The following is a 288,358-nucleotide window of genomic DNA, read 5'->3' as shown; positions in this document are numbered from 1 at the left end:
GTGAAGAGCCTGACTTTACAATTCTCTGTTGCCTCACACCTCCTGATGTTTTCATTTCTTCTCCACTGAACTATACGCAAATGTTACCACTACCTGGACCTTGTTATATGGGACTGTGTCATTCCCTGGAAGTTACAATTCCTTTTTCTTATTACAATTTCCTATTCCGTCACCTCTCTCCTTTCTTCTCATTGAACCTCTTGCAAATTCTCTTGTTACCCACTCCTTATTTGATTGGACAGCCTAGAATGCTTGTCCTGACCTTGGTCCTTTCTTTCTTTTTCTTTCTTTTGGCTGCACTATGCAGCATGAGGGATCTTAGTTCCCCAACCAGGGATTGAACCTAGGCCCCTGGCAGTGGAAGTGCAGAGTCCTAACCACTGAGAACTCCCCTGACCTTGGCCTTATGGACAGTGAGTCATGTCAATAATGTTCTCATTGAAACGTTAATACGCAACCCTTATCATATGTATTGTCTCTCTGCTGTGCCCACTTGCTAACCTCCTTTCCTGGTTAGACAGTAAAGAATCTTCCTGAAGTACGGAAGATCCAGGTTTGATCCCTGGGTCGGTAAGATCCCCTAAAGAAGGAAATGGCTACCCACTCCAGTGACCTTGCCTGGAGAATTCCATGGACAGAGGAGCCTGGCAGGCTACAGTCCATGGGGTTGCAAAGAGTCAGACACTACTTACTGAATGACTAACACTTACACTTTCACGGTTAGAGCAAATGTTTAGAAAATATCAAGCCTCTACTCTGTGCCATGTAGATCAGTAAAGAGCTGGGATATCAAGATCTAATCACTTTAAAAACTGTTTTTGTTACCGAGCGCAAGCTCATGCAGCTTGCCACATGAAAGGCTACTAAATCGAGAGATGAGTTGTAGGGGCAAGGAATAGCAACTTTATTTTGAAAACCAACAGACCAAGAGGGTGGTGGACTAGTGTCCCAAAGAACCATCTTACCTGTACTCCTTCCACACTTTGGCTTCTAACAAAACTGGAACTTGGTAGTCTTTAGATAAATGGATTCAGAGAGACATAATAAACAAAGTGGAGGTAGGACCTGGAAACCATAAATGATACACATTCTCTAATCTGGGATGGGCTCCAAGTGGGTGGCCCTGGTTTCTGACAACAGGGGAATGTCCTGCTGGACAGGCAGAACTCGCTTAGTCACTCAGCGTCCATTCAGTTCCTGTTCTGTGCCAGCCCAGTCAGGCAAGTGCTAATAGAGGCAAATAGAGAATGCTGTGAAGCAACAGGGAAGCAATCAAACTCCACCCCCATGAAGCAGGCAATCAGGAAAGACATCAGGGAGGAGGTGGCTTTTTTTTTTTTTCTTTTTGGTCTTACCACACTGCTTGTGTGGGATCTTAGTTTCCCAACGAAGAATTGAACCCAGGCCCTCAGCAGTGAAAACACAGAGTCTTAGTCACCAGGCTGCTAGGGAAGTCCCCAGGAAGGTGACTTTTGAGCAAAAGAAAATATCCTGAATGTATAGAGACAGGCAGTTGAAGTTGCAACCCAGGAAGTCAGTCAGCATCTGGAGGGAGAGAATTCACTTTCATAAAGCCCTACCTCCATGCTAGCCAGTAAATAAGGACTTGTCGCAGGTTTTGTTGCCTGGGAAGCTGATTGTGAGTTGAGGTTCATATGTGGGAAGTTTGTCAGGCAGAGCGCTTGGAATCAAAAGCTGTGAAGGACATCAAATTGAACAGAAAGAGAAGTTGGTTTGTGATGCGGTCTTTGTTGTTCAGTTGCTCAGTTGTGTCTCAACTCTTTGTGACCCCATGAACTGCAGCACCCTCGGCTTCCCTGTCCCCCACTATTTCCCGGAGCTTGCTCAAACTCATGTCCATCAAGTCGGTGATGCCATCCAACCATCTCATCCACTCTTGTCCCCTTCTTCTCCTACCTTCAATCTTTCCCAGCAGCAGGGTCTTTTCCAATGAGGCAGCTCTTCACATCAGGTGGCCAAAGTTTTGGAGCTTCAGCGTCAACAACAGTCCTTCCAATGAATATTCAGCGCTGATTTCCTTTAGGATTGCCTGGTTTGATTTCCTTGCAGTCCAAGGGACTCTCAAGAGTCTTCTTCAACACCACAGTTGGAAAGCATCAATTCTTCGGCGCTCAGCCTTCTTAATGGTCCAACTCTCACATCCATACATGACTACTGAAAAAGGAGGTTGAGTGCAGAAGAGAATCAAGAACACAAAGAGAGGACCAGACTTGACCAAGGATATTTCACCTACAAGATCAGTTGTAAATGAGAGAGGAGATGTATTTACCTGGAGAGTGTGAGGTCATGAGTGGGTGGGTTGAAGGAGTTGTTCAGCTGGTCAGTGAGTTTTGCTGGTGGTTGTCTCCCTCCAAAGGATTCAGTGGGTTAATAAGGAAAGCTGGGGGTGGGATGGAGACTCAAGAGGGAGGGGATATATGTATACTTATAGATGGTTCATATTGTTGTACAGCAGAAACCAGCACAACATTGTAAAGCAATTATCCTCCAATTAAAAATAAAGAAAATAAAGAATGCGAGGTTTGGAACATGGCCTTGGAATGTGTGACAACGTGTGACTCCAGGTCGAGTGAGGACCTGGTTAAAGTTCTGGGAAAGCCATTCACTGAAAAAAGCACTTGACTGAGTAATGGCATTTACAAAATGAGCCTGCAGTGCCTGATCAAACACTGAGCTTTAGGAAGGAATCTCAGACAGGTTATTCTTCTTTAAAATTACTCATCTAGTAAGAGAAAGCAAAACCTAAGCATAATGTTAATTAAGTCGGGGGGGAAAAAATCACACAATTTACCATTCATTTGGTTTCATATTCAGTGCAAAAAAAATCTTTCTAACAAATTCATCCCTGTAATCAAATGATTTCTATATCTATAAACTTAGATGTGAGATTTGTGATTTACAGTGAAAGAGAGAGATGTTGGCGAGTTGAGAGGAGTTGTTGTCTTCTTTGTGAATCTGATGTGGAATGACAGAGGGAAGTCATTTCTAGATGGATCTGGAGGAAACTGGCCAAAGACAATGATAGATCTACATGCAAAAGTATGCATATCAAACTCCATGTGACAACTGTGTGCTGTGAGTAGCGTTAATATTTTCTATGGGGCTGCTGCATGCAGATCAGAGTGGTAATATTATCCATTCATAAACAGATATAAGACTTTGTCAGAATCTCTCCAGTTAGAATCCAGGCTCAAGCTGTGGGAGGAATCAGCAGGCAGAAGAAGCTGGGGCCCTATATTTGGTATCTCTGTTTCAGACAACCCTTGCTACCCTGCCCAAGCTCCACTGTCCAACCAAGAGAGACTAGAGAACCGTTAGACCCAAAGAAGTTGGAGTTAACTCAGCTTAGCAGTAGCAGACGGAGAAGGCAATGGCACCCACTCCAGTACTCTTGCCTGGAAAATCCCATGGATGGAGGAACCTGGTGGGTTGCAGTCCATGGAGTCGCTAAGAGTCGGACACAACTGAGTGACTTCACTTTCACTTTTCACTTTCATGCATTGGAGAAGGAAATGGCAACCCACTCCAGTGTTCTTGCCTGGAGAATCCCAGGGACAGGGGAGCCTGGTGGGCTGCCGTCTATGGGGTCACACAGAGTCGGACACGACTGAAGTGACTTAGCAGCAGCAGCAGCAGTAGCAGAAACCCTACAACTCTTGTCTTGATAGAACAGTGGTTACTAGGACACTCAGCTTCAGAGATTGCATTGCTCTAGACAAGTCCAGTCCTCAGACCTTTGCACTAAAGACTGTGTCTTTGGGATTCCCTGGTGGTCCAGTGGTTAAGAATCTGCCTTGGAATGCAAGGGACACCAGTTAGATCCCTGGTCTGGGAAAATCCTACATGCCACGGAGCAAGGAAGCCCGTATGCCACAACTACTGAGCCTGTATTCTAGAGCCTCTGAACCACATACCGAGCCCATGTACTACAACTACTGAAGCCTACACACCTAGAGCCCATGCTCTGCTACAAGAAATGCCACAGCAATGAGAAGTCTGTGCACTGAAACTAGAGCATAGCCCCTGCTTGCCCCAACTAGAGAAAGCCAGTCTGCAGCAACAAAGACCCACCACAATCAAATAAATATATAGAAGTCAATATTTTAAAAATAAATAAAGACAGTGTCTTTGCCTTTAGTTCAGTGTCTTATGATCCCACTGACCTACCCAACCTTATCCTTTGATAAGCAGCAGGCCTTTGAATTTTAGAATAAATGCATAACCACCATTGGCCTGTCCAGAAGACCTGAGACTGTAGCTCTCTGGTTCTATCCCTGGATACTGGTCCTTGCCTAGTTTCTCCATCTGGAAGATCCAGAGAACAGGAACAGCGAGTATCCCAAGTATGCTGAAAGATTTAGATTAAGGCAACCCACATGCAATATGATTAAAGAGCACTGTGGAAATGTCAAATGCTATAAATATGGATAATATAATGATAACTGAGAAGCAGCTTGGTTAATTGAAGCCAGTCCCCAGAGCTCCCCTGTAATTACGGTATGATTGTGTCTGGTATGCCCTGAAGCGTGGCAAGGACATCTTATGCAAACAGGCAAGTCAAATAATTTGCATGCCACTAATTTCTGAGATACAGCTTAAACCCAGGAGACTATGAGATGCATTCTTCAGAGTCTTGATACATCAAGAGAATTTCTTCACCCTAGCGCTGTGTCTTATCTTTACAGCATGTGAACTTATCACCAACTGGCAGTTCTAAGAGACTGTAGGAAATTCCCTGATGGTCCAGTGGTTAGGACACTGCATCCAAAAAAAAAGAGAGAGAGAGAGAGAAAGAGAAAGAGTCTAGATTCTCTACAGTTCCTCGGGTCTCTGAATATCTATGTGAGTGAAAATTCTAGGAAAAGATTTTCCCCAACCTGAATAGAAGAGAAAGAAAAATTAAGAGCCAGGGATATACACTTTTAAAGTCCATCATTTCTCCATCAATAACTGGGACACCAATGTTTATAATAATAATATCAACTTTTGTTGAAATACTAATAGACATCCCCATTCTCAATTTAGCTCTTGATGTTTGCCATGTCCCCCAAGAAAGCAATTATGTTCTTAATTTAGCAGACTAAAACCTCCAGAGCACTGAACCCTATAGATTTATTTATTTAAAAAAAACGAAAAGATTGGGATTTCCCTGGTGGTCCAGTGGTTAACAATCTGTGCTTCTACTACAAGGGCACAGGTTTGATCCCTAGGAGGGTTCTCACATGCTGGCATGGTACAAAAATAAATTAATTAATTAATAAAAATTTTAAAAATTAAAGAAAAAAATGTGATGAGTATGAATAGAATTAATATTAAACTAGATACCTACTTGAGACTTCCCTGGTAGTCCAGTGGTTAAGAATCTGCCCTCCAATGCAAGGATCCCAGGTTTAGTCCCTGGTCAAGAAACTAAGATCCCACATGGTGGGGGGTGAGGAACTGAACTCGAGTGCTCTGAAGCCTGTGTGCCACAGTTAGAGAGGTGCATTGCAACTAAAGTTCCCTCATGCTGCAACTAAGACTCAACATGACAAAAATAGAATTTTTTAAAAAAAGGCACCTACTGTGCAGTCTGCTTCCAATTCTCTTTCACAGACATAGGCAAATGCATACTCTCATTTTGAGAACTTCTTTCTGGATAATCTTGAAAACTAGTCCACTGCTCACCTCACATCTTTAAACTGCTCTTCCCCTTGCCTTCGAAACATCTCCATCTGATTGATCCATAGAGCCTTTCCAGTCAACGTGTCCACAACTGAGCTCAGTTTTTTCCCCAGCCCCCATTCCACTGAGCCAGCACTCCTCTTATATTCTCAACACCGTGGAAGGCACTGGCGAGAAGCCAGAGCCAGAAATTTTGATATTTTCTTTGATTCCTTCTTCTATTTCACTTTCTATTTGTAATTGACCTGGGTATTGCTGGTTCTGATTTCTCACTAGCCTTGAGTCTATCCCCACCTTAACCCAGGCTATAATCCTTTCTTACCTAGATTGCCATCTCAGCTTCTAGCCTCTGCCTCATTTCTTGTCCCACATAAAATTTGATCATGTCATATCCCTGCTTTGAATCTTTTGATGATATCCCTTTGACACGAGCTCAGTTCAGTTCAGTCGCTCAGTTGTGTCCGACTCTTTGTGATCCCAAGGACTACAGCATGCCAGGTTTCTCTGTCCATCACCAACTCCTGGAGCCGACTCAAACTCATGTCCATTGTATCAATAATGCCATCCAACAATCTCATCCTCTGTTGTCTCCTTCTCCTCCCGCCTTCAATCTTTCCCAGCATTGGGGTCTTTTCCAATGAGTCAGTTCTTCACATCAGGCGGCCAAAGTATTGGAGTTTCATCTTCAGCATGAGTCCTTCCAATGAATATTCAGGACTGATTTCCTTTAGGATTGACTGGGTGGATCTCCTTGCTGTCTGAGGTACTCTCAAGAGTCTTCTTCAACACCACAGTTTAAAAGCATCAATTCTTCAGTACTCAGCTTTCTTTATAGTCCAACTCTCACATCCATATATGACTACTGGAAAAACCATAGCTTTGACTACACAGACCTTTGTGGTTAAAGTAATGTTTCTGCTTTTTAGCATGCTGTCTAGGTTGGTCATAGCTTTTCTTCCAAGGAGCAAGCATCTTTTAATTTCATGGCTGCAATCACCATCTGCGTCATTTTCAAGACCAAAAAAGGAAAGTCTCTCACTGTTTCCATTGTTTCCCCATCTATTTGCCATGAAGTGATAGGACTGGATGCTGTGATCTTAATTTTCTGAATGTTGAGTTTTAAGGCAACTTTTTCACTCTCCTCTTTCACTTTCATCAAGAGGCTCTTTAGCTGTTCTTTGCTTTCTGTCATAAGGGTGGTGACATCTGCATCTCTGAGGTTATTGATATTTCTCCTGGCAATCTTGATTCCAGCTTGTGCTTCATCCAGCCTGGCATCTCACATGATGTACTCTGCATATAAGTTAAATAAGAAGGGTGACAACATACAGGCTTGATGTACTCCTTTCGCTATTTCGAACCAGTCTGTTGTTCCATGTCCAGTTCTAACTGTTGCTTCTTGGCCTGCATACAGATTTCTCAGGAGGCAGGTCAGGTGGTCTGGTATTCCCATCTCTTGAAGAATTTTCCAGTTTGTTGTGATCCATACAGTCAAAGGCTTTGGCATAGTCAATAAAGCAGAAATAGATGTTTTTCTGGAACTCTCTTGCTTTTTTGATGATCCAACAGATGTTGGCAATTTGACCTCTGGTTCCTCTGCCTTTTCTAAATCCAGCTTGAACATCTGGAAGTTCATGGTTCATGTACTATTGAAGCCTGGCTTGGAGAATTTGGGGCATTATTTTGCTAGCGTGTGAGATGAGTGCAATTGTGCAGTAGTTTGAACATTCTTTGGCATTGCCTTTCCTTGGGATTGGAATGAAAACTGACCTTTTCCAGTCCTGTGGCCACTGCTGAGTTTCCCAAATTTGCTGGCATATTGCGTGTAGCACTTTCACAGCATCATCTTTTAAGATTTGAAATAGCTCAACTGGAATTCCATCACCTCCACTAGCTTTGTTTGTAGTGATGTTTCCTAAGGCCCACTTGAGTTCACATCCCAGGATGTCTGACTCTAGGTTAGTGATCACACCATTGTGGTTATCTGGGTCATGAAGATCTTTTTTTGTATAGTTCTTCTGTGTATTCTTACCACCTCTTCTTAATATCTTCTGGTTCTGTTAGGTCCATAACATTTCTGTCCTTTATTGTGCCCATCTTTGCATGAAATGTTCCCTTGGTATCTCTAATTTTTTTGAAGAGATCTCTAGTCTTTCCCATTCTATTGTTTTCCTCTGTTTCTTTGCATTGATCACTGAGGAAGGCTTTCTTATTTCTCCTTGCTATTCTTTGCAACTCTGCATTCAAATAGGTGTATCTTTCCTTTTCTCCTTTGCCTTTCGCTTCTCTTCTTTTCACAGCTTTTTGTAAGGCCTCCTCAGACAACCATTTTGCCTTTTTGCATTTCTTTTTCTTGGGGATGGTCTTGATCACTGCCTCCTGTACAATGTCATGAACTTCTGTCCATAGTTCTTCAGGTAGTCTGTCTACCAGATCTAATCCCTTGAATCTATTTGTCACTTCCACTATATAATCGTAAGGGGTTTGATTTAGGTCATACCTGAATGGTCTAGTGGTTTCCCCTACTTTCTTCAATTTTAGTCTGAATTTGGCAATAAGGAGTTCATGATCTGAGCCACAGTCATCTTCCAGTGTTGTTTTTGCTGACTGTTTTAGAGCATCTCCATCTTTGGCTGCAAAGAATAGAATCAGTCTGATTTCAGTATTGACCATCTGGTGATGTCCATGTGTAGAGTCTTCTTTTGTGTTGTTGGAAGAGGGTGTTTGCTATGACCAGTGCATTCTCTTGGCAAAACTTTGTTAGCCTTTGACCTGCTTCATTTTGTACTCCAAAGCCAAATTTGCCTGTTACTCCAGGTAGCTCTTGACTTCCTACTTTTGTATTCCAGTCCCCTATAATGAAAAGGACATCTTTTTGGGGTGTTAGTTCTAGAAGGTCTTGTAGGTCTTTGTAAAACAGTTCAACTTCAGCTTCTTCAACATTACTGGTTGGCGCATAGACTTGGATTACTGTGATAATGAATGGTTTGCCTTGGAAGTAAACAGAGATCATTCTGTTGTTTTTGACATTGCATCCAGGTACTGCATTTTGGACTCTTTTGTTGATTATGATGGCTACTCCATTTATTCTAAGGGATTCTTGCCCACAGTGGTAGATATAATGGTCATCTGAGTTAAATTCACCCATTCCAGTCCATTTTAGTTCACTGATTCCTAAAATGTCGATGTTCACTCTTGCCATCTCCTGTTTGACCACTTCCAATTTGCCTTGATTCATGGACCTAACATTGCAGGTTCCTATGCAATATTGCTCTTTACAGCATCGGACTTTCTTTCGATCACCTGTCACATCCACAACTGGTGTTTTTTTTGCTTTGACTCTGTCTCTTCATTCTTTCTGGAGTTATTTCTCCAATGATCTCCAGTAGCATATTGGGCACCTACTGACCTGGGGAGTTCATCTTTCAGTGTCACACCTTTTTGCCTTTTCATACTGTTCATGGGCTTCTCAAGGCAAGAATACTGAAATGGTTTGCCATTCCCTTCTCCACTGGACCACGTTTTGTCAGAACTCTCCACCATGACCTGTCTGTCTTGGGTGGCCCCACATGGCATGGCTGATAGTTTCATTGAGCTAGACAAGGCTGTAGTCCATGTGATCAGTTTGGATAGTTTTCTGTGATTGTGGTTTTCATTCTGTCTGCCCTCCTATGGATAAGGATAAGAGGCTTATGAAAGCTTCCTGGTGGGAGAGACTGACTGAAGGGGAAACTGGGTCTTGTTCTGATGGGCGGGGCCATGCCCAGTAAATCTTTAATCCAATTTTCTGTTGATGGGCATGGCTGTGTTCCCTCCATGTTGCTTGACCTGAAGCCAAACTATGGTGGAGGTAATGAAGATAATGGCAACCTCCTTCAAAAGGTCCCAGGCACAACTGCAACACCCAGTGCCTCTGACCCTGAAGCAGGCCATTGCCGACCCATGCCTCCACTGGAGACTTCTGGACACTCATGGGTATGTCTGGGACAGTTTCTTGTGGGGTCACTGCTCCTTTCTCCTGGGTCCTGGTGCACACAAGTTTAGTTTATGCCCTCCAAGAGTCTGTTTCCTTGGTCCTGTGTAAGTTCTGGTGGTTCTATCCTGGGGTTAATGGTGACCTCCTCGAAGAGGGCTTATGCCATACCCAGGTCAGCTGTACCCAGAGCCCCTGCGGCAGGCCACTGCTGACCTGTACTTCCACAGGAGACACTCCGATACAGTTCTGGTTCAGTCTCTGTGGGTTGGGCGTGTGTTTTTTGCCCTTCCCAGGTCTGAGCAGCTCAGGCAACCAAGTGCTTGGCAAGTGCATTGTCCCAGGTGGGCTGTGCATCTTAATCACCTCCCTAATCCCAGCCACTTGGTTTCCAGGGTGCAATAAGACAGCACCGTCTCAGGTGTGCCGTACGTCTCCTCTGGAGAGCTGATCTCAAGCTGCGACCCTTCTGGTGGATGTCAACCATCCAGGATTTCAAGAAGACGTGGTTAGCAGCTGGAAACCTGCTCACAGTTTAATGGAAGATGCCATCTCTGGGGCTGAGATTGTAGCAGCCCCTTGCCTTCTAGGTTGAGAGTAAGGTCTAAACTCCTTCATATGGCCTCTGAGTTCTTTATCTTCTTTAAAGTTGTCTCTAATCATGCCCTACCTCATGAGAATCTTCTCTCAATTCCTTAAATACGCTACCCTCTCTACCTTCAGCCCCACTAACCTGGAACCTCCAAGAGGGTGGGAACCATGTTTGTCTCAAATATCATCATATCTTCAGGGCCCGGTACAGTTCCTGGCCCTCAGTCTATGGTCATGCTCTGTGAGTCTGTAGCACTAGTTCAATTTCCCATATAAATGGTCATTTAAAAAGTGTATATGCTTTTGAATCTTCATATTCCTATCTTGAGTTCCTATCACAACAAATCACCCTATTCTTGCAAGGTTGCATTTATTACACTCTACTGTGATCCATATCAAGTCTTCCCAGGTGACTCAGTGGTAAAGAATCTGCCTATTAATGCCTTAGACATTAGAGATTCAGGTTCAATCTCTGAGCTGGGAAGATCCCCTGGGGAAGGAAATATTAACCCATTCTAGTGTTTTTGCCTGGGAAATCCATGGACAGAGGAATCTGGCAGGTAACAGTCCCTGGGTTGCAAGATTGGACATAACTTAGTGATTGTTGTTCCGTTGCTAACTCATTTCCAACTCTTTGCAACCCCATGAACTACAGCACGCCAGGCTTCCCTGTCCTTCACCATCTCCTGGAGTTTTCTCAGATTCATGTCCATCGAGTCAATGATTCCATCCAATCATCTCACCCTCTGTTGCCCCCGTCTCCTCCTGCCCTCAATCTTGCCCAGCATCAGGGTCTTTTCCAATGAGTCAGCCCTTTGCATCAGGTGGCCAAAGTATTGGAGCTTTAGCTTCAACAACAGTCCTTCCAATGAATATTCAGAATTGATTTCCTTTAGGATTGACTGGTTTGATTTTCTTTCTGTCCAAGGGACTCTCAAGAGTCTTCTCTAATACCACATAAAATCTCTCAAATAATAGTCTCATGTAAATCACGTGGCTCTTTCTGTATACATTGAACCTGTCTTCCACAGTAACTGCTTTCACAGGTTTTCTGTTTTTGTCTCCCTCTTCCTCTTTTTTAAAATTATTATTGATTTATTTTTTTGGCCACATCACAGAGCTTGTAGGATCTTAGTTCCTTGAGCCCTCTGCAGTGAAAGCATGGATTCCTAACCACTGGACTGCCAGAAACTCCCTCTTCTTCTAAATTCAGTCAAAAGCCCTCTGATCTGGTCATACTGTCCCTGTGACATACGTTGTGGTCTCACCCTCTTAAGGGGCATTATTTCCCAGTCAGGTGCAGTTTGCTTTTTCAAAGAAGGTCAGTGTTCGGCTTTGTTGTGACGTTGTTTAAACACTCTGATAGTCAGACATTTTTCCTTGATGATGAACAAATTACTCCTGCTTTAATTTTCACCATTCTTTTTCTTTGAAATGGTCAGTCTAATAATGGAGGGTTTTACATATGCACCCCAGTCCCCACCCACCATATTCTTCCAACCGGGAGTAGAGATCTAGAAGGCCCATTCCTGTCCTTCATGGCACCCAGCCTGGGAGCCTGATTCTCACACACTTACAGAAGAACCCTAGTCATAGATGACTTAGAAACTCCACTTCAGTTCTGAAAGTCTGAGGAGACAAAGTTTATTATGTCCTCTTATGCAGTCTCTGTTAAAGGGATCATGAGTGTATCCAATTTTAAGCGACATATAATAAGGAAAATAATGTGGAAGGTGTCTTATCATTTGCTGTGCCAAATAAGGAGGAGAAATAGATTTTAAAAATACACAAATTTGTCCTGAAAGGTAGAGAGGAAAGCCTGAACAAATTCACTTTTTTTTTAAGCCATGCCGTATGGCTTGTGGAATCTTAGCTCCCCAACCAGGGACTAAGCCTGTGCCCCTCAGAGACCTAATCACTGGACCACCAGGGAGTCCTCTTCTGTCCAAGGGCTCTGTCCTTGCCAGTCTCCAGCCCTGGATAAACACAAACACCTGTCTCATTCTTGGTCATGGGCTGTGGAACACTGCTATGACTGACTATAGCACGTTAACGCAATCTCAACTGTGCCCTCAATACCACTGGCGATTCTTCTTGCTCATTCCTTGTTGATGTCCTGTTCCCAGTCCGACCACACCTGGGTGCTACGTGCCATTTTGAAGTCACATATCCAGATTGCTCCAGACAGGCTGAAGCACGCTCACAGCCTCACACCCTGTCTTCTGAAGAGTTTCTGAAAGAACGCTCAATATTGAGTCTGAAGAACAAATCACGAGGGCCAACTTGGGAAGTCTGATTGTACTTCCGGAAGTTCCAAGGGCTAGAATTTGGAATCTGCAGGCAAGGATGGCAGAGAGCAGGATTCAGGGGTCAGTCGAAGGGAGAATCACATCAGAGCTCTGGAAAAGCTGGATGGGTTGTGTTAGAATGGAGTGTCCTCTCACAGGATCTGATTATATCAAACTTAATCTTCAATAGTTGACAGAATGGGAGCTTGGGGATCCCTTGTAATAAAGAGAGCCTAGAAGGAAATGGCAACCCACTCCAGTACTCTTGCCTGGAAAATTCCATGTACTGAGGAGCCTGGTAGGCTACAGTCCATGGGGTCGCAAAGAATCGGACACGACTGAGCGACTTCAGTTTTCCTTTCACTTTGTGTCATAGCTCTCAAATTTATCGAGACATTTAATCATTATTTTAGGTACAGGGAAAACACTTATTGTGATTGAAACTGGGTTTCTGCGTGGGGGTCAGAGGATGCAAATGTGAAAAGGTAATCACTGAGCCGTGTTACAAGTGTTGAACTCCAAGGGTGTGTAAGATGACACCCAGAAGAATGGGCGCTGCTGGGGAAGGGAGGGAATATTTTAGGAAAGGAGGTTGGTTTTAAGTTCAAAATTGTAGAATTCGGCCAATATGTTCGTATAGAAGAAGTAGCATAGGCAGAAGTATAGAAGAATAAATATCTGATGTATAGACCCAAGTGGGTACAAATGGAAAGAAGCTTTAAAAGATTTTTTTAACTGGGGACTTCCCTGGTGTTCCAGTGGTTAAGACTCTGAGATTCCACTGCAGCGTGCCTGCTTTCAAGCCCTAGTTGGGGAACTAAGATCCTGCAAGCTGTGTGGCTTAGCCCTCCCCCAGAAAACTGATTTAAGACCAGATTTTGAGGGACTTTCCTGGCAGTCCAGTGGTTAAGACTTCACCTTCCAATGCAGGAAGTGTCCATCTCTGATGCAGAGAACTTGTGACCAAAGAAACAAAAACATAAAAGAGAAGCAGTATTGTAACAAATTTAATGAAGACTTTTTTTTAAAAAAAAAAGTATGTAAAACAACAGATTTTGAATGGCCCTCATGTCTTAAGGTTGTCCTGCACCTAGAGCCTGTGCTCCACAACGAGACGTCACCACAGTGAGAAAGCCAGAACTCCACACCAAAGAGGAGACCCTGCTTTCTGCCTGCACGCAGCTACGACAACCCAGCAGCCAAAAATAGATAAATAAATAAAAATAGAAATTAAAAAATCCATGAATTCCATGAGCCAAAAATCTCCTTTTCTGCCTTAATGAGGAAGTGGGTTGAGTTTCTGCCCCTGACAACCAAGCCTCCTAATTAAGACACCCTAATCAGCATCACACCAAAGAATTGATGCTTTTGAACTGTGGTGTTGGAGAAGACTCTTGAGAGTCCCTTGGACTGCAAGGAGATCCAACCAGTCCATCCTAAAGGAGATCAGTCCTGGGTGTTCATTGCAAGGACTGATGCTGAAGCTGAAACTCCAATACTTTGGCCACCTCATGCGAAGAGTTGACTCATTGGAAAAGACCCTGATGCTGGGAGGGATTGGGGGAAGGAGGAGAAGGGGACAACCGAGGATGAGATGGCTGGATGGCATCACTGACTCGATGGACATGAGTTTGGGTAAACTCCGGGAGTTGGTGATGGACAGGGAGGCCTGGCGTGCTGCAGTTCATGGGGCTGCAAAGAGTCAGACACAACTGAGTGACTGAACTGAACTGAACAGAACTGAATCAGCATCACCCAAGTGTGTCTGTATCCTCTCCTATAAAAACAGCTTCCCTCCACCTCTGGTTGTCTAAATCCTTCAGCACAAAGGCCACCTCTTAATGACAGGCTCCCTAAGCCCAGGAGCAGGAAGTGACCACTCCCATCTCTGAATCACAGGACACTTTGTCTAAGCATCTCATTCCATGACCCACATTCTCCTTTGTTCTGTGGCTGCTTGGATGGGTGTATTAGCTTTCTGCTATAAACTGTAAGCCCCCTGAAAACAGGACCTGTCAGTAGTTTTTTATTCCCCATCTCACCCTCCCACATCACTCTCAGTGTAAACCCTCAGGAAGTCTGCTGATTGAATGTGAAAAACGAAGTTTCATTTTGTTAAACAAAGGCTCATGTGTGTGTGCTAAGTTGCTTCAGTGTGTCTGACTCTGTGGCCCCAAGGACTGTAGCCTGCCAGGCTCCTCTGTTCATGGGATTCTCCAGGCAAGAATACTGGAGTAAGGTTTGACAGAAAACAACAAAATTTTGTAAAGCAATTATCCTTCAATTAAAAAGTAAAATATTTTTTTTACAAAAAAATACTGGAGTGAGTTGCCATGCCCTCCTCCGGGGGTTTTCCCAACCCAGGGATCGAACCAGCCACGCTTATATCTCTTGCATTGGCAGGCAGATTCTTTACTACTAGCACCACCTCGGAAGCCCAAACAAAGGCTTAAGTACCATTTAAAGCTTGAGAGAAAGGAATGGAAAGAGATTTAGGACTGTTTCTCTGGAATCTTTTCAATCACGTGTATAAATAGAGAGTTCATAACCATTCAGAAATACAGTCACAATAACATTGAGAAAATAGCATTACAGATATATAATAGTAATTTAATGAAAACATAAAGGCTACCAACTTGAAGTCACAATTCCTGCCATTATCAACAGCCCTCCGTAATAAAAATGGATTGCTTTCTTTTATCTAAAAGCAGAATAGCATGTTTTATATAACTGCTTCTCAAACTTTAGTGTGTACTGGACTCACCTGGGGGATCCTATTATAAAGTGGATTCTGTTTCAAATTCCCAGGTGGCTCTGTGGCAAAGAATCAGTCTGCAATGCAGGAGACCCGGGTTCGATCCCTGGGTTGGGAAGATCCCCTGGAGGAGGAAATGGCTACACACTCCAGTATTCTTGCCTGGAGAATCCCATGGACAAAGAAGTCTGGTGGGTTACAGTCCACAGGGTCTCAAAGAGTCAAACACAACTTGGCACATACACTGTTTCAGCAGGTCTGGCCATGATCTGAAATGCTGCCTTCCTTCTTTTTTCTTCCTTTGTTCCTTTCTTTCTTACTATCTTCTTTTATTCCTTTCTTTCTATTGAAGTATAGTTGAATTACAGTATTGTATTATTTCGGGTGTACAACATAATGATTCAATATATACTTCACAACCCCGTGGACTGTAGCTTGCCAGGCTCCTCTGTCTATGGAATTCTCCAGGCAAGAATACTGGAGTGAGTAGCCATTCCCTTCTCCAGTCATTCCTTTCTTCCCGATCCAGGGATTGAACCCGGGTTTCCTGCATTGCAGGTAGATTCTTTACTGTCTGAGCCACCAGAGAAGCTCTTTTACTGATTATATTCCATTTAAATTTATTGTAAGATATTGGCTATAATCTCTGTGCTGTACTGAGATGATACATTTCTTTAAGATTTAAAAAGAATTATTGTATTTTATTATTGTTATTTTTAGACCACACCACACAGCATGTGGGATCTTAGTTCCCTGACCAGGAATTGAACCTGTGCCACCTGCAGTGGAAGCACAGAGTACTAACCACTGAAGCACCAGGGAAGTCCTGAGATGATGCATCAAGGCATTAGCTCACACCCAGTGTCCTGAAGAAGGTTCTCTACTCCTAGCTGAGGGAGGAAGGAAAAACCAATGCTTGGGTCATGCATGAATCAATCAGCTCCGAATGTTGGTTCTAGCCCAAAACAGACTGCTGTCCCTACAGGGACACGCATGGGTGGTCCTGAAAACTGTTCTAAGGGAAGACACAGCCTCTCAGTGGACATCTGGTCCTCAGATGGACACGGAGGGAGAAGTAGCCTGACTTAATAAAATTGTCATCTTGAGGAAGAGAAAAGCAGATTTACTTTAAAAAAAAAAAAAAAGGACTTGCCACGGGGTGTTGCCTGCCTGTTCCAGCTTGCGGTTATGACTTTTAAAGTGAACTAGTCAGGCTTCCCTGGTGGTCCAAAGGATAAGAATCTGCCTGCCAATTCTTGGGGGCACAAGTGTGAGCCCTGGTCCAGGAAGATCCCACATGCTGCAGGGCAACTAAGCTCGTGCACCATAACTACTGAAGCCCCCACCCATGCTCAGCAACTAAAGAAGCCACCACAATGAAAATCCTGGACACGGCAACTAGAGTAGCCCCCGATCGCCTCAACTAGAGAAAGCCCGAGCGCAGCAACAAAGACATAGTGCAACCAAGTAAATAAATAAGCAAAGTGGACCAGACATCTAGATTGTGAACTTTCCTCCAATGACATTCAGGGCATCAGGAGCAAGGACAAGGAAAGCCACGAGGTGGAATCAACCAGGATGGGAGTTTTGCCAGGGAATGATGACAGAGGAAGAAAGAATAAGGGAAGTGAAGATATTTTAAAGACTAGATTGTGATAATGACCCACAAAGATACGAGGGAAGTAAAGGGATTTTGGAAATTTAATGGGGAAAAGAGGGAGGGGAGTTGGGGGATTCAGGTCAAGAAGCTTAGATACTGAAGTCACCAAGGACTAAGGCAGGAGTGAGGGTGGAGAGGAAGGCAGAGAGCCAAGGAGACTTCATGAATATGGGACGAGTGACCAGGAAGACAGTGGGCAGGTCAGATTCCCAGATGGAATGAGATGGAAGTAGCTGGTGTTGGGAGGGAGGGAGTGAGGGAGGAAGGAGAAATGCCTCATTAAGAGACAATGGGGACCAAATCAGAAATCTTTTTAGAAAATGTTTTTATTGAAGTATGGCTGATTTGTAATGTTCTGTTAGTTTCAGGTGTACAGCAAAGTGAATCAGTTACACACGTACATATATCCACTTTTTTTGGCCACACTGCATGGTATGTGGAACTTCTCTGATCAGGGATTGACCCCATGTCCACTGCAGTGAGAGTAAGGCAATCAACATTGAAATCATGACTGAAATATTTCACATTCTCTTTTTTCTACTTAGTCTTTGAAAGTTGGTGTATATTTGACCTTTGTGGAAGTGAAAAAGTGAAAGTCACTCAGTTGTGTCCAACTCTTTGGGATCCCATGGACTGTAGCCCACCAGGCTCCTCTGTCCATGGGATTTCCCAGGCAAGAATACTGCAGTGGGTTGCCATTCCCTTCTCTAGGGAATATTCCCCAGGTAGGGCTCAAACTCAGGTCTCCTGAATTGTGGGCAGGTTCTGTACTACAGGTGGCTTCTCTTGTTGCAGAGCACAGGCTCAGTGCACAGGCTTCAGTATCGTGGTACTCGAGTGTTAGGGCTCTTGGACTCCAATAGTTGTGGTGTACAGGTGGCATCTTCCTGGACCAGGGATTGAGGACCCATGTCCCTTTCATTGGCCGGCATATTTTTATCCACTGTGCCAGCAGGAATGTTCTCACCTCATGCTTAAAGGATGCAGAGGAATGGTCCAGGCAGGTAATGAAAATAAAGGTGTTCTTTGCAAAACCGGCAGCACATGTGAAGACCTGGGAGGAGCACAGCATCTCTGGAAGCTGGGAACTTAATTCAATATTTCCAAAGCAGAAGGCATGTGAGTGGAAAGTGACAAAGTGCATGCTGGGGCCTGTCAGTAAAGATCTGAGTGATCAATGAACACGGGATGCTCTAGTAAGATTAACCTAATGGCAGAGAAGATTCACGTCATTAAAATGAAAAGGCCGAGATACCACAGAAACTGACCAATACCGGAAGCCTTGTATTTCTTAAGCAGTCATCATTCCTCACATGCCTGAACAGCTCATCTTTCAAAAAAAAAAGGAGAGGAAATGGGATTTATTGAGTATTGAACAATCGGATTTTCCATTTTATCCTAAAGCGAAATGTACTTCTCTCCCGGAAAACCACAACCCACTGAAGAGGAGAATAAACGAGACATAAATATAAACACACTCCCCTGAAGGGCAGTCAGCAGACAAAAGTCTTCTTGAGAAGATGCGCCAGTTGAGGTCATAGTAGAGTCAGATGCAATTACTCATTCCCATTCTGTCCCCTGGAGGATGAAGGGGAAAACCTGAGAAGGTCGTGAAAAACGTGTGGATTGCAAATTATTCCAGGCAGTGCCGCCACAACAGGCACTTTTGCTTATGTTGTTTTGCTATTTAGTCGTGTCCAACTCTTTGTAACCCCATGCACTGTAGCCTGCCAGGCTCTTCCATCCAGGGGATTTTCCAGGCATGAATACTGGATTGGGTTTTTATTGTGCCTCTATAATAAATAAACAATATAAAATTAAAAATTTAGAAGTCAACCCTAAATTTGCTATAATTAGTTAAATCTAGAGAGATGATCCTTGCCCGGAGAATCCCCAAGGACAGAGGAGCCTGGCGGGCTACAGTCCATAGGGTGCCAAAGAATTGGACACGACTGAAGTGACTTAGCACGCATGCAGAGAGATGACAAATTCAGTTTTTATAACTGGATACCCTATGTACACAAGCTTATCAACCAAGGTGCTGTACCCAGGCAGGAAGCTGGAGGCTGCCCGCCAGCCCAGGGCAGACACTGTGTGGGGACTGACAGGTTGTGTTTGCAGGAGCCTCCATCTGAATTGACCCTCAGGTTTGGTCCAGTTGCAGTGGGATGAGAGGGTTGGTTGCCCAGCACCTGGCCTGGAGGCATCACCTGCCCCAGTATACACACCCAGACAGACACAGTGCACACTCTCCTCTCGGTCAAACCCTGTCTAGAACACAACGCCAGTCCCTCCTCGCCTGACCTTTGATTGCTGGGGTCTGCGGCACCTTGGCTGATAAGCTTGAGGGAGAGGCAAGGCAGGGTACCTGTATGTGGGCACAGGCACTCGCTCATTAATGGCACCTGTGTGATCACCAGCCGATGGTGTCACCTCCACTCAGGGTGACAGAGGCTCTCAGGGGCCTCCCAGGAAGCAAAATTCTCTTTCCCACTCCAGAAGCCACAGACGTTGTGAGGATGATGTCAGTGTACAAAGAGTCAGCACGTGACAGAATTTGAAAATTAAGAAAAGCTGATCTCTAGTGTTCATGGATCAACCTCCCATCAACATCCAGCTCCTCATAGAGAGAGGCGATTCCGGGTTCTGCGGCCAGCTGGCTCAGCCCCTCACAACCTGTGTCATTTGGGCAAATTTCTTTTCCTTTAAGTCTTTACTGATTGTGTTGCAATATCATTCTGTTGTATGTTTTGGTTCTTTGGCCATGAGACATGTGGGATCTTAGTCCCCAGACCAGGGATCGAACTGCACCCCCTGCATTGGAAGGTGGAGTCTTAACCACTGGACCACCAGGGAAATCCCTGAGCAACTTACTTAAGTGCTCAGAGGCCCTGTTTCTCTACATATAAAGCAGAGGGTGTTGGGGTGACAAATTGTCAACTGAAAAAAAAACAAAACACAACCTAAATGTTGAGCGTCATGTTTTATTTTGGTGGAAATTTTAAGGACTTAAAGCGAAGGAGACCGGGGACTCTCAGAACAATCTGAGGTTCTGCACCAAAGAGGCAAGGGAGGAGCCACGATATATAGGAGTTTTTGCAACAAAGACCAGGTAGTCGGAATAGCAAAAGATTTCCAGACAAGCAAAAATTGAGAGAATTCCACCAAACCAGCTTCACAACAAATGCTGAAGGAACTTCTCTAGGCAGAAAACAAGAGAAGGAAAAGCCCTACCCACAGAAAATAAACCCCCAAAATTAAGAAAACGGTAATAGGATCATACGTATTGATAATTACCTTAAATATAAATTGGAGAAGGAAATGACAACCCACTCCAGTACTCTTGCCTGGAAAATTCCATGGATGGAGGAGCCTGGTGGGTTACAGTCCACAGGGTTGAAAAGAGTCAGACACAACTAAGCAACTTCACTTTCACTTTCACTTTAAATGTGAATAGATTAAATGCTCCAACCAAAAGACATAGACTGGCTGAGCAGATGAAAACATGTGCATGCATGCACTTCCACTTACCCCATCTCTCTGCTTGACCAGCCATATTGTATGTAATTATTTTATATTATTAGGTTAATCATGTTCCCATTATAGGTTAAAAAAAGAGAGAGAGAGAGAGATTACCGCTAATTAAAGAAACCAGACATCTCGAGTTAAGGAATTTAGCACTTTTCTACATATGGGATGGAGAAAGAAATGGCAACCCACTCCAGTTTTCTCGCCTGGAGATCCTATGGACAGAGGAATGTGGAAGGCTATGCTCCTGTACGTGGAGGAGAGCCTGGAGGGCTACGTCCATAGGGTGGCAAAGAGTTGAGCATCACTGAAGCAACTTAGTAGCAGTATATATGGGAAGTTGAGAGTGGGCTTACTGAAAATCACCCCTTGATGGAATTCCAGTTGAGCTATTTAAAATCCTAAAAGATAATGCTGTGAAAGTGCTACACTCAATATACCAGCAAATTTGGAAAACTCAGCAGTGGCCACAATACTGGAAAAGGTCAGTTTTCATTCCGATTCCAAGGAAAAGCGATGCCAAAGAATGCTCAAACTACTGCACAGTTGCACTCATCTCATACGCTAGCAAAGTAATGCTCAAAATTCTCTAAGCCAGGCTTCAGCAATATGTGAACTGTGAACTTCCAGATGTCCAAGCTGGTTTTAGAAAAGGCAGAGGAACCAGAGATCAAATTGCCAACATCTGCTGGATCATCAAAAAACCAAGAGAGTTCCAGAAAAACATCTATTTCTGCTTTATTGACTATGCCAAAGCCTTTGACTGTGTGGATCACAATAAACTGTGGAAAATTCTGAAAGAGATGGGAATACCAGACTACCTGACCTGCCTCTTGAGAAACGTGTATGCAGGTCAGGAAGCAACAGTTAGAACTGGACATGGAACAACAGACTGGTTCCAAATAGGGAAAGGAGTACGTCAAGGCTGTATATTGTCACCCTGCTTATTTAACTTATATGCAGAGTACATCATGAGAAACGCTGGGCTGGAAGAAGCACAGGCTGGAATCAAGATTGCCAGAAGAAATATCAATAACCTCAGATATGCAGATGACACTACCCTTATGGCAGAAAGTGAAGAGGAACTAAAAAGCCTCTTGATGAAAGTGTAAGAGGAGAGTGAAAAGGTTGGCTTAAAGTTCAACATTCAGAAAACTAAGATCATGGCATCTGGTCCCATCACTTCATGGGAAATAGATGGGCAAACAGAGGAAACAGTGTCAGACTTTATTTTTTTGGGCTCCAAAATCACTGCAGATGGTGATTGCAGCCATGAAATTAAAAGACGCTTACTCATTGGAAGGAAAGTTATGACCAACCTAGATAGCATATTAAAAAGCAGAGACATTACTTTGCCAACAAAGGTCCACCTAGTCAAGGCTATGGTTCTTCCAGTGGTCATGTATGGATGTGAGAGTTGGACTGTGAAGAAAGCTGAGCTCCGAAGAATTGATGCTTTTGAACTGTGGTGTTGGAGAAGACTCTTGAGAGTCCCTTGGACTGCAAGGAGATCCAACCAGTCTATCCTAAAGGAGATCAGTCCTGGGTGTTCATTGGAAGGACTGATGCTGAAGTTGAAACTCCAATACTTTGGCCACCTCATGCGAAGAGTTGACTCATTGGAAAAGACCCTGATGCTGGGAGGGATTGGGGGAAGGAGGAGAAGGGGACAACAGAGGATGAGATGGCTGGATGTCATCACTGACTCAATGGACATGGGTTTGGGTAGACTCCAGGAGTTGGTGATGGACAGGGAGGCCTGGCGTGCTGCAGTTCATGGGGTTGCAAAGAGTCAGACATGACTGAGCGACTGAACTGAACTGAACTGAACTGATATGCATCCTAACTGTCTGGGGACAGCATCCTGTGTTTTCTCCTCCTGAGTCCCCTCAGGGCCCACTGTTGGGGCCATTATAATGTGATGAATGGATGGCTACAACAGTATTTCTTTACTGATTTGGCAGCAACATTTTTCATTTCACAGAAGTGAGATAATTTTTTTAAAACTTTGTTTTGTATTGGAGTATCGCCAATTAACAATATTGTGATAGTCTCAGCTGGACAGCGAAGAGACTCACCTATACATATACATGTATCCATTCTCCTCCAAATTCCACTTCCATAAAGGCTGCCACATGACATTGAGCGAGTTCCTTGATGTCCCTGTTGGCTAGCCATTTTAAATATAGCAGTGTGTACAGGCAAAGATCCCCTGGAGAGAATGGATTGGCAAACCAACTCCAGTATTCTTGCCTGGAGAATTCCATGGATGGAGGAGCCTGGCGTGCTATAGTCTATGAGGCTGCAAAGAGTCGGACATGACTAAGTGACTAACACACACAGGCAACCATAAGTTCTTTCTCTAAGTCTGTGAGTCTCTTTTTGTTTTGCATTTGTATCATTTCTTTTAAGATTCTACAAATAAGGGATGTCATACCACATTTCTCCTTCTCTGTATGAAGAAGTGAGATAATTTAACCTTCTTGCAGTACTTGGTTGACAAGGAGATACAATTTGCCAATAAGAGAACTGATACATATTTCACCTCCCAAGTTATCAAGGAAGTGAGAGAAATATAACATGAAGTTCAGTGTTGAATAAGTGAGTAAACCTGTTGAATCACATTAATGATCATGCTTGCTTCAGGAAACTGTACAACTCATCTGTCGTCGGAGGCATTGACGAAAGCATCCAGTGATGCGTACTGCAGCTATTAAACCGGGGAAGTTTGTGTAGCAACATGGAAGCATGCTCGTATGTGAGGCTGAGTGGGAACAGCTGAGTTCAGAGTCAGGCCCTGCTGTGTTTAGTGCAACAAAACATTTTTGCATAAATGTCACTAGGGCCTGGAAAAGGACTTGGAAAAATAGAAACATCTGATGTGTTAAGGGGAAAAGATTGTGGTTGTTTTATTTTTTCCCCCCTGATTTCTGTTGTTGCTGTTTTGTTTGTGCAATAAATGCAAAGGAAGACCAACACCCCACAGTGACCCACTTTCCCTTCCTTCCTGGACTGCCACTCCAGGACAGACTCTGCCAGCTCCTGACTGGCTGGGTGTCTCCACGCGGAGCAAAGTTCCTTCCTCCAAACCCCTCCTGTTCTTGGTTCCTCCCCTCCAGTGGCCCTCATCTGGCTCCATTGCTGACTGGCTCCATGCTGACTGCCTTGAAGGAGAGAACAGGATCCCACCCACTTTGTACTCACTCCACAAGTCTGACAGCCAAATGCTACTAAAGTTTTATTTGTTGAAGCTAACAATTATTTTTAAAAAATATTTATTTATTTTTGGCTGCTTTGTGTCTTAGTTGTAGCAAACAGGATCTTTGCTCCAGAGCATTCAGGCTCAGTTGCCCCACAGCATGTGGGATCTTAGTTCCCCGAGTAGGGATTGAACCGATGTCTCCTATATTGCAAGTTGGATTCTCAACCATTGGACCACCAGGAAAGACTCTGGATCCAACATTTTGCTTTCCTGTTTCTAGTTTCTCTGTCTGCAAGATGCAAACAGGACGGTAGAAGCCTGGGTGAAGTTGAAAAGGCCTGAAGTGTGTCAAAGCTCTTGGAAGAGAGACGGTGGGGTTGGAGATTTTTTAGGGAACTTGGAATTCCTCATAAGGGAGGTAGGGAAGTGGAGGGGAAAGCACCAGTATATCCCCTGAATCCACAGACCCACAGCAATGGGTGTTGAGACGATAAGGAGGATGGGAAGACTGGAGCTGCATGTTGCATCAGCCAGCACCTAGATTCACTTTGGTACAGACGGAGAAGCTGAGGTCAGAAAGTGGAGTGCAGTACGCCCGATGGTTAGCCTCTCAGTTCTTCCTCAGTTCCGTGTCTCTTCCACCCTCCAGGGGCCAGCTCCAACAACAGCAGCAGCTGTCTCTCTGACCTGCCAAGGTACCAGAAATCTCTGTCATGCATGAGTCAGTCATTCTCTTCCGGAGTGACATTTCATCTGAGGAAGTCATGCTAAATATTAGTTCAGTTTCCTGACAGTGGTAAAGCATGAACCCACTGTGGGCCAGACTGGATCACTTTGTCTAAAGCCTAGCCTCATTAAAAAAACAAAAATAAGGCTACCATGTGATCTAGTAATCCCACTCCTGGGCATATATCCAGAGAAAACTATAATTTGAAAAGAAACTCGCATCCCTGTGTTCATAGCAGCACTATTTACAACAGCCAAGACGTGGAAGCAACCTAAATGTCCACTGACAGATGAATGTATAAAGAAGATGTGGGACAGATAGATATACAATGGAATACTACTCAGCCATAAAAATGAATGAAATAATGCCATTTTCAATAATATATATGCAACTAGAGATCAAGATACCAAGTAAAGTAAGTCTGACAAATATTCATATTTGTGGAATCTAAACCTTAGATACAAATGAACTTATTTATAAAACAGAAATAGACTCACAGACATAGAAAATAAACACGGTTTCTGAAGGGGAAACTGAGTTGGGGGATAAATCAGAGTTTGGGATTAAAAATATACACACTACTGTTTATAAAATAGATAACCAACAAGGGCCTACAATCACAGGGTTAATATCTTGTAATAACCTATAATAGTGAAAAATCTAAAAAAGAATATATATATTATATATAATATTTATATATATATATAATATATATAATTGCTCTTTGCGATTCCATGGACTGCAGCATACCAGGCTTTCTTGTCCTTCACTATCTCCCAGAGTTTGCTCAAGCTCATGTCCATTGAGTCAGTGATGCCATCCAACCATCTCATCCTCTGTTGCCCCCTTCTCCTCCTGCCATCTTTCCCAGCATCAGGGTCTTTTCCATTGAGTCAACTCTTTACATTAGGTGGCCAAAGTATTGGAGCTATATATATATATATATATATATATATATGAATCACTTTGCCTTATACCTGAAACCAACATAACATTTTAAATCAACTATCTATATTTCAACAAAAATCTTTTTAAAAAGTCTAGCCTTAAACTAGGCCCTGGTGGAGAAAAAAGGTAAACTTTCATGGAAAAGGAAGGACAGAGGAGAGAAGCCCAGGCTGGTTGGCCAGGATGGTGGGGGGAGGGATGGGGGCGTGAGGTCAGCCCATGGAGGTGGGTATAAGAAAACAGGGTGGCATTGGGAGGCTGGGGGCTGCTTCCTCTGTGCCTTTTCCTTGTATTAAACCACAACCTTGGGCAAGTTTTCCTGAGAGTCGGCTTCTCCTTTCATCACATGGGGTAACAACACCTGCCCCCACTACCCATCATTGTGAGGATCAATTGCAACAAGGTCATAGCACTTTATAACCAGTGGAAAACATCTGTACCTGCTGGGCCAAGGGGAAGAATGGGTCAGAGAAGCCCGGTGTCCAGCCAGATGTCACATGGCCCATCAAGGGCCAAACCATGTCTGCAGTGGTCTCCACACTCCAGGCCAAGTCTCTGATGATGGGGAATTCTCTGATCACTGTTGAAAGGGCTTAAGCTTCCCCTGGACCAAGGTCATCATCCCAAGCAGCCCAGTTGGCAAGGTTTGCTGATGGCCTAGATATATCAATATGTCTGTGCTCTGAACAAGAGTGCTCAAAAATCCTCATCTCGGGCGCCCTCTACTCCCGGATCCCAAACTTCCACCTACTCAGTTTACTGAGCAGCATTTCCCGCTATTGGAGTGTGAGGGTCCAGGCTTTTTGACTTAGCACACAGACCCCCAGGACAGAGAAACAGAATGCCGGGAGGGGACATAAGGCCAAAGTGAGAGAAGGGCTGGAAATTGGTGCAAAAAAATGGGGCAAAGCACCTCATGGACCAGAGAAAGGACTGTCACTTACTTACATGCAAGCTCATTCCGTGCGCCTTACCTTTAATTCCCACAAGAACTCTGTGCATCCCCATTTAAATTTATTTATTTATTTATTTTTGGCTGCCCTGGGTCTTTGTTGCTGCAAGGGCTTTCTCTAGTTGCAGCAAGTGGGGCCTACTCTCTAGTTGCAGTGTATAGGCTTCTCATTGCAGTGGCCTCTCTTGTTGCTGAGATGGGCTCTAGGGCAGGGGCAGTAGCTGTGGCTCCCAGGCTCTGGAACACATGCTCAGTAGTTGTGGCTCACAGGTTTAATTGCTCCACAGTATGTGGGATCTTCCCGGATCGGGGATCAAACCCATGTTCCCCTGCATTGGCAGGCAGATTCTCAAGCACTGGACCACCAGGGAAGTCCCAATCCCCATTTTACAGATGAGGAAACTGAGGCACAGAGAGAGGAAGTCACTTGTCAAAATTCTCACAGCTGGCATCTAGTTGAGCTAGGATTTGAACCTGGACATGCTGATGCCCAGAGGCCCTACACTTTCCAACTGCACTAGGGAAAGTTCCAGTGTAATGTTTACTGCCCATATAGTGTCATCTGGAAAAAATAAACCTGGGGAAGGTGGCAAGGGCTTGGCCCTGCTCCCAGCTCAGCTATAAATATTCTGTTCACTCTCAACGAGATATCTGGAGGCTCTCTGCGTCTCAGCATCCCCGCCATAAAATAGGGTGGGGTGGGTTGCAGTGGCTGAAGCTGAAGAGCACTTCCAATTTCGATGTGAAAAATATCCCTATTAAACCAAGCATTTTTTCCAACAACATTATGTGGTTGTCTGCTTAGGTCAGTAGAGACAAAATCTAGAGGAAGTTGGAGGCTTCCAAGTCGGAGAAAAGTCGTTTCGCAAAATATTTTCAAAGATGAGGAGAACTTGTCAAAAACAATGGAGGCATTTTCTCTTATTTCCAAAGGAAGTGATTCAACCTAACCAAAGGTCACTAACGAAAGGCATGAATTTAATTGCGTTATAAACATCAGAGATGCTGCAACTCTGCTGGACCAGCTGGAGCTCCTGCTGTGTGTATGTGTGTGTGTGTGTGTGTGTGTATCTGTGTGTGCGTGTGTGTGTGTGTGTGTCAGTGCTCCTTCTAGAGTATTCTGCTCAAGACCACCTTTCTTTTTAAAACTAAGGTTTTCATTTGTCTCAGGGAACTCAAACCAGGGCTCTGCGACAATCTAGAGGGCTGGGATGGGATGAGTGGTGGGAGGGAGGCTCTAGAGGGAGGGGACATACGTATACCTATGGCTGATCCATGATGATGTATGGCGGGAACCAACACAATATTGTAATTATCCTTCAATTAAAAATTTTAAAAACCAAGATTTTCTGACCCGGTGGCATTAGAATCACCAGGAAAACTTTAAAAAAACAAACAAAAATAATCAATGACTGGACCTCACTTCAAGCGACTGAGTGGGGATCACCTTCTGAGGCCTAAGCTTCAGTACTGTTTTCAGACTAAGTCTCCCCTACCAATTCTACTGAACAGTAAGGTTTTAAGACCATTGTTTTCAAACAGCAGGGGAAGGACATCCAAAAAGAATGGGATATATGGATGCATATAGCTGATTCACATTGCTGTAGAGAAGACATAGCATACACTGTAAAACAACTACACTCCAATAAAAAAGAACTGCTATGTGTTTGATTAAAAAAAAGAAAGAAACAGCAGTTCTCCCATTTTTTCACTCCAAGAATCATCCGGAGAGCATGTTAAAAAATACCTGAGTCACTAATTCCTAAGCCTGAGGTTAGGCTCAGTAGTTGATACTTCTAACAACTTCCCAGGAAGGACAAGTGTTTCTCAAACTCATCTGATTCTGAAACCATTTGGTGTCCTTTGGGGGGCTCCAAAGAGCTCTGGTACCCTAGTCCTTTATGTCTCAGCACAGAAAAGAATTCAGCAAGAGAAAGGTGATGGATAAAAGTAATTTATTAGAATAAGATGCTTGTCAGGTTTACAGGCAGTTGGGTGAGAAATGCCACGCCCTGAGAATTTATTGGGCTACAGTTTTATAATCAGAGGAAAAATGGAGAGGGGGTAAAGAGCTTCTTTGTCTTTCTTGAGTAGACATCACGTTTTCATCATCAGCTCCTCCTCCAGGTTGGGCAGGAGAGTTTTCTTGTCTCTACGTGGTCAAGCTGAGTCCACAAATTATTGTTTTTTGTGTGTGCAGAGAGCATGTCCCAGGGATCATTAACTTACTGAGCTCATTGGACAGAATGTGGGGCTCATATTGTTGTTGTTGTTTAGTCTCTCAGTCGTGTCCGACTCTTTTTGACCCCATAGACTGCAGCCCACCAGGCTCCTCTGTCCATGGAATCCTCCACTAAGAATACTAGAGTGGGTTGCCATTTCCTTCTCCAGGGGGTCTTCCTGATGCAGAGATGGAACCCTCACTGGAAGGAGGATTCTTTACCACTGAGCCACCAGGGAAACCCATACACAAGGTGTATATTTATGTTATTAAAATTTTCCCTTGTTAATCTTGTACTGCATACAGGATCTCAGCCACAGAACTCAGAAGAGTAGAGAGAACATTCTTTTTCCTCCCCTTTAGCAACAGAGTCTCCATGGAAACAAAGACAGGCAGCAGGTGGTAAGTCCAGACAGACCCTGAGTGATGGGAGGGGTCCCAATAGTTGGACCAAGCTGGGTGGAGCTGGATGGGGCTCTTCAGGAGGCTTTCACCCTACTGTTGGCCCTACATGTTGAGTTTGCTGAGGTGCTCAATGCCATTTTTTTTATGTTTGAAAACATTTGGAACCACCTCCTTGCAAAGGTGAGTCCACTAGACAGCTCAGTCCCCTCGGCTATGCTGTGATCCACCTGACTCCTGACTCCTTTAAAAAAAAGCTTGGTGGTGGGAATTTCTCTGCTGGGAACGTTAGGACTCTACGCTTTTAATGCAGGGGGCATAGGTTCGATCCCTAGTTGAGAAACTAAGATCCTGGGTGCTGCATGGCACTGCCAAAACATAAAATAAAAATAATAAAAAGGCATGGTGGAATAAATGGACATAGATGTTCTTCAGATGGGGAGCGGGGAAGATGGCTTACCCAGGTGAGGTCAGGATGGCTATGGAGACATTCCAGACACCTCGATCCAGCAAAGTGCTCCAAACTTCTCTGCCACAAGCCTGTCCCATGAGAACTATCTGTTTTCCTAAAGACCAAATGCTCACACACACACACACACACACACACACACAAATCGATTGGGATCCAGTGGAATTCATCAAAAATTAAATTCGAAAAGAATCAATTCAATCAGAAGGAACCCAATTTTGATGAACTTAATTAAATCAAACCAATTTAATAAAAAAATTGAAATAGCACTTTAATTTTAGAGGTATAGAGAAGAGGGCATAGATTAAGACAAGGTGTGTTTACAGCACTGTTTTGCAATCCTGACTGTACGTGGTAATCTCCTGAGGTGTTACTGAGGCCTGAGTACTATACTACTAAGTACTTTTTAAAAAAAATTTACTGTTTTTATTTTTGGCTGCACTGGGTCTTCATTGCTGCACTAGGGCTTTTTCTAGTTGTGGTGAGCCAGGCTACTTTGTAGTTGCAGAGCATGGGCTCTAGGCAAGTGGACTCCAGTAGTTGCAGCTTGTGGGCTCTAGAGCTCAGGCTCAGTAGCTGTGGGGCTTAGTTGGACCATGGCTTATGGGATCTAGTTCCAAGACCAGGGGTTGAAACTGTGTCACCTGTATTGGCCACCAGGGAAGTCCCCCAATAAATTATTATCATGCTTTAATTGGTTTGGGGTGAGACTTGGGCAAGAGGACTTTGAAAATTTTCCCTTTAAAGAAATTTATTTTACATACATACACATACATGCATGTATTTAACTCAATGGGATCATAGTGAACGTTTGTTTTTTTGATATGGACCATTTTTAAAGTCTTTATTTAATTTTTTACAATGTTGGTTCTATTGTTTATATTCTGGTTCTTTGGCCATGAGGCATGTGGGATCATAGCTCCCTGACCAGGGATCGAACCCAAAACCCCTGCACTGGAAAGTGAAGTCTTAACAACTGGACTGCCAGGAAAATCCTTATACTACTTGCTATTAACTTTGCTTTTTCTATTTTATTAAGTAATGTTATTCTGCAAACACTTTTATATGTCAATAGATTCTTGTTTACAGGATTATGTTAACTTAGACATTTTAAAGGTACTATTCTATATGGTAGACTTAGCCTACAAAGTACATTTTGTATATTGTAAATGTATGATTTAGACCTTTAAATATCTAAATAGTATTTCATATTGTCAAGTTACAATAATTACCTAACATCATTCTATTAGGTATATAGTCTTAACTTTTTCACTGTTGTAAATAACATGTCAGTAAAGAAGCCACTACATAATTTATTTTGTGCCTAACAATAATTATTTCCTGAGAATCAATGTTTATCATCTACATTAAACTGTCTACACAAGTAGAAGATGGCATTTCACTACTGATTCTTTGTTCCTTTTTTTAAAAAAAATTACTGGTGGAGTTGAACATTTGTGTATGTGCATGGTTGTATTATGTTTTATTTTACCAGCTTGTAGCTTTTTCTCCTTGAATTGTCTCTGAATGCTTCATCCTCCATATCTAGGGAGGAACCTGGCTTTCTGGACTTGTTCTTGTCCCCTATGATGGTATTTGCCCTGGTCTTCTTTCAGAAGCCGCTGAACACATTTTGGATGCCATTCTAGGCCTTCTTAAAGAAATACCTTTATTATTCACTCCAGACCTGGCATTCCACAGGTGTCTGGTCCTGGGGGGTGCCCAGAGATGCTGCTCTGGAGCAATTTGGCCAAGAACAGGGAAAAACAGGGGGGAAGTCCCTCTTCCCCTTCCCTCTCTTCAGTTTCTTTCTAATGCTTCTTTTTTGGCAAATTCTAAAAGGACCCCCTCTGGCAAGTGGATCCAAGAAATGGAGTTGGCAGAGTCTCTGCTCCAGCTCTGTTAAGCAGCAGATAAAAGGATGGATCAATAAGTAGCATACAGGGACTTACCTGATGGTCCAAAAGTTAAAACTCCAAGCTTCCAAAGCAGGGGACAGGGGTTCAATCCCTGGTTGGGAAGCTAAGATCCCACATGCTGCATGGCCAAAAAAAAAAAAAAATAGCATACAGAAGGGTAAGACCCAAGGGCACAGTGTCCTTGAGACACAGCTCACCTGGATTTTAATCACCCATATATCTCTACATGTTTACGGCCCTCTGGTAGTTCCCACCATGAGAACAGTTCATTCCTAGTGCCGATAGGTGCCTCCACGTGTGGTCGGCTTCATGGTCACTGAGATGTTCTTCCTTTCACGGGCTGATCACCAGGTGCCCTCCGATAGGCTATTGGCCTCTTGGTTTTGGAAGACAAATCCATCAAGTTTGACTCCATTAAGTCGATGTCAGCTCCAGATGGCAAAATGACACATACCAAACAGGAAATGAAATATTTCCCTTGCTATCCTTGCAAAACACAATGAGACTGTCAACTTGACCTCTAGAGAATTCTCATACAACTTACTGACTTCCTGCCATGAGAACGTCAAATTGCATGCGATGATGGCTTTCCTCCTCCTGCTGAGCCTCTGCATCCTGGTCACTCTGGCCACAGAACACCATAGCCAAAAACAGTAGAAATGTGCCAATCAGCCTTTGGTCCCTCTAGGAGACACTATGGTTTTTCCTCCAGGCTGCTGCTGTTTAGTTGCTAAGTCATGTCTGAGAGTTTGCAATACCATAGACTGTAGCCTGCCAGGCTCCTCTGTCCATGGGATTTCCCAGGCAAGAATGTTGGAGTGGGTAGCCATTTCCTTCTCGGGGGCTCTTCCCAAGCCAGGGATCGAACCTGCATCTCTTGTGTCTTCTGCATTGGCAGATGGATTCTTTACCAGTGTGCCACCTGGGAAGCCCTTTGGTGAAGGGAGACTACATGCAATCAAGCACATATATTTACAGAAGGTTTCTGCTAATCCTGAGGAGCAGTCATCACCATGAAGGATTTTAGTGCTTTTCTAGATCTGAGGAGATATATAAATTGGGCTTGAGGTAGGAGTTAGATGGGCTCCAGTTTAGACATTTACAACTGCCCTCCTGTTTGCATTTCATGGGACATGAAGAAATGGGCTTCAGGCTGGACACTTACAACTAGTTTCCGGTTTGCATCTCCTGAAACAAGAGATAGGTGGGCTCCAGTTGAGGAATTTACAATCAGCCTCCTCTTTCCCCTCCAAAATGGAAATAACAACAAAAACAGGGTAAATAGCCAGTGTTTGTCTCTTGTAAACACCTAATCTGGAACCCTTCTAACTCCTACCTAAGGCTCGTAAAAATCAGCTTCTGAAAATATTTAACTATTCAAAGGCCTGTTCTACCCATTTTTCCCAGAGCACAGAGTTCCTCCTCCTGCTCTCCACCCAGAACTCTTTCCAGGGGATGTTAAAAGTCAGAAGCCACAGCATCACATGATTTAACTCTTGTAGAAGTAGATGGCATGTGCCCATGACAAGTACCAATTTGTATCTGTCACCTCTTACTGTATGTATTACTTATTCTCTTTGTTTATCCTTCATGTCAGATCCTTTTTTCTGTCTTTTGCTTTCTCCTTGAGACTCAACCTCACATCTCCCCTTGTTTCCGTGCCCACCCCACCCAGGGTGGCTAACCAAGACTCGTTCAGCTGCACCAGAATCTCCTCTCTGGAACTGCCACATCTATTCACTGGGTCCACTGTGATCTGCTCCTTGGAAGAAAAGCTATGACAAACCCAGACAGTGTATTAAAAAGCAGAGACATCACTTTGCCAACAAAGGTCTGTATAGTCAAAGCTATGGTTTTTCCAGTAGTCACGGACAGATGTGAGAGTTGGACCATAAAGAAAACTGAGCACCAAAAAACTGATTATTTCAAATTGTGCTGGAGAAGATTCTTGAAAGTCCCTTCGACTACAAGGAGATAAATCCTAAAGGATATCAAGCCTGAATATTTACTGGAAGGACTGATGCTGAAGATAAAGCTTTAATCCTTTGGCCATCTGATGTGAAGAGTCGGCGGAAAAGACCCTGATGCTGGGAAAGATTGAAGGCAGGAGGAGAAGGGGACGACAGAGGACGAGATGGTTGGATAACATCACTGACTCGATGTTTGAGTAAACTCCAGGAAATAGTGACGGACAGGGAAGCCTGGCATGCTGCAGTCCATGGGGTCACAAAGGGTCAGACACAATTGAGCAACTGAACAACAGCAACACTCTAGCCTGAAGGCCATCCTTGTCCTCAGGTGCTTTCGTTCCTCCCCTCAGACTATCCCCGCTCAACTCACACAGAGGCTCCCCTGATTCCGTGTAAGGCTCTTGCCAGAGGAGCTGGAAGGGTGATTTTTAAAACGGGGGATTGTCTTAGGTGAGGGAGAGGGCCATTTCCCACCATCATCAGCCTCCCCTCCCGTAGCAGACTTCAATGGGAAGCAGGAGACAACTCAGCAGGACAGTGACCCTCCCCGGTGGATGCACCCTCTGCTCATCCCAACCCAAGGGTGGCTCTGCTAGGTGGTTGTGATCAGCAAAAGCTGAGGTTGGAGGGCACCAGGGGGCCTCGTCTCATCACAGATACCCACCCCCCAGAATACACGGTCTTCCCCCAGACTCCCAAGTGCCTGCGGGAGCAGGTACTCTGGACACAGAGGACTCTTGTTGGTCCCTGGGCTTCTCTCTGATGTCCACACTGGAAGTGGTCAAATGGACTTTGCTGGACCAGTTTGTCTTAGAAAGCTCCACTCAACATTTAGAATTCTATTTAGAATTCAGTGCCAGAGAAAGGCCCGCTCCCTCAAGGAGAAGGTGTGCTTCTGCCTGTTTAATAGAAAGACTGATGTGAAAGCTCTCTTTGCTCTCCTGGAGGTAAACTTGTAACCCACCAGGACCCTCTGGGACCTTCCCAGGACAGGCCTTTCCCCATATCTTCTGCTTTAGCTCCTCTCTGAATAGTATTTGATGCATATAGTGTTTAGTCCCTCAGTCACTCAGTCATATCTGACTCTTTGCGACCCCAAGGACTGTAGCCCACTAGGTTCCTCGGTCCATGGGTATTCTCCAGGCAAGAATACTGGAGTAGGTTGCCTTGCCCTTCTCCAGGGATACAAATAGTATTTGAGGCAAATTTCCTGAGCTGTTCTACAGATGTGAAACCCCCCACCAAATGGAAGATGTTAACTACTTGAAGACCCCGAGCACACAGCCCCAGGCCTCTTGGAGCCTAAGTTCACTCCTGGGACCCCCATGTTAGCTCACCATCAATCAGAGAATTGTGCATAAACTGATCACAGACCCTTTGACCCCCTGGCTCAGTGGATTTTTAAAAGTGCTTTGTTGAAACCCTTTGGAGAGCTTGGGGCTTTTTTAGGGTGTGAAGGACTGAGCGTGCAAGCACCCATCTCCTTGCATGGTCCTACAATAAAACTTCCCCCGCTCCAAACTCTGACGTTTTGGTGTGTTTGGCATCACTGTGTGTCGGGCACACATACTTGTGCTAACACACTGAACCACGAGCAGTGGCAAAACATGAGGAATCACAGCGCCAGGTTTGTAGGCCATTTACTGAGCTTGTGAAGTGCCTGGCTAGGTGTCCTCACCCACTCTCCTGTTGCTCTTGGCTGCAGTTTCTGTGCAGGACAAATGGTTGCATGGAATCCTCAAAGCCCACACAGAGACTTAGAGTCAGTAGGGTATAAAAGAGGGAAGGAGGGATGCTTCCATCACTCACTGTTGGCTGGATTTTTGTTGGACTAACAAATAACTAAATGAACGTGCTTGTGAATGCATGAGTGAATAACAGAATGGACAAACCTGTTTTTGTGAGACAAGTTCACTCTGAGCTGATATTCTGCCTGGGGTGCAGTTGAGATACAGTCAGTCCCCTACATACAAACAAGTCTCGTTCTGAGAGAGTGATCATAAGTCCAATTTGTTTGTTAAGTCCAACAAACTTAGCCTCGGTACCCAACTAACGCAGTCAGCTATATATTAATAGTACTGTACTATCATAGGCTTATAATACTTTTCACACAAATAACACATGAAAAACAAACACAAAAACTAAAGAAAACCTTTTTAAAAATCAATTTTTTTATTTGGCCACACCATGCGGCATTTGGGATCTTATTTCCCTGACCAGGGATTGAACCCATGACCCCTGCATTTGGAATGAAGCGTCCTAACCACTGAATTGCCAGGGAAGTCCCAAGAAAACATTTTTAATCTTACAGTACAGTACCTTGAAAAGTACAGTAGGACTGGTAACATCAGTGCTGCTTTTATGTTTGCTTCCAGACATTCTGGACTTGAAATAAAGATGCTGTACTATTGTGTACTATACATGGCTGTACAGTGAAGTACACACAAACACAACTGATCTCAGCAAGGCAGTAGTGAGCAGTGGCATGAAGTGAGATGTTAATTCTCTGCCTGGGAGTTGAACCTGGATAGCCTGAAGAGCCAGGAATCCTAACTACCAGGCCTGCAAGGGTTAGAGGCTAGAAGCTATTTTACCCTGGATCTTTGCCTCCGGTGAAAAATGCACTTATCACAGAGGCAGAAACTGTAAATGCAGGTACAAAGTTTATTATTATAGACATAGCACAAGAACCAGTAGGAGAACACAGAGAAATGGTTTGTTTAGTTAAGACAGAAGCAAGGCAGAGATGCACACCTGGAGAGAAGGGTATGGGCATCCCCCCTAGTGAAGAGGAACACAGTAAAGACATGGTTAAGTCATTTAATATGTCCGTTCTTCTGGGTCTTTGGCTTCCTGCAGACCAACTGTCTGGTTCCTTTTCTATACCTGACTTACCCTAGGACCCTCCCCTACATACACACCCCTCAGCCAAGATGGATCTTGAAGTGAAGGTTTCTGGGAGGAAAAAGACTCATTACAGCCTGGCATTATCCCCTGACTTTTGATCCACAAGGAGTCATTTTCTGCGAATGTATAGTGTCTACCTTGTCCCAAAAATAGAGGAACGGAGATCCCTTAATCCTTTCCTCAAACAGTATTTTGCCTCTCTTTGTCCTTACCATGACTACTATCTTGACTATTACCTTGACTATTACCATGACTATTACCTTAAGGTTTTACAAGAGACAAACATAGGCTATTTACCTTGTTTCTGTTACTTTCATTTCAGAGGGCAAATAGGAGACTGATTGTAAATGCCTTAACTGGAGTCCACCTCTCTCTCAAGAAATGCTAACAGTTCTAAGTGTCCAGCCTGAAGCCCACTTCTTCGTGCCCCGTGAAGTGCAAACAGGAGGCCAGTTGGAAATGTCTAACTTGGAGTCCGCCTATCTCCTGCATCACAACCACTTCTAGAGGATGCAAGCACATGGCAATGTACGCCAGACACGTGAGCTAACCTACATGATTGGACATGTGAACTCACATTCGAATCTTTGAGAGTTTGCAGCTTGAAGGTTCGTGTATAAGGGGAACTTACTGTACTTTCCTATTTAGGTACCTCAGGTCATGAAAGTCTCCCCCATTCACTCTGTGCTGGTCCTTTCGGCCCTCAGACCCCTTTCCATTCCTCCGTACACTGCCTTGTGTGAAGGGAGGCTGGGCCCTGAACACTGCATTTAGATGCTCCTGCACATCAGTTAGACTCTGGCCAGGGTGGGCACTAGGGGAAGTTTGGAAGAGGGATACTAGAAGGCTTTCCTAGCTGTTGTTCCTGCAGCAGCAGTGGGGAGGCTGGACTCCTGGGTTCCAGTTCAGGTTGCCGTGATGTGGCAGAAATGTAGGCGTTGACTTCCTGGAACACCAAAGTGATGGCAATGGTAGGGGTGCAAGCTGCCACTCAGGACTGTCTAGATCCCAGACTCCAGCACCTGCTCCCTGTCAGCTCTCTCCTGTAGGGCTCACTCCATTTCTTTTTCTGCCTCTCTGGCCTTCTCAGTGCTTTTGTAACCAACTCCCTTTATCCAGATCCTGCAAGCTGGTACAAGCTGGCTGCAGCCCACTACCGGGATGGGTGTGTCTGCGTGCTGCATGCTAAGTCGTGTCCGACTCTTTGCAACCCCATGGACTGTAGCCCACCAGGTTCTTCTGTCCTTGGGATTCTGCAGGCAAGAATACTGGAGTGGGTTGCCATTTTCTCCTCCAGGATCGAACCCTTGTCTACTGCATCTCTTGTGTCACAGGCAGCCTGGGAAGCCCCCTTTGAAGCTTCCAGTTGAGCCCAAAGTGCAGATAAATTTGAATCCCACTGCTTTAGAACAACAGCTCTCAAGTTTTAACATACTTTGGGATCATGTGGGGGGCTTGATGAAGCACAGACTACTGTGATAGGGACAGAATAAAGGGACAAAGTAGGTGATTAAATAGTTAACCCCACCAGGGGTTTATGGGGACTTTCCCTGTGACTCAGGGGTAAAGAACCTGCCTGCAATGCAGGTAGACCTGGGTTGGATCCCTGGGTCAGAAAGATCCTCTAGAGAAGGGAATGGCAACCGACTTCACTATTCTTGCCTGGAGAAACCCATGGACAGAGGAGCATGGTGGGCTACAGTCCATCGAGTCACAGAGTCAGACATGACTGAAGTGACTTAGCACAGGGGATTGTAAGTAGAATAAATATGAGATGCCTGTAAGTTAATGATTACTCAAGAAAGCAGGTTTGCATAACCACGGAACCAAGCAGACTTGCTTAGCAACAAAACCATGCAGCAGAAGCAGGCGATATGCCCCCAAACAGTAAAACGATGGTGGCGTGAGCCCCATATCCTACCCAGTGAGCTCAGCAAGTTAATTATCCCTAGGACACGCTTCTGCACACATGAAAAACAGTAATTTGTGAACCTAACTTGACCTGTAGGGACAAGAAAACTTGCCTGCCCAACCTGGAGGAGGAGTGATGATGGAAGCACGGCGTCTACTCAAGAAAGACAAAGGAGTCCTCCTTGTCTGCCCCACTTTTCCTTTCATCATAAAACTGGCCCAGTCCAGTGTGTTCTCAGGGTGTGGCATTTCTCATCTGTCTGCCTATAAACCTCACAAGTGTCCTATTCTAATAAACCACTTTTTATCTATCATTTTGTCTCTTACTGAATTCTTTTCTGTGCTGAGACATAAACGACGATGGTACCAGAGCTCCCTGGAGGCCCCCTGAAACACCACCAAATGATTTCACTGTGCCTGCCCCACCCTCAGCCTCTGACTTAGTAGGTCTACCTTGGGAGGAGGGTGTTGGAGGGGAAAGAACTTGCACCTCTTACAAGTTCCTGGAAGACATTAATGTTGCCGGTCAGAGAACTACATTTTGATTAAAAATACACCAGCCTCAGCTACTGGTTAACTTCCTTTCTCAGAATGGGCTGGGTTTGGAAGAAATCAGTCTGTCTTAACTTCTTACAGGTAGCAGTTCCCACCCAGAGGACAGCAAGCACAGTGAATGTCTGATGCCTCGGTACAGTGCTTCAACCTTGAAGATGCCCTGGGAGTTCTACAGCCCCAGGAGCAGACTGTGAATCCTTACAGCCCCTCCCCCATCACCACTCACCCTCCTGCTCCCAGGGCCAAGGGTAAGTGGGTAGGGGGCGGGGAGCAAGCAGCAAAGCTATCACTCAGAAAGCCATTACCAGCTCCCTGGGGGCAGTTTCAAGTGCCTACCCCGTCACCATGGAGACTGACCATTGGTGGGGAGGGGCTGGACTCCAAAGGAATGAAGACTGAGCCTAGACATAGGTAGACGGCTCCCTTAGCTCTTCTTGTCCAAAGACTAGGGAAAGTCAGAGGCATTTTATCATTGGCCCATGAAGAGATGAAAGAAAAGCTTATCAAGGTTTCTGCTACATTAGATAAAAAAAGAATGAGGAGGTTTCATCAGGTGAGAGATAGGCAAGAGACTTCCTTGGAGGTCCAGTGTTTAAAGACTCTGTACTTCCAATGCAGAGGCATGAGTTTGATCTCTGGTCAGGGAACTAGGATCCCATATGCTGTGCAACCAAAAAAAAAAAAAAAGAAAGAAAGAAAAGAAATAGGCAAAATGAAGCTGCATTTATTCTCTAAGGGACTGAGCAAGCAGTGACCTTCCTAAAGACAGGGATCTTGTATTCAACATTACCCATCTGCCTGCAACAGCCATACACAGGACCTGCTGTGAGCAAAGCAGGATTTCAATAGATGTTTGCCCACAAGATGAAGGATGTACACCACAGAATCTCAAAATCAGATGGAGCTTTATCCCTGGGTTTCCCACATTTCACAGTGTGATCTGAGAAGGCAGGAGTTGGTGACAGATTTCTCTGTACCCTCAGACGACTTACACTTCCTCCATTTTCTCATTTGTAAAGAAAAGACCACGTCTATCACGTGGGACTGATGAAGACGTAAGTGACCAGATTCACCATAAAGTACTGAGCTCAGTGACAATGAGTAACAAACATTCAATGTTGTATGACTCAGTAACCTGGGAAGCAAAAATGGACAAAAGCTGGCACCCACTACCCTATCCTCATTGCTTCTGAGGCATCTGTGGAGCATCTTGTTGTTCAGTTGCTCAGTTATGTTCCACTCTTTGGGACCCCACGGACTGCAGCACACTAGGCCTCCCTGTCCTCCGCTATCTCCCAGAGTTTGCTAAAACTCATGTTCCACTGAGTCGGTCATGCTATCCAACCATCTCATCCTCTGCCACCACCTTCTCCTTTTGTCTTCAATCTACCAGCATCAGGGTCTTTTCCAATGAGTTGGCTCTTTGCATCAGGTGGCCAAAGAATTGGAGCTTCAGCTTCAACATCAGTCCTTTCAATGAATATCCAGGGTTGATTTCCTTTACAATTGACTGATTTGATCTCCTTGCCATCCAAGGGGACTTTCAAGAGTCTTCTCTAGCACTACAATTCAAAAGCATCAATTCTTTGGTGCTCAGCCTTCTTTATGGTCCACCTCTCATACCCGTATGTGACTTACTGGAAAAACCAGTAGTCTGGGGAGACCAGTGGAGCATATAGGGAGCTGTGTAGGAGGAACAGAGAACCCCAGCCTCCCAAGGACCCCTGTGATGGGCACTACACCCTTTACACCTTATGGTATGAGCTAGGATTCCACATAATGCACAAGGTGTGGCCAAAAAAAATAAATAAACGTGTTTAATAAAATAAGTGGGGAAAAGGCCATAAAGATGTTGTAAAAATACATACCAACATATTAACGATGATTATGGATAATTTTTTCCATAATGGCTTTTTTGAGATACCATTCACATACTACAAAAGTCATCCATTTACAATACACAATTCAATGGTTTTAGCATATTCACAAAGTTGTGCAGTCATCACCACAATCAACATTGCAACTTTTTTATCCCCCAAAAAGAAATGGTAGCAATTAGCAGGCACTGCCCCTCAGCCTTAGCCAACCACAAATCACCTTTGTCTCTCTTGACTTGTCTATTTAATGTATTTTATGCAGCTGAAATAAAACATATGTGGTCCTTTTTATTTAGAATACAATAGAGTTAAAATAATGTTTTTTTAGTTTTATCCATGCTGTAACTTGAATCAATTCAATTCAGTTTAGTTGCTCAGTTGTGTCTGACTCTTTTGCAACCCCATGGACTGCAGCACACTAGGCTTCCCTGTCTATCACCAACTCCTGGAGGTTGCTCAAACTCACGTCCATTGAGTCAGTGAAGCCATCCAACCATCTCATCCTCTGTCGTCCCCTTCTCCTCCTGCCTTCAATCTTTCCCAGCATCAGGGTCTTTTCCAATGAATCAGTTCTTTGAATCAGGTGGCCAAAGTATTGGAGTTTCAGCTTCAGTCCTTCCAGTGAATATTCAGGACTGATTTCCTTTAGGATTGACCAGTTTGATCTCCTTGCAGTCCTTCCTCTTTAATTTTGATTGAATAATATTCTATCAGGGCTTCCCTGATAGCTTAGTTGGTAAAGAATCTGCCTGCAATGTAGGAGACCCGGGCGTGATTCCTGGGTTGGGAAGATCCGCTGGAGAAGGGATAGGCTACCCACTCCAGTATTCTTGGGCTTCCCTTGTGGCTCAGCTGGTAAAGAATCTGCTTGCAATGTTGGAGACCTGGGTTTGATCCCTGGGTTGGGAAGATCCCCTGGAGAAGGGAAATGCTACCCATTCCTTTATTCTGGCCTGGAGAATTCCATGAACTGTATAGTCCATGGGGTCACAAAGAGTCAGACACGACTGAGTGACTTTCACTTTCAATATTCTATCATATAGATATACCACATGATTTTCTTTATTCATTCATCGGTTAATTGATATTTGAGCTGTTTCCACTTTTGGCTATAATGCTGCTATGAATATTAGGCTTCCCTGGTAGCTCAGCTGGTAAAGAATCCACCTGCAATGCAGGAGACCCTGGTTTGATTCCTGGGTTGGGAAGATCCCCTGGAGAAGGGATAGGCTACCCATTCTAATATTCTTGCCTCAAGAATCCCTGTGGACCGAGGAGCCTGGCAGGCTACAGTCCGTGGGGTCGCAAAGAGACGGACACGACTGAGTGACTAAGAGTAGCATAGCTATTTTTGTACAAATTTCTGTGTGAATACATCTTTGTGTTTCTCTTGAGTATATTCATAAGAGTGGAATTGCTGTGTGTCTTTTGAGGAGCTGCCCAGCGGTTTTCCTAAGTGTTTGCACCATTTTATAATCCCACCAGCAGTGTCTGGGGCTTTATTTTAGCTCTTACATTTAATCTTTTGATCCATGTTAAGTTAAATTTTGCACATGAAGTTGGACCCCCTAACTCATACCCCATATATGGTAGGGCGTCCAAAGTCTTTCTTTTGCACGTGGATATACAGTTGTCCAAAACCATTTTGTTGAAAAGACTATTCATTCTCCATTGAATAATCTTGGCACTCTTGTGGAAAATCAATTGACTTTAAATGTGAGGTTTATTTCTGGACTTTCAGCACAATCCTATTGATCTATATGTCTAACCTTACACTGCTATCACATTGGCTTCTCTATAATTGCAGCTTTATATATATATATATATATATATATATATAAGTTTTAAAAACTATATGTTTATATCTACTTATTTGACTGCATCTGGGTCTTAGTTGTGGTATGCAGGATCTAGTTCCTAGATCAAGCATGGAACTCATGCATTGATAGTGCAGAGTCTTAGCCACTAGGACCCTCAGGGAAGTCTCCGTAATTACATTTTTGCAGTAAGTTTGAAATTAGGAAGTGTGAGTCCTCCAATTTTATGTTTTCTTTTAAAGAAATTTTAACTAATTTGAGTCCCTCGAATTTATATATATGTCTATGTGTATATATATATATAGCCATGCAGCAAGGCTTGCAAGATCTCAGTTCCCTGACCAGGGATTGAACCTGGGCTCTAGCAGTGAAACCCCAAAATCCTAACCACTAGACCATCAGGGAATTGCTTTCCATATATATATATATTTTTTTTCCATATATATTTTAGAATCAGTTGTCAGTGTCTGCAAAGAAACTAAGTGGAATTTTGAGAGGAATTGTATTGAATCTGTAGCTCTATTTGTAGTGCCATCTTAACAGAACTGGGAGAAGGAAATGGCAACCCACTCCAGTATTCTTGCCTGGAGAATCCCAGGGACAGACGAGCCTGCTGGGCTGCCGTCTATGGGGTCGCACAGAATCGGACACGACTGACACGACTTAGCAGCAGCAGGTTAACAGAACTGAGTCCTACAATCTGAGAACATGGGATGTCTTTCCATTTATTAGGTCTTCTAGAGTTTCTTTCAACAAAGTTTTATAGGTTTTGGAATGTATGTTTTGCATTTTTTTAAAAATAGTTTTATTTATTTTTGACTGTGCTGGGTCTTCACTGCTGTGTGGGCTTTTCTCTACTTGCAGTGAGTGGGAGCTACTCTCTATTTCGGTGCACGGGCTTCTCATTGTGGTGGCTTCTCTTGTTGTGGAGCGTGGGCTCTAGGGCATGCTGGCTTCAGTAGTTGTGGCTACTGGGCTCCAGAGCACAGACTCAGTAGTTTTGGCGCATGGGCATAGTTGTTCCTCGACATGTGGGATCTTCTCAGACAAGGGATTGAACCCGTGTCTCCTGCACTGGCAGGCAGATTCTTTACCACTGAGCCACCAGGGAAGCCCTATATTTCTTTTGTGAATGGGTAATTTTTTCATTGTAGTAAAATAGACATAAAATTTACCATTTTATTCATTTTTAAGTGGCATTAAGTACATTCACTTTACTGTCATCAGCATCCATATTCAGAACTTCATCTTCCCAAAGTGAATCTCTGTCTGCAATAAACACTGACTGCCCGGTCCCCTCTTCCTCCAGCCCCTAGTCACCTCTACCCTGCTTTCTGTCTTTATTAATTTGATCACACTTGATACCTTGCCTAAGTGAAATCATACGTTCTCAGAACCCATCAACATGTCCCATAATCTGTGAACTAATAGATATTTACAATGCTTTCAACATATGGTTCACATAATCACTCTGCTGACAACTTGGAAATGTCTCATTTCCTTCCTTGGGCTAGTGGGTCAGAACTCGACTGGCAAAAGGACAGTAAGTTCCCTACATACAAACAAGTTCCATTCTGGGAGCGTGTTTGTAAGTCCAATTTGTTTCCAAGTCCAACAAAGTCAGCCTAGTTATCCAAATAACACAATCTGCTGTATAGTACCATACTGTAATAAGTTTATAGTACTTGTCACACAAATAATACATAAAAACCAAACACAACAAATAAAGGAAATATTTTTAATCTTACAGTACAGAACCTTGAGAAGTACAGGAGTACAGTACAACAGTGGGCACACAGGGGCTGGCATCAAGTGAACAGGCAAGAAGATACTGACTGGAGGTGGGAGGGGAGGTGGGAGATGGTAGAGCGGAAGGGTTGTCAGCAACAGGAGATGGAGGGCAAGCTGAGATGTCACTCATGTCTGTCATTGATGGCACAGGTTCTGATTCCTTGTGGGACTCAATTTTATCTACCCTCTTGAAAAAGTGATCCAGTGATGCACATTAGCATCTTTGAAAATTTGCAGCTTGAAGGTTTGTATGTAGGAGACTTACGTACCTTGGACTTCTCCTGTGAGCAGTAAGACCTGACTCTTTTGTCTACTCCGTACCTCTCACCCACCTTCACGACAGGGCCTGGGGAGTTTTATACCCGTTCCTGGGGCAAGGAGCAATGAAGGGTGAAGGTAAGTCCTTTGACCTGTTGGTTAGTGATAGCCTCTGTCTTCTGACCCTGTTATTTCCATTCTAACCATATGGTCTTCCTTTCCCCAGGCAGCACAGAAAACAGGACAGAACAGAACTGAACAGAGTGGTTTTGGCGAACTAGTCAACACACAAACGGGAATAAGAGCCCTGGGACTTTCCTAAGACAAACAAAGGATTTAAAAGAAATAACAATATTTAACAGAACTCAAAACCCCAAGTCCAGATTAAGAAAACAACTTGCTACAAACAACGGAAGATATTAAAATTAGCTGTATTTTTTTTTTTTACTAGAAACTCTCTCATCACAACACCCAAAAAAAGGTACATCAAGTTTAAGAAATGTTTTATGATGGGAAAATAGAAACTTTCAGCTCCAGGAAGAATAACTACAGAGTCCTCTGCTGACTGGGGCTTCCCAAGTGTTGTTAGCGGTAAAGAACCTGCCTGCCAATGAAGGAGACATAACGAGACCCGGGTTCAATCTCTGCGTTGAAAAGATCCCCCTGAAGGAGGGCATGGCAACCCACTCCAGTATTCTTGCCTGGAGAATCCCATGAACAGAGGACCCTGTAGGGCAACACTTCATGGGGTCACAAAGAGTTGGACATGAATGAAGCAACTTAGCTGATCCACTCAGTGGCCTGCCCCAAATCTTTGTTCATTCCTGCTTCCCCAAGTGCCTGGTTTCCTGTCAAATTGCTATTGTCCCGAAGCCTTCATGTTTCCTCTTGATCATATTTCTTCCCCTAGGCCCTTTTTCAGCAACGAGTCAAAGCTCCAGGCAGTTGTCAAATATTCCCCTTGTGCGGGCCAAGCCTTCCAAGGAGTGACACCACCAAGTGAAGACGCAAACGGATGTGACGAGGCACCTGATGTTGGACTTGGCACAGCCCTGGGCAAAGAAATGGAGCTGCAGGGGAGGATCCACTCAGAGCCAGGATCCACATTATTTCCAGAAGAGTCATCAGAATACAACTGCACGTGGCTCAAGTTCAGAGTCCTGGGTCAAAGCCCTTGGGAAATCCTATGGTCCAGAGTCTCTCACCCCAGCTGACACTTGGCATCAGTAAACATCCTAGACCAAGGGTCAGAAAACTATGGGCTCTGGACCAAATAAGACCCCTGCCTATTTTTGTATGACTGGCAAACTTTGAGTGATTTTTAAGTATTTGAAAAAAAATTAAGTAATATTGTTGACATTAAAATGGTATACAATTAAAATTTCAGTGTCTAAGATTAAAGATTTGCCGCAGACCACCACATCCACTGACCTGTGCCTATGTCTATGGTTGCTTTCTTACCGTGTTAGAAGAGTAGTTGTATCAGAGACTGTATGGCCCACAGGAGCCTAAAATATTTACTCTCTGGCCCTCTGCAGAGAAAGTCTGCTATCCTTGTATCCGGTTGTTTTTTAAAATGATTTTATTTATTTATATATTAAGGCTGTGCTTCGTCTTCGTTGCTGAAAGGGGTTTCTCTGTTGTTGTTCAGTCCCTCAGTCATGTCCAACTCTTTGCGATGCTATGGACTGCAGCACGACAGCCTTCCCTGTCCTTCAACATCTCCTGGAGTTTGCTCAGACTCATGTCCATTGAGTCGTTGATGCCATTCATCATCAGCTTTGGGAGATTTCTCTAGTTGCGGCAGTTGGGGCCTACTGTTCATTGTGGTGTTCAGGGTACTCTTCTCATTTCCGTGGCTTCTCTTGTTGAGTGTGGGCAGGCTTCAGTAGCTATGGCTTGTGGGCTCAGTAGTTGGGGTTCCTGGGCTCTAGGGCATAGGCTCAGTGTTGTGGTACACAGGCTTAGTTGCCCCACAGCATATGGGATCTTCCTGGATCAAGGATTGAAATGGTGTTTCCTGCATTGGCAGGTGGATTCTTTACCACTGAGCCACCAAGGAAGTCCCAGTATTCAACTCTTTTTCAGAGACTGCAGTAGCAAAAGAAGAAAAAGGAACAGAGGAGAGCCAAGTCACAACCATCCCCTCTAAGATGGGGAGTCCAGCTGGTCAGACAGGATTAGAGCATGGGAATCACTTCTTAGATCTGGCCGTTTGTTTCCACAAGGGGCCCTTGGATGCAGTGAGGGATGGGCCAGGCCTAGTGACTGCCCCTGCTGCTGTGTCTTCTCACCCCTCTCACCTTCCTCGTCACTCGGTGTGCCTCTGGACCACTCTTACGGGAGCAGCCATTGCCATCTTCATCCCCAGGCAGAAGTCTAAGTTCAGCTCCATTTGGCAGATGGAAAATTTGGGAAGACCTTACATGTCACCCCAGCAATTCTGAGTGCCAATGACCTCCTCAAGATCAGTCCCCTCTCTCAATTCAACTTCTGTGCTGGCCCCTTGGCCAGTCCCTGGGCTCCATCCTGTGTCCTGATAGAGGCTAGGAAAGGGATTAATGTCTCCAGATATCCCAAGGGCCATCCTGCAAAAGATGATTCTGTGAGGTCCCAGAGGTCAAACTAGTGTGAATGGGTGGAGCGATAATAGCTTTGAACTTGCGGGGGGGCGGGGGGAGGCTCACCTCACAATGTTTGCTGAGCAGACCACCTTGGGAGGCAACAGCTCGCTGCTTTAGCAGAAATGCTGTGGGTGATAAGAGAGAGTGGTGGGTCCAATGACCTCTGGCTGCTAGGATTGTCTGAATCAGAACTCATGGATTTGGGGCAGAGTTTGAGGACTCAGACACTGAATGTTTCCCAGGTGACACAGCGGTAAAGAATCTGCCTGCCAATGCATGAGATGTGGATTCGATCCCTGCGTCAGGAAGATCCCCTGGAGTAGGAAATGGCAACCCATTCCAGCCTTCTAGTCTGGAGAATTCCAAGGACAGAGGAGTTATAGTGGGCTATAGTCCATGCGGTCGAAAAGAGTCAGACTCAACCTAGTGACTGAGCACGCCACGTGCATTGGCAGGCACACACGCGCGCGCGCGCGCGCGCGCACACACACACACACACACACTGAATGCAGTAGCTCAGAGCATGGGCTTTGGAGTCAGAACTGTCCTAAGGTCAAACCTCAGGCTCAGTCACTTACTGACTGAGTCATTTGTAAAGTTAGTTAACTCATTGTTGACTGGAGGATTTTTGCAGAAATTATCGCCTATGACGGTTTTTATTTTGGCTGGCCCCCAAATTAATTCTGTTATTTCACTAACACTTTGCAGGTTATTACATTCAATAGTTATACCTGACACACCTGTAAAGCCTAATTTTCATGAAATGTTGTCTTCAACCCAAAACAAAGGATTGATGCAAAGGAGCCTTCTCTAGTATGGTGAGTTTCATGTTCACCTTCTGTATCAGAATCAATCACTAAGGTTTTTTGTCTTTTTGTTGGTCTAATATTCACATCATCTGAATCAGAACTATGTTCTGAAGAACTATCATCTTCTGAGACGCTAGCATATATGTCACTGGGACAATCAGAGAAAGTATAAAGTTCACCAAAAGCTTCTTCACTCAAAATTTCAGGATGTATTATTTTTGAAATTTCACATTGATGATATACACAAGGTTGGAACAAAAACCTAACATAGCAAAATGTGAGTGATTATGACAATCATAAGTTGCATAATGAACATTTGGTCAATTTGAAGCTCTAACAACTTCCCTTGGTTCTCTCTAACAGCAGATTGGTAAGTCTCTGGTCAGAAATGTTCGAATAACAAAACACATAGAAATACGTCTCAGGTCAATAATTAAGATGAGAGACTTTCCTGGTGGTCCAGTGGTTAAGAATTCGCCTGCCTAAGCAGGGGGCACAAGTGGGAAGATCCCACAAGCCATGGGGCAGCTAAACCCGTGCCCAACAATTGCTGAGCCCGCACACCCTACAGCCTGTGCTCCGCAACAAGAGAAACCACTGCAATGAGAAGCCCTTGTATCACAACTAGAGAAAAGCCTCTGAATAGCAACAGAGACCCAGCACAGCCAAAAATAAATAAATAAAAATTTAAGATGAGTCTCACTCAGCTCCCACATCTGTAAAATGTGGGGTTGGTCATTATGAAACCGAGATCCTGTTAGGGAAAAATGACAGCACATTTAGTGTCAACAAGAGGTAACTGTTGTTGAACAATTATTACAAGAAATCTTCGTCGGTTGCTGATTGCCTTCTATATCAGCTGAGTCCAAATCTTGGTTGGAAAAAATAATTTTTTTCCCCAAAGCCATTTGAGGGCAGGGAATGGGGGAAATGAAGAAATAAATAAAATAGCTCTCTCGGCTCACACGTCAGCCTTCAAGCAGGAGATGGTGACTGTTCTGTGTCACCATCTTCCTGGGGTCAGTGACATCAATGTGACGCTCATCGACATGGTTGCTTCAAATGGGGTTGTTGAATCTCTCCCTGCTACTCCAAAGGGTTGAGCAGAGAGGAGAGATGCTCACCAGATGCCTGAGGGTAATATATTGCTGATGATGGTAGACAGGGATATGGGAATCAGAGAATATCACGTTAATCGTTTTCTTCTATTTTTCCCAAATGTTTTACAAAAGCATTAATCAAGAATCACATTTGGTGGAAAAACAAATGTTGGTGGTGAGTAATGAATGCCAGCTTCCGTCACATTTGTCCTTTTCTGGGAGTTTCCAAAGTGCTGGACTTGCTGGTTTAATGGTTTACTGCCACCAAGGGAGATTTTTGTAAACTGCAGCATCTACGGGCAGCTTTACCGACACTGGGGAGCTGAGGCACTTTGAAGAGGGCACAAAACAGGGTAGCTCAACATCTTCTGCTGGGATGAAAGTTTGTTGAATTTATTTTATTTGTTTGCTTATTTATAAATTATTTAATTAGTTTATTTTAAAGTTTTTTTCTTTTGACGTGGACCATTTTTAGTCTTTATTGAATTTGTTACAATACTGCTTCGACGCTATGCTTTGGTTTTTTGGACACAAGGGGTATGGGATCTTTGCTCCCTGACAGGGGATTGAGTCCAAACCCTCTTTTTTGGAAGGGGAAGTCTTAACCACTGGACCACCAGTGTGTGCATGCTCAGTTGCTCAGTTGTGTCTGACTCCTTGTGACCCCACGGACTGTCGCCCACCAGGCTCCTCTGTCCATGGGATTTCCCAGGCAAGAATTTTGGAGCGGGTTGCCATGCCCTCCTCCAGGGGACCTTTCCTGACCCAGGGATCAAACCTCAGTCTCCTGTGTCTCCTGCATTACAGGTGGATTCTTTATCCACTGAGCCACCTGGGAAGCCACAAACCACCAGGGAAGTCCCTTATTTATTTAGCTGTCCCAGGTGTTAGTTGCAGTACTCGGGATCTTCCATCTTCCTTGTAGCATGCATGAAGGATTTTTAACTGTGGCGTGCGAGATCTTTTTAGTTTCAGTTAGTTGTGACATGTGGGATCTAGTTTCTTGGCCAGGGGTTGATCCCGGGCCTCCTGCATTGGGAGTCTTAACCGTGGGACCACCACCGAAATCCCGATTGAATTCATTCTAATCCTCTTCTCCTACTGGGTGCTGGGCACTGTATGAGGCTTTGGAGATATGGAAGTGTGCAGGACAGCCGCTGTCCTTAAGAGGACCGTCTGTTGAGAAATACCCACAGCTGTTTCATGCAAAGTGGCCCCAGCCACAGATATGAGCTTGGGGGTAGGAAAGCCTCATCAGGCCGGGGCCCAGAGAAGGCTTCCTGGAGGGGTCAGGCCTGAGCTAAATTTGGAAGGAACGTTAGTTAAGGACTTGGGCATCAAAAACAAAGTTGCTGCAAAGTCAAAGGCAAGGGGGCCAGAGGCAGCCTGCAGGAGCAGTCAAGTGGAGGCCAGTGGGTGAGGGAAGCAACAGCGGGCAATGAAGCTGGAGTGACGGGTGGGCTGGGCCTTAAGGCAGCGCTTGAAGGCCATGTGCCAAAGCATGGTCTCTGCCAGGGGGGAACCATAAAGGGTTTTAAGAAGAGAAGCTTCAATCAGATTTGCATGTTTATCTTTTCTAAATTAATTGATTTTTATTATTTGTTTGGCTGTGCTGCTTCTTCATTGCTGAGCATTTCTCAAACTATGATGACCGGTGGCTTCTCTTGTTGTGGAGCATAGGCTCTAGGGCGTGCGGGCTTCAATAGTTGCAGCTTGAGGGCTCTAGAGCACAGGCTCAGTAGTTGTGGCACATGGGCTTAGTTGCTCTGTGTCATGTGGGATCTTCCCAGACCAGGCACTGAACCTGCGTCCCCTGTGTTGGCAGGAGGGTTCTTAACCACTGGACTACCAGGGAAGCCCCGGATTTGCACTTTTAAACAGATGTTTTGTGAGCCACAGTGTGGAAGACCAGCTAGAGGGCAGGAGCCTGGGCGGAGAGGTGCTGAGAGGCTGCAGAGGCGCCGGGACAGTGGTGACCACTTCTCCTTTCCTTCTGGGTCCCCACCAACTATCTGCCCGGGTCATGGCCTCCTGGCGGGGAGCAGGGTCACTCAATGTTTGCTGACTCAGCAGGAAGTTGTATCAGCAGACCGTAGTGTCCTGGGTGGTGAATGTGCATGAGTGTGCGTGTGCGTATCTGTTTAGAGTTTCCACCAACCTTGACAGTGACAGGAAACCCAGACATGCTTGAATTATGCTGCACATCCATCAAGTGTGAGTCATTTGCATTTTGAATGGCAGAGGCCCTCACTGAAGTCTGCCAGCAGAGGAAAAATGGCTCTTGTCACGGAGCCGACTTCATCACGGTCAAATTCAGCACTTGTAGGCATCACAGGTATGAGAGAGCAGGACATGTTAAGTAGGGAGGGGCACATAAGGGCAGGAGGCAGATTTCCCAGGTGCACGGAGAGTGTTGCCCGCATGTGTCATCTCCACGCATCTGCACAGCAGCCTTGGGTGGTGGTTGTTGTTGAGTCAATAACCTTGTGTCCAACCCTTTGTGACCCCATGAACTGTAGCCCACCAGGCTCCTCTGTCCATAGAATTCTCCAGGCAAGAATACTGGAGTGGGTTGCCATTTCCTCCTCCAGGGGATCTTCTTAATTCCAGGATGGAACCTGTGTCTCTTGCATCTCCTGCATTGGCAGACAGGTTCTTTACCATGGAACCATTAGGGAAGTTCCATGTTACTGCCTTTTATATTAATACCCGAAAACACCAGAGGATGAGAATGTGGAGTAGTGAACACCCTAAAGGCTCAAATTCAGAGTTCCTGACTGTCTAGGGCTCTGTCCCTCCTCCTTGGTGTGTTGCGAGGCAACTCTGAGAACAGACCATATTGTAACATGACTGCTTTTTTTTAAAGTTTTTTTTTTTGGTGCGGACCATTTTTATAGTCTTTATTGAATTCACTATATATTGTTTCTGTTTTTTGGCCAGGACTAGGGATCAAATCTGCACCTCCTTCATTGGAAGAACTCCTAACCACTGGACCACCAGGGCAGTCCCAACACGGCTGCTTTTTGAGAACCACGGCACTTCCGATTCAATGAGACTCTAGTTCCCTTGGGAGGTGTGGTAGGCTGAACAATGCCTCCCAAAGAGGTCCACATCCTTATGCCTGCATCCTGGAACTATGTCACTTTATACGGGTAAAAGAGACCTTACGGATGTGATGAAATTAAGGATTTTGAGATGGGAAATGACCCTGGATTATCTGGGTGGACCAAGGGAATCACAAACCCTATAAAAGGGAGGCAGGAGGATTGGAATTGGTAGTTGAAGATGTTTGATTGTGAAAAGAAAAGATTGGAGTTATCGGAGGGAGGGATCTTGAGCGAAGGAGTGCAGGCAGCCCAAGGAAGCTGGAAAAGGAAAGGAGAGGAATTTCTCCCGGAACCTCCCAAAGAGAGCCAGTTGCAGACACCTTAGTTTTACAGCACAGTGAGACTGGGTTTGGATTTTTGGCCTCCAGGACTCTCAGAGAGTAATAAACCAAACAAGTACGGCCACACTGCGTAGCAGCTACAATATGTACCTGGGACTTCAGAGAAAATCCAGAGTCTTTCAGAGGTTGATCTAGTGATGAATATGAGTGAGGGGCTGGGTGAGAGGATCGCAGGTTGGCCTGGAGGGGTGACCATTCTGATGGTATGATTTATCTAGTCAACATGGGTTGAGTGGCAAGTCTAGTGTTGCTGAATACGGTGACAAGAACGCTCCTCTTTTCTCTTCCCAGCAAAGGAGCCATAGGGATCAGCAAGCTCCCACTCATAGCTGGGTTGGCTTTAGAAGGGAGGCAGTCTAGTAAAAGGGGTGGGGGGTGGGGGTGGAAGGCAGTGGTTCTCTGCTTCACCCTGCTCCAACCCCCTGCCGCATGCACACACACACACATCCTTGAATGAGGATACACCTTTCTATCAACCACCTGGCTGAGGATGCTGTGCTGTTTGGACTTGGTTCCCTTCTTGGACCACCCTCCTCCCTGCGCCTGTGCTGTAAATCTGGTTGTGAGGCACAGAGGGAGAAGCAGGTGTCTAAGTCCAGCCTTGCTTTTCCTACTTCCCAGATGGGACCTCACACACCCTGGACAGGTCTGTGGGGACTCCTGGGGAACAGCTGTGTCGCTCTGGCTTGGTGGTCAAACACCGAGACAGATTTCCTCAAAGGCTGTACATCTGAGGGGGTATCTAGCGGTCTGTTCAGTAATGGGGCTGCTTGAAAGAGAGAGACACTCCCACAGTCAGTTTAGGACATCCTGCCTCTTTTCCCTGGGCTCCCCTGGTGGCTGACACAGTAAAAGATCTGCCTGCAATGCGAGAGACTCAGGTTCGATCCCTGGGTCAGGAAGATCCCCTGGAGAAGGGAATGGCAACCCACTCCAGTATTCTTGCTTGGAGAATCCCACGGACAGAAGAGCCTGTCGGGCTATAGTCCATGGGGTTGCAAATAGTGGGAGACGACTGAGCAACTAATACAGCACATCTCTTTTCCCTAAAGACACACTTTGAGCTTAGCATCTCCCTTCTAGGAAATCCCAGAAAACTGGTGTTCCTTTTTCTTTTTCTAATTTCATTTATTTTTGGCTGTGCTGGATCTTCGTTGCTGTGTGGGCTTTTCTGTAGTTGCAGTGCTTGAGTTTCTCTTTGCAGTGGCTACTCTTGTTGTGGAGTATGGGCTCTAGGGCTCTGGGTTTAAGTAGTTGCAGCACATGGACTTGGTAGTTGCAGCTTCTGGGCTTCAGAGCGCAGGCTCAGTAGTTGTGGCACATGGACCTAGTTGCTCTGATGCATGTGGGATCTTCCTGGACCAGGGCTTTAACTCAGATCTCCTGCATTAGCAGGTGGATTTTTTACCACCAAATTCCTTAATTCCCCATCCACACTTTCCTTGTACTTGACGGCTAGATGCACACAAAGCCACACAGCCCTGCATCTGAAACAAACAGACAAATTTTAAGTTCTTTGCTTCTGTCAAGGCTACGCCCACATTCAGTCAGGCTGCTCCAGCCTTTTCACGGAGATGATTTCTGTGGCTGCCTAACAGTCCCTCATGTTCAAGTTTCCCCTGCTGTCATGGAGGCACGGCAACAAGATATAGCCACACCTCTCTTGTGTGTCAATACAACTTTATTTTTCTGTGACTGGACTCAGGTTAGTTCTGTAGATGGTAGGAAACTTGTTCTTTCACTCAACTCTGCTTTAAAAGTTAGTACCTTTGAAGCCAGAAAGATAAAGAACATTACAGCATACTAACACATATATATGGAATTTAGAAAGATGGTAATGATAACCCTATATGCAAAACAGAAAAACACACACAGAGGTACAGAACAGACTTTTGAACTCTGTGGGAGAAGGTGAGGGTGGGATGTTTCGAAAGAACAGCATGTATATTATCTATAGTGAAACAGATCACCAGCCCAGGTGGGATGCATGAGACAAGTGCTCGGGCCTGGTGCACTGGGAAGACCCAGAGGAATCGGGTGGAGAGGGAGGTGGGAGGGGGGATCAGGATGGGGAATACATGTAACTCCATGGCTGATTCATGTCAATGTATGACAAAACCCACTGAAATGTGAAGTAATTAGCCTCCAACTAATAAAAAATAAATAAACAAATAAATAAAACATCAAAAAAAAAAGTTAGTACCTTTGGAATCAAATCTGAGACTCTCCTTTCGCTTTTGCTCCACTTTTCAGCTCCCTGAAGGTGGTCTAATTTCTAGGGGATTAAGAGAAGTCTTGATCCCTAGACATTGGCAAGGGCTGCTTCTCTTGTTGGTGACATCCTCTGACCTTGCCACCTTCTGTTGTGTTGGCAAACCCGGGATTGGACACTGGGGGTTAGTATTGACCCGGGATCAGAATCTGTGTGTTGTATTAATTCAGGATCAGACACTGGGTGCTGATATTGACCAGGATGGACTTCTCTGGTGGCTCAATGGTAAAGAATCCACCTGCAATGCAGGAGCCTTAGGAGATGTAGATTCAGTCCCTGTCTGGAAGATCCCCTGGAGGAGGAAAAGGCAACCCATTCCAGTATTGTTGCCTGGGAAATCCCATAGACACAGGAGCCTGGTGGGCTACAGTCCATGGGATTGCAAAGAGTTGGACACAACAGAAGTGACTAGCATTTTCTCGTTCATGTTTTAGATGGAGCAAGTGGCTCCCAAACTTGTAGTAAAAGGACAGATTAAAATAAGACAAACAAGTTGGATTAAGGCTGTATAAATAGGAATCCCTCTAAATATGAAACTCAAAGAAGTGACCAGAACAGGTTTATCCCTCTCAGATAAAAGATACATGTATACCTGTGGCTGATTCATGTTGATGTATTGCAGAAACCATCACAACATTGCAAAGTAATTATTCTCCAATTAAAAATAAAATGAAGTTATAACAAAGAAACAATACATTTGTGAAGAATTAACAGAAAAATAACTGGGGCTCAGTATAGCAAGATGATAAAAAAGTAACAAGACATTTTTCTACAGCCTTTCAGCCCTTAACTCCCTGTCTCTGGTGATAAGGTTGCCTTCTACCCTCCTGGTTGTTGTTGTTTAGTGGCTAGGTCATGTCCGACTCTTTCGAGACCTCATAGACTGTAGCCCGCCAGGCTCCTCTGTCCAGGGGATTTCCCAGACAGGAATGGGAGGGCAATTTCATGGGAGATTTATCTTCTGCTTTTGAGGGGGCAAAAGAGGGTCAGATTGTGCATCCTGCACTGGCTGTTTCTCAAATATCTTTAATTAAAAATAATCACTATGCCAAAATGCCATATTTGGGGGTGACATATTCTGAACCCTTGCAGGCAAAACGATCATCATTAGGTCATCATGAGTCTTCTGTACCCAAAGGGAAGTGAAAGCTCCCCTCAGCTCTCCAATCTTGGCTTTGTGTTTTTGTGTCTAGATCCTAGGATGCCTAGAAAATGCTTTCAAACTTTTGATACATGCCGAATCTTGCAAAGTCTCTTCAGTATTTTCTCTGCGTCTATATATAATCTCTCTTTTTAAAGGTGCTTTCTGGGAGTTTCCTGTTGTTCCAATGGTTAAGAATCCACCTTGCAAAGCAGGAGATCCCTGGTTGCAGATCGAAGACCCCACGTGCCACAGAGCATCTAAGCCCACTGAAACTACTGGGCCCACACACTGCAACTGGAAGACTCCACATGACGCAGCTAGGACACAACATGGCCAAATAAATAAATACTTTTTAAAAAGGTGCTTTCTATTCCCAAGATGGGGGCTCTTCCTGCTCCCTGAGTGGAGGCTGGTCAGGGCAGAAGAGGACAAAGGGAATGAAATATTCATAGTTTAATATTAAATCATTACTTATTACACAAATACAACTGAAATGAAGAATTCTGTGGGTTTAACTTTTCCTTCTGTTGAGTAAATTTGATGTAATAAACTCCCAGGTTCTGAGAGAATGGATCAGAAGGTTTGCACATGGCTCTGTGTGGCCAAGGGTCTATAACTGAATGACAGAAACTCGCAACTGTCTTTTCTAGCCTCATGAGACCAACGCTGTATTCCCGAGATCAATAATGACCACTTAGTGGAGGAAGGAAGGCACACATAGGTCTCATCTTTTATCCTAAGACTGTCGTCTAAGGACGGCACGTCCAGCCGGCACGAGCGCAGCCTGGGTGAGTACTTCAATTACAATCCTTAGATGACCTTGAACATGTGCTTGTACAATAAAAAGTGCCCATCAGGGCCTCCCATCTCCCTGCCCCCTGGCTCTCTGCGTGCTCCTGGGACCTCTGAACCTCACAACCTCACCTGCCGGCTCTGCCCAAAATCATCCGGCCAACTAGCTGCTTGTTTCACTCACTGAGTTTTTCTGAAAGCTGGGTGTCACCTTGTGACTGAGGTCTGGGGACCTTTTTTTTCCTGGAATCTGGGCCCTTGGGGGCTAGTCTTCACAGAAGGGGCACCTGGATCCTGGCTTAGCTTCACCGCTGGCCTTGCTCCAGCCGGGTCCCCAGTGACTCCTAAGCTCCAAGGTCAGTGGACACTTTCCAGGCCGGATATTACTTGACAGCTGTGTCATTTGACACTGCTGATGGTACTTCCTTAATACATGTTTGTTAAAAAAAAATTATGGTTCCCTTTTGGCTTTCTTGAAGGTTGGACACTAGTTCATATCAGCATAACTGGAAAAACATTTTGTAATTTAGAAATATACTGTACTTAAAGCCTCATTAAAAAATTATTTTGAAATAATGATAGCTTCATAGGAGACTGTGGAGAAATGTACAGGGAAGTCGCAACCATCCTTTTCCTGCCTTCTCTGCCCCTTTGTTTTCCTCTTTCATAGCTTGCATGTGCATTTCAGTCACTTCAGTCATATTCGACTCTTTGTGGCCTCATGGACCGTAGCCCACCAGCCTCCTCTGTCCATGGAATTCTCCAGGCAAGAACACTGAAGTGGGTTCCCATGCCCTCCTCCAGGGGATCTTCCTGACCCAGGGATCGAACCCAGGTCTCCTGTGTCTCCTGAATTGGCAGGTGGATTCTTTACTGTTGAGCCACCAGGGAAGCCCCTTTCATAGCTTAGATGACTTCAAACCCATGAAATTGACATTGGTGCTATACACAGAGATTATTCAGATGTTACCAGTTTTATATTCACTTGTATGTGTGTGCATGTGTGTGTAGCTTTATGCAAGACATGTGTGTGTGTATAGCCTTGCAGAACCACCACCACAGTGCAGATATTGTAACATCTCCATAAGACCCTCTCATGTTACCTTCTCTACCCACACCCATCTGTCCCTCCTTAACCCCTGGCAACCACTAATCCCCTCTCTGTCTCTGTAATGATGTTATTTCACGATGACTTTCACATTAATGGAATCAAGTAGCATGTATCCTTTAGAGAATGGCTTTTCTCAAGGCTCACCCAAACTATTACATGAATCAATAGTCTGTTATTTTTTAAAAATATCTTTTTATTGTGGTAAAAGTCACATAATGTAAAACATAATATTATAACCATATATAACTGCACAGCTCAGTAGCACTAAGTACATTTCACTCTTGTGCAACTCTTACCATCATCCATCTCCTTAATTTTCCACCTTCCTGAACTGAAACTGTCCCCATTAAACCCTAACTCCCCTTCCCCCCACCTTCCCCTGGTCCCTGGCATCTACCAATGTATTTTTGAATTTGACTATTCTAGGTACCTAATATAAGTGGAATCAAGTAGTATTTGTCTGTATCTACTGAACTGTGGTGTTGGAGAAGACTCTTGAGAGCCCCTTGGACTGCAAGGAGATCCAACCAGTCCATCCTAAAGGAGATCAGTCCTGGGTGTTCATTGGAAGGACTGATGCTGAAGCTGAAACTCCAATACTTTGGCCACCTCATGCGAAGAGTTGACTCATTGGAAAAGACCCTGATGCTGGGAGGGATTGGAGGCAGGAGGAGAAGGGGACGACAGAGGATGAGATGGCTGGATGGCATCACTGACTTGATGGACATGAGTTTGAGAAAACTCTGGGAGTTGGTGATGGACAGGGAGGCCTGGCGTGTTGTGATTCCTGGGGTCGCGAAAAGTTGGACACGACTGAGCGACTGAACTGAACTGCATATAGGGTCACAAAAGTCAGACATGACTAAAGCAATTTAGCATGTACTGCATATTGAAATATATTTTAAAGGTTAACTTTAAGTTAACTTTAGCTTCTTTTCTCCCCTGTGCTACAAGCTGTTTTGAGCATTCATTGACAATTTTTAAAAATATTTACAATTTCTTGAGTGAAGAATAAGTCTCCCTTTTCCTAAGATAAATCCCCAAGAGGGCTATTACTGATTTGTATGGTAAATCCACTTCTTTAGTTTTGAAAGGGGTTGCCAAACTACTTTTCAGAGTGGCTGTACTGTTTTGCATCCTCACCAGCAATGTCTGAGCCATATATCTTCTCCACATCCTCACCAGTGTCTGGTGTTGTCACTATTTTTCATTTCAGCCATTCTGATGGATGGGAGGGATGTCTCACTGTAGTTTTACTTTAGCTAATTCCCCAATATGTAAAGGCCTCATATTGTTGATAGGAAAGGCTTCCCTTATAGCTCTAAAATAATCTGAATCAAATAAATTTTCTGTTGCAACAACCACAATGCCTAAAGTAGTGTGGGAAGCATTTTTGATATACATTCTAATGTCTTTTCTCTCTTAGTAATTTGGATAGGTTCTTCCTTCTTTTTAAATTTTGGCCACACTGGGTCCTTGCTGTGGCACGTGGGCTTCTCTTGTTGCAGAGCACAGGCTCTACAGAGTAAGGGCTTGGTAGCCCTGTGGCATGTGAGATCTTAGTTCCCTGGCCAAGGATTGAACTCATATCTTCTGCATTGGAAGGTAGGTTCTTAACCACTGGACCACCAGGGAGGTCCCTGGATATGTTCCTTCTGTAGGCCTTTCTGTGATTACAAACTCAAGGAACGGGAGCGTGGCTCACACCTAGGACAATGCAGTCCATTGTGTAGGAAGAAGAATGTGAAGTAGAAGAAGTTCTCACCAAGTAGGACAAGGAAGCTGAGGTGCTTCTGGTAGATGGGAGAGGGAAATTTAGAAATAATTAATTCATTTATCAAACATCATGTATCCATTGTGTGACAGGTAATGTTCCCAGCTGTAGGAGAGATCAGTGAACTAACAGAGATCCCCAATCTCATGGAGCTGAGAATGTTTCCCTCCTCCAAAATTAGAAAAATGAAACAAAAAACAAAGGTGAAATAACCCCCTTGAAGCAACACATATGAAGAGAAAGTACCCAAGAATAAGATAAAACTTAAAATGATAAAATATCAGGGCTTCCCAGGTGGCTCAGTGGTAAAGAATTCACCTGCCAATGCAGGAGACATGTGTTTCATCCCTGATCTGGGAAGATCCCACATGCTGTGGACCAACAACTACTGAGCCTGTGCTCTAGAGCCCAGGAACCACAACTACTGAGCCCACACGCCCTAGAGCCTGTGCTCTGCAACAAGAGAAGCTACTGCAGTGAGAAGCCCACACAGAATACAGAGAGTAGCCCCCACTCAGTTGGAAATAAATAAATTTTAAAAATTAACAATAACATCTTGGTTTAAAATATCTTAAAAAAATGATAAAATATCTAGTAGAAAAACATAGAGGTAACCATGGGGATCCTGAGTTAGAGATTTCTTAGCTAGGAACACCAAAAGCACGTCCACAAAAACAAAGGTTAATAACTGGGACTTGGGTAAAATAAAAAAGTTTGCTTTTTGAAAGGCTGTTAAGAGAATGAAGTGGCATGTTAATACGAAGGAATGTTATTTGGCAATAAAAGGGATTAAAGTACTGATACACGCTACAACATGGATGAACTTTGAAACCCTTACGGCTAAATGACAGAAGCCAGACACGAAAGGCCGCATTCAGTAGGATTCCATTTATATGAAATGTACAGAACAAGCAAATCCATCCAGACAGAAAGGAGATTAGTGGCTGCAGGGGTTGAAGGGAGGAGGGGAAGAGGAGGGGTATGGGGTTTCCTTATGGGGTGATGAAATGTTCTGGAATTAGTCACGGCGGTTGCACAACCTTGTTTATAGGCTGAAACCACCGAATTGTACAATGGAACATGCTATGTGAATTTTATCTTCACTTGAAAAATGCAACACGTGTCATTGGAAGAATTTCAATAAATGTAACCACCATCCTCTTTCCAGAATAATCCTCCTCCTAAAACACACTCCCTCCTGTATTTTTTAATTTATTTATGAACAGAAAAAGAGGGAAGATCGCATTGGCTGGTGTACCCATTCCAGAAAGGCAGTCTTCTCTAGCTCCATGCTTCTTGCCCAGTTGCTTTTGCCTTTGACCCATGCCTGGAATGGGTATTGGTCTTGCTATCTTGGGTCCTCTTGCTATCTTAGGTCAGCATGGACACCTCCTGTGTTGCTCCGGAATACCTCCATCTTCATCTTGTTTGAGTTGGAAATACCATTTTCCACCCTTTGTTCACCCCATGAGAGAAGCACCTTTGCAGACATCACTGATGCTGAGAAATGCAAACACGGCAGCTGGAGACTGTGTGTATTGGAACTGGAGCTGAACCCCGTCCACACGTACATCACACTCTACCCCACCATGCTGATCTCATCTCCACAGACGCTCTGAGCCTCAGACTCAGCATGGTAGCTGTGACCTAGCTTTCCCCAAACACCCTCTATTATTGATAAAGGACCATTGACACCAAGGACTGTAGCTTACCAGGCTACTCTGTCCATGGGATTCTCTAGGCAGGAATACTGGAGTGGGTAGCCATTCCTTTCTCCAGGGGATATTCCCTGCCCAGGGATCAAAGCCAGGCCTCCTGCAGTGAAGCGGATTCTTTACTGTCTGAGCTACCAGGAAAGCCCAGATAAAGGACAAAGGACATTATCTCTGAAATCTGAGTGGATTCCCCTCTTTCTAAGCTCAATCAGACTCACCATCTGACTGTTATTCCCCAAACTGTGCTCCTCTCTTCTTGCGGTCTTCAGATCCCAACACAAATCAGAAAGGCCCATATGGAAGCAAAAAATATACATAATGTAAATAAATACAGCAACAGTCTGTGATTTACAGATCCACACACAGACTGAGTCTCTGAACAACACTTCCAGGTCCAGCCCCTGCCTATCCCAGGCGTTCCTGTGTGGGGTCCCTCCTGGAAGATCCCAGGAGTGAGCATTTCATCAGACTCAGAGAGGCTGGGTCAGGCAGCAGGCAGTAAAGGTACTGGAGATGAGACACTGTCCAGTAGATAAACATGCCGACATCCAGCCCCTCCTTTGAACTTCTTCCTACTCAACATTAGCCACTGATCCATAACCATCTAGGAGTCATCAGGGTCCACTGGAAATTTCTCTGGGATTTGTTCCACCCTTTTGCGTGAATGATAACCCCCTCTAAAAGTCTGTAATTGCAAGTTTAGGTCAACCCCCTGTAGTCTCTGTGTTTTTGTGAGTACATCACCATTATTTCCAGGCCAAGGAGGTGAATACAGATGGAGAGTATGGTACCCCAATGGGCAAATTTATCATGGCCCTTGGATGCATTTTCTGATATTCAATCCATCTAAAAACATGCTTGATCACTTTTCCAGACATTGTGTTGGAAGGTAGAGATACAAAGATGAATATTCCTGTACTTACTGCATCCTAGGTATCTATCCATTCTAGGGTATTTCTGGAGCATAATCTTGGCCTCCTAAGAAAAAAGGTTTCAGAAAGATAAGAATGCAACGCTTCTAATGCAAAACAAAACAAGGAAAAAAAGAACAAAAATCCCTAACCTTTGTCAGTGAACCTATTTGTTAGTCTCAAACCACGTAGATTCAGGGACTTCTCTGGTGATCTGATGGTTAAGACTCTGTGCCCCCATTGCAGGGGTCCCAGGTTCAATTTCTGGTTGGGGGACTAAGATCCTGAATACTCCATGGAATGGCCAAAACAAATTAATAAAGAGATGCTATTTTTAAAGAAAATCAAAACATGTAGATTCACATTTTTTAGAACAGCTGGTCTTTCTCTCTGTGTTACATTTTTTTTCTGCCACACTGCCTTCTTTGATGCAGATTGCTGGGCAAGAAGAGACAGTTCCGGTTTTAGGGATTTGTGCCATTTGCTCCTATCCTGTCAGGGGTCTCCCCTGCCCTGTTTCTTTAACCTCGCCATAATTTCTGCCTTCCTTTTGTCCCAACAAATTACAGAGCTGGGGGGACGTCCCTGGTGGTCCAGTGGTTGAGAATCCGCCTTCCCATGCAGGGGATGCAGGTTCCAACTCTGGTCAGGGAGGTAAGATCCCACGTACCATGAGGCAACTAAGCCTGTGCTCTGCAATAATAGAAGCCTGCGTGCCACAACTAAAGACTGGACACGGTAACAAAGATCCTGGGCAACCAGAAGAAAAATAATAAATAAGTAGTAAATTTTAAAAATAATAAATAACAAATTATTTTATAAATTACAAAAAAAAAAAATTAGAGCTAGGAGCTGCCTCTCCAGAAATGGTCTCCCCTTCCATCTTTCATTTCTCAATGAGTCCACTCTGTTCCTAGAGAGAGTGAAGTTGGTTCTCAGCATCCTGAGAACCACCTCTCTGCTGGAGATCTTGCACTCCCTCCCTCCTCCTGGGGTGAGGAGTCTGTGCCCTGGGGATTGGGGTCAGTTGTCCGAGGCTTCCATAAGCACCACATCTTCTTTGTTGTTGTTGTTCAATTGCTTAGTCATATCTGACTCTTTTCCGACTTCATGGACTGCAGCATGCCAGGCTTCCCTGTCCTTCACCATCTCCTGGAGTTGCTCAAATTCATGCCCATTGAGTCGGTGATGCCATCCAACCATCTCATCCTCGATCACCCACTTCTCCTTCTGCCTTCAGTGTTTCCCAGCATCAGGGTCTTTTACAATGAGTTGGCTCTTCTGATCAGGTGGCCAAAGTATTGGAGCTTCAGCTTCAGCATATGTCTTCTAGATCTGTGCAACTGTGGCATGGTGGTGGTGGCAGATGGACATGCTTGAAAGGAGGGTCTCACGGAAGAGGCGGAACCCTCCTGCTTGGTCAGTGCTCTCTGGCAGTGGGAGTCCATGATGACCACCATCTGGCACTGAGGATGCCCAGCTGCTTGACATCACTCCCAGGCCTGCTGTTTCTGCATCCGATCCACCCGTCGTTCCAGCTCAGGCAGCTATTGTCTCTGCCTGTCCAAGTGCTTCTTCAGGACCTGACATGCTTTCCTTGGCTGCTGTGTAGGTAGAAGGGACCTTCCGTGTTGCTTCAGGCACTTCTGGATATTCTGTTTGAGCCATAACGTCTGAGACAGAGAGTCTGCATTCCTGCATGTTCTGGTGGAAGACCAGGCAAGTGGAACTCTCCCCCGCCCCTTGCCTTGTGTCATGGGTTGATCGTCCTGCCTACCTAATCTGTTTCTTAGTTGTGTCCAACTCTTTGCAACCCCATAGACTATAGCCCGCCAGGCTCCTCTGTCCACAGGATTCCCCAGGCAAGAATACTGGAGTGGGTTGCCATTGTCTTCTCCAGGGGATCTTCCCAACCCAGGGATGGAACCCAGGCCTCCTACATTGCAGGCAGATTCTTTACCATCTGAGGCACCAGGGAAGCCCCTTCTCAGAAATTCAACCTCAAAAACTCAGGGTTAGGTGCAATGAATTGGGAGATTGGGGTTGACATATATACACTGTTGATACTGTGTATATATACACTATTGTAAAATAGGAAACTGATGAGAACCTAAAAAAAAACAAGTTATAAAATAAAAAAAAAATACTAAAAAACTCAGGGTTTTTGTCCGTGAGCCAAACTGCCAAGCCAGATTTGTGTTCAGTTGCTATTCCTTTTATGAGATGGACTTGGGTAGAATGTGCACATATGACCTGGTCAGCCTTTTCCAGGTCAAAGTGGAAGGATCATTCTCTATATACCTGCTGTGTTGAAAGTGATGGAGAGAAGAAGAATGTTTTGCTTCAGTTGTGTCCAATTCTTCATGACCCCATGGACTGTAGACTGCCAGACGCCTCTGTCCATGGGATTCTCCAGGCAAGAATACTGGAGCGGGCTGCCGTGCCCTCCTCCAGGGGATCTTCCCCACCCAGGGATCGAACCCCCATCTCTTGTGTCTCATGCATTGGCAGGCGGGTTCTTTACCACTGTGCCACCTAGTCCCCAGCTTCTCACGGGCTGTTTGTGGGTATGATTCTTGGCTTCACTCATCTAGAATAATCAGGCTAAGATAAGTTTCCTCTGTTGCCCAAGCTTCTGGGAAACAGAATAAACAGACTAAACTTCGGAACCCCCTTTTCCTCATCTATTACCAAAATTCCCTCTAGCATTAAACTTCTGTGGTTCCATAAAACCCCGTCAACATCTTCCTTCCTTTTCAGGGGTTCTATCTTTGTCAGGAAATGTTGAGGTCTTGGGTAGGTGACCAGGTGTTCTGGTTTTCTTCATTTCTGGGACATAGGACTTTCACTGCTAAAATAGGAAATGTCTCAGGTCAACCAGGATAAAGTAGATTTCCCTAGTCCTGGAAAAAATAGATTTTTTTTGCCCCCCCCCCCTTTTTGAAGATGACCACTTTCTTCCCCATTCTTGTTTTTTAATTAATTAATTTATTTATTTTTGACTGCACTGGGTCGGGTCTTTGTTGCTGTGTGCTGTGAGCAGGGGCTCCTCTCTGGTTGCGGTGTGCCGGCTCCTCATTGCGGTGGCTTCTTGTTGCAGAGCACAGGCTCCAGGGTGTGTGGGCTTCAGTAGTTGTGGCACCTGAGCCACAGCATGTGGATCTTAGTTCCCAGACCAGGGATCAAACCAGTGTCCCCTGCACTGGCAGGCAGATTCTTAACCACTGGACCAAAAGGGAAGTTCTGAAAAACAGGTTTCTTGGTGGACAAGGTCCTTTCCACATCTACACTATCAAATATTTCTAAAATTTAAGATTTATTTTTATTGAAAAGGAAAGGTGAAATTCTTTGCAGGCATAGTTTTAAAAATATTTTTGAATTTCTTGTTTTCTGATAGAAAAATGAAGTGTGACTGTTCCTATTCTTTGCTGCAGTGTAGTATTTGTTATTGGACTGTCACTGATCATTGGTAAAGGGCTGGTCTTGGCGGATGTAAAAATCTTAGGCACTTGGGCTCTGTATGCTTCTGCAAAGTAGAATCCAGCAGGCTGAAGACAGCCTTTCGATAAGGAGACCCAGACTCTGGTGCCTGAAAGTGAAAGCAGAGAGCTGGGATGTGTGAACATGGATGGAGGTCCGTGGGCAGCCACTTTTTTCTCCCCAGCAGAATAACAGAGTCCCAGGGACCTCTGTGTTCTGCTCAGAAGGTCTAAAGTCATGCTGGAGTTCAGTTCCTTTGGATGTTGGGCCGTCTCCAGGATTGGCAGACCCTGGGCACTCAGAACCAACATTCCCATCTTGGCCCTTGCCACACAGCTTGACTTTCTGCCTCTCTCCCGTTTCTTCCACTTTTTTTTTTTGATGGGGACCATTTTCAAAGTCTTTATTGAACATATTACAATATTGCTTCTGTTATTTTAAATGTTTTGGTTTTTCAGCCACAAGGCATGTGGGATCTTAGGTCCCAGACAAGGGATCAAAGCTATACCCCCTGCGTTGGTGGGGTTCTTAACCACTGGACCACCAGAGAAGTCCCTCTGTCATTTCTTTTTTATCTTCAGGCTATCTGTTTGGAATATGCCATTTCTCTATCACCTGGCTCCAGCATCATGAAGCTGTCTTCTCAGACAACAAGAAGTGCCTTCACCCTTGGGTTCTCAAGTGTTTCCTATATGTTGTTTTTTAGAAATCCTTCTTGATCCTGGTTCAGATTAGGCTAAGTGTCACCCCTTACTTACTATTCTTTGCACCTCCTCACACTTCCTTCCCGACCACACACCCACAAAATTGTAGGAGAACCACTCAAAGTCAAGGGCAAAGCTCAAAGATTCCAGAGTTGAGGCTCTTTCTTCCCCAATCCTCCTGACCTTGGTCCTCTTCCCCTTTGCCCCCACTCCCAGCCCATCCCTCTCACTTGAGCTCAGCCAGTTTTCATCATGACCCAATGCTAACTGCAACTCATCTCAGCTCTCCACTGCCCTCAATTCGTTCCATCTCCCTGAGGCAGACAGGAATGACAATACAAGTGTGCACACCCGTCCCTGGCTCAGACACAGGATCCAGAAAACTCTCAAGCTGCCAGCAGTCGTGATGAACTCACTGTGGAGCTGGACAATTGAGGAACCTGCCTCTGCCTCCTCTGTCCAATGCTTGTGACTTAGAGCAAAATGAATTTCTTACAGTTTTTCCAAAAAATTTTAATTTTTATTTTATATTGGAGTTGAGTTGATTTACAATGTTGTGTTAGTTTCAGCTGTCCAGCAAAAGAATTCCTTAACATTTAAAGATCATTCGCTGAGTTCCATGTACTGTCCCAAGTATTGCACAGAGACTGATGAACAGAAAGCCTGAAGAAGCCCCCACTGAAAGCCTCCTCAGGACCACACCCTGGATCATTTCTCTCTTCTGTCCCACCTTCCCAGGAGCTGGCCCCTGGAAGAGGCCACACAGGAAGTGTGTGAGCACCCATGCTTCAGACAAAAGTCTCCTCCCCACCCCCCCTACGTGGTGACTTGGAAGCACATTAACACTGCATTCTGCCAGTGGGAAATGAACCTAAGAAAGCATAACTCCAAGGTTTCTAGCATCTTAGGAGCATTCGGGATCCTGGCTGCTCACTGAGTTGATGTGACAAGGTGACTTTCCGTGGCTTCCAAAGGCAGATCTCAGAAGACTAGTCGGGAATCTGAGGGATCACCAAGGTTTCCAATAACCCATGTGTGATGCCATCATGATGGAGCTCAGTTCTGTGGGTCCAGCTTACGCCCCAATGTGGCCATGATGAAAACATGGTAGCCCTCTAGGGATGTGGAGACTCCATGAGAAACATGAGCCAGTATGGCTTTTACTGTCAAGGACCCTGGTGGAAGAACAGGGCTCACACACTGATAAACCGCTGTGATGAAATGTTTTTTCTCTTCCCCGTCAGCGCCAGGTCACGTTTCTTTGTTTTTGGCATTTTTATTTCAGTCTTAAGTGAAATGTGTGGGAAGAATTAGGAGCTGGGCTGCAGAACCAGAGGCCGGCTGCATTCCAGGCATTTTAATCCGGTGTCCTGCTGAGGGGCGGCGTACCTATTTCATGATTTATAAGGGTCTTGGGCTTGGAGACGGGAACCCATTAAGCGCTTTCTGCAAAAGCTGAGCCAACAAGCCGGGTGCCCAGTGGGGAGGCTCTGCTTCTGATGGGCCCCATCTGTTGGGACCTGTTGACGAAGTCATGCGAATCACAGCCTTCTGAGTTCTTCCCCCAACCTACCTCCCTTTGTCCATCTGCAGGGTGGGTGCTCTCCGCCTAAACCCTTAGCACATTCTGGAGTGTCAGATTCTTTCCTTCCTTTTTGTTTTATATTGGAGTGTAATCGATTGACAATGCTGTGACTGTTTCAGATGCACAGCAAAGGGACTCAGCCACACAGATACATGTATCTGTCCTCGCCCAAACTCCTTTCCCATCCAGGCTGCCACATAACACTGAGCAGGGTTCCCTGGGCTGTACAGTAGGACCTTGTCGGTTATCCATTTTACTTTTTCCTTCATAAAGATTTCTTTTTATTAACATAACCACAATAAAATTTTTTACTTCATATTAGCAATCAAAATGGGCATTTTATTTTTATTTTTAAATTTTTTTCCATTGGTTTTTATTAGTTGGAGGCTAATTACTTTACACTATTGTAGTGGTTTTTGCCATACATTGACATGAATCAGTCATGGATTTACATGTTTTCCCCATCACGATTCCCCCCCCCCACCTCCCTCCCCATCCCATCCCTCTGGGTCATCCCATTGTACCAGCCCTGAGCACCTGTCTCGTGCATCCAACCTGGGCTGGTGATCTGCTTCACCCTTGATAGTATACTTGTTTCAACACTGTTCTCTCAGATCATCCCACCCTCGCCTTCTCCCACAGAGTCTAAAAGTCTGTTCTGTACATGTGTCTCTTTTTCTGTTTTGCATATAGGGTTATTGTTACCATCTTTTTAAATTCCATATATATGTGTTAGTATACTGTATTGGTCTTTATCTTTCTGGCTTACTTCACTCTGTATAATGGGCTCCAGTTTCATCCATCTCATTAGAACTCATTCAAATGTATTCTTTTTAATGGCTGAGTAATATTCCATGGTATATATGTACCACAGCTTCCTTATCCATTCGTCTGCTGATGGGCATCTAGGTTGCTTCCATGTCCTGGCTATTATAAACAGTGCTGCGATGAACATTGGGGTACACGTGTCTCTTTCAGATCTGGTTTCCTCGGTGTGTATGCCCAGGAGTGGGATTGCTGGGTCATATGGCAGTTCTAGTTCCAGTTTTTTAAGGAATCTCCACTCTGTTCTCCATAGTGGCTGTACTAGTTTGCATTCCCACCAACAGTATAAGAGGGTTTTAAAATGACATTTGTCATTCATTAATGGCATTCAATAATGCTACTCATTCAATCATAACTAAATAGTATCACTTATTAATTCAAACACATTAAGTGCCTCATTGCTGTTGTTGTTTAGTCGCTAAGTGGCATCTGACTCTTTGCGACCCCATGGACTATATAGCACACCAGGCTGCTCTGTCCATGGGATTTTCCAGGCAAGAATACTGGAGTGGGTAGCCATTTCCTTCACCAAGGGATTGTCACAACCCAGGGATCGAACCCATGTCTCCTGCATTTGCAGGCGGATTCTTTGCCACTGAGCCATCTGGGAAGCCCTATCAAGTGCCTACTGCATGCTTTAATACTGGATGAGACAAAGATAAAGTTAGAGCAATAATTAAACAACATCCCATCACAAATATGACAATAATTTCAGATATTTCATATCAAGGTTTTAAATAAATTTTTAATGCATTTTTAAAAACTTTTAATTTTGTCCTAGGGTATAGCTGATTATCAATGTTGTGATAGTTTCAGGTGGGCAGCAAAGGGACTCAGCCATACATATACATGTATCCATTCTCCCCTAAACCCCTTCCCATACAGGCTGCCACATAACACAGAGTTCCCTGTGTGTACAGTAGGTCCTTGTTGGTTATCCATTTTAAATACAGCAGTGTTTACATGTCCATCCCAAACTCCCTAACTATCCCTTCCCCCATCCTTCCCCCAGGAACCATAAGTTAGGAACCTCATATTCTAGGGGTGGGGTTGGGTCTTCACTGTGTAGCTCCAGCCCTGTGTGTGACAAGTGGCAGGTGCCACACAAGTGTTTATGGAAAGAACACGCTTGAGAGGGTTTGTGGGAGAACTAACTTCATAACTGTTGGGCTTCAACATGGTTAACAGGGAGATGACCTTATTTTCCTCCCAGAGGACGATAAGGAGCTGTTGGGAGGGGAGGCTGGGAGGTGGGTCTAGGGAGTGGAGAAAGCACCATGAGAACCTGGCCGATGCTCTTCCTGCTTTATTCCCCCTCCCAACCTGAGCAGCCTCACGCTTCCACACCCCTGTGCTTCATCCCCATCGCCTTTCTCTGTTCACTGGGGCCCTCATCAATAGCGTGAATCAGAATACAATCGTTCATTCTTCATGCTTTTCTATATGCTACAATCTTAAAAATAATGAGTGTACATCATTAGTAACACCAGGAAAATAATTACTATTGCTCTATCTATGATGAGAGTGTGCTTTTATCTAGTTGTCTATTGCTGGGGGAAGAATTAAAGGGAGGATGCAGGTGAAGCCATGTCCTGGCAACTGTTCGGGCTTTTTTCACTATTTCTTCTCCTCTGAACTTACCTGGCAATTCCTGCACTGCCTGATCTGGCATAGCTGTGTCCAGCTATGGCTCTTTCTTTTTTTCCTTTTTAAGTTCAAAGTTTCAAGGTTCAAACAAATTATTTACTTGGCCTCGCTATATGGCATGCAGGATCTTAATTCCTCGACCAGGGATCCAACGATTTCAAGGTAGTGTGGCTAAGTGAATTATTCTCTTATTCTGACAGGTGATTTGCTTTTCATTATTTTTCAAGACTTTATAAGTAACATACATTCTTCGTAAAACAAATAACATTAAAAATTACAAGGATAGGGACTTCCCTGGTGGTCCAGTGGCTTAGACTCTGAGCTCCCAATGCAGGTGGCCCAGGTTCAATTCCCTTTTCAGGGAACTAGATGCTGCAACTAAGATCAGGTGCACTCAAGTAAGCAAACAAATATATATATATATTTTAAAAGTACATAAAAGGTAAATTCATTTGAGATTCTATCATGTGGAGATAGGTTACTAGAGTTTCATCTTTCATGAATATAAATGCACACAGAATTTTATATCAATGCAGTGGAACACTCCTGGGTCAGGAAGATCTGTGGAGAAGGAAATGACAACCTACTCCAGTATTCTTGCCTGGGAAATCCAATGAACAGAGGAGCCTGGTAGGCTACAGTCTATGGGGACGCATAGAGTTGGACATGACTGAGTGACTAACACTTTTTCTACTATACAGCAAGTTTGAGAAAAGTATACCATATGCTCATCACCAAGATGAAATAGCTGTTTAACATTTTGCCATAACTGCCTCAGATACTTTTTCTCCAGATGAATGGATAAAGAAGATGTGGCACATATACACAACGGAGTATCACTTAGCCGTTAGAAGGAACAAAATTGGATCATTTGTAGAGACATGGATGGACTTAGAGACGGTCACACAGAGTGAAGTAAGAGAACACAGAAAGAGAAAAACAAATACCATATCTTTCTCTTTATTTTCAATCAACACCTCTTTCTTTCCTGTGCCTTAATCTGCTTTAAGGAATTCAACCACACAAGTCACTCTGTCCACTCCTCCTCTCTCTGTTCACAGTTGTACCTACCCATCCAGGAGGTGCTTTTTAAAAAATGTTTGCTGCATGCCTATTTATGCAGAAACACAATACGTAATCGCCTTGAGTTATAAAATATGTACAATCTTTTAAATGTAATAGTATGTTTTTAGAAGGTGCGCACACTTCTACAAAATCATTTTAAGTGCGGCACACAAATTTTGTGGGCCTACATCAATCAGTTTATTCATTTCATTACTAAAGGATGCTTAGACAGGTTCCCAGTTTTTCACTACAACAAGCAGTGCAGTAGGTCTCCTTTCACCTGCCTTGTCGTACACATGTGGGAGGTTTCCTAGGAAAGACACTTGGAGTTGGATTCACTGAATCATAGGGTTCGTACATCTTTGACATGTTGGGATATTGTGTAACCCTTCCCAGAGTGTCTGTCCTGTTTCCCCATATGATCATAACAATTGAGTTATCAGACCTGGTATGTCTGAGAGATAGACCTTATCTTGCTTAAACTTTGCATTTCCCTTCATTACTAGTGAGGTTCAGTCTTTTCTCACACATCTAATGCCACTGAGTTTCTATGAACTGGCAATTCAAACTCTGATCATTTATCTATGAAAAACAATTCTTTTTTTGATGCAGACCATTTTTAAAGTCTTTATTGAATTTGTTACAATCTTGTTTCTGTTTTATGTTTTGGTACTTAGGGAAGTGAGCTCCCGGACCAAGGATTGAAACTGCATCCCCTGCACTGGAAGGCAACCTCTTAACAGCTAGACCACCAGGGAAGCCTCTGGTTACTTATCTGTTGAGCTGTATTTTTCTTATTCATTTTTATGAATCCTTATATTCAGAATAGTCTCTCTGAATGATGCGAATACCACTTTGTTAGGTACATACATTGCAAATATTTCTACCAGTTTTTTGGTTGTCTTGTCCATTTCTTTTTTTTTTTTTTTGTCCATTTCTTTAAGCTGATTATTTTTGAGTGACCTCAAACAAAACTTTTTAAAAATTTCTGTATGTTTGTGGTCTTTGTGCCTGGTTTAAAATCTCCTTCCCTAACTGATTTCATCAATATATTTTCCCAGATTTTTTTCTAAAGATTTTACATATATTGCTTTTCAACACTCAGATGTTTTCATCTGTGGGGAATTTATCTTTTGTACATTGTGTAAGATAAGGGTACAGTTACTTCTTTTCCCATGTGCTTTTCCCTGGCACCATTTACTGGAAGTCTGTCTGGTCCCATGATTTGTAATGCTGACTCTTGTAAATAACAGCTTTGGCTTGCTTCAGCGGCGCACATACCAAATATTCTCCTTTCTGAACATGTGCATACTTTCAAGATTCTTTATGGTGTTCTACTGATCTAGTTTTCTTTATGCCAATCCCACATCTTCTTTTAAAAGAAAAATGTAGGCCATTTTAAAAAGTTTTTATTGAATTTGTTACAATACTTGCTATTTTATGTTTTGATTTTTTGGCCACAAGACATGTGGGACCTTAGTTCCCCAACCAGGGATGGAACCTGCACCCCTAGGATTGTAAGGAGAAGTCTTAAACATGGGACCACCACTGGACTTCCAGGCAAGTCCCTGGGAGAATTTAAGAAAGAGAGTGTTTGAAGAGTACAACAGATACAAGGTTTTGTAATGAGACCTAAGATCAACCTTTGTGTTCTTAGATAAGTCACTTAACTTCTCTGAGTCCCAGTTTCTGAATCTATAAACCAGGAGTAATATCCACATCGCAGAGGTTAATAATGGTCACAAAAATAGCATTTGCAAACAGTCTTCCAGAGAGCCTTGCCTAACACACAAAGCTGAGAATTATTAGTTTCTTTAAAAATTTTATGTAGCCTGATCCCCTGACAGAGTCACTCTTAAGCATATATGCTTTCTACACCCTTTCCTGGGGACAAGAATACACAGCCCTTCAGAAGAGTAACATGAGAGCATCTACCCAACTTCAAGAGCAGGTTCTATGAATTGTTCAGTGACAAAGCTGGCCTGGGCTATTCAGTGTTCAGAGCAAAGTCATTTTTATTGTAATGAAATTTTAAAAGGCAGTTCCATTAGTTACACATATACACAACTGACTTAATAACTGTTAGTCATAGAGAACATTCGAGCAATACAAATGATGATTTATCCACAGCACGGTTCACATTCATAAGAAGAAGGGTTAAAAGAGAAACGATTAAGTGCTGAAACTGTCCTCTGAAGCTCATCTGGGAACTCTCTTGTTTTTGGAGGAAAATGAGATTGTTAACCGGAAGCAGACTGCCTTGTTCCCATAAAACCTGCCTTTTTCCACTTTCATGGTTACCGCTCACGGTCTCTGGCCCCAAGACCCAGGCACACCTACCTATGCATGAAGAGGTGCGGGTATTCCAGCATGATGCCTCTCAAGCTGCTCTGCCCCTAGGCAGTGAGGAAAAGGAGGATAGTCAGATCCCTTTGTACCCAAGATGAGGATCTGGCCAGGAGAGAGGGCTGGATGGACAAGTTGGGTTGTCCCTGGCAAGTCAGAACACAGCGACTTAATGATCAAACCCGTACTTCCCAGTAAAAGAAGGAGCATTTCCACCCTGACTCATGACTGGCTACAGCTGTGAAGTGACCAGCATGGTCCTGCTTATGTCATAAATGTTAGGGAGCAGGTGCGTCAGGGGCAGGGTAGAGATTCAGGGCTCATCTGCTAGTCCAGGTGCTGACGTAGAGGGGAGGGAACATGGTCATTTCCCTGGGGCCTGACTCATCTCTAGACTGAGCCTGGTCATGGCACTGACAGTGTCAAGGGTGGCTAGTCTGGGGGACAGAGTCTCTTATGGACTCAGGAGAGTCATGCTCTTTAACGTCAGTCCCACCAACTAACAGTATTCTCACTGCAACAGGTATTCACGAAACAACAAAAGGGTGAATTTGACCAACTGGGGGATGCAGAGAAGAATGTGGGTGTCTGTGATGGCTCTGTTGCTCCCTGAAACCAAAACTAAAGATGAAGCCAGTAGAACCCCTGTAGCCACCATCACAGTCACTAACCCCGCCTTGGCCAAGCCCTGCTCAGCGTGGCTGTGTCTGTGTGCTCACCAATGGTTCAGGCAGCCACCACATGGCTCTATTTGGGGGAGAGCCTTCTGCTTGCTCAGCCGAAGGAAGCCACTGGAAGGCCTGGGAGATGCAAGATGAGGTGTGAGTGAGGAAGAGTCCCAGAGCCAAAGTCCTAGTGTTGTTCCCCTTCCCAATCCAGCTTTTCATCCATCTCCAGTAGGAAAGGAAGTTGAACTGAAGGCCACGCCGACGCAGGGTCCGTGGGCATTCTGGCCTCCTGGATGGGCAGGACCAGAGGGAGGGGCTTCTGCAAACTGACATTACTAGGCTCTCTAGGACTTTAATGCTCATTTGTCTCAAAATTCCTTGTGTGTGTGTGTGTGTGTGTGGTGGGGGGGGGGTGGGGAAGAATCCCTCAGACGTGTGGTCCTCTGGGTGCTCCTGTTTTCTGAGAGGCCACATGATGGCTTCTAACGCAATCAAATCGTGGAATGGGGAATAAAGAAAACAGGAAACTCAAACTGCCAGTCACACTGCAGTCAGATGCCCCTCCAGGGCTCCTGGGACAAAGCTGGAAGGGGAGGTGGGCTTATTTATTTAGTTTTTTTGGCCACACTGTGCTGTGTGTAGGATCTTAGTTCCCTGACCAGGGATCAAACCCAGGCCCCAGAAGTGGAAGCTCAGAGTCTTAACCACTGGACCACCAGAGAAGTCAGGTTGGGGCTGTTTAGTTATGATGCTCTCCCGTTACGTCTGGCTTTCATTTGCCCACAAATTCTTGCCTACTAGGACTAAGAACTGAGAGGTTCTCATCCTAGACGTTGTGTAAGTAGATAAAAGGTCCCGGGGGCAAGATTGTTCTTCTCTGTCCTTCTGCATCCCCTCAGCACCCAGTACAGTCCAGGTGGGTGGCAGGCTCCCAGTCAGCATGCTGATCAGTGTGTGTACGTCAGAAAACCCCCAAATTCCCTCCAAAACCAGAAGAGACAAACATACCTCCCCCCTCAAACTTTCAGACTTATAGACTCAAAGTCACAAGAAGTCTGTTTTCATTTCACTGAGAACCCATTCTTTGATCCAAAAGCTATTTTGGTGCCTCTTTTTGGGAAATAATTAAGTCTACTGTCTGGGACAAGTTCAAGGCTGCAGGGGGGGCAGAGGTGACCCCAGGGGTGGGGCACACCAAGGGGAGGCCCCTTCTGGGTCTTGGTTCTGTCAGGGTCGGGGGACGTTCAAGCCACCTGCCATTTCCCCAGGAGCCAAAAGGCTTCTAAAGGTTAAAAACGATATCCTGTGCATCTAAACCCCAAATCCAATCGCCACTATATACACGAGGATTAAAAGCCACTCTAGAAAGTGTCAGTTTTAATTTAGAGCCCATGACCTGGGATCACACAAAGCTGGCTACCAGCCGAGGGTAAGCTCGTGAACAATGCTGGACTTCAAGCTGGAGCTTCCCAGGCCAGAATGGACACCCATCCGCTCTGGATGCCGGCCAGTGCTCGGGTTGAGATGCAGAGGGTGAGAGCAAACACTCTCCGAGTGGCTCCTTGCTGCAGGTGGGGCTCACTCCCGGTTCAGGCAGCCTAGAAGCAACTCCACTCCGCCAGGCCCCTCAGAACCCTGGGAACACGGGTACAAGGATTGTTCCGAGACAGGCGCCTGCAGGGGGCATGGGCTCCTCTGCCTGCCGAGAGGTGGCCACAGGTAGGTAGTGTGTCTCCCTATGGGTGTCGGTGAGCTGATGGGATGGGGAGGCAGGACAGGAGGGGGACCATGGGGAAAAGGACACAGGAGTTTCTTTCCTTACTGTAAAGGGCACGGGATGGAGTGGTGGTAAGTAAAAATGGGGAATCATCTCAGATCGGAGAGAAACAGCAAGCCAGGGGCCAGGGGCTCAGAAGGTAGCCAGGCAAGCTTCTAGAAGTCAGCTCTCACTCTGTCTTGAGACAACCTGAGGGATTCAAGGCCCTGGGGTGGGGGGTGTGTGGCAAAACCAGAACTGGAGCCCAAGTCCTCTCCCTCAAAGACCCACCTTCTGCCCCTCTCAAGATGCCGCTGTCCCCACCTGGACCGAAGAACTGACCTAGCAGAGCGAGCAGCTCTGGGCCAGGACTCCCGGGGATGCTATCAAGCGCCCGCCTGCTCAGTTCAGCCTGTTGGCCTGGCACCCAGGCCCCAGGCCTGGCTCCCTCTGGTCACGTATCCTCCTCAGCTTGGCTGGGGCTCCACCTCCGCCACACACCCTGGGGTCTAGACACTTGCTCTTGCCACACACGACAGACACGGGCACAACACACCCATCAGGACAGGGATTCACATCACGCGGCACAAAGGACACGTCTCATGGCAACACAGACGGACGCGGCTGGGCCGGGAGACGGGGGAGCCGGCGTCCCCCTGTGGGTCCCCGGCTGCTCACCCCCAGCTCTGAGAACACAGGCTGTGTCCTCTCTCCCCACTCCGCCCTGAGCCCCACGCGGACGGAAGTTAAAAGCCAGGAGGAACCAGGTCCCAGCTTCCAGGGCAGGCCTGGGCATGCCGCTTGGGCTCTCTGGGCTGTAAGTGAACTTTTCATAGACATGAATTGTCCGACAGGAGATTATTCACAACCAGATTTTAGGAACCCAATGGGTCGGCCTCCCAAGCACACACAAGTAAAATACAATAAATAAACCCACCCCTGATGTCTACCAGGCTCCTGTTTGGTGGCAGAGCAGCCACTGCTGAGGGTTAGAAGCTGAGCAATGAGACGGTGGCAGGGGGAACACGGCAGGGGCAGGGGGAAACGAGGTGTCTTCTGCCGGGGGGGGCGGTCCTGCCACAGGACAAGCAGGCCAAGGGGGTCCCGTTCACGACGGCGTCGACGTCACAGCAGGGGGGACACTGCTCTGTGAAGCCTGGCTTTGCCCGCAGCTACTCCGAAAACGGCGGGAACATGCCCAGGTCGGCAAAATCTTCGATGTTATAGTTGCCGGTCCCCTGGGTTGGATCTCCGGGCATGGGCAGCATGTCCTGTGGGAGAGAGGAAAAGAGCGCAGGGGAGTCGGCTTATCCCTCATTCTCCCGGGCAGTGGCATGTCCCAGGAGCCCAGCCTGCCCGCCACCCTCACGGCATCTCTCCAACAGGGCAGCCTGGGAACACATACCCTCCCTATTGCCCCCACCATCTGACAGATGCTCTGCTGGGTTCCTCCAATGTCTTAGACCCTGGGTAGCTTTGCTGTCCTGGGAGATGTCATTGCAGCAGGAAGCTCTGTCTATTTAAAGCCTAGTCAGGACACAGGGTGAACAAGAGGCCCACTGGTACTAGTTTGGTACCAAGCAAGTTATACACACAACCAACCATCAAGATACAAGAGCACTGCAATGCAGGGAAGGGCAGGAGGGTTACGTGTAAGGAGAACTGAGTGGTCTGTCTTCACCGTGTACATCGAGGACAAGGCCAAATCCCTGTGGGGTTAGACTTCACGTTTCACAAGTCCTTCAAGTTCTCTGGGACTCAGACTACCCATCCAGAAAATGGGCAGAGCTATATTTCAATCCTTTATGGCAATTTCCCCAAAGCGTGCTGTGTCCAATTCTCGGCCCATGAGACACTCCGGGAGAAAAGAATGCTGTGGACAAATGAGTTTGGGAAACGAGGTGTACTTTGCTCACCTGAAAACCCTCAGTCATCAATAGTATATAAAGGCTCTGTTAAGTCTTGTAGTCACACAGACGAACCTATCTGCAGGGCAGGAATAGAGATGCAGATGTAGAGAAGAGACGTGTGGACAGAGCAGGGGAAGGAGAAGGTGGGACAAACTGAGACAGTGGCATTGACCGATATATACCACCATGTGTAAAACAGAGAGCTAGTGGGAAGCTGCCAGATAGCACAGGAAGCTCAGCTCAGTGCTCTGTGATGACCCAGAGGGGTGGGATGGCAGGGTGGGAGGGAGGCTCAAGGGGAAGGAGATACATGTAAACATATGGTGATTCACTTTGTTGTACAGCAGAAATTAACACAACATTGTAAAGCAATTATAATTTTTTAAAAAAGAAACTGAATAACTGTTTAATCATGTCTCACAAATGTATTTGACCAAAAATTCCTTTTAGCATCGTGACCATGAAGAGCCAGGTTAGGGAAATCTGCCTTACATGGTGACTGTGAGGCACAAGGGTGGGCCAGGGCTCAGCATGACGGGTGGAGGAAGGGGGATAGTCATCACGGGTCAGGAGTGGTCAGGTGAGGGCCTGGGTGAGGCACCTCTCTGCAAGTATAAAAGGATTCTGTCTCTTTGGGGACCTGGGTTCTAGAACTTTGCCTGTGAAGGTGCTGCTTGAACTGGGGGGAAAGGAGCCTGAGGTGTTGCTGCTATTTAGTCACTAAGTCATGGTCGACTCTTTGTGACCCCATGGACTGTGGCCTGCCAGGCTCCTCTGTCCACAGCATTTCCCAGGCAAGAACACTGGAGTGGGTTGCCATTTCCTCCTCCAAGAGATTTTCCTGACCCAGGGATCAAACTCACGTCTCTTGCATTGGCAGGCAAGTTCTTTCCCGCTGAGCCACTAGGGAAGACCCAGTGTGGGTGACAGTGGGGTAAATGGAGAGCTCTCCCATGAGGGCTTTATAGTCCTGTGGGTCCCGGGTGTCCCTGCTCCAGCCTTGCCTTGGGGGCAGGCTCTGGAATGTGACAGAAGGCACTTGGGGCTCTAGTTATCGGGTGTTTCTCCCACATGAAGACCTGGTGGGGTGGATGGGACACCAGGAGGCTCACACCCCCATTTGGAGCCTCTTCCCAGTGAGAACTTTTCTGGCTGAAAGTGGGGCTCTGACACCCAAGGGGGTCGAGTCCTGCACTGTGGTATGCCAGCAATATCTGTTGCACACTTAGGGTATGGCTCAAACCAGGGGTCCCCAATGTCTTGGATGTAAAGCCTGATGATCTGAGGTGGAGCTGATGTAATAACAATAGAAATAAAATGCACAATAAATGTAATGCACTTAAATCATCCCGAAACCATCCCCTCTCACTATCTGTGGAAAAACCATCTTCCACAAAACTGGTTCTTGGTGCCAAAAAGGTTGAGGATAGCTGGATCAGACAACGGAGGAGTTGCAAGGCGCCCAGGCAGCTTCAATCAGCAATACGTGCGTGGGGCTGAGAAGGGAGCCTCGCCTTTTTCTCCTCCTGGAGCCCTTGGAGTCGGGGCTACGACCTTCCTGGGAGGGGCCAGAACTCACAATCTATCAGCAGTCGGTGCTACAGCAGGGAGGCAGAGACCGAGGGGGAAAGGAAGCAGAGAGAAGGCGCGGGTACCTACGAGAAGGCGGTGCTCGCTGATTTACCTGGAACACTTCAGTCTGACCGGGCTGCTGGTGGGAGTGCGGCTCACCGCTCTGCTGTCCGTGGTGCTGGCTTTGCCACTGCGACCAAACTTCCGAGGGCCGCCCTTGGAACTGCCCGCTACTCTGTCCGCTCTCAGCTGAAAGATCCGACGTAGAGGACACTTCCTTTAAAAGCCAGCCCATGACTTTGGGAGACCCAAGAACCACTGCAGCCCAGAGGACCCCAGCACTCCATCCAGGGCAGGCTGACAGTGCTCACTGTCCCCCTCTGCCTCATGCTGGCTGACAGATAAGAAGCTGGTTTGGCACCTGAGAGCTGGGTGGGTGAAACAGAAACAGGAGCTCTCTGCCAGACGGTGGGGTATCGGGCAGTGAGGGTGGTTCTCCCCAGGCGCACCTGCCAGGGTGCTTAAAGTCTTACAAACCTCAGTCCTTCATGATCACTGCTGGAGGCAGGTCTGTGGCTGAGAGAAGCCATCTCCTAGATGTGCAGGAGAATGAATATGCAGTCTCTGCCACTGCAAATGCCCCGGCTCACAGACTGCTCTTTAAAGGAACCCTGTCCTGCCGGTAGAAGAGCCTCACCCAGCAAAACTTGACCTCCACCAGCCTCACTGCCTTCTGGGTAACTCAGCTGAAGCAACACATGGCATTCCATGAGGGTCCTTCCGTGGGGGCCAAGAGCCATGGCTCTTTCTGCCCGTCTCTTTAGCAGTGTTTCTCAGCACCACTAGTTTGAGAGGAAAGGCCTTTGGGTACAGCTTAGACAAGGGGATAGGTCTCTTTGTGGGAATTGTCAAATTAATTTGTGAACAAGAGAGACCTTGCTTCTCTCCATAATTTACAAAAAATACCTGGTGGAAAAACAAAACTTAGAAAAAAGAGCAGAATTTTGCCTAAAACATTTTAAAGATTAACCCGAGGGGGCGAGAAATGGAATATTTCCTGCCATAACAGTAAACAAGGATGTCACAGTCATCAGCAATTGCAGCTACTACAATTGTGAGCTGGTGAGCCCTGAGGGGACTGAGGAAGAAAAGAATACCTGCCATCTAGCAGTCATCAGTCTGCAGCCACTCCCTACTGGGAACCTTGAGGAAACTCAGGGTGTGAAAACATAGGATACTGGCCCCAGATAGGTGAGGTGTACATCAAAGGAATGATTTCAGTGAGCCCAGACTCTTGTATCTTCCCATCCATGGAAAAGTGCTAAATTCCTTAACCTGGTTATCTGGTCTTTAAAAATAATCTTTTGATGTTCAGACTACCTGCCCTTTGTTGCAAAACTTCTATATGACCTGGCTTCTCCCCTCGCCTCCTCTGAGCAGTTCTCTAACGGTTACTTGAGATGCTACCTCACAGGCTTGAAGTCCTAAATCCTGTGCGTGCTCAGTCATGTCTGACTCTTTGCGACCCCATGGACTGTAGCCTGCGAGGCTCCCCTGTCCATGGAATTTTCCAGGCAAGAATACTGGAGTGTGTTGCCATTTCCTACTTTAGGGGATCTTCTCAACCCAGGGATCCAACCCTGGTCTCCTGCATTGCCAGGATTCTTTATCATTGAACCACCAGGAAAGCCCATTCCCATCAAATAAAATATAACTCCCAACTTTCAGGTTGTGAGTATTTTTTAAGTCTACCAGGGTTGGTTTATCCTAAGGCATATTAAAAACTGCAGGCACTTTTCCTTGTTCCAAACCATTCAATGACACTTTGGAGGTGATGGGCTCACTGTGCAGCTCTGGATAAACAGATCCCATCTTGGCCCCACTTGTTCTTCAAGTCGTACTGACCATGGGCGACCCCACTCCCCGCCTGATGAGTGGGCACTGGGTTCATCTCAGGTGGAGTGTTAGATGGTGTTCAGAGGGAAGAGTCAATCCCTTTCTCTCTCACATCTCACCTACTGCCTGAGACATGAAGGGCTTTAATAAAACATTCTCCCTTGAATGGTTCACCACGGCACCTTTCAAGGTCTGCGTGAATACAGTTGGTAAAGGGGTCCAGAAGCTCAGGTAAGGATACAAGTCCCTATTGTACACAAGAAGGAGTTCAATCTACTGTGCACATAGGATTCTGTTGTTTAAACAAATGCATCTGGCTTTGCCGAAATGCCTTTCCCGAACACTCTCTCATGATATTCCATGAGCCAGGGACAACTTTTCCATAGAATCATATCCCCTGGCCCGATTTGGGAATGGTGATGGTTTAGTTGCTAAGTCGTATCCGACTCTGGCGACCCCATGAACTGTAGCCTACCAGGCTCCTCTGTCCATGGGATTTCCCAGGTAAGAACACTGGAGGTGGTTGCCATGATTTGTGAATAGAACAATCTAGAACAGTCCTGGTTCAAAACTGTGGCAAGACTAAATGCGTAGGACTTTCCTGGGTGTCCAGTGGTTAAGAATCTGCCTGCCAGTGCAGGGGAACTGGGTTTGATCCCTGGTCTGGGAAGATCCCATATGCTACAGGGCCACAACCACTGAAGCCCGTGCACATTAGAGACTGCTCCAAAACAAGAGAAGCCACTGCAATGAGAAGCCTGTGCACTGCAACTAAAGAGTAGCCCTTGCTAGCTCCAACTAGAGAAAACCCACATGCGGCAACAAAGACAGCATAGCAAAAAATAAATAAATAAATAAAATGTTTAAAAAAAGAAGACGAAATGTGCAGCAGCCCCAGCTGGAGCAGTGACGGGAGCCCCACTGGTCAGATACCCACCCCATCCTGGAGGCCGCAAGGTTGAGCATGAGCTGGGCCATCTGCTTCGGGGACAGAGGATGGATGGACACAGGCACCTCTGCTGAAGGTGAGGCTGGGGCAGACCATGGGGGCTGGCCTCATGTATTCAGGGATGACTGGCTTGGTGCTGCTGTACCTGTGTTCTCTCTGGCATGTGTGTCCTCCCCCTGCTCTGTGCCTGCAGGATTCTACTCGTACTCCGAGACCTGATTGATTGTGACCTTGAAAGACTGACTCCATGCTCTCTCCTCAGCTGGCCTGTGGCACTTGCATTGTCTCTCAGGATGGTGTCCGTCATGCTAAGATGACTCATCCCCAGATGTGAGTAACTCAAGGGCAGGGACCTTGTATATTAAAACGTCTGTTCCAGGCCTCACTGAGTACAGTGCCTGAAATAAAGCAGGTCTCCATAAGTGTCTGCTGGGACTTCCCTGGTGGTCCAGTGGCTAAGAGTCTGCATTCCCAATGCAGGGGGTCCAGGTTCAATCCCTGGTCAGGGAACTAGATCCCACCTGCCAAAACTAAGATCCCTCACAGCCAAATAAATTTAAAAAAGTATCTGCTGAAGGCAAGCATGAAGGAAAGGAAAGAGGAGCAAAGGAGGAAGAAACAAGAATGCTCTATACACTTTCACTTCTATTCCTGTTGAAGGCTTCCTGGATATCACCAACTTATAATGAAGCTAATACCCATCCTCTCATCAGTCTTCCTTGGTGACAGCCAGAGCCAGGGGAGGGGGTGGAGGGGGAGGATTAGAGGAAGACTAGCTTCCCCAACTTGTGTCTGGGGGTGGCTGTATTCATGAACAAGACAAGATTTCAGAACAAAAATTCTTAAACTTCTGGGAAGGGAAGTGCTCTTCCTAACTGTGTGCAATAGAAAAAAAAAATCAATGAACTGGATTGCTTTATTCATTTATTTATTTTTATAGGGATGTAAAGTGCAACACGACGACTAAATAGTTAACACTGCTATAGGGTGTGCCTACTTATTTATGGCCCTGCTGCGTGGCATGGGGGAATCTTAGCTCCTCAATCAGGGATCAAGCCCATGTTCCCTGCACTGGACATGCAGAGTCGTAACCACTGGGCCACCAGGGAAGGACTGGTTTGCTTTAGAAACAGCATAAGCTAGCTAAGGAAGCAGGAAAGGGCTTGGCATTTTTGGAGTACTGACCAGGTGCTAGGCATCCTTCGGGGTACTTTTTAGACATTCTTTAATTTCTTCTTCACTCTGACTCTATGAGATGAGTCCATCGTCCACGTTTTTCAGATGAAGAGACTGGGGCTCAAAGATGTCAGGAAATATGCCCAACTCATTTAGCTTATAAATACCAGAGCCAGGGTTTGAACCGAGATCCTTCTGATGCTGAAGCCCTGAACAGGGCATGTTTGTGGCCCGCCCCCAGGATATGTACCTACAAGCCTCTTTCTGGAAAAAGCCCCAGTGGTAATCAACATCCTCTTGTTGCCTCATCTATCCGAAAGCCACGTGTGTGACTGCAAACCTTAAGCATGGGTTCCAGCCATGCCGTGATTCTTGTGTTCTGTGGGCGGCCTGCGTAAGACCTAGGCTGCTACATCCCCTGGCTGGATGCCTGGGCCACCTGCCAGCCCAGGGATTCCAAACAGAATATACGAGTAGGTTGCTACCATCTGGGCTGACCAGGTGGGCTTTCACAAGAGTCAGAATCTTGGGGAGCTTGTCAGTTTCTAGACTGTAGACAAAGGGGATGACAACTTCCTTAAAAAAATTATTGGCACTCAATGTTCTTTCAACTTTTGCTAACTAAAAATTTTGGTGAGATTCATTTGATTTGGAAACTGCAGTAAGTCTCAAGGTTTACCTGAAGTCCCATTCAGAGGTCCTAAGTGGCTGGGTTTAGCTCAGTGGTTCTCAGGCATGGGTGATTTTGCCCTTACCCTCATCCTGGAGGGACATTTGGCAACATTTAAAGACATTTCTTTTCTGATAGGTAAGAAGTAGACTTATTTAGAGAGACACACTTCACAGACAGGGTGCGGGCCATCTCAGAAGGCATATGTATATGTGTGCATGCTCAGTCGCTAAGTCGTGTCTCACTCTTTGTGATCCTATGGACTGTAGCCTGCCAGGCTCCTCTGTCCATGGGACTTCCCAGGCAAGAAAACTGGAGCGGGTTGCCATTTCCTACTCCAGGGGATCTTCCCAACTCAGGGATCGAACTTGTTTCTCTTATGTCTCCTGCATTGGCAGGTGGGTGGGTTCTTTACCACTAGCACCACCTGGGAAGCCCTCCATGAGCTTTAAATAAATTCAAGTGTGCAAAGCGTTGAGCACAAAGTAAGCATGTGGTATGAGTGAGCTGCTCTCATGATTACTACAGTATTATCATCATCTGAAGTAAGCTAGCAGCCTGGCAGCTCTAACAGTGGCCGCTCAGCCTGGAGCCCCGTTTGTGCAGTCCTGCTCGTGGTCAGCGTGTTGTATGGCAGCCTCAGCCCCCGGCTCTGTCCTTCCTGTGTTCCACCTCCGTTTGCACTTCAGAGCCCAGCATTTGGTAAGTGGAGACCAGACAGAGGCACAGAGCTAAAAGCTCTAATCGCTGGGGCAGGGGATGGCTTCCTCTCATTTCTCATTAGAGCCGCCCTGAGATGCTTCTAGGCCACACCAGGGGAAATGCTGACTCTCCTGGGAGCCTCTTCTGACTCCCCCACTTGCTTCCAACAGACTTGGCTGCTGCACCTCCAGCACGGGCCTGCCTGCCTCCCTGTACCTGTCTGTCTCCCCTGCCTCGGGGTCTGCACTGTAACCTTCTAGGTCAGAACCGAGTCAGAACCGAGTCTCCTCCCAGGGCTCAGCACAGGGCCTGGCGTCAGGAGGGCCAGCAAGTAGGTCAGTGCCCGGTGGGCCCTGTGCTTCCAGGAAGGACTAGGTGCCCGCGTGCCAAGTGTGCTGAGACTGGCGGTGCGGGTGGTGTCTCTCCACATGCAGCAAGCTGGGGCCCCTCCTGGGAACCAGAGACTTCCAACCTCAGGGTGGGTCTAAGTTGAGCTCCTGGCTGGCTTGAAAGCAGCTGCCTTTCAGGAAGGGCCTCTCCTTCCTGAAACAGGGGGCTGTGCTTCTAAACTCACCGGATCATCTGGCAAGGATATTTAAAGGCTGAGTATGAGAACCTGCTACAAGTCTATGGGATTCACTCAGAGAGACACCTGAATCTGAGGGGGAGGGACAGTTAAAGGGCTGGGAAATGCTTCCCCAACCACCAGACCTGGGGTTGCGGGGCCAAAAGTGCTGCTATTAGTGGTGGGGTTGGACAGGGCATGGGGGCAGCTGACAACTCAGGTGTGGGCCAGGGGCAAGGCACCACAAACTTCCTAAAGCTGACATAGCCCTAAAGGGACACTTGCAGCTCAAATGGAAACTCAGGTGTTTGGACTCTGCTTCATGCTTGCCTGAGAATGATCCATTCTGCAGAGGAAATGCCCCCTGAGCATGACTGTCTCCACAGACAGCCCTGCAGGAAGGGGACACCAGCTCAGGCTTCTTGCCAGCATCAGGAGCCTTTCTGAGTTCCTGCTCTGTGACGTGGGACTCGGACCCTGGCAGACACTCGGAGTGAGTCATTTAAGGAGTGAGTCATTTAAACACCCGCAGGGTGAGCAGTGGTGGGGCTCCTGGGAAGTCCACCAGAGGGAGCAGACACTTAACCCTTTAGGGCCTGGAGTTGTGCAAACAAAGCTAAGCAAGGTGTTCTTCCGTGGGATAGGATCCCTCTTGTAATACTAAAAACAGAGAGAACTTTACAATGTTTATCATGTACACAATTTATTGACGCAATGCATCATCCCTATGACCCATACTTCCCTAGCTTTTTGAAACAAGATCACAGTAGTTCCCTATATAAAAATTTTCAAAGATGCAACTATGCCCAGCTATTGTACTGCACTACTGTACTTTTCAAGGTATGGAACTTTAAGATTAAAAATGCTTGCTTTTTTTTAATGTATTATTTGTGTGAAAAGTATTATAAATCTATGGCAGTACAGTACTATATAGCCAGTTGTGTTAGTTGGATATCTAGGCTAACTTGGTTGGACTCACTAATGCACTCTTGGAACAGAACTCATTCATAAGTAGGGGACTTACTGTATAGGGTTTTTGACTTGGGTGATCTAAAAGTCCTTGCCAAGGGCCATAAATGGTTAAAATAGCACTCAGATGACGTCAGTACACAGGAGACTGAGAGCCTTGACAATGATAAAGTCAATCTACAAAGTCCAGGTCTAGGCAGCAAGTCTCTTAGGGACAGCACTGGCCTCCTGATGGCCAGAGAGAAGAGAATTTGGAAATCTCCAGATCTGGTACCAGGGTTCTGAGAGCCTAGGGCTCAAACCCCCAAACCCAGAATGTTCAGAAATTATCTTAGCTGGCTCTTCCAGAAATTCTTCCCCTCTGTCCCCACCTACCGAAGCCTGGAGTCCTGTTCGCCAGGCTGGAGTAGGCGTTCCCGCTGGGCGAGGAGGTAGCCGGACTGGAGAGAGGGCTGTAGGACGAGGGGTCTGCGGGATATGTGTGGCTCGTTCCGATCCCAAAGGGAGAAGACTGAGTCTTGCTGGACTGTGAGGGGATTTGCTACAATCAGGACAAGGCGGAGAGAAGGCCAGCATCACCAGCAGCACCACCCCCCCCCCCCCCCCCCGGCCCTGGTTGGTCACTGTCCCGCGCAGGTCCAGCCTGCACTGGCAGCCCTGCTCTGGGCTGACAGTGACTCTAGTGGCCTCCTGGCCTGCTGGGCGCCATGCCCAGGATCAGGCCAACATGTGCTGGCCCAAGAAACAGGACTCAGGCCCTGGATCTTCAGGGTCTGGTTGAAATTGCCCTCCAGGGACTCAGTGATCTAAGTCCTCTGCCTTCTGCTTAGGGGACCTTGGCAAGGACTCTACCAGTCCAGGATACAGATGTCCCCACAGTGACGACAGGGAGCCAGGCGCATCCCCAGGTTGATGTCCTCATGCACTCCTGGGCCAAGGGAACTGAGGTCCTGAGTGGTGAGGGGCTTGCTCCTGATGGAGGGTCTCTGAGTGCCTATCCCCTCCCCTGGGTTCCCCAGAGCTGCCTCCAGACTGCTGGGAGAAAAGGCTGTGAAACCTTGGTATCATTGATGTGTACCTGGTTCTCAAAGTACCCTTCGCCTCTGTGCTCCTAGGAGCCCGGCCGTGGTTGAGGCAATCAGCTCCAGCTCCATGTACTGACCTGGTCTCAGAGTCGGGATCCCCAGAGAGCACAGCTCAGGTGCTCTGCGCCCTCTGGGGACCTGGGGCAACGCCCTTGCTGATGCCCATACCTGTCCTGGAAAGGGCGGCCGGCTTCCTGTCCAGGCCACCTGACTCTGGTTGAGCTGCCTGGAGATCTGGGACATGTTCTGACTTGTTGAGGACGAGGACTGGATGTCGTTTACTCCAGGCACGTGCACCACGGCAGAGCTGCGAGGGAAGAAAGAGCACCATGGGACTTTCCTGGTGATCCAGCAGTTAAGGCTCCACCTTTCAACACAGGGGGCTCAGGTTCCATCCCTGGCTGGGGAACTAAGATCCTACATGCCTAGGGGCAACTAAGCCTGTGTGCCACAACTAGAGATGCCAGAGTGCCGCAATGAAGTGCAGCCAAAAAAAAAAAAAAAAAAATTCCTGCACTAACCGTGATTAAGAACTTCACTCCCAAGATCCCTTCCTCACTTAACACAGGGCTCATTTCCCATCTCCCTCTTGATGTGTGTATGTGACCTTGGGGCCTTTTCTGATCACTGTTCTCTACTGGGGTGGCTGGGGTCTCCTCCACCCTTTGGCCCTGGCTGCCCTCACAGCACTGACTGGAGAGCTGGCAGGAGTGCTGTGGACCCCAGGAAAAGTGTCCTGGTGCACAGGGCCCGTGGGACCATAGCAGGACTTGGGTGGGGGACAAACTCAGGGACATGCAGCCATAGCTGTGCCATCCTGCCAAGGGCTCAGTGCCACTCACCCCATGTCCCTTCCCACTCAATCCAGCTCAGGCCCTGCAGATGTACAGGAAACTGTCCATCCTACAAGCTTACAGCTTCATGGCACTCTTAACTAATTAACACATTTGTTCTATAGACCAGTGATCTAGTGAGAGCCTCCCAATGCCAGGCTCCACAAGGGGACTGGCCCCCCTCTTCTGTTTCAGTGACAACAGCTGGTGCAGACTCTGCATCTCTGCCTGGACCATCTGTTCTAAGCACCTGCCTGCAGCCTCACTCCTCCACTCCACCCCTTACACCCTGTCATCACAAACTTTCTCCAGGACCTCGTTTCCTCAAGCCCCTTTTCTATCATGAGCCATCCCAGTGATGGAGACCAAACTCCCAAGCCAAGCAGAGCAGTCAAGACTCAGGTATTCATCTTATTCTTTTTCTCCCAGACTCCAGGAGTCCCCATGTCTCCTGTCTCCTGGACTCCGCTCAGCACAATCCTGATGCCTGTGCACCTACCCTTGCAGCAGGTGCCCATCTGATTTTTTGCTTCCGGGCCTCCCCCTACCTCTGCCCCCACCATGCTGTGCCTGGCTAGCCTCCTCATCTCTGGCCTCTGCTTCATCCTGGCTGCCCTCTGTCCAGATGGCAGGGGGCGGGGAGGGAGAGGGGGAAGCAGCAAGTGTTACAAGGATTCAATGAACACAGGCCTAGGCGGTCCTGGCATGGAACTACAGCAGGTTACCATGTGCTGAGTGGGTGAGTAACCAGCAGCAGGGGAAGAGCCTGGAGCCTTAGCCAGTGCTTCGCAGAGCCAGGTGACCTGCAGGGATCATGTCTCAGGGGCAGCTCACAGGGGGCCACCATCTTGTCCTCCCATCCCCAGACTAGAGAGTAGCTGCACCAGGACAGAGTTCCCCAGAGACTCAGAACAAGTCACCATCTACTACAGCCCAGCTGCGGGGTTGGCAGAGCCACTCTATGACCTCAGGGGTTAATGTCTCATGGAGCAGCTGCTGACCACTTGTTGCTTCCCTGAGGTCGGTCCACTGACCCCTGGTGAGGGCCATCCCAGCTGGGACCTCTCCCTGGGGTGGCTGGTCCACCTGCCCAGTCTTGGTCCCTGCCTGATTCTCAACTGGACATTCAGCTCTGGCCGAGTCAGTCAGAGGCTGGGCTGCCTGGGGAGCCCCATCCCACCAGGCACGGGTCTGAGATGCTTCTTCTAGTGGGTCTGGGGGCACCCGATGGCTCACACAAGTCCCCACCGCCCTCCCTGAAGGTGTCTGTCTGAGCTCCCCAGCCCCTGCTCCTGCTGCCCTGGGAGCCCCTGGAGCCAGACCCCATCCCTGGTGGTGCTGTTGGCTTCCTCAGTGACTTACAAGAGACCCCTGATGCTAAGAACCAACCCCCGGAAGCACAACATCCTACTTATACCTCCCATAGGCAGCCCTTTAGGCTGATGGGCTGAGTGGTCCTCTCCCCCTTGGAGGTCGCTCTGGCCTCCAGAAACCCAGGGACAGGGTACTTCCTGCTGCCTTGTCAGGTGTCCCTAGGTCTGTCCTGGCTAGAGCCACCCCACTCCCTTCTCCATGGCAGGCACCTCTGCACAACACAGTGGCTGGCACCGTTCACATCCAAGAAAGAGTAACCGACACCTTCTATTTACGGTGGCTCATCAAGGGCTTGCAGGTCAGAACTGGAGCTCCTGGACCCCTCAGCCTGGCCCTGGCATACAAATGTGTATGTGTGTGTGTGTGTGTGCTCAGTCATCTCTGACTCTTTGCGACCCCATGGACTGTAGCCCGCCAGGCTCCTCTGTCCATGGGATTCTCCAGGCAAGGATACTGGAGTGGGTTGCCACTTCCTTCTCTAGGGGGTCTACCTGACCCAGGGATTGAACCCACATCTCCTGCACTGGCAGGCGGGTTCTTTACCACTGAGCCATCTGGGAAGCCTGGGCATTCGAATGGGTAAGCACTAAGTGAGGTTGGCAGTATTTGCTGCACACAGAGCCAGACTCTGAGACCCAGGGCTTCACTGGGGAGGGCCCTCTTCCTGCCCTCTTGCCCACCCCTGCCCGGTGCCCCACACTCCTGACTGGTACCTGAAGGCCTTTCCCGAGTGTCCAGCAGGGAACGGGCTTCCTTGGGAGTAGATCTGCTGCGTTCCTGCTGCAGAAGCTGAGCTCATCATCTTCTTCTCCGCTGGGAAAAGTAGAGCAAGGGTCACCTTGGAAGAGTTCCAGCCCTACAGACCCCAGGGCAGGGAGCCCCGAGCACCCACAGAGAGAGGCTAAAGAAATGGGCTAAATCCCAGCTGGGCCTTTAGATCTGACACGAGCAAGAGGGCGGTAGTTTGAGAAACAGAAGTGGGGATGGGAGCTCTCTCACTCCCTCTTCTAATCGAGGGGCCCAGGGCTCCCTCGAAGCACCCTCCCATTTCCCCAGAAGCTCAAAGACCTCGCTTGCATCTTATTCCTATAATCTCTAACATCTCTACTTGCAGCAAGATACCAGAATAAAGGAGATGCAGATGAGTTACACGGCAGCTATTCTGTGCCTAGACAGACCCCACATCTGCACCTGTCTCTGGGCCTGCTGGTGGGGGGATGGGCGGAGCGGGCCGATCCTTCCCTGGGTGGCCATTAGCAGTGATGAACACTCAGGATCCCAGACTTGGGGCCCCGGGATTGGGCTAAAGGGGCCATGGTTAAATGTTCCACATGTGTCAACAAACCTCCATGACGTTTTTAAAAACACAGAGGCGCTGAGCAGTTTCACTGCTCCATGGTCTTCTGCTGCAATGATGATGTTGCGCAGTGGGAAATCCCTACAGGACCAAAAGGGATCAGACTCTTGGGTGTGTATTTCTAACCTAATCACAAGGCCTTGCATCTTGGAGAGAAAGAGACGAGGCTAAAAGTTGCAGGAGGGGGACTTCCCTGGAGGTCCAGTGGTTAAGATTCCATGCTCGCACTGTTAGGGGCATAGGTTTGATCCCCGGTCAGGGAACTAAGATCCTGCAAGCCACATGAGGTTGCCAAAAAATTAAATAAAATTAAAAGTTGCAGGAGTAAGAAAGACTTCTGAATTTCTCTTGACTATAAACAAGCCATTTTTCTCTCATGTATTTAAGATTTTTGGTTGTTGGTTAAATAAGAAACATTTATTTTTCTCAAAGCTCCAGGATGTTTGTGTGGTACAAAATTACATATGTCTCTAAAATCACATGGGCTTCTCAGGTGGCTCAGTAGTAAAAAAAATCTGCCTGCCAATGAAGGAGACATGGGTTCGATCCCTGGGTTGGGAAGATCCCCTGGAGGAGGAAATAGCAACCCACTCCAGTATTCTTGTCTGGGAAATCCCATGGACAGAGGAATCTAGTAGGCTATCATTCATGGGGTTGCAAAGAGTCAGACACGACTGAGCACGCATACACTTAAAATTATATATATATATAATTTTTAATTTTCTATATCTTTTTTATTACTTTGAGCTACATGAGTTGTTAGAGATGGAGAAAGGCATATTGAAATCTTCCACTGCAATTTGGCTTTATCAGGATCTCTTGTGTTTCAGACTATTTTTGGATTTCACATTTCAATGTTCATGATGTATCTTCATTTTTAGGTTCCACCTTTTATCTATATAAAATAAGCTTCTTTGCCCACTGAACGCTCTAACTTTTCTTTGTGTGGCAAGGTCAACACCTCTGCTTTCCTCCTTGGTTTTGGAGCATCATCACCATCAACTCTTCCAGGTTAAATAGTTTCATTTTGTTATGGTAATATCATTTTTGGGGGGCATACCATTCCAGAACTATCCAATTATTCCAGAACTATCAGTCAGGAGCCCTTGGGCATCAACTTATTGCACTACTCATGCTATTCATAGTTTCTTGCTATTTCACTTTATTTTTCTTCTAAGTATTTTGCAAGTTGCTAAAAATGTCCTTGTCTTTTCTTGGAAATGGTTTGGCAGTGAGACCTCTTTCCTTTCCTTTTTTTTTTCTTTCTTTTTACCATTCATTAGTAGTTATGTTTAAATACTTGAAGTTATATATCTTTGTAAATGTCAGAGATAAAATAGTATAGACTGATGAGAAATTTTGGTTGTTAGTCCCCTCACCCAAAGTATGTATTTTTGCTGAACTGATTTGACTTGGGTTTTTATTTTTAAATATCTTTTGTATCTTCTAACAATTTTTATATTAATTCTACATGTCATTAGTTTCACTTTTTCATTGCTGCTGCTTTTCCAACCTATCATTTCCAATCTTGTGTTCTGTATTTTGATTCATTTCACAATGACTTCTCCTGCAAGTCATTTTTTCCAGGAAGTATAAGTAGATGGCACATATCTGAGAAGGTCCTTCTGTTCCTTTTTTTGGCTGCACTGGGTCTTCCTTGTGATGTGCGGGTTTTTTCTCTAGTTGAGGCACTAGGGCTTCTCTTATTGTGGAGCACAAACTCCGGAGTGTGAGGGCTCAGTATTTCTAGCACGTGGGCTTAGTTGCTCCGTTGTGTGTGGGATCTTAGTTCCCCGACCAGGGATCGAACCCACGTCCCCTGCATGGAACGGTGGATTCTTAACCACTGAGCCAACTCTCTGTTGCTTTTTCATATAGGAAAGCAGCTCGGTTGGTGGAAAAATTTTGAGATTATGTATTTTCCTTCCCCTTATTTTTCCTTTTCTGTTAACTTTTTTTTTCTATTTTGTCATCTCTATGGGAAGATGTCTATGTCTGTACAATATTAAAATTTCAAAAGGATTTCCCAGAAATGCTGTGGGTGTGGCCAAATATTTCAGGCTTATCTGAGAGGAAGAGGAACCAATGAGATGTGGGATTGTTTCCTCTTGCTGGATGAAACCACATCTCTCTATGAAAGTGGAGGAAATACTGCTGTGGGCAGCTGGCACATGTGGATGACCCGCGATGGGGAGGAGGGGGAGCACCAGCAGGGAGCCCTCGCGTCATGCTAACAGGTCTGTCCTCTGCTCGGGGCTGGACGCTGTGCTGTGCTGGCACCTGCTGCCCTCAGCTCAGGCTGTGCTGTGTGTAGTCAGTCAGTCGTGTCCAACTCTTTGTGACCCCATGGACTATGACCACCAGGCTTCTCTGTCCATGGGGTTCTCCAGGCAAGAATACTGGAGTGGGTTGCCATGCCCTCCTCCAGGGGATCTTCTCAACGCAGGGATCAAACCCAGGTCTCCCGCACTGCAGATGGAATCTTTACCATCTGAGCCACCCGTTCAGGTAGCTTCCTGCTTTCTTAGCATCTGGTCCCCAGCCACGTGGGAATAAGGGCTGGGGTCTTCCACCCCACAAGCTGACAGAAGGACTGGGACCTGCCAAGGGCCTCTCTGTCCTCCCCTGGGCCACGCCGTCCCTGCTCCTTGGTCCTGGGAGGCACTGGGGTCCTGTCCCTTTTTTGCATTTCCCACGATTCTGTGGCATGAGTCGGCTGGTATCTCCCTAAACTGATCCCAATTGTGCTGTACCTCGCTGATCCCATGAAAATGGAATCTTTTTTCCTGAATTTTGGAACTGACAACAACATTTCCAAGTTTTATATGTTGCTGATCTCAGTGGGAGTCTGAGTGGGCGAGTGAGGCGGCTACACAAGTGGGTTCCATGTGACACCTGAACTTTGGCAGCACCATTTTGTTTCTTTATAAAATTTCTTATATCGTTTTATTATTTATTTTTTTGGCTGCGCTGTGCAGCAAGTAGGGATCTTAGTTCCCTGACCAGGGATTGAACCTGCAACCCTTGTTGTGCAAGCACTGGGTCCGAACCACTGGACATCAGGGAAGTCCCATGAATGGTACCACTTTCTCTAATAGTGACACTAACACAGGTGGACACCTTGGTGACCACCACAAACGATGATTTATGAACACTCATACATTGGAACACTATGCAGGCAGTAACAATGCAGATTATTTAATAACCTAGAAAGATGGTTGTAATAGACATGTGAAAAAGTAAGCTACCAAACAGTATGAGCTCAATTCTGTATATAAAAAGAATTCATATGTGGAGAAAACGATCTTGCTCTGATGGGCAGGGCCATGCTCAGTAAATCTTTAACCCAGCTGTCTCCTGCTGGAGGGGGCGCTGTGCTCCCTCCATGTTCGTTGTTTGGCCTTGAACATCAAGATCAAGCCAGTCAATCCTAAAGGAAATCAACCCTGAATATCCATTGGAAGGACTGATGCTGAAGCTGAAGCTCCAATACTTTGGCCACGTGATACGAAGAGCTGACACATTGGAAAAGTTCCTGATGCCGGGAAAGGTTGAGGCCAGGAAGAGAAGCAGGAGACGGAGGATGAGATGGTTGTATGGCATCACTGACTCAATGGACATGAGTTTGAGCAAGCTCTGGGAGATAGTGAAGGACAGGGAAACCTGGTGTGCTGCAGCCCAGGAGATTGCAAAGAGTCAGACACAACTTAGCAACCGAACAACAACAATGTGTAGAAAGACAAAAAGGACAAGCTTTAAAAAGTTAAAAAAGATTAAATCTATGTGGTAGGATACTGGATAATTTTTACTTTCCTTTTTATGCATATTTTTATTTTAAAATATGGTCCTCTCTACATTAGAGATTAACATTTTTTAAAAATAGGGACATGTCTTTGGCTTGATAATACTAAACTGTACCATGATGAATAGAGCTCATTTACTCCAATTCCTCAAATTTTGAAGATGAGATGTCAGAGGCCCAGGTGTTTGTCAGAGGCCCATGAGATGTCAGGTGGTTGCCCCAGGTAACAGGTAAATGAGAGGTGAGTTTGAGAATAGAGAGGATGCATTAGGACCCCTGAATTTTGTGTTCCTTTTACACCTTGCAGCAGTCACCGTAAATTCACCCTCAAGGGTGGCTGCCTCCAGCTGGCTTGTGGCGACTATAAACCCCACCATCCCACCACGTCAGCACTCTTTGGGAACTTACATGCACTGATTCCTGCAAACATTTCGGCAAACCGTGGATCTCTTTCCTGGGAAAAGATTGCATCTGCCTTTTCCACAGACTTCCCTGCATCATGAACCCCGGCTGGTAGGTTGGGGACAGGCACCTGTTTGCAAATGAAAACACAACAGCATCCCTGGGTGTGAGGGGCAGAACAGACACACCAGTTTCCCCTCCCTCGGAATCGCTGGCATCTCAGGCTGGGGTGCTGGGTAGGGCAGGGAGTTTTGTATATGTGAAAGCCTAGAACACACAGGTGTGGGTGTGAACAAGGGGTCACAGAAGGCTCACTGGAGTTCCACCGATCACTTGGAGAGAGAGAAATAAAAATGATCAACTTAGTCTAAATATCAGGGAAAGTGAACATAAAGTTTAATTGGAGTGAGACGCCAAGTATCAACACAAGCTTCAGTTTCTCTAAGGCCAGAAGCAGTGAGAAGAGGCGGAAGGAGAAGGGAAGGAGGGGGGCCTGAGGAGATGGCCAGGAAGAGGTGCCCTGAGAACATTGGGGTGCAGATTAAAGGTGGGAGGGGCAGCGTAAAGGCTGCAGGGCTGACAAGGTTCAGAGCTGGGTGGTCTCCGAGTTCCCACACAGCCTCTGGATCTCAGTACCAGTAAGTCCCTTACATACGAACCAGTTCTGTTCTGAGAGCATGTTCACAAGACCAATTTGCTTGTAAGTCTGACAAAGTTAGTCTAGGTGCCCAACTAACACACTCGGCTATATAGTACTTTACTCTCATAGGTTTATAATACTTTTCACACATATCTGCACAAAAAATTAAGAGAACATTTTTAATCTTACAGTACAGTACCTTAAAAAGTACAGGAGCACCAGCTACATCATCACTGCTTTTATGCTTGCTTCCCGACACCCTGGGCTTGAAATAGACACTGCACTGCTGTCCTCTATATAGTACTGTACAGTAAAATACACACAGGCACAACCACTGTACATGCTGTACACACATGATAGTGTACGCCAGACATGAGAACTAACTCATGCGGTTGGATATGCAAACCCACATTTGCATCTTTGAAAGCTCATAGCTTGAACTCTGTATGGAGGGAACTTACTGTACTGGCTGACCGCAGCTCCCAACACTTGCGTTCTACACTCTGCATGGCTCAGTTCTGCATGGAAGAGTCACGGTAGACCTCCACTGCACACACACACTCTATGGGGCCCAAAATGCTTTCTGCAGTGTGGGTGGAGGGAGCAACAGCACCTGCTGGGCTGAGGGGATTTAGTCTGCAGTCTTTTGGTTGGAGACAGTTCTAATTGGGAAAGAGTTTTCCAGAAATTCACCTGCGACAAGTCGTACGATGACAGCCCGTCTCTCTGGTGCACTTCCAGCTCTGCCTGCTGCTGCTGGAGCTGCCTGTGAAACAAGGGGTCAGCAGAGTCAGGAAAAATAGATGTGGGGGTGACAGGGTGGAACCTGAATGTCCCTTGCTCCCCAAGGGCACAGCAGGTGACAACCGTTGGATCTCTAAATCGTTTTCAGTTTTGACTGATTTTATTTCTTCATGTTCCAAATCAAGGCTCCAAGTCTTATATTGTAAGTTGGAAAGTGAAAGTGCTAGTCGATCAGTGGTGTCTGACTCTTTTCAACCCCATGGACTGTAGCCCGCCAGGTTCCTCTGTCCACGGGATGCTCCAGGCAAGAATACTGGAGTGGGTTTCTGTTTCCTCCTCTGGGAGGAGGGGAGGTCTTCCTGACCCAGGGATCAAACCTGGCTTAGGTTGCCAATATTTAGGAAATAAGTGGGTTTTTTTTAAACAGTCAATTTTATTGAGTATAGTTGCTTTTGTTTCCCTGGTGGCTCAGCTGGTAAAGAACCTGCCTGCTAACACAGGACACGCAAGAGACACAGGTTTGATCCCTGGGTCAGGAAGATCTCCTAAAGAAGGAAATGGGATTTCTTGCTGGGAAAGCCCATGGACAGAGGAGCCTAGAGAGCTACAGTCCATGTGGTGGCAAAAGAGTCGGACATGGCTTCACGACTAAACAACAATAATACATAAATATATATATTTGTATATATATATTATATACATATAATGAGCAAGTAGGGAAATATTTTCACCATTAAAATAAGCAAAATAAGCGCAAATTAAAATAATCTCAAAGTACAATTTTTCACCTACTGAGTTGGTAAAAGTGCGCAGTGTGCTGGCATGGTACTGAAACTATCCCGCTCACACCCTGCAAGAGAAGCCTGTGTGGACGCAGTCTTCTCGGAAAACAGGACGGAGGCCACATCAGAAAGGGCGGCTGCGGTCACAGCCTTGCAGGTGGTCGCTCTGCAGCAGGGGCTGTGCTAAGGAAATGATTCAGGGGCAGGAAACAAGAGCTGTCCCCGCACAGCTGGCTGTGACAGGGGAGCGGCTTTGTAAACCACATCTATTCATTTGCTGAGTAAACACGGTCAGCAGCGGTGGCCACAGGGAAGACTGGAAACACCACAAGGTGTGACAAGAGTGTGCGGAAAAGTTGAGCACCAAATGTTACGGATGCTGTGATTACAGCTACAAACGTTACACCCTGTGTGACTGAGTGAGATTTGGAACATGGAAAAAAAAAATCTTAAGTCCTTGCATTAACTGTAAAGATTTTCTGTGTTAATTTTCACTATGAAAGTATGAATGATGCTAGGGTGTCCCTTTGTCAACCCTGGCCACACCAGGGACAGGAAGGTGGCAGGCAGGACTGCAGCAAGAACAGCTCACAGATCCCCTGCACCCTTCACTTGCGGCCTGAGGTGTACGGAGGAGAGCCCATGAGACCCTCCCTGGAGCGGATGGAGAGGCAGGGCAGCTGTGGACCAGCTCAGTCAGAGAGCAGGTCCCTGCAGAGGGGCCGCTGCTGAACAGTCTCAACCTGAATCAGCATCTGAGGACCTGGAGGGCTCCCGGGGGGGAGCGGTGTGATTGGGTCAGGGGGAGAGCAAAGATGCTGGTCAGAGGGCTTTCTGCTCAGAGTCTGCACTCATATGGACAATGTTAGCCTCACAACGTAAGCTTACAGTCCTTGGGATAGAGATATTTAAAACCCCCTTTATATTTAAAACTCCCAGGTGGCTTAGACAGTGAAGAATCCGCCTGCCAATGCAAGAGACCTGGGTTCAATCGCTAGATTGGGAAAATCCCCTGGAGGAGGGAATGGCTACCCACTCCAGTATTTTTGCATGGGAAATCTCATGGACAGAGGAGCCTGGCAGGCTACAATCCATGGGTTCGAAAGAGTTGGAGACAACCGAAGCGACTTAGCACATACGCACCTCCCTACGACTCCCAGTTTGAGTTCCAATTCTGCTTTGGACAAACACAAAATAACTTAAATTGTGGTTCTCAACTCTTTTCCTCAGCATTCAGAGGTGTACAATCTAAACACTGTTTACACCTCCAGCCACGCCTTTTAACTGGGGCCCCTAGCGTGTGTGCCCCCTACAAGAGAAGACATCTTAAAAGAGGACCCCACCTAGTTGGAAGACCCAGTGAATAGTTTATTTAAAACTAAGCTTGGCAGGATTTCCCTGGTGGCCTAGTGGTTAAGACACCGAGTTGTCAATGCAGGGGGCGTGGGTTCGGTCCCTGGTTAGGGAAGTAAGATCCCATGTGCCTCCAAGTGCAGCCAGGAAAAAAAAAAAGAACTAAGCCCAGGTGAGCCATGTCTTCAGTGAAGTGTGCTGAGCTATCTATGCCAAGTGTCTGCCAGGCACTGGAGAGAAAAGATAACTCAGAACTTATGTGGTCTCTGGCCTTGGGGAGCTGACAGCCTCCAGGGGCAGACAGGTAAGTTGGCAAAAACAATGGCAGTATGCTGAGTTAGAGATCACAACACAGGAAGAAGGGAGGTTCTATCTGAAAGTGAAAAGCGTGAAAGTGTTAGTTGCTCAGTCGTGTCTGACTTTTTGTGACCCCGTGGACTGCAGCCTGCCAGTCTCCTCTGTCCACGGAATTCTCCAGGCAAGAATACTGGAGTGGGTTGCCATTTCCTTCTCCAGGGGATCTTCCCAACCCAGGGATGGTACCAGTGTCTTCTGCATTGGCAGGTGGATTCTTCACCACTGAGCCACCTGGGAAGTCCGCAGTATGTCTCCCAACCTTGGCGTGAGAGCCTGGAGAAAAGCTTAACAATAAAACCAACACCATGTGACTGCCCACCAGGCAGCCTAAGCCCAGTAACACCAGGAAACAGGAGCACTAAAAATAATTTTCAAAAAAATGGACATTTCAAAAACATTTTAAAGAATTGATATAATCTATTGAAAAATGACAACTTTCTGTATTTTCTGATTCTGATTTGACAGCTTTGTGTTTAACTTTGATTTACATCTTGCAGGCACCCTCATCTCTCATGGGCACGCCCTCTAAAATCCAAGTGTGGTACTGAGTCAGAACCTCATCAACGTTTTCACATCTCTGCAAAACGTCCCATTTTACAGATAAAGAAACTGAGGCTCATAGAGTTCAATGACGTGCCCAGGGTGACACTGGTCAGTATGGCAAACCCAGGATTCAAAACCAAGTGTGTCTTGCATCAGCCCCTGCACTCCATCCCAAAGATTTAATAGGAACCACCTTTCCACGCGTCCCATCCCAGAGCTGTGAGCCCAAGACACCGTCCTGAGCCACCAGGTAGGAGAAAACAAAAACCTGTTCTTTAGGATTTTTGTGGGATTTTTGTAGCAGTGAGCTCCCTTCCAGGGCAGGAATCCATGAACCACCCCCCTCTTCCTTTCATAAGCTTTCAAATGCTCAACCTTGAACACAGAAGGTTTTCCAGGATATAAGGACCACTCCTACCTCATGGTTCAGCCCTGGTGTCCAGCCCAAGCACAGAATCTTGATGAGTGGGCAGCTGTGCTGCTGTGCCGGGGGGCCTGGTGCGTGGGATGAATGAGGCAGAAACCCAGCCCTTTCCACTTGCCCAGCTGTGCGCCCTGGTGTGTGTCTGTGATGCATGGAGGAGGGCGAGGGCTTTAGTTAGCACAGAAGCATGATCAGACGTGATCAGAGCCAGAGGTATTACAATGGGTGTCTGCTCTCTGCTCTGTTGAGCTCTGGGGGCTCTAAGACCACAGACAGTGACTTTTGCTAGGATATAGAAAGAAAACAAAGTCTCAGGCCTGGCTGGCAAAGACCCAGGATGCCAACCTCACTGTCCCTGTGGTCTGGACATGAGATGCTCAGTTTGGGCCTTTGGCTTCCGCTTCCGCAGCTGAGCGCGTGGGGAAGAAGTGCTGACCCGAGGGCCGCCTCATCCTGAGAAGCGGTCTGAGGAGCTTTCTCGGACATTTCATGGCAATGGAATGAAAATAAACCTTGGTGTGCTTGCAAATTCCAGAGAGGGAGAAACAGGGTGGCTGGGCTGAAAGCTGACCGACAGCACACAGAAGGGAACCGGATCCCGTTCCACAGACTGCTGCCCCCGCCCACCACCCATTAGCTGGGGGCCCAGAGCTAATGATCCGCAGACACACCAAGCACCGGCTTCCTGTCAGAGTGGCCTGGCTGCATCAGGAGGTACAGCACGCTGGCAGATGCTGTCAATTATCTCTGATGCTCCCAGGGCAGAGGTTTTTACTCCGCCAGAGTAAGTGAGCAACCAGCCATTAGGGGGGCTGTCGGGGGCAGTCTGCCATCATACCCCTGGGAGTAATGGGAATCCAGCTCAGAGCCAGCAGGGTGGCGGGGGCGGGAGAGCTCAGCTGACCAGAGCAAGGATAATAATATCCTGTCCCCTCACCCCCACGGATTGAGCACCATCTGCATGCCCGCTGTGAAGGGCTCTGGGTGCCTGTGAAAGGTTTCAGAACTGGTATGATCCGGGACAGGGAGCAGCCTGAGTGTGGTTTTAGAGAGATGCTTCCAGGGCCAGACGGAAGGCAGGGAGAACCGACCAGTGGGGATGATGGATGGTCACCTGGGAGATGGCGAAGCCTTGATGGAGGCAGAAGAAGAGGAGCAGGAGGTGGGCTAGAGAGGACCCCAGACAGAATCCGTGGGTCCCGGCTCTCTGCCAGCTGTCTGCTGCAGGTGGACGAGAGGGCGGGACCCAAGATAAGATGGGGCTTAGTGATTCGACAGGGTGTTTCGGCTCCTTCCTCACTAAACTGCACAGACCAGGAGCGACACCTTCCCTGTAGGTTTTCTTTGCTTCCTTTTACTCTCTGCTCTCACATCCTGCCAACTACCAGCCAGGTAGGCTGGACCCCCCAGGAAGCCCTCCCGGAAGACATGGGGACCATGGAGTTTCAAGGACACACACACACACCAGCACAACAGGAAGCTGTGGTCATGTAGACCCGCAGGGACTCTGTAAGGGGTGGTCGCACAGGAGGGCGCGTGCTCAGCCCCAGCAGATGTGAAGGAATGCCTTCCATCCCCTGTTAAGAAGTGGGACACAGGAAGACACAGCGCCTGAGTCATGCCAATGACCCCTGCTTAGCGGCAGCCCACGGCGTGTCTTCCTGATGGTGTCCATTCCCAGACACCCGGACGCGGGCACTTTTCAAAGCTGGGCCTCCAGCATGTAAAACGGGAGCCTGTGTTTTCTGGACTTTCCCTTTTCCTGCCTCAAAGTAATAGGAAAACAGGCAAGTGGGGGACAAAGAGGCCTCCCTTTCAGCAGCTTCAAATGTTAACCATTCACACTCTGTTTCCCTAGGATGTTTCTTTTGGATGCTCCGGACTGAATGCAACTGGGTTTGCAATTTCCCCTGTCCCCCCCACAGGCAGAGAGCATGAAAGAACGTTTCCACAATAAGTCTGCCTATTGCTGGCGAGGACGGGCAGGTACAAACTGGAAGCCAGACTGTTCACATGATGGCTGTCACTGCCCTCTACTGTCCACAGGCAACATTTGCTACATCCTCACGCAGAGGGCCTTAAAGGCCAGCAGACACTAGTTCAGCCTCTGCTGTGAGTCTGTGTGCGGAGGGAGCTCCTCACCCGGTCCAACCTCAGTGAGCTGCGGGCAGCAATCGTTCTGAGAAGAGATGTAAGGACACCCCCGGGACAGAGTGCTCTGTTTTGTCCATGATGCCTGACTTCCAGGAAAATAGGTTAGAGCCTCTGCCTGTGGCTGCTTTTAGGAGGAGGGGGCTTTCCTTTCCTTCCATGCCCCCCTGTGACACTACCTGCCAGGGATGCGTTCTCAGAGGCCCTGGATGGAAGTTGTTGATTCTTTGCCTCCCCCATGCCCTCCTTGTGGCATTTTACTCCCTCCTGCGTTCCCTCCCTCCTGCCACTCACTTCTCACACTCTCCATGTGATGGGAGACACCTGGGGTGGCAGGGACCAGAGCAGAGGCATCCTGAGAGTACTGGGCGCCTGGCACACGTGCTCAGTGACCATCCATTGTGCTGCATTACAAGGCATGCAACTATGAGTGCTGAAGCGTGTACTCATGTTGGAGGTGAATGAAGCATGGTGCACACTTCCCTGGTGGTCCAGTGGTTAAGAATCCACCTGCCAATGCAGGGGACATGGTTTCGATCCCAGGACAGGGGTCTGGGAAGATTTCACATGCCTTGGAGCACCTAAGCCTGTGCGCCACAACTACTGAAGCTTGAACTCTGGAGCTCACGCTCTGCAACAAGAGAAGCCACTGCAATAAGAAGCCTGCACACCACAACTAAAGAAAGCCCGTGCATAGAAATGAAGATGCAGTGAAACCAAAACAAAAAAAAAGAATAGTTATAAATGTAAAACAACCAAAACCCCAAAAAGGAGAGCTTCAGTCTGTTCTTCTGCCCCAAATCCAGAGGACTCTGCCGATCCCCAGCTTGGCAATCTGCTCTCTACTGCTGAGCGCAGCCCGCACGTGAGTGGCTTCAGTGACAGGTGGGCTGTTTACATCACACCCTCCGAGGTTTCCTGGATCAGGCCATGGACACCAGGCATCACGCATGCAGAGGGAGGACCAGGAGAGAGCCCAGGTGTGGGGAGGAAGGCAGACAAGGTAAACAGAAAAGGGGCAGGATCATAAGTGGATGTAGCTATCACTAAGAGCTGGTTAATATGTCAGTATCAAAACAGTGGACATTCTCGGATGCTGCCCATGGCCTGGCATGGTGGCAGGCTGGCCCATCTCCACAGCTCCAGGCACAGGTAGCTGGTGGGGCTGGGACGGGCAAGGCGAGCCTGCAGATGAGCTGCAGTTTGAACAGATGCTGAGCAGACCTGCTTTCTTGTTCATTTCAGCCTCATCCCGTGGGGCTCCTGCTGCCCAACCCCGGCTCCAGGTCAATGAGCCCACCTATTACTTCATCCTAGAAGCCCCTGCAGGTCCGGCCTGTGTCTCACCTCTACACCCCATGCTGCTGAACAAAGAAGGAGCTACAAGATTCTGCACTCTGCATGTCTCACTCTTCCTCCTGTTTCTCAAGCTTTGTCATTTTCTCCAAGGCCAGGGCAGAACACAGGCCCAGCACTAACAGGCACCACACTCTGTTCCCTCTCCTGCCCAAGTCGGGGAGAGTGGGAAAAGCAAAAACTCCTTCATTGGACTAAGTTTACCAAGCAGTGACTGGACAAAGTCAGATATTAAAAAACAATAAAGATATGGGACTTCCCTGGTGGTCCAGTGGTTAAGTCTCTATGCTTCCACTGTGGTCAAGGGGGGGCGGGTTCAATCCCTGGTCAGGGAACTAAGATCCCACATGGCACAGGCCCAGCAAAAAAAAAAAAATGTTACCTTTTTGCATTAGTGGATCTACAACTTAACTAGATTCACTCCTGCTATTCTTACCACCAAGAAAGTCTTGACTAGGAGAAGGAGGTGTAAGAAAAGTCAGAGCATCAGGTGAGTCAAGGAGTAAGATGTAAAGAGAGAGGAGATGGCCTGACAGTTGGGGAAAAGTGACCAGTGAGAACGGGTTATTGATGGGGGTCCCTGGTGGCAAGTTAGCAGAGTTGGTACCACACCAGGTTCTCGGAGGTCAAGGAGAGATGAACAGCGAGGGCGTCCAATACAAACACGTGGCAGGGCAGGGAGGGAAGCAAGCAGGGTGGCAACAGAGGGGTCTTCTAAGATCAGGAGGCATGTGCCCAGGTAAGGGCCTCTGGAGGAAACCTGTAGCGTGACTGGATAAGCACTGGGCCATGGGAGACAGGATGTACCAGGAGCTAGAAGGAAAGTGGAGGGTTGGCCTTGGAGACGGTGGCCTCGCCCTGGCTGGCAGCCAGCAGAGCAGGAGAGGAGGCGACTAGACAGACCCACATGAACAAAGAGGGGTTCACGCAGATGGCCCTGGCTCCCTGTTCGCTGGAAGACAACACGATGTGCCCAGAGTTAGAAGCAAGCACGTGCTTAGCCAATCTGGTGGAACGGGCAGAGAACAAGCCACGAAACTGCCGTGCATCTGCGCCACGTGGCAGGGGGGATGCAGCTGCCTCTATCCAATCAGTAATGACCACTGGAGACCCCCCCATCCCACCGCCCAGGGCTGCTGCTCCACCAGAGAGATATAAAAGCACCATCTACACTGAGGATCCAAGGGTGGATGGGTGGGTGGGGTCTGTCATTCTCCCCATCTTACAGACGAGCAACTGAGGCTTTGAAAGAGCAGGTGACTTGCCCAGGTGGGAGCTGGGACTGAAGCCCAGGTCACTGGTCCTCTGAGGGGTCTTGTGTGGACCCATCTGTCCAGCTCTGTGCCTTGTGGTCCAGCAGCAGGGCCAAAGCTGAGACACTCAGGGTGGTGCTAGAAAGGAGGCTGCTTCTGGGGACCCAGACGGGAACCACCAAACTCAGGGAGCCGGGGATGGCAATGAGAGCTCTGGGCAAGCCAGGAGGTCACTCACAGTGATGGCCTGGAGGTGTTGATGACCAGCGAGGAGGGCTGTCATAGATGAGGACGGGGAGGTGGCCAGGCTGGGGACAGACTCCACAGCTTAGTGTGGAACCTGGGAAAGTGGAGGGCAGCAGTGCCGCTGACCGGAGACACGGGGACGCATGGGCACAGTTCCCACCATGTAAGCTCGTCTCACACCCTGCCCCCCTGCCACCCCCAAAACTGGGCACAGCTTCCACGTGCTCCCTTGCATGTGGACATCATTTTGCCTTTGTCCATGTTGGTTCTTTGGACTTCTGATATTTCCTCGAGAATAAGTCCAGAAAGGAGGTGTGACCTGCCTGTATCTAGAAGCCTGACCTCATCAAACCCTCCGGGGAACCTGAGAGAGAGTTGTTATCACCCCTTCCACCAATGGGGAAAGAGGCTGAGAGATGAAGGGACACAGTCAAGGTCACACAGCAGGGAATTGGGGGCCAGGACCGGAGCTCAGGTCTATGTGTTAACACACATAGGGTACAGCAGCAAAGCCAGCAAGGATCTCAGAGGACTGAGTCGGTGACCAGACAGCCAAGAAGCCCTGTAACCCTGAGGTGCTCATCCCCATGCCGCCTGCCCCCTCACGTCCCAGAACTACCAAGAGGCTCAGCCTCACTCCTCTACCTCCCGGCTTTAGCTGGCACAGAAGGGAGCCCCAAGGAAGCCCCCAGCTCCACTCTGCTGGGCCCTGCACTCGGGGAGGAGAAGATCATGGAAACCAGAGCAACTTGAACTGACCGACAGTGTGATGGAGAGGGAGTACCACCAGGGTCATCAGTCAGCACTGAGGGTTCCCAATCAGGAGGGCCTTGAGAAGGGGGACCGGGGAGGAGATAGTGAAGAGGGGCCAATCTCCCCCTCGTCCTGCTCCTTAGCCCCCTGCAGGGATCTGCAGCTGCCGGCAGAGCCGGAGCCTGCAGGGAGGAGAGCGGCCCGGAACACCAGCGCCGGCTGGGACCTGGGGAGGGGCGGGCGGGTACGTACTTGACATTGGTGTTGGTGCAGATGATGTACTCGATCTCGTCAGAATACGGGTTCTGGAAGGTGAAGCTGCTGGTGCGGATCAACACCCACTCGCGGTTCTTGGTGCGGAACCGATACATGACCGACAGCACTTGGCCTTTCAGCTTCACCACCTGAGCAAACATTTGGAGAAGGAAGTCAGCAGGAGGAAGGAAGGTGCCAGACAGAGCGGGGAGGCAGCAGGCAGTGCTGGCTTGGCGGGGGCCAGCGGGAGCCCAGAGCAGGAGCATCACGGCCACGACGGGCACGGAGGGAGGGCGGTCACCCTCAGGGAAAGCTCAGTCCACTCCCCCTTGAGATGGGACACTGCAATGGGGCAGTTCTGTCACCACGCTGTGAAAAGCAATGCCCTTTAAAAAATACTGGCGTGTAATTGCTTTACAATGGTGTGTTCGTTTCCGCTGTACAACAACGTGGACCAGCTCTACATAAAGACATATCCCGTCCCCTCTTCAGTCTCCCTCCCTCTCACCCCCCCGTCCCGCCCCTCTAGATCATCACAGAGCACCAAGCTGAGCTCCCTGTGCTATACAGCGCCTTCCCATTAACTAGCTATTTGACACGTGATAGTGTACCTATGTTGATGCTACTCTCCCAATTTGTTCCACCCACCCCTTCAAAGCCCATTTTATATCACCCCATTTTATATATTTTAGCTTTTAGAACTCAGGCCATGAAAACTCTATAAGCTGGAGGGTTTCCCTTTTTGCCTTGGCTACTAGGGCACTCCGAGCTTGGTGCCCGTGCCCCCATGAGGTTAACTCAGGTATGTAGTGACGTTGTACTCGTGGGTTTATTTCTTCACGCTTCACATTAAGAAACTCTTAAACTCCATTTAACATTGCAGATTGGATTAAATATACTCTCTGGGAGGAGATACAGTAAAATAGCAAATTTCTATGCATTATCTATTGTTACTTTTTTGTTGCCCACCCCCCAAAATGAGGCATATGAGATCTTAGTCCCCTGAGCAGGGATGGAAACTTTGCCCCTTGCAGTGGGAATCTTAACCACTGGACTGCCAGGGAAGCTCCTCCATTATGACTTTTATGTTGCAGTACAGTTTCCAAGATACTTCTCAATGTAATCCCTCACAGGAACTTGGAGAGGTGGGCTTTTACAATTTACAAAGATAATGCTGAGCGTCACAGAAATAAAATAAGTTGCCTGAGATCAGAAAACTTGGGTAGAAACGCTGGGACAGGAACCGAAATCTTATTTCCAAACCACAAGGGTGTTTCAGAGGACACAGAGCTGGCTTTCCAGCTTTATGCACACACACAATCTATCACACGCAGAAACCCCAAGATGCAGAGACTAGATGGCAGGGTGTGGGTGCAGGTGACACCAGGGGCAGCTCTCAGCTGCATCAGGAAAGAAGGAGAAAGGATACAGACGGCTGATGGGTCCAGGGCTGGGTGTGATGACGCCTCCAGCACAAAGCAAGGGGGACAGGAGCGCCCCCTCCTGGTCTGTATGTCCCAGATCCTGGGGCTGCAAGGCAACCAGCCTCCTGACTGCAGATCACAGTGCGACCAGAGATAAGAACTGGGACCCGGGCCCCTGCCCCCAACCCTTGGCACTTGTACTTTATTCTGGTTGAATGTCAGCAGCAGCCGGGGGCAGAAACCCCATGGTCACTGAGTGCCTGCACCCTCGGCCCAGGACCTGGCAGGGAGCAGGCGCCTCAAGCACATTTTCTGAGCTGACTCAACACATCTATGTGGTGGGGTGAGGCCAGGCCAGGATGCCGAGGGATGCCTGCTAGCAAAACTGCAGCCTCAACAGGAAGTGGGCCAGAGGTCAAGGCCACGTGCCCTTCAGGACCGTTTCCCAGGGGGGTTCTCTGAGTCTGCACAAAGCACCTGGGGTGCAGGCAGCGCCCCCATGGTGAGACCATGTCTACTGTGCTCTGAAGCTTGAGGATGGTGCCTTTTCCTGCTTCCTCTAACCAGGATGCCTGAGATGGTGTGAATATTTTAACTTCATGGAACACACACTCTCAGGCACCGCCTGTATGCGAGCTCAGCCCCTGCTGTTAGTCACTCAGTCGTGTCCGACTCCTTGTGACCCCATGGACTGTAGCCTGCCAGGTTCCTCCATCCATGGCATTCTCCAGGCAAGAATACTGGAGTGGGTTGCCATTTTCTTCTCTAGGGGATCTTCCTGACTCAGGGATGGAACCCGTGTCTTCTGCTTTGCAGGCAGATTCTTTATACTGTCTGAGCCACCAAGGAAGCCCCTTGGCCCCTGGAGCCATGGGTAAAGAGCAAGGGCGGGAGGGAGCCCAGCCCTGAACCTGACGGGGGCTGACCTACAAATATCTTGTGCGTGTCTCTTCCCGTGGTCCTCATAACAGTGCCTGGTGTATCTGGAAGCTGAGCCACAAAGGAGGGAACTCCCCTGCCAAAGCCTTGTGACAGAGGAGGTTAATCTCAAAATTAAAGGCCTGCTGTCTTCAACTCAGAAATGAAAAGAGCCCCATTCACCCCATTCTCATGGGACAGAAATCTGATTCTGCCCATGGGGCACCATGAAAGGAAAGGTTAGTTTCTTTTTATTTATTTATTTGACTGTGCTGGGTCTTAGTTGTGGCATGTGGGATCTAGTTCCCTGACCAGGGATGAAACCCAGGTCCCACTCATTGGAAGCTCAGAGTCTTAACCACTGGACCACCAGGAAAGTCCCAAGAAGCAATTAGCTTCCACTGCATCTGGCCAAGGATCTCCGAAGTATCAGAGAACTGAAAAAGATATAACATAGGGCACTTGAACGGCATCGTCAACTCAATGGACATCAGTTTGAGCAAACTAAGGGAGATAGTGAAGGATGGGGAAGCCTGGTGTGCTGTATGTAGTTCATGGAGTTGCAGAGAGTTGGACACGACTGAGCAACTGAACCACAACAATGAAAACAGGGAACTCTCCTGCCAAAGCCTCATGATTGAGGAGGAGCAGGGGCAGGACGGGACCCCACGCGTCCCTGACCTCTACCTGACCTCTGTCTTTCCCCGACTCGCTAGAGCTGAGACAGAACAGTCATGTCATCCCCAGAGAGCCTCTCACCCAGCACAGGAAGGGCAGGCGCATGGGTAACTGTAACTCGGAGAGCAAACACAACGACAGAAACATAAGATCAGGTGCCATGGATTACCAGGAAGTCAAGGAGACAGCCTTTCTCAGGATCCTGAAAGGGTTCCTGGAGGGAGGTGGGTTTGGGTGACATGCTCTGGCTGAAACTGAAACTCCAGTACTGGCCACCTGATGCGAAGAACTGACTTACTGGGAAAGACTCTTGATGCTGGGAAAGATTGAGGGCAGAAGTGGGTGACAGAGGATGAGATGGTTGGATGGCATCACTGACTCCATGGACATGAGTTTGAGCAAACTCTGGGAGATGGTGAAGGACAGGGAAGCCTGGCATGCTGCAGTCCATGGTGTCGCAAAGAGTCAGACATGACTGAGTGACTGAACAATAACAAAGTTTTGGGGAAGGGTCCCCTGGGGCAGAGAGCGCAGATGAGCACATGTCTGGAGGTGGGGAGACCTAAGGTGCCATGTGAGTGGGACCACGCATGTAAGGCAGTGGGGGTGTCACAGTCCAGGCCTGGAGACCAGGCTGGTGCATTCACCTGTGCTTTTATTCAGGTATGATGCTAGTACCTGAGACCACCAAGGCCAGGTATAAAGCCAGCCCAGCCCAGCTGTTCCTGCAAACACCTTTACTCATCACCACCACCACCACCACCATCATCACTTTGGAAGACATTTGAGCAGAGAAAAAGAGGAGCCTGCCTTAATCTCCCTGGGTCCCACTCTTCCATCTGACATCCAGGTCACCTGGGATCCAAAGAGGGGATCCAACAGCAGAGTCCAGAGCAGACTCTGGATTCCCAACCCACCGGGGCCCCGTCTGGCATGCTGTCATCCCACCAACCACAAATTCCTCATGAACTCGCGATCCCACTCTAAAGTGTCACATCTGGGTCATTCAAAACTTCTGTTTAAATCCAGAGTTAAAGAGCTTGCTCTGAACTCACACAGCCTCCTCTGTGCTTTTTTGCAAAAATAAGTCACTTCCTTTTATCAACATTTGTCCTCCACCCCGACCGCTGGTGGCTGGAACCCAAAGAACACAGGCGAGGAGCCCTGGCCTGGCTCTCCAGCTTGTCCAGGCGGCTGCTGGCTGCTGCCTGCTGAGCCAGGTGACCCACCCTAGCCGCCGGCTATCGGGTGGGGCTGCTTTGGTTTCACCTCCTGCCCCTGGAATGAGGTGGCTGCTCTCAGAGCAAGGGTTACTTAAGCAGAATCCTAGGGTGGGATCGATGTTTTACTCTTCTTTCTCTTCCAAACTAGCCAGGTTCTGACAGTGTCAGCAGTTTAAAATCTCCAAGGTGCTGTCAGATGGAGAGGCCTGTGTGGGGAGTTTGGGGACGGAGGTGGACACTTCGGAAGGAGGCAGACTCTGATTCCAGTTCTGTTGTCACCTTGCTGTGTGACTTGGGGCAAGTGACTGAACCTCTCTGAGTCCTGGTTTTCACTGCAAAAAGTAGTAATGATAAGATATTGTGAAGGGTTGAGGATTATACAGGATAATATGTGGCAAAGGGCCCATTGTTGTTCAGTTGCTAAGTTGTGTCTGAGTGAGATCCCATGGACTACAGCCTGTCAGGCTCCTCTGTCCATGGGATTTCCCAGGCAAGACAACTGGAGTGCATTTCCATTTCTTTCTCCAGGGGATCTTTCCAACCCAGGGATCAAACCCGTGTCTCCTGCATTGGCAGGCAGATTCTTTGCCACTGAACCACCTGGGAAGCTCAAGGAAGCTGTTGTAAAACTCAAAATACATGGACGGGTGGCCTGGGCAAGGTCAGTAAGAACAAGAGAGGGAGAAGAGGGCAGGTTACAGGTGTCTTTTGAGGTGGGCTGGAGACAGGAGGACCAATCGGGCAGGATGTGGGAGATCAAGGGAAGAGTGAAGACTTTCTTGGTTTCTGATTTTGCAGCCAGAAGACCAGTGGCACAAAGGAGACTGGGGCTGTGAGGAGAGGCGAGCGCTGTGTGGGAAGGTTCACGGGCGCTCAAGTGCAGGTGTGGGCTCGGTATCTGCACATCCCCAGGTGATGATCTGGACTGAACTCATCCAGGAGGTAAAATCACCTGGATACCAGAGAGAAGTAGAGAAGGCGCCAGGAACAGAGCCCTAGGGTATCACGGCTTGGAGATGCAGGCAGAGAGGAAGGATGGACAACAAAGCAGTCTAGCAGTTGGAAAGGTAACCAGGAGCTGGTGATATCTGGGAAGAACAGAGCAGCAGGGCACAAGTGATGTGAACATACAGGTGTGGTGTAACTGGAGCCCTAGGCCTGTGCATGCAGACAGTTCCATGCCTTTCACAGGAGAGCTCAGTGTCGGAGGAGCTCATTCTGAACCACTTGCAAAGCAGAATGTCAAGGACTTATTCTCTCAAATGAATGACAAACCATGATTCCCTCTTAAAAAGCAATTCAAAGGCCCTTCTTCTGTAACATCACCCATTCTTTTCCCTGCAGGGACTAAAGCGAGTCCTCGGAGCCCTTTGAGGAACTGGCTCTCTCTCTGGACCCGGGCTCAGAGGGGGCAGGTCTGCAGTGACAGTCCTGCTTCGCTCACTCCCTACCCATGTGACCTTATGGAATTCCTTCACGAAGCTTCATTTGACTTGCCTGTAGCATGAGGATAATAACACCCACTCCTGTGACTGTTGTGAAGTTTCAGGAAAGCAGTGTGTGCAAAAGGGCTTTCCACACTGCCTGGCACATAGTAGGTGCTCAGTAAACAGCATCCAATTCTAACAATGCTCTGGATGCAGTGAGCACCCTGGCCTTTCTCTCAGAACCCCATGGTCACCCTTGGTCCTTCTCGCTCCTTCACTGTCTCTATCCACATTGTCAGCATCGCTACCCCAGCAACCACCTCCTCTGCTGCTCCTGCCCCAGTTCTGGTCTCATCACCAGGGCAACAGAAGCAGCCTTCTGATTTGTCATTTGTTCCATTTATTTTGCATCCTTGTCTCTTCCACATACCTGGGCTGCCAAAATGGTTTTTCAAAAACACCGCTCCACTTCAAATCCTCAAGGGAATCCTCACTTAAACGACTCAGGAGAGAATTTAAGTTCCTTGTGATGGCATATGAGGCCCTTCAGAATCTGGCCTCATCGGCCTCATTTTTGACCACTGCCCACCTCCTCCCTACAAGCTGGCCAGTGTCGCTCTAGCCATGAGAAACTACTTAAAACTCTCCCAACAGGCTGTGCTCTTCCTTGCATCTCTGGTGCTGGCCTCTTGTCTAGAATGTTCTGTCATTTCTTCTCTGCTCATCTGTTAAGACCCATCCTGATTGTTGCCTCCCCTCGGTCTGAGAGGCCCTCTGATGCCTTGGAGAAGGGGTCCCTGCTGCCTGCCTGGCACATGGAAGGACCATATCCATGTGTACCCGGCTTCTACATCAGCTGGAAATGAACATTCATGGTACCTGCTGGAAACTCTCCCGAAGATGGCTCTGATCCTCGGAGTGGCAGAACTCCAAAATGTCCTTTCCTAGAAGATCCTAAAGAGAGAGAGACAAGCTTTAATACTCCCCAACCCCAAGTTTCATTGTTTATATATCACTGTTAGACAAGAAGGTTTACATACATCCCCTTCAACTCATCTCCTCTAGCTCACACCATCATAAGGGGGAAAAAAGTGGATGAAAATGTTCTCCTTGAGCGATTAAGGAGCTGGCATCTGGTGCCCCATCCTCAGTGCCTCTGGCATGTTCAGTACTGACTTCTAATTTTGCTAAGGCACTAGAGCAGCAGCTTCAGAATGCAATTTTATTTCTGTTTGCCTTGGAAAGGCAGACTGTACAGGCAAGCTCTAACAAACATTTTAATAAACATAAAAAGAACACAAGTGGTAGCATGAAGATGGATGTGTAGCCTATGAAACCTGGAATCGTTTAAATGCGGGGAACTGCAGCTCTCTCGTGCCTGGAGAAAAGCAGTTATTATAAAATAACTAAACTTGTTAAGTCTGTTGACAACCTACCTTTGTTCATCTATGTTTTATTCAAAGGACCCAGCATTAACCCCAAACAAAAGTGTTTTGCAATGAAACCAACTGGAATGAGAGAAACCGTCCAAAAGCAAATGGGTTATAGGAAACTGGTCCAGTTGGAAGTATCTTCAGCGGCAAAGAGTTTCAACAAAGTCATCGATCAGAACCCAAATCAGCAAAAGGCCTCAGTGGGTGCTGACGCGGACAGGGGAAAGGAGTCTTATCTGTGCCAAGAAACACCTAGATCCAGATGCCCATGGAAGATGGCTGGTGGATAAATGAATCTGGCTGGAAACAGAGGCCATCAGAGGTCACAGTGAATGTGGAAAGAGATTAATTTTCCCTTTCATTCCATCCCAGTATTCTGAGGTTTACATCAGTCTGGAGATGAAGAATTCAATGAATGGTTCCCATATTTCAATTTAGTCTGTTTCTAGTTCTAAAATAGACATGTAATTAAAAAAAAACCCATCAATGTCACCCAAACTTTGTTCATCAGAACAAAGATTCTTTCTCTTCTTGTTTTTTTTTGTTCAAATGCTTTTTATATTGGAAGAAATTTAAATCTACAGAAAAGCTGAAAGGGCAGTGCAATTCACACCTGTGGGTCATTTTAACTGGATTCATCAACTGTCAGTATTTTGTCACATTTGCATTTTTCTCTTTCTTTCATATATATGCAAATATATAAGTGAAACATAAAAAGTAAATGCAAATGAAATATCATACCTATGCACAAATATATCTAAAATATATTTACATGTATCTTATTTTAAAATACATTTAAAATATATTTATATATTTAAGTTTTTGTTGAATCATTTGAAAACAATTAGCAGGAATCACGACACTCCTCACATATGAAATATGTGTCTCTTTGCGACCCCATGGTTTGTCCATGGAATTTTCCAGGCAAGAACAGTGGAATAGACTGCTATTCCCTTCTCCAGGGGATCTTCCTGACCCAAGGATTGAACCAGGGTCTCCTGCATTGCAGGCAGATTTTTTAGCATCTGTGCTAGCAGGGAAGCCCCATATAAATGACATTTCCTTACAAATCCATAATGTACCATATTATACCTTTAAAAATCAATAATTATTTGACAAAATCACCAAACATATTAACATTTCCTTACTTGTCTCCCAGTTGTCCTTTATAGTTATACGTCTTCAGGCTGAGGATGCAATGAAGGCTCTTACATTGCATCCTGTTATTTTATCTCTATGGTTTATCTTAATTTGGAACAATCTCTCCTGCCTTTTGGCATTTCTTGTTACTTTTGTGTTTTTCACTTTTTTAAAAAAAAAGACCTTGAAAATGTGCCTCTTGTAAAAAGAGGATCCATATACATTTGAGAAACAAATGGTGAGACAAAATTCAGGGAACATCTTTAAGACATTTCAGGGTCTTTCACATGAATATACTTTTAACGTTTCTAAGGAGATTTCCTGTATGGTATTCATCAAAATTAATTGATATGAGAGTCTCTTTTTCATAGAACAATTAGCAGGAATCACATCTTAATTCTAGTTTGAGAAAAATCTAGAGCTAGATTAAACAAAATGGTTAGTGCAAAAAATAGAGAGTTAATTTTAAGCAGTGCAGTTGCATACAATAACCTTTTTGCTTTGGAAGGCCATTACCCAGGCAAGGAGATGGCTTTTTATGCTGTGTTTCCCTGTATCGTCACTGTATTATATCTTGAACAAATGAGGTAGGTGCATTTTGAAAGTGAAAGTGTTAATCAATCAGTCGTGTCTGACTCTTTGTGACCCCATGGTGTGTAGCCTGCCAGGCTCCTCTGCATGGGATTCTCCAGGCAAGAATACTGGATTGGGTTGCCATGCCCTTCTCCAGGGGATCTTCCTAACCCAGGGATTGAACCCAGGTGTCCTGCATTGCAGGCAGATTCTTTACCATCTGAGCCACTAGGGAAGCCCAAGTGCACTTTAAATAAAACTAAATCTCCAGCCGACTCCATGAGCTCAAAACCACCTACCTGAGGCTGGTAGCCAATCACACTGATGCATCTTGGGTCCACAAACGTGATGATCCCATCAGAGTTATGCCGAGATAAGAATTCTGTGGGCACCGACATCCCACTCATGTCCATGCACACAGGAGAGCTGGTCACCTGGAATGGAGAAATCCACAGGGAAGCAGTTTTAACAGAGACAGAGACAGTGATAGAGACTGAGTTAGAGAACAATCCACGTGGATTTAATATCACAGATCCTTCTAGGTCATGAGTACGAGTTCAAAATGTTTGACAATAAATACAGGAGAGGGTGTGGAGAAAAGGGAACCCTCCTACATTGTTGGTGGGAATGTAAATTGGTGCAAACACTATGGAGAACAGCAGGGAGGTTCCTTAAAAAAACTAAAAATAGAACTACCATATGACCCAAGAATCCCACTCCTGGGCATATACCCTGAGAAAACCATAATTCAAAAGATACATGCAGTGGAGAGCAAACAGGGAATTGATTACTGGCTAGATTGCTCTCTCTCCTTTTGATTCCCCCTCTTCTCCTCATGGTCACCTCTATCTCTCTCCTCCCTCTTCTCTTCTGCACATAACTCTGTGAACCTCTCTGGGTGTCTCTCACCGTGGAGAATCTTTTCACCATTGACCTAGATGTTTTATCATCGGTGCTGTATGGATGGAAAAGTCTTGAGGCTACTGTAAGAATAAGACTGAAAGCCACAGGCAGGAGGCTTAAATCCAAAACTTAAGAACACCAGAAAACTCCTGACTCCAAGGAACATTAATCGACAAGAGCTCATCCAAAAGCCTCCATACCTATACTGAAACCAAGCTCCACCCAAGAGCCAACAAGTTTCAGAGCAAGACATACCAAGCTAATTCTCCAACAACACAGGAACCTAACCCTGAGCACAAAAATACAGCCAGCCAAAAGTCACACCAAACCCATAGACACCTCAAAACTCACTACTGGACACTTTGTTGCACTCCAGAGAGAAGAGATCCAGCTCCACCCACCAGAACACCAAGGCAAGCTTCCCTAACCAGGAAACCTCAACAGGCCACTCATCCAACCCCACCCACAGGGAGGAGCCTCCATAATACAGAGGAACCACAAACTTCCAGCATACAGAAAGGCCACCCCAAACACAGCAACCTAAACAAGATGAAAAGGCAGAGAAATATTTAGCAGGTAAAGGAACATGATAAAAGCCCACCAAACCAAACCAAACCAAACAGGAGGAGATAGGGAGTCTACCTGAAAAAGAATTCAGAATAATGATAGTAAAAATGATCCAAAATCTTGAAAACAAAATGGAGTTACAGATAAATAGTCTGGAGACAAGGATTGAGAAGATGCAAGAAAAGTTTAACAAGGACCTAGAAGAAATAAAAAAGAGTCAATCAATGAATAATGCAATAACTGAGATCAAAAGCACTCTGGAGGGAACCAAGAGTAGAAAAACTGAGATAGAAGACAGGATAAGTGAGGTGGAAGATAGAATGGTGGAAATAAATGAAGCAGAGAGGAAAAAAGAATTAAAAGAAATGAGGACAGCCACAGAGACCTCTGGGACAATCTTAAATGCCCCAACATTCAAATCATAGGAGTCCCAGAAGAAGACAAAAAGAAAGTCCATGAGAAAATACTTGAGTAGGTAATAGTTGAAAACTTCCCTAAAATGGGGAAGGAAATAGCCACCCAAGTCCAAGAAACCCGGAGAGTCCCAAACAGGATAAACCCAAAGTGAAACACCCCAAGACACATATTAATCAAATTAATGAAGATCAAACACAAAGAACAAATATTAAAAGCAGCAAGGGCAAAACAACAAATAACTCACAAGGGGATCCCCATAAGGATAACAGCTGATCTTTTAATAGACACCCTTGAAGCCAGAAGGGAACAGCAGGACATACTTACAGTGATGAAAGGGAAAACCTACAACCCAGATTACTGTACCCAGCAAGGATCTCATTTAAATAAGAAGGAGAAATAAAAAGCTTTACAGACAAGCAAAAGCTCAGAGAATTCAGCACCACCAAACCAGCTGGTCAACAAATGCTAAAGGATCTTCTCTAGACAGGAAACCCAGGAAAGGTTTATAAACTCGAACCCAAAACAACAAAGCAAATGGCAACGGGATCATATTTATCAATAATTACCTTAAATGTAAATGGGTTGAATGCCCCAACCAAAAGACAAGGACTGGCTGAATGGATACAAAAACAAGACCCCTATATATGCTGCCTACAAGAGACCCACCTCAAAACAAGGGACACACATACACTGAAAGTGAAGGGCTGGAAAAAGATATTTTACGCAAATGGAGACCAAAAGAAAGCAGGAGTAGCAATACTCATATCAGATAAAATAGACTTTGAAATAAAGGCCATGAAAAGAGACAAAGAAGGACACTACACAATGATCAAAGGATCAATCCAAGAAGAAGATATAACAATTATAAATATATATGCACCCAACATAGGAGCACTGCAATATGTAAGGCAAATGCTAACAAGTATGAAAGGGGAAATTAACAGTAACACAATAATAGTGGAAGACTTTAATACCCCACTCACACCTATGAATAGATCAACTAAACAGAAAATTAGCAAGAAAATACAAGCTTTAAATGATACAATGAACCAGTTAGACCTAATAGATATCTATAGGACATTTCACCCTAAAACAATGAATTTCACCTTTTTCTCAAGTGTACATGGAACCTTCTCCAGGATAGATCACATCCTGGGCCATAAATCTAGCTTTGGTAAATTCAAAAAAATTGAAATCATCTCAAGCATCTTTTCTGATCACAATGTGGTAAGATTAGATGTCAACTACAAGGAAAAAACTATTAAAAATACAAACATATGGAGGCTAAACAACACACTTCTGAATAACCAATAAATCACAGAAGAAATAAAAAAAGAAATAAAAATATGCATAGAAACGAATGAAAATTAAAATACAACAACCCCAAACCTATGGGATTCAGTAAAAGCAGTGCTAAGGGGAAGGTTCATAGCAATACAAGCCTACCTCAAGAAACAGGAGACAAATCAAATAAATAACCTAACTCTACACCTAAAGAAACTAGAAAAAGAAGACATGAAGCACCCGAGGGTCAGTAGAAGGAAAGAAATCATAAAAATTAGGGCAGAAATAAATGCAAAAGAAACGAAGGAGACCATAGCCAAAATCAACAAAGCTAAATGCTGGTTCTTTGAGTAGATAAATAAAATAGACAAACCATTAGCCAGACTCATCAAGAAAAAAAGGGAGAAGAATCAAATCAACAAAGTTAAAAATGAAATTGGAGAAATCACAACAAACAACACAGAAATACAAAGGATCAGCAATGACATGCCAATAACATGGACAACTTGGAAGAAATGGACTAATTCTTAGAAAAGTGTAACTTTCCAAAACTGAACCAGGAAGAAATAGAAAATCTTAACAGACCCATCACAAGCACAGAAATTGAAACTGTAATCAGAAATCTTCCAACAAATAAAAGCCCAGGACCTGATGGCTTCACAGCTGAATTCTACCAAAAGTTTAGAGAAGAGCTAACACCTATCCTACTCACACTCTTGCAGAAAATTGCAGAGGACGATAAACTTCCAAACTCATTCTATGAGGCAACCATCACCCTAATATCAAAACCAGACAAGTTCAGTTCAGTTCAGTTCAGTTGCTCAGTCATGTCTGACTCTCTGCAACCCCATGAATTGCAGCACTCTAGGCCTCCCTGTCCATCACCAACTCCTACTAGAGTCCACACAAACCCATGTCCGTCGAGTTGATGATGCCATCCAACCATCTCATCCTCTGTCATCCCCTTCTTTTCCTGCCCTCAATCTTTCCCAGTATCAGGGTCTTTTCCAATGAGTCAGCTCTTCACATCAGGTGGCCAAAGTACTGGAGTTTCAGCTTCAACATCAGTTCTTCCAATGAACACCCAGGATTGATCTCCTTTAGGAGGGACTGGTTCGATCTCCTTGCAGCCCAAGGGACTCTCAAGAGTCTTCTCTAACACCACAGTTCAAAAGCATCAATTCTTTGGTGCTTAGCTTTCTTTATAGGCCAACTCTCACATCCATACATGACCACTGGAAAAACCATAGCCTTGACTAGACGGATCTTTGTTGGCAAAGTAATGTCTCTGCTTTTTAATATGCTATCTAGGTTGGCCATAACTTTCCTTCCAAGGAGTAAGCGTCTTTTAATTTCATGGCTGCAATCACCATCTGCAGTGATTTTGGAGCCCAGAAAAATAAAGTCAGCCGTTGTTTCCACTGTTTCCTCATCTATCTGTCATGAAGTGATGGGACCAGATGCCATGATCTTAGTTTTCTGAATGTTGAGCTTTAAGCCAACTTTTTCATTCTCCTCTTTCACTTTCATCAAGAGGCTCTTTAGTTCTTCCTCACTTTCTGCCATAAGGGTGGTGTCATCTGCATAGCTGAGGTTATTGATATTTGTCCTGGCAATCCTGATTCCAGCTTGTGCTTCTTCCAGCCCAGCATTTCTCATGATGTACTCTGCATATAAGTTAAATAAGCAGGGTGACAGTATACAGCCTTGACGTACTCCTTTTCCTATTTGGAACTAGTCTGTTGTTCAATGTCCAATTCTAACTGTTGCTTCCTGACCTGCATACAGGTTTCTCAAGAGGCAGGTCAGGTGGTCTGGCATGCCCATCTCTTTCAGAAGTTTCCACAGTTTACTGTGATCCACACAGTCAAAGGCTTTGGCATAGTCAATAAAGCAGAAATAGATGTTTTTCTGGAACTCTCTTGCTTTTTCAATGATCCAGCAGATGTTGGCAATTTGATCTCTGGTTTCTCTGCCTTTTATAAAACCATCTTGAACATCTGGAAGTTCATGGTTCACATATTGCTGAAGCCTGGCTTGGAGAATTTTAAGCGTTACTTTACTAGTGTGTGAGATGAGTGCAATTGTGCGATAGTTTGAGCATTCTTTGGGATTGCCTTTCTTTGGGACTGGAATGAAAATTGACCTTTTCCAGTCCTGTGGCCACTGCTGAGTTTTCCATATTTGCTGGCATATTGAGTGCAGCACTTTCACAGCATCATCTCTCAGGATTTGAAAAAGCTCAACTGGAATTCCGTTACCTCCACTAGCTTTGTTCATAGTGATGTTTTCTAAGGCCCACTTGACTTCACATTCCAGGATGTCTGGCTCTAGGTGAGTGATCACAGCATCATGATCACAAAAAAAGAAAACTACAGGCCAATATCACTGATGAACATAGATGCAAAAATCTGTAACAAAATTCTAGCAAACAGAATCCAACAACATATTAAAAAGATCATACATCATGACCTAGTGGGCTTTATCCCAGGGATGCAAGAATTCTTCAATATTCGCAAATCAACCAATATGATACACCGCATTAACAAATTGAAAGATTAAAAACCATATGATTATCTCAACAGATGCAGAGAAAGCCTTTAACAAAATTCAATATCCATTTATGATAAAAATCTTCCAGAAAGCAGGCACAGAAGGAACATACCTCAACATAATAAAAGCCATATACGATAAACCCACAGCAAACATTATCTCAATGGTGAAAAATTGAAAGCATTTCCCCTAAAGTCAGGAACAAAACAAGGATGCCCACTCTCACCACTACTATTCAACATAGTTTTGGAAGTTTTAGCCACAGCAATCAGAGAAGAAAAAGAAATAATAGGAGTCCAGATTGGAAAAGAAGAAGTAAAACTCTTACTGTTTGCAGATGACCAGATCCTCTACATAGAAAACCCTAAAGATTCTACCAGAAAATTACTAGAGCTAATCAGTGAATATAGTAAAGTCTCAGGATATAAAGTTAACACACAGAAATACCTTGCATTCCTATACACTAACAATGAGAAACAGAAAGAGAAATTAAGGAAACAATTCCATTCACCATTGCAACGAACAGAATAAAATACTTAGGAATAAATCTACCTAAAGAAACAAAAGACCTATACATAGAAAACTATAAAACACTGATGAAAGAAATCAAAGATGAAACAAATAGATGGAGAAATATACCATGTTCATGGATCGGAACAATCAATATAGTGAAAATGAGTATACTACCAAAAGCAATCTATAGATTTAATGCAATACCTATCAAGCTACCAACAGTATTTTTCAGAGAATTAGAACAAATAATTTCACAATTTGTATGGAAATATAAAACACCTCGAATAGCCAAAGTAATCTTGAGAAAGAAGAATGGAACTGGAGGAATCAACCTGCCTGACTTCAGACTATACTAGAAAGCAACAGTCATCAAGACAGTATAGTACTGGCACAAAGACAGAAATATAGATCAATGGAACAGAATAGAAAGCCCAGAGATAAATCCACACACCTATGGACACCTTATCTTTGACAAAGGAGGCAAGAATATACAATGGAGAAAAGACAATCTCTTTAACAAGTGGTGTTGGGAAAACCGGTCAACCACTTGTCAAAGAATGAAATTAGAACACTTTCTAACACCATACACAAAAATAAACTCAAAACGGATTAAAGATCTAAATGTAAGACCAGAAACTATAAAACTCCTATAGGAAAACATAGGCAAAAGACTCTCTGACGTAAATAATAGCAGGATCTTCTATGACCCACCTACCAGAGTAATGGAAATAAAAGCAAAAATAAACAAATGGGACCTAATTAAACTTAAAAGCTTTTGCACAATGAAGGAAACTATAAGCAAGGTGAAAAGATAGCCTTCAGAATGGAAAAAATAATAGCAAATGAAGCAACTGACAAAGAATTAATCTCAAAAATATACAAGCAACTCCTGAAGCTCAATTCTGGAAAAATAAATGACCCAATCAAAAAATGGGCCAAAGAACTAAACAGACATTTCTCCAAAGAAGACATATAGATGGCTAACAAATACATGAAAACATGCTCAACACCACTCATTATCAGAGAAATGCAAATCAAAACCACAATGAGGTACCATCTCATGCTGGTCAGAATGGCTGCTATCCAAAAGTCTACAAACAATAAATGCTGGAGAGGGTGTGGAGAAAAGGGAACCCTCTTACACTGTTGGTGGGAATGCAAACTAGTATAGCCACTATGGAGAACAGTATGGAGATTCCTTTAAAAACTGAAAATAGAACTGCCATACGACCCAGCAATCCCACTGCTGGGCATATACACTGAGGAAACCAGAATTGAAAGAGACATGTGTACCCCAATGTTCATCGCAGCACTGTTTACAATAGCCAGGACATGGAAGCAACCTAGACATCCATTGGCAGATGAATGAATAAGAATGCTGTGGTACATATACACAATGGAATATTACTCAGCTATTAAAAAGAATGCATTTGAATCAGTTCTAATGAGGTGGATGAAACTGGAGCCTATTACACAGAGTGAAGTAAGAAAAACACCAATACAGTATATCAACGAATATATATGGAATTTAGAAAGATGGTGTAATGATGACCCTATATGCAAGACAGCAAAAGAGACACAGATGTAAAGAACAGTCTTTTGGACTCTGTGGGAGAAAGCGAGGGTGGGGTGATCTGAGAGAATAGCATTGAAACATGTATATTATCATATGTGAAATAGATCACCAGTCCAGGTTTGATGCATGAGACAGGGTGCTCAGGGCTGGTGCCCGGATGACTCTGAGGGATGGGATGGGGAGGGAGGGTCTGGATGGGGAACACATGTACACCCATGGCTGATTCATGTCAATGTATGGCAAAAACCACCACAATATTGTAAAGTAACTGGCCTCCAATTAAAACAAATTTTGAAAAAAGATACATGCATCCCAATGTTCACTGCAGCACTATTTATAATAGCTGGGGCATGGAAGCTAAATGTCCATTAATGGAGGAATAAATAAAGAAGATATGGTACATGTACACAACAAAATATTACTCAGCCATAAAAAGGAATGAAATTGTTCCATTTAGGGAGGTGGATGGACCTAGAGACTGTTATACAGAGTGAAGTAAGTCAGTAGAGAACAAACACTACATAATATCACTTATCTGTGGAATCTAGAAAAATGGTACAGATGTGCTTGCTGGCAAAACAGAAATAGAGACACAGATGTAGAGAACAAACATATGGACACCAAGGTGGGGAAGGAAGAGTGGGATGGATTGGGAGATTGGGACTGACACTTATATACTATTCATACTATGTATAAAATAGATAACTAATGAGAACCCACTGTATAGCACAGGAAATGATACTCACTGCTCTGTGATGACCTAAATGGTAAGGAAATCTAAAAAGGAGGAGATATATGTATATGTGTAGCTGATTCACTTTGCTGTACAGCAAAACTAATACAGCATTACCTGAAAGCAACTATATTCCAATAAAATTAATCTAAAAAACAAATAAAATGTTTGAAACTGCCCTGGTCATACCTTGGACTAACTGGAACAGCAGACCACTTTCTCTACACTTCTGAGCTTCTTTTGTGACCTCATGGACTGGAGTCCACCAGGCTCCTCTGTCCATGGGATTTCCAAGGCAAGAATACTGGAGCAGGTAGCCATTTCCTTCTCCATGGGATCTTCCAGGACCAGGGATTGAACCTGCTTCTCCTGCATTGGCATGCGGATTCTTTACCACTGAGCCACCAAGGAAGCCCAAACGAGTCTAAGGCACTGATTACACCGTTTGGAAATTCTACATTTGTGAACTGAATTCACTCAAGTATTCTTTCTTCCCCTGTTTGCAAGGAATAAACAATGCTTATCATGTGTTAATGAAACAGCTTATTCATCTATCTGAAAACGGTGAGATCCAGGAAGCCACAGACATGCGGTACCAGTGTTCTCTGAACTATATCTACTACGGCCTCACCATCAGTACCTGAAAGGCCCTCAATGCCACAGGAAGAAAGACTTAGTGGCTACTGGGTGCACTAGACATCAGGCCAGTGGGATTTATACATTAATACATTATTCAGAATATCTAATTCTCAAAAGATGAAAAAGACACATTTCCTGCCCTTGAGGAGTCTGCAAGGAAGGACCTTGCCCTCAACTAACTATATGAAAACAGACAGTGAAGAATCTTAACTGACATATAAACTCGATGCTGGATGAGTAGGGAGGCGAGTGATTCATTTTGACTAAGCAGACAAGGGAGTTGTTTCACTGAATCTTGAAGGATGAGGAAATAGAAGTAAACAAGAGGGGAAGGAGTTCTCCTGTTTAAGGAGCCTCCTTTAACAACAGGCAGAAGTAACAGCCTGTGGATGTCCACAATGGTGGGGATGTGCATGGCAGGCTTGTGGAAAGGTGATGATGTAGTTTGGGAATAGGGCATGAGAGAGGGGAGGGAGGAGATGGGATCGTAAGATGAGAGGGTACTTTATCCTGCAGACCACAGGGAAACACTCACAGTGACTAGACATGGGTGTGAAACAAGGACTGACGGTGTATATAGTACAGGGAACTATATTCAGTATCTTGTAATAACCTACGATGGAAAAGAATTAGGAAAAAATATATACAATATCACCTATATGTGGATGCTTTTGAATTGTGGTCCTGGAGAAGATTCTTGAGAATCTCTAGGACAGCAAGGAGATCCAATCAGTCAATCCTAAAGGAAATCAGTCCTGAATATCCATTGGAAGGATTGATGCTGAAGCTGAAGCTCCAATACTTTGGCCACCTGATGCAAAGAGTCACCTCATTGGAAAGACCCTGATGCTGGGAAAGGTTGAGGGCAGGAGGAGAAGGGGGCAGTAGAGGATAAGATGGTTGGATAGCATCACCAACTCAATGGATATGAATTTGAACAAACTTTGAGAGATAATGAAGGACAGAGGAGCCTGGTGCGCTGCAGTCCATGGAGTCACAAAGAGTTGGACATAACTTAATAACTGAACAAAAACAAATATGTAGAATCCAGAAAAGTGGTACAGATGAACTTATTTGCAAAACAGAAACAGAGACAAAAGTAGACAACAAATTTATGGACACCAAGTGGGGTGGAATGCATTGGGAAATTGGGATTGACATGTATATATTATTGATGTGCTAAATCACTTCAGTCGTGTCTGACTCTTTACGACTCTATGGACTATAGCCCACCAGGCTCCTCTGATCATGGGATTCTCCAGGCAAGAATACTGGAGTGGGTTGCCATGCCCTCCTCCAGGAGATCTTCTCCACCCAGGGATCAAACCCACATCTCTTGTGTCTCTTTCATTGGCAGGTGGGTTCTCAACCACTAGCACCACCTGGGAAGCCCAATACTATGTATAAAATAGATAACTAATGAGAACCTACTGTCCAGCAAAAGGAAGTCTACTCAATGCTCTGTGGTGACGGGGAGGAAACCTAAAGAAGAGGGGATATTTCTATACATAGAGCTGATTCACTTTGCTGTACAGCAGAAACAAACATGAAATTGTTAATGGACTATACTTCAATTAAAAAAGAAAACAGGTGTGATGTGAGCAGAGCTCAACTTTGCAATAACTGGTGCATATCAGGATGGGCTGGTGCAGACTCTCATTGAAGTGAGAACTCTGCCACTCGCAGGTCACAGTCCCCCCTTTCTTCTCCCAGATTCAGCCTCATCTTCTCCCATAAGGTGAGATGCAGAACCCGTGCTGAGGACACGGGAGATGGAAAAAGTCATCCAGACCACAGACTCTTGCTCTCTGCAATAGCAAGCCCTCCTTGGAGATTAAAAAGGCAGTGAGCTCCTTCTTACCTGGAGTCTTCCAATTGCCACCAGGCAATATTTACTGCCTTGTCCCACATCGGCATCTTCTTCAGGTATAGTCATTCCTGAAATGAAAGATGCCAGAGTCAGCAACATGTCCAGGGTGACTTGAAAAGAGGTACAGGTGTCCATGATTTTACTTACATGATTAAAAATGTAGATCTACTGTGGACCCCGCAAGGTCTAGGGAGTCAGTCAATGAATAACCAGTCCTTTGCTCATTTCCTGCTCAGTTCTCTGCCAGATATCTTTTGATAATTTGTTTCTTTAAGACTTTTTTTGGTGTGGACCATTTTAAAGTCTTTATTGTATCTGTTGCACTATTGCTTCTATTTTATGTTTCGGCCCTGAGGCACGCAGGATCTTTCACACGGGATCTTTTTTAGTTGAGGCATTCAAACTGCTCATTGCAGCCTGTGGGATCTTAACTCCCTGACCAGGGATCGAACCTGTACCTCCTGCACTGGAAGGTGAAGTCTTAACCACTAAACCACCAGAGAAGTCCCTCTTTTGATAATTTCATGGCACATTATCATCTGCATCTATGGAAGATGCTGAGGAACCAAAGGAAGATGAAACAAATTATTCATGTATACATTTGCAAAACTTGGCTAAAACACTTGGTTATACAGGAAAGTTGGGTAAGAAGTATATACAGACACTTCAAATTATGGAGTGGGTTGCCATTTTTTTTTTCAGGGGATCTTCCTGATCCAGCAATTGAACCTGAGTCTCTTGGATCTCCTGCGCTGGCAGGCAGATTCTTCACCACTGAGCCAAGCTCCATCTCAGCCTGCATTAAAACTGAGGTCCAAAAGGGTATGATATAATCCATCACATGCTGTGAGGCTTGAGTGAGAGGATGGTGTGGAACCCCCCTCAACCCAAGACCCAAATGTCAGCTTCTTTTTCACTCCCCTGATTTCACTCCCCAATTGCTGGTAGCAGGTATATTTGTGGGCTTCCCCAGTGGCTCAGTGGTAAAGAATCCACCTGCCAATTCAGGAGATGCAGGAGACAGAGGTTTGATCCCCTGGGTTGGGAAGATGCCCTGGAGGAGAGCACAGCACCCCACTCCAGTATTCTTGCTTGGGAAATCCCATGGACAGAGGAGCCTGGTGGGCCACAGTCCATGGGGTTGCAAAGATTTGGACATGACTTAGGTGACTGAACATGCATGCACGGTGTATTTGTGTACAAAGAGAACAGTGGGTTCAGATACACCTTTGCCACACTAAGGATGAGGGTGCTATGCTACAGTCCAGAACAGGAAGCAGAGGAGACAGTGAGTGGTGGGAAGAACCCTTGAATCCAGTCAGGATGAAAAAAAATCATGTTTTTCTGTTCTACCCTGTGGAAGGAGGGATTCTGCAGGACGAGGCTGTCACTGGCTGACCCCTGAGACCATCTGCCTAGAGACACCACAGTTCACTTGTTGATTGATTCTTCACCCCACCAGTGTTGAGAGCTTTCGTAGATTTTTAAAAGTAGTCACAAATGCTCTTTATGTACCTTCTATCAAGACTTGAAGTTAGATTTCCTTGAGACTACTTTGATCAATGAAATAAGTGGAAGTGATACTCTTTGGCTTCTAGACAATGAGCCCCAGACACTCAGAGGATCAGAGACAGGTCATCCATATTGCACCCTGTCTCCACCCCTAGCCCACAGAATCTGAGTATAATAAAATGGTGGTGGTTTTATCAACAAAACGCATGAGTGTGTGCTAAGTCACTTCAGTCGTGTCCTACTCTTTGCGACCCCATGAACTGTAGGCCACCAGACTCCTCTGTCTATGGGATTCTCCAGGCAAGAATACTGGAGTGGGTTGCCATGCCCTTCTTCAGGGCATCTTCCCAATCCAGAGATCGAACCTGCATCTCTTACATCTCCTGCATTAGCAGGCAGGTTCTTTACCACTAGTGCCACCTGGGAAGCCCTGATTTATCATCAAAATAAAATGTCTCAGAAGCTGCATCAGGAATTCTCCAGTGGTCCAGTTAAGACTCTGCCTTCCAGTGCAGGGAGCATGCATTCAGTCTCTGGCCAAGGAACCAAGATCCCACATGCTACATGGTACAGTTGATAAATAAATAAATTTAATTATTTTAGAAATTAAAAAAAAGAAGGTGCATCAGCCTAGAAGTGCAGAGAAGACTTAATGGGAACCAAAGATACAAGTCCTTTAAGTGTTTAAAAAGTACATCATATATATATATATATATATATACATATGTATAATATATATTATATTATAATGTGTATAAAGAGTACATTATGCTAAATGCTGGGCTGGACAAGCTGAAATTAAGATTGCTGGGAGAAATATCAATAACCTCAGATATGCAGATGACACCACCCTTATGGCAGAAAGCAAAGAGGAACTAAATAGCCTCTTGAGGAAAGTGAAAGAGGAGAGTGAAAAAGCTGACTTAAAACTTAACATTCAAAAATCAAAGATCATGGCATCTGGTCTCATCTCTTCATGGCAAATAGATGGGGAAACAATGAAAACAGTGACAGACTTTATTTTCTTGGGCTACAAAATCACTGAAGTTGGTGACCACAGCCATGAAATTAGAAGACGCTTGCTCCTTGGAAGAAAAACTATGACCAACCTAGATAGCATCTAGACCAACCTAGAAAGTAGAGACATTACTTTGCTGACAAAGGTCTGTCTAGTCAAAGCTATGGTTTTTCCAGTAGTCATGTATGGATGTGAGAGTTGGATTATAAAGAAGGCTGAGTGCTGAAGAATTGATGCTTTTGAATTGTGATGTTGGAGAAGACTCTTAATCCCTTGGACTGCAAGGAGATCAAACCAGTCAATCCTAAAGGAAATCAGTCCTGTATATTCATTGGAAGAACTGATTCTGAAGCTGAAGCTCCAATACTTGGGCCACCTGATGTGAAGAACTGACTCACTGGAAAAGACTCTGATGCTGGGAAAGATTGAAGGCAGGAGGAGAAGGGGATAACAGAGGATGAGATGGTTGGATGGCATCACCGATTCGATGGACATGAGTTTGAGCAAGCTCCGGGAGTTGGTGATGGACAGGGAAGCCTGGCGTGCTACAGCCCTTGGGGTCACAAAGAGTTAGACATGACTGAGCGACTGGACTGAACTGAAGTGTATAAATAGGCTCCTTTGTAAGAATGCATTTTAATACACCAGCTAAAATTATGTTACCATAATTTGGCTTTGTAGAAATGAAGAGGAAAATTGTAACTTATTAAATAAATAGTTTTGGTCTTAATGTGGGCAGGTAATTTTTAGTTGTGAATGAGAGCCAAGTGTTTGTGAAATATCCAGAAAATTCTTCAGTAAACCCAAACTTCCTTAAAGAAGTTGATTTATGTGCCTGTCTCAAGGTTCTCCTCAGGATGCTGGGCTCAGTCTTCCCATGGAAGGGCTGGCACCTAAAACACTGGGGCTGAATATCTGCATAGGTGGCTCTGCAGCTGTAGGGACCCCAGTGCCAAGGAAGATGTGATCATCATCGCTCAGACTACCAGGGTCTGGAGGAGGCTGTGGGTGACCACAGGAAGGCAGGGGTGGGCTCTGGCACCAGCTGGCGGAAAGGATTCAGGATCAAGCTCTCACATGCTTTTCTGACCAAAAGCCTCTGACAGGGCAATGATGCATAATCTCCAGATTATCACCCAGATATCTGGATGTTCTCTATTTTCCAAACGTTTGGGTAATATTCCCAAGTAATAGATGATCTTTTAAAATGGTTTTGACGGTTAGTACTGAACAATAAAAAGACAAATATAGCCCCAGTTAACAAAAGGGCAAAGGATGTGAACATTCCTCCAGAGGAAGTATACAAATGCTTAGTAAGCATATGGAAAGATACTCAACATCGTTAGTCATCAGGGAAGTGTAAGTCACTACCATAATGAGAGTACTTCATATCCATTAGGATGGGCTACAATTTTTAAAAAATGCAATAAGAAGTGCTGGTAAAGATATGGAGAAATGAACCGTCATATACTGCTGGTGGGAATGTAAAATGGTGCAGTCGGTTTGGAAAACAATCTGGCAGTTCCTCAAAGGGCTAAACACTGAGCTACCATATGACCCAGCAATTCCACTCCTAGATGTGCACTCAAGAGAAATGGAAACATATGTCCACTAACATGGGTACATAGATGTTCACAGCAACAACAGTCCCAAAGTGGAAACAACCATGATATCTATTAAGGGATGAATGTATAAACAAAATGTGGCAGATCCAGATACTAGCATATTATTGGGCAATAAAAAAAGAAAATACTGACACCTGTTACAACCTGGAAAATCTTGACAATATCATGCTAAGTGAAAGAAGTCCATCACAAAAAGTCACACATTACATGAGTGTATTTATGTGAAATGTCCAGAACAGATGATTCCATAGAAACAAACAAGTAGATTAGTGGTCATCTAAGATTTGGGGGGAAACAGTAACTGCTAACTGCTAATAGGTGTGCAATTTCTTTCTGGGATAATGAACATATTTAAAAACTAACTGTAATGATATAGTTGTAAAACTACGTGAATACACTCCAAACCACTGAATGGTATACTTTAATTTATACACTTCGTGATACATGAATTATATTTCAATGCAGCTGGTATATAAACAATATTTTGGAAAAAAGGGGGATAGAAATAAGGGGAGTAAAAAGCCACCTACCAAAAGAATATAAAAAAATGATATCTTGGTATATTTCTGGCCAGCCTTTTTGAAGCAAATTCAGAAGACTATATGATATCATTTTTTATTTTGGCCGCACCATGCAGCACCTTAGTTCCCTGACAAGGGATAGAATCCAAGCCTCCAGCAGTGGACACACAGAGTCTAAACCACTGGATCTCAGGAAAGACCCTAGAAAACTATAGATAAATAAAAAGATAAATGTTGGAATTAACCTTGATTACAGTAAAATCCTTATGTCCTTTACTGTGTGTATATGTGTGTAATAAAATATCTTTTTTTACTAATATTGTTTTATAACCTGCTTTGGAAACTTTTCAGCTTATTGAGAAAGATGAAAATACATAAATGTTTCTCAATAAGCTGAAAAGTTTCCAAAGCAGGTTATAAACAATTTAAGTAAAAAAAGATATTTTATTACACACATATATGTGGGTCTCATTTAAGTTATTTTTTATGTTTTTCTTTCCTTAGTGTTTTCTTCATTTATTTCTAGAGTATTATTAAAGTATAGATAATCAAAACTGTCAGTTTTTACTCTGGTTTTTGCCTTTGGGGGTCATTCTTTGAAAAGTACAACCTCTACCCCAAGATCATGTAAAATATTCACTCATATTTTCATATAGCACTTTATAGTTTCACATTTACCTTTAATATATCTGAAATTTTTGATATGCTGTATCTCATGGTTTTGTAAATGATCAGTTGTCCTCAAACTGTGCACTACTTTTTCCTTTTGAAAATGCTTCCCTCATCACACACCACATTTCTAAAGATACTTGGGTCTGTTTTAGGTCTTATGTTTGTTCAATAATTGGATTTAGAAAGTTCATTGATCACATCTTAATTAGTTAGGCTTTAAAAGATAATTTTCACATACGGTAAGGCAATTACTCGCTAGTACTGCTAATGAAAATTTTATTAGCTACTTTTATATTTAGTGGACTATACAAATTTCAGAATTAACTTTCATTTGAAAGAAATTCCACTGGGACAGTTATTAAAATTGTATTAAACATATAGATTGGTTTAGAAAAAACTGAAATCTTTGTAATACTAAGCCTTTATATCAAAGCATACACGACTCTCCACTTAGCTATATTCATACATAATTCACATATTAGTTACATTCATATCCCTCAATATTATTTTATAGTTTAAGAAACATTTTGCATTTCATGTTAATGCTAACATGCATTTTAAAGTGTTGCTATTTTTTTAATTAATTGATTTATTTTAATTGGAGGCTAATTACTTTACAATATTGAAGTGGTTTTTGCCATACATTGACATGAATCAGTTATGGGTATACATGTGTCCCCCATCCTGAACCCCCCTCCCACCTCCCTCCCCATCCCATCCCTCAGGGTTGTCCCAGCACACAGCCCTGAGAGCCCTGTCTCATGCATTGAACCTGGACTGGCAATCTAGTTCACGTATGGTAATATACATGTTTCAATGCTGTTCTCTCAAATTATCCCAAGCTTGCCTTCTCCCATAGAGTCCAAAAGTCTATTCTTTACCTCTGTGTCTCTTTTGCTGTCTCACATATAGGGTCATCATTACCATTTTTCTAAATTCCATCTATATGTGTTAATATACTGTATTGGTGTTTTTCTTCCTGATTTACTTCACTCTGTATAATAGGCCAGTTTCATCCACCTCATTAGAACTGATTCAAATGCATTCTTTTTAATAGCTGAGTAACATTCCATTGTGTATATGTACCACAGCTTTCCTATCCATTTGTCTGCCAATGGACATCTAGGTTGCTTCCATGTCCTGGCTATTGTAAACAGTACTGTGATGAACATCGGGGTACATGTGTCTCTTTCAATTCTGGTTTCCTCAGTGTGTATGCCCAGAAGTGGGATTGCTGGGTTGTATGGCAGTTCTATTTTCAGTTTTTTAAGGAATCTCCACACTGTTCTCCATAGTGGCTGTACTAGTTTGCATTCCCACAAACAGTGTTAAGAGGGTTCCCTTTTCTCCACACCCTCTCCAGCATTTATTGTTTGTAGACTTTTCAATAGCAGCGATTCTGACTGGTGTGAGATGGTACCTCATTGTGGTTTTGATTTGCATTTCTCTGATAATGAGTGGTGTTGAGCATCTTTTAATGTGTTTGTTAGCCATCTATATGTCTTCTTTGGAGAAACGTCTGTTTAGCTCTTTGGCCCATTTTTTGATTGGGTCATTTATTTTTCCAGAATTGAGCTTCAGGAGTTGCTTGTATATTTTTGAGATTAATTCTTTGTCAGTTGCTTCATTTGCTATTATTTTTTCCATTCTGAAGGCTGTCTTTTCACCTTGCTTATAGTTTCCTTCATTGTGCAAAAGCTTTTAAGTTTAATTAGGTCCCATTTGTTTATTTTTGCTTTTATTTCCATTACTCTGGGAGGTGGATTATAGAGGATCCTGCTGTGATTTATGTCAGAGAGTCTGTTGCCTATGTTTTCCTCTAGGAGTTTTATAGCTTCTGGTCTTACATTTAGATCTTTAATCCATTTTGAGTTTATTTTTGTGTATGGTGTTAGAAAGTGTTCTACTTTCATTCATTTACCAGTGGTTGACCAGTTTTCCCAGCACCACTTGTTAAGTTCAGTTCAGTTCAGTCGCTCAGTCGTGTTCGACACTTTGCAACCCCATGAAGCGCAGCACGCCAGGCCTCCCTGTCCATCATCAACTCCCGGAGTTTACCCAAACTCATATCCATCGAGTTGGTGATGCCATCCAACCATCTCATCCTCTGTCATCCCCTTCTCCTCCTGCCTTCAATCTTTCCCAGCATCTGGGTCTTTTCCAATGAGTCAGCTCTTCACATCAGGTGGCCAAAGTATTAGAGTTTCAGCTTCAAAATCAGTCCTTCCAATGAACACCCAGGACTGATCTCCTTTAGGAGGGACTGGTTGGACCTCCTTCAGTCCAAGAGACTCTCAAGAGTTTTCTCCAATACCACAGTTCAAAAGCATCAATTCTTTGGCACTCAGCTTTCTTTATAGTCCAACTCTCACATCCATACATGACTACTGGAAAAACCATAGCCTTGACTAGACGGACCTTTGTTGACAAAGTAATGTCTCTACTTTTTAATATGCTGTCTAGGTTGGTCATAACTTTCCTTCCAAGGAGCAAGCATCTTTTAATTTCATGGCTGTAATCACCATCTGCAGTGATTTTGGAGCCCCCAAAAATAAAGTCAGACACTGTTTCCACTGTTTCCCCATCTATTTGCCATGAAGTGATGGGACCAGATGCTATGATCTTAGTTTTCTGAATGTTGAGCTTTAAGCCAACTTTTTCACTCTCCTCTTTCACTTTCATCAAGAGACTCTTTAGTTCTTCCTCACTTTCTGCCATAAGGGTGGTGTCATCTTGTTAAATAGATTCTCTTTTCTCATTGTATATTCTTGCCTCCTTTGTCAAAGATAAGGTGTCCATAGGTGTGTGAATTTATATCTGGGCTTTCTATTTTGTTCCATTGATCTATATTTCTGTCTTTGTACCAGTACCATACTGTCTTGATGACTGTAGCTTTGTAGTATAGTCTGAAGTCAGGCAGGTTGATTCCTCCAGTTCCATTCTTCTTTCTCAAGATTGCTTTGGCTATTCGAGGTGTTTTGCATTTCCATACAAATTGTAAAATCATTTGTTCTAGTTCTGTGAAAAATACCATTGGTAGCATGATAGGGATTGCATTAAATCTACAGATTGCTTTTGGTAGTATACTCATTTTCACTATACTGATTCTTCTGATCCATGAACATGGTATATTTCTCCATCTATTTGTGTCATCTTTGATTTCTTTCATCAGTGTTTTATAGTTTTCTATATATAAAGTGTTGTTATTTTTATAGATGGGTATTCTTTTCACATTTCATTTTCCAATGTGTTACTGATTTTTTTTAGTATTTTATAAATGGCTTTGCACCCAATTTTCTAAAATATTTTCAGTAGATTTGATTTGATATTTTAGGTAATCATATTATCTGCAAGTAATGTTAATTCTATAACTTTCTTTCTTTTCTCCCTTTTAAGTAATTATACTTTACTTTCTTTTCTTATTTTAGTGCCTGGAGTATAAATTCCAACACAAATGCTGATTAATAGAGGTAGTAGTGAACATTCTTCTTATAGTCTTCATTTTAATAAAAACCCTTCTAATATTTCACCAGTCTGTAAGATACTGATTGTTGGTTTCAGATATTTGTATTGTCTGCACTAAGAAAACATATTTCTATTACTGATTTATAAATACTTATTTAAAAACATTAATGGATAAAATTAATTCACTTTCCTCCATTAATTAATTAAATTAACAGGTCTCTTAATATTAAACCATTCAAGTAGTCTTGTAATAAATAAATATATAATTTGATTTGCTAATGTTGTATTCAGCACCTGTATGTTCATAAATGAAATTGGGTTCATTGTTTTCCTTTTTGAAGTGCCCATGTCAGGTTTTGTATTAAAGTTTTGGGAACTTTAAGAAACAAAGCCAAACACTTGCTGTCTTCCTATGCTTTGTAAATGTTGAAATAATTTGCTCATAAAACTTTGAGGCCTGGCACCATTGGGAGAGCTGTTCTTTGTGAGCTTTTTCAAGTTATTGCCTAGTTTTGATCTCCTCTCACTAAAAACAAAAAAAAAACCAAAAACCAAAAAACAAAAAAAAACCTTTCTTTGATTCAATTTTCCCAGAAATTAACTTTCTTCCCCAAAATTTTAACATATATAAATTTAAATCATGCACACTATGTTTATAAGGTTTTAAACTTTCTTTGATAAATCTCTTCACCCTTAACAAGCATTTATTTTCTTTTTTAGAAAATAAGGATTAGACTCATTAAAAGCTTTCTCTTTTACCAGTCTTTATTTATTTACTCATCTCACACACTAGGAAAGTAATGCTCAAAATTCTCCAAGCCAGGCTTCAACAGTATGTGAACCGTGAACTTCCAGAGGTTCAAGCTGGATTTAGAAAAGGCAGAAGAACCAGAGATCAAATTGCCAACATCGGTTGGATCATCGAAAAAGCAAAGAGTTCAAGAAAAACATCTACTTCTGCTTTATTGACTATGCCAAAACCTTTGACTGTGTGGATCACAACAAACTATGGAAAATTCTTAAAGAAATGGTAACACAAGACCACCTGACCTGCCTCCTGGGAAATCTGTATACAGGTCAAGAAGCAACAGTTAGAGCTGGACATGGAACAACAGACTGGTTCCAAATAGGAAAAGGAGTACATCAAGGCTGTATACTGCCACCCTGCTTATTTAACTTATATGCAGAGTACATCATGAGAAACGCTGGGCTGGAGGAAGCACAAGCTAGAATCAAGATTGCTGGGAAAAATATCAATAACCTCAGATATGCAGATGACACCACCCTTACGGCAGAAAGCAAAGAGGAACTAAAGAGCCTCTTGATGAAAGTGAAAGAGGAGAGTGAAAAAGTTGGCTTAAAACTCAACATTCAGAAAACTAAGATCATGGCATCTGGTCCCATCACTTCATGGCAAATAGATGGGGAGACAGTGGAAGCAGCGTCAGACTTTATTTTTGGGGGCTCCAAGATCAACGCAGATGGTGACTGCAGCCATGAAATTAAAAGATGCTTGCTCCTTGGAAGGAAAGTTATGACCAACCTAGACAGCATATTAAAAAGCAGAGACATTACTTTGTCAACAAAGGTCCATCTAGTCAAAGCTATGGTTTTTCCAGCAGTTGTATGGATGTGAGAGTTGGACTATAAAGAAAGGTGAGAGCCAAAGAATTGATGCTTTTGAACTGTGGTGTTGGAGAAGACTCTTGAGAGTCCCTTGGACTGCAAGGAGGTCCAACCAGTCCATCCTAAAGGAGATCAGTCCTGGGTGTTCATTGGAAGGGCTGATGCTGAAGCTGCAACTCCCAATACTTTGGCCACCTGATGCAAAGAGCTGACTCATTGGAAAAGACCCAGATGCTGGGAAAGATTGAAGGCAGGAGGAGAAGGGGATGACAGAGGATGAGATGATTGGATGGCATCACCAACTCAATGCACATAAGTCTGAGTAAACTTCGGGAGTTGGTGATGGACAGGGAGGTCTGATGTGCTTCAGTCCATGGAGTCACAAAGAGTCAGAGATGAGTGAGCAACTGAACTGAACTGAACTGATTTATTTACTATTGAAGTATAATTACTTTACAATGTTGTGTTTGTTTCTGCTGTACAACAGCATGAATCAACCATATACGTATACATATATCCCCTCCCTCCTAAGCCTCCTTCCCATCTTCTCCATCCCATCCCACCCCTATAGGTTTTCTTTTACCAGTCTTGATGAATAACTATTATCAACAGGAGAATAATTTTGTTTTCTAATTTAATCTTTCTCATTTATATTTGTTCATTAATTCTATCCTTTTAGTTTGCTCATGTTATTTTGTTATTCTTTTTCTATGTTTGTAAGTTAAATAAATTCTATTTTCATAAGTTAAATTCTTAATTCATAAGGCAAATCCTACTTTACCCACACTTAATAAGAAAGGCATTTCAAACCACAGCTTCCCTACTGTTTTGGTCACATCATGAAGTCTTGATATGGAATGGGGCCATAGTTGTTAATTATGAAATAGTCTGTAATGAGAGTTTAATTGTGATTTTCACCCTTCAAAGACAGGTTTCTCTGCACAAAGGTTGTAGCTGGTTTACCCTTTCATAAGGACACAAGTTGTACTGGATTAGGGGCCCACACAACACCAGTATGATCTCATCTTAACTTAGCAGGGCTCTACTGCCAAATAAGGTCACATTCTAAAATACTGAGCTTCAACCCATGAATTCTGTAGGGAATTCATTCCAACCCATAACACCTCTGTGAATGCTCTATATGTTCACTTTTGAACATATAGGTTAGCCGTGACACAGATCTAACATGTGAACTGAGACACCCCCTTTCTGTACCCAAGACAAGCATCACTAATCACTAATAAATAATGGCATATTTTCCCCCCAGCTATTTTATCCATTCATTCATTCATTCATTTATTTGGCTGCATCAGGTCTTCGTCACATGTGGGATCTTTTGATGTGATGCACAGCCTCTCTAGTTGCGGCAAGTGGGCTCCAGAGCATGTAGCTCAGTACTTGCTGTGTGTGGGCTTAGTTGCTCTGAGGCATGTGGGATCTTAGTTCCCTGACCAGGGATCAAACCCTTGTCCCCTGACTTGCAAGGTGGACTTTCTACCACTAGACCACCAGGGATGTCCCTCTTACCAGTTACTGAAAAGCAGGCACAAAACAGTTCATCAAAGCGGGCCGTAAAATAAAACCTGCTTGCTGCTTCTGTTATCTTAGCTTAGTGTTTTATTATAAACTTGCACAAATTCTTTCCATAGCAATGATTAAATAACAGTGTTAAATAGTGGTAGTAACCCACTAATGGGTAAGGAACCCATTAGTAAACCTGGGTTCCTTCTAGGTAGGTTCTGCAGGGTGTATGAGCAGGAGACGAAAAAGAAACTCAGTCACCAAACACTCACCGGGGCCCCTCTATGTTCTAAGCCCTGTGCTCAGTAGCTCAAATAATACAGCAATGCATATGATCTGGTCCTGTCATAAGCAGGGGAGACAAACAGATGCAAAAAACCTCTAACAAGAAGTACTCTGTGACACACCTCTTGGCTGGGAAGCTGTTGGCAGAATACTCCTGAAGGCTTTATAGACAAGGGTTCATCAGAGTCGGGTGTGTCTCTGTGTCTGGTGGGATCAGCGTTGGCCAGAGAAAAATGTCTCTGGGGATGTGTCAGGGGAAGGAGGTGTCTTAACAAGTCCAGTACAGTTCCTTTACAGTGTCACAGTTCTGAGTCCCATGCAGTCAAGGGCGAGGCACTGAATAAGTATTTCTCATGTAAGAAAAAAGCCTACAAAAGCCAACTTCTCCATGAACAAATTTATGTTTATCAGTCTCAGAAAACCAGAACAAGGTCTCTACCAGCCCAAACAGAGATCTCAAAGGTCATTCACTACAGTCTGGGCACTTCACTCTCAGGAAAGGCTGTCAGCCCCACTCACAGTCTATTTCATTCCTTCTACCCATGGTACCAACAAGTTGTCTAGACCAGTAGTCCTCAACCTTTTTGTCAATGGGGATCAGTTTTGTGGAAGACAATTTTTTCATGAGAGGCAGTGGGGATGGTTTCAGGATGATTGAAGCCCATTGCATTTATTGTGCACTTTAAGTCTATTAGTATTACATCAGCTACACCCCAGATCATCAAGCATTAGATCCCAGAGGTTGGGGACCCCTCCTCTATACCATGAAGGATGGCGTGGCATGCGTGCTCAGTTGTGTCCAACTGTTTGTGATCCCATGGACTGTAGCCCGCCAGGCTCCTCTGTCCATGGGATTTCCCAGGCAAGAATACTGGAGTGGGTTGTCATTTCTTCCTCCAAGGATCTTCCCAACCCAGGGATTGAACCTGTGTCTCCTGTGTTGGCAGGCAGATTCTTCACCACTATGCTACCTGGGACATCAATCAGCTCCACTTCAGATGATCAGGCTTTAGATTCCAGAAGTTGGAGACCCCTGGTTTAGACCATGAAGGATGAGAACCAGAAATCTGTGACTGGATAGCACAGTATAAAAAAAGACACCTGGAAAGAGTGAAGTTATTTACCAGCAGGTGAATTTGAAGACAGGGAATCCTTACGGAGCATAAAAAGGAACAAACAACCCACACACAAAAAAAACAATAGCCACAGGGGAGACAGCAGTGAGCTGAAAAACCTTGAGGACACCTTTGAATTACCATTTCAATTCCCATCCAGCTCTAGACTTTTGTCAAGCCAACTCTGAATTATTAGGGGAAAAGACAAGAGCATGTTCTGGGCCCCTTATGTAAGCAGATGAGAAATTCTGTGCAATGAAATATAATACAAACAGAATGAGAAGAGAAACAACAGCCTGGAAGAAAAGATTTGCAACACACAGTAGACAAAGCTGTAATATTTATAATATTATAAAGACCTCCTACAAGTAATGGCAACCCACTCCAGTATTCTTGCCTGCAGAATTCCAAGGACAGGGGAGTCTGGAGGACTACAGTCCATGGGGTCACAAAGAGTCGGATATGACTGAACAACTAACATCTGGACAAATAAATAAGGAAAGCACAAATCACTCCACAAGAAAATGTGCATATATACCATGGACAAGCAACTCACAGTAAAGTACAGATAGTTGATATATCCAGAAAAGATGCTCAATTTCACTAACGAAGACAATCCAATTTAAAATACATCATCTCCCCTCACCCCCCCAAAATACTTATCAGATTGGCAAAACTTACAAAAGAATGGAAACATTCAGAGTTGGGAGGAGAGGGGAAGAATGGACCCATCTGCAATCTGCCTTGTAAGGTAATTTGATAACATCTATTAAAATGTATTTGCATCATCCCATTCCACTTCTGAGACCATCCTGCAGAAACAGAAGTGCTCATGGGAAAAGAATCATGTGCAATGACATCCACTATGGTACCCTTTGCAAGAGCCCCAAACTGAAAACAATCTTAAAAAAAATTTTTTTTTCATTTATTTTTAATTTTTGGCCACACCTTGCAGTTTGTAGGATCTTAGTTCCCTGACCAGGGATTCAAACTGTGCCCCCTGCATTGGAAGGTGGTCTTAAAAACTGGACTGCCAGAGAAGTCCCTGAAAACCATCTTAACATTCCAATTTGGGGAGCAGCTGATGGAATACTATGCAGTCATTTAAAAGAATTAAGTAGTGTTTTAAGTACTAACTTGGAAACATTTATGATACCCATGAAAAGTTAAAAATGTCTAGAATAGAACCAGGGTGAAAAGGGAGACTTCTTTTTTTACTTCATAATACATTAAAAAAATTTTTTAAATGGGTTTTCAGTGGACTTCCCTGGCAGTCCAGTGGTTAAGACTTTGATTTCCAACTCATGGGGTGTGGTTTCGATTCCCTAGTTGGAAAACTAAGATCCCACATGCCTCATGGCCAAAAAACCAAAACATAAAAACAGAAGCAATATTGTAACAAATTCCATAAAGACTTTAAAAAAGGTCCGCATCAAAAAAATCTGTTAAAAAATGGGTTTTAAGTGAATTTTATTTTTTAAGATTTTATAGATCTTCTAAATTTAATAAGATGGGCTGTTTTATAGTAATAATAATAAAAAATGATTAAGAAAAAAGGCTGGCCTGTGATGTTTGTATTTTAAAAAGTGGGCTTCATACACCTGGGGAATTTTCCCAGTTCACACCTCATTCTCCAACCATGTCAGAAACATGAGCATGTTGTACTTAAATTCAGCCTTTAGAATCCTGCTCCTGATTACCAAATTGAGGGAAAATGCACATGATGATGCTAGACATTTAATTGTCAAACGTTTGGCAGAGATGCAACATTTCTTTCCAAATTAACTGCCATTGAATCATGAGAATAAACACACCATCTTCTTGTGCCTAAAGGGAAGGCTGTACATGAGTATTTCTTTCTTTTTTTTTTTTTTCAATACTTATGTATTTTTTTTTATATTTCTCTCTTTTTTAAAAAATTTATTTATTTATTTATTTTTTCAATGGGTTTTGTCATACATTGACATGAATCAGCAATATTTCTTGTATAAACTTGTTGACTCAGAAGATAGAGCTTCATTTCCAGTAAGGTGTCATCTATAAACAAAGGGCTAAGGGCCTATAACAATAAAGCCATACGGGGGTCCAGCAGGGATGTCAGAAAAAAGGAATTAGGGGGCACAAGAACTGCCCTTACCAGGCCTGAGTCTCACCAGGGGTATAGAGAGGAGTGGGCCACGAGGTGCCCCTAGTTTTCCTGCCCACCTCAAGACTCTTGAGTCCATGTTACCTCCCCCTGACAGAAGAGGGATGTCACTGGAAAGCAGTGGACTGTTTTCCAAAGGAAGTTCAGAAGACTGACCCTCTCATTCTCTCTGTGGCTTAGCTGTGGCTCTTCCATGCTATCTTTAGCTTTCAGTAATAGAAAGTTCAGGCTCAGATGGTAAAGAATCCACCTGGCAATGCAGGAGACTCAGGTTCAATCCCTGGGTCGGGAAGATCCCCTGGAGAAGGGCATGGCAACCCTCTGCAGTATTCTTGCCTGGAGAATCCCCACAGAGTTGCCTGGTGGGCTATAGTCCATGGGGTCACACAGAGTCAGACATGACTGAAGGGACTTAGCATGCAGGCACATACAAAGTTCAGAAATAAATGACATGCTTCATTGACTGACTTCTCCCCCATTAATAGCTCCTAGAAGCTATAAATCCTCACTGGTACAGAACAGGCATCTAAAAAGTAGGGCTGTCTAACAGCCCACCTGTCACCCATCCCTGCTCTGGGGCTACACTGTCTCTCCAGCTTCTGGTCATAATACTTCTGTCTTGGGCAGGCTGGGCACTGGCTGGCACCAAGAGTTCTGCCACGATGCCAATTCAGCACTCATCATAGCCAGTCTCCCGGTAGCACTCACATCCCAATTCTGCTGTCACTTTTTACCACCATCAGTGTCTTGCTGCTTTCTGCTCCACATTCCTCTCCAATGACGACAAGCCTCCACCTGGCCTTGCTCAAAGTAACTTGTCTGAAAGTAACCAGCTCCCAAATAACCTCCTTCTACGTGGTCCTTGGGAACTTCACCCTTTGTAGTCAAAGACCGGCATCCTCAGCTGTCCACGTCTCAAAGACTCTGTGATCTGGCTGCTTCCATCTCCCTGACTGTGACTCCCTTCCCAGGAGAGGATGCTCCTTTCTCCAGCAGCCCCCAGTCACGGACCCTGGACCCCTCCAGACACTGCCTTCATACAACCCTCCTGTTGCGTGCACGCTCAGTTGCTTCAGTCGTGACCGACTCTTTGCGACCCTATGGACTGTAGCCTGCCAGGCTGCTATGTCCATGGCATTCTCTAGGCAAGAGTACTGGAGTGAGTTGCCATGCCTGCCTTCAGGGGATCTTTCCAACCCAGGGATCGAACCAGCATCTCCTGCACTCCTGCACAGGCAAATTCTTCCTGAGCCACCAGGTAAGCTTGACCTTCCTGTTACAGGTGCTCAAAAGTCTCTTCTTCTAGCACGTACTCCAACCATCTTCCCTCCTTGGTCCCACCTCTCCCTATGCTATTGCTACTTTTCATTTTGCCAAAGCACAGCCTTGACCATATTTCAAGCTCCTTTTCCAAAAAACCTCAAAGGCTGGTCACCAATTTCAGGGCCTGTGGGGTCGCAGAGTCAGACACGACTTAGCAACTGAACAGTAACAACAACTGGCAGGTGGGGCTCCATATGTCCAGCTCTAGTTTTTGCTATGATGCTGGTGACGGCTTCCCTGGCACTCATCAACAAACACAGAATCATCTCATTCCTGAGCTGGCCCTTGGCATCTGAACTCTGCCTGGCTGCAGGTTTCCCATGCAGGGTCTGGGCTGTGGTCAAGGGGAGGGGAGAAGCACTGGGGTCAGCTGAGATGCGGAGTCTTACAGGATTTTAGATTTCCCCTCTATGGAGAGGAGGGGCTGGCTTGGGGTAACGCTGAAGGTTCTCTTTGACTCTGACTTTCTTGGTCCGACACCAGCTCAGAGTTTGGCCATGGGATCATTTTGACATACCTGTTGAGCACCTGTTAAGTGCCTGACAGTATGCTACAGAGTAGGGATTCAGCGTGCATGCCACCAGCTCCTGCTCTCAAGGAGTTGCCAGCAGGTGGGGGAAGCAGAGAACCAGAGCATCACAATGCCAGGTGGTAAGTGTTACAACAGAGAAAAGAACAGGCTGCTTTGAGGAAGGGCGGGTGGCCAAGGCTGGATGCCAGGGCTGGCAGGAATGGTGTCAGAAGGGAATGCTTCCTGGCAGAAACCTCAGCATTTCTCAGAGTGGTTTTTAATAGGAATGGAATAACTCCAGCCATTTAAACAGATCTCAATGATTTCCTAATTGCTTTCACAAGCCCGTTTTGCCCCACATTCAATTACCTTTTCTTTGGAAATACGCTCCACTAATGCCAGGTCTAAAGAAACCCCGAGTCATATAAACAACTCACAAGTGAAGTGTAACTGGAGACTGCTGTTTCAGATGAAGTTTAGAGTTGTTGGCCAGAAAGGCTTCTTCATGTTTAACTAAAGGGTTGCATTAACCTGTGCAAACACTCACGGAAAGTTGGGTTGTTTTTCAGTAATGCCGGGTGGAGTCTATCCTGGGACTCACATCTTCACATGAGAATTAAGACATATATTTTTTTTTTTTTTGCATTCCGCCAAACACAGGGGAAAAAAACAGCCACTTGTTCACAGCATGTTTCCAAAGTATTCTCTGGGGGACAGTTAAAAGTTTTAGGGGAAAAAAAAGATTCTCTGGCCAAATACATTTGGGAAACATAGTTTAAACAAAGACAAAGAAGTTTCATCACTGTAGGCATGCTCAGGAAACATGGAACTTTGGAGTACGAGTCTCTAAGAGAGAGAAGTGAAGTGAAGTGAAGTGAAAGTCACCCAGTCGTGTCTGACTCTTTGCGATCCTGTGGACTATACAGTCCCTGGAATTCTCCAGGCCAGAATACTGGAGTGGGTAGCCTTTCCCTTTTCCAGGGGATCTTCCCAACCCAGGGATCAAACCCAGGTCTCCCGCATTGCAGGCAGATTCTTTGCTAGCTGAGCCACAAGGGAATCCCTAAGAGAGAGAAAGGTACCCTAATTATTGACCAGGGACTCCTTTCTTTATGAAGTATCTCTGAGACTGAGATCTCAGGATATACTTTAGGAAATGCTGACTTGTAGGTGTTTTGCATTTTAGGGTTCCTGCTGGTGACCTTAAAGACCTGGATCTCCCACTTACAAAGCAAAGCTTAGAAGCACAACAGGTGCTTTGGGGTCAAAAGAGCAACCTGAGACCACGTGAGTAACTAATTACCTGTCCCTCCCAAGTTACTGTGGAAACTCCCAGAATCTGAGATGAGAGACAAACACCTCAATATCAGAAACCAGGGAGGATTGTTTGAGCAAGATGGGGTGAAGGGGAGTGCTAAGGAAGCTACACATGAAGGAAAAGGGAGGCTGTGGAAGGGTCCCCAGCAAGACCAAACTACAAGCTCAGAACTGCTTTGGCTTGACAGTGGCAAGAACGGGGGCAAGTCTTGAGGGAGTGCACCTTCCAAGTGCTCAATGGTAAAGAATCTGTCTGCCAATGCAGGAGACGGGGGTTTGATCCCTGGGTCAGGAAAATCCCCTGGAGGAGGAAATGGCAACCTACTCGAGTATTCCTGCCTGGAGAATCCCATGGACAGCGGAGCCTGGCAGGCTATAGTCCAAAGGCTTGCAAAGAATCAGATGCACTCAGTAACTGAGCATGGACAAAGGAAGGGCTTAAGTCTGCAAACTGAAAGGGCCCACCTGGCACTGAGACGTGATATCACATATGGAGGAAACATAGTCCAGAAGCCAGCAGAGGTGAGCAAGTAAACCAGAAAGATGGAAGAATTGTCAGTAACAAACTCCTGGACTTGACTGCAAATGGCAAACCTGTTTCTTGAAAGACAGATGAATAATATAAATTAATGACCACATGCTCCAGTCCATGGGGTCGCAAAGAGTCAGACATGACTGAGCAACTGAACAACAACAACATATCTAAAATCTAAATCGCAGATCCAAAGTCCCATATTATTTGCACATTAATTGGCAGATGTGGGGTAGGCAATCTCTCATAGTTCTTAAAACACATGGACTCTGGGGTATGGCCTCCATGGGGTTGAATTCCAGCCTCCTCATCCACCAGCTGTGTATCCAGCATGGCCCAGCCCTTACCTGTTTTCTCCCATCAGCTCACATCTCCCTGCTGTCTGTACACTCGACACGCAACCCTCCATCTGCATGGCCACTGCCTTCATTCAGGCCTCACAATTTCTCCTGGGTCAGTCCTCTCTGGGCTCCCCCACCATCAGGCCTATCTTTGTCCCTCCTCTCACTTCAATCCAGCTTGTAGAATGATCTTTAAGAACTTTCAGTGGCTTTTAGTAACACTCCATAGAGAGCAGAGGAGGGTCCAAACCCCCAGGCTTAGCATACAAGGCCTCGCCTCCAGGATCTGAGTCTACCCACCTGTCCGGCCACACTCCCTCCAGCCACAGTCAATCACACATGATTCCCAAGGCAGCACCTCTCTTCTCCCCGACATCAGAGCATCAGTAAGGCCTAGATTCATTCCCAGACTTGGCTGCTTACTAACTGTGTGAACTGGGCTGATTAAGTTGCTATGCTGACCCTCCAGCATGTCACCTGCAGGAGGGAGGTAATCACAATGCCTGGACCTCATGAGAGTTGTTGTGAACACTGAAGTGGGCTTCCCCGGTGGCTCAGATGGTAAAGAATCTGCCTGCAATGCAGGAGACCTGGGTTCAATCCCCAGTTCAGCAAGATGCCCTGGAGAAGGGCAAGGCAACCCACTTCAGTATTCTTCCCTGGAAAATCCCACAGACAGGGGAGCCTACAGAAGCAGGTTATAGTCCATGGGGTCGCAAAGAGTCAGACACAACTGAGTGACCAAACACTTTCACAAACACTGAAGCACAATGCACAGAGTCCTTAGCACAGTGATTCGCATGTTGTGAGCACTCTGAAATGAAGACCATGGTCATTACATAACACAACTCTGCATGCCTAGAAAGCAATTTTTTCCACCTAGAAAACTCCTTTATGTTCACATTTCAGCTCAAACGTTACTCTCCACCTATTAGACTTTCAGCGAGGCTTGGCCACAGAGCATAGGAGAGAGCAGACAACCTTGACACTCCCAGTAGACAGGATCTCTTGTCCATGTGCTTCTCTCATGAGTCCTCTGTGTGACCCTTGATCTAGGGCTTTGCAATGACCCACATGTCTAACTGTCTCCTCCACTGTGCTGTGACTTCTTTTACTTTAATTAAATATTAACTTGTTTACTTATTTTGGCTGTGCTGGGTCTTCATTGCTGTGTGCAGGCTTTCTACAATAGCAATGAGGTGGGGTCACACTCTTGTGGAGCATAGGCTTCTCACTGCAGTGGCTTCTCTTGTTGTAGAGCACAGGCTTCAGTAGTTGTGGTGCACAGGCTTAGTTATCCCAAGACATGTGGGATCTTCCCAGACCAGGGATGGAACCAGTGTCCCCTGCATTGGCAGGCAGATTCTTAAGCAATGAACCACAAGGGAAGTCCACACTGTGAGCTTCTAAAGGGCAGGTGCTATATCAGACTCTCCCTAGGTTCCCCAGGAACTAGGAAAGTAACTGGCCCATGGCTTGTGCTCAGAAAGTATCCACTGAAAGAAATGGAAGAGTGGCTTTACCCTGCCTGAGAATGAGGAGGATGGAAGAGGTGGCCAATGCTCCATCTCACAAGTTAAGATCATGGCTCTGATGTCCAACCAGAATATCAAACATCAATATGTCCATCTTGGACAGGACAGAATGGCTGAGGGTTGGTGAGAGGAGGGAATCCAGCCTTGTGGGTGCGTAGCTTCCAACAGAAGAGCAGTCTTTGGAGACTTTCAAATGAAGGGAAAAAAAAAAAACAACAAACACAGTGTTCAACCGGAAAACTGTGAGAAGCGCGGGGCTGTTGTGGATGAGCTCATGGTGGGGCTGAGCTGTCTGCTGAAGTGGCAACACTGGCCTGACCACTGCAGATTATAGCCAAAACCCTGAAATAACCTCAGGCCTCTGGCATGCTGTGGCCAAGGCTTACTGAAAGTCCAGCAGCATCATGAAGGAAAGCATCGGCCTTGCCGATGAGAAAGCACCAGAGGCCGCCAAGAACCAAGCCTCTTCCTGATCAGGATGGTCCCAGAGGGAGGTAACCCGATCTCAGTCAAGCACAGCCCCCTCCACCAGGGCAGATCCTGGCTCTCCTGTGCAGACACACAGCCAGTTAATCAGACATTTTCCACGGATTATTCTGTGGTGATGAACCAAGCACATCAGATGATGATGACTAGAGGAGAGGTCCCTGTGATAGACATGGAGTCTGGCTCAAAGCAGAATGCCAGTCTGAAAAATGCAAGGCGCTGGGGCAGTGACCATGGGGTGGAGGCAATTCCCATCTTCAGAATTTCAAAGCTACCCCTGGACCCTAAGCATACCTCACAAACTGGAAAATGCAACCTGCCGTTGGTGATCTCTTCTGCACCGAGGGTGATGTCTCCTTTGCTACTGGGAAAGTCACTGTGTAATAGAAAGGGTTTCTGGAATATAGCAGAATTTTGGGGGATGTTTATATTTACAATGGAGTCAACAGGTACCAGGTAAAAGTTTGCCTGCACAACTTGTTGGTTCAGAAATAAGCACAAGTGTTGCCAGGGGGCTGTCAAAGAATTATTCACAAGGTCCCTGCTGCTTCACAAAATCTACTGCTCCTACTCACCTTTAGAGACTTCTAAGGTCGCCTGTAGGTATTCTGAGCAACTTTGGTGCTTAGGCACCTTCATATCTCCTAACCAAGTCACTGTTTATAATTAAGGAGTTTGAGCCCATGAGCAAGTAGGGACAGCATTCCTCGTGGACATTTACAAGGCGTCATTCAAGCATCAAGTGAGTGGCCGTTCCAGTGCTCTGGTACCATGACCTTATTATAGAGTAAGCGTGTCAATGACCTCATTCCAGCCACCTCATCTATGTCAGATGACTGTCTGTGCCATCTCAGAAGATTTCTGGGAAAGTGGATTCTATAAACATCTTTGGAAATTCTGGCAAAGAATTCTTTCAAAACCCATTCCCCTTAGGTTAACAACTATTTTTTTTTTTAATCTAGGGAAGACCCTTTTCTTCTTTCCTTTCACACATCCATCCACCCATCTGGTCTGTTGTTGTTCAGTTACATAGTCATGTCCGATTCTTTGTGACCCCATGGACTGCAGCACACCAGACTTCCCTGTCCATCACAATCTCCTGGAGAGTGTGTGAAATAGTAATACATTTTATGTGCTCACCACTGGGTTGAGAAAATGAAGCATGCATTTGGCCTTGAGGGCTCTAAATGTAAGTGAAAAATAGTGTATGATATGTGTAATGAATGGAGTTATCAATCACATAAATACAGTCCATGCTATATCTAAAATGGATAACCAACAAGGACCTAGAGTAGAATAGCAGAGAGAACTCTGTTCAATGTTATGTGGCAGCCTGGATGGGAGAGGAGTTTGGGGAGAATCGGTACAAGTATAAAAATGGCTGAGTTACTCTGCTGTGCCCCTGAAACTATCACAACATTGCTAATTGGCTATACTCCAATATATTTAAAAAAAGTTTAAATAGAAAAATGGAGTTATTAATCAAGAAACAGCATTAACAGCCACAGAACAAGACATATAGCAATTCATGATGCTGGAGGCATGATTGAATCATCATGTGTGGATACAAGCTTAATTTCCAGAATTTCTATCTTGATAGAAACACAGCAACTAAATACAACAACCAAACCAAAAAAAAACCAAAAAACAAAAAACCACACACACAACAAACAAAATGACACAATTTCTGAATTCATAGCAAACCACTCAATCCAGTGGTATGAAACGCTGTTTAGAAAATTCTACTTGGTTGCCTAAAAATGCCATTTTCTCTGATGATGAAAGTCATGTAAAAATTTGGAAAATGCAAGACCAAAGAGAGAAGAAAAAAGTAACCAATAATATACTACACAGAAATATGATTACTATTCTATGTACAATTTTTCAACACATAGATACACCATTCATTTATAATCTAAAAATAAAAGTGGGATCATGATTGCATAACCTGTCATTCTTTTTAATACTTCTTAGCACTTTGCTTCATTCTTTTTTTATTGTTAAAGATTTATTTGTTTATTTGGCTATGGCACGTGGGATCTTTGATCTTTATCATTTTGGCATACAGAATCTTTTAACTGCAGCATGTGAATTCTTAGTTGTAGCATGTGGGATCTAGTTCCCTGAGCAGAGACTGAACCCAGGCCCTCGCATTGGGAGTGGAATCTCAGCCACTAGACTACTAGGAAAGGCTCATGCTCCATTCTCAAATACCTTCTGAAAGCACGCCTGTTTATGGTTGTCCAGTATCCTATCATGGCTTCCCTGGTGGCTCAGACGGTAAAGAATCCACCTGCAATGCAGAAGACCTGGGTTCCATCCCTGGATTGGGAAGATCCGATGGAAAAAGGCATGGCAACCCACTCCAGTATTCTTGCCTGGAGAATCCCCAAGGACAGAGGAGCGTGGTGGGCTATGGTTCATGGAGTCACAAAGAGTTAGTCACGACTGAAGCACCTAAGCATAGCACACAGCACAGTATCCTATCATATAGACATTTCATGCTAGTTTTAGCCAATTCTTTATTGTTGAAATTTAGATATTTACAATATTTAGACTTTGAAATTTAAAACAATTCAAGGTTTTCACAACAATGTTTAACCATACAATACACACATCTCTGATTAATTCCTGTATATTGACTGCACATTTTAAGGCATTTAATATATATTCTCAAGTTATTCTACAGAAGGTTTGTACTGATTTAAATTCCCATCAGCAGAATATTCACCTTTCCAGGTGAATACAGAACCCGCCTGCCATGCAGGAGACTTAATGAGACATAGGTTCGATCTCTGGGTCAGGAAGATCCCCTGGGGAGGGCATGGCAACCCACTCCAGTATTCTCGCCTGGGAAATTCCACGGACAGAGAAGCCCGGTGGGCTTCAGTCCATAGGGCTGCAAAGAGTCGGACATGACTGAATCAACTGAGCACACACGCACAGCAGAACACAAAAGTGTCCATTTTTCTGAACCTTCCCAATAGTGTGTATTTTGTCTTATAAATTTTTTGCTACTTGATAGGTAAAAGAAGATGGTATAAAATTATTTTAACTTGCAGTTCTGATGAACAGGAGGCTGAATTCTTTCCAAATGCTTAGCATGTGTGTGTATTCATATTTGTAAATGTATGTAACACCCTGTTTAGAGCTTTTGCTCATTTCTTCCTATTCAGTGAAAAATCCGCCTTTTGGTCCAAATTGTGCCCTCTGGAACTATCCTAAGTAAGTTTAATTCCTCCTTCATATGACACCCCCTCAAATACTTGAAGACAAAAGTCATGCATTGCTTTCTCCAAGATAAACACTCCCGGCTCCTTCAACTGTTTCTCATGTGGCAAAGTTTCAAGGGCAGTTGTTGGAGATTTAATGCCTCACAAGCCCTTCCGCCCTGTTAGCCTGTACCCTTCAGCTCTCTTGGGTATAGAACTCCACAGGACTCCAGAAAAGCGGGCCCTGAATCACTTTTTTAGAATTTTTCTTTTTGGCCACATGACAAGTGGAATCTCAGCTCCCCAACCAGGGATCGAACCCATGTACCCTGCATTGGAAGAGTGGAATCTTAACCACTGGACCACCAGGGAAGTCTTGCCCTGAATCCTCCTGGCAGACTCTCTGCATGCAGTCACCTGCCTTTGCCCTTAGCCTCCTTTCTTGTGGTAGGCAGGCATGGCACTCAAATAAAATGGTAGAAAAAGAGCACTTTGAGGCCAGAAACAGGAAGCAAAGTTTGCCTGGTATAACAAGGACGATGAATTCAAATGAGGAGAGCATCAAGAAGGAGATGGTCCACTGGTCCCAAGAGGCTGAATTTGGCAGGACTGGAGTAGCTTTCTAGAATCTCATCTGGGGAGCCTCTCCTGACGCTGGGGCAGGTAAAGGACCCCACCTCCATCTACAGGGCTGACTGCCTGGCCACACCCTCCTGGAGTCATCTGTGTACCTGCTTGTCCCTCACCAACACATCTTTGCATTCCCCAAGGGCTGGGCCTCAGTCTAGTGCCCAGGAGCCTTGCTCAGCAGATGGCTTGGTTGAAGCCATCACATGTCCCAGAGAGCCACGGCTAGAAATCTTTCACCAGGCTGCCCACAGCCCTTTGCTCTTCTTTGCTTCTCATCAAACAACCTTCCAGCATAAATCTGTTGTCTCAAGTACTTTCAGACCTCATAGATTTCCCGGACAATAGCCATGGGCATCCATGCCAGTGACAAGGAAGCCCCAGGGCATCACAGAGTTCTACCTGATTAACACGTCAGCTTTGAAGGACTCTCTTTAAGACCCTGGGTCTGGTGAGTTCTGCAGCATGGTCAGGACTATGGAACTACAAAGCTAGGGTCCAGGCTCTGGACACTGTACACGAATCACTGCCTTCTGAGTTCCTGTCTTTGAGTTCAACCTTAAGGCAAGCAACACCTTGATGATTTTATGCATTATGATCTAAGTATGGGCTTCCTAGGTGGTGTAGTAGTAAAGAATCTGCCTGCCAATACAGGATATGCAAGAGATGCAGGTTCCATCCCTGGGCTGGGAAGATCTCCTGGAGGAGGGAATGGCAACCCATTTTAGTATTCTTGCCTGGAAAATTCCATGGACAGAGGAGCCTGGTGGGCTACCATCCGTACTGTCGCAAAGAGTAGGACAGGACTGAGCAACTGAGCACAGGCACGAGCATGGTCTAAGTAGAAAAACATATACAAATAAGATATACTATAAATAAATCAGATATATCAATATCTATCTATATCTCAAACATTAAACATTGCCAACTTATCACAAGATTAATATAAAACTTCACAGTAAAGACCTATTTACCTCAGTTCTTATTACCTGATACATCGCACCTGGATTTCAACAAAGATTTACAAGATATGCTAAAAGGCAGGAACAAACATGGCTCAAAGAGACAACTAAATATCAGAACCAGACTCAGCTATGACATGGATTTTGAAATGACTAGGCTGGGAATTTAAAATAACTATGATTAATATGCTCAAAGCGCTAGTGGAAGAAGTAGATAAAATTAAGAACATATGGGTAATGTAAACAGAGAGATGGAAACTCTAAGAAAGAATAAAAAGGAAATGCTAGAAAAACAAAAAAACACTAACAGAAAACAATGCCTTTGACAGTCTCATCAGTAGACTGGACATACTTAAGAATAGAATTAGTGAGCTTGCAGATATATCAACTGACATTTCCAAAACTGAAATGCAAAGACAAAAAACAATAAAAAACCCAGAACAGAATACCCCCAAACTGTAGTCCAGTTTCAAAAGATATACGTGTAATTGGAATACCAAAAGGAGAATAGAATGAAACAAAAGAAATATTTGAAGAAATAATGTCCAAGAATTTTCCAAAGTTAATGACAGACCCCAAACCACAGACACAAGAAGCTCAGAAAAAATACCAACCAGTACAAATAATCAATGGGGCTTCCCTAGTGGCTCAGTGGTAAAAATCCATCTGCCAAGTAGGAGATGCAGGTTCAATCTCCGGGCTGGAGAGATCCCCTGGAAAAGGAAATGGCAACCCACTCTAGGAGTCTTGCCTAGAGAATCCCAAAGACAGGGGAGCCTTGTGGGCTACAGTCCATGGGGTCGCAAAGAGTTGGACACAGGGACTAAACAACAACAACAACAATGATAACCAAAAAATCCCACAAAAACTAAACAAACTATACTATCATATTCAAACTGCAAAAATCCAAAAACAAAGAAAAATCTTGAAAGAAGCCAGAAAAAAAGTCCCACACTACATATAGAAAAATGAGGATAAGAATCACATAGACTTCTCATCAGAAACCATGCAAACAATAAAGTGAAGTGAATATTTAAAGTGTGGAAAGAAAATAACCACCAACCTAAAATTCTATATCCAGTGAAATTATCCTCCAAGTGTGAAGGAGAAATAATGACCTTCTATGAAAAACAAAAATGGTGAGAATTTATCATCAGCAGAGTTGTCCTGTAAGGAATGTTAAAAAGAAGGTCTTCATGAAGAAGGAAATTATACAGATCAGAAACTCAGATCTCCACAAAGGAAGGAAGAGCATCAGCGAAGGAATATAATTAAGGTAAAATAAAATATTCACACACTATAAAATTTGCCATCTTAAAGAATACAATTCAATGGTTTTTAGTAGATTCGCAGTTATGCAGCAATTACTACTATCTAAATATAGAACATTTTTGTCACCTCAGAAAGAAACACAACTCTGAATATTCATTGGAAGAACTGATGCTGAAGCTGAAGCTCCACTTCTTTGGCCACCTGACAAGAAGAGCCTACTCATTGGAAAAGACCCTGTGCTGGGAAAGGTTGAAGGCAAAAAGAGAAGGGGGTGGCAGAGGATGGGATGATTGGATGACATCACTGACTCAAAGGACATGAATTTGAGCAAACTCTGGGAGATAGTGGAGGACAGGGGGGCCTGGCGTACTGCAATTCATGGGGTTACAGAGTAGGACACGACTTAGCAACTGAACAATAATAACCCATTAGCAGTCACTCCCAATTTTTTTCTCCCCCCAGAACCTGGAAACCACAAATCTACTTTTTGTTTCAATGGATTTGCCTATTCTGGACGTTTCACATACATGGAATTGTAATGTGGCCTTTTGTGTCTAACTTTCTTTTATTTAGCATGATGTTTTCAAGGTTCACCCATATTATAGCATGAATCAGTACTTCATTGCTTTTTTTCCCTCTCTCTCCAGCCCTGGTATCTGCCAGTCAATTTTAATTGCGGGATAATTCTTTACAGTGTTGTTTAAGTTTCTTCTGTAAACAATGTGAATCAGCTATAAGTATACACATAACCCCTCCCTCTTTTTTTTTTTTTTTTCCAACTGTCTTATCCTCTGTCATCCCCTTTTCCTCCTGCCTTCAATCTTTCCCAGCATCAGGGTCTTTTCCAAGGAGTCAGTTCTTCACATTAGGTGGCCAGAGTATTGGAGTTTCAGCTTCAGCATCAGTCCTTCCAATGAATATTCAGGACTGATTTCTTTTAGGATTGACTGGTTTGATCTCCTTACAGTCCAAAGGACTCTCAAAGCTAAACAGTGTTTAGCTTTATTCTTTCAGAAGATTTGGGGCTGACTGTATCTATCCTGAAGAAATCTTTATAACTATTAACTGTTAATTTGTATGAAGAAATATACAAAATAATTGAAAGGCATTTTTAAGTTTTAGACCTGGAAGGTAGCTATAAATTTCTTCTAGAGGATTAATGCTCTTCTCATTAGCTTTATTTTTTTTTTCCCTTATTTGTAAAAAAAATTGTGATTTAATTATTTTTTTATTTTTATTTTTTCATTTATTTTTATTAGTTGGAGGCTAATTACTTTATAATACTGTAGTGGTTTTTGTCATACACTGACTTGAATCAGCCATGGATTTACATGTATTCCCCATCCTGATCCCCCCTCCCACCTCCCTCTCTACCCAATCCCTCTGGGTCTTCCCAGTGCACCAGGCCCGAGCACTTGTGTCATGCATCCAACCTGGGCTGGTGATCTGTTTCACCATACATAATATACATAGCCTCCCTCCCACCTCTGCCATCACACCCTTCTAGATCATCACAGAATACTGAACTGAGTTCCCTGTGATATATAGAAGCTTTCCACTAGCTATTTTGCACATGGTATTGTATTAATGTATATATCAATGCTACTCTCTCAATTTGTCCCACCCTTTCCTTCTCCTTCACTGCTTTTTATTGCTGAATTATTATTAGCTTAGCTTAGTGCATTGAAGCTATCATAAGCGTATACCACTTTTTACTTATCCATAAATGTACACGTGTAATTTGATTCCATATTTTGGCCACCATGAATAATGCTGCTATGAACATTCAGGTACAATTTTCTTTGTGAATATAAGCTTTCAGTTCTCTTGAGTATATATCTTGGAGTGAAACTGCTGAGTCATATGGCAACTCTAGGCTCAACATTTTGAGGAACTTCCAGACTGTTTTCCAAAGCAGCTGCTTCATTTTACACCCCCACCAGCAAAGGATGAGGGTTCCAGTTGCTCCAAACCCTTACCAACATGCATTATTGTCTATTTTAACCATACTAGTGAGTGTGAGAGGTATTTCATCACTGTGGTTTTGATTTGCATTTCTCTAGCAACTTGAATACAATTATCATTTCAAATGTCCCTCTGACTTTCCAGAGAGCTCTCAGTGACAGATCACAGAAAGGATTTGTGAGGCGCCAATCACCTTTGCAGGATCACTCTTTTACAAACCTTTGTTTCAAGTAGCAAGATTTTTTTTCCATTACAAAGACCATTACATTCTAACTACAATGGAAAATAAGAGTACTTTCCAGTCTCTTTCTATAAGAATGCATTTCTAACAGGATACCATGGTGACATGAACCAGCATTCAATTCCCTGGGAATGAAGATGCAGGTTCTCCTTACCTGCTGGTGGCCAAGCCTTGATGTAGCCTGTGCAGTGGACCACAGCATACTGGGCTTCTCCTTCCTTCACAGGGCCAAGGCCATTCCTAGAGAAAGAACATCATGAGCAGGCTTTCAGCACCTGGGGGTGAGGCAAGGATGCCCATGACTCCTTTAGTACCTAAGCTTCTGGGTTCACCTGTTGACCTTGTGTTTCTGAATCTTCACTTCCCAGCATCCTCCTTTCCCTCCTCCCTCATAGTATGCACGTCCACAATAAATCCACCCAACACCTTTCTCAGCTGAGCCACAGTAACTCTGAAGTGTGAGTCTCTTGGTGCTTTCCATGGCTAACCTGTCTTCAAGTTCAGCTATTCCTTAGCTTAGTGCATTGAAGCTATCTACTGGCATAGGCCCGAAACATCCATCATGCCTACTGGGACTTTCCTGGTGGTCCAGGGACTAGTACTCTGTGCTCTCAATGCAGGGGGCCTAGATTTGATCCTTGGTCAGGAAACTAGATCCCACATGCTGCAACTAAAGATCCCATGTGCCACACCTAAGACCTAGCACAGCCGAATAAATAAATATTTTTAAAAATAAAGATAAAAACTGAAAGGCCTACTGACCTGAACCTCTTCCTCATGGTGGTTAGTCTGTTTAGAGGAAGATGGTCCAAAGGAGCATTTCCACACCTAAGATGTGAGAAACACATTAGAACGGGTGAAGAGCCAGCCAACCTTATAAAGCCCACAGTGCTGCAGGCAGGTATATTTATTGTTGTTCAGTCACTCAGTCATGTCTGACTCTTTGTGACCCTCTTTGGACTGAGGCACACCAGGCCTCCCTGTCCTTCACTATCTCCTGAAGTTTGATCAAACTCCTGTCCATTCAGTGATGTCATCCAACCACCTCATCCTCTGCCGCCCCCTTCTTCTCCTGCCCTCAGTCTTTCCCAGCATCAGGGTCTTTCCCAAAGAGTTGTCTCTCCATATCAGGTGGCCAAAGTACTAAAGCTTCAGCTTTAGCATCAGTCCTTCCAATGAATATTCAGGGTTCATTTCCTTTAGGACTGACTGGTTTGACCTTAAGGCAAGTATATGAACCTTATCTAATGTGACCACACTTACTCAGGTGAGCCGTACAGCTAACTTCTTCCCAAAGTGCAGAAGCAGGGCTGCATGTCTATGAATTCTGATCATCACCGAAGGCAAGGGAGGGGACCCATTCTTCAGTGCACAGGTAGACGGTCTCCAGCCCAGCCCAGGAGCCAGAGACCTATGGACAGACACATGCTCCACCCTGCAGATCATTTCAGTGTAACTTGGGGGCTTTCAGGGAACAAGGGAAGGGTGGTGATGACAGCTACAGCATCTCTTCAGGCCCAAGCAGAGGCATCAACTCAAAACAGATGTTGCCAGTTGACAAACAGAATCATCTTCTCAGGCTTCAGATTAACAGTGTAGAAAGTCCCTCCTCCCCTGTAATGTTCTGGCACTAGAAATGAGCAAACCATTGTGAGCCTGTGAATGGCAACGGACAAACTGGGGACAGGAGGAGGATGAGTCTGGAATCAGATCTCTCTATGGGTCCTTCTCTGGGAGGCAGGGGGTGTGAGGTGTCCCATTGCCCTTTCAAGCAGCATCTTTTCTGCCTCCCTTCTCCATAACTGTCTCCGCATCCCAGGTTCCAAGTATCCACAGCCTGCACTGTGGTCAACCTCTGACCTGTGTTCTCATTTCACACTTCCATTTCCCAACTTCACGGTAGATGATGTCCTCAATGTCTCGGTATTCAGTGTAGCAAAGACAAGAGTCCATTTATATTCTGAGGCCTGGGGCAGCTGCCAGAATGGGCATGTTTTCACAGCAGGATCCATCCAAGAGGTAGCCGCCTAGGGATGTTGGCACAGCCCTCTGCCCTCTGGCAGGTTGTGCCCAGTGTCTTCCTGAAACTAAGCTGCTTTATTTGGAGGGGAAGGCCATGCTCTCAGCAGATGGCAGTGCTCCTTGCCTCACAGGTAAATCCAGGTAGTGTGGGTGTGGCACTGGAAAAAGCAACCCAAAGGTACCAGGGCAGGGAGGGGACCACCTGGTTCTGGTCGATAGGTCAGTGATACTGGTATTGGAGGGCTTCCCAGGTGGCACAGTGGTAAACAATCTGCCTGCCAATGCAAGAGACCTGGGTTTGATCCCTGGGTCAGGAAGATCTCTTGGAGGAGGAAATTGCAACCCACTCCAGTATTCCTGCCTGGAAAATTCCATGGATAAAGGAGGCTCGCAGGCTCTAGTCCATGGGGTCGTAAAGAGTTGGAAATGACTAAGGAACTAGGCACAGCACAGTAATGATATTAGAGAGACTTCCCTGGTGGTCCAGTGGCTAAGACTCTGTGCTCCCAATGTAAGGGGCCTGGGGTCAATCCCTAGTCAGGGAACTAAATCCCACATGCTTCAATTAATACTTTGCATGCTGCAACTAAAGATTCTGCATGCTACAATGAAGATCAAATATCCTGCATGCTATAAATAAGACCCAGCACAGACAAATAAATTAATTAAATAAGGGCACTGGAGGCTACTTAGGAATGGAATACTTGATACTTCCAATAAATTTATGCACAAGGCAACTTCTTAGATGGTGCAATGAAGAATTCACCCTGCTGTGCTACAATGAATGTCCCCCTAGCTAGGACGGGCATTTACTCTACTGGCCAAAGCACTGAGGAAAGCCCTTGCTGTGCTGGACTACATTAACTGATGCATTCTGTCCCTGGTGGACACTAATGTATGTGAGTCTGAGCCACTCGGCTTGCCCCTGCCGGCCCCTGCAGTTGTTAGGTTGCTCAGTCATGTTCGATTCTCTGTGATCGCCAGGCTTCCCTGTCCTTCACATCTCTCAGAGTTTGCTCAAAGTCACATCCAAGAAGTCGGTGATACCATCCAACTATCTCACCCTTTGTTGCCCCCTTCTCCTCCTGCCTTCAGTCTTTCCCAACATCAGGGTCTTTTCCAACCTCACTGATGTCAACCCTCAACTCTGTATTTTCAGCCTCAAGCTCTCCCATGAGTTCCAGAATTCTACGTCCAACTGCCAACTCCTCATCTCCATTTACAGGTGAGACAGACCAAGAAGGAGGTGACATGGGGTTGCAGTTAGGAGGTGACGTCACCAGGGTAAAGGTGTGATCTGAGAGCCCCTCAGGATGCTCAGCAGCAGGGGGGGAAGGGAGTAGCCCCACCAGAGCCCCAGCCCACTGCTCCCCCAAACAGACCTCATCCTGCAGATGAAGGACCTCCGGGAACCCATGCACATCCTCATGGATGACTGCTGCCCTTCTTTCTTGACTGTCCCGGTCTTCAGGTCCAAGATCCGGCCTGAGACAGAGACAGAGAGAGAGAAAAGACATCTGCATGAACCTCTGTCTTTGATTGTGGGGTACAGGTGAGGGGAGAGCTCTCCAAGTGAAAACACATGGGGCCATGCAAATTGTTTCTTGGAATGCCCAACATTCTTTAAGCAATGAAATCCACACAATCCTAATGCTTTGTTTTCTTCAAAGAATGGTCCACACCCGCTGTCTCTGCTTTGTCCAATTCCATCACAAGTCCTCCCAGTTTGGCTTTGTCTTCCACGGCTTCATGGAAACGGCATTCACCAAGGTCACTAACGACATTTTTATTGCTAAATCCAAAACATGCTTTCCCTTTGACTTATCTGACTGTTTTTGCTGAGGCACAATGATTCTTGAAAATCCTCCCTCCCCTTGGCTTCTGACAAGCACTCTCCACTCGCCTCCCCCAGAGGCTCCTCCCTCTCCCAGAGGCTCCAACCTCAGCCATCTTCTCTCCTTGTTCTATGTATCCCTTATGCCAGGAGTTCCCAACCTCCGGGCCATGGACTGGTCCCTCCAGTCAGATCAGCGGCAGCATCAGATTAGAAATAAAGCACACAAGAAATGTAATGCATTTAAATCATCCCCAAACCATCACCTCTACCCTAACGAACCTACATCTACACCTCCAGCACCAAGATCTAAACCACCAGTGGATGACTGCACACCTCAAAGGCAGCATCAACCATACCCAGACACCAGCTAAAGCATCTCCAGTCAACAACAATCAAAGTCAGAATTCTAAATGTCATTTCACCTTTCTCTCCCTCACCTCCCAAACACTCAGTCTTGCCATCTTGTCTGGCTCATCATTTATTCCTCAAGGGAGACTCACTTCCAGCCCTCAGCATCCTTTCTCCTTGATCCACCTTTCACATGGCTGTCTAAACAATACATATCTGACTGTGCACCTCTTGGTTTAAAACTGCATTGCTAGGTATAAGTCCCTGTTGATTATTTATTTTATATGGTGTGTGTGTATTAGTCACTCCGTCATGTCCAACTCTCTGAGACCCCATGGACTGTAGCCCACCAGGCTCTTCTGTCCATGGTATTCTCCAGGCGAGAATACTGGAGTGAGTTGTCACTCCCTTCTCCAGGGGATCTTCCCAAACCTGGGATCGAACCCAGGTCTCTTGCACTGCAGGCAATTCTTTACTATCTGAGCCATCAGAGAAGCTCCATATAGTGATGAGTATATCCCGACCACTTCATGTATCCCTACTGTAAAGCACAGGGAGCTCTACTCAGTACTCTGTAATAACCTATATGAGAAAAGAATCTGAAAAAGAATAGATACATGTATTTATTGTTCGGTTGCTCACTTATAACGAACTCTTTACAACTCCATGGACTGTACCCCGCCAGGCTCTTCTGTCCATGGAATTTTCCAGGCAAGAATACTGGAGTGGGTTGCCATTTCCTACTCTAGAGGGTCTTCCCGACCCAGGGATAGAACCTGTATCTTCTACGTCTCCTACATTGACAGGTGATTCTTTACTGTTGCACCACCAGACAAGCCCAGATACATGTGTAACTAAATCACATTGCTGTACATCTGAAACTAATACAACATTGTAAACAACTGTACTCCAGTATAAAATAAAAACTTTTAAAACTGCACTGCATACAGGAGCTCCTTAGAGAGTCTTTGGTCCCTGTCTGCCACTCAACCTCATTTCCCCTACACTTCCGAGTGTCCTGTCCAAGAGAAACATACTAAGAGCCACCTATGTGATTGTAAATGTTCTAACAGAAGCGGTTTTTAAGAAGTTAAAAGAAACGGGTAAAATTACTTCTAAAAATATACCCCAAACATTGTCCTTTCAATATGCAATTCATGCAAAAATTATTAATGGGCTATGTCGCTTTTTCTCATACTATATCTTTGAAACTGGGGTGTATCTTACAGGAGCAGCACATTTCAGTTCCAACTGGCCCCGTTTTGGGTGCTCAGTGCCCAGATGTGGTTAGAGAGTTCCACACGGTGCAGGGAGCAGCTCTGTGGACTGCGCCTCATCAGAGCCCTCGACAGGCAAGTGTTTCTCTGTGACTGCGGCCTCATCAGAGCCCTCGGCAGGCAGATGTTTCTGCAAGCGCCCTGCGCCCTCCGGCATTTGCAGATGTGGTCCTTCCTGCCAGAAATTCTCTCCCTGTCCACACAAGCTGTCGTTCTGGTAAATTCACCCTTCAGGACCACCTCATACGGCACAGCCTCTGGGAAATCTTTTCTAGGTTCTTCATGCAGAGCTTCATGTCTGTTTCTTCGTTCTTTCCTTTTTCCCTTCTTTCCTCCCTCCCTTCCTTCCTTCCTCCCAAGGAGTCAGACATGACTGAAGTGACCCAGTACACACGCACGTACATTTACACTATTATTACATATAGCTGTTACAAGTAATCAAGAAATTAATTAAAGTGTACAGGAGGGGGACTTCTCTGGCAGTCCAGTGGGCAAGACTCTAAGCTTCCACTGCAGGGCACAAAGGTTTGATCCTTGATTGGGGAGCTAAGACCCTACATGATGTGAGACACAGCCAAGGATATGTACAAATGCTACATGATTTTATGTAAGAGATACTACCCCATTTCATAGAAGAGACTTGAGCCTCTGTGGATTTTGCTTTCTGTGTCAGGTCCTGCATGGGCACTGAGGCAGGACTATATATGCTAGTTGGACTGAGTCATTTTTACCCATCCATGAAAGGACTGTTTAACACAATTGGCATTAAGTAACATGCTAGTATGGGGGCTTCCCAGACAGTTCAGTGGTAGAGAATCCACCTGCCAATGTAGGAGCTGCAGGAGACAAGGGTTCGACCCCTGGGCTGGGAAGATCCCCTGGAGGAGGAAATGACTATCCACTCCAGTATTCTTGCCCAGAGAATCCCATGGACAGAGGAGCCTGGTGGGCTACAGTCCATGGGGTCGCAAAGAGTCGCACATGACCAAGCAACTAACACTTTTTTCTTTCATCAAATCTACCATGATAACCCTTCTGCTCCAAGCTTTTTGGTCCTCTGGCCATGAGACATGTGGAATCCCACCTCCCCAACCAGGGATCGAACTCATACCACCCCACACCACCCCCTACTGCAGTGGAAGTCAAAGTCCCAGCCACTGGACCACCAGGGAAGTCCCTGAATGGGTTTCTATCACTTGAAATAAAAAAGCCCTTGAAGAAGGCACCCCCCCAGCCACAATGGCTCACACTCCCAAGCAGAGAAGAGGCAGTAGGGGCTTTGAATGGCGGGATCATCTATCTTTCCCCATTACCTTCTGCTGCAGCAGCTGGGACCCTGCAGCCTTCATACCCCATGTGGATCAGGGCTCTGTAGGGTGTGAGGTGCTCAGCTCTCTAAACACCAGCAATTACATCATGCCCACTACGGAGCCACACATCTTTAAGCAGGACATGTATCCCAGAATTCAAGCAGGACATGTATCCCAGAATTCAAGCCCAGCTCTCAGTCTGCTGATCGGGGGTGGGGGAGACTCTGGCACTTCCCACGCAGCGGAGACCCTAGGTGTCTGTCAGCGATTCAGTGCTGTCTGCATCCCAGGTTTGACACCTGTCTATCAGATGTCTTCTTTTCACGGCTGTTTTAGTGGAAATTGTCACTGGCTTTGTCATCCGCCAAATGGCAAACGGCTTCAGCTGAGAAAAGGGCCAGCCTGAGAGTCTGTCAAATTCCAAAGTGTGCTCTGAAAATAAATCACAGCTGTGAAGCATATGAGCCCTGGAACATGAGGAAATGAGAAAACACACTTCCACAGTCTGCTGTCGTGACCCCGAGGGATGACTCCTTCAGAGTTTATTTCTCTGTGTGCTTCTCCAATTTCCTCTGGCGCAACGAACCCCCTTTCCAGGCTCCTTGGGAATGGAAAGCATGCCTATTTTCTGCAGTAGGTGTGTTCCTGAGGGTTAATGGAAACTGGATTTTCAACAGATTTAATAGCAGGGAAGATGTATGGAGGTATGAGACCATCCCCTGGCCCTGGGCAGTGAGTCCCAGCATGATGGACTGAGAATCACCCCCTATTCCATGGACAGCTGGGAAGTGGGTTTACTTATGATAGGGTTCCCCAGAATATGGAGACATACCCACTATTTATACTGCTCTTCCCAGGTGGCACAAGTGGTAAAGTACCCGGCTGCCAAGGCAGGAGACACAAGAGACATAGGTTCGATCCCTGGGTTGGAAAGATCCCCTGGAGTAGGAAGTGGCAACCCACTCCAGTATTCTTGCTTGGAGAATCCCATGGAGAGAAGCCTGGTGGACTACTGTCTATGAGATCACAAAGAGTCAGATATGACTGAGCATGTGCATGCGCGTACACACACACACACACACACACACACACTGCTTTTACTTCTTTCCTGACCCACAGAAACCTCAGGTCTGCTTAGAACCATGGGTCTGGATTTCTAGGGCAGGTCCCCAGTGGGTCCCTAAGATGCACCATCAACCAGACCAATGCTGACCCCTTCCAGAATCTCCTCCCACCCCCAACCACATCCATTAGGTCAGGAGGACTCCCTCCTTGTCAATCCCATCACTGGCTGGTCCCACCATGAATCCCATCCTGCTTTCCTGCAGCCAGTGCCTAAACTCCCGGCCACTCCGGTCACTTCTCTCTGTCCTCTTTACAGCCATCCCAGCCCCCTGCTCCTCTCCTCCCTAATCTCCTCCAGGGTGCCCTCTGGAATGTCCACTCTGAAATAAACAACCGTTTACATCCTCAACTCCTTTCAGAAAGCCTGACCTTCTTCCTTGGTGGCATCACTTCTCAGAAGAAACCTGTTCTCTCATATCCTATGTGTTATGGGCTCAGAGGCAGGTCTGCCATCTTCCTGGGCATCCAGAGCCCTTCCAAGTCAGCACTCCTCTCACATAACCCTGGCTCCTCCCAGACACACCAGGTCAGCCTCATCCACCCACAAGCCCTTGTGGTCTCCGGAGTCTTCCCACCTTAGGGTCACTCTCCTCTTTCATTTTAGACATCAGCACATCACTCATACTTTTTCTCTTTGCCCCCAAGACGTGCTACCATCCATCATGGATGGGCTCGGCATCCATGTGAAGGATCCACCCAACCTCCCTGCCTCTGTCCTTGCCTTCCTCAACTCTGAGCATGCTCCCCCAACTCCCTGGCAGACAGTACACCCACCACCATTTTGTGGAACTCACAGGCATCCACAACTGCTTCCTCTGAGGCTTTACAATCAGATATCCCCTTCTGGACCACAACATCCACATCCACTAGTCCCTTCACTCTGGCTCTCTGGCTTCATCGTTCTTTGAACGTAGTCAGTCCAGTGCCCAAAGCCTCCCACCCAATCAGCTTCCTTCTTTTAGGACAAAAGCCACAAGCTTTTTTCTGAGCTGGTCACCAGGGCAGAGGGCTCACATTACACAATGGCCCCTTTGCCAAAGAAGCCCCAGAAATGTTCCACACAACAGGCAGCTGTGGAAGCAGATATTTTGTCTGAATTCAATGTACGAAGGAGAACCGTTGACGACATAGCCCAAATCTGGGAGAAATTTGATGACATAGCCCAAATCTGAAGTTGTTGTTCTTCAGACAACTCAGTCTGTGTCCAATTCTTTGCGACTCCATGGACTGCAGCACACCAGGCTTCCCTGTCCCTCACCATCTCCTGGAGATTGCTCAAACTCATGTCAATTGAGTCGGTGATACCATCCAACCATCTCGTCCTCTGTTGCCCTCTTCTCTTTCTGCCTTCAATCTTTCCCAGGATCAGGATCTTTTCCTAAGAGTCAGCTCTTCACATCAGGTGGCCAAAATACTGGAGTTTCAGCTTTAGCATCAGTCCATCCAGTGAGTATTCAGGGTTGATTTCACTTAAGATAGACTGGTTTGATCTCCTTGCTGTCCAAGGGACTCTCAAGAGTCTTCTCCAGCACCACAGTTCAAAAGCATCAATTCTTTGGCACTCAGCCTTCTTTACAGCCCAGTTATCACAACCGTGCATGACTACTGGAAAGACTATAGACTTGACTATATGAACCTTTGTCAGCAAAGTGATGTCTTTGCTTTCTAACACACTGTCTAGGTTTGCCACTTCAAAGTGAACAGGGCAGCAACAATAGGAGTCACAGCTCCTGTGTGTGAAAGTGTGGGAGAGGAGCAGGTCACCTTCTTTCTCTGTGTTTGGTCTCCTTCACTGGAAACAGGATCAGACCTGCCTGCTTTGACAGTTCTGTGGGGATTCAAAGACTTAAACAGAGGAGCTCAATAACCTCCTTTGAGAATTAGAATATAAGTGACTGGCAGGCTCCAGGCAGCCACTTTGTGAGCTTTAAGATAACTGTGTTGAAATACAGAGCAAAGGTCTGAGAAGCTCTCTTAGAGTTGGCCCAGCCCCTGCCTCTTGGCTGCTCTAAGAATAATGCACACAACACTGCCTCAGGCTAAAAGGTTGAAGAACTCCTTACTTTTTTCCTTAAAATTAAAAATTTTAAATTATAAAACTAAAGTGTTAGTCACTCAGTTGTGTCCGACTCTTTATGACCCCATGAACTGTAGCCCACCAGGCTCCTCTGTCCACAAAATTCTTCAGGCAAGAATACTGGAGTGGGTTGCCTTTCCCTTCTCCAGGGCATCTTCCCGACCCAGGGATTGAACCTCAGTCTCCTGCATTGCAGGCGTATTCTTTACCATCTGAGCCACCATGGAAGCCTCTAAAACTAAAGTGATCTTAAAAAAAAAAAAAAAAAATCAAGCAACCATACATACAGTAAAAGCCCAGATAATCTTCCTCTCTAAACTATTGAGTTACCAAAAAGTTCGTTCAGATTTTTCCGTCACATTGTACAGGAAAACCCGAAGCACGTTTTTGACCAATCCAATATCAACACTTAGGCATATTTTCTGTCAATCTTTTTTCTATGCGTGTCTGCTCATTTCTTTTAACTAAATGAGGTTTCATGGTGTATATTTTTCCATTTTTTATTACAACATAAACTCATAAGGATTTAATCATCAATGTTATTTGAAAGGCTCTGTGGTATTATTTTGAGTAGAGAATTTATTATTGGATATTAACTCACTCCTAGGTTTTCCACAGCAAATGATGCAGTGGTAAACAACTATAAAGGAAAAAATAGCCGTATCATCTTAGGACAGATCCCTGAAAATGGAATTACTATATCAAATGAAAAAAATTTTAAGGCTCTTAATACCAGCTCCTAGTGAACCCTGTGGCCAACACATTGACCAATATTCAGTGTTTCCACTCCATGGAATGGAAAGAATTATGACGCATCTCAGATTTTAACTACAATTTTTCAAAGACAGTTAAAAAGAAAAGATGCTTTAGAATAAGAGTTGGCAAACTCTGACCTATGACCCACAGCTGGCTCAGTCTCTGGTTTTTAAATATTTATTGGAACACATGCCCTGGCCATTCACTTATTTACTGCCTATGGTTGCTTCCAGGCTATGAAGGCAGAATTGAGTAATTAATTGTGAAAGAGAATAAATACATGGCTCACAAAGCCAAAAATATTTCCTATCTGACCCTTTACAAAAAAACATTTGCTGACTCCTACATTAGAAGAGCAATGATTATAATGATTCCAACAACAGAGTAGCCTTTTATATGGGCAGAGGGCCCTTCTATAATTGTTTTCAGTAAGCTGATTTTTTAAGTACTATTTTGGTCGGTAGTAACTTTTTGAAACAAAGAAGGATCCTAAGTTTGTCTTGGATAAGATCACAAAAGAAGGCTTTGTGCTCATAAAACAGCTCCCCAGGCTACCACAGAAATACAAATATAAATTAGAATTATTTCATCAAAAGAATCCTTAAGAAAACTGGAAACATCTTATCTTGGTTTAAAAGGGAGGAAAACAAGAGAAAATGATTAGCAACAAAAGCACAGTGATGGCTCCATGATGGACAATATTTGATGTTGTTCCAAAAATGTGTGGCCCCTGAAAGGGAAGCCCAGGGGCTGGAAGAGACTTTGGTTGCTGTTCCAGTGACAATGTGTCCTTCCTCATTCTCAGGAGGTTGAGCCCAGCCATGAGAGCAGCTGTGCACACAGGAACAAACACCACCCCCCACCCCACCTCCACAACACAGGAATCTAAGCAGTGTGCCCGAGGCCTGCTCCAGAACAAATGCTCCAGACCATAAACTGCATCTCTGGAGCCTAGGAGAGAGCCGCCCTTCTGCCACTGAGGTGGATACGTCTTCTTCATAGTTCACTATTTCTGCCAGGTGTCGACACAGCTAAAGGGTATAAATATACCAATTCTCAAGTTGTTGCTATTGTTGTTCAGTCATTCAGTCATGTCATGTCCGACTCTTTGCGGCCCCTTGGACTGCAGCACGCCAGGCTTCGCTGTCCTTCACCATCTCCTGGAGTTTGCTCAAACTTGTGTCCATTGAGTCGGTGATGCCATCCAACCATCTTATCCTCTGCCGCCCCCTTCTCCACCTGCCTTCAATCTTTCCCAGCATCAGGATATTTTCCAATGAGTCAGCTCTTCATATTAGGTGGGCCAAAGTATTGGTACTTCAGCTTCAGGTCCTTCCAATGAATAGTCAAGGTTGATTTCCTTTAGGATTGACTGGTTTGATCTCCTTGTTTTCCAAGGAACCCTCAAGAGTCTTCTCTAGTACTCAAGTTGTAGCCAAACTATTTTCCTCTCAAACTAGAAGAGGGGTCTCTGGGCAGTAGAGTTATACTAGGGACATCTGTTTCTCTGCCCACCCAGAACTTCCTCCACCACAATGCTTTTGTAGTATTCTCTTTAAAAAAAGTTTCATTATGTCCCATTTGTTTAGTTTTGCTTTTATTTCCAATATTCTGGGAGGTGGGTCATAGAGGATCTTGCTGTGATTTATGTCAGAGAGTGTTTTGCCTATGTTCTCCTCTAGGAGTTTGCACTACAAAGGAAACTATAAGTAAGGTGAAAAGACAGCCCTCAGATTGGGAGAAAATAATAGCAAATGAAGAAACGGACAAAGGATTAATCTCAAAAATATACAAGCAACTCCTGAAGCTCAATTCCAGAAAAATAAATGACCCAATCAAAACATGGGCCAAAGAACTAAACAGACATTTCTCCAAAGAAGACATACAGATGGCTAACAAACACATGAAAAGATGCTCAACATCACTCATTATTAGAGAAATGCAAATCAAAACCACAATGAGGTACCATTACACGCCAGTCAGGATGGCTGCTATCCAAAAGTCTACAAGCAATAAATGCTGGAGAGGGTGTGGAGAAAAGGGAACCCTCTTACACTGTTGGTGGGAATGCAAACTAGTACAGCCGCTATGGAAAACAGTGTGGAGATTTCTTAAAAAACTGGAAATAGAACTGCCATATGACCCAGCAATCCCACTTCTGGGCATACACACTGAGGAAACCAGATCTGAAAGAGACACCTGCACCCCAATGTTCATCGCAGCACTGTTTATAATAGCCAGGACATGGAAGCAACCTAGATGCCCATCAGCAGATGAATGGATAAGGAAGCTGTGGTACATATACACCATGGAATATTACTCAGCCATTAAAAAGAATTCATTTGAACCAGTCCTAATGAGATGGATGAAGCTGGAGCCCATTATACAGAGTGAAGTAAGCCAGAAAGATAAAGAACATTACAGCATACTAACACATATATATGGAATTTAGAAAGGTGATAACGATAACCCTATATGCAAAACAGAAAAAGAGACACAGAAATACAGAACAGACTTTTGAACTTTGTGGGAGAATGTGAGGGTGGGATATTTCAAAAGAACAGCATGTATACTATCTATGGTGAAACAGATCACCAGCCCAGGTGGGATGCATGAGACAAGTGCTCCGGCCTGGTGCACTGGGAAGACCCAGAGGAATCGGGTGGAGAGGGAGGTGGGAGGGGGGATCGGGATTGGGAATACATGTAAATCCATGGCTGATTCATATCAATGTATGACAAAACCCACTGGAAAAAAAAATAATAATAATAAAAAAATAAATTAAAAAAAAAAAAAGTTTTACTTTATTGTAGCTGATTTACAACGTGGTGTGGGTTTCAGGTGCACAGTGAAGTGACTCAGCTAGACATGCTCAGTCTCTTCAGTTGTATCCAACTCTTTGTGACCCCACGGCCTATATATAGCCCACCAGGCTCCTCTGCCCATGGGATTTTCCAGGTAGGAATACTGGAGTGGGTTGCCATGTCCTTCTCCAGGGGATCTTCCTGTCTCAGGGATCGAACCCGTGTCTCTTACATCTCCTGCACTGGCAGGTGTGTTCTTTACCACTACCACCACCAGGGAAGTCCATCAGTTATACATACACATAAACATATATTCATTCTTTTTAACACTCTTGCCTCATATAGGTTATCACAGAATATTGGGTCGAGTTCCCTGTGCTATACAGTAGGTCCTTGTTGGTTACCTTGTGCTATTCCATTATTGGCTTCCCTGGTGGCTCAGATGGTTAAGAATCTACCTGCAGTGTGAGAGACCTGGGTTCAATCCCTGGGTTGGGAAGATCTCCTGGAGAAGGGAATGGCCACCCACTCTAGTATTCTTGCCTGGAGAATTCCATGGACAGAGGAGCCTGGCAGGCTACTGTCTATGGGACTGCAAAGAGTAGGACATGATTGAGCAAATAACACGTATTATATTCCATTATTATGAAAGTCAAACAAGAAGCGGTCATCTTATAAGATCCCATCTCGCAGGCTACAGTGACTGGGTTGAGTGTTGGGTACCTAACACAAGTTGGACCAATCATAGTACCTCATCCACCCTGTATCCATGGTGACTGGCTGAGGACTGAGTAAATGACACAAGCTTGGAAGGAAAGTTATGACCAACCTAGATAGCATATTGAAAAGCAGAGACATTACTTTGCCAACAAAGGTCCGTCTGGTCAAGGCTATGGTTTTTCCAGTGGTCATGTATGGATGTGAGAGTTGGACTGTGAAGAAAGCTGAGCACCGAAAAATTGATGCTTTTGAACTGTGGTGTTGGAGAAGACTCTTGAGAGTCCCTTGGACTGCAAGGAGATCCAACCAGTCCATCCTAAAGGAGATCAGTCCTGAGTGTTCATTGGAAGGACTGATGCTGAAGCTGAACCTCCAATACTTTGGCCACCTCATGCGAAGAGCTGACTCATTGGAAAAGACCCTGATGCTGGGAGGGATTGGGGGCAGGAGGAGAAGGGGACGACAGAGGATGAGACAGCTGGATGGCATCACTGACTCGATAGGCATGAGTTTGAGTAAACTCCGGGAGTTGGTGATGGACAGGGAGGCCCGGCGTGCTGCGATTCATGGGGTCGCAAAGAGTCGGACACAACTGAGCGACTGAACTGAACTGAACTGAGGCCAATCCTAGCACCTCATCCACCTTATGCCCAAAGTGACTGGGTGAGGGCGGGGCAACCTGACACAAGTTGGACCAATCACCATACCTTACTCCTCCGTCCTTAGTGATTGGCTGGAAGACTAGGACATGATCCAGCCACGTCAGTCAGAATCCTCCAAAGGCAAAATGTGACCACTTCTACCATTCCTCTCTTTTTCTTTAGGAATCTGAACATAATTTTTTCAGCGGTAAAGAGTCCAACTTCATGGAGAATTGGATCTAAGACAATGAAGCTGATTCTAAGAAAGCAATGAAAACATAAACCAGTGAAAGAGTACCCTCTCAGTGTTCAAATCACTGGTGCCAGAAAGTTCCCTCTTTTAATGCTTAAACTAGTTCCATTTTAATTTCTGTCACTTGCCTGGAGAATCCCAGGGAGAGAGTAGCCTGGAGGGCTACAGTCCATAGAGTTGCAAAAAGTCAGACACAACTAAAGCATGCAACCAAATAGTCCAGATCAATACAACAATCTCTGACTTTGGACAGAAAAGGAAGGACAAAGGATCAACTTTTAGAGGATTTTACTAAGGGCCGGTTATTATCATAAAATATTATTAAGCATTTTCTGTGCATTATTTGTTTGATCTACATCACAACCCGAGGAATTAGGTCACAGTGGTGTACCAAGTTAGACTGGGGAGAAGGGTGTTGGGACCCACCAGCCTCAGAGGGGAGAAATATTTTATCACTGATATTGCCAAGAACTGCTGGTACAGGGTGATCATAAACAGCCATTAACTCTTACTAGGCTTTATTTTTTTTTTCCCCTGGAATAAAATTTCTGACTGACTGAGCTCCCTGAGTTACAGTGCAGCCTCCCACTAGCTAGCTATTTTATACATGGTAGTGTATATATGGAGAAGGCGATGGCACCCCACTCCAATACTCTAGCCTGGAAAATCCCATGGATGGAGGAGCCTGGTAGGCTGCAGTCCACGGGGTCGCTAACCACGGGGTCGCTAAGAGTCGGACACAACTGAGCGACTTCACTTTCACTTTTCACTTTCAGGCATTGGAGAAGGAAATGGCAACCCACACCGGTGTTCTTGCCTGGAGAATCCCAGCGATGGCAGAGCCTGGTGGGCTGCCATCTATGGGGTCGCACAGAGTCGGACACAACTGAAGCGACTTAGCAGCAGCAGCAGCAGCAGTGTATACATGTCAATGCTACTCTCTCAATTCATCCCACCCTCTCCTTCCTGCCTTGAGTCCACAAGTTCATTCTCTACATGTGTTTTGTGATTCTCTTAAACAATGCAACCTTTTATTCCTGGCACCCTGGGCAGAGACCCACAACATCCTCTTCTTGCTAGCCCCTGGGTGGACTGCCCCATTCCCATGGGGAAACTGAAGCCCAAAGATACTGAAAAATCCAGCCAAGATGGGCCTCATCACAGGGGAGTGGGGAGTCAGGATCTGATCTAAAGTCTGTGCTCTTCACAGCATACTTCCCTCAGCAGAAAACAAGATAGCACCCACCAAACAGAAGCAGATGGGCAGTGAGGGGACAGTAGGTCAGCCATCTGCAGGGGATTGTAGCCAGCCAGTAGCTGTTTCAGAATCATAAATGTAGACTGGGAAAATGCCAGTTCCCCCCACCCTGTTATTCTTATCACGTGTTTACTGCTTTTCAGTTTTTCCTTCTGATTTTAGAGACCTGTAGATCATGCTAGCCCGTCTCAGTCATCCCAAGGACACCACTGGAAGGGATTTACATCTGTATTTGAATGGAGTTCTGGAAGGGGCAGCACCCCTCAGAGCAGGTGTGGTTAGAATGACCACACCTGCACATACTAGCTTTTGCCTAATGACCCAGCATGGTTATTAGTGGGGTCTCTTTTCACTCTCATTGTAGTATAGATTTGCATCTATATACATGTCTTAACCTCACACCAGCTAGAATAGCCATTGCCAAAAAGTCTACAAACAATAAATTCTGGAGAGGATGTGGAGAAAAGGGAACCCTCCTGCACTGTTGGTGAGAATGTAAACTGATATGGCCACTATGGAGAACACTATTGGAGATTCCTTAAAAAACTTGGTTTCCATTTGTCTTTAGGGACAGAGGGCAGTTCTCCAAGAGCCTCTCAGAGAATAGGGTGGGCTAGCAATGCAGTCCATGGTTCAATGGGACAGGTTCACAAAGAGCAAAAGCTCATTCAGGTTTGGGAAAGGAGAGTGAGAAAACTCTTCTCTAGAGAAGCCTCTGGGGGCCGGGGAGGAGTGGCTGAGTGGATTCCTGCTGCTCTGCTCCGAGCCGTGCCAGGCTAACGCCACCCAGAAGCACTGCTCGAGTCACATTCAGGGGTCTGAAGTTGCAGATGCTTGGAGATGAATATGAAGCTGAAGCTACGAGATGAAATGTATCAGAAAGTGCTTCCCTTTTCCCTTGCCTCTAAAATTCTTGCCCTGGAAAGAAGACTTTTCCACACTTTTTTTCTCATCAAGAATACATTCATAATTATCTCGTCTGCAACACTGCTCTACTCTTTCAAATCCACATGCAATCATTTACTAGTGATGACAGCCTTCAGGCTTCTCAGGACAGGGACTTTTTTTTTTTTTTTTTTTAATGTGGACCATTTTTAAAGTCTTTATTGAATTTGCTCCAATATAGCTTCTGTTTTATGTTTTGGTTTTTTGACTGCAAGGCATGTGGGGAATCTTAGCTTCCGTGAGTGTGTATGTGTGCTCAGTCATGTCCGACTCAGCTCCCAGAACAGGGGTCAAACCTTCACCCCCTTTGGAAGGTGAAGTCTTAACCACTGAACCACCAGGGAAGTCACAAGGGACACTGTCTTATTCCTCTAGGAATCCCCTACGGCTCAGGGAATGCTTTGTTTTCTGATAGGATGGTACCTGTATTCTTTTCTATTGTGTGTGTGGGTGCTCAGTCATATCTGACTCTTTGCGGCCCCATGGACTGTAGCCCACCAGGCTCCTCTGTCCATAGCATTCTCCAGGCAAGAATACTGGAGTGGGTTGCCATTTCCTTCTCCAGGGGATTTTCCCAACCCAGAGTTAGTACCCTATCTCTTGCGTCTCCTGCACTGCGGGTAGATTCTTTACCTTTTGAACCACCAGGGAAGCCCAGATTTCCCAGGCAAGAATACTGGAATAAGTTGCCATTTTCTCCTACAGGGAATCTTCCTGACCCAGGGATCAAAGCTGCATCTCCTTCAAACCTGCATCTCCAGTAAATGGCAGGCTATGAGTGTCACACTAGCCCATTCAGAGCTATTTATCTGCTGGGAACACTGGCACTTTCTCTGGAAGGTGTTTTATGAGAAAGGACACGTGGTTTAATGGCAGCAACCAAGGGAGGCCATTCTACCCAGCTAGAGTTACACGCTGCCCACTGAGACCATGTGCTGGGCAGGCTCTCCCACATCACATCCAGTGTTCACAACTCACAGAAGGAGGGAAGAGGAGGGCAGTAGCCATGCGATGAGTTTGGGACAGGAATGGACTACAAAAGGCAGCCCAATTACCCCAAAACAGAAATAAACCATACAGTAGTTTTTTGTCAAAATAATATTGTCAACAGAAGGTGCATGGAAGCTCATGAACACCTAGAAGCTCACAGGGAGCGGGAATCTATGAATCGGCTCCACTTGATGGAAACTTCCAAGTGCACGTTTCAGCAGGCTCACAGTTACAGGGAGACAAGACACCATTCTCACCCAGCTACTCAACCAACTCAACTAAGGAGGAGCAGTCCAGACAAGGCACAGAGAGACAATGCAAGGGCAGCACAGAGCAGAGAGTGCTTCATGTTAGAGGGCACCAAGGGGTATCAAGGGAAGCTTCCTGGAACAGGCGGTGTGAAGAGGAGCCCTGGATGTCCAGAGAGGTGGAGCTGGAGAGGCAGGGTGCCCCAAGCCCAGGCATAATGGAGTGAGGGATCTGCAAAAGGGGTGCAGTCCTGTCTAGATGGACCTCAGTGTGAAAGGCTGAGGCCCAGCCATAGCAGCCAGGAAGGCATGAACAGGAGCGAACAGAGGAGCCCAGTCTTTGGGGCTGTTCCGCCATCTCTCACACAGAGGCAGAAGAGCCAGAGTTGCCAGATTTTAGGAAATGTGCTTCGCACAGACCCACCCATCCCCTGATGTCGCTGGCAACAGATACTGAACGTGCTTTGCAAAGGCCACATCATACTGAAAAAGCAAACCTTCTAACTATCCCAGAACTGCCTGGGGAAACTCTTATGATTTGTACGTTAAGTGCAAGAATAACAATCATTTCGATTTCAGAAGCAAAAAACTTGTAAGGCGAGCATGACTCTCCAATGTTGCCCACCTCTGCCACTCAGGGAAAGAGAGATGCCGGACTTGGGGATTCATGGCCCCAGCTCTCCACAGACAGCATTCAGTCTGCAGTGAAAAAGCTGGCTGGTGTGGACAGAAAATTGTTGCCTGTCTTTTAGGTAAACAATAAATGTTGCCTGCCATCAAGCCATCAGCATCTGCAGCAGCCTGATGGTGTGCCCTGAGGGGATTCAGGATGGAGAAAAACAGGATACTGGCCCCAGATAGCAGAGATGTGATCAGAGGAATGATTTCATTAAGCCCAGATTCTTGCATCTTTACAAAGAAAGGACTAACATGTTTGAGATGTCTGTTTTTTGTGATTAATGATAATGTTTGCATGTTCAACTATCTGGCACATTCGTTTTTGTTTTTCACAAAAACTCCTATATATCTGGGGCTTCCCTGGTAGCTCAGTGGTAAAGAGTCCATCTACCAACGCAGGAGATGCAAGTTCTATCTCTGGGTTGAGAAGATCCTCTGGAGAAGGAAATGGCTACCCACTCCAGTATTCTTACTTGGAGAATCCCACGGACAGAGAAGCCTGGCGGGCTACAGCCCATGGGATTACAAAGAGTCAGACACAAGTTAGCAAATGAGCACAGGAGCACCTGTACATCCTGACTCTCCCCTTACGTCTTTGGAGGAGCTCCTCAGAGCAATCTGAGCTGATTCCCAGGCCACAGTCCTCAGTAAGGTCCTTGGATAGAACATAACTCTCACCTTTAAGTTGTGATTTTTTTTTTTCCTAAATCAACATTGAAAAGAAGTAACTGGCAACAGGAACAATGTTCACTGAGCAGAACCATGATCCAGGGCAACCCCGGAGTGGACTGTTTTCAGGAGTAGAGATAGTTTTGAGGGGTAACATTGATCCTCTGAGCCCTCTAGCTTTTCTGGACCAAGGGAACTAGTGACTAGGTTTGGGTTATAACTCTAGCCTGTAGCTGTGAAACAGGGAAATAAAAAAAGGGCTTATGGGAACCCTTGACTAGAGCTGGCAAAAAGGACTGAGTGCAGTAACTAAGAGCCTCCGAGCAGACACTGAGAAGGAGCCTCCCTGTCAGGCAGTCTGGTTTTCATGTCAGTCTTTCTGTTTCCCCCCACCCCACCATCTGGGGAAGGCGCTAATGAGCCACTAACTAGGTGGGAATAGGTGACATCTCTGCAAAAGGAGGGCATCAGAGGGATAATCACTGTGTGCAATGAGGGAAGTGAAAAAGCTGGCTTAAAATTCACCATTCAAAAAGTTAAGATCATGGCATCTGGTCCCATCACTTCATGGCAAATAGATGGGGAAACAATGGAAACAGTGACAGACTTTATTTTCTTGGGCTCCAAAATCACTGCAGATGGTGACTGCAGCCATGAAATTAAGATTCCTTGGAAGAAAAGCTATGAAAAACCTAGACAGCATATTAAAAAGCAGAGACATCATTTTTCCAACAAAGGTCCATATAGTCAAACTATGGTTTTTCCAGTAGTCATGTACAGATGTGAGAGTTGGATCATAAAGAAGGCTGAGTGCTGAAGATGACTCTTGAGAATCCCTTGGACATCAAGGAGATCAAACCAATCAATCCTAAAGGAAATCAACCCTGAATATTCGTTGGAAGGACTGATGCTGAAGCTGAAGCACCAATATTTTGGCTACCTGATGTGAAGAGCTGACTCATAGGAAAAGATCCTGATGCTGGGAAAGATTGAAGGCAGGAAGAAAAGGAAGCAACAGCAGATAAGCTGGTTGGATGGCATCAATGACTCAATGGATAAGAGTTTGAGCAAGCTCCAGGAGATAGTGAAGGACAGGGAAGCCTGGCATGCTGCAGTCCATGGGGTCTCAAAGAGTTGGACACAACTTAGCTACTGAACAACAACGACAAGCCCAAGACCAGAACATTTGGGGTAAATCCAAAGCACAGAGCTCCACCACCGGTGACTGGCCACATCAACCTCAATCACCTGAACAACAGTTCTCAGAAGTCCCTGAAAAGACCGAAGGCCTGACCACTTTCTCCAGTGCTTGCATTCCAAACATGAATCACATAAGTGCCTCGTGCTCAGCCCAGGCTCTGCTATTCATTAGAAAATCGTCACCCCCCAGCCCGCCTGCAGCCAGCACCTCTTCTGCTATTTAATCTGTAGACAAAGTACAAATTCCTCATCCTGTTTGGAATATGCTGGAGTGTGATTTAAAGAAATACATTCCTCTCGGGGTATCATGCTACAAAAATGCCAGAAATGCAAGCCCAAGGGGAGATGATTAACCCTACTCTCCATCCTCGGCTAGAGAAGGGCTGCCTGGGGTGTGAACAGAGCCCAGACTGACACGCAGTTCAAGAAGGCAAATGCAGGTCATGCATTGCCTGCCCTGAAAATTGCTCATGAAATGATCAGAGAAATACAAAAAGAGCATGGACGGACCCAGAGGCTGTCATACAGAGTGAAGTAAGTCAGAAAAAAACAACTATCACTTTTATGTGGAATCTAGAAAATTGGTACAGATGATCTTATTTGCAAAGCAGAAATAGAGACACAGATGCAGGGAACAAATATATGGACACCAAGGGAGAAGCAGGTGGTGGTGGGAGGAACTGGGAGATTGGGATTGACATATATGCACCACTATGTATAAAACAGATAACTGAAGAGAACTTACTGTACAGCACAGGGAAGGCTAGTCAGTGCTCTGTGGTGACCTAAACAAGAAGGAAATCTATAAGAGAGGGCATATGTGTGTATGTATGGGCTTCAGTAATAAAGAATCTGCCTGCAATACAGCAGATGCAGGGTTCGATTCCTGGGTCCGGAAGATCCCCTGGAGGAGGAAATGGCAAGCCACTCCAGTATTCTTGCCTGGAGAATCCCTAAAACAAAGAAGCGTGGTGGGCTACCGTCTATGGGGTCTCAAAAAGTCAGACACAACTGAGGCAACTGAGCATGCATGCATGAATGTATATGTACACATATAACCAATTCACTTTGCTACACAGCAGAAACCAAAATAACACTGTAAGGCAATTATACACCAATAAAAATTTAAAAAAATACTAAAAAAAAAGTATCAGGGAAAAATTGCACCTATGTAGAAAAACAGTGGAAGGGGCCTTGAAACATGGAGGGATCAGAAACATGGAGGGATTTCTGCAAGAAACCATACATCTAAGGATGTGATGGGAATGGATATGAGCAGTCTTGTAGCCCAACAATTGCAAAGGAATGGGTTGCCTGAGAAGGATGTGAAAGAGTTCCCTAATAGAAGCCTCTATGGAAAAGATCCTGATGCTTAGAAAGATTGAGGGCAGAAGAAGGGGGTGACACAGGATGAGATGGTTGGATGACATCACCGATTCAATGGACATGAGTCTGAGCATACTGTGGGAGATGGTGAAGGACAGAGGAGCCTGGCATGCTGCAGTCCATGGGGTTGCCAAGAGTCAGACATGACTTAGTGACTGACCAACAACAAATTCTGTAAGCAGGAAAGAGACAGGGGGTCAGAAAGCAGAGGAGAGGTCGCCCAGGGTCTGGACCCAGAAAGGCCAAGGACAGAGCTCTCACATGACCTTGACATACAGCAGCCACCTGCCCCATAAAGAGGAGAGGCTGCTTCTGTGAGGCAAGCAGAAGTAACGCCATGGCAGGCAGCTTAGATTAGGAGTAGGCCTTCCTACTTCTGGGTGGTAAGATTATCAGGCCACCTGGATACAACCAATCAGCTTAACACTGACCGCTGTTTGCCAATTAGGAACGGGGCGGAAACCCCCGGGAAAGTCCTGCACGCTCGAAAGTTTTGACTGTGTTTGACCAATGAAATTGCTTTGCAAACTTGTAACCATTCCACTTAAACCAACTACCAACGGCGTGTGCTCACCCTATAAATTTGTGTAACAGCTTGGGCTCGGGGCTCTCTGACCCCGCACCACTGCGTTGGATGCGGCAGGAGCCCTGACTCGAGTCAACAATAAACTTCCCTTTTTGCGAGTTGCATTGTCTTGGAGGCCTTCTCTCTTCCCACTCGGGGATTCGGACATCGGGCATAACACTTCCAAGGGGCAGCGTTTTAGTTAGAGCAGTGGGTGACGCTCTTGCTGGCTTGAGGCTGCCCAGTGCACATAGCTGCTGCTGCCTGCAAAACCTCAGCCCTTCCCAAACAACCAGGCCCTCAACCTAAACAAATTAAGTTTCAAAGAAATATACAGAGACTTGAGTAATTTCAAGTCTTAATAAATGTTAGGAACCCAGGATTAAAAAGGTGAGGGAGTGGGCAAGGTTAGCTTAATAGATGAAAATCAATAAAAGATGAAAAAATTCTACTCCAAAAGGAAGGAAGTTGATCTGAAAAGTTAGAAGAATACCATGCCACTCTATGAAACACATTCTGAGAAAGAAAACAATATTTCGGAATACCAAATCTCAGTGATATTTGAGGAGATCTTCTATAAATAAAAAAGGGAACAACCTGAGACCAGAAGAGATTAGTTTTAGATGAAAAACATGATTTCAGCATTGAAAACTCAAGTGGAGGCAGTACAAAGTGACCTTGCTGAAAGCTCAATTGATGAATTAGAAGGACCCTCTGAGAATTGTCCCAGAAGTCACAGGAAAAAAAAAAAGAAAAAGGAGGTGAGTGTGACAAGCAAACATCTAACATTCTGTGGGAATCATCAGGAGATCATCACAGGAACTGCAAAACAGAGTTGACAGAGGAGACCAACACAGAATAGAAACAATAATGGCCCACATTAAAAAAAAAAAAAAACAACTATATGAAAATTCAGTAGAAAAGGGACAGTCTTTTTAACAAAGGTGTTAGAACAAATGGATTGTTGTTGTTCAGTCACTCTGTCAAGTCCAATTCTGCGACTCCATGGACTACATAGCACACCAGGCTTCCCTGTCCTTCTCTATCTTCTGGAGTTTGCTTAAACTCATATCCATTGAGCTAGTGATGCCATCCAACCATTTCATCCTCTGTTATCCCCTTCTTCAAATAGCCTTAATCTTTCCCAGCATCACGGTCTTTTCCAATGAGTCAGCTCTTCACATCAGGTGACCAAAGTACAACTGGATATCCATATGCAAAAAAAAAAGAAATCAAAACTCCAAAAACCACATCTTGTCATGAGGATTAAATGAGAAATATTTGCAAAGTTACTTCACAGAGCATCTCTCTATATATTAGTTCCCTTCATTCTTGGATTCCAAATGAAACCATTTCCTTCCCTGGAGCAAAAAAGGCATAAAAATGAAGAACAGATTATGTGAATGTTTTTTCAGGGACCATTTCTTGCACATGGTTTGAATTCTAGTGCATAACTGTCCTCCAGGGCTACCATGGCCTGGTCTTTCCCCTCATCACACTGCATGACCTTATTCACCTCCCCCAACATTACAGCAGCTTCCATGCCACAGGGCCTTTGCACATGTCAGTCCCATGGCTAGGGAAATGCTTGCCACTCCAGGCCCTAGGGCTTCCCAGATGACTCATTGGCAAAGAACCCACCTGTCAATGCAGTAGACCCAGGTTCAATCCCTGGGTTGGGAAAATCCCCTGGAGAAGGAAATGGCTACTCACTCTGGTATTCCTGCCTGGAGAATCCCACGGACAGAGGAGCCTGGCAGGCTACAGTCCATGGGGTCGCAGAGTCGGACATGACGTAGCAACTAAACCACCACCACAGGGGTGACCAAACTGGCTGAGCATAAGGATATTATTCCAAAGCAGATGGGACTGACTGCCGAGGCCGTCAGCTCTGCCCCGTGGACATTCCACAAAGAGTCAGGCGTGTTCTGGAAGGCACAGCGTGACCCAGAGAAATGTTGGCCCTGTGACTTCTTGGGTCCACACAGCACATTGCTCTAGTGACTCTAGGTCCCCAGCATATGAGCCTTCAACTCAAGGTTAAAGAATGACACTATCAGCTACTTACTGGAGAGTAATTCATGTCATCACCAGAGAATGGAGAACTGAAACCCGGATGGCTGCCTGAGAAAATTGGAGGATAAGAAAACAATCTACAAAAATAACGGGAAAAACGTATGCAGATGTTTTCCTCAATTAACGTCTCCTGAGCAAGCAATAAACAGGAAAGATCAGTGCTAAAAGTGCATTTTCTTTAACCGTTAGGTGTGAGTCACAACCTTTCAGAGGGGAATGTGTCTCTTTTTTTCAGTGAAGTGAAAGGAAACTATTTTAATTTTCTTGATCACACTGGAGGTTTTGCAATTGAGTTATTTTTAACCAAAGCATTACAAAATATGACCGTCATGTGAGAATATTACTGAAACTGAAATCATACCAGCAGGAAGCAATGAGTCCAGATAATTTCATCTGTCTAAAAACAATGCTACTCTAGGTTATTTTTGTTATATTTATCTCTTATATTGACACATGGAGGGGGAAAAGTGTCCTTGTCTGTATTTCTTGAGCATCAAAGTTAGGACAAAAGGGACTCCCCAGATGGTCCAGTGGTTAGGACTCCATTCTCCCAGTGCTGGGGGCCTGGTTTCAATCTCTGGTCAGGGAACTAGATCCCACATGTGACAACTAAGAGTTCACATGCCGAAGCTAAAGATCCTGCATGCCACAACTAACACCTCCTGCAGCTAAATAAATACATTTAAGAAAAAAAGACACAACGTTAGGACAAAAGACACTTCATTAAGAAATCAAGACTCAGACTTCCCTGGTGATCCAGTGGATATGAATCCACCTGCCAATGCAGGGGACATGGGTTCATCCCTGGTCTGGGAAGATTCCACATGCCTTGGAGCAACTAAGTCCACGTACCACAACTACTGAGCCTGTGTGCTGCAACAACTGAAGCCCGCTCACCTAGACTTTGTGCTCTGCAAGAAAAGAAGCCACCACATTGAGAAGCCCACATACCACAAATACAGAGTAGCCCCTGCTTGCCACAAGCAGATAAAGCCCAAGCTAAGCAATGAAGACCTAGCCAAAAAAAAAAAAATTTTTAAAAATCATTAAAAAATAGAAGGAAATCAAGACTTGCAAAGAGGTTCAAAAATGCTGAAGTTGCTCATTTTTCAATGGTGTTGCTAACTGATTACATTTTTAATATTTTGTTTCTTTGTGGTTTTGATCTTGCTGAACTCTCTCTCCTGGTGTACGCAGATGAGGCTGTATTATTTGACTGGATGGGGGTTTATCCCGCAGGAGGTGCCCCAGGGTGCAGCATCTAGTTCATACAGGAATCACCAGCGTTGCTTTTACAAACACAGATGCTGGGCTTGACACAGTTGAATCCAGAGAAATGGGGTGAAGACCTGATATCACAATTGTTAAGACATCCAGTGAGATTCTGATGTGCATGGAGATTTGAGAACCACCATTTCAGGAGCTGGGAATTTTAAAAACTTATTTACAAAGTGGTTGTGTTTCAAGAACTTCTTGCATGTTCCTCAGTTCAAGAAAAGCCAGGATACAAAAATGGTCCTGTAGAAAACAGATCTTTAGGAGGTGATCTTAGCATTTCAAAGAAATGCACCAGTGGTTCTTTTATGTGGTAAAATCTCAGAGTGAATTTGAAGCAAGATTCAGAGTTCTCAAGTCTAATTCACATGCTTTTATAATGGGATGGAAAACATATTGCTGTGTTGTTGTTGTTTAGTTGCTCAGTCATGTCCGACTCTTTGTGACCCCACGGACTGTCTAGCCCACCAGGCTTCTCTGCCATGGAATTCTCCAGGCAAGAATACTGGAGTAGGTTGCCACTTCCTTCTCTAGGGGATGTTCCGGACTCAGGGATTGAACCCTGGTCTCCTGCATCACTGGCAGATTCTTTACTGTCTGAGCCATTAGGGAAGCCCAATCAAGCTATAACCAAGTTAAAATGCTCTTATCATGGAGGCTCCTAATTCAACACAATCAGCATCCTTATAGGAAGAAGAAATGTGGACATGGAGACATACAAGCATGTGATGATGGAGGCAGAGACAGGAATGATGTGTCTGTAAGTCAAGGAATGTCAGGATTGCTGGCCACCACCATAAGCTAGGAGAGAGGCCTGGTACAGCCTCCTCATAGCTTACAGAAGGACTCAGCCCTCCTGACATCGTGATTCTGGACTCCTGACCTCCAGAACTGGGAGACAGTAAATTTCTGTTGTTTTAAGCTGCTCAGTTTGTGGTGATTTGTGACTGCAGCTCAAGGACACCATCCTAATCCCTGCTTCCATCACCTTCCCTGGACAATTCCAACACCCTTGTTACCTTGACTCCTCCCACCCCCCAGGCTGGTTTCCCTACATGTTCTCCACTCTGTAGCTGCAATGAGCTTCTCAGAAGCAACATGGAAGCTAGGACTCTCCTGGCTAAAGACCTGCAGTGACCTGGCTACGTACTGCTCTGGGACTAAGCACCAACGTTCCTCACCCTCCACCACCCTCTCCATGGGTCGCCTTCAGCTTCCATGCCAGGTCTCACAAAGCCTCATGCACTCACAGGAGCCCACTCCAGCCTGCCCAGATGAGCCAGATCCTATGTTATTCATTCTCCCTGCCCTCTGGACTCTGCCTTCTTAACACCTGTCACAGTGTATTGCAAGTCATCATTTCTTTGCTGTTTTTCTTCCTCACTGAACTGTAACCTCCACGAGAGCATCAGTCTGGTATAGACTGCATCAGTTTAGTGGGGCTTCCCAGGTGGTGCCATTGAAGGAGATGTAAGAGATGTGAGTTTGATCCCTGGATCAGGAAGATTCCCTGGAGGAAGGCATGGCAGTCCACTCCAGTATTCTTGCCCGGAGAATCCCATGGACAAAGGAGCCTGGTGGGCTACAATCCATGGGGTCGCAAACAGTGGGACACGACTAAAGCGATAGAGCACACATGTATCCCCAACACTCAGCACAGCATCTTGCACAAAGTGAGTAGGTACTCAATAAACACATACCGGATGAACAAATGAATCGACAGAACAAAGAGAGAAAGAGAGCACACACATCTTCACACCCCCTCCTCCTGAATGCGTGATAGATGACCTCAAGCACAGGGTGGGAGGAGGAAGCCATCCTTTCACAATTGGACAAAACTCAGAAAGGTCACAGGCTACCCTGCATTCCCTTGTCAACAGTGCCAAAATCCTCAGTGACGCTTTATTGGGGCAAGAAGAGGAATAAAGCAAGCAAGACGGATAGTCTGGAAAACCACTGATTCAGAAAGGTGTTTTAATCTAATTTTAAATTATTTAAAAGTGAATGAGGACTTCCCTGGTGGTCCAGTGGTTACGAACCCACCTGCCAATGCAGGGGACGTGGGTTCAATCCCTGGCCCAGGAAGATTCCACATGGCTCAGGGCAATTAAACCCCTGTGCCACAACTACTGAGCCTGTGCTCTAGAGCTGCTGCTCTGCAGCAAGAGAAGCCGCTGTAGTGAGAAGCCCGAGCACCACAACTAGAGAGTAGCCCCAGCGTGCCACAACCAGAGAAAGCCCACTTGCAGCAACAAAGACCCAGCACAGACAAAAATAAATAAATAAATAAATAAAATTTTAAAAGTGAACGAAATCTCCCCAGTTCTCAAATGCAATCATTAATACTATCCCACGTGTCATGTCAGGCTTCCCAGGTGGTTCCAGTAGTAAAGAACCGACCTGTTCATGCAGGCGATATAAGAGATGTGAGTTTGATCCCTGGGTCAGGAAGATCCCCTGGAGAGGGGAATGACAACCCACTCCAGTATTCTTGCCTGGAGAATCCCAGGGACAGAGGAGCCTGGCGGGCTACAGTCCATAGAATCACAAAGAGTCAGACATGACTGAAGTGACTTAGCACACACGCATGTGTCATGTCGCACAAACTTCACCATAGTCCTATAGGTCTGTATCTACAGGTGAGGAACTGAGCCCAGGAGGGTTAAGTCATTCACCCAAAAGAAAGGGTCATGAACCATAACTGTCACCAGGTGCATCTGACTCCACATGTAGGGATCCTTCCATGACCCCCAGGGGCCTCGCCTTGCCCCCATGCCCACCCCTGTCATCCTCCAGTCACCCTGGTGAGCACACACGCGGGCTGGGGGAGCTCTCTCTGCTCTCCCTGCCAGCAGAGAAGTTGACTCTCCAGCCACAATCTGCGGATGTGTGTGCAAACACTGCCCGAGCCCTTTATCTGCTGTGACACCACAGTGATAATGAACCCAGCAGCCCCAGTTGGAAATCTGTCCAGACTCATGAAATAACTTTCACCATAAACAGGAGAGAAAAACACCAATGTTTGAGCAGCATCAGCAAGCTATGGACACAGGAAAGCAAAACAAGGCAGGTTGTATAAATATTTAACAATGAGAAAGAACTGAACAGGCGCCAGAGAGACATCTGGGGTAACACATCTAAGCAGGCTGTGGTTTCCAGTGGGAAAGGCACTAGGAAGACCTGAAAATAGCCAGCCTGCGAGGTTCAGATTTCACTCTCACGTGCATTCACCAAGCACCTCTGGCGACCCAACTCTAAACGGCTTTTTCCAGTGGCCTAAGTGTTTATTACACAATTGGGCAATTTCTAAGGAGCTGGAATCAAATAAACATAATTTCCTTGCCACTAACACACTTTATTTTTATTTCAAACAACAGAAATGCTCTAACAGTGCTCACAGTTGACTTGGATAAAGTGGGGATTTTTTTTTGGTGGGGGGGTACATGTATTGGTGTTACCTAATATGGCAACAAACGGATGGACTGCTGAAGGTGTTTAGGATTTCAGGGTCTGGCATCAGTCCAAAGAGGGAGTTTGGCTATTCCAAGGAAAATAAGCTATAGATTTTCAAGTCTGGTTTTCATGAAGTTACCTTTATGATTGACATTTGGAAATAGACCATCTTTCTCCAGAACTGATACCATTGGGGTGGACTTCCTAGTTCAGGGACCCCTGTGGGACCAATTATCAGCCTGACATTTTTCCCTGAAGGACCCAACTGTGTGGCTGAGTCTAACACAATTCTGTCCTTGCTCTCCTGTGCAAAGTGTCATGAAGGAGGCCCAGCTGCCTCGGTGGGTGAGGCTCAATGCTGACAACCGTTGGCTCTTTTCCCAGGCGTGCCTGCTGTCCTCTGTGGTGTCATTCATAACTGGACTTGCTTCTGCTCTAGCTCGGGTTCTCACGGGCCATCCTCAGCTCCTTGCTCCCCTCCTCTTCCCCAGCGGAGGATGCTAACCACCAACCCTGCAAACCTCCTCCCCACACTGATGGAGAATCTGTCATGTGCAGATTACTGAGTGAGGTCCCAGGGCTGCAAACCTCCAAAGGCTGCTCCTCCAACTGCTCTCCCTGAAGGCCTGGCCTTGGACCTGAGGGCAAATCCAAGCTGGTCAGCAGAAATTGCTGCGACCAGTATTTCCCTGGTGGTTCAGTGGTTAAGACTCTGCATTCTAATGCAGGGGGTATGGGTTCAATTCCTGGTCAGGGAGCTAAGATCCCACATGACTCACAACCAAAAAACCAAAACATAAAACAGAAACAATGCTGTAACAAATTCAATAAAGACTTTAAAAATGGTCCACATCAAAAGTCTTAAAAAAAAAATAGTTGCTGGGGCCAACTCCACCACTTCCTGCCAGCACCCAGCCATGCCTAGCAGTCGGAGGATGCCCCTGATCCCAGCTGCTGCATGCCCCCAACCACAATTTGCTGAATTCTTTAGTTCAGGGCTTCTCAGTCTAGACTGTGCACATAAATCCCTTGGACATTTCATTAAAATGTATTAGGTTGGCCAAAAGGTTTGTTTGTGTTTTTCCATAACATCATACAGAAAAACCCAGATGAACTTTTTGATCAACCCAACAGACTCTGAGTCGGCAGGCTCAGGATGGGGCCTAGGACTACATTGCTAAGAAGCTCCCAGGAGACGAAGGTGCTGCTGGTTCACAGAGCCCACTTACTACATCTTACCAGGGTCTACCTTCCAAGGTCAACTACACATGTGCCTTCAGCTTCACTGTTCATAAGACACTTTATAAAACCATGTATCATCTTTCTGAGGAGGAATGCTAAACTCAAGACATCAAAGAGCTTAACAAGGTCAAAATAGAGGTGGACTCAATCCAGGTGATTTGAGCTCAAGTTCCAGGATGGTTTCTGGAAACCAGTGATTCTCAGATTTCAGTGTGCATCAGAATGATGTGGAGGGTGGGAAAAAATACCGATTACTGGGCCCCTGGAGCTTCTGATTCAGTAGGTCTGGGGTTCAGCCCACAATCAATGTCTCTAACAAGTTTACAAGTGATGCTCACACAATTGGACCATGGACCACACTTTGAGAACGACTGTGCTAGACCAGGGGACCCTGGAGACCCCTGGGGAATCTGACTGTAGTCTCAAAGCTCTGACACCATCTACAAGTCATGTGACCCTGAACTGGGCTGCTGCCCTGTCTTCCCTCTGAGCTGGGCCCCCAGAGTTCACAGATGGACTGCTCTGCATGTGCTGCATCAGGCCAGGCCAAGGCTTTCCAGGCTTCTTTGTATCTCGATGCCTCAGAAGAAACAGATGCTTTGTCTGCGTTGAGGACGCGCTCCATCTGTAGGAGCTGCTGGGCCTCAGCTGTGTGGTCCTGGGAAGCTCCCAGTGACGTCAAGCACCATGCTCCTCACCTGTGAAATAAGTTCAACACCACCACCCCCACCCCCGCCCTCACTCCATGAACAGAACTGCACTCAGGCCCAGAGAAGTGAGGGTTCTGAAGCCCATCTATGCAGCAGAGTCAGCAGAAAGCCTTTATAAAGTACCAGCGCCAACACCTTCCCCCAGTCCTGGGCAGGTGTATTGGTCACCTCTCCTCACATGACTGGGTCTAATCTGCAGCACGTTCCTACTAACAGGGTAGAAATGTGCTATAAGAATGTAAGATGGGGCTTCCCCAGTGGTCCAGTGGTTAAGAATCCGCGTGCCAATGAAGGGACACCAGTTCGATTTCTGGTCTGGGACGATTCCACACGCCTCGAAGCAACTAAGCCTGTGTGCCACAACATTCTAGAGACTGCAGGCTCTAGAGCCCATGCTCCACAGTGAGAAGCCACCACAACTAGGGAGAAGCCCCCAATCGTCTCAACTGGAGGAAACCCCGTGCTTAGCAACGAAGACCCAGCACAACCAAAAATAATATGTTAATTAGCTAATTAATTAATTTAAAAAGGTAAAAGAGTTTGCTATAGCTATGAATAGTTCACTGTTGGGGTTGGGTGAAAAAGAAAAGTGAAACGAGCACTGAGTCCCACAGGCGTCGTCCCCTCTCGCAGACAGCAGGGAGACTGCAGAGCCCATGTAACATCCTAACCCCTCCCAGGAGCGGTGTGATGACAGGTCCTCAAGCTGAGCTGGCTGAGCAGGCTTCCCGGGGAGCTGCTCCCTGTGGCCCAACCGTGGCCCGGCCAAACCCAGTGATCCAAGACTGAAAGCATCTCTGGACTTCAGCAAAGCTCTCGGGGAGATAGGGAAGCTTAATCACAGCTGATTGGGACATGTGAATCATGCACGGGAGCTTTCCTGCCAAAGCCTTTGGGGAGCAGCCCTGCTGGGGCTCGCCCCAGATTATCACAAATCATTTGGAACAGTTAGGAAATGGGGGTCCATTCATCCAACAGCAGCTGGAAACGCCTGTCGGTGATGAGGAGAGGCTGTGTCCCAGATGAGCTTTCTACTGCCGTGCAGAACAAGTATTTGCTGAATGAATAAATACATGATTTAAATTTTAAAGCCTTCACTGAATTTGTTACAATACTGTTTCTGTTTTATGTTTTGATTTTTTGACTAGAAGGCATGTGGGATCTTGGCTCCCTGACCAGGGATCGAACCTGCACCCCCTGCATTGGAAGGCAAAGTCTTAACCACTGGACCATCAGGGAAGTCCCACATACATGACTTTGAAAAAGTAATGACTGGATAAAGAAAGAGAGGGAGAGAGGAAAGAAGGAAGGAAGACAAGGGAAGGAAAGAAGGAAGGGAGGGAGGGAGGATGGAAGAGAGGGAGAAAGGGAAGAAAGAGGGAGGGAGAGGAGGAAGCAAAGAAGGGAAGACAGAAAGAAAAAGAAAGAAAGAAGGAAGGAGGGAAGAAGAAAGATAACCCAGCCTTGCTTATACCCTGTGCCTTTGGATACTTCTAACAACTGCAAAGTTTTTCCTTATATTAAACCAAAAGGCTGACCCAATTCTCTGAACGAAGGAAGAGCTGATCAGAAACAGAGCCACAGAAAAGGAAAGTGGGGAAACGAACCGATACACTCAGTCTGACAAGTCCATGGATCCAAGCCCTTCCTACACAGCACAGTGCTCAAGGCCACTGAACAGGAGTCTCCTGTGTCTGCCAGCCAGGACCAGGGCTGTCCAGATTTCAGTACCCACAGGGATAGGGTCGGCAGACAGGCTTGGGGGATGGGAGGGGTCTTGGGCTACCTCATGTAAGACACAGAGAAGGGCTTGCCCCCTCTGTGCTCTCCTGGGCAGCTGGCTGCACTGCTGGTCCTCTGAACCCTACCCCTCAGGCGCATCCTGTTACAGTCACAGACTCTGGTACCACTGGGACCTCTTCTTGGTTCCTCTCCCTCCACAGTGAGCTGGGGCTCCGGTCACTCTGAGATCCATAATAATTATTTCTGTGGCCCCTCCCTCCATCAGACTTCTATCTGACCACTGCCCTCCTTTATACCTGACACTGGCTCCATCTTCAGCTCAGAATCCTGTCACCCCAGTGTCCCCAGCATTCCCGGTAAAAGGAGGTGCTCCCCATTCTCTGGGAGAACACCCACCCCTCCCCAGGAGCATCACCCTGAGCCTGGCTCTCCCAGCCAGCACCAATTTGCAGTCTGCCTGCTCAGCATCCCCCTCTTCCTTTGAGTGACTGCACTAACTTCCTCCAGGAAATCACATCTCCCCTGCTCTTGGGTCCAAGTGTCTTGGGTGGAGACGCTGGCCTCACAGGCCAGCTCAGCCTCCCTGGCCCCTGGAATCGGGCAAGGCAGGTGGTCCAAGCTGATCCAGGATAGCCAGTCCCAGGATTTTTGCTAGAAGTATTGAAAAGGCAACCTATTTCTGCTGGTGTTATAAAGCTTTGTTGTTCAGTTACTAAGTTGTGTCTGACTGACTCTTTGAGACCCTGTGGACTGTAGCCCTTTAGGCTCCTCTGTCCATGGGATTTTTCAGGCAAGAATACTGGAGTGGGTAGCCATTCTCTTCTTCAGTTTTGGAGATGAAGGGTATGTTTAATACCTTGAAGCTGGTAATGGTATCAAAGGTGTGGGCCTAAGTCCAAACTCATCAAATTGTATACATTTAATATGTGCAATCTTTGGTATATCAATTGCACCTCAATAAAGGTTTAAAAAGAAACAAAGACATACAGCTGATTCTCACCATTTGCAGTAGTTCTGTTCTGTGAAGTCATTGCAAACAGTGAATGAGCAAACACTGAACCATTGCTCCTAAGGGAGACTGAGGGTTACATTCCCGCCATCCTCTGGTCACAACACTCTTATTAATCAATGGACGGACGTAGAGTCTTATTTTCTGTGTTTCTATTTAAAGACACCTTCTTTAACACATCTTGATTCATAACACTGAACTCACAGTCAACAGCACTTATGACTCATGCCTGAACAAGGTTTATCCAACACATGTCTTCTCTCTGGGGGGCACACTACAGCCCTGTGCTTAAGGACATTAGAGCGACTTCAGCACTGCTCTAGGGGGTCACGTTAAACAGCAAAGTCACCAGCAGAAAGCACAGAGACCAAACATCACAGCACAAAACACGAGAAGAGCACGTGTTTCTAGTTACGGGGGCTGAGACCAGAAGGCAGGGTGTCATCCCGTGTGACCCTGGTCTCTGTGCCAGTCCTCAAATGACCTCTAACACTTTGTGGGTACTGATGTTGGGGTTACAAGTAAATTTTGCTACTATCAAATTCATCAACACCAAATGTGCGAATAACAGACTAACTGTGCTTTCGTTCAGTTCAGTTCAGTACAGTTGCTCAGTTGCGTCCGACTCTTTGCGACCCCATGAATTGCAGCACGCCAGGCCTCCCTGTCCATCACCAACTCCCGGAGTTTACTCAAACTCACATCCATCAAGTCGATGATGCCATCCAACCATCTCATCCTCTGTCGACCCCTTCTCCTCCTGCCCCCAATCCCTCCCAGCATCAGGGTCTTTTCCAATGAGTCAACACTTTGCATGAGGTGGCCAAAGTATTGGAGGTTCAGCTTCAGCATCAGTCCTTCCAATGAACACCCAGGACTGATCTCCTTTAGGATGGACTGGTTGGATCTCCTTGCAGTCCAAGGGGCTCTCAAGAGTCTTCTCCAACACCACAGTTCAAAAGCATCAATTCTTCAGTGCTCAGCCTTCTTTATAGTCCAACTCTCACATCCATACATGACCACTGGAAAAACCATAGCCTGCTTTCGTTAGCAGGGTTCAAATCACCTGGATCCTTCTGAGCCTGAAGCTAATACACCCCTTTCAGTTCCCCGAGCCAATGAATTTCCTTCTTCACTCAATCCCCAGGAGTTGATCTTCTGTCACTTGAACCAGGCCGGTTCCATGGCTGCTCTTTCCTGTTGGCATGGAGGTCTCTGGGAGGAAGGCACTGGTGGAGAGACTTTCCAGGTTTACATCCAGAGTCACTCAGCATGAGACGACAGATCCCTTTGACCCTCCTACCAAGACAAGTTCTCACAAGGAGCTAGGTTCTTCTTGTGAGTAAACATTCCTCAGCAGGATCTCCCTCAAGCTACAGCCAATCCAAGTCCTGGAGAATGAATATGCTTTCTCTATGGCTCTTCTTTTTCCCTTTGGGAACTTTGTTGATTCGAACCTAAGAAGCTGGATGTGCAAAAATCTCCTGGTCACTGGCTATTCAATTTCAATCTATTGGATACTGGCCATTGAGAATTCCTTTATAGTTTTAGTCAGGCTTCCCAGGTGGTGCTAGTGGTAAAGAACCCACCTGCCAATGAAGGAGACATAAGTGACGCAAGTTCAATTCCTGACTCAGGAAGATCCCCTGGAGGAAGTCATGTTAACTCTCTCCTAGAGAATCCCATGGAAAGAGGAACCTGGCAGGCTGCAGTCCATAGGGTCACAAAGAGTCAGACACGACTGAGAGACTTGGCATGCACAAAGTTTCAGTCATTTCTTGACCTCTTTTTCCTTCTACTCAAAATCCACTTATATAACTGTTCAGAGAGAGAAAACTCCACCCTTATTACATGATGCATGTCTCTGTGTAGCATTTTTAAAACAATATTTAAAAATAATACTTAAAATATAATTTTAATTTTCATGGAAAGCTAAGATTCAATTAACTTTTTCTTAGAGATCTGAAAAGATTTCCCCACTTACTTTTGATGTCCTGTGTCCTGCATAGCTCTTGGGTTTCCAGGGCCAATGTTGCCACCCTGCCCACCAGGCTGAGACAACCCACAGAGTTCATGGGAATGGGGCCCAGAGGGGCCTGCGGGTGTGGCCCTGAGCCAGGAACCTGGTGGCAGCTTTTAGCTCCTCTTCTCCAACCTCCTACCATTTCTCCAATCAGTAGATTAGGTTCTATACCGGGGCCTTGGGCAAGAGGGTAGAACAGAGCTGGAAGGGGCCTAGCAATGTCCTGGGCTAAGATAAGGAGAACAAGAGGCAGAGAAGAGAGGGACCAGCCAAGATCGCAGAGCGCAAACCAGCAAGCGGCTCCCAAGGCCCTCCCAGCACTTTCTCTATGAGCAGTGCTGCTCCTGCCAGCTGAGGGCTCCCCCAGCCCCTCCTCACATTGACAAACCCCAGCTTTTATTCACAGACAAGTCACATCATTGCACTGGTCCACACCACTCCATGAGATGGTTGGATGGCATCACCAATTCAATGGACAAAGAATCTGAGCAAACTCCAGAAGATACTGGAGGACAGGGAAGGCTGGTGTGCTGCAGTCCATGGAGTCGCAAAGAGTCCGACACCACTTAGCAACTGAACAATTCCATGATGCCTGGTTTCCATTCTAAGGAGACTTTGTGAATCTTCTGACCCACTCTTTGTCATCACTCCTCCAGCCAGGGGAAAATTTCAATTCCACAAAGAAGAACTCCCTCATCACCACCACCCCCAGTGACTGCAATTCTGTGCAAGCATTGTTTTTCTGGGATCCTCAAGTCAGCATGGGCGTCTGCAGGCCCCACTGTCATTAGGCGTCTTGTCCCCCGGCTGCCATGCACACGCAAGGCCCCACATGCTCAGTCCAGGCCGCCCTGCAAAACCTATGTACGGAACAGGGACTCTCTACTGACTGGGAGGCTCAGAGAAGGGGAACTTCATTGGGTCAAGTGTGCCAGGCTGCCCTGGGTAAACCAGCCCCACCCCAGCAGTCCTTGCCTGGCTCCTTTCCCCCACACCCTGCCTCCCACCCTGACACTCCATCCAACGGGCCATGTCACCTCTCTCCGGGCCTGAAACCCACCATGCCTAAGGACAGGAGGGTTGAGAAGCCCTAGTCCAATCACTGAAGGCATCATATCATCCCTGTGGTTTTTTATTACTAGTTTTCATTACATCTGCACTTTGGCTGGCTACAAAGCCCAGCTCCTGTCCAGTCCTTGGTCCAGCAAAACCCTGAGGCCAGTGGCAGCCTGGCTGCAGTGAGCTATCCCAAGCTCCCTACACTGGATCAATGTGCTTTTACGTTGTGTGTCCTGGGAGATTCACATTGCACGCTCTCTGGTTCCAGAAGAGACCCAGTCCTCTTCACCACCCTCTCCACCCCACCTCATGGAGCCCAGCCACTCAGGGTTCACTGGCTCTTCTCTGGCATCTTGGAGGACTCACTCCACTACACTGGCTCTGGCTGCCAAGGCCACCATCCAACGTCCACTCCAGGGACCTTTCTTTCCAAATGTGGTTCACGCTGCCCCTTTCAACACTGCCACACACATTAAGACTTCCCACAGACAGAACTGTCCACCCAACTCTGGCGAGCTGGTTTGTTAAACCCTTGGTCCGGAGACTGACCTGCCTTTGACCATCACTTCCCCCACCCACTGACTGCTCCAGCTGGGTCTCCTGACTGCTTTCATAAGCCACATCCTGTGTTCAAATACTGGAGTCGGGGGGGAAAAAAGACAGCTCTTTTCAGGGAAGGTGATTTCAGCTGTCAAACCAGCACTTCCTGGCTGATGTATTCTCCCTTTCACATCCCTTCCAAGATCGTTAACTTCCCAAGGCGTGTCCCCTGTGATGTCTGTAGGGAGTTCTCTCATTCAGCCCCAGCTGTGCGATGGCAGACCATGTCTTTCTCTGAGTCTGTTTCAGCACCATTGTTTTACACATACGGAAAGCTCATCCCCGCACATCATAGAATCAGTCCACACACCTTAATCCTTCATTATCTTCCTTCTTTGTGTGTGTCATTGATAACCAACACTGAGAAAATTACTATTATTGTTCAGACAGCGGTACTCCTGTCACTTTTTAAAAACATTTTTAAAATTAATTTTATTGGGGTATAGTTTGGTTTATTGGAGTATAGTGTAGACCCAGCTCATCCTGAGTGGTGAGAAGATTGGACATGGGACTCCTATCCAGAGATTTGGGCCCTTTGGAGGGAGGGGCTTCCCCTGTGGCTCTGACGGTAAAACACCCACCAATGCAGGAGACCCAGGTTTGATCCTTGGGTCGGGAAGATCCCTTGGAGAAGGGAATGGCAATCCACTCCAGTATTCTCACTGGAGAATCTCATAGACAGAGGAGCCTGACGGGCTCTAGGCCATGGGGCTGCAGAGTCAGATGCAACTGAGAAACTAACCCTAACACAGAGCAGGAAGGTGGCTGCCTGCAGCCCAGGAGAGAGCTCTTACCAGAAACCAAACCTGTCAACACCTTCATCTTGGACTTCCAGCCTCCAAAACTGTGAGAAAATAAATGGCAGTGGTTTAAGCCACCCAGTCTGTGGTGTTTTGTTACGTCAACCCTAGCGGACTACTACAGTATAAAAGCACTGCCTCACTGCTCACCAGGCTTCTGCTGAATACCTACTGTGTGCCGAGCACTCAGTGAGGTACTTTAGGCAGACACGGAAGAAAATGAGGCTCCAGTGGCTCTCGGTGTGGTAGGAAGAACACGATACACAAACAGAACTGTCATAAAGCGGAACGTAGAGATCATGGTATGAAGTGTTAGTTGCTCAACCACATCCGACTCTTTGCAACATCATGGACTAGAGCCCCCCAGGCTCCGCTGTCCATGGAATTCTCCAGGCAAAAATACCGGAGTGGGTGGCCATTCTCTTCTCCAGAGTATCTTCCAGACCCAGGGATCAAACCCAGGTCTCCTGGATTGCAGGCAGGTTCTTTACTGTCTGAGCCACCAGGGAAGCCCTATCATGGTATACTCAGCTCTACTATAATGGTTTTTTTGAAAAACCAAATCTTGGGACTTCCCAGGTGGTCCAGCAGTGAAGAGTCCACCTTGCAATGCAGGGGGACACGGGTTCATTCCCTAGTCGGGGAATTGAAACCCCACAGGCCAAAGAGCAACTAAGCCTATGTGCTGCAAATATTGAGACTTCAAGCCATAACTAGAGAGTTTGTGCACTGCAACGGAAGATTCCGCATGACACAATGAAGAACCTGCATGCCACAACTAAGACACAACACAGCCCAATAAATAAACAAAATAATTAAAAATGCAATTCTGCTCCAGTGACACTGATACATTGGGCGACAGTTTGATCAGAATGTGAATTTTGTGTTTGCTTATGCTTGATTTTATCTGTTAAGAAGTACTACATGAACATAGAAACTGCACCCAGCTGAATACAGCCACACAGGAATTCACAAAATGTACACAGTCTGGCACACAGAAGCTGCCTTGATTTACCACGTCTGTTATGAGCCACAACTATCCACATATTAGGTTACAGTTCTTGATTTCTGCCTGATTTCACATGATGGTCCTTGGACCATTTTCACACCAACACCCAAGTTCTGAGGCTCACTTACACAAGTTAACTTCAAGTTAGGTTTCAAGGTCAAGTGCCATAAATTTCTTAACCACTTAATGTGTCAAGCCATGCTCCCATTTTTATTAGGTTCCTAGTTTTGTTCTTATCTGTCCCTGACAAATTTTTAGTGTCATGTCTAGCCCACTTTCCCCTCCCAAGCCCTGTGGTTTTTATTTCATCATTTTGTTTCTTGCAGTGATTTTTATAACATGTTATTTTGTGGTATAGCAGAGCTAACTGTATTTAAATGTCTCAATAAGAAATTTCACTTCCCATAAGTAAAGCCTGGAAAATCAACACCTACAATTAGGTTCACAAATAATCACACACTTGAGTGGGTTGTGGCTAATGTGTCAACAATGCCTCCTAGTGGCAACATCCCATAATTGAAGGTAAAATATAGGAAAAAATCATGCATTAAAAATGAATTTTTAACATGCTACAAATAAATGAAAAAAATTAAAAAAAAAAACATGTTACAGGATAAATGAAGCTACTAAACAAGCTAAGTCAAACATGTCCTTCACCTGTAGGCAACTTTTTCTGACCTCAAACTTCCTTTTCCTGGTATTTTAAAAATTTATTTATTTTAACTGGAGGATAATTACTTTATAATATCGTGATAGTTTCTGCCATACATCAGTGTGAATCAGCCATAAGCAAACCTGTGTCCCCTCTATTCTCTACCCCCCACACCTCCCTCCCTACCCCATTCCTCCAGGTTGTCACAGAGCACCAGCTTTGGGTGCCCTTCATCACACATCAGACTCCCACAGGCTATCTATTTTACATATGGTAATACACTTGTTCCAGTGTTATTCCTCGGTATGTTTAAGGAAAGATTTTCTAGGGAGAAAGCTTCACGGAGAGAGCAACACTGACCTGTCATTGAGTTTTCTGAGGTGCACAGCTGCTCTCTCAGCTTCTCCACGTCGTCAGGATGTACCTGCTCATAGAGGGTGCTCCCAAACCACTCTGACTGGGGTTGATTCAGCACAGGGGTGACAGAGTCGGACACGTAAATCACTCTGCCCGTCTCAGCTGCCACTACAAATAGAAACCCATCAGCCGCTTCGAGGATGAGATGCTTCAGTTCCTGGGAAGAGAAGATCACCATGAGGACCCGACACGGACGAACCCAGGTCAAGTAAACAGTCTCATCAGCAACCTTCAACTTTCATTCAGAAGCTCATTATGATACACAAATGCTTTTGGGAACTCTTTTTTTTTTCCTGGAAAATGAGCTTTAAAAGTGCACAAGACAGACTTCCCTGGTGGTACGGAGGATAAGATTCTGCCTCCCAGTGCAGGGGACATGGGTTCAGTCCCTGATCCAGGAAGGTTTCACATTCCTAGGAGCTCTAAATCTGTGCGCCATAACTCTGAAGCCCATGCGCCTAGAGCCTGTGCTCCATAACAAGAGAAGCCACTGCAATGAGAAGCCCTCACACCACAAGGAAGAGTACTCCCTGCTGTTCACAACTAGAGAAAGTCTACTCAGCAATGAAGACCCAAATAGACCCAATGTAGCCAAAAATAAATGAATAAGTTATTTTTTTAAAGAAGTTTGGAAAGCTCATACTAAGCGCTAAGAAACAGCTGTTCCAAACACTGTTAACTGTCTTTAACTAGTCCTCTTTTTTATGATTTTTTTTAAAAATGTGGACCATTTTTAAAGTCTTCACTGAATTTGTTACAATATGCTTTTATTTGGCCATGAGGCATGTGGCATCTTAGCTCCCTGCCCAGGGATCAAACTCACACCCCCTGCATCAGAAGGTGAAGTCTTTATCACTGGACCACTAAGGAAGTCCCTTAACTTGCTCTCTCTTAAGGAAAGAGGGAATTCCCAGCCCAAGGGAATCAGAAGGTATTGGGTCACAGAGGTGTGAATGGCCTCTCCTAAATATTCAAACTGCAGTCATGTCACTGGAGCACAGGATGGTCCGGGAAGGGAGGGGAGGACCGTGGGACAGTGGGAGGAGAGAAGGAGGCCCCAGGAGTCCCCCCAGCCACTGCCTGCCATGCTGCCAGGGCTCTCACTCCTCTTCTCTTCCTTGCTGAGCTGAAGGCTGGCAGCAGATATAAGGGCATCACTTTACATTGTCTTATCTGTGAAACTCCCAGAACTCTGTGACAGCCGACATCTAAACAGAATCCCAGGGGAATCCCAGGAGGTGGCAGGGATACCTACACTGTCCGTGTCCCTTGGCGGTGAGAAGAGAGTTTAGCTGTGCCAGCCCTGGAGTCACACTGACTCACAGAGCTCATGACTGTTGGTGCCGGCAGGAAGGATGAATGGGCGGCAGGAAGCCCTCAACATCCCAAGAGGGATGCAGAGCTGGCAAGATCAACTTTGTTCAAATGAGATGCCTTCTCTTTGCAGGGCCTGCAGGCAGCCCAGGTGCAGCTGTCTCCCCTGTCAGTCTCATGTCAGGCTCAGGGGCCCTTTCCTGCTGAATGCAAGGGGCTCCGTCCTTGCAGGACTTGGGGACCAACTCTTCCACGTGCGCCGGAGTCCACAGCCAGCCTTCCATGCACCTCACACACTGCTCAGGCCCCAAAGCAAAAAGGGATTCTTCTGATCAGCAGTTGGCAAACAGTTCTTACTGGGAATTCTTTGCTGTTTTGTTGTTTAATCACTAAATTGTGTCCGACTATTTTGTGACCCCATGGATTGTAGCCCGCCAGCCTCCTCTGTCCATGGACTGTCCACAGACTGAACCCACAATTCTTATATCTCCTGCATGAGCAGGCGGATTCTCCACCACTGAGCACCTGGGAAGCCCCAAATTCCTTGCTTCCGTGTAATTGCAGGTGGGCGTCCCTGGTGGCTCAAGTGGTAAAGAATCCATCTGTCAAAGCAGGAGACTCGAGTTCGATCCCTGGGTTGGGAAGATCCCCTGGAGTAGGAAATGGGAACCCACTCTAGTATTCTTGCCTGGAGAATCCCTAAGGACAGAGGAGACTGACAGACACAGAGGAGTCCATGGGGTCACAAAGAGTTGGAAATGACTGAATGATTAAACAACCAACAAAAATTGTATGTGGAAGCCCTGCTGTAACAGAGTAAGGGCCACCTGTGTGGAGCCTGGAGCATCCGGCCCCGCCCCGTGCCCGACCTGAGGGCGCCCAAAAGCTCAAAGACTAGGAAACATGAGTCAGCTGGTGAGCAGAACCCAGGGAGGTCTCCGAGCCCTCGGCTGAGTCAGAACTCTAACATCCTTTGCCTGGGAACTGGGTGCGGAAGCAGGCTATACAATCATTTTTTAAAGAAACGTTTATTTTCCCCCTTTGTCTTGCTTCGCACTTCCGCTGTGCCATCCCTCTTGATGATGACTTAGTTCAGAAGACTGGGTCAGCGGTTTTATTTTCAGTGTTGAGATGGTCTTCCCAACAGGAAGGACTGTAACACATAAAACAGGTTGTCTGGGAAAGTAGAGAATTCTGTGTCTCCGAAGGAGAGGAAGTGGACAAGTTGACTCCATTTATGTTTTCACAGTTTCAGCCCTTTTTTAGGGACTATGGGAAGGGCTTATGGGCCAGAGCTCACCATCCTCACGGGCCCCTCTTTCTACACCCTCGCCTTTGGTTTTCATCTTCTGGGAGTACCCCACTCATGACCAAGGTTCTGTGCCCTGAATCCAGAAGCAGCCTTGCCCCTATCCTCCAGTTAAGCCAACATGAAGGTCTAAAAGCACAGATGGTGGAGTCAAAGGAGACCACCAACTCCAGCTCTTCCACTTCACTGTGCAAGTCTGGGCTCCCGATGTAATATCTTTGGCTTCTGTTTTTTTTCATGCTTTTTTCTTGGGGTAGGGGGGCAGATTTTGTGAGGTTAAATGAGATCTTGAATGTGAAGGACTTAGTAAGGGCTTGGCGAACAGTAGGTACTTAACACATGTGGCTGTTGTCATTATCAACAGCCTACCAAGGAACTGAGAGATGAATAGGGGGAGAGGATGCATATGACCTGCATAACTGCCTTCTCTCTTCTCTCCATTTTCTTTCTTTTTTAAACAGCATTTAAAAAAATATATTTATTAATATGGCTACACCAGGTCTTACTTATGGAATGTGGGATCTTCAGTTGTAGCATGCAGACTCTTAGTTAGGGCATGTGGGATCTAGTTCCCTGACCAGGGATCAAACCTGGGCCCCCTGCATTGGGAGCACAGAGTCTTTAGCCGCTGGACCACTAGGAAAGGCCCTCCACGTTTTTAATCCCCAGTCACTTAAAGGGATTAATGTCAAATATGGACCCCAACAAGGTTTTTATAAGGATTAAAGAAATGTAGAGGAAAAGCCTTTTACCAACCCCAGCGGTCAGGACGTGCATAATGCATTTCTGTCTGCTGACCTGCCAGCTAGGCTTCCCTGGTGGTTCAGGTGGTAAAGAACTTGCCTGCCAATGCAGGAGACCCTGGGTTCAATCCATGGGTTGGGAAGATCCCCTGGAGAAAAGCATGGCAACCCACTCCAGCATTCTCTGCTGGAGAATTCCATGGACAGAGGAGTCTGGCAGGCTATAGTCCATGGGGTCACAGAGAGTCCGACATGACTAAGCAATCAACACTACTTTCACACTATCCACCAGTTAGTCATCCTTCATTCCACTCCAGCCCCGTGTTAAACACTCTACTCTGCTTCCTCTCTTACCTGTCTCCACAACCCTGCCAGGTGGGAGCCATCGCTGTGTTAACCCTAACCCTTTTACAAAGGTGGAAATGGGTTGGGCATTCTGCCCTGGACTATTGTGTTCCACGGCTCCCAGCGAGGGTCTCCCCACTGCCACACCTCTTCACACCTTGGGGTGAAGAGCACATGGGCACTGGGATGACAAAAAAACCCTTGCTAAAAAGTCTGCCGCACAGGAATTCACGTGAGCTCCTCTTTCCTTGCTCTTTTTCTAAACCTAATGCTTAGATTCCTCACTCCAGCAAAACACACAATTCTGTCTCTGGACACACCTCTCACCCTTTCCTCCAACGCTCTGTTCTCACTGGTTTCCCAAATCTCCCCATGTAACCCCTTCCTCTGCTCTCTTTCTATGCAAATGTGGGGCTCCCTCCCAGCAGGCCAGTGCTGACTCTGTCCCGGGCAGCCCCTGACGAGCCTGAGCACTTCTTCCTGCCTGTGTCCCTGACAACACATCACTTCCCTGTCCCCCTGCCAGCACCAAGTCCATTGTCCCCTTTATCCTGCAGAAGCCCTCAGGGTCAGGAAGGCAGAAAGCTCATGTTTGTCCACAGATGAGCGAATACAAGCTGACAATGTCTGACCAGCACGGGGAAGAACAAGGACCCAGAACACAGGCCTTCCAGGGCGTGGAATGGTCAAGTTATAATATATCAATACTTCCCACAGACCACCTTATGGGTTCACTGTTCCAAAGTCTGCAAAGGCCAGGATAGCTGTTAAAATACATGGTTCTGGGGTCTGACCACCCTGTGTCAACCCCTGGTCTGCACTGAGCAGTAGACACTTTCAAAGCCTCCACTTCTTCATCGCTAAAGCAGGGATGAATAACAGCAGCTTCCTCCTTGAGCAGAATAAGGATTCAGTGAAATCCTGCCCAGAAAGGACATGACTTCAACTGGGCTCAGGGCAGAGGCCGGCTACGTGCTGGCTGGTAAATCCTGTCACTATGATTGCTGCAACATCTACCAAAACTTTCATCATGATGACACCGTCATTGCTAGTCTAGCACAGAACTGGGTTTGCTGGCTTTTTCCTGGGTTAGCATGTGCTAAGCACAATATCTCTTTTTGCTTTGTTTTGAGTGATGTCCTATTAAGGTGGTTGTTGTTCAGTCACTTAGTCGTGTCTGACTCTTTCACAATCCCATGGACTGTAGCCAGCCAGGCTCCACTGACCACGGGATTCTCCAGGTAAGAATACTGGAGTGGATAGCCATTTCCTCCTCCAGGGGATCTTCCCAACCGAGGGATCAAACCTGCATCTCCTGCACTGGCAGGCAGGTTCTTTACCACTGAGCCACCAGGGAAGCCTGTCTTATTAAGGTACATGGTGGGGAAAAAAAGCAGAGGATGCAAAATCAGAAACAGAGTCCCCAGAAGAGAGTTTCCCGGTGAAGCGTAGGAATAAAATTTCCTGCCTTCGTCCCCACCTCAGCCTTTCGGTGACGCCATCCTTCTCACCGTTCTCTGCCCTCCCAGGAATGTAGTTCCCAGGGGAGCAAGGAGCACAGACGAGGGTTGAACGGGTACCTGCTCTGTCAGGAATGAAGGCTTGTAGGCACCATCCGTGGACTTGTTCCCGGTGCCCCGCATGGACTTCATGTGAGAGACGGCCATGCGCAGGATGGTGAGCTTGTCGGGCTTCCGGGCCAGCGCGCTGCACGTGGGGACCATGTCCGAGAGCTCGGTGATGTACTGAGTCATCTTGTTCCGCCGCCGCCTCTCGATCTCACTGTGGTTCTCTCTTCCCGAAAGCACGAGACCAGGGTGGGGGAAGAGAGACGGATCAGACCAGGGCTTACTGTCTAATGGGGTAAAACGGCACACCCCTAACACCAAGTCACCAGAAGACGAACTCGTGATGGCTCATTCAGTGCCTTGTGTGTGTGTCGGTGGGGTATATGGTTGCTTTACAAGCTGTGTTAGTTTCTGCTGTACGGCCACGTGAATCAGCCACATGTATACACATGTCCCCTCCTTCTTGGACCTCCCTCCCAACCCATCCCCCATCCCACCCCTCTAGGTCATCATAGAGCACCAAGTTGAGCTCCCTGTGATGCAGCAGCTTCCCACTAGCTATCTGTTTTACACATGTAGTGTATATATGTCAATCCTACTCTCTCCATTCGTCCCACCTCCCCACACGTCCATTCTCTATGTTTGCATCTCTATTCCTGCCCTGCAAATAGGGTCATCTGTACCATTTTTCTAGATCCCACATAAATGTGTTAATATACATTCCATACATATATGATATGCTTTTCTGACTTCACTCTGTATGCAGGCTAGATCCATCCACATCTCTATAAATGACCCAATTCCGTTCCTTTTTACGACTAAGTAATATTCCACTGTATATATGTACCAATCTTCTTTATCCATTTCTCTGTGAATGGACATCTAGCTTGCTTCCATGTCCTGGCTATTGTAAATAGTGCTGCAAAGAACACTGGGGAGTGTATGTCTTTTTGAATTATGGTTTTCTCTGGGTACATGCCCAGTAGTGGGATTACTGGGTCATATGGCAGTTCTATTTTTACTTTTTTTAAGGAATCTCCATGCTTTGGAAACATCTTAAAGCAGCTTCTGGACACCTTAGGAAGATTCTGTCTCAGGGCATGGGGTGGGAACAGACTTCCACAGACACCTCAGTCTCATCTCTAAATATGTCCTCAAAGCTTCCACTGTTCCCATGTACCTAGGTATTAATATTTTTAAATAAGCATAAAGCATGAAGACATGACCCTTCAGGCGTCCAAACTGAACCAAACACGCTTTCCAAGTGCACCCACGAATGCTAGGCTTGCACGAATATCCACACACACATTGAACGTAATAGTTACCACCGACTTGAACAAATGGTTTACTTTGACCCACAATGAGAAACACATCTAGCCTCCTCGCCATTCCTGGTATCCCTAAGCAGACAGCCATGCCATAGACCCACATCCCATCACACTGTGAACAAGCCCCTGCTCTACCGGCAGCACATTTCCTACAGCCTAGTAACAGAATATGTGTACCTGCTCTGTAACAACGGAGCCAGCTAAGAAAAACCCAGCGCTGCCAGGAATTCTGAAAGCGACACTCGGTGATGTGTTTAAGATGAAAAACGAACAGAAGGGACAGGAAAGTGTTTCTGTCTCGAAATGAGCACCTCTAGGCTTGACAGGGAGTAACAGCCAGCCCAGTTCCACGACACTGAGACGAAGCTGTCATGTGGGGTAAAAGAACTGTCTAAAAAGACATCATACGTCTGCTGTGGGATTTAGGGTTTCACGGGTGCTCATAGGATGAGGGTGACAGTGACAGCAAGAAAGGAAGAGCCCCGGGCGAGGCTGCCTCACACACCGCTTGTATTCACGGGACTCTGTACACCCTGCCCTCCAGGCCAGGAGCAGATGCCAAGTGGGCCTGATTGCGGGCAGGTCTCACCTGAACATACAAAGAAAACAGGGGGAGTGACACTGTGGTGAGGGAATTTCCCTGGTGGTCCAGGGACTAAGACTCGGCCCTCCCAATGTTGGGGGCCCGGGTTCCATCCCAGGTCAGGGAACTAGAGCCCACATGCCTCAACTAAAAATCCTGGGTGACACAACCGAGACTCCGTGCAGCCAAATAAATAAATATAAGTAAATAAATATTAAAAAAAAATAAAAGACTGCAGTGAGTGGATCTGGGTGGCCTGGTGAGCACCTCTGTATTGAAAGCACTGAGCCAGGTGCCCAAAGAGGATAGGCCAAAGGAACCAAGGCATGTCCCGCTCCTGTCCTTAAGGAGCGAAGCGTTTGGTCAGGACAGTAAAACATCACCCTGAAGAGTGGAAATGAAGGCAGAAGTGATCAAACGCTCTGAGGGGCACATGGAAAGTGAAGCCCACAGGAGAGAGTAAGAGAGGAGAGGAGGAGGTGGTCCTGGGGGCGACAGGGGCTGAGAGGGTGGGGGAGGAGCTGAGAGGCAGTTGGCTCTGACCTGGCAGCAGGTAAAGGGGGTGCACTATGGGAAGAGTATCAGTGGGATCAAAGAAAGGGCTGGAATTGGGGTGAAGCCTTTGGGCAGGAGTAGACAGGCCCTCAGTTCAGTCTGTGTGCTGTGATCCTGCAGATATTCCTAAAAATGCAGACCCAGACCTTCCTCTCCACTCCTTCAAGCATGTCCCAAATACACAGGTTAGAGTCCAAGCCCCCTCCCTCCCCGCTTCCTGCTAGTTACCACGGCGACCACCCCAAGGCAGGTCTAGGGCATGTCTACTTCTGATCCCATTTCCAAAAGATCCATAGACCAATTTGTTTTCTAAAACATCTGAGAAGAGTCTTTGTGAAGTTCTTAAAATGGATCTAAAGCAATTTCATCATCATGATGATTCAACCCAACTCATGAGAACAGGTGCTTGAAGGAGACATGAGGACAACTGTTTAAAACAGTATCGATTGGCTAATGCAGAAAATGCTCTGCTTCATGAAACAAGACTGAAAGAGCTACCAACAGAAGGTCAAAATGAGGAAGAGCTGCAAATTACCTAGCAACAAGATCCGATAAACAAGTGAGTGTAGCTACTGAATCTATTAAAATATATATAAAATATGTATATATGTGGTTTCATTTTGAATAAAATACATATATATATATGGTTTCATTTTGAAGGATCACAGAGGCAAGAAACAGGAACAATGCCATCTTGTGAAAACAGAAGGAAGTGTCTCCAGGACCAAAGCCACCTCCTCCACAGGGTGCAGAGTGATGGGAATCTGCTTGGAGGGGTTGCAGGGGCGGCCTGTGAACTTAGCATCTGAGTTCCATGGGCCCCACATGCAGCATCGATAAAGCAATGAGCCCCTCTGCACATGGGCACCAGGGTGGGGGCCTTGCAACGGTGACCGCTAGGGACACAGCATAGCATCAGCCGTGACCCCTCCGCTAGGACCAGAGGACCCACTGCCTGGCCCAGGAACATGGCTACGGAAGCCAAGAGCAAGGAGGAGGAGCTGCGGCTGCATGCTGCCTCGCGCTTCTCTGCCAACTCAGCGTCCGGGGGGTCTGCGAAGGGAAACCAAAGAGTGGGATTCAGGTCCATCCCACACTGTCTTCAGGAATGTCCTTTGTGGAGGAGGACCCTGGGGCTCAGAGAGGGGCTGATTTACCAGGACTTGAACTCAGCTCCCCAGCAGAGCGTTGTCTGGTCCCAGAGTCAGAGCTGGAACTCCAGGGAGACAGACAGGCAGAGACACCTAAGGCTCAACGGGGAAGAGAAGCGTGGTAGCTTCTACAGACACAGCTTGGGGCTACTTAGGCCTCCAGAAATGATCCCCTCTTCCCCACAAAGCCTGGGGCTATCCAGGACCGTTGGCTTCCCCAGTGGCTCAGAGGGTAAGGAAGTCGCCTGCAGTGCAGGATACGCGGGCCACTTCACATCAAGGTTAATCTCTGCAGGAGAACAGAAGGAGCTGGGGTCACTGAACAAGGAGAGAAGGACATCAGAATTGAAGCCAATGACATGAGAGCCAAACAGCTATGAAGAGGTCACTGATCCAGACAGGCCTGATGGCAGAGGACTGTCTCCACGCGACATAGCATTAATCCCACAGCTTCCAGCCCTAATCTCAGCCCCAACCCACCGAAACGACAAGACTGTCTCAAGCTATCTCCCCTGGTAATTTGGTTCGTCACAGGCTACACTGCGTAGGTTCTACCCAAGTTCTCTGCCAGACCTCTCTGGTTCATAAGAACTAAGGCTGACAAAGCCACTATGGAGAACAGTATGGAGGTTCCTTAAAAAACTAACAACAGAGGTACTATATGACCCAGTGGTACCACTCCTGGACATACACTTGGAGAAAACCATAATTCTAAAGGACATACGCACCCTGATGTTCATTGCAACACTATTTACAATAGCCAGGAAATGGAAGCAACCTAAATGTCCATCAACAGAGGAACGGATAAAGAAGATGTGGTACCTACATACAATGGAATACTGCTGCTGCTGCTGCTAAGTCACTTCAGTTGTGTCGGACTCTGTGCGACCCCATAGACGGCAGCCCAGCAGGCTCTCCCGTCCCTGGGATTCTCCAGGCAAGAACACTGGAGTTAGACGGCAGCCCAGCAGGCTCTCCCGTCCCTGGGATTCTCCAGGCAAGAACACTGGAGTTAGACGGCAGCCCAGCAGGCTCTCCCATTCCTGGGATTCTCCGGGCAAGAACACCAGAGCGGGCCTACTCAGCCATGAAAAGGAACAGAACTGTACTATCTGCAGACAGGGACGGACCTAGAGGCTGTCATACAGGGTGAAGAGAGTCAGAAAGAGAAACACAAACACTGTATGTGCTTGCAAAGTCGCTCAGTCATGTCCGATTCTTTGTGACCCTACGGACTGCAGCCATCCAGGCTCCTCTGTCCATGGGGATTCTCCAGGCAAGAATGCTGGAGTGGGCTGCCGTGCCCTCCTCCACGGAATTGTCCCAACTCGGAAATCAAACCCACATCTCCTACATCTCCTGCATTGACAGGCTGGTTCTCTAATACTGCTTACAAGTGAAATCTAGAAAGATGGTAGAGATGAACTTACTTGCAAGGCAGAATTCAAGTCACAGATGCAGAGAACAAACTTACCAAGTTTGTTAATTACCAAGGGAGGAGGGGAGTGGGATGAACTGGGAAATTGGGATTGACACACATACACTACTGATACTGTGTATAAAACAGATAACTAAGGAGGACCTACTGCACAGCTCAGGGACCTCTCTACTCAGGGCTCTGTGGTGACTGAAGTGGGAAGGAAATCCAAAAAGGAGGCAGAGACGTACAGTGACTCACTGTGCTGTCCAGCAGAAACGAACGCGACACTGCATAGCAACTACATCCAATTTAAAAAGGAAAGAAAAAATCACAGTAAAAAATAAAAGGAACGAAGGCTGTCGAGGCAGGGAGAGCGTCTGGAAAGGCTGAGAGTGCTCACAAGGGTGTTTACTCGGCAGTGTCAAAGGCTCAGCTGAAATTCTCCTTACTCTAAACACAGTCCACACGACCAAGTCAGGGTGTCCCCCACAAGGTGACTGATAAGATGAGGGTAATCCTTGGTCCCTCCTGGCCGTCCTCTCTGCATCAGAAGTACTCTGAACATCCTCCACCGTGAAACAAAACGCCTGGCTCTCTAAGCTAAGATGCACACTGAGAATTCTGTGAAATGACAATCTTGTTCTTTTTTCTGCCGGGAAGAAAATAAAGGACACACCCACATTGCATGTTTCCCCCTTATCAATGGGGTTATGATGGTCAGAGCTCTAAATAAAAGAGGGTGGTAAATTCAGGGGAAAAGATGAAAATACCATTACAACCCAGAGAGACAGAAAAAAAAAAAATGCCCACAAGCATAAATACTGCACAAAACCAAGAGGAAAATGTCAAAATGGGTGTGATGAAAAAGGGAAAAAAGGGATCGGGATGGGGAATACATGTAAAACCATGGCTGATTCATGTCAATGTATGACAAAACCCACTACAATATTGTAAAGTAATTAGCCTCCAACTAATAAAAATAAATGAAAAATAAAAAAGAAAAAGGAAAAAAATTCTGTGAAAATCTTCCTATCGTGGATAGCTTTACTTTTAGATAATGTTGGCAGTTCACTTGCGAAACCCTGCAAAATATCACAACTCCTTAGGAACTAATGCAACTGGGTTCGACCATGTCCGAGGGAACAGTTGAAAGTCATACAGATTAAAGGTGGAACACAGGGAAGCTCAGAGACGGTCCTCAAAAGGTGAAGGGTGAAGGAAGGGGTGGAAGAGAGGCTAATAAAACCCATCCAGGTCTTTTGATTCCAGGTTTGTAAACGGCCCCATGCACTATAAATAAATTCAGAGCAACAGGTATGAGAACTCCTTCCAAGACCTTCTGAGTCTTCTGAGAAAGGATGCAGAATGAGTAAGAACGCAGCAAAAAATCAGGGTGATAGCACATAGCAACAAAAATGAAAGGTTTGGGAGTGAGCACTTGGGTGTTCCTAAGATATAAACTCCAAATTTAGAGACTTCCCTGGTGGTCCAGTGGTTGAGAATCCGCTTTCCAATGCAGGGGACTAGGGTTTGAGCCCTGGTCGGGGAACTAAGATCCCACATGCCGTGGGGCAACTAAAGCCCATGTGACACAACTAGAGAAGCCTGGGCACCACAAGGAAGACCCAGCAGAGCCAAAAATTAAAAAATTAAAAAAAAAAAACCAACATTTAAGAACATCTCTATTTCATGTGTCCACTCTTCTGTTTTAATGACCACTACACAATACAGGTGGCCCAGCAGTAAAGAATCTGCCTACCAATACAAGAGCCACAGGAAACACGGGTTTGATCCCTGGGTTGGGAAGATCCCCTGGAGGAGGAAATGCCAACCCACTCCAGTATACTTGCCTGGGAAATCCTGTGGACAGAGGAGCCTGGTGGGCTATAGTGCATGGGGTCACAAAGAGTCGGAAACCACTGAGTGACTGAACAACAAACTGCTCAATAAACTGTCCCCTCTGGTCTTCGGTTCCTCATCCCCAGTCTACTCCTTGGCCCCTGCAGACCAGCTTCTGTCCCCAGGTTGCCCGTGACTTTGTGTGTGGGGAAGGGAGCACCTTGGTCAGCAGAGCCCTGTCCTGCATGTCCCAGCCCCCAGAGCAGCATTAACAGCATGTGGGAGGGAAGCCTGAGACCTGAGGACGGTGAAGCAAGCCTCGGGCATTTCTGGCCCTGGCACCAGGTGTGTGCGCCCTTTCGTGTGCACAGGTGTGGACATGTGCACAGCAGCTGAGTACCCCTACACATTTCCTCCAGAACTGGCGAAATAGAAAGTAAAACATCTGTTGACAAATCAGCAAAAATCAGCTGTAAGACGACAACTGCAGAAAGGAGAAGCAAATATAGTCACCAAGCAATAGAGAGAAAACATGCAAAATATTAAGTTTGGAAGCAGCCAGCTCTAGGGGAAGAGTAATATACTTAAGAATTTGAACATTTTTCAAAAAGTTACTATGGGGTTGCCCTGGTGGTACAATGGTTAAGAATCCGCCTGCCAACACAGGGGACACAGGTTCAATCCCTGGTCTGCAGAGATCCCACATGCCTCAGAGCAACTAAACCCATGCACCACAACTACTGAAGCCTGCATGCCTAGAGCCCACAAGCCCTTCTCTTGTGGTGGTGGCAACAAGAAAAACCACCACAATGAGAAGCCCACGCATCACAACTACAGAGTAGTCCCCACTGGCTGCAACTAGAAAAGCCTGCCACAGCAGTGAAGACCCAACACAGCCAAATAAAATAAATAAATCTTTAAAAAAACTTTTTGCAATCCCTTTTTAAGCCACCATCAGTATTTTTTGGATCAAGCCCAAGGCAGGGGATATATATACATGTATATATTTATAAGGGCTTCCCAGGTGGCACTAGTGGTAAAGAACCTACCTGCCAACGCAATAGACAAGAGACAAGGATTCAATTCCTGGGTTGCAAAGATCCCCTGGGGGAGGAAATGGCAACTCACTCTAGTATTCTTGCCCGGAGAATCCCATGGACAGAGGAGCCTTAAGTGCTATAGCCATGGGGTCGCAGAGTCCGACATGACTGAAGAGACTTAGCACACACACATATATATAAATAAATCTTCTTTTATCTATTAAAAAATGCATGTGTGCACATCTGTGTGATCAGGCAGCCAGCTGTAAGCAGCTTAATATTTGAGACCTGCTGTGAGAACATAGGAAGCAAACCTAATTGGCCACAATGTACCTCCTATGTGACTGTGACCATATTCCCCAAATCCGAAATTGAGACACAACGCCTGATGTCAGGTAGGACATTTGAATTTGGGACCACGGTCAAGAGAAGCTGGGAAAGCTGGCTGCACACATCAGGGTGATGTAAAGAAGTGAAGTGTCAGTTGCGCAGTCGTGTCTGAATCTTTGTGACCCCATGGACTGTAGCCCACCAGACCCCTCTGTCCATGGGATTCTCCAGGCAAGAATACTGCAGTGGGTTGCTATGCCCTCCTGTGGGGGATCTTCTGGACCCAGAGATCAAACCCGTGTCCTGTGACTCGTGCACTGCAGGGGGGATCTTTACCGTCTGAGCCACCAGGGTAGCTCAGGGTGACAGAAACCATGGTCTAGTGCACTGGCTGGGTTCTGAGACAGCAAATTGCTGGCGAGACGCCTGCCTCTCAGCCCCTCTCTCTTCCAACACCTGGCCTGAGGGCTCCCTCGGCTGACTGTGAACAAGGAGCAGGAAACAGAAGCCGCCCCAAGGCATGCCATGCCTGCCACCAAGGGAGACAGCCTGCAGCAGTCTCTCTGGCCTGCCTCTGGATGGTGGCCAGTGCAGCTGGCAAAGCGAAGGGAGGGGTGGACTCAGTGGTCTCCCCAGCTGGGAGCAGCTCAGATGTCCCCAGCAGCCGATGGGTCCATCAACCCTTCTGCCGACAGACTGAAGCGGCCCCAGGCTCCCGCCAGCACCAGCCTATGTTGTTAGCTCGCCCCATCTTTCCCTCTTATTTTTAATGTGTGGGGAGGGGGGAGGATGTGGCTCACAGAAGCCCAGGTTTGAACCCTGACTTATGTACAACCTGACTCAAGGGCAGGCTTACAGCACAGAGTCTAGGGTTTCTGTTTCTTCCTGGAGGGACCTCAGACAATGAGTTCTCTGTGTCCCTGCACTGTTATTTCATCACTGACACTGATCTTCCATGTCAAACAAATGTCACTCCTCATCTCTCTCTTCCTCCTTCTGTTCTGAGACCCAGGAACTGTCACTTCCTAAGGTCAACATGCTATGGAACGTTATCTCCAGGGGAATTCTGATCCAGAGGAATCACAAGGCTTTGTTTCCTCACAAAGGGAAGCTGTGTAAGGCTAGCACAAACCAACCTGGGGTGACATGTGCCCTTATTTCCCAGGCCAGCTTCCTTTCAGGAACACAGTGCTCCCTGCTATTCATTTGTATCCGAAGAAAGAGGTGGACGTCCCTTGGGTTCTGTCTGCACCCAGGGGAAAATAATACATGCTCTTGTTGTTGAAACCTGTATCTTGATTTGATTAGAAGGGTCATCCGAGATCAAAGAGGGTTCCACCTCCTCGCTCCTGTCTCACGGGAACTGAGGGGAGGATGGAACTCAAGAGTTCTCGGGGAGGAAAGTGAATCAAGGTTGAGACTTTCAATGGACCTGGAGAGTCCGGGCCCAGGAATAGGAACTAGATGCCTGTTCCTCTTGGGTTTGGGGAAAGGACTCACACCTATAATACGGGTAAAAGGAACCCGACCAAAAGTAACTTCCGTGGGAATGAGCAAACTGGGGGAGGTCATGGGTACAGAGTTCAATACAGACATCATTCTTCTAAACATTTAAAGTTTTTTGCTTTTTTTTTTTTTTAATGTGGGCCATTTTTAAAGCTTTTATTGAATCTGTTACAATACTGCTTCTGTTTTATGTTTTGGTTTTTTGACCATGAGGCATGTGGGATCTTAGCTCCCTGAACAGTGATCGAACCCACACCCCCTGCATTGGAAGGCGAAGTTTTAGCCACTGGACCGCCGGGAAAGTCCTCAAAAGCTTTTATAAAATAACCGAGGCTGTCAGTCCAAACTGTGGGCTGTGCATACCAGAGAAAGGTACCCATCACTCAGGGCAGGTTTTCAAATTCATCAGCAACCAAGAATTAGGAATTCTTGGGCAGTGGGGGGTGGCGGGGGGAGGAATGTCAAGGCAGGTCCTTCCAGATGGGAAGTTTGCTAAAATTGAAGGAATGATCTTTGCTCTTTTTCTCAACATTGCCAAACTTCCTCCCGTAACTTAAAACAAGATAATAATAATAATAATAAAGAGCCATGGGACTGGGCACGCCTCATCCTTCATGTAAGTGACGCACCTACCATCACAGCACCCATAGGCTAGCATCCTTCTGGAAGGCAGTCTGCACTCCAGACAGCCCTGCAGAGCCTAGTTAGAGATGCTGTCATGTGGCCAGTGAGTGATGTAGCTCTTAGGAACTTAAGGTCCAGTATTCTGCATCCAGAACAGGGCCACCCAGGTTTCTTATATTTCTCCTTATTTCCCATGGTAGAAAAAGAGGCTTTATCTTGATTGTTTTTCTAAACTTGAACTTTAGGCCTGTATTTTAAAAAGGGATCCATTAAAACTGGCAGTCTGTTTAATTTAAAAAGCTAAGAGAGTTAGTCACTTGTTAATACTTAACTTTTGAAAATCTAGGCTGGGATATAGCAGGTTTTGCTAAGAGTGACCTGTCCCTGAGCCAAATATGAGCACAGAATGAAGGACAAGGCCATCAAGCTACAGGCAATGGCTTTTTTCTTCTTTTTTTAAAGGTTTTAAAACTATGTTGTATTGGAGTACAGCCATTTAACAACCTTGTGAGTTTTAGGTGCACAGTGAAGGGACTCAGCCATACATATACACGTATCCATTCTCCCCCAAACTCCCCTCCCATGCCATGTAACAGGCAATGGTTTTCTTCAGTGATGAAAGACATTCAAACCCCTGTACATTCCAACAAGGTGATAACTGGCTGTTTGGGCTTCTTTAAATCTAGGGAACATAAAGGAAACTCACCTTGAAAACTTGCTGGGACCTTCGCCATCTTCATCATCAAAGTCCATTCTGGAAAAGTCAAGTTCACAAGTGAACATTCGTTAGAAGTAGAACATTTAACTGGACACATGAGCTGTTGGCTCAGAGGGGGGTTGATTTGGTCAGACTGCTCTCCAACAATCCCAGCCCTTGACAGTGCAATAAACAGTATCTCCACACAGTCCTCAAACAGGTTTGGGACAAGAAAAGACAAAATGAAAGGTCTACGGTACCAGCGTTATTAATCACATGGTTGAGGGCTTCTGCAAAGTGCTGAAATACTGACTCGACCCTTCAAGAACACTTTACAGGCTGCCGTGCTGGAAAAATCAACATCTCTTATCTCCCACTGTCTTTGGGGACACCTGCACCCCTCTACGTCATGTGTCAACACTGGACTTCCTCCTTTGACTATCTAGTGGTATATTAACAGATGAAGAGAGCTCCAGGGAGCTTGGGAAACAAGAAGCTTTAGAGGCAAAGAAGACATACTGCTGGTTGTGCCATGTGACGACTTGGCTGGCCTCGATGAGTCTAAGTGAAAAAGGCATTTAAGGCCATTACCCTATAAACTCTGGGTCCAAGTCAATGGACGTGGGAGGAGATACAGTTGTTTGGTGCCTGAGCTAGTCAGAGTGGCCGTCTGCTTATTGAAACTCACCCAAGACATACTCGGATTCCCACTTTACTGGGTCTCTCCAAACAAACACAGAACAAAAAGTTTTGACTGATATTTGTTTAGCTGATATCCCAAACTCTCCTTCTCAATAAAAGAAAAACAACAAAGCAGCCCTCTCTAATGTCAATTAATTTTACTCCTTAAAGATGTTAGGGCAGAACAGTTAATTAGTACGAGGTGTACAGAGTCTTCAGGAACAAAATAAAAACAGTACAGATGTTTTGACTCTCCTGGACATTCACTGGGAGTGGGCTTCCTTGGGGAAGAACATCTCGGGCATTCTGCACTCCCCATCTTGTTCTCAGGGGACCTGATGGATTGAGTAGGACACAGTTCCGCTGGACTCCAGGCAGAAGGGAGTCCAGCCTGCTTGGTGGCCAGGAGCTTGCCACAAGAACGGCGGGTGTGCTCCAGGACCACACTATAGGTGCCACAGCTGCTGGCCTCATGGGGGATATGACCCCATCCTCAGCTCTCAGGCTGGGGCGCAGGGGGTAGTGGTAATGTGGGGAGGGCTCAAGGCTCCCAGGCCAACTTTCAAGAGAAGAGCTATCACTCCACAAGCACATGGGCGAGCCCCCTAAAGAGGTAAACTCTCGAGGCCTTGGGGTTACTTGGGAAACCACAGGACTGGGATGACACAGGGCAAAGGAACACTGTCTTTTTTACAATCATTTGTTTATTTTTATCTTGTTTCATGAGCAGTGTGACCAGAGTTCTGATCTGAGATGACCCGATGGGATTTATGCCCATTTAGAACCCCCAGTTTCCAGACATGAGGGCTTGCATTCAGAATAAAGGAACGAAAGGGGTTATATATATAACTGGAGAGACGACGGTAACGATAGCAAAAATACTTGTGCACAAAGAGGAGGGGAGGCAGGGAAGAAAATTATAAGAAAGGAAAAACAGAATTAAAACATCCCTGGGAGAGAGAGACAGGGACCCCCCACAATGCAGACTGGGTAACGGGGTACCAGACAGCAGCAGCAGAGTTGTCTACGTTGTGGGAAAATTAAGGCTGAATGCACAACTTTCTAAACGAAGGAAAGTCATCAATATGCTTCTTAGCTACTAAGGCCTGGCCTCACCTTTCCTGAAAATTACATCTGGGAGAAGAAAGCACCAAAAAGCCTGTCTCTGGGTTCCTGCAGCACTGCGGAACCACACTGCCACCTAGTGTTAATCATGCATAAGAGCGACTTTGCTGCAGACAGAAAGGTTACTTAACACCCTTGGGCTGTCAAAAACAGCTCAGTTGTTGAGAAAAAGAAATCGCATTTTCAGAATTCCAATGGATTTATGCAAGCATTTAGAAAAACCTCAAGTGGCTGTGAGATGATCAGTTATCTTTAAAATGCCTTTCAGCTCCAGTTGATAGGAGTGTGATCATCTGACTCCTGCAAGATGCAATTTTTTAGATAGCTGTCCCTCCTCAGCCTGCAGGATCTTTGGAGTATTGAGGGTGACCAATTGTCCTGATTTTCCCAGAAGGAGGGGATCCATGGGGGTACAGGACTTCAGTGCTGAAACCGGGGAAGCCCCAGGCCAATCAGGACTATTCATCACCCTCGTTTTCATAAGGACAGCTCAATTCTTTACCCCATCCTCAAGCGGCAGACGGGTAGAGAGGAGAGCTTTACGGTAAACAGTCCCAGTCTGGACCACGTCAACTCAATCAAGCAGAGTGTAAGAGACGGAGTGCCAGGCTCTGGAGGCAGTTTTCTGAAGTCTGCTGAAAACTGAGGAAGCAGGACTTCTCTATGGAAATTCAGGGACCACCAATCTGTACCTTTCTACCCATGCAGGTGTGTGATCACATATGAGCTGCGATCACATGTAGGAATTGTGAAATGTATCGTGTCGGGGTGAACTCAGGAGAGAAAACAGGACACAAAGGACTGTTCAGATCCTCAGGGTAACTCACTTGACCCCAAAACGACTCACTGCTCATCAGCCACACAGAAAAATTGCAACTTATGAGGACAGAAGGATCTTTTGGAAGACTCCTTGCCAAGACCCTGTCTTTGGGTCTTCTGTCACCAATTCAGATACTCCACTTTAAATATGACTCCAATAGTTCTGTTTATTTCTCCTGCTATAAAACCTCCAAGTAAATCATCCTTTGTTTTACGTCTTTTATGTATCTCTATTATACCGCAGCATCTGGATAATAAAGGACAGAGATCAAAATATGACTTTTAAGTCCTACTGTGTTCACTTTGAAGAATTCGGTACCATCAGTGGATGATACAAGAGTCCTCCAAAGGTGGGCTGAAAATGCCTTTTGCCTCACTTTCCTGTTGCATGATTTCTACCCTCAATAAAAAGTCATGAAAGGCACTTTTGAGCTTGCATCTGGTTCACAGTGAGCAATGTGAATCTGCCTCACAGCGATTGTGTAATAATAATAATAATGCATCATCCACTGTGAGTCATCAAAGAATCCACTTTTGTTCTTATGAGAAAAGATGAGAGGCTGTGCCCGCTAGGCTGGTTGTAGAGCTCAGTAAAGGAGCAACCCTGGGCCAGCTCAAAGCTGCTATTGACAAAAGGTGAAGAAGGGACATGGGTGCCAGCAAATGCCAGATGACAACATCACTACTGCATAAATCCGAACCAAGCAAAACATGTACTTACGTAACATGCCTTTTATTTCACCACATTCCAGCAGCCATGGGCTTACACTGCAGGGAGACGCCGGTGTACTGGCTGCACACGATTTGGAAATCGTTCCCCTCAATGATGATGCTTTAGAAGCCCGCATCTGACTCCAAGGCAGCGGGAAGGGGCTAGGACTCCTGGTCCCCACCACCCTTAGCTCCCCTTCCCAACAGGGGCTGACTCTGGAGCGGGCACAACCTAATGACAGCCCACTTCCCTGTCTTTGGAAAGAGCCCGGTGTGCCCCCTGGGTGCCCCCAGCCCCGTCCCACCCCCTCACCGGGATCAGGGAGCGCTCTACAAAAATGCAGCCCAGGTGACTGGCTTCTGCTTCCTTCTCCCACACATGTGGAATCACTTTGCAAAGAATCTGAAACTTCTGAACCTTCACCTTGTGTCCCCACTGCCCGCAGAGCACGCAGCTTGCTAAGACGTGTACTGGGGAGGCTGTCAGGGAGTGGAAGGAACATTTGGGCCAGAGGATCCCCGGCACTGGGCCAGGCATGTGGCCAGGGGAGCCAAACCCGCTAGGGGTCAGTTCTACTTGGCTCTGAAACCCCAGGGCTGGGTAGTTATCCTGGGAATCGGGACAAGTTCCTCCACCAGAATAACCAAGTCAGAGTGGGAAGACCTGGGCAGGGAAGAGGAGCGGGAGGAAGGAACTTTCTACCTGCCACAGCCCACCTCTTGGACAGCAAGGAGATCAAACCAGTCAATCCTAAAGAAAATCAACCCTAAATATTCATTGGAAGGACTGACGCTGAAGCTGAAGCTCCAAGACTTTGGCCACCTGATGTGAAGAGACAACTCACTGGAAAAGACCTTGATGCTGGGAAAGATTGAAGGCAGAAGGAGAAGGGGGTAACAGAGGATGAGATGGTTGGATGACATCACCAACTCAATGGATATGTGTGCTAATATGCTAAGTCATGTTAGTCATGTCCAACTCTCTGCAACCCCATGGACTGTAGCCCATCTGGCTCCTCTGTCCATGGGACTTTTCAGGCAAGAATACTGGACATGTTTGGGCAAACTCCGGGAGACAGTGAAGGACAGAGAAGCCTGGTGTGCCACAGTCCCTGGGATCACAAGGAGTTGGACACGATTGAGCGACTGAACAACAACACAGCCCACCTCTCCTCTCTCCTTCTCCCACGCCGCCCCCCCGCCCCGTGTCTCCAACTGTGCCGAACACTCTAGGAGAGAAGGAGGAGGAGGGGCAAGGTGGCAGGGGTGGGGAAGCGTGTGTAAATGTGCCACAGTTCACGGGCGGGGACCCTGAGTGGGGTGACCTGCTATTTGAGGAACATGACTTCCATCGGGGTCTCCTTTGTACAAGCATGGGGGCTGAAAGCAGAAGAGCTTATCACTGCTGTGGCAACTCTACAACATTGATGGCCTCCATCACAGAATTTCAGCAAAACGTGTAAAGATATCAGATGTAAGAATTACTCTGGAAACCACCCTGTGAAAAGGGAGGTTTCTTTGCTGAGACACAGAGCTCCCCCCGTGAGGCCCAGGGCCTTAGCAGAAGGAAGCACAGTTTTCTGGCTGCTCCCTCTGAAGCGGGAAATGGAGGCAGGTGCAGGGCTCTAAGAATGAAGAAAATGAAGGACAGGCCTCCGGGAGGCGGCTGGTTCCCTGATCTGCCTCTGGGGGTGTGTGCCCTCCTTCTCCTGGTTGGGAGGGTGTGTCAGAAAATCGTTGCTCATCCCCTTGAACCTCTGGTTCCTTTGCTTGGCGTTGGGCTTCCTTGGTTCTAAGTGGAGCAGAACTCTAGGCCAGCACTCCCCAACGTTTTTGGCACTGGGGACCGGTTTCATGGAAGACAGTTTTTCCGCCAATGGGGTGGGGGGGGAAGGTTTCGGGATGATTCTCACAAGGAGCGAGGCAACCCAGATCCCTCGCATGTGCAGTTCACTGTGGAGTTTGAGCTCCTATGAGAATCTAATGCCACCACCGACCCAACAGGAGGCAGAGTTCAGGTGGTGACGCGAGTGATGCGGAGCGGCTGCAAGTATTGCTTGCTGCAGCTCACCTCCTGCTATGCAGCCCAGGTCCTAATAGGTCATGGAGCAGTACCGTGGGGGACCCAGCTGGCTGGGGACCCCTGCTCTAGGCTGTGTCCCAGTCTCCCCCCACCACGGTCCCCCTCCACCTCCAGAGTCACACTGAGTATATGTGATCTGGGAGGGAAAGGGGCAGCTGGGAGGACTCCTTCACAAAGACGCCTGAGTCCACTGTCCGATCATCAGTCAGGGAGCCAGCGGAAGTCAGGGTCCAGACGTCAGGCTGGGGCCAGGAACTCGGCGGCGGAGGAGAGGAGGAGCCTCCGCTCGCTGAAGCCTAGCACACAGCCTGTGGGGGCAGGGGGTGGGAGGTGGCACAGACTCCGGGCAGAGTCTCTCAGAGACCACTTCCCTCTCTGCCTGTCCCTGGTGCTGGCCCAGCCCTACCTTCCGGCATCAGAGAGTCCTGTGCCGGCTTCTTCTTAAAAAGGACTGGGCCCGCACTGAGGCTCTGTCCCCAGGGAATGGACGTGAGAGAGCATAGGCATTTAAAATAATTTTTAAAAGACCTGGATTCTTTAAAAAAAAAAAACATGCAGTAAGTTGATATGTTGACAGGAAGTGCATTCTTTTAACAACCCAGATTCCACTGAGCTTAGCATCTAGTTAGAAAGAAGAGCTGGTTAAAGGAGGATATCTGGGTTTGCAGTAAGCCCCGGAGGCAGGCTTACTGCTCGCAACCCCCCACTGCTCGCAACAGCTCCATGGGTCCCACTGTCAAGATGGAACTCTGGCTGCATCAGCACCCTGGGGGCATTTAGGGGTGGGAGGGAGCTGAACCAAGGGAAGGTGGGGAACCAGGCTCCATAACCCCCTCCGTAATCACCAAAATCTTAGCCTCTCTTTTGAAGACCAGCACACAGGCAGCAGTCTTCTCACCATCTGAAATGATAACGCTGAAGGCGCTTTTTCATCCTACCCTATTTCATTCTAGATCCTCAAAACGCACCTGCCCCTCACCTCCACGCCTGTTGGGGCCAGTCCAGGCACCTTTAAGAATCGCATTGGTTAAGAGGAGACTCTCGGGTTTAAAATGCTCGACCATTTTACAAATGAGGAGCCTTGTCTTCCCGGGGAGAACCTGTGTTATGGGAAAATGCATTCACAGGACAAACTGACTCTACGTGAGAAACTTTGTATATCAAATATTTCATTGAAAATGAAGTTGATCCAATGAAGAAAAGGAGTTGGTTGATAAACAAGAGTCTGACAATGTTGACTGTGTTCTTCCTTCAGGGATCTGTGATGGCTGATTTGTTTCTGAGGCCTGCGCTCAGTCACAGATGTGGGACATCATGAGTAGATGCTGTTTTGGGTTCCATTGGCTCAAGAGTGATGGTCTTTCTGGTCCCATCAGAACTCATCACTCTTACCAACATTACGGGCAGAGTAGGTTACAATGGAAGCTGCCCAGCCTTTAGGTGCGGGACTAGAGCCAGTTTTGTTTTTTTTTTTTTTTTTTGAGAGGAATTCCTGCACAGCACCTGGCAAAGACTGGTAGCCAGAGCAAAGAACAGAAAGCACCAGCGGGATCCTTGCTGCCCACAGGAGCTGAAGCTCGACCCTCAGGGCTGCCTCTGGCTGGGGGGCTCAGGCAGAGGGATGGGTGAGCCCCCTCCCTGAGAGAGGTGGCCCAGCAGGAGCGAGGCCCAGCAGGACCACAGAGCCGTTCGCACAGCAAGGACAAGCAAACAGAAGTCCCCAGCTGGGTGCCGAGGCCCGAAAACACTTAGAGGCAATCACATGCCTGGTTAGGAATCCCGCGGAATCTAATAAACAGGATGCAAACTGCTGAGCTCTTACTCTCTGGGACAGGGAGAGACAATATTTTCCTAACAGGTCAAGAATGTTGTGCAACGCATATCCAACGCAGTTCCCAGAAACGCCGAGGGGGCTTACCCGGATCGCCGCTTTCCTCCTCGGGCGGGCATGGCCCCCGCCATCCTCACCTGTCCAGTGGCCGCCATGGGGGCGACGGGCAACGTCACTGAGCCAGGGATGTCTGAAGCCATTTCTGTAATTCGGCAAAGAGGAGAGGTTTTGTTAATGACAGAGAAGTCCAGGGATGAGCAGAAAAATTGTCCGGCTGACCAAAAGCACCACCTGGGAGGAGAACCGGGGGACCTGGGTCCTGGCCCTTCCTTAGTCATGTGATCCTACTGAGCCCTTCCCTAGTCTGGGCTCTGCCTTTCTCCTCTGGAAAACAACATCCCAGGCAGCACACCTGTATTTAGTTTCGGTGGTTAAAAAAAAAAATTCTCATAGCTAACAGCATTCATAAAGAACTCTTGTTTCCTGTCCCCTGGAGGCAGGTAAGATGTTCAGGAGTTCAGGCACATGGCAAAAGCTACAGGGAAAGAACCACTGTTGGTCCCAAATACTGGTAGCCCACTGGGGCAAACCTGGAGAGCCAGTCTCCTGCAGCAGCATCACAAATGCTCCGACCTCACCCTGGGCATCTGTGTTCAAGAAGAAAGTCTGCTCCCCACTTAAATTTGGACTCAGAATCCCTGACTATAGAGCCCTTCCTGGCCCTCCATTCATGATGAGGACTGTGAGGTCCCAGGGCCTTAAAAACACCCCCTCAGGCCACAAGAAAGGAAAACTATGACAAACCTAGACAGTGTATTAACAAGCAGAGACATCTCTTTGCTGACAAAGGTCCATATCATCAAACCTATGGTTTTTCCAGTAGGGATGTATGGATGGGAGAACTGGACCATAAAGAAGGTTGAGCACCGAAAAACTGATGCTTTTGAGTTGTGGTGCCAGAGAAGACTCTTGAGAGTCCCTTGGACTGCAAGGAGATCCAACCAATTAGTCCTAAAGGAACTCAACCCTGAATATTCATTGGGAGGACTGATGCTGAAACTGAAACTCCAATACTTTGGCCACCTGATGTAAACTCATTAGAAAGACCCTGATGCTGAGAAAGATTGGGGGCAGGAGGAGAAGTGGGCAACAAAGGATGAGATGGTTGGATGGCATCATCGACTCAATGGACATGAGTTTGAGCAAGCTCCGGGAGATAGTGAAGGACAGGGATGCCTGGCGTGCTGCAGTCTCTGGGCTCGCAAAGAGTCAGACACAACTCAGAGACTGAACAACGCCAACAGGCTGCACGGTAAGCCAGTGATGGCGGCTCTCCACAGCCAGGCCTTCCAAGGCAGATTAATTTAAAGCATAAGTAGGCCTGTCATTAGATGAGATTGCCTTCCCTGTTCTTCATTACCATAATATATTATTTCTTACAAGCTAGAAACTTTTGGAAGCTTGTTAAGGCAATGATGAGCATTCTACATTTCAAAGAAACCACAGTTAAAGAATTTCTCCTTCCCACTTTGCTTCGAGTTCGTGAACTCAGACGCCCTGTCCTCAGACCATTAAATGGCAAGAGAAATCCTCCAGTGGCCTCTCTGATTCTGTTTATTGCTCTTGGGAATGACTTGCACAGGGCTCGATTTTCTCAGCCGGACTCTTATCCAGGGCAGAAGGGAAGCAAGAGTCTACAAAAATGTATTTCAGAAAGACAGTCTTGGATAAATATGAAAATCTGGACCCTTGTTAGTGAAGGAATGCTGGTGATGCTCAGAAGTTACAGCTCTCTGCCTCCTCCCAGAAACCACAGAGGCATCTGATCCTCAGTTATGTCCAAAGACATTGTGTTTAATAAACATATTCTAAGGTCAACTTGAACTAGTCCCCTCGAAACTTCTGAAGAAGAATCTCACAGTACTAACAGACATAATCTTAATTTAGCCACTCCGCTATATTTACAAAAATTTGAGAGCTATCAGGTTTTTCTTTCAACTAATGTAATCCTCTCCACTGTAGACAGTGACTGTACTGTATTTGTGACAGCTAGGCAGTACGGACAGCAATGACCTCATAATCTGACATCTGTCTGCTTCTGATAAGAAATTTGTATTTTTTCCTGAAATGGAGGCTAAACCTTGTTAAGTCTTAAGGCCTCAAAGTGAAGGCTGACTCAGTGCCCGTGCAAACACAGGCAAAAACAAAAGTCCCCACTTCCCAAAGTAAGTCCCGCAGAACATCAGGCCCTTAAGATTTTCCAAGAAAAGGGTTCTGTGGTCATACAGGCCGGGGAAAAGCCACACACTTATTCCCTTCTCCAAGATTTCAACGTCCACCCAAAATAGACTGAGAAGTCCTAATAGGAGGACATTTATTTAACTGTGACTATCCCAGGATACCATAAAGGTCTCTAATTAACGTTAATTAATTAATTAGGGGGACTGCACTGGGTCTTCATTGCTCCTCACAGGCTTTCTCGAGTTGTAGCGAGCAGGGCTACTCTTTGTTGTGGTGTGCGGCTTCTCACGGCAGAGCACAGGCTCCAAGGCGGGCAGGCTCAGTAGTGGTGGCACATGGGCTTAGCTGCATGTGGGATCTTCCTAGATCAGGGATCGAACCCATGCAGGAACCCCTGCATTGGCAGGCAGATTCTCAACCACTTAACTACTAGGGAAGTCCATGTGGAGACTCCTAAAACGCATTTTCTGAACAAATAATGTTTCACGTGACTCTAGTTTTTTAAAGTCAACTACCTCGTTCCTGCGTTTGAACTAAGGACATGTCAAGCTGTGAGAGATCTTCACCCGTGTCTGCAGACTTGGAAAGGCCCACCTGCAGTTACCTTCTGGCTCAGAGGTTGACGGGGAGGAGGAAGGAGCGGAAAACGGAAGACAATGTGCAGTTAGGAAAGAAGATGGTATCTGTCCCATTTTATGTGGGGAAAACAAAGTTGTGGACTGTAATGCTCCACAAAAACCCTGCCTATGGGGCAAGGGTTGAGGAGTTTGGAAAGTCCAGTCCTTTCTTCAGAAAGATGAGGGATGCAAGGAAAGAGAGATCCAGTGACTTGCCCAGGTGTGCCCCCTGGACCAGGGGCCAGGCCAGGGGGAGGGCCCAGACTTGCTGTCATCTTATTCTTCGTGACCATTTCCCATGATTAAGTTTCATCCACCCAGAAGAAGGGCCAGTGAGGACAGGCCCACAACCAGCCTGCCTCCATCAACGCCCACTGGGTATATTCTTGTGCCCTCCCGGCTTGGTACAAGATGCCAAGTGTAAGTTGGCAGGTAGACACAAGTAGTTTCTACCATGGAGAAAGTGTATGTTTCATGAAGGTCACGTGATGGGTACACTGAGCCAGCTGCCATCTTTACATGTGACATGCATGTGCTATAAAGCCAGAGCACCATGGCTTTAAAGGGAGAGGAGCAAGGGAGCAAACACATCAACAGAATTTGAAGACTGAGAGGCACAAATGCATCCGCAGCAAAGAGGGCTACCCAAACATACAGATGGATGTCAGCTCATCAGCCACAATGGCCAAAACTACCCCCTCTCCAACTTGAAAAGCATTTCTTTTTTAATTAGTTTTTATTGGAACATAGTTGCTTTACAACACTGTTAAGTGTCTGCTGTAGGGCAAACTGAATCACTCACATGTATACACATATCCCCTCTCTTTTAGATTTCTTTCCCATTTTCAAGAAGCATTTCTAAGAAAACGTGGCTCATTCTAGTTCTGCTTTTCTCTTGTAAATTGCATTTGTAGATCTCTTTTTCTTTTCTTTTTTTTTTTTAGATGGAAGGATAACTGCTTCACAATGTTGCGTTAGTTCCTGCTGTACAGTGAAGTGAATCAGGCACAGGTATACAGATATCCCCTCCCTCTTGGACCTCCCCCTGCATTCCTATATCTTATATCCATTTCTCTTCTAAGTTTCAGATATTCTTTCTCATCAAGTTGTAAGACGTTTTTTATGACAAAGATACTGAAGCTTTGCCAAATTTTCTGAAAATACTTGACAATCTTTCTCCTATTTGTTGCTAGCTTTTTTAGGTTGAAAGATTTTTTAATACTAGACAAAGCCTTAAGAGGTAGAGTTAACTAAGACGTCTTGGTCAGCTCCGGTTGCCATAACAAAATACCATACACTGAGTGGCCTGAACAAAAGAAATGTATTTCCTCAGAGTCTGGGGAATGGGAAATCCAAGGTGAAGGTGCCAGCCAAATTGGCTGCCAGTAAGAACCCTCTTGCTGGATTACAGACTGCCACCTTCCCTCCACGTCATCACATTTTCTCTTCTTACAAGACCACCAGTCCTAGGGCACTGGACTCATGACCTCATGACCTTAACTACCTGCCATAAGCTCTATCTTCAAAACAGTCAACTGGGGCACTAAGGCTTCAACAAACGAATTTTGGGAAGATACAATTCAGTCCACAGCAGAAGAAAAGATCAATTGTCCTAACCTCATTTATTCTAGTCCTTCCTTTTTCCCGTAAGTTTTTTTCTTTTTAAATAATGACTAACTTTTCTTTAACACTTTCATTCTATTTACTTATTGATTTGGCTGCTTCAGGTCTTAATTGCAGCATATGGGATCTAGAGTTGCAGCATGAAAATGCTTACTTGTGGCATGTGGGGTCTAGCTCCCTGACCAGGAATCAAACCTGGGCCCCCTGCATTGGGAGCTCAAAGTCTTAGCGACTGGACCACCAGGGAAGTCCCAGCATTCGGTTTATTTCTACTTTATGATGCTACTAAGATGTGATACTGTGTTGTGTATTATGATCATTGCTACTAGTATGAATGAGATCACCTTTCCCAGATACTTTCTGATTGGTTAGTAGCTATGAAGACAATTGTGCTGCAGTAACTCTTCACAAGTGATGTCAACTGATTTGACCAGCAGCTAAGATAGGTGCTGCCCTCCCCTCCCTTGCTGTTCTGTGTATGTATTATGTTTTCAAAATCTGAATTCCTGGATAAAGAGTTTCTAGGGCCATTGCCATGTGTCCTGCCATTTCACCAGATTTTCAAATTTGTTCTAATAATTTGTCATTAAGTCTCATGAATTTTATAATTTTACCAAACCTGTGGGCTATAAATAATACTATTTTCTCACTTCAAAGAGTTAAATGTTTCATTTCTTTTCAAGTCTTTATTTCATTGGCCAGAGTTTCCAAGATATTTGATAATAATGACCAGTAACTGGGAAAAGAAAGGCCATGCATGGGATTCTGCAGTGAAACATATCTGATTTCAAATTACAACCCAAAAACTTCTTAATAATAATCTACTTTAAAGGATCACTTGAAAAATTAAGGATAATGTTTATAAAGAGCCTCAAACAGTGTCTGGGAGGGGAAAAAAACTCTAAAGCAGCAATGATTAAAATGATCATGATTATGGTGATGGTAAGTAAACTTGCTTGGTCCTTGAATATAATTGTGGGTTTAAGACAAATACACTTTATGACATCAAGGAAATCTGCTGCTGTTCCTATTTCTTAACTGATTCATGGAATGGATGTCTCATTTTACCAAATACCATCGTGGTAACTAACATAGTGTTTTAGATACCAAACAAACCAAGCAAAACATGCAATCAATGGGACCAAAATTCACTTGAAAGGTTAAACTTTTCTCTAACGTCTTTTAAAAACCACTCTTAGTACATTCAAATAAAAATATAAAATATACATCTCTCTCATCTATAACCTACATCCATATCTACCAACTGATCCGCTGTCAGCCTTCTTTGGATAAGCGACTACCTGCTCCCTAAACCTGGCAACTTCTCCATATGATTTGACTATAAGTTAGCAAAGCTCCTAGGACATCCACCCAGGAAAAGTGGGCAGAAAGAGTTCACTCACCTGGTGTCAGAGGTGAGGGTCTCCAAGGCAGAGCATGGTTTTAAGTGGAATAGAAAATGCTATTCAATTAGAAAGACTTCCCTGGTGGCTCAGCAGTAAAGAACCCACCTGCAATGCAGGAACCACAGGAGTATAAGGATCCCATCTCTGGGTCTGGAAGATCCCCTGGAAGAGGGCATAACTCACTTCTGTATGCTTGCCTGGAGGATCCCATGGACAGAGGAGCCTGGCGGGCTACAGTCCATGGAGTCTCAAAGAGTCAGAGATGACTGAAGCAACTGAGCATGCACGCACAAGAGGATGCCGGGGCTGTGTGTGTGTGTGTACTTGCTATATGTGCAGAAAAAGACTGGAAGGCAGATACAAGTACACCAATGTGTTAAACTTGGCTATTTTTTGTTGTGGAAATTACAGGTGGGTTTTATTTTCTCCTAAAAGCTCTTTTTACCTTTAAATATACTAGGATTTTTTCCCAAATAACTTGTGCTAAGTTAACATTAATCAAAAGATGTGTTAATTTAATGATCACAAATAGAGAAATAAATATTTTTAAAGGGTTTCACTGTAAGACACATTCAAAAGCATATATAGCTGGAGAGCTAGAAGCAGTGAATGAATGAGTCAAAGGAAGAGGATGACTTTTTAATAAAAAGAGTGTCCAACAATGGAATGGGTTGGCTTAATGATGATGATAAACATCAACATATATACACTTACTAGGGGCTTCCCTGGTGGCTCAGACTGTAAAGCATCTGCCTGTAATGCAGGAGAGCCAGGTTCAACCCCTGGGTCGGGAAGATCCCCTGGAGGAGGAAATGGCAATGCACTCCAGTACTCTTGCCTGGAAAATCCCATGGACAGAGGACCCTGGTGGGCTACAGTCCATGGGGTCACAAAGAGTCGGACACGACTGAGCGACCTCACTTTTACCTTCACTGTGTATAAAATCAATAACTAATGAGAACTACTGTAGAGAGCAGGAAACTCTCTTCAGTGCTCTATGGTGACCAAAATGGGGAGGAAATCTGAAAAGGAGGGGCTAAGTTTACACCTACAACTGACAGGCAGAGATTCACCTAAAAGATTTACATGAGGTGCTCACTCTATTGTAATCTCTTCACATGAGCTTTACATCCAGCCTACAAGAGAGGCATAAATCAGCCCATTTTACAGACGAGGGAGCAGGGGCAGAGAGAGGTCAGTGCCATGCCCTGGCCACGGGGCTGAGAAGGGGGGTAGCGGGCTCTCATGGGTCAGTCCCACCCCTGCAGGGCCCTCGCCACCTCAAGGGGCCCAGGCAGAGGCTGGGCAGCCAGCAGACCCTTTCCCAGGTAGGGGAGGAGGGGCAACAGGAGCCATCATACCGTCCAGACTCTAAACCACAGACCCAGGTGGACACTGTGTGATGTGCACAAAGTGTCCATGCTTTGGGTCACTGTGGCCACAGGCAAGTTATGGATCACCCCTTAAGCTACAGACGCCTCATCTATAAATAACGAAAATGCCCACATTATTGACAGTTATTGTGGTGCTTAAGGAAGATCCCTTATGTCAGATACCTGGCAGAAGGTATGGTCCCTCTTCTCCTTTTACTTCCTCCCAAGACAAGAATGTTTTTTAAAGCAGATATTGTGTGTGCATGTCTGTACTTTTCCACAACCCTTGAGCAAAACTTAGCTTCTCTATGCCCCAGTCTTCTGTCTATAAAATAGCCATAATATTATTATAATAATAATATAAATTCCTCATGACATTGCCATGAGGATTAAAAAAGCTAATATAGGTAAAGCACTTGGCATGATGTCTGGCACACAGAAACGACGTCTAAGCATTTGCTAAGTAACATACATGTGCGCATGCTCAGTCGTGTCCGACTCTTTGGGACCTCATGGACTGTAGCCTACCAGGCTCCTGTGTCCATGGGATTTCCCAGGCAAGAATACTGGAGTAGGTTGCCGTTCCTTCTCCAGGGGATCTTCCCAGACCAGGGCTTGAACCCACATCTCCTGTGCTGGCAGGCGGATTCCGTATCACTAGTGCCACTTGGGAAACCAGGTAACATATACATAGACACTAACAAAACTTAGTATAATTACTTTCTGTAAGAAATTAGATCACTTCTGTGATTTGGTTTTTACGGCTATGTCTCACAGGAGTACAGGAAAGGGGACAGTGGGCCACAGAAGGGGGTTGGCCATACAACTGACTCGTCTGAAGCCCCCATGCAAAATGTCCCCAGGGTGATACCCGTGCAAAGGGAGGCCAAGAGGGGCTGCCACAGCCCCAGGAGCCTGAGCTGGGATTCTCGTCCTTCACTGACCTCACACCAGCTCCCTACCCAGAGTTCTGCCTTTAACCTGGCTGGCCCACCCCATACCCCAGGGACGGGTCAGCAGATAGGCCTTGAGAGTGCGTCCACTGGCTGCCCCCAACCTCCACTCTCCCAAGGCCCCTGCAGGACTTCACCCACACACACCCTCCGCCCTGAACCAATGTGGACACGACTCCCTCCTGGTGATGCCATGCTCTCATCCATGAGAGCCTCACCTAAACAGGTGCACGTGCCCCCATCACAGCCCTGGGGCCCCACGGCCCTACACAGCTCTACTCGGCCTTCAGAGGGTTCACACAGCCCAGCAGGGGAGCCCAGAAATCTTGCGTGAACCAACCACAGCCTCTCCACTCTGGTTTTCCTTGGGTGTCCCAAGCGGACACCAGCAAAGTAATTCCACTGAGAGGTGTGTGGAGGTCATGGTCAGCACCTTGAAAAAAAAAAAAAAACAGAGGCTTGAGACTGCCCTGCTGAATGTCCAGGGAAGTAGCTAAGATTCCAGACTCCCATTGCAGGGGCCCAGGTTTCACCCCTTGTCTGGGAACTAGACCCCAAGTGCTGCAACTAAGAGTTCACATGTCACAACTAAAGATCCAAGCGCCACAAGTAAAACCTGGTGCAGCCAAATAAACAATATTAAAAAAAAAAAAATAAACAGATAATGTAACCAGGGTAGGAGTAGTGAAAACTTTCTTCCTCCTCATGGACACAGAAAACTAAAGATCCTGCATGCCGCAACAAAGACCCGGCGCAGCCAAATATATAAATAAATAAACAAAAGGAGAAGCTTGAGTGCCACAGAAACATGAATGCATCCTACTGACCAAAACACCACATATCAAAATGCAAATTGATCCTGAAAGGAGATGAAGAACTCGTCAGAGTAAGAGTTGTCACATGGGGCAGAGTCACTGCTCCCCGTCGCATCCCCCTCAGGATCTCCTCACCCTGCAGTCTCCTTTCAATCCCCCTCCATCAGGCCTGTGTCTCTGTCGCCCTGCTAGGGAGCTGCCATCATCATGGGGATCTCACCTCCACCCCTGCCCTTCTCTGCGGGGTGTGGCTGCCCACTCCATCACCAGGCTCTCCTGGTTGCCAGGGGCCGCACCCTCTCCCTCCAACCTCGCAGACCCCTCCTCCTCCTCTCCTCAGCCAACTCCCCCTCCTCTAGGTCTCCAGGCACTCACACAGCCCCCTCTGCTCTGCTCTCTCTCCAGGTGAACTCACACAGGCACCGGCATCAATACCATTTCTTCAGTGACAATTCCCAAACCCAGTCATCAAGTCCTGCCGTTACGTCCTCACGCTCCCTCTGTCCCCTGGGTTCTGCTGCGGGCCTGTCACAGGGCCTCTTCCCGTGGCCTCTCTGCTTCTCTTTCCCCCCTCTCATCATTCACAGGGGAGTTGGAGCTGACCGGTCCAGGCTTTGCGTCTTTCTATCCCCTAGCAGTTTCTCTCTGCTCTCAGCACAAATGTGGAGCTCCCAGCCAGTCCCTGGGTGGTCAGACTGCCATCCACCTCTCCTGCCCACCTCAGGGCTCTGGCCACACTGCCCCACCGGTTTTATGAACACACCACATTCCCTCCCACCTCAGGGCCTTTGCATGCGCTGTGTCCTGTGGTCAGTAAGTTTTCTCTTCTTTCTTCACCAAGCTAACGCCGAACGCTCATTTAGATTCAGCTCAAACATCACTTTTCCAAGGAAGTTTGTCCTTGGCCAGTCCCTGCCCCTCCCATTCTAGGTCTTATCCCTGGTGATTCATTCTTCTTGTACCTGCACTTCTCCTGTGAATGAATGAAGGTCACAATGGTCCAGGTGAAAGATGACAGAGCCTGAATGATGGAGCTGCCAAGAGGGCGTTCAGGAGGAAGGAGATGATGTCAATGCCTCAGAATACATGATGTGTCATCGTCAGAGCCCAGAAAGGAAGATTCTAAAAAGCCTTGGTCACCTGATCCTCCTACACTGAGACTGCACGGGGCAAAAAAATTTCTGGAGGAGGAAGAAAAATGTGGTTGGTTTGGTCGCATATTTACATCAACCACTCCATGCACTTGATACATGGGGACTGGAAAAAAGTGGAGACATGAGTGTTTACACCTTCCTCCTCACTAAAGAGGCATCTGCTTCTAGTTCTGGCTTCATTGCCATGAGACTCAGTTTCCCCATCTATTCTTCAACTAAGAAATGGGGTTAATCAGGACATCCCTTCTTTATGCAGAAGCTGCTATAAGAAAACAGGGCCTGTATCCATACAAACAGCATTTGCAAAGCTCTGATTTTGAGCCAAGAACTGTGCTTCAAGTGGGAGAGCTGGAGATGAAAAGACCCCATCCTGCCGCTGACAAGTTCAGTCCTGAGTGTGATGACACATAGTCGGGTAATTTCACACTGAGAGCTCTGAGTTGTGCAAAAGACTGGACCCTGGGTGGTGAGAATGGCTGGGGAGATCCAAGAAGGCTTCCTGGAGGAGGTTGCACCCGCGCTATCCTGGCCAAGGACTGTAAATATTTTGGGAAGGAATGAAGCATGGTGTGAAAGATGCCCTTTTCCCAAATGGATTCCCCTGATTGCCCCATAATTTCTGAGCAGACTCACGTCCCTGCTTTGAGGGGCATGCCCTCTTGTTCATGTCCAGTCACTGGAGCTTTCAGGTATTTTCTCCCAAATGCAACTCCCAACAGGATCTAGAATGAAACCCCCACCTCAAATGCAACCCTCCAGCATAACTCCTTGCTCAGGATCTCTGGTCGTAACCAATGACAAATGCACAGACAGACAGGCATAGCTCTATCCAGGGCAACCCCACCCCAAATGCCAATATCCATCCCCCACCCCAGGAAACTCTGTTTCCTGTTACACACAGGGATGGAATGACTCTCTGCCTACCCTTACCCAAAGTTGCAGGTTTTCAGCTCATTTCAACATCAGCACAAGCTGAGGCTTTTGAAAGCTTCACCATAACACAGAATACAGAGCTGGCTTACGATGCAGCATCTAGCTAAGGACTATTTCACATTTCAAATGCAGAGGCGGTGTATAGAATTTCTAAAACACAGCACAGGCAGCGAAAACCTGGGGGAAAATGTGAAACTTGAGAGCATTACAGATGAAAAAACCGTGAGGAAATGGAAAAACATTCTGTTTCGTCTCCCCCCACTACTATTTCATATGAATCTAAATAAGGAAAAATATCCCTTGATTGTCACATTGCAAAAAAAAAAAATTAATGACATGCAAACTTTCACAATACGACAATGTAATATTTTAATAACCATTCAAATAAGCAAAAACCCAAAAGGTTTCCCCTATGATTGGGAGGGAGTGAGGGGCAGCTAACCAAAGAAAAACTCTCTCCCCACTATTCATCTCTCTTAGAACAATTTTTTTCCAAGGAAAGCACATCAAATATCACGGCCATACCTTTACAGAGGGATTAAACAAAGATCTTTCTTCCTTGTGACCAACACCTTCTTGGGAGAATCTGTTATCCGTGTAGAAGAAATGTCAGAAAGCTCTGGGAGGAAATGAGCTACATTTGTATTCTGCTCAGAAAATGTCATCACAGATCTGTTTACCTTAACTGTGGACCATGATTCAGCCGTGACAACTGTCTTGCATACTGATCAATTTATTTGCAGCAAAATTTCTAATGTTAACTGCTTAGGTTCTGAAAAATTGGTGACTTGGATTTCTTGTGCAACCACAATCTATACTGAAATCTCTAGATTGTTATCAAAATATTTCAGTGAGAGATAAAAAAGAAGTCCTCCTAGCAAGCAAGGGAGAAAGGGTCCCTTCCACTTTTGGAAGGAAGGCAAGGCACAGGACTCCCCAAGATCCTCTGGAGGGTGGGGTTTTTATAGCAATGTATAGAAAAGGGGTGCTTACCTGGTATCTCAGCTGGTAAAGAATTCACCTGCAATGCAGGAGATCCCGGTTCAATTCCTGGCTTGGGAAGATCCCCTAGAGAAGGGATAGGGTACCCACCCCAGTATTCTTGGGCCTCCCTGGTGGCTCAGATGCTAAAGAACTTCCCTGCAATGTGGCAGACCTGCGTTTGATCCCTGAGTTGGGGAGCTCCCCTGGAGGAGGGAGTGGCAACCCACTCCAGTATTCTTGCCTGGAGAATCCCCACGGACAGAGGAGCTTGCCAGGCTACAGTCCATGGGATCACAAAGAGTCAGACACGACTGAGTGACTAAGCACAGTGCAACATAGAAAAGGGACTTACTTCCCTAGCGGTCCAGTGGTTAAGACACTGCACTTCCAATGCAGGGGGCATGGGTTCAATCCCTGGTCCAGGATGATTCTGCAGGCCTCAAGGTGTGGCCAAAAACAAAACAAAACAAAACAAAAACAATGTACAGAAAAGCCATTAGACTGAGAGGCAAGGGACTCTGACTCCAGGTCCTTGCTAGACTTTAACCAGCTGTGCATCCTCTGTAAGGCAGCCTTCATCCACAAGCAGGAAGTGGTGGTGGTGGAGGGTGCTCTCTGCAGCAAGGCAGGAGGTGCTGGACAGGGTAAGAGAGGGCCAACGGACCCAGGAGAAGAAGAGGCCAGGTCCTGCCCCCATCAGCTGATTCCTCCCACCTGGACACAGCCCTGTCTGCAGGCTTGAGTCACTTCTGGCTGGCAGGCAGGTTTGGCATTAGGGAACTGGAACCAGTCCCAAGGCAGCCTTGGGAGATAGCCTCCCACCTCAGCTAACAATGCTGGCTTATGCAGAGCCCTGCTCCTTGGCCCACCTGGGCCATGCTGTGCCCTTTGGATTGAAGACACTGCACCAGAGTCTACTAGCGTGTCAGCACTTGTATCCCTGCCACTGTCCAAGCCCACCTTGAGCTTTATAAAAAGGGCAAAACCCACAGACCTAGGGAGAAGATGAGTAACCAGTAACAGCCAAAGAAGAAGGTCGGGAGGTCACCGGTGAGGTAATGACTCTAGAGGAAGACAGTAAGCATGAACTTGGCACTCAAATCTGCCCCCTCTGGGAGATGACAAACAAAGGCCCATGTCTTTAACCACAGTGGGGCCTCCACCATGGATCATCTCATGCTTGAGTCAAATCAACAGCCGGAGACCATCAGAGGAAAGTGGGTCTCATGCGTCGGGCAGAAGACAGGGCAGGTCACCTGGGTTGAAGGCTCTGGGTCGATCAATGGACAGGCTGCCCTGAGAGCATCTTAGAGGGAGCCTCGCTTAAAACCCAGGTTGAAGAAGAGTCCTTGAGGCAGAAGGAGAGATGAAACTGTCTTCAAACATGCAAGACACCTTCCTGTACAAAGCAGAAGAGGCCACTTCTTGATTATGCTGAGGCCTTGGCATGGTGGCCAAGGATATGAAGGATAAGGGAAAAATGAATGACTCAGATGCATACTGACTGTCCAAATACAGTTTGAAGTTGAACAGAAACCAAATGAACTAAAACATCTGACATAAAGTTAAAAGCTAATAAATTATGGAACACCCATGCAGATAAAAATCACTCAGCCATTAAATATCACGATTTTAAAGAATAATGTCACAGGAAAATGCTCAGAGTACATTAGTAGGGCAGGATACAAAAGCTTAGAGGCAGACATAGATGTCAGGGATCCAATGAAATTCAGCTTTACAATATTTGCCCTAGCATCTGGCCCTGGCTTCTGAATGAATGACTCAGATTTTGAATGGACAAGCAGTGGAATACCTATTTCAGGATCATTTCTGGCATCCTTGAACTTGTGGGTGATCAATGACCCTATGATCACATGGGTCATCATCATCTACATTGATAGTATATTAACAGCAATCCCAAGACAAGGCATGCCACATGAACTTACTGTTCTCCAAATATTCAGTTTCAAACATAAACAGGCATTCTAGATGAGCTAAGATTGAAAACCTCCCTATATATAAGATATATGGGACTTCCTTGGTGGTCCAGTGGTTAAGAATCCACCTGCCAATGCAGGGAATACCTGTTTGATCCCTGCTCTTGGAAGATTCTACATGCCAAGTGGCAGCTAAGCCTATGCACCACAACTATTGAGCCTGTGCTCCAAAACAGAAGCCACAGCAATGAGAAGCCAATGCACCACAACTAGAGAGTAGCTCCCGCTCGCCGCAACTAGAGAAAGCCCGCGCACAACAGTGAAGACCCAAGCTACTTAGATACAAACTGCAATCCCTCAGAAGACAGATTCAGGAATAAGGAGGAACTGTAGTAGACTTGAAGAGCAGCAGAGAATGCTGCATGAGATAGGATGGGACTGTCTAAATGCCTTGTAAATGATTAAGTCACCAAGAGAGTACCAAGCAGGGCTTGGGGGGCTATGGGGCCACACCTTTATCCTAGAGATCCTTGCCATGACTACAGGATTAAAATAAAGGACTTGTATCTTCCTAAGATGTATGACTATGTGATCTTCAACTACTTGGCAATAATGTATAGAGGTGGCTCAGTGGTAAAGAATCCTTGGTGGTCCAGTGGTTAAGAATCCACCTGCCAATGCAGGGAATACCTGTTTGATCCCTGCTCTGGGAAGATCCTACATGCCAAGTGGTAACTAAGCCTGTGCACCACAACTATTGAGCCTGTGCTCTTGAGTCTGTGCTCCAAAACAAGAGAAGCAATGCAATGCAGGAGATGTGGGTTCAATCCCTGGGTCGGGAAAATCTCCTGGAGGAGGAAATGGCAACCCACTCCAGTATTCTTGCCTAGAGAATCCTATGGACAGAGGAGCCTGGCAGGTTACAGTCCATGGGATCTCAAAGAGTTGGATACGACTTAGCTACTAAACTACCACCACCACGGCAGTGTCACAGTTAACGTCAGCCTCCATATTTTAAGGGTTTCCCCAGTGGCTCAGATGATAAAGACTATGCCTGCAATGCAGGAAACCCAGGTTCAATCCCAGGGTCAGGAAGGTCCCCTGGAGAAGGGAATGGCAACCCAATCCAGTATTCTTGCCTGGAGAATTCCATGGACAGAGGAGCCTGGCGGGCTATAGTCCACGGGATCAGAAAGAGTAGGACACGACTGAGCAACTTTCAATTCACACTTTCATAGTCTAAAATGGAACTCTGTTTTTCCTTCCCAAACCATCTGGTAAGCTGATTTCCAGTCTTCCCATCAGCAGAACCTCGCTTGTTTTCAGTCTTGAGGCTCAAAACTCCCTGCTTTCCTCCCGCTAAGGTATTCTGAGCACCTGTCTTCTATCAGGTACCACCAGTCACTGACACAAATGCAGAATGGAGTGAGACAGTTCAATGCAGGATGAATTTGAGCAGTGAACCAAGAAGTCACTCTTACATGTCTCAGAAGAGAGGTGGACAGGTACATAAAGCACACATGCTCAGGTCTCAGCAGAACAAACACAGCCACAGAGCCCCACCTTGCAAGTCAGGTCTCCTCTTCTCACTCTTGCCACCGGAGTCTAGGATCTTAACACCCAAACACGGATCACTACAATAAGCATTCCCAATGACTCAGTAGGTAAAGAATCCACCTGCCAATGCAGGAGACACAGGAGATGTGGGTTGGATCTCTGGGTCAGGAAGATCCCCTGGAGGAGAAAATAGCAACCCACTCCAGTATTCTTCCCTGGAACATTCCATGGACAGAGAAGCCTTGTGGGCTACAGTCCAGGGCATTGCAAAGAGTAGGACTCGATGAAGCTCACGTGCATATCCTAAAAATAATTTTGTGCCAATGCTAGGGATTGAAGGGTGTCCCCTTGGAAGTCATGCTGAAACTCTAAAACCTAATGGGACGGTACTTGGAGGTGGGGTCTTTGGGAGGTCATAAGGTCATAAGGATGGAGCCCTCATGATGGAATTAGTTTCTTTTTAAGTAGAGATAGGACAGAGCTGACTTCCTCTCCCTGTCTCTCTGCTCCCAACCCTGTGAGGACTCAGAAAGAAGGTGGCCATCTACAAGCCAGGAAGTGAGCTCTTGTCAGGAACCAAACAGGCCAGCATCTTGACCTTGGGCTTCCTAGCCTCCAAATGGTGAGAAAATGAATTTCTGCTGTTGAAGCCACCCAGTCTGCAGTATTTTGTTATCACAGTCAAAGCGAAGATAGCTGTTCAACAGCACTGTGTCAAAAAGAATGCCTTTCATTTGTGAAATGCATTCTAAACAAGATAATTTAGGGATTTCCCTGGTGTTCCAGGAGCTAACACTCCCAATGCAAGGGGTCCAGGTTCGACCCCTGGTCAGGGAACTAGATCCCACATGCCACAACTAAAGATCTCACAAACCACAACTAAGACCCAGTGCAGCCAAATAAATAAATATTCTTTTAAAAAATAAACAAGATAATTTAACCAGCTTAGGAGAAGTGAAAACTTTGTTCCTCTTCATAAAGACAGACAGAAAATCACCCAATGACTGATGACCACACCATTGTGTTCACCAAATCCTTTCTTTCCTTGGCCCTTCCCCTCCTATGTAGTAGCCTTGGGAGAAAGGCGCCATTAAGAAGTTGGGTTTTGCTCTGATTGAAAGAAGATCGAGAGGAAGTGAATTTTGGTGGCAGCCTGGAGCTCCTGTGATCGCTGTTTTACATCTTCTCTAAGATGATATTCTAAAACCCAACTCTACTTGTCCAGCTATGCTCAAAGTAGAAAATATGGGGACAAGGGGACTTCCCTGGCAGTCCAGTGGTTAAGACTTCACCTTGCAATGCAGGAGGTGCAGCTTTGACCCCTGATCTGGGAGCTAAGATCCCACATGCCTCAAAGCCAAAAAACTAAAAAATATAAAACAGAAACAATATTGTAACAAGTTCAATAAAAACACTTTTTTTAAAATGTGCTCTGTCACTTAGTTGCTCAGTCAGGTTCTACTCTGTGACCGCAGGACTGTAGCCTGCCAGGCTCCTCTGTAAATGGGATTTTCCCAGCAAGAATACTGGCGTGAGTTGCCATTTACTTCTCCAGGGGATCTTCAAGACCCAAGGATTGAACCCGAGTCTCCTGTATCGCCTGCATTGCAGGCATATTCTTTACCAATGAGCCACTTGGGAATCTTTTTTAAAAATGGTCCACATGAAAAAAAAAATTTTTTTTAAAGTAAATACAGAGACCAGCATGACCCAGGAGCTGTTAGGAGCTACCAGTAAAAAACCAACATTTATCTTGAGAAGAAACACAGACCTCAAGAATCTACCTTCCTGACCACAGAAGGAGCAAGGCAATCAATCACATTTCCATCTTTTCTCTTTTATACATACACCAATAAAATGATAAACCTCCAGTTCTAAAGTACTTAATTCAATTGAGCCTCATGGATGGACTGGGGAACCTAAAATAGAGATCATGGGCTTACCTGGTGGCTCAGATGGTAAAGAACAATGCAGGAGACCTGGGTTCAATCCCTGGATCAGGAAGGTTTCCTGAAGAAGAGAATGGCAACCCACTCCAGTATTCTTGGCTGGAGAATTCCAAGGACAGAGGGGCCTGGCGGGCTACAATCCACGGGGTCACAAAGAGTCAGACATGACTGAGCAACTAAACAACAAGGATCAGGATCCTCAGTGGTCATCCTGTAGAGATGCTACTGATATAGCCATCTTCATGGAAGAGAGTGGAAAAGAAACATGCCCATTAGGACTTCAGATTTTAAAAAAGCCATTCAGAGAGCCACATTTGCAGAAGCGCAAAGTCTATCCATTTAAAAAGTCAATGACTACACAGCATTTCAGGCTCCTAGGAAGGACATTCTTCCTTTTCTTGAGCTATTTAAAGGCTCAAGTCCCTGTTCTGAGTACCTGTTCATCTTCATCTTGATTATCTCATTTGTGTTCATCTTGACAGAAGCAAGGCTACTCTAAGCAGACCTTCAGTGGACACCCCTGGTGGCTCAGGCGGTAAAGAATCTGCCTGCAATGCAGGAGACCCAGGTTCAATCCCTGGGTCCCCTAGAGAATATACTATTAAGCAAAACAACCCAATGTGCCAAAATTTGGTTAAGAGCAAATAGATATGGATTAATAATCCCAGGTACTTTGTGAAAATATCTTTGTGATATGCTTTTACTTTAACAACTCATTTGCTATATGTCTTATGTGATTCTCCAACTTGAGCTCTTTGTGCTGCAAAACAAGACTTGTTTTTCACGAGGACTTTGACAAAGTTCATGTCAGATTCCTGGAAGCAACCATAGACAGAGACAGCTCCACATTCATATCTCTGAGGCAAAGATTTTGGGCTTCAGTTGTGTCTGGAAGCCTGAGTTTGTGAGCTTTTACAAATCCATTCTTTGTTGGCCTGTTTGTTTTTTTTAGGAATGTTTGGGAGGAAAAAAGTAAAAGTTGCTTTGTCGATAGACCAAAGGAAAATTATGACTCAGACAACTGAAAAGGAAAGGTTCTAGGTGACAGTGAAGCAGTAAGGGTCCAGGCATTTTGTCTTCCTCCTGCAGGTAGATTTCACCTGACTGTTACAGACGAGAGGATGCTATAGTAAAGCCACGAGGGACACAGATGGTGGCTTGCCTGAGAAGATACTCTGGAAGAGGAGGCATGGGCCATCCTGACTGGAGATGCAGCCCCACTGAGGGAGAGGAGTCCTCATTCAGGACCAGCTGTCCCACTCTATTGTCTTGCTGAAGTGGGAACGCTTCTGAGCATCTCCTCCATAAACACAGGGAGGAAGATGATATCAAATAAAACTCCATGGGAGCTTCCCTGCTGGTCCAGAGGTTAATAATCTGCCTGCCAATGCAGGGGACATGGGTTCGATCCCTGGTCTGGGAAGATCCCACATGCCTCAGGGCAATTACTGAAGCACAATCACCCTAGAGCCCGCGCTTCGCAACAAGAGAGGCCACCACAATGAGAAGCCCGCACACTGCAAAGAAGTGTAGCCCCTGCTTACCGCAACTAGAGAAAGCCTGCACACAGCAAGAAGGCCCAGCACAGCCAAAAATAAATAATAAAAATTTTAGACAATATTTTAAAAAAACTTCATGGGAGTTTTGTGCAACCCAAATGAAGTAACTGGAATCTGGGACACACAAAAGCACCTGATCAATTAGGGATAATCCAGAAGGTCTTGTACTGCCTGTCCTGACTTCCCCTTCTTCACTTCAGTGACAGTGCTAGGAACCACATCTCAGGTATGTCCCCCCTTCCACTCATAGTCTGTATGGCTCAAGTGGGATCCAAATGCATACACCTCAACTAGAGAGCCCAAGTGCCACAACTGGAGAAGCCCACGCGCTGCATTACAGATGCAGCACAGCCAAAAAGTGAAAATAAAAAAGACCTGTAAACACAGAGCCAGACATGTTAAAGTCAAGACAAGATGAGGCCAGAGAGAACATCTAAAGCTGTGATGGAGACTCCCTTTGAGAGAGAGAGTCTTTCTTTCTCCTTCCCAAAGGTGGGCACATGCCCAGGTCTGTTCAGAGCACTGCATGCCCTGGCAAGAGACCCTGGCTCAGCAATGTCATCTGACTTCTGCCGGAGTTTCGCTGATGAGATGTAAACGTCACCACCACTAGGGGGATTCTGCCTGAGATTAAAACCAGTACAAGGAAGGAGGGCGAGAGGACCTACGGAAGATAAACAGGGTGAAAGGTACAATGCTAGCACCTCTGGATCTTTACCTGAAGCCAAATGCCCACCTGGCTATCTTAACTTTAGGAACAATTACTGTCTGGTTTGAATAGGGCTGTCTTTTTTTTTTTTTTAGATTTTTTTTTTGATGTGGATAATTTTTAATGTCTTTATTGAATCTGTTACAATATTGCTTCTGTTTTATAGTTTTGGTTCTTTGGTTGCCAGGCATGTGGGATCTTAGGTCCCTGACCAGAGATCAAACCCATAGCCCCTGAACTAAAAGGTGAAGTCTTAACCACTGGACCACCAGGGAAGTCTCTGGGATGTCTTTTGAGAGTGAGACAATCCTGACAAATATATTGTGACTTCCTTTTCTCTGTGTCTCCTCTCCTTCCTCTTCTTCCTACTCTCCTCTTTCCCCTGCACCCCTCCTCCCCTGCTTCATCTTCCCCGTCTTTCCTTTTTTCCCCTTCTCCTTCTTCTCTCCTTTCCCCTCCCCTTCTTTCTCCTTCTTCTCTCTCACAGACACAATGAATATTTGTAATCTGTATATATGAATTATTCGACAAGCACACTTCACCGACTACACTATAAATTCTGTATTTGCAAAAACATCTCCCTCATTAATATGGATGGAAAATTCCTAAATAAAATCTTAGTAAATCAAATCCAGCATTATCTTGCAATAATAATATTAAGAGAACCGTGCAGGGTTACCATGTTCCTTTTATTCCAGGAAGATGCAGATAATTCACCATTAGGAGATCTATTAATAGCTTAAATAAGCTTTAAAAAAAAAAACTTGAGTTTATCTCAATAGACGCTGAAAAGGACATGTGACATAACTGATCATGGGACTCATTGCTTTGACAGGTTTGTGTTCCTAGTGTTAGGAGTTGCTGTGTGCTTCCACGCTTACTGCTCAAGGCTGCCATTGCTTAGCTCCATTACAAATTATTTCTCAGATCCCTGTGGAAATGGTCCTCAGAGCCAGAATGACTCCAATGATAGGAAGAGCTAACACATACTGAGCACAGACACCATCCAGCACACTGCTAAACACCGCTAAACACCTTACATGCATCGTCTCATTTCAACAGCTCACCTCATCTGCTCCTGAAGGTAGGTATTTGTTATTATTTCATTTTACAGATAAGGAAACCAAAGCAACCCCAAATGGAAGGTCTCAGGCACAGGGAGGACTCTCTGCTTTACTGAGCAAAGAGAGTGATGACCACATAATAAATATAAATATGCATTGACTATAAGTAAATAATACTAGTATGTGCTTCATGGCGTGATCTGAGGTGATGCTAGACCATTCAGTATTACTAAAGTCTGCTGAGTGTGCGTAATCATGCTTCCAAAGTGGTAATTAACATGCATACTATATATGACCTCCAAACTAGCAGAGCAAGAAAGAACAGAATGGTAAATATAACCCTTATCTCCAATAAAACAAAGGAGGGGGAAAGAAAAAGAAAAAGTGGGACAAAAAGGAAAAAGAGTGGTAGAAATAAGTCTGTACATATAAATGGCCCCAATAAAGGGACTCAGTTTTCTGGATTAGGAAACAAAGACTGTCAAACTATGCGTTAACTAAAAATAAATAATTCATCCACCAATTTCCTAATTTTGCTTATTTTTTGGCACTGTAACTTCCTGATGGCCCACTTGAACTAAACAACAGACCGCCCATTTCCAATTCTCCTGAGTGCTGTAAGGTCCAAAGTGTCACAAATGACCAAGGGAGGGGCGGGGGGTGGTATTCCCCAGGAAACATGAAACTGGATGTTCCAACAGCCAGCTGGAAGGGATAAGGCAGGTTTAATTTGATGGCTAAAAGTAAAGCAATAAGATGGGCTTTCACTGCATGTGATAAGAAATTCGTATCAATTATAAAATGTTGTTTGGTGTATTAAGATCAAAACCAACAAATCACTGGCTAATAATTTCTTCTTACCATTAGATGTTTTGACAATAATTTCATTTTTACTGATTTTAACATTGTGACCACAGCTTTGTTTTTGTCTGCACTGGCCTGACACACCAAGGCTGGTCCTTCTATTTTCAAACCTTTAAATCACTTTTTCCAAGCTGTAAATAGTAGTACATAATGGTATAGTTTGGCTTCTGTTGTTTTACCCAATTAGAAAATCTTTTAAAAGAAAAAGTGAATATAGATGCTTCTTTTAAAAGCCATTATTTTCTGGGACTTCCCTAGAGGTCCAGTGGTTAAGACTCCACGCTTCCAATGCAGCAGGTTCAATCCCTGGCTGGGGAACTAAGATCCCACATGCCGTGCAGCACAGTCCAAAAGAGAAAAAAGAAAAAAAAGCCACATTTTCCAGTTAAAGGCAGCACAATGACATATGTCTCATCCTCTCTACCTTCCCAACAGCAACCCATTAATGATAATAACAAACTTCTAACCCCTAATGCCAACGGGCTGACATTTCTCCCAAGGAATGAGACTGAAGGTTTGCTTTCTAAAGAAATATACCCCTACACAGAAAGCAATCAAGGAGCTGGGGAATGAGAGAAGAGATAGAGAATCAATCCAGGAGGTCTGCATCTAATTAACAGATGTCTTAACCACTGGAACAGGGAGGCCAGGTTCCATCCCTGGTCAGGGAACTGGATCTCACATACTGCAACCAAAAGCTTGCACACCGCAACTAAAAGATCCTGAGTGCCGCAACTAAGACCTGGCAGAGCCAAATAAATAAATAAACATTTTAAAAAAAATTTTTAAAGAAAGAAATACAAATGTCAGGCCAACCTCCTTCCGACTTGACCACCACCTATGGGCAGAGCCTCTAGAACTGGGCTAGAGGCTAGTTCTAGCCAGCACTGGGTATTAACAAGCAGGTCTAATACCAGTGACTGAGCTACCTGTGTGACTCCGCCACCTAGTGGTCAATAGGCACAACAGCGCCTATGCTCTGGGAAAGGACCAGAATACTCAGCCTGAATGACCAAGGAAAGGAAGGGCTGCTAGCAGACTGTGGATGCTCAACAGCACAGACTGTGCTGTGCTTTCTAACCAGGATAATCCCAGCACTTAAGCACCATGATTAATAAAAGGCAGACAGTTAATGAATACTGGTTGAATGCACGAAGATGAATGAATAAACTTAAAAAGACACACACGTTCTAATGCCTATTCTGTCCACAAAGTGTTTGAGGAAATTGAAATGTCTTAGGATGCAGCCTGAGGCCCAGTGAAGCCAGGTTTAAGAGGTGGAAGGAGACACGGTAGGGGAGAGTGCCAAGCCACTGCCTGCAGAGGCAACTTCCAGGCATCCCGGTATAATGTTTGCAATTGCAGCAGCCCTGGGCATTCAACGGGGGACCCTCCTGGGTGGGGAGCCCATCACAGTCTGTCTAGAGGATGGAGGGGCCAAGAGGGAGACTAGTCCTAGGGTGATGGGACCCTCCCCCCACCCTACTATGCCAATGAGAGAGGAGAAAGGGGGGTGACAGGGCATTATGTACTGGTCTGCACTTAGGGGCAAGACCAAGGCAGAAAGTCTAGCAAACAGGGAGGGATGGCAAGAAGGACAATCACAGCACAACAGGAGGGGAAAGCTGGAGTCCAGCAGGGTGGGGGAGGGGACTGCTGCCACAGCTGATGGACTTCTTCCCAGGGCTTTCTCAACCCTGAGCCTGGGAGGAGGAATACTGGAGCACGGAGAGCTAATGACCCCCACATGCACAGAAGAGCCCCAGCAACCCCAGACTGCCTACTGCACAAGAACCCCATCTCTTTCATAAGCACATTTGGTTATTTGCTCCCCAAGTTTTCCCTGCCCAGCTGGAAAGCCGCCCTTCACTCCTGAACCCTGTGCTGTGTTCCACGCTCCTGTGACAATCACAAGGAGCAAAGGGCCCTCTGACCCAGTGTTTACCATGTGCCAGCCTCATCCCCAGAGTTCTTAGGGAGAACCATCTAATTCTCATCAAAACCAAGTGAGGAGCCCCACTATACAGGTAAGGAAGCAGTGGAAACGAGGGGGTAGCTAGCCAGCCCACAAGCCACGGACACCAGGTCCGCCGTGGCCTGTCTCAACCCCAGGGGGCAGTGTCCTCCTCGCCTCTGAACTCTGAGCACACAGCACTGTCGTGCTTGATAGAGAATTCAGCGTATTTTACAGATGGGAAGACTGAGGCCCTCACCTGTACCATCTTCCAGCGGACGGTGTTTGCATCGTCACCACTCACACAGTCAGAGTCTGGGCTTTTAAATACCTGCAGCAGGATGACCCAGCATGAACTACTGGGGTGACCTGAACATTTCCACCCTGTCTGGTTCCTTTGGGTCTTTGATGAAAGAGAAGTGGGAGCGGGAGGGAGAGAAGGACAAGGGAGGGAGGACAAATGGAAGAAAGGAAGAGGTGGAGGAGAAAGAGATAGAGGGAGGAAGAAAGGACGGAGGAGACAGGAGAGGGAAGGGAGCAGAGAGGAGAGAGCGGCAGTGGGGGGGCATTCTCGGACCTTGGGAAAAACTCAGCAAGTTTCTGCAGGCAAATCACGAACCCCCCAAATCTGATTTTTAAGTCACTAGGTCTTTCTTTAGGAAGTTACAGTAAAATGCAAATGTGTTTTTAAATGAACGGTAGAAGCAGCAGCAAGAGACTTCCCTCGTGGTCCAGTGGTTAAGACTCCATACTTCCAACGCAGGATGTACAGGATTCCATACACAGCACAGCCAAAAAAAAAGCAGCAAATTCACTTCCTAAAATAAACACAAATATATATCTAACCCTAGATACGCATCAGCCACAAAGAACAGGTCAAATCACACACTAATTACTGTTTGAATGGAGATCCGACTGTTAATTGCAATGCGTTTCAGGAATTCCACATGAGCAACTTACCTGAAAAGCTTTCCAATTTGTATGTCAGGAAAGTTGGTAATTAAACCCTTCAACTCCCTATTGACTTTATTAGAGATATGATAATCCTTACATAGTTAGATTATAATTATTTGTCAAATGAAGTCGATACTTATTTAGGAAAATGTTACCCTTACAGTCTTTGAAAAATAGAAAAAAACCTGGGACTTGCACTTGACAAGGAACACCTGAAGCCGCCTATGTATGGTGTATGGAACCCACCAAGGTTTGCCGAGCACACAGGGAAAGGTTTCCCCCGGTGGCTCAGATGGTAAAGAATCTGCCTGCAATGCAGGAGACACAGATTTGATCCCTGGGTCAGGAATATTCCCTGGAGAAGGGAATGGCCACCCACTCCAGTATTCTTGCCTGGAGAATTCCACGGACAGAGGAGCCTGGCGGGCTACAGTCCATGGGGTCTCAAAGAGTCAGACACGACTGAGCAACTAACACACTCTCTGCATTTACACAGGAAAGGGCATCTGAAACCACTAATCACCTTTGCATAGCCTTGTCTGCACAAGACCTTGACTTATCAACCCAGAGACTTGCTTTTTAAGTAATGCCTGGTAAAAACAGCCTTATGATATAACATCACTTTTGTTGTGTCCTTGATAACAAACAAGTTTAAAAGCACAATCCCAAGGTCATCATGCAGCAACATCGAACAAAACCAGATTGCGGGATATTTTACAAAGTGACTGGCCTGTACTCATTAAAAATATAATGGGGGTGGGGGGGGAACCAGACCAGTTATTCCATAAATAAAGGAGACCAAAGAGACATCATAAGTTGACATCCTAGATTAAACCTAAAGCCATAAAAATGGTTTTGGCTATGAAGAACAACTGGTAAAATATGAACAAGGTCTGCAGCTTAGAATATACTGTTATATGAATGCCAGCTTCCCGATCTTGCTCATAAATCACAGTTCTGTAGAAGGATGTGCTTATTTTCAGTTTACACACATTCAAGTGTTTAGAATTAAAATGGGGCCCAGGTTCGACCCCTGGGTTGGGAAGATTCCTCTGGAGAAGGAAATGGCAACCCACTTTAGTATTCTTGCCTGGAGAATTCCATGGACAGAAAACCCTGGTGGGCTATATAGTCCACGGGGTCACAAAAGAGTCGGATACAACTGAGCGATTAACACTTTCATTTTCATTTTTGTCTACCAGGTATTATCAAACGGTTCAGAAAAAAATGTTCAGAAAATAGAGAAGAAAAAAACCTGAAGAAACTGATGAAGCAAATGTGAATGTTAACACTTAAAGAATCTAGATGATGGGAATACAGGAGTTCTGTAGTCTTCTCAAAACTTTTCTGTAAGCCTGTAATTACTACAACAAAGTTACTAAAAACAAAAAAACGAACCTTGTCATGGTCACGCTGCTTTTCATTGGTTTGAAATGTGGGAGACTGGGTGACCAAACCATCCATCCATCCATTCATTCAAGAATATTAGATATGTTGTTGTGGTTTAATTGCTAAGTTGTTTCCGACTCTTTTGCAACCCCATGGACTATAGCCCACCAAGCTACTCTGTCCATGGGATTTCCCAGGCAAGAATACTGGAGTGGGTTGTTGTTTCCTTCTCCAAGGGATCTTCCCGACCCAGAGATGGAACCCGTGTTTCCTGCTTTAGCAGGCAGATTCCTTACCATTGAGCCACCTGGGAAGCCCCTAATATCGAGGCTCCTACAGCGGGAAAGAAAATCTCAGCTCTAAGCGAAATGAAGCAACTTGGGGTTTCTGGCAAAGCCCCACCTGCATGCCTTGAACTCTTGATGCCTTAGACTCAACAGGTCCAGGACTGAATCCATCACTTCCCTGCCCCTTCCACCAATATACCCGCAAGCACTGGGACTTCATCAACAACCTCTGTCTTGGGAAATGGTACCCTGCCTCTCCAGGGACTGAATCAGGAACCTGGCCACTGCCGCGCTCATCAGCTCCATCTGATCCATCATCTGGTTCTGTTGGCTTCATCTCAGGGGTTAACCTGCTTCTCTCCATGTCCACTGCCACCTAGAGAGGGCCTCTGCAGTCCCCTCCCTGGACCATGGGGATGGATGCCCTCAGCCTGTAGGCCTGATTCAACAGCCAGGGAGGTCTTTTCAAAATCCACCTCCTGCTCACAACACTTCAATGGCTTCCTATTGCATCTGGACACAAAGACACATTTTTCACCTAATACTTACTTTAATAATACCCTCCTGCTCATGACTCTTTAATAAACAACCAGTTCTCCCCACAGGGATCTCCATGGGCGTGGGGACCACGCCTGGCTTTGCACACTGCTGTGCACACACAATTGGCATTCAATTAATATTTGCTTAATTAGGTGGATAAGCAATTAAAATAATTAATGTCAGGCTTGGACCAGTAAATGGAGAGAGATGCCATTCACTGCTGCAGGGGACCTGGGGAGAGGGTACTGGCTTTGCAAAATGAGGGGGACACGTGGAGGGAGATGCTGGGCAGGCAGCAGGAAACAGACCTGTGGTTTGTGAGGCTGACGTTAGGAAAAGGCATACACTTTGGTGCTAAAATGAGCTATGCACCCCCCAAGCCAGCGGTCCCCAAACTTTTTAACACCAGGGACTGGATTCATGGAAGACAATTTTTCTACAGACAGGGAGAGGGGTGAAGGGGATGGTTTGGGGATGATTCAAGTGCCTTACATTTGGTGGCTCAGATGGTAAATAATTTGTCTGCAATGCAGGAGACCTGGGATCAATCCCTGGGTCGGGAATATGCCCTGGAGAAGGGAATGGCAACACACTCCAGTATTCTTGCCTGGGAAATCCCATAGACAGAGGAGCCTGGTGGGCTACAGTCCATGGGGTCGCAAAGAGTTGGACACGATGAGCGACTTTCATTTCACTCACTTATTTCTATTATTATGACATCAGCTCCACCTCAGATCATTAAGCATTAGATCCTGGAGGTTGGGAGCCCCTGTCCTAAGCCATTCTTGTAACTCTCTCTCTCTGCCCTTCAGGAGGAGCTGGTGGGGGTCCACATTCTCTCCTGTCCATGACAGTCCCCCGGTCCTTGGCATAAGGCTGTCCCAATACCGCCTGTTGAGGAGACCAGCTGCACACACAGTGCGGCCAACCTATTTCACTCAGAATCTCTCCACCCGCCCAGAATCGGGTACGGGGGGCAGAGGGGTGCCCAGGGAAGGCTGGCTGAACCGAATTAGAAGTCTTCTGGTCTGAAATGCTTTCAAAGAGAAAGAACACAGCTGTGATCCTTGATCACATTCATTCATTTCATTCTTTGGGGGGCTTGGAATCCATCAAGCATATCAAATTATAGCAAATGAACCCAGACGAGGCCTCATTTCGAACTTGCTGATGTGATAGAAAAAGCAATGCTGTTCTAAAAATAATAATAAAAAAATTCATGCAGTTCTGTTATTTCATATTTAAATTAACTTCCACTGTGGATATCATAATTTTCTGAAAAGTACCATCTTGTTTCTAAAGCCACCGTGGTTTCTTATTCTGGAGTGGTGGTCTCGGGGGCAGGCCCCTTTGTATCTGTCAGCCACATTCCCCTTGGAACTCTCAGGCTCCTTTCCCAGTGGCCACTGCCCAGAGACCCACGAGAAGTCCTGTCCCTGTAAACCGGGGTTTCTCAGCCTCCCACTGGTGACCCTTAGGGCTGGATCATTCTTTGTGGTGGGAGCTGCCCTGTGCTCTGGAGGATGTTTGCCAGTATCCCTGGCCACCACCCCCAAGATGCCACCACCCCCCTACCTTCCCACCCACCCTGGTATTGTGACAACCAGGAATGCGCCCCCACAGTTCATAAGCACTGTACAGACACATCTCTGGGCCCCCATGTCTGGGTTCTTAGATGCTCTGCCACTTGGCTCAGTCAGAGTCTCTTCAAATAAGAAAGAATAGCATCTGGTGATAACTAGGAATAAAATGCTTCCCTGGTGGCTCAGCAGTAAAGAATCCAGCTGCCAACGCAGGAGACATGGGTTCCATCCCTGGGTCGGGAAGATCCCCTGGAGAAGGAAATGGTAAACTGTACATTTTATTCCAATATAGAATTAATTTACAATATACGATATGTAATATACACTAAAATTCTATTTTGTGTTAATTTCTAATGTTTTTTAAAGTCTGTAACAACATATGCAAAAATATTAATGGTGGTTAGGAGAACTATCTTAGCACTTTTGTGTATTTTCCAAATTTCTTATAATCCACACATCTTTCTTGCTGTATTCAGGGAAAAAGTGATTATGGGAAGAAAGAATCCAATTCCTCAGAAGGGTGCTGGGAGAAGACCCCCCTTCCAGGCTCTGCTCAGCTGCCCTCGCAATATAACCAGAGCGGTAAGATGTCCCACATGAGGTGTAAAATCAAGAACTCCTAACCAGTGAACATTTTTGCTTTTCTATGAATTTGCCTGGAAAATGGCCCAACTGTCACAGTCTGGGAAACCATGCAGGCTCTGCTTATCCGCAAAGGGCCTTGCTTTCAATTGCAGAGCCAGTGGTCCTCAATGCCACCTTCCTGAGACCCGTGTCGACCCCTGGGTTGGCGGGGTGGGAGAGGCAGGCAAATGAGAACAGCCCAGGGGGCCTTATCCGTGACTGCTGATGGTCACACAAGACACAGCAGCAGTTCCACACCCAGAGCAGGAGGCTGGGAAGGGGAGCACCTTGTGGGATGTCCACAGGGAACCTGGTGGGGATATGGGTCTTCAGAGACCACCAGTTGGTCCCCAGGCTGCTATCCGTCTGACCTGTCCTCCTTCTGCTGTGGTCGTGGTGGTGGTTGTTTAGTCGCTAAGTCATGTTTGACTCTTTGTGACCCCATGGACTGGAGCCCACCAGGCTCCTCCGTCCAAGGGATTTCCTAGGCGAGAATACTGGAGTGGGATTTCTTTCCATTTCCTTCTCCAGGGAATCTTCCCAACCCAGGGATCGAACCTGGATCTCCCTCATTGGCAGGCGGATTCTTTATCACTGAGCCGCAGATAAAGGGATCAGGAGAACCTCTTCCAATGGAGTAAGAATTCAAGCTGAGACCAGAAGGAAACAAAAGGAGTAGCATGGGGGAAAATGGTTAGGTGTGGGGAGTGGGTAGGAGACAGCAGGAAGGACAGGTCAGCAGTTCTTCATCCTCAGAAGAGAACACAGCAGCACAGGCTAAAGCCCTCAAGAGGGAAAGGGCTTGACCAGAAGTGGGAGATCCCGTTTCTCTTCACTGAACAAGTTCTGTGTGTTCAGCTAGCCCACCAGCCTGACCTGCATGACAGGAGCTCCACCCGCTTCTGTGTGAGGACCTCCTTGGCTCCCCACGCAGTGGATCCCACCACTGGGCAAGTCTACTGCACACTCCTTTCCTAAGGACAGCCCAGCACTGAGCTGACACTTGCAGTGGAGTCGTGGTTCTGGAAAAGATACAAAAATGACTTCCCCGTGCATCTCAGCACATGCCAAGGATGAGGCAGTTATGGAGGTGACACTGGGGGACTCGGGGGTGTGGTCCAGGTGTTCCACTCTCTGGGAGCTCACGTCCCCCAAGGAAAGGGCTTAGAGAAGCTGCTGAGAGCCTGGCAAAAACCACTCTTCACTTACTTCTCCAGCCCTGGTTGCTCAAATCCACGTGGCCCACGGCCTCCCCAGCGGCTCCTCTCCAGTGTCTCCCAGGCACCTCCACCCCAGTGTCCAGTGCAGGAGCCTCACGGACACCACACGGCCACATGCACCTCACTATCTCCCCATCACCTCCTACCACCCAGGTGTCAGGACTCAACCTCAACTGTTCTTTCTCCAAACCCCATACCATATAGCTATGGTGCTAACCCAAAAAAAGGGCTGCTGCAGGCAATGTGGCCAAGGATATACCTGGTGCCTCCGGAGCTGCCCGGCACGGCAATCTGGCCTCCAAATAGATCTAAAATCCATCCCCTTCCCTCCATGCTCACCGCCGCCCTTGTCCATGTCAGCAAGATCTAACAGGATGCTGGCTTCTCCTCTTGCCTCCATCCAGTCCACTCTCCATACAGCAGTCACTGCAGGTGGTACCACATACCTCAACTGCTCAAGACCCTTCAAGCCCTCTTGCTCTTAGCATCAAATCTTGCTATTGCTCTTAGCTATTGCTCTTAGCATCAAATCTCAACCCCTTATCCCTATCCATGCCTCCCATGTGTGGCTTCTACCCCCTTCTCCAACCTCCCACATCACCATCACCCCTGCTCACCCACTGTCCTCTGGCCACCCTGGCCTTCTCTGGGTCCTCAAACCAGCCCAGCTCTTCCCAACTTCAAGCTATCACAGTACCTAGCAACTGACACATACTAGTTGCTCAATAAATCGTGACTGAGAAATAAATATATCTCTTTTTCAGATATCACTCCTGTTTTTTGAAGAAGCTAAAAGGCTACTGGTTCATCACTGGACTCCCTGGCAGATGCCGAAAGGGTACACTTTATATAGCTTTTTATTGGAAAAGAAAAGACCGTATGTTTTACCCACAAGTGGTCAGGAAGCAAAACTGACTTTTTCTTAAGGCATGGTATTTCACTGGTTCTAAATGCAATTGTCTAAAATGTCACTGAAATGGAGGTGCATTTAACAATTGATAGTATGTCAGAGTTGAATTAGTTAATTTTTTTTCTTGGAAGCTCATAAAACAATGATGGATCTTGCCATCATCTCAAAGAAAGGCAATCCCAAAGAATGCTCAAACTACCGCACAATTGCACTCATCTCACACGCTAGCAAGCTAGTGAATAGCTAGGGAAGTAGCTCAGTTGTGTCCGACTCTTCGCAACCCTGTGGACTGGAGCCTACCAGGCTCCTCCCTCCATGGGATTCTCCAGGCAAAAATACTTGAGTGGGTTGCCACTGGGCAAGCCCCATAGCCTACATATATAAATGTACATTGCCTCTGATTTTATTCCTATTTCCAATGTAAACCTATATTGGACTAAAATATCTTCATTTAATGTCCCTTGCTTTTTCTAATATAACATTTAAATCCATTAACTTAACACTGATCTTTAAGTAGCTGAACAGGTTGAACTTGCAGGCTTCAGTCGCAAGCAAACTGGCAAGGCTGCTTTCAAACTCAGCATTCTAGACAGGAGACTCATCTGTTTTTCCTAGACTCCCTGTTTCTGCAAATGGAACCTCCATCCTTGGAGCTACTCAGGCTCCTCACCTCTGTGTCTGTGTCTCCTTTAGGCTTGCCCCCAGTCTAAGTGGTGCAAGTCTGAGCTCCTCCACCTGCCCAACAGTACTGTCCTTCTTCTCTGTGTTCTAAGCCAGGGCCACTAAGTCTCACCTCCCCAGCACCTGCCTCATCTCAACCCGGACTCTCTGCTTCTAGTCTTGCTCCCTCATTCGTATGTTACCTCAACTGAGCTGACAAACTGATCTTCCAGAAGCACTGTGATCATGTGACTTCCCTGTGCAATACCATAGAGAATTCTCTTAATGAGGAACACGGGAGTCCATATCCTCAGTCCATCCACTCTAAAGCCTTGTTGTTGTTGTTCAGTCCTGTCCAGCACTTTGCGACCCCATGGACTGCACCAGGCCCGGCTTCCCTGTCCTTCACTATCTCCTGGAGTGTGCTCAAACTCATGTCCATTGAGTTGGTAATGTCATCCAACCATCTCATCCTCTGTTGTTCCCTTCTCCTCCTACTCTAAAGTCTGGCCACTGCCAAAACGCTCCTGTGAAATCTCCGGCTCTCTCTTCCACCCCTGGAGCCTCAATCACTCACTGCATCTGCGCATGCTCAGAGTAAGTCCGCCGTGACTCACACCATCCCTTCCACCTGCAAGTGGTTTCAGCACCTGGGTCTGTGTGTTCACACTTCCAACTCTTCAAAGTCCAGTTCTAAAGTGCCCAGTCTTCAAAGGCTTTGCCTTACCACTTCAGATGGAAGGGATCCTTCCTTTCTAACTTTTGAGGACACTTCTTTCTTTGCTAGATACTGCGCGTGTTTGCCCCCCACCCTGCACGCTACGCACTCCGGCTACCCGCTACCGGGAATTCCCCAAGGGCTGACCTCCGTCTGACTCCCCCGCACCCGAACACCACGCCATGGCCATCGCAGTCACTGCACAGCAACCAAAACTTTGCAGCAGTCAGCCGAGCTGTCCACCTTTGCATTCTCGGACACCTTTCCGGCTGTCCTATTCACAAGATAGGGCATTTCTCCAAACACAATAGAATTTCTCTGCTACTATTTCAAACCATGTCGCTATTCCCACTGAATCAGGACCTCTTCTCATTTTTTTGAAATCTGTCCAGTAAGCAGAGTTGTCATAGACCGCACCCTGGGAGCTGGTCAGCCTTATAAATCAGAGGACGTTGAATTGGCCTGGGCTTCTCCACGCTGTTTCTACAGGCTGTGTGTGTGTGTGTCCATTAAAGATGGGGACACACAGTAGCTAGTCGCCAAGGGATCAAAGGACCAAAGCTTGAGGCGCGGGGCGGGCAGGGGACCATCCCGGAGTTCCACCCTGTTGAATCCTGGCTCCGAACTTTTCCCTCCGTCAGCGCGGTACCCTCGTACCCGTCCCGACCGGCTGACGCCTGATGCCACAGGGGCAGGGGCCGGAAGAGAAAAAGGCGCTGGATGGGGAAGGCGAAGGTGGATATTTTCGGAATTTCAGGGGATCCCGGACAGGCGCTTCTGGTTCCCAGGGATGCGAGGTCGGCGTGCGCCGCTCCCGGATCGGAGGGGACGCAGTCCAGAGACCGGGATGGGCAGAGACCGGGATGGAGATCCTGGAGCTGGTGCTGAGGCTGCCGCGCAGAATGACAGCGCCCCCCCCCAACCCCACCCGGGAACGGGGGTGTTGAGCTCCCCGGCTCCGCGTCCCCTGGGTCGCTCGGCGCGCCCAGCCCCTCCGGCCCGCTCCGGCCCCCGGCAGGGCCCGCGGGCTGCGGCGGGGCCCGCGGCCGCTACTCACCCGGAGGGTTGACGGCCGCCGGGGTTGCCATCTTGCTCGGGAGGCTGGGCGCGCGCCGGGCGGGGGCGCGGAGAGGGGGCGGCGCGGAGCCGGGCGCCCCCCGGGGCAGGCGCGGCCGGCGTAGGCCTAGGCGCCACCGCCGCCGCCCCTCCGCCGCCCCTCCGCCGCCACACAAAGGACGGCGCGGGCGGGCGCTGCTCCGCGCTCTCCCGCCGCCCGGCCGCCCGCGCCCCCGCCTCTGTCGCCTCCGCCCCCTCCCCGGCCTCCTTCTCCGGCCTCAGCCTTTGTCACGCGGCGGGGGGCGCCCGGCCGCCGCTCCCCGGGCCGGGCCGCAGCACCGCGAGACTTGGGGCGGCGGGCTGCCGGACCCCCGAGTCGGGGGCCGCCCCCTCGGGGCCGCTCAGGTGCCCAGGCTCGGGCTGGAGGCGCGCCTCCTCCCCGCTCTCCGGGTCCGAGTCTCCCCCCGCCCACCCCCACCCCGGGGGTCCCGGACACAGTTCGGAGGAGCGCTGTCCCTGGGCCCGGGGGCCGGGCCCGAGAGGGTGGGGGGCCGCCCATTAAGATTCAGAGGGAAGATGGAGAGAAACAAAGGCGCCCCAGTGCTGCCCACTTAGCATGCCGGCGCCGCGCCGCTCGGCTCCCAGGGCCGAGACTCCTAAAGCCCCCGGCACCTCCAAGGCCACGGGCACGGAAGGACAGCTGCCGAGGGCATCCAACGAACACCAGACCCGGGAAATTGTGCAGGATTCGGCCCTTAGAAAGGCTGTCAGCTCGACTTTCCTTTCTGCATGGTCTTTGGTTATCACCCAAAGTTGTTGCAGGAGCTTTTACACAACCACCTGAGAATTTAAGAGTCTCTGGGAGCTTTTGTTTGCATATCCTGGTGAAGTTAGCCATAGGGAGCTGGGAGGGACTGTTTCTTCTCCAGACAACACGGTTGCTCACAGGAAGGAGATGGCACCCACTGAGACGGCTCCAGTGAAGCATGAACCCCTCCCAGGTGAGACCCACAAAGGGCAAGACGGCCTCTTAATGTGGACACGTTTGCAAAAGCATCAGACTGTCTTAAATCCTTACAAAGAAGCACTTGGAGGAGAGGGAGGGGGCGAGTAGAGAAAAAAAATGCTTGGGATGTTATTTTCAAATCAGCATTGTCTTCCAGGGGAGTATTTGTCACTATTGATTTGACTAATAGGCGCTTAATGATATTCATTTGTTTATCGATTCCATGAAATTGAATGTCTGCGTGTGCCTGGACAAGGCGATGTACTGGGTGGACTGTGGAAAGAGAGCCACAGGGGCTCTGCCCTCCCTGGACTTCTGGTCTGCGTGGCCATGAGGGCAGCAGAATAAGGTGTTTGTACTCCAGAAGCACACAGCTGCTTGGGGCTCAGTGTGGCCACTGGTGAGTGAATGAATGGGGGCAGAGAGAGGCCAGAGTGATCAAGAACACACAAACTATTCTGAAAAAAAATGAGCAGAATATGGAGAGGTGGAAAGAAAGACACTTCAAGGGAAAACTAGGGCACGAATGCAACCAGCACCAAGGTGGGCCAGGCCGGTGGGACTTCCCTGGTGGTCCAGTGGCTAAGACTCTGACCTCCCAATTCAGGGGGCCCCTGGGTTCCATCCCTGGTCATGAGGCAGGAGATAGATGGGCCCCACGCTGAACAGTTTCTCCTCTATAGACAGAAACTCCATAACAGCAGAAATCCCGGGGCTTACCTGGTGGCTCAGTGGTAAAGAATCACCTGCCAATGTAGGGGACCCAGGGTTCCATCCCTGATCCAGGAAGATCCCACATGCCATGGAGCAACTAAGCCCTAGCGCCACAACTATTGAGTTTGTGCTCCAGAGCCGAAAAGCCACAGCTACTGAACCTATGTGCCCTAGCCTCCGAAATTTGCATGCCCTAGATCCCATGCTCCCCAACGAGAGAAGCCACCACAATAAGAAGCCGGAGCACTGCAGCTAAAGAGTAGCCCCTGCTCACTGCAACTAGAGAAAGCCTATGTGCTGCAAGGAAGACCCAGCCCAGCCAAAAATAAATAAATAAAAATTATTTTTAAAAAAATAGCAGAAATTCCACAAAAACAGGATGACACAGGAGGCTGTGCTTGCTAAGTCGCTTCAGTCGTGGCTGACTCTTTGTGACCCCATGGACTGTAGCCCTCCAGTCTCCTCTGTCCATGGGATTCTCCAGGCAAGAATACTGGAGTGGGTTGCCATGCCCTTCTCTAGAGAATCTTCCTGACCCAGGGATCAAACCTGAGTCTCATGTCTCCTACAATGGCAGGCGGGTTCTTTACCACTAGCGCCACCTGGGAAGCCCAAGGAGGACCCTGAGCCCTGCCCAAATAAGACATAAAAGACCACATATTCCTCATTCTCAAAGTTAAGAAGACCTTCCCAGCTATATATGCACAGAAAGGCTCCATGGTGGTCAAAAAGGGAGGGGGCGCCACCCTAGTAAGTGGTATCAACCTACCCATAGGCCTCTTCACTCCAGTCTGTCTTGGCTAAGAGATGCCCACACGCACACTGAAGGGATCCCGAGATAAACCAAATACAGAGTCAGTAGCAGGCAAATAAAAATGATTGGCCAAAGGAAACCGGGAAGAAATACCCCCTAAAAGTGATTCAAACTACCACCAGGGCGCATGACTCTCTCTCAGCCTGCCTGTGTGTCTATCCACACCAACTGTCCTCTAGTAAATACTGGTTTCACGACTTTCTATCTCTGTGGGAACTCTTTTCTGCAAAGTCGAAGGGCCTTGTCACTGACCACTGACCCAGTGGCTAAGATTTGGTCCTTTTATCTCCAAGACCCCATCTCAATCTCTGGTGGGCAACTGAAGCCCCGCTTCAAACCACTGCAGGCCAAGGTTACCCGAGATCAGTCAGGGAACTACATCCCACGTACCACAACTATAAGACTAGGTGTGGCCAAATAAATTAATAAATATTAAAAAATAATTTTAAAAAGGTGGACTAGGCCCAGACAGATATTGCAGTATAGAGAGAGAACAGCCTAGGTATCAGCTGGGACCACCCCATCCTTGTATCAAGTTGCTGCCCATGATTTTCCCAACGTCAGTTAAATGAGAGCTCAGCTCTGTTCCACATCCTCCCAAATGGTAGTACACTCAAATACCCCCATGCACTTAACAAATACACAGGGCCTCCTTGATGGCTCAGTGGTAAAGAATCCACCTGCCAGTGCAGGAGACACAGGTTTGATCTCTGGGTTGGGGAGATCCCCTGAAGGAGGAATTAACAACTCACTCCAGTATTCTTGCCTGGAAAATCCCATAGAAAAAGGAGCCTGGGGGCTACAGTCCACAGGGTCACAAAGAGTCAGACATGACTAGCGACTAATCAAGAACAACAAGGATATTTGACTGAAGATTTGTCACTCCATCTCAAGCAAGGTAAAAATCCATCTTTAATGCTTCTGCTACCCAGACGATTCTTTTTTAGGCTTTGCTCTGTAAGAGCATCTTCACGTAGCCCCCAGCATCACTGTACCCTCGCTGCCACCAAACTCTTTCCCTTCTCCAACTTTCCACACCCCTTTTAAGTAAGCTAGTTCCTTCCCTTGGCATTCACATGTCAGCCACTCCATGTGGCTCATTTTGGTATTATCTCCAAACATATTTTTTTTTCCAAACATATTTTTAATAGTCTCCCTAAAAAACTAAAATTGTAGCGAACATGACCGTTGTACTGGCAGGCACACATATATTCAACTGTGCTGTTGAAAAGTGAAAGTGTTAGTCACTCAGTCATGTCTGACTCTTTGCGACCTCATGGACTGTATCCCAATAGTCTCCTCTATCCATGGAATTCTCCAGGCAAGAATTCAGGAATGGATAGCTATTCCCTTCTCCAGGGGATCTTCCCGACCCAGAGATTGAACACCTACATTGCAGGTGGATTCTTTACCGTCTGAGCCACTGGGGAAGCCTTAACTGTGCTGTTGCCTTCTCCCCATTTTTCTAAAATGTTACTCTACAAATATCTTTAGTCCTTCTTGCATTTGTCCATGGCAATAAAAGTTAGAATGTGGGCGGCTACAAGACACTGGGACACTTTGTGTCCCATAGTCTGCTTGGAGTCTGTGGTGCTGTGGTTTTTAGTAAGTAATAAACATATTTGAGTTTTAACAGAGAAGGAGATGTTTTATCTTCTCCCCCAATCCCCACACCTTCCAGGTGGAAGGGACTTTTGGCATCACCCAATTCAGCCCCCAGAGTTTGCAGATGAGGGAACTGAGGCTCAGGGCAGGAAACTGACTTTCCCAAGGTCACACAGCTCAATAGCTAGACAAGATTTGGTGTTGTTGTTTTTTTTTTTTCTATTGAGCTGCATGAACTGTTTGTATATTTTGGAGATTAATCCCTTATCAGTTGCTTAATTTGCACATATTATATCCCATAATTTGTTGTTGTTGTTCAGTTGCAAAGTTGTATCCGGCTCTCTGAGACCTCATGGACTGCATGTAGCATGCCAGGCTTCCCTGACCTTCACTACCCCCCGGAACTTGCTCAAATTCATGTCATTCAGTCAGTGATGCCATCCAACCATCCCATCCTCTGTCGTACCCTTCTCCTGCCCTCAATCTTTTCCAGCATCAGGGTCTTTTCCAGTGAGACAGCTCTTCACATCAGGTGGCCAACGCATTGGAGCTTCAGCTTCAGCAACAATCCTTCCAAAGAATATTCAGAGTTGATTTCCTTTAGGACTGACTGGTTTGATCTCCTTGCTGTCCAAGGGACCCTGGAGAATCTTCTCCAACACCACAGTTCAAAACCATCAGTTCAAAAAAAAAAAAAAAACCATCAGTTCTTCAGCACTCAGTCTTCTACATAGTCCACCTCTCACATTCGTACGTGACTCCTGGATAAACCATGGCTTTGACTAGACGGACCTTTGTCAGCAAAGTGATGCCTCTGCTTTTTAATATGCCATCTAGGTTTGTCATAACTTTCCTTCCAAGGAGCAAGCGTCTTTTAATTTCATGGTTGCAGTCACCATCCACATTATAGGGGTTGTCTTTTTGTTTTCTATATGGTTTTCTTTGCTCTGTAAAAGGTCTTAAATTTAATTAGGCCCCATTTGTTTGTTTATGTTTTTATTTTCATCACTCTAAGCAGTGGATCAAAAAGATCTTGCTATAGTTTTTGTCAGAGTGTTCTGCCTATGTTTTCTTCTAAGAGTTTTATAGTATCTGGCCTTACATTTAGGTCTTTAATCTATTTTGAGTTTAACTTTGTGTATGATGTTACAAGGGAGTGTTCTAATTCCATTCTTTTACATGCAGCAGTCCACTTTTCCCAGTACTACTTATTGAAGAGACTGTCTTTTCTCCATTGTATGCACTTGCCTCCTTTGTCGTAGATCGTGCTGTGTGTGTGCTATGGTAAGTTGCTTCAGTCATGTCCAACTCTTTTCGACCTTATGGACCATAGCCTGCCACACTCCTCTGTCCATAGGATTCTCCAGGTAAGAATACTAGAGTGAGTTTCCACGCCCTCCTCCAGAGGATCTTCCTGGCCCAAGGATTAAACCCAGATCTCCTGCATTATAGGTTCTTTACTGAGCCACCAAGCAAAGAAGCCCTTTGTCATAGATTGGGTGACCATAGGTGCATGGGTTTACCCCTAGACTTTCTATCCTGTTCCATTGATCTGTATTTCTAGCCAGATAAGACGTGGAGCCAAGTTACCCACAGTGCTGGGATTTGGGACGAGGGGGTGGCGTGGAATGAAGAGGGTGTTGAGAAGTAGTAGAGGAATGAGTGATTTGGGTGCTCATCCTCTCTCGTCTCTCAGTGTTAAATAAGTAACTACCCAGAAACATCGATTGTGGCTGAAAACCTCACTCTTAAGTAAACAGTCTGAAACAGAGCGGTTAGTCATTGTTGAATACTTAGTGGTGTTTGCACAATACAGTGTCTCTTGCTAATTATGAGAGCTAGTAGACTGTGACCAGTTAACAGGCTGAGGAATTCCACTCAAATGTTAAACAACCTAGAACTCTTTTAAATTCCAAATGAGGCTCTTGCTTTGGAAGCTGAGATTTGCATTAAAAAAAAACACACACACAGACCCTTGGGGCCCATAGCATGTGATTCTGGGTATGGTATTCCCAGAAATGACTTGGGTTGCCAGACAAAATGCTGATAAGACTGGGTGGGGGAAAGCAAGCACCTTGACTCTGCTTGTATCCCTTTGGTATGAGAGACAGGACTTCCTTTGTATGATGCATAACATCCCAGGAATTGTTGTCTTCTTTTAACTTTAAGATGGCAAGAGGCTAGGAATGTAAACACATGGCATGAAAATATATACAACAGATGCTACTAGAAATTCAAGAAGAAATTGGAGGAGTGGGATGGGAAGGAGACTCAAGCGGGAAGGGATATATGTACAAGTATAGCTGATTCACATTGTAGTACAGCAGGAACTAACACAACATTGTAAGGGAACTGTACTCCAATTAAAAATATATATGAAATGGAATTCAAGAAGAAACTGACAAAAATCACAGTGGCAGTACAGATTTTAGCTAAGATTTTTCTGGTTGTTGACAGAACAACAACAAAAGCAACTATAAGATATGCTGATTTGAAGTTTATTGTTTACTCTTGGCTGTAGCTTGGGACCCTAAGACTCTGCTCCTGAGTCTGACTGAAGCTCTTCCTTTTAGCATGGGCCAGAGTCACTTGGCCCCCAGGGTGGCTGTGATTGAGTGGGTTTGCAGACAGTGATTGGACCATATAGGACAGGCATTATCTTCCTCCCTGGAGATGTTTGTCTCTTGGGAGATGCTCTCAAACTCTCTGATACTCTCTGTGGCCCCCATGAACAGAGAGAGGCTGGGGCTCGCCCTGGCTTGGATGCCTGCCTCTATGCCAGCTGTGCCCATTTGGCAGGTGACCTTGATTGTCCCTTCTTGGGATAGGAGGCCTGATCATGTAAGAAGAACGAGGCTCCTGATGAAGCCCTGTGGCTGGAGCCATGAAGAAGCAGCACTCAAGAACACGGGGCTGCCATTCCAAGAGAAGGATGGAATGGCTAGAAAGATGTTTGCACAGATGGCCACTGCAAAGTGAGAGAAAATTAAAGAAGGAGAGAAAATTAACAAAGAGAAATGCAGAAAGTGACATCAGTTCAGTTCAGTGCAGTCACTCAATCGTGTCTGACTCTGCAACCCCATGAATCACAGCACACCAGGCCTCCCGTCCATTACCAACTCCCGGAGATTACTCAAACTCATGACCATCGAGTCGGTGATGCCATCCAGCCACTTCATCCTCTGTCGTCCCCTTTTCCTCCCACCCCCAACGCCTCCCAGCATCAGGGTCTTTTCCAATGAGTCAACTCTTCGCATGAGGTGGTCAAAGTATTGGAGTTTCAGCTTCAGCATCAGTCCTTCCAATGAACACCCAGGACTGATCTCCTTTAGGATGGACTGGTTGGATCTCCTTGCAGTCCAAGGGTCTCTCAAGGGTCTTCTCCAACACCGCAGTTCAAAAGCATCAATTTTTCGGCGCTCAGCTTTTTTCACAGTCCAACTCTCACACCCATACCTGACCACTGGAAAAACCATGGCCTTGACTAGGCAGACCTTTGTTGACAAAGTAATGTCTCTGCTTTTTAATATGCTGTCTAGGTTGGTCATAACTTTCCTTCCAAGGAGTAAGCGTCTTTTCATTTCATGGCTGCAGTCACCATCTGCAGTCATTTTGGAGCCCCCAAAAATAAAGTCTGACACTGCTTCCACTGTTTCCCCATCTATTTGCCTTGAAGTGATGGGACCAGAGGCCATGATCTTAGTTTTCTGAAAGTTGAGCCTTAAGCCAACTTTTTCAGTCTCCTCTTTCACTTTCATCAAGAGGCTTTTTAGTTCCTCTTCACTTTCTGACATAAGGGTGGTGTCATCTGCATATCTGAGGTTATTGATATTTCTCTCAGCAGCCTTGATTCCAGCTTGTGCTTCTTCCAGCCCAGTGCTTCTCATGATGTACTCTGCATATAAGTTAAATAGACAGGGTGATGATATATGGCCTTGATGTACTCCCTTTCCTATTTGGAGCCAGTCTGTTGTTCCATGTCTAGTTCTAACTGTTGCTTCCTGACCTGCATATAGGTTTCTCAAGAGGTGGGTCAGGTGGTCTGGTATTCCCGTCTCTTTCAGAATTTTCCACAGTTTATTTGTGATCCACACAGTCAAAGGCTTTGGCATAGTCAATAAAGCAGAAATAGATGTTTTTCTGGAATTCTCTTGCTTTTTCGATGATCCAGCGGATGCTGGCAATATGACCTCTGGTTCCTCTGCCTTTTCTAAAACCAGCTTGAACATCTGGAAGTTCACGGTTAGCAGGCAACAAAAGAAGCACTTACCAGTTAGTTCAAGGGCTGAGCCTTTGGAAAGGACCTTTACCTCTGACACTCAATCTCCATTCCCCATCAACAATTATCTTCCAGTAAAATTCAGGACTTGTTATTTCCTACACACACCAAGAGGCTTCCTTTGCCCCCCCACCCTGCCCCCATTCCTAATGGCTCAGTAATAAAATAAAGAATCTGCCTGCCAAGGCAGGAGACATGGGTTCAATCCTTAGGTCCGGAAGATCCCCTGGAGAAGTAAAGGGCAACCTACTCCAGTATTCTTGCCTGGGAAACCCTGTGGGCAGAGGAGTCTGGCAGGCTATACAGTCCATGGGGTCACCAAGAGTCAGACTCGACTTAGTGACTAAACAACAACAGCAACCCATGAGCTTCTTACCATTATTGCCTCCTCACTTAAAAGCAGTGACTTCATGATTTCTCCCACGGAGGGGCTCCATTTCCCTCCGTTTCCTTTGTTTCAGCACATATCTAACTATACTGGGATTGATTTTTTATGTTTTTGTTTCATTAAGCTGTGAGCTACTGCCTTTATGCTTTTTTTCCTTTGATACTGAGTTCATATCCTGACCCCTATGAAGCATTCTGGGGTTTTGCTGGTGGCTCAAGTGGTAAAGAACCTGCCTGCAATGCAGGAGACCTGGGTTCCATCCCTGGGTAGGGAAGATACCCTGGAGAACGGAGTGGCTACCCACTCCAGGTTTCTTGCCTGGGGAACTGCACAGACAGAGGAGCCTGATGGACTACAATCCATGGGGTCGACAAGAGTCAGACATAACTGAGTGACTATTTTTCTTTTTCTTTCTTCATGAAGTATTCTAATAGTCATGGAAAGAGTGGTTAAGTATCTTATCAGACATGAGTGAGCATGTGATCCACCATGCCTCTCTACTATCCCCTCCTTGATAGGATACACAGAATGAAATGTTGCTTCTCTCTATAACATCTCACACATTTCCAGTGAGAAGGAACCCTAGCATCTATATTTTTTAACTTTTCTAGGCTGGATTTTTATTTTTAATTTCCTGCTATAGTTTTGATCCATATGAAAAGCTACATCAGTTACTCTTGGAGAACAAGAGGGAAATGAGTATGAAAAAAGGTCTTCCACCCAAAGCTCAATGCTCTATGCCATGTGGTGAAGTGAAAGTGAAAGTCGCTCAGTCATGTCTGACTCTTTATGACCCCATGGACTATACAGTCCATGGCATTCTCTAGGTCATAATACTGGAGTGGGTAGCCTTTCCCTTCACCAGGGGATCTCCCCAACCCAGGGATCCAACCCAGGTCTCCCACATTTTGGGCGGATTCTTTACCAGCTGAGCCACCAGGAAAGCCCATGTAAGTCTTCCTTTTTTCCCAGTGCATGAGAAGGATTTTAATAATTCCATTTCCAGTAGGAATTATAACAACTCCTCTTCTATGTACAGCACTTTCTGACTCTCACATCACTCTGACACTACTATTTCACAAGCTAGGGCATTTTTGATTTGGTCTTATAAATGAAGAAATTCAGCATGTGAAAGTGATATTTTGTTAGATAATCACTTTCCCGTTTGTGTGAATCCATTTTGGAAACCATCTCACAAACGACAACAATTTTCACAAGCTAGGGCATTTTTGATTTGGTCTTAAAAATGAAGAAATTCAGCATGTGAAAGTGATATTTTGTTAGGTAATCACATTCCCATTTGTGTGAATCCACTTTGGCAACCACCTCACAGTCGACAACAGTTTTCTTTCTCAGCGTAACCAGGTTCTCGGGGTGTTTTTATCAGATAATACTGTGTGCATTGGGTCTTCTCACATGTTACATATTTACAGAGGTAATTTTTGCTTAAAAATGCCCAGTGAATTAACAGAGTTAATGATCAATCTCTCTTTCCAGGTGATATTCGAAATTCTGTTGGCATCCACTGTGGTCTCTCTGATACGACACGTCTAGACCAAACTCATTATCCAGCCAACTGGTCTGTGACTGTTCAATCATTAGAATGCAAATGACCACAAATAAAGGGCAGGTGACAATGATTTCCCTTCCTGTAGGACACAGTGTTCAAGGGAAATCTGTTTCTGTTCAAGAACATTTATTTTGGGAATGCTTAGTCTCCCTTGTTGAGGGGTTAGCTTTTGGTCTTTTGAATATCTACCTGTTTTAATCATGGTCACAGACTTCTAGAGGGGAACTTGAAAACCCATCTAGTATATGATTTAGAGGTGAACCTTTGAAATTTTCCAGTTCTCTCTGCTTGTTGTATCTGTTGTTGTTGTTTAATCGCTAAGCAGTGTCTGACTCGTTTTCAACCCCTTGGACTATTGTCCCGACAGGCTCCTCTGTCCGTGAAATTCTCCAGGAAAAAATACTGGAGTGGGTTTCCACTTCTGTCTCCAGGGGATCTTCCGGACCCAGGGATCAAATCCATGTCTCCTGCATTGGCAGGTGGATAATCTTTACCACTGAGACACCTGCCAGTCACCCCAATCGTTAACATTTCACAGTACTTGCTTTCTCACTTCCTCTCTCTCTGTACATGTTCACATTATTTTTCTGAACCATTTGAGAATAACTGGAGACATGACAGCCCTTTCTGCGGAATACATGCGAAGTCTCTTCAGTCGTGTCCGATTCTTTGTGACCCCATGGACTGTGGCCCACCAGGCTCCTCAGTCCATGGGATTCTCCAGGCAAGAACACTGGAGTGGGTTTCCATTTCCTCCTCCAGGGGATCTTCCCAACCCAAGGATCGAACCCACGTCTCTTAAGTCTTCTGCATTAGCAGGTGGGTTCTTTACCACTAGCACCACCTGGGAAGCCTTGCTGAATACTTCAGTGTGTATTTCCTAAAAACAAGGACACTGTCTTACATAAGCACATTATAATTATTCAAATATAGAAGTTATCTCTGATTAAATAATTATCTAAGCCACACACCCTACTTATTTTTCCCCAATTACCCAAAAAATGTTCCTTATAGAAAAAAAAAAATTCTGACTTAGAGTCCAGTGCAGGATCGCATGTTGCCATGTCTCTGTCATTTCCTCTAATCTAGAAATGTTTCCACTTCTTTCTTTAGTAGACTGTATATTTTTTGGAACAGTTTTAAGAGTCACAGCAAAATTGAGCAGAAAGTACAAAGAGTTCCTATATACCCCCTGCCCACACAAGTGCAACCTCCCCACTATCAACATCATGCTCCAAAGTGGTACTTTTGTCACAACTGATGAGTCTAGGGACTGCCCTGGTGGTCCAGTGACTAAGACCCTGCACTTCCAATGCAAGGAGCTAGGGTTCAATCCTTAGTCAGAGGACTGGGTCCCTCGTGCTGCACCTAAGAATTCGTTGCCTCAGCTAAGACCCAGGAGAGCCAAATAAATAAAAATAAATAAATATTTAAAGCAAAAGCAATTGATGAGCCTACAATGATACATCATAATCACTCCAAGTCCATAGTTTACATCATGGTTCACTCTTGGTGGTATGTATTCTATGGGTTTTAACAAATATATAAAAACATTCATCTCTTATTACAGTATCACAGAGGGTAGTTTTTGAAATGTTGATAGAAACATCTCACGGCCACACACCTATGGAAATGGTGAAAACCCAAGTGTTTCTTGTGTGTGTGTGTGTGTGATTTTTGCAGTGGTACATAAATCAATTATAAATAAATATATAGATAAATAAATAAATATATTTTACAATTGATGGTGTCAATGAAATACAGTGTTGTTCCCATTGTTCAGATAAGGAAACAGAGGCTCAGGGTGATTAAGTAACTCACCAAGCGAGTAAGAGACAGATCCAAGGTCTGACTGCACATATCAGCTCTTAGGCAGTCTGCACCACACTGTTCACAGCTCTGGTTTCGATGTTATGGTCTCCACCTGACTTGCCCTACAGGTCTCCTAATACAGAATACTGACACACAGACATTTGGCTCTGTCTTGAGGCAGTACAGGTTAACCAGTGTCAACTATAAATTGGCACTTGCCATCTACCTCTACAAGGATTAAATCAGGTGCTACTGCAGCTGCTGACCTTCAGCACCCCAGGAAAGGAGTTCAGGGTGGAGAGCAGAAATGAGGCACTCTGTGCTCTGGGGAAACTGGCAGGACAAGTCTTTAGGTATACATTTTCAGGAGCTGATTTCAAATTCTTGTATCTCCTCACATGTAGACAAGCACTAAAATCCTTCATGGTGACCACTGCTCCTTGTGACTAACAGTAACCTTCTGCAAAAAATGCATGCTAGATTGCATGTCCTCCCCCGTCACCAAAATCACATCTATACTGACCTTCCCCCACTGCCTTATCATCTGAGTTTCTCAGAGCTCTCTAAGGTGCTATTCTTCTGGGCTATCAACCTCATTTTGTCCCAAATAAAGCTTAATTCACAACTCTCCCATTGTGCATTTTTTTAAGTCGACACCAGAAATCCCCAAGCCCATTGAGATGATCTTGGGAGCAGGGACCTCACATTCCTAAGTTCTTTCTACTCTTGGGACTATTTGCAAATGAAAACAATGGATTCTTTCAGTCTTTTAAAAAATATTCCTTGTCTCAGACAAGACCTGGGCCTCAGGTCTTTTTCTGAGATTTCAAGATAAGAATCAGAAGTAATATTAACATGCAAGATAACAAAAATGTCTGTGTAAGCTGAGTCAGGAAAAAATAGAACATGATATAAATTCAAGTAAAAGATGGCTTTGAGGGGCACATAAGCAGAATATTCTTGGCTTGTGTCCCCCCTAAAACACTGTGACCCACATAGCAGCATGCTCACTGTTATTGCAGCTCAAATGGTGAAGGCAAAGAACAATACACAGCTCAAATGCTCTTTTTTTATTTGTCTCTTGCACCTCATAAATATGTTCAATTATTTAAATTAAATTGTACCTAAGCCAGCTCAACCCAAAAGATAACATTTCCTGCTCTCACAAGGCATTTGTTTTATTTATATCCCAGAACACCATCAAAGAAAACATGCTTCAGAACTACTTTCTTATTTTGCTGAAGGTAACTTGTACAATGAAGGACATCACACTCAATTAGCACGTTAACATAATCACATCAGGCAAGGACTTGACAGTAGGAAATTGGGTAAATCAAAGTGAGTGATTTTAGCCCCTTGCTTTACAATTAGGCAAAAAGAAAAAAAGAATAGCTTAAATGCTATCAAATGCGTTTACTATAGTTGTATCTAACTGATGAGGCTGGAATTGTTGACACTCAAAGAGTGCTTAAATTTCTCTTCATATTTAAATAAATCAGAAGTTAAACACGTTTATTGGATGGCTTTAGTGGTAAAGAACTCACCTGCTAATGTAGGAGACATAAGATACGTGGTTCGATCCTTGGGTTGGGAAGATCCCTTGGAGGAGGGCATGCCAACCCACTCCAGTGTTCTTGCCTGGAGAATCTCATGGACAGAGGAGCCTGGGGGGCTATAGCCCACAGGGTCGCAAAGAGTCGAACATGACAGAAGTGACTTAGTACACACACATTGTCCTACTTAGAGGCTTCCTTCTGACCATCTGTGCTAAATGTAGATGCTCTCTTGCTTTTAACAGCATCCCGCACTGGAGCTATCATGCCATTGTGAGAAGTTCTGCAATGAAAACACGTGGTCATGCAGCCTGGCCATAGCAGTGGTCCCCAACCTTTTTGGAACCTGGGACCAGTTGTGTGGAAAACAATTCTTCCACGGTCAGAGGTGTGGAGGACAGTTTTGAGATGATTCAAGTGCCTTACATTTATTGTGTACTTTATTTCTATCATTATTGTGACAGCTCCACCTCAGATCAGCAGGCATCAGATCGCGGAGGTTGGGTACCCCTGGGCTATAGGTTGGGGATCCCTGGGCCATAGTTAACAGTACTGTGTTATAAACTTGAAATTTGTCTAAAGAGTAAATCTTAAATATTCATACCACAAAAAAAAAAACAAAAAAAGAAATTACACTAAATGATGGAGGTGTTAACTAACTCTATTGTGATAAGTATTTCATAATATGTAAGTGTAACAAATCACCATATTTTACACGTTAGTGGTGGTTTAGTCACTAAGCTGTGTCCAACTCTTGCAACCCCATGGACTATAACCCTTCAGTCTCCTCTGTCCGTAGGATTTCCCAGGCAAGAATACTGGAGCGGGTTGCCATTTCCTTCTCCAGGGGGATCTTCCTGAGCCAGGGATAGAACCCAGATCTCCTGTATTGCAGGTGTTTTCTTTACCAACTGAGCCATCAGGGAAGCCCATTTTACATCATAAATTTGTACAGTGTTGTATGTCAGTTATATCTCATTTAAGCTAGAGGTAATAGAAAGTGTGATCACTCACCTAGAGCCAGACATCCTGGAATGTGGAGTCAAGTGGGCCTTAGGAAGCATCACTACAAACATAGCTAGTGGAGGTGATGAAATTCCAGTAGAGCTGTTTCAAATCCTCAAAGATGATGCTGCGAATGTGCTGCACTCAATGTATCAGCAAATTTGGAAGACTCAGCAGTGGCCATAAGACTGGAAAACATCAGTTTTCATTCCAATCCCAAAGAATGCTCACACTACCGCACAATTGCACTCATCTCACATACTAGTAAAGTAATGCTCAAAATTCTCCAAGCCAGGCTTCAGCAATTCGTGAACCATGAACTTCCAGATGTTCAAGCTGGTTTTAGAAAAGGCAGAGGAACCAGAGGTCAAATTGCCAACATCTGCTGGATCATCGAAAAAGCAAGAGAATTCCAGAAAAACATCTATTTCTGCTTTATTGACTATGCCAAAGCCTTTGACTGTGTGGATCACAATAAACTGTGGAAAATTCTGAAAGAGATGGGAATACCAGACTACCTGACCTGCCTCTTGAGAAACGTGTATGCAGATCAGGAAGCAACAGTTAGAACTGGACATGGAACAACAGACTGGTTCCAAATAGGAAAAGGAGTACATCAAGGCTGTATATCGTCACCCTGCCTATTTAACTTATATGCAGAGTACATCATGAGAAGCGCTGGGCTGGAAGAAGCACAAGCTGGAATCAAGATTGCCGAGAGAAATATCAATAACCTCAGATATGCAGATGACACCACCCTTATGTCAGAAAGTGAAGAGGAACTAAAAAGCCTTTTGATGAAAGTGAAAGAGGAGACTGAAAAGTTGGCTTAAAGCTCAACATTCAGAAAACTAAGATCATGGCATCTGGTCCCATTACTTCAAGGCAAATAGATGGGGAAACAGTGGAAGCAGTGTCAGACTTTATTTTTGGGGGCTCCAAAATGACTGCAGATGGTGACTGCAGCCATGAAATGAAAAGACGCTTACTCCTTGGAAGGAAAGTTATGACCAACCTAGACAGCATAGTATAAAGCAGAGACATTACTTTGCCAACAAAGGTCCGCATAGTCAAGGCCATGGTTTTTCCAGTGCTCATGTATGGATGTGAGAATTGGGCTATAAAGAAAGCTGAGCGCTGACCAATTGATGCTTTTGAACTGTGGTGTTGGAGAAGACTCTTGAGAGTCCCTTGGACTGCAAAGAGATCCAACCAGTCCATCCTAAAGGAGATCAGTCCTGGGTGTTCATTGGAAGGACTGATGTTGAAGGTGAAACTCCAAAGAGCTGATGCGAAGAGCTGACTCATTTGAAAAGACCCTGATGCTGGTAAAGATTTCAGGCAGGAGGAGAAGGGGATGACAGAGGATGAGATGGTTAGATGGCATCACCAACTCAATGGACTTGAGTCTGTGTAAACTCCAGGAGTTGGTGATGGACAGGGAGGCCTGGCGTGCTGCGGTTCACGGGGTTGCAAAGAGTTGGACACGACTGAGTGACTGAACTGAACTGAACTCCATGTGAATTAATTAACATAGCCCACCTCTTACACTCCAGACTGTTGTGGAATCCAGAGTCACAAAACACACCTCGGAGGACGCCCAAGACAGTGGAGAACAGTTTATTATGACAGGGGGTCTGAGGGTAATCTGTTCCCAACAAGGACCCTGATGTTTCAGAGAGGCCCAGTTTTATACCCCCAATACGTGGCTGGTTGTTTGTTAGTGAGAGTCACCTCCTAGGCAGGTTGATAAGAAATCTGGGGTCCTCAAGTTGGAGGAGAAAGGGGTCTGGGGTTCTCGAGGAAGAGATTAGTTCAGTTCAGTTGCTCAGTTGTGTCCAACTCTTTGCAACCCCATGAATCACAGCATGCCAAGCCTCCCTGTCCATCAGCAACCCCTGGAGTTTACTCAAACTCATGTCCATCGAGTCAGTGATGCCATCCAGCCATCTCATCCTCTGTCATCCCCTTCTCCTCCTGCCCCCAATCCCTCCCAACATTAGGGTCTTTTCCAATAAGTCAACTCTTGGCATGAGGTGGCCAAAGTATTGGAGTTTCAGCTTCAGCATCAGTCCTTCCAATGAACACCCAGGACTGATCTCCTTTAGGATGGACTGGTTGGATCTCCTTGCAGTCCATGGGACTCTCAAGAGTCTTTTCCAACACCACAGTTCAAAAGCATCAATTTTTCGGCGCTCAGTTTTCTTCACAGTCCAACTCTCACATCCATACATGACTACTGGAGAAACCATGGCCTTGACTAGATGGACCTTTGTTGGTAAAGTAATGTCTCTGCTTTTTAATATGCTGTCTAGGTTGGTCATAACTTTCCTTCCAAGGAGTAAGCGTCTTTTCATTTCATGGCTGCAGTCACCATCTGCAGTCATTTTGGAGCCCCCAAAAATAAAGTCTGACACTGTTTCCACTGTTTCCCCATCTATTTGCCTTGAAGTGACGGGACCAGATGCCATGATCTTAGTTTTCTGAATGTTGAGCTTTAAGCCAACTTTTCAGTCTCCTCTTTCACTTTCATCAAGAGGCTTTTTAGTTCCTCTTCACTTTCTGACATAAGGGTGGTGTCATCTGCATATCTGAGGTTATTGATATTTCTCTCGGCAATCTTGATTCCAGCTTGTGCTTCTTCCAGCCCAGCGCTTCTCATGATGTACTCTGCATATAAGTTAAATAGGCAGGGTGACGATATACAGCCTTGATGTACTCCTTTTCCTATTTGGAACCAGTCTGTTGTTCCATGTCCAGTTCTAACTGTTGCTTCCTGATCTGCATACACGTTTCTCAAGAGGCAGGTCAGGTAGTCTGGTATTCCCATCTCTTTCAGAATTTTCCACAGTTTATTTGTGATCCACACAGTCAAAGGCTTTGGCATAGTCAATAAAGCAGAAATAGATGTTTTTCTGGAATTCTCTTGCTTTTTCGATGATCCAGCAGATGTTGGCAATTTGACCTCTGGTTCCTCTGCCTTTTCTAAAACCAGCTTGAACATCTGGAAGTTCATGGTTCACGAATTGCTGAAGCCTGGCTTGGAGAATTTTGAGCATTACTTTACTAGCGTGTGAGATGAGTGCAATTGTGTGGTAGTTTGAGCATTTTTGGGGATTGCCTTTCTTTGGGATTGGAATGAAAACTGACTTTTTCCAGTCCTGTGGCCACTGCTGAGTTTTCCAAATTTGCTGATACATTGAGTGCAGCACATTCACATCATCATCTTTTAGGATTTGAAATAGCTCAACTGGAATTCCATCACCTCCACTAGCTATGTTTGTAGTGATGCTTCCTAAGGCCCACTTGACTTCACATTCAGAATGTCTGGCTCTAGGTGAGTGATCACACCATCATGATTATCTGGGTCATGAAGATCTTTTTTGTACAGTTCTTCTGTGTATTCTTGCCACCTCTTCTTAATATCTTCTGCTTCTGTTACCCCACGCCCAAGGTCAGGGGTGGCGGTGGAGAGGAGCTACCACACGCCCAAGGTCAGGGGTGGCGGCCAAGAGGAGCAACTGCAGGGAGCCGGCCTGACTGCTCAGGCCCCTTCTCGGCCCTGAGAGACATCAAGAGGTCCCTCTCTGTCCCGCCACCCCTGATTTGTTAAAGTGCAAATTGGCCTTTCTCACCTCCCTCAAGGAAATCGCTGCAGCCACCATTTGCCCATTTTCCTGACTCTGATAAGATTATCGGGCTCCTGTGAATGGCTTATGTCTAGGTACTCTTTACCTGATTGTAAGACGTTGGTGCCATGCTCTGCTGGAGTTAAGATAAAACTCCTGAGCTAAAACTAGTGTCTGCAGTTCTGCACGTATGCAAGTCTTTGATCTAAAATTTGGTGAATCCTGTTAGTATATATATGTATGTTACCCCTCAATAAAGTCGTCGGAATCAGTCACAAGCTGACTCCGTCCCTCTCAACCCCATCTTTCCTAGTCTTTTATTTCTCAGGTGCTCTGGTGATTGCGTCCTCGACCTGTTTATTTTGCCGGCAGGCCCGGCAAGCAACCCCCCGTCCAAGGAGCAGCGGCTGCGTGGTTGCAGGAGGGCCAAGAGGAGAAAGTCCACGTTCAAGGTCAGGAGGGGTGGCCATGAGGAGATACCCCTCGTCCAAAGTGAGGAGCAGCAGCTGCGCTTTGCTGGAGCAGCCATGAAGAGATAACCCCAAGTCCAAGGTAAGAGAAACCCAAGTAAAAGGGTAGGTGTTGCGAGAGGGCATCAGAGGGCAGGCAGACTGAAACCATAATCACAGAAAACTAGCCAATCTATCGCAAGGACCATGGCCTTGTCTAATTCAATGAAACAGCCACGCCATGTGGGGCTACCCAAGATGGACGGGTCATGGTGGAGAGCTCTGACAGAATGTGGTCCACTTGAGAAGGGAATGGCAAACCACTTCAGTATCCTTGCCTTGAGAACCCCATGAACAGTATGAAAAGGCAAAATGATAGGACACTGAAAGATGAACTCCCCAGGTCGGTAGGTGCCCAATATGCTACTGGAGATCAGTGGAGAAAAACTCTAGAAAGAATGACGGGATGGAGCCAAAGCAAAATCAATACTCAGTTGTGATGTGACTGGTGATAGAAACAAGGTCCGAAGCTGTAAAGAGCAATATTACATAGGAACCTGGAATGTTAGGTCCATGAATCAAGGCAAATTGGAAGTGGTCAAATAGGAGATGGCAAGAGTGAACATCGACATTCTAGGAATCAGTGAACTAAGATGGACTGGAATGGGTGAATTTAACTCAGATGACCATTTTATCTACTACTGTGGGTAGGAATCCCTTAGAAGAAATGGAGTAGCCATCATAGTCAACAAAAGAGTCCGAAATACAGTACTTGGATGCAATCTCAAAAACGACAGAATGATCTCTGTTAGTTTCCAAGGCAAACCATTCAATAGCACAGTAATCCAAGCCTATGCCCCAACCAGTAATGCTGAAGAAGCTGAAGATGAACAGTTCTATGAAGACCTACAGGACCTTTTAGAACTAACACCCAAAAAGGATGTCCTTTTCAATATAGGGGACTGGAATGCAAAAGTAGGAAGTCAATAAACACCTGGAGTAACAGGCAAATTTGGCCTTGGAGTACGGAATGAAGCAGGGCAAAGGCTAATAGAGTTTTGCCAAGAGAATGCACAGGTCATAGCAAACACCCTCTTCCAGCAACACAAGAGAAGACTCTACACATGGACATCACCAGATGGTCAACACCAAAATCAGATTGATTATATTCTTTGCAGCCAAAGATGGAGAAGCTCTATACAGTCAGCAAAAACAAGACCGGGAGCTGACTGTGGCTCAGGTCATGAACTCCTTATTGCCAAATTCAGATTTAAATTGAAGAAAGCAGGGAAAACCACTAGACGATTCAGGTATGACCCGAATCAAATCCCTTATGATTATACAGTGGAAGCGAGAAATAGATTTAAGGGACTCGATCTGATAGACAGAGTGCCTGATGAACTATGGATGGAGGTTCGTGACATTGTACAGGAGACAGGGATCAAGACCATCCTCATGGAAAAGAAATGCAAAAAGGCAAAATGGTTGTCTGAGGAGGCCTTACAAATATCTGTGAAAAGAAGAGAAGCAAAAAGCAAAGGAGAAAAGGAAAGATATTCCCATTTGAATGCAGAGTTCCAAAGAATAGGAAGGAGAGATAAGAAAGCCTTCCTCAGCGATCAATGCAAAGAAATAGAGGAAAACAACAGAATGGGAAAGACGAGAGATCTCTTCAAGAAAATTAGAGATACCAAGGGAACATTTCATGCAAAGATGGGTTTGATAAAGGACAGAAATGGTATAGACCTAACAGAAGCAGAGGAGGAGATGGGGTCTAGAATTCTCAAGGAGGAGGAAAGGACAAACATCTTTGTTTCTCTACATTCCTTAGTCACATGAAACATTTTTTTCTTTTTTTTTTTTATTTGTTTAATGTTTCTCCTAATTTATTATACATAATGGTACATAGGAAAAAAACTTATTATTTGCACTATTTCTTTTTTTTTTAATTATTATTAGTTGGAGGCTAATTACTTCACAACGTTTCAGTGGGTTTTGTCATACATTGATATGAATCAGCCATAGAGTTACACGTATTCCCCATCCCGATCCCCCCTTCCACCTCCCTCTCCACCCAATTCCTCTGGGTCTTCCCAGTGCACCAGGCCGGAGCACTTGTCTCATGCATTCCACCTGGGCTGGTGATCTGTTTCACCATAGATAATACACATGCTGTTCTTTCGAAACATCCCACCCTCACCTTCTCCCACAGAGTTCAAAAGTCTGTTCTGTACTTCTGTGTCTCTTTTTCTGTTTTGCATATAGGGTTATCATTACCATCTTTCTAAATTCCATATATATGTGTTAGTATGCTGTAATGTTCTTTATCTTTCTGGCTTACTTCACTCTGTATAATGGGCTCCAGTTTCATCCATCTCATTAGGACTGGTTCAAATGAATTCTTTTTAATGGCTGAGTAATATTCCATGGTGTATATGTACCACAGCTTCCTTATCCATTCATCTGCTGATGGGCATCTAGGTTGCTTCCATGTCCTGGCTATTATAAACAGTGCTGCGATGAACATTGGGGTGCACGTGTCTCTTTCAGATCTGGTTTCCTCAGTGTGTATGCCCAGAAGTGGGATTGCTGGGTCATATGGCAGTTCTATTTACAGTTTTTTAAGAAATCTCCACACTGTTTTCCATAGTGGCTGTACTAGTTTGCATTCCCACCAACAGTGTAAGAGGGTTCCCTTTTCTCCACACCCTCTCCAGCATTTATTGCTTGTAGACTTTTGGATAGCAGCCATCCTGACTGGCGTGTAATGGTACCTCATTGTGGTTTTGATTTGCATTTCTCTAATAATGAGTGATATTGAGCATCTTTTCATGTGTTTGTTAGCCATCTGTATGTCTTCTTTGGAGAAATGTCTGTTTAGTTCTTTAGCCCATTTTTTGATTGGGTCATTTATTTTTCTGGAATTGAGCTTCAGGAGTTGCTTGTATATTTTTGAGATTAATCCTTTGTCTGTTTCTTCATTTGCTATTATTTCCTCCCAATCTGAGGGCTGTCTTTTCACCAACATTTTTTTCTTTAAGCCCAGAACTGATGATTACACAACAAACAATTCAGTTTGAACTCCGTACTAAGGATTATATAACAGCAATGTATCCTGCTTGAGGACAGTTTCTCCTTCCTGAAAACCTTCTGGCTAATCCTATTATCTTAAAATGTAAATTATGGGAGTGAGTCTAGTAAGATCTTTATAACCTCAAGACGTTCTTCTGAATAATTGTAATAACTAATTAAAAATGTGTATAACTCCCTTGCTAACACTAGCAAGAGGGGCACTCTCCATCTTCCTTCTGATGTCTATGTCAGAAGCTTTCTCTATGCCTTTTCTTACTTTAATAAAACTCAGCTACACAAAAGCTCTTGAGTGATCAAGCCTGGTCCCTGGTCCTGGAGCTAAATCTTCTTCAGAGATCACGAATCTGACATCATTTACTATAAGCTATCATCTGCAACCTCTGTTGTATCTGACTGAGTTTTATAACAAATAGGTGCTAGGAGAACAAATAATTAAGGTTAAAGGTGGGGGTAAAGGGGGGATGATAATTATACATTAAGGGGGGATGTCTCCATGGTTAATCTAACAGGGGCAGCCTGACCTCAACTACAATCTCCCTTTGTCATCTGTAGGGAGGGAAGTCTCCAGGAGACCTGATTTTCACTAGCAACGGTTTCCTCACTCTTGGGCAGGGTTTAGGCCCAGTTCACATCCTGTCTTTAAGATGGGTGACAGGCTTCAAGATGGAGTCTCTCCTGCTTTCCTCACACTGGCCCCAACACAGACCACTTCCTGGTCTGGCCCCCTGTCCTGTCCCCCATCCCAGGCATCCTTCAGTTCTTAGCCCTCAGCATGGATAAGTTGGGCCATCTTGATCTCTGTCTGCTGCAGGTCTGTTCTGATTCCTGCACCTTCTGAGGGCTTCCCCGCTTCCCTCTGCTCAAGCCTTGCTCTGCTCACCTCACCCCCAGCATCCCTCCAACTTTCAGGCAGGTGCTATTTCCCACCCCACCCCCCCCCCCCCCCGACATTTTATTCATGAATTACATTTCACAGGTCCTCTCCCTCCTTTGCAAATTCAAAGGAAGATATTGATTCACAGAAGAGGTCTAGTTTGCACAAAGAGGGGAAGCAGAGCCAACTGTGGGTCAGGAAGCTGACAGTTTCTCCTTCCTTAACTCCTGAGATGTTATATGAAAAACGTGCCTAATACCCAGAGCTGAGTGGCAAGCAGGAGAGGACAGAGTTTTTGCTTTGGTGTCCTATGGAAAAGCTGCCAAAATGTGATTAAGCTTTTTGAATTAGGAAACTTATTAAAAGTGCTTTTGCTATTGGTTTCCATGGTTGTCCAATGAATAAAATGAATACATTTATAGGAGACACAAAAGGCAGTTTTAGAGCTGGGCAGGATGGAAGTATTCCTTCTACTATTTGCTCCTGTGATTTTAGTGTCACAGACTCTCTCAGGAGCCTGGAAGATGCTGGTGGGAGCGTTTTCTTTACAAATCCTGAGCAGGTTGAAACTTCTTTGTAGATAAGGAAAAGACCTGCATGTTGAGAAAGACTCAACATCTTACTAATGAGCTTCTTACTTTTTCCAAGAGCTTCTTACTTTTCCCAAGATAGCCGTCCTTGAAGAAGACAAAAGGTAAAGAGGCTCTCTGGTCTCCTATTCTAAGGCGGTCTTGGGCCACAGGGAAGATGCCACAAGCTGCCTGTGCTTCTCTTGGCCACCAGGACTGTGGTGGAGGAAAATGTGACAGAAGTAGTAAAAATCAATGGGGTGGTGAGGTGGCAACTAGGAGTAATGAAAAAGGCTGTTAAAGAAGCTGTGGTACATATATATGTAACGGAATACTATTCAGCCTCAAAAGGAACAAAATTGGCTTATTTGTAGATACATGAATGAACCTAGAGATTGTCATACAGAGTGAAAGTAAGTCAGGAAGAGAAAAACAAATATCATATATCATGTATGTGGAATCTAGAAAAATGGTAGAGATGATCTTATTTGCAAAACAGAAATAGAGACACAGGCATTGAGAACAAACATATGGACACCAAGAGGGGAAGGAGTTGGGTGAACTGGGAGATTGGTATTGACATATATAAACTACTGATACTATGTGTAAAATATTAGTAGATAACTAATGAGAACCTACAGTACAGCACAGGGAACTCTACTCAGTGCTCTGTGGTGACCTAAATGGAAGGAAATCCAAAAAAGAGGGGATACATGTATACTTATGGCGGAGTCATTTTGCTATTCAGCAGAAACAGAACATTGTAAAGCAACTTTCCTTCAATAAAAATTAATTTTAAAAAAAAGTATTTCTCAGTAAAAGAAAGAAAAAGGCTTTTAGGTGAGAAGTCTGAATTCAAGTCCACTTGTAGGTCACTTCCCCAGGGGCTGGATTCCGAACAGTCACATCTCTGGTCCAACCAAGGTCTCCAGGGACTCAGCAGGAACCACCTGTCTCTCCTTCCACCTGCTTAGTTTCTGAATCTTATGCCCCTGCCCTGGGGATTACTGATACCAAGAGGTCCAATTCATTTAACATCTCTGTGCCTCAGTTTTCTCATCTGTAAAGTGGGTACATTAGAAGTAAGTCCTGCAGTTGATCACATTTGAAAAATATATGAATGCTAGTTTCTCATCTCCAACTGTCGACAGAACAATTTCACTTATGTCAAAGATGTCCTAAGTTTATCATGACCTTCAGAGAACACTGAGGGGGTGGAAGCTGTTGCTGCAATAGTTCCTAGGATGAACTTTCTCCAGCTTAAGACAAAAGAGCTTGTGAGAGTGGAGAGATCCTGAAATAAGGGTTCTATAACTGCAGAGAAAGCTGCTGCAACTCTGTCACCCCTTAGGAACAGCATGTCACTGTCCCTGAAACAGAAGACTGAACATTAGCCCATGCTATCTATACATTGAGTGGGAAAAAAAATAAACCAGGCACATCTTGTTTCAATATCCAACAATATTTTTAAGGCCCTTGCAAGAGATTTTAAAAGAGTCAGGGAGCTAAAGAGAAACTAGAATCGTGTTTTCAGCGATATTTTGACCTGGAAATGAAACCAAACCCCCACAGTAATGATGTGACTGGCTCCTGTCCTGACAGCTCTCCTCTTTGCACAACTGAGTTTGTTTCCTGTTCATAGGTACCTTCTGCCTCACTCCAGACTCTGGACTGAATCCTCTGCCGGGCTGACAGCAGAAACTCCTATCAGTCCAGCATCTCCTAGGAAGAAGCCTGTAATAGAAACAGCAGTGTTCTGCATGGAGGCACTTCACACACGATTCTGGGAGACTCACATGCTTGTTGCCCTGACCCTTGCTTGGAGTCACGGTGGTCATGGTGGCTGAATTCCCTCTGTCTCTTCCACTCCAAGTCTAAGCCGGTGGTTCTCAACCAGAGGCTGTTTTGTTCATCCCTCCTCCCATCCTGGATGATATCCAGCAGTATCTTGACCACAGTTTTGTTGTGGCATCTGAGAAGGTATTACTGGCATCTGGTTCGTAGAAGACAGGGATGCTGCAAACCTTCAACAAAGCACAGAACAGCTGCTCACGACAAAGGTACCTGGCTCCAAACATCAATAATAATGCAGAAGTTAAGACACTTTGATCTGGGCTTCCCTGGTGGGTTAGTGGTTAAGAACCCACCTGCCGATGCAGGGGACTTGGGTTCAATACCTAGTCCTGGAAGATCCCACATACGACAGAGCAACTAAGCCCAAGAGCCACAACTATTGGGCCCATGCACTGCAACTACTGAAGCCTGAACACCCTAGAGCCTGTGCTCTGCAACAAGAGAAGCTACTGCAATGAGAAGCCAACTAGAGAGTAGCCCCCACTCTCTACAACTAGAGAAAGCCTGCACAAAGCAACGGAGACCCAGTGCAGCCAAAGATAAACAAATAAATAAATAAATCTGAAAGAAGGAGAAGGTCAGGCCTAACGGGTTCCATTTCCCAATGCTTGGTTTAGAGACAGGAATATGACAATCTCAGTTTATTAGATTTAAAGCAGTCTGTTGTATAGTCTCTGAGAAAGGTTCTCTCATTTCTAAGAAGAAGAATCCAAAAAGACTATGTCTTTTCTTTGGACTGTTGTTGTGTTTGGATGTGATGTCTGGAACTGCTGCAGCCACCTTGAGACAATGAAGGGAACTATTTTGAAATAGATTCAGCAATATCCAGTAAAGTTAGAAATGTGTATGATTTATAACCTAACAATTTCACTTATAAATATATACCCTGGAGAAATCTTTACATGAATGCACCAGGAGATGGTATATAAGCATTTCAAGTAATATCATAACACCTAAAACCCAGAAATATCTCATAGGTAAACAGGAAAATGGGTAGTTAAATTGTGATATACTGTAACTAAGAAAAACATATACTTCACTGACTATGCTAAAGGTTTTGACTGTGTGGATCACAACAAACTGGAACTGAATATCAGACCACCTTACCTGCCTCCTGAGAAATCTGTATGCAGGTCAAGAAGCAACAGTTAGAACCAGACATGGAACAATGGACAGATTCCAAATTGGGAAAGGAGTACGTCAAGGTTGTCTATTGTCACCCTGCTTATCTAACTTACATGCAGAATTCAGTTCAGTTCAATTCAACTCAGCTGCTCAGTTGTGTCTGACTCTTTGTGACCCCATGGACTGCAGCACACAAGGCTTCCCTGTCCATCACCATCTCCAAGAGCTTTCTCAAATTCATGTCCAGCAAGTCAGTGATGCCATCCAACCATCTCATCCTCTGTCATCCCCTTCTCCTCCTGCCTTCAATCTTTCCCAGCATCAGGGTCTTTTCCAATGAGTCAGTTCTTCCCATCAGATGGCCAAAGTATTGGAATTTCAGCTTCAGCAGTGGTCCTTCCAATGAATATTCAGGACTGATTTCCTTTAGGATTGACCGGTTTGATTGCCTTGCTGTTCAAGGGACTCTCAAGAGTCTTCTCCAACACCACATCATATATATGATCCAACACCACATCACTGTATATGCAGACTACATGGTTCGAAATGCCAGGCTGGATGAAGCACAAGCTGGAATCAAGATTGCCAGGAGAAAGAGCAATAACCTCAGATATGCAGATGACACCACCTTTATGGAAGAAAATAAAGAGGAACTAAAGAGCTTCTTGATGAAAGTGAAAGAGGAGAGTGAAAAACTGGCTTAAAACTCAACATTCAGAAAACTAAGATCAAGGCATTCGGTCCCATCACTTCATGGCAAATAGATGTGGAAACAATGGAAACAGTAACAGACTTTACTTTCTTGGGCTCCAAAATGACTGCAGATGGTGACTGCAGCCATAAAATTAAAAGATGCTAGCTCCTTAGAAGAAAAGCTATGACAAACCTAGACAGCATATTAAAAAGCAGAGACATTACTTTGCCGACAAAGGTCCATCTAGTCAAAGCTATGGTTTTTCCAATAGTCATGTATGGATATGAGAGGTGGATCATAAAGAAACTTAACATTGAAGAATTGATGCTTTTGGTGTTGGAGAAGACTCTTGAGAGTCCCTTGGACAGCAAGGAGATCAAACCAGTCCATCCTAAAGGAAATTAGTCCTGAATATTCACTGGAAGGACTGATGCTAAATCTGAAACTCCAATACTTTGGTCACCTGATGTGAAGAGCCAACTCATTGGAAAAGACCCTGATGCTGGGGAAGATTGAAGGCAGGAGGGGAAGAGGACAACAGAGGATGAGATGGTTGGATGGCATCACAGACTCAATTGACATGAGTTTGAGCAAGCTCTGGGAGTTGGTGTTGGACAGGGAAGCCTGGCATGTTGCAGTCCATGGGGTCACAGAGTCGGACATGACTGAGCAACTGAACTGAACTGAACTGTAACTAAGATATATGAATATTCATGTATTCATGCAGCGAAAGTGAAGAAGTCATGCTTGAGGATGCATATCACAGATATTAAGTCATAAGTATGAATTAGTTTTCCTTCCCCTCACACCCTCTACATCATAACCACTCCCTCTTGTGGAAGCCCCTGGTGGCTGAGATCCAGTTTGATATTTTATGTGAGGCCACACATTCGGTTGGGACAGAGTTTGCTTATTGTTGCGCTCAGTTGTGTCTGACTCTTTGCGATCCCATGGACTGTAGCACACCAGGTTCCTCTGTCTATGGGATTTCCCAGGCAAGAGTACTGGAGTGGGTTGTCATTTCCTCCTCCAGGGAAACTTCCTGACCCAGGGATCAAACCAGCATCTCCTGCACTGGCAGGTGGCTTCTTTATCATGCTGAGCCAGCAGGGAAGCCTGAAAAACTGCATACTCCTAGTTCACTTCTTCTATGTATAGTCCAAAAATGTCCTAGAATACACCATGGTGGGTTTTCTAGTAGGGCATTTGGGGCAGGAAGTTGGGACTGGTGCCTATCAGAGTAAAGAAACTTGGGGTGGTCCACATGTTATTTTGGGTTTTGCTTTGTTTGAGAAGAGTGAATTTGGCCATGCCATGCAGGATGTGAGATATTAATTCCTGACCAGGTATCAAACCCATGGCCCTTGCATTGGAAGCACAGAGTCTTAATCGTTGGATCACCAGGGAAGTTGCCCACACGTTATTTTGAATCATATGTGGTGTCCAGCCTTCTTCCTCACCAGTAGGCATGGACATTCAGTAGATATTGAGTAATGATGCTTTGATCCTCAGTATACTCTGGGGACTTCTCTAGTGGTCTCATGGTTGAGACTTCGCCTTCCAATGTAGGGGGTGCAGGTTCAAGGCCTGGTCAGGGAGCTAGGATCTTGCATGCCTCTTGGCCAAAAACCCAAAACATAAAACAGAAGCAATATTGTAATAAATTCAGTAAAGACTTAAAAAAAAAAGAAAACAGCCAAATACTCTGATCATTTTTAGGTATAAAGACCAGAAGAGGTCATTGTCTCTAAATACCAAGATAAAATTCTGCTTGATTTGACTTTTGTATGGTTTTTGTGTATTTTCATCATTTGATTGAAATCTTTGCATCCAATTACAAGAGTTTCTTTTTAAATATTTAAATAGATTCAATTAATACATGTAAAACCATGGCTGATTCATGTCAATGTATGACAAAACCCACTACAATATTGTAAAGTAATTAGCCTCCAACTAATAAAAATAAATGAAAAAAATAAAAATAAAAGTTTTTTTAAGACAAAATAAGTTTATTTATATCTTTAAGATGTTAACTGATGGAAGCAACCTAGATGCCCATCAGCAGACGAATGGATAAGGAAGCTGTGGTACATGTACACCATAGAATATTACTCAGCCATTAAAAAGAATTCATTTGAATCAGTTCTAATGAGATGGATGAAACTGGAGCCCATTGTACAGAGTGAAGTAAGCCAGAAAGATAAAGACCAATACAGTATACTAACACATATATATATGGAATTTAGAAAGATGGTAACGATAACCCCATATGCAAAACAGAAAAAGAGACACAGATGTACAGAACAGAGTTTTGGACTCTGTGGGAGAAGGCGAGGGTGGGATGTTTCAAGAGAACAGCATCGAAACATGTATATTATCTAGGGTGAAACAGATCATCAGCCCAGGTTGGATGCATGAGACAAGTGCTCGGGCCTGGTGTACTGGGAAGACCCAGAGGGTGGAGAGGGAGGTGGGAGGGGGGAACGGGATGGGGAACACATGTAAATCCATGGCTGATTCATGTCAATGTATGACAAAAACCACTACAATATTGTAAAGTAATTAGCCTCCAACTGATAAAAATAAATGGAAAAAAAAATAAGATGTTAACTGAATGTCACTCTTTTTTTAAAATGATATGTTCGAAGTTTATATCTGTTGAACTTTAAAAGTATGTTGTTTTTCAGCTTATAAAGTCTTATGTTTCTATGGCAAGTTTAACAATACAAGTTTTTAAAAAAGAAGTAGTTATTGTGGCAACCACCTCCTCATATGTAAATCATCCTTCCTGTCTTAAGGTGTTCAATTTTCAAAAATATTTGTGTATCTCTGCTTTCATTTTCCTTGCTTGGGTATATCTGTATGCAGTCACAGGCACACATGTAGATCCTTTTCTTTAGTGTTTTCTTTCTATGGGCTTCCCTGATGGCTCGGTGGAAATTGGGCTCATACTCTAATGAATTGGGTTCATTGCCCTGCCTATCAGAATGAGGCCTGACACACAGTTGTTCAGTCACTCAGTTGTGTCCAACTTTCTCCGACCCCATGAACTACACCCACTCTCCTGGAGCTTGCTCAAACTCGTGTCCATTGAGTCGGTGATGCCATCCAACCATCTCGTCCTCTGTCGTCCCCTTCTCCTCCTGCCTTCTATCTTTCCCAGCATCAGGGTCTTTTCCATTGAGTCAGCTCTTCACATCAGGTGGCCAAAGTATTGGAGTTGCAGCTTTAGCATCAGTCCTTCCAGTGAATATTCAGGACTGATTTCCTTCAGGATTGACTGGTTGGATCTCCTTGCTGTCCAAGGTTGGAATAAAATGAGCATGTGGATATGATGCGCAGTGTTTCTAGAAGCATCACTGTGTGGCTTTCACTCCCAGCTTGAGCACCAGCATTCTGGCAGGGCTGAGAACCCCAGGAGAGGTTTTGTTCCCCGAGGTGCAGCCATCTCCCTCCAAGGTGCTGCGCTCTACTCCAAGGCACCGGCCAGGAGCAGGGCTGGCCCCTCCCAATGTCATGACTCTCCACCCCCTGCCCGACTTGCCCCTCAGCCTCTCCAGTTCCCTGGGCATGGTCACTGCTCAGAGAGCCGAGGCTCTGACAGCAGACTTGAGGGCCGTGCCCTTTGGGCAGCGCCTGCCTCACAGAGCTCAACTTCTCCTTGCAATGAGGTAGATCAGGAAGAAAATATAGGAAGACTTTACATGCAGTTTAATGTTTCCCTAAATCATCTTTCTGTGCGTGTTCAATGGCCCTGAAGAAAAATCCCTTCCGGCCTCATACAAGTTGCAAGAAGATGAAAACAGAATTTTTAATTGTGTCAGGATCTGCAGGAAGAATGCTAAGTGAAGTGTTAACTCCAGGGGAAATTTCTGAAATAGCCCCATCCATCTCTCCTAGCACCTTCAGCAGCACACCCCCAATCCTGGAAGGCATTCAACTGTTAGTCCTTCATGCCCCTCCAAAGCATCTTCTTGATCCCTCCCTGCTTTGTATCCTCTGTCAGTTTCATTACCAGGAGGAAGGGAGGGAGGGAAGAGAGGGAGGGAGGGAGGGAGGGAGGGAGGAGGGAGAACTCAAGAGATCTGGAGAGGCAGCAAGTTAAACCAGTAAAATTAAACTGAAACCTCTTTTTCATGTATCTGAGTTCACGGAGTCCTTTTTGGAACAGTTTACTTTGCTCTAGTTCACAGTGAAGAGAGGACACCTTTAAAATAAGAGAACCCCTTCTGCCATTACGTTCTATGTGTGTTGTGTTGACTTTCCTTCGCATCAATGAGGTTAGTGAGGAGGGGAGCTTGAATGCTACATCCCATCATTCAGTTACATTCTATCTACCATTTCCATGTAGTTGTAATAGGAGGTACACCTTCTCCATGGAAGCTCAGGCTGACATGTGGCCAAATCCTGCTTTCTAAATTCTCTATAAAGAAGATATATTAGTTTTAAAGTCAGTAAGAAGTTATTTACTACAGGTGACACCGATGGTAAATACTTCGCTTGCCAATGCAGAAGACCCAGGAGACTTGGGTTTGATCCCTGGGTCAGGAAGATCCCCTGGAGAAGGCAATGGCAACCTACTCCAGTATTCTTGCCTGGAGAATTCCATGGATAGAGGAGCCTGGTGGGCTATAGTCCTCAGAGTCACAAGGAGTCAGACCCAACTGAGCAGTTAATACTTTAACTTTCAACCCATAACTTTTCAACCAACTCAGAGAATAGCCTGCAAAATAATTCATTATCTTATTGGACTTGGTAGGCTGTAATATCCTTCTTGTCATTTGAGCCTTACAGGAGCTATTTATTTTAGAGTAAAGATATTAAATTCATGCCCGAGAGGATTAAGGAAGGAAGACAAATGGCCTCAAATGAAGTAAACTACTTCTAAAGGAAAATGCCTCTTGAATTGCTTTAGCATCTAAACTTCAAGTCATTTCAGGTTTGAAAAAGAAGCCTTATTTTGTTCTTGCTTTTGTTTGAACAGAGTGTCTCATTGCTTTCCACATTCCCTTTTTTCCCTTTTGTCTGGGCCTTAAGGAGCTAGACACTGTCTACTTTGGGTCAGTCACTTCTCATGCCCAGGCCTGATCCTGCATCTGTGAAATGAAAAGGATGAAGTGACAGTTTAATCCCTAACATTTAGGGCTCCTGTGATTTTCCACTTAGCCTCTAAGTCTTATATTTGTGTACGTATTATTGCTCACAGAATTAGAAATTAAAGTATAAACTTTAGGAGGTATGCATTTTTACAGATATAGCTGGAGTGAACCATGCAGCTTTATTTAAAGAAGGGGATGCATTTGCTCAAAAGAATGCATCCGAGTTCTTCCTCTGACTTGGGTGAAAGATAAATGCTATGGCCTGAGTTCTTTTAAATTAGCTTTATTAAGCTTCAGGCCACGCTCTGAGTGCACATCAATGTGCAGCCGAGCTTTCAGCTTTATTTAACATCACTGGGAATAAATGTGATGAAATCACACGTTATATTTCCTTTGATGGCACAGGAACCAAGATGAAGCAAGCTTGCTGAGGATTAAAAACTAAATGGCAGTCCATGAATCACTCGCGCTTAGGCACAAGTCATTTCTTTTCCATTTTCCCTTTTCTATTGCAATCACTTTTCAAGGCTTCCTCTCTGAGTTTGAAATCACTGATCTACAAGACTGGATGGTATATGTGTGGCTGAATCCCCCCTTTGCTGTCCACCCGAAGCTATCACAACGTTGTGAATAGGCTATACCCCAATGAAAAATAAAAAGTTTTTAAAAATAAAATTAAAATTAAAAAGATAATTTAAAAGAGTAACCAACAAGGACCTGCTGTATAGACAGAACCTTGATCAACGCTGTGTGGCAGCCTGGATGGGAGGGGAGTCTGGGGGAGAGTGGATACATGTATATGTATAGTGAATCCCTTGGCTGTTCACTTGAAACTATCACGTTGTTAATTGGCTATATCCCAATACAAAATTAAAAGTTAAAAACAAAGAAAACAATGGATGACTATAAAGCCCAAATCATCTCACTACCATGACCCATCACCACCTGTACGCTGTCAGGTCTGTCCTTCTTGGTCATGGAAACAGTCTCTTAAAAATGGCGTGGAGCAGACCACGTTCTGGGGATATAGCAGGTGTGTCCCCACTGGAAGCCCCTAGGCCTCTCTCTGGAACGGCCTGGGTCCCACTGCCCTGGTGAATATATGAGGTTCACAGTGTGACACAGCCACAGTTTCTGTGTCTGGCCTGCCTATGCACGCCACTCCTACACTGACTCATTGGCAATACCAGGGCCCTGCCCTCTGCTGGGCTCTGCGCTGTCCACCTTCCCCTCAGACAGCCAAAGCTACACACCTGCCTTCACTCATATCTCCTCAATAGCCAGGCTGCTCCTGCTGCTAAGTCACTTCAGTCGTGTCCGACTCTGTGCGACCCCATAGACGTCAGCCCACCAGGCTCCCCTGTCCCTGGGATTCTCCAGGCGAGAACACTGGAATGGGTTGCCATTTCCTTCTCCAATGCATGAAAGTGAAAAGTGAAAGTGAAGTTGTTCCGTCATATCTGACTCCTAGTGACCCCATGGACCGCAGCCTACCAGGCTCCTCCATCCATGGGATTTTCCAGGCAAGAGTACTGGAGTGGGGTGCCATTGCCTTCTCCAATAGCCAGGCTAGAATCTGACAAATAGGAAATACTGTATTTTTTGGCTGCACAGTTTGGCATGTGGGATCTTAGTTCCCTGAATGGATGCTAAGTCCCTTCAACATTGTGTCCGACTCTTTGCGACGCTATGAACTGCAGCCCTCTTCTGTCCATGGGATTTTCCAAACAAGAATACTAGAGTGGATTGTCATGCCCTCCTCCGGGGATCTTCCTAACCCAGGAATTGAACCTGTGTCTCTTACATCTACCT

The 288,358-nt window shown here is 45.8% G+C and overlaps 1 protein-coding gene, 1 long non-coding RNA gene and 1 other non-coding gene across 10 annotated transcripts; 2 read left to right on the top strand and 1 right to left on the bottom strand.

Annotated features, from left to right (window-relative positions):
- Positions 1–73,402: 73,402 nt before the first annotated feature.
- Positions 73,403–254,668, bottom strand: ARNT2 (aryl hydrocarbon receptor nuclear translocator 2). Of its 8 annotated transcripts, none has more exons than XM_043921512.1 (19): positions 254,416–254,668; positions 220,869–220,983; positions 213,541–213,588; positions 202,471–202,684; positions 197,123–197,336; positions 159,407–159,509; positions 156,765–156,830; positions 156,157–156,242; positions 126,164–126,240; positions 115,417–115,551; positions 112,851–112,925; positions 106,299–106,450; positions 96,778–96,850; positions 95,451–95,574; positions 90,597–90,696; positions 87,845–87,983; positions 86,967–87,117; positions 79,777–79,913; positions 73,403–77,453 (listed from the first exon to the last, which is right to left on the bottom strand). In XM_043921512.1, exons 1-19 carry the CDS (start codon positions 254,444–254,446, stop codon positions 77,355–77,357), a joined length of 2,139 nt encoding a protein of 712 aa, XP_043777447.1. In that variant the 5' UTR covers positions 254,447–254,668; the 3' UTR covers positions 73,403–77,354. The 8 variants fall into 8 exon arrangements, with proteins under 8 accessions (XP_043777447.1, XP_043777448.1, XP_043777441.1 ...); XM_043921513.1 differs by having other exon boundaries at positions 79,752–79,913; positions 86,967–87,132; positions 254,416–254,588; XM_043921506.1 differs by having other exon boundaries at positions 79,748–79,913; positions 86,967–87,132; positions 254,416–254,587.
- On the top strand, positions 82,947–83,019 carry TRNAG-CCC. Its single transcript has one exon. It is a non-coding gene; the product is annotated as a tRNA-Gly (tRNA).
- On the top strand, positions 241,571–251,943 carry LOC122706370. Its single transcript, XR_006344387.1, has 3 exons — positions 241,571–241,675; positions 249,703–249,808; positions 251,835–251,943. It is a non-coding gene; the product is annotated as an uncharacterized LOC122706370 (long non-coding RNA).
- Positions 254,669–288,358: the final 33,690 nt, after the last annotated feature.

Source organism: Cervus elaphus, chromosome 13 (genome assembly GCF_910594005.1).
Source record: "Cervus elaphus chromosome 13, mCerEla1.1, whole genome shotgun sequence".
Classification (NCBI taxonomy): domain Eukaryota; kingdom Metazoa; phylum Chordata; class Mammalia; order Artiodactyla; family Cervidae; genus Cervus; species Cervus elaphus.
Note: the sequence above shows the minus strand (reverse complement) of the source record. Positions and strands in the feature narration are given on the sequence as shown.

Bases quoted from the DNA above. Each gene is read 5' to 3' on its own strand.
- ARNT2 (XM_043921506.1), bottom strand. From the start codon at position 254,446: ATGGCAACCCCGGCGGCCGTCAACCCTCCGG. The intron at 213,589-220,868 runs GTAAGCCCCCTC...TGACTTTTCCAG, and splicing joins GGAGGAAAGCGGCGATCCGG to AATGGACTTTGATGATGAAG. The intron at 79,914-86,966 runs GTAGGTGGGGAC...CGGATCTTTCAG, and splicing joins GAACAGGACTCCAGGCTTCG to CTGAGAGCGGACAGAGTAGC.